This window comes from Hermetia illucens, chromosome 5 (genome assembly GCF_905115235.1).
Source record: "Hermetia illucens chromosome 5, iHerIll2.2.curated.20191125, whole genome shotgun sequence".
Taxonomy (NCBI): Eukaryota; Metazoa; Arthropoda; class Insecta; order Diptera; family Stratiomyidae; genus Hermetia; species Hermetia illucens.
This window is the reverse complement of record NC_051853.1, coordinates 80,117,924-80,400,831: the sequence shown is the minus strand read 5'-3', so window position 1 is coordinate 80,400,831 and position 282,908 is coordinate 80,117,924. Positions and strand designations below refer to the sequence as shown.

General features: G+C 42.9%; 6 protein-coding genes across 10 annotated transcripts in view; 4 read left to right on the top strand and 2 right to left on the bottom strand.

Annotated features, from left to right (window-relative positions):
- LOC119657086 (sialin) overlaps window positions 1-3,688 on the top strand; it is a 17,757-nt gene extending 14,069 nt beyond the window's left edge. The window contains exon 2 of the mRNA XM_038063841.1: window positions 1,330-3,688. Within this exon, the coding sequence (XP_037919769.1) occupies window positions 1,330-2,762 (1,433 nt within the window). The 3' untranslated portion in view covers window positions 2,763-3,688. The remainder of the gene's footprint in view (window positions 1-1,329) is intronic.
- A 6,959-nt stretch (window positions 3,689-10,647) lies between these two features.
- On the bottom strand, window positions 10,648-21,913 carry LOC119658431 (multiple inositol polyphosphate phosphatase 1). Its single transcript, XM_038065831.1, has 6 exons — window positions 21,625-21,913; window positions 11,694-12,121; window positions 11,492-11,639; window positions 11,226-11,436; window positions 10,938-11,126; window positions 10,648-10,875 (listed from the first exon to the last, which is right to left on the bottom strand). The coding sequence occupies exons 1-6, from the start codon at window positions 21,788-21,790 to the stop codon at window positions 10,716-10,718; spliced, it is 1,302 nt and encodes a 433-aa protein (XP_037921759.1). The 5' UTR covers window positions 21,791-21,913; the 3' UTR covers window positions 10,648-10,715.
- Window positions 21,914-39,581: 17,668 nt separating this feature from the next.
- On the bottom strand, window positions 39,582-193,520 carry LOC119657377 (neprilysin-1). 2 transcript variants are annotated; one of them, XM_038064262.1, is made up of 10 exons: window positions 169,185-169,787; window positions 146,251-147,702; window positions 81,676-81,723; window positions 48,856-48,983; window positions 48,671-48,788; window positions 47,553-48,559; window positions 47,335-47,497; window positions 47,153-47,272; window positions 42,637-42,833; window positions 39,582-42,580 (listed from the first exon to the last, which is right to left on the bottom strand). In XM_038064262.1, the coding sequence occupies exons 2-10, from the start codon at window positions 146,633-146,635 to the stop codon at window positions 42,308-42,310; spliced, it is 2,439 nt and encodes an 812-aa protein (XP_037920190.1). In that variant the 5' UTR covers window positions 146,636-147,702; window positions 169,185-169,787; the 3' UTR covers window positions 39,582-42,307. The 2 variants fall into 2 exon arrangements, with proteins under 2 accessions (XP_037920190.1, XP_037920189.1); XM_038064261.1 differs by lacking the exon at window positions 169,185-169,787 and adding an exon at window positions 192,759-193,520 and having other exon boundaries at window positions 42,308-42,580.
- A 36,866-nt stretch (window positions 193,521-230,386) lies between these two features.
- On the top strand, window positions 230,387-232,865 carry LOC119657888 (probable tyrosyl-DNA phosphodiesterase). The gene is made up of 8 exons (XM_038065030.1): window positions 230,387-230,495; window positions 230,550-230,630; window positions 230,689-230,909; window positions 230,971-231,322; window positions 231,379-231,481; window positions 231,541-231,930; window positions 231,989-232,574; window positions 232,656-232,865. Exons 1-8 carry the CDS (start codon window positions 230,489-230,491, stop codon window positions 232,785-232,787), a joined length of 1,872 nt encoding a protein of 623 aa, XP_037920958.1. The 5' UTR covers window positions 230,387-230,488; the 3' UTR covers window positions 232,788-232,865.
- Window positions 232,866-244,905: 12,040 nt separating this feature from the next.
- On the top strand, window positions 244,906-247,992 carry LOC119657967 (probable tyrosyl-DNA phosphodiesterase). Of its 4 annotated transcripts, XM_038065172.1 has the most exons (9): window positions 245,215-245,559; window positions 245,624-245,738; window positions 245,793-245,873; window positions 245,931-246,151; window positions 246,216-246,435; window positions 246,492-246,594; window positions 246,673-247,053; window positions 247,105-247,690; window positions 247,772-247,992. In XM_038065172.1, exons 2-9 carry the CDS (start codon window positions 245,732-245,734, stop codon window positions 247,901-247,903), a joined length of 1,731 nt encoding a protein of 576 aa, XP_037921100.1. In that variant the 5' UTR covers window positions 245,215-245,559; window positions 245,624-245,731; the 3' UTR covers window positions 247,904-247,992. The 4 variants fall into 4 exon arrangements, with proteins under 4 accessions (XP_037921104.1, XP_037921101.1, XP_037921100.1 ...); XM_038065176.1 differs by lacking the exons at window positions 245,215-245,559; window positions 245,624-245,738; window positions 245,793-245,873 and adding an exon at window positions 244,906-245,208 and having other exon boundaries at window positions 245,934-246,151; XM_038065173.1 differs by lacking the exons at window positions 245,215-245,559; window positions 245,624-245,738; window positions 245,793-245,873 and adding an exon at window positions 244,906-245,208.
- Window positions 247,993-264,005: 16,013 nt separating this feature from the next.
- LOC119657847 (protein THEM6) overlaps window positions 264,006-282,908 on the top strand; it is a 22,447-nt gene continuing 3,544 nt past the window's right edge. Inside the window, exon 1 of the mRNA XM_038064969.1 lies at window positions 264,006-264,449. Coding sequence (XP_037920897.1) covers window positions 264,290-264,449 — 160 coding nt within the window. The 5' untranslated portion in view covers window positions 264,006-264,289. The remainder of the gene's footprint in view (window positions 264,450-282,908) is intronic.

Genomic DNA, 282,908 nt, shown 5'->3' with positions numbered 1-282,908 from the left:
TTCCTATACCTGGGAACCCAGAGGAGGGTGAACTTGATCGTGCCGCCCAGACGGTTCAGCACGTCTTTGCACTGCTCCACCAGCCTGGAAGATGTCGTCGCTGAGTACAAAGCCTGGATGGCCGCTTGGCTGTCGATCAGAATGGCTATGTTACGCTTGGGGCTCGAATCTGGCTCCAGCCATCGACAGACTTCCAATATGATTCCGTGGTCAGCGAGATCTTGCGATGCTTCGTCGGGACGTGGTTAGCGATTTTCGGTTTCTTATTACATACATAAAGAAGGCAACTCCTAAATATACTGCCGGTTCCAAATGGTCTATCTGTCGTACGATGTCATTCAGTTGAAATCCAACTGACTTTATGGTAAGGTCTGTGCTTGAACAATGTGCAATTAGCGACAGGTTCGTGGAAGCTGCCGAAACCTACAAACCTCCCACCATTATCGTTACAATCACCAAGAGCCGGTTTCCCCAACACATATCCGCGCATGTTCTTGTCAGAACCTGCTTTGGGTTCCTGATGTTACCTTTAGGAAGCCTGACAATGTTACCTTGAGGAAGCCTCTCACTATATGGGAAATTTCTGTTATGATGTTCCTTAACTTGGGCCGGAATCTTGCAGGCAAAATCCTGTCAGAAACGGGTTCGCAGGTCAACAGAGGGATCTTTGAGGTAGCCATCACCAACAATCCGACACTGGGTTCGCTACCGCTTTCCAGAGTAAAAAAACATATTGTCGCAAGAGGGAGAGGAGCACTCTCCAGAGTCCCATTGTTTTACTTAGTTCCAGAATGCTCAACTTATATCGTTAGAATTCCCGTTCAAGTTGCAGAAGGCGAGCATTCTGGGAACCATCGATATCGTTGTCGAGGAACGTGTGTAGACTCCAGAAACCAATCATAGTCCGTTTTCTATGGCGAAAGGTCTTCGTTGTGAGGTCAGTCCCTATCCGAGTAGCTGTTAACATTTCGATGGCGGTAAAGCTTCGAAATTTGAAGATTGCTAATCCATAAATTTCGATTCCTTCTTGTCGCCGTAGAGAAAACTTTGAATGTATTCTTAAGCCCCAACGCATAGCTATATGTTAAAAGGCTAGCGTCCATTTACCAAATGCCCTAATTTCATTCAAAATGGTGCCACAAAGAAGATAAAGAAGAATTTCGCAAGTTTTATTTTTGAGGGTGTGTGGATCTTTTGGGATTTTCAAAGTCTCAAGAAAATAAATGACATCTCAACAAAAATCTATGCGACAAATCAGTGTTTTCTGTAAATTAAGTAATCATTATTTTGAAGTATGTTTAGGACTACATTCTTTTCTCTTTTTTTCAGAGGATGGCGAATTCCCCAAAGCGCGGCATGTTTTTGGACTCATGGGATTTCTGGGCTTCGCTATTGTCTACGCGATGCGGGTCAATTTATCAGTTGCCATTGTAACTATGGTAAATCAAACAGCCATTCCAAGAATCAACACATCCGTGGCCGATGTATGTCCCGTAGTGCATCCAACGAATGAAACAGAACCCAGACAAGAAGGAACATTCCTTTGGGATGAAGCAACGCAGGGTATCGTTCTAGGATCTTTCTTTTACGGATACGTTCTCACTCAAGTGCCTGGTGGACGACTTGCTGAAGTTATGGGAGGCAAATTGATTTATGGCATCGGTGTATTTTTGACTGCTTTATTTACACTTTTAACTCCGCCGGCAGCGTATTGGAGTCTTCCAGCTCTGGTAGTTGTGCGAATTTTAGAGGGAATGGGTGAAGGTGTTACATATCCAGCGATGCATGCAATGCTGGCACATTGGATTCCACCGTTGGAACGAAGTAGATTTGCTGCAGTTGTTTACGCAGGTTCGAATATTGGCACGGTTATATCTTTGCCTTTAGCTGGATGGCTCTGTTCGTTGGAATTTATGGGTGGATGGCCATTAGCTTTTTATATTTTCGGTTTACTAGGAATTGTATGGTTCGTATTTTGGATGTTTCTTGTTTATGATACCCCGAGCAAACATCCGCGAATCAGCCGCAGTGAGAGGAACTACATTGAAAAATCGATTAGACCCAAGAAAGACGACAATGGATCACTTGAAACTAGGGAGGACATTGATAGTATTCCCTTTGGTGCTATTCTAACTTCGCTTCCCGTGTGGGCCATTTTGATTACTCAATGCGGTCAGTCCTGGGCATTTTACACACAACTCACTGAGCTACCGACCTATATGGAAAACATATTGCATTTTGGAATTGAATCGAATGCAGTGCTTAACTCGCTTCCGTCTCTTACAAGTTGGATTTTCGGCATCATAGCATCAATGATCGCAGATCATCTTTTATCCAAAGGCTATATCTCACTGAAAAACTCCTATCGCCTTTGGAATACGGTAGCGACAATTATTCCAGCGATTGGACTCATAGGGGTTGCATATATTGGATGTGATTGGGTTTGGGTAATGGTTATGTTGGCGGGATTGGGGGCGTTTTCGGGAGCCGTTTATCCAGGAAACCAAATGAATCATATCGCTCTAAGTCCAAAGTATGCTGGAACATTATATGGATTAACAAATGCAGCAGCGAATACATGCGGCTTTTTGGCCCCATATGTGATAGGTATGATTATTAATGGTCGTGAAACATTGGAACGATGGAGAATAGTATTTTACCTAGCGGCGGGGTTAAGTACCGCAGGAAACTTTATATACCTGATTTTTGTGAGTGACGAAGAGCAATGGTGGTCGAAGAATCGAAACCGAAGGAATGTCTAAAAGGAATGCGTTTCAGAGCAATGGAAGTGACTCAGTATTGAGCATGCCTACGAATCGATTCACTGCAATGCAAACGACGGTTCGGTATGCATGGTAGAAGTGGGATAAGCAAAAATGTGACAAATATTAAACTATTTTTTTTATAGATTGCGTTTTAGGTTTTGGTGCTGCTCTGATATTCTGCATTCTCTTTGTATTTTCAACAATGGGTTTTAGCAGTGCTCATTCCATTAGTTTTATTCTGCTTAAAATATCTACAACATACTTTCCGACTGCAATGGTATTAAGAAATATCTCCTCTCATAAAGTTTATCTCTTAGTTTTCAGACCAAGCCAAGCTTGTTTCATTCCAGAATTTGCTATTAAATTATTATTTATTTACACAAAGACATTGCTTATCTCTTTTCATATTTTGAATAATTAGATTACTTAACGAAAGATTCAGAAATAATTTAAAATGGATTAAGGTCGTAAAAAGCACAAAAACCAATTAGTTCAGTATTCGACAAGTATCAATAACGCCTCGGCTGTATGTATGTGGTCGGTTTTGTTATTATATGTAAGGATAAAAATGTGATAACTTTCACCTGTTTACCATTATACCTCCTTATTTAAGATGCTGTTTATCATTGACCAAATGTACATTGTGCACGCAATGATTTGCCTGTGAAGATAAAATCAAAAATCATATTTACACTTTACATAAAATATACTTCGAATTTGACGGTTAGAAATAGTTTACACACGCAAACACAAAGTTGACTCAAAACAAAGTAAATATATTAACGAATTACTGTTTCAAAGAACGAATTCATTTCGAGGAATGAACTAAATAATATGGAACATGTTACGAATTTGATCGAGATAGAATCTTTTATATTTATTCTGTTTATTTATGAATAAAAATCAAATTTCTACCAGAAAAACCAGTTATTTTACTGAGGAATGTTTTAGTTCAGGAGTCGAACTTATAATATTAATTCCATTTTCAAATTGTAGGTGTTTTTCGTAAAAATTGAAGGATTTCGGATGGTCCCTATCGTTGAACTGTGAATTCTCTTTTCAACTGCATATATCCAAACGCAAGATATTTCGATATGCTTGCCAGAAGTGAGAATAATCACTAATAGCTTTTTTCTGATAAAAAGCTCATTGTATTTTCTGTGGAAATTTTCCACTCGTGCGAGATAAAATAAACAATTTGATAAAAAGTGTCTCACGCATGAACACATCGCGTAGTACCTGGCGATTTATTTTTATATCACATGCACGGTTTGACTTCACCAAAACAGTTGATTGACATTGTTTCAAAATATTTTGAGCTTTCCAGTTTATTTTGTAATGTTTCTTAGTCTTAAAAACTGAGAATGCACAGTCCATAATTAGCTCATCAAATGAGAACAGAAAAAAAATGTTGTTATCTTGACTATTCTTTTTATCACTTCATCGGAGTGCTGACTTGTGAATTCGAAATTGAATCCGGGTTTACTTTAGTATGATATTTTAAGAGTTTGTACGATTTTTTGAGACAGGCTTATAACTAAATTTCGAGGTAAAAATATGAGGAAGTGATCAGAAAGTTTCAATGCCGCATAGTCCAGGAAAATGTTACAAAAATACGCCCAACAGTAATGTTTTTAAAAAGTAGGTCATTTTTAAGGTTTTGTTTGCAAAATCAAACCTTATTGAAATCGGTTCAATGTCTGTCTGTCTGTTTGTGACATGTACTTTTCTCAGAAGCGGCTATACCGATTGACACGAAATTTGGCGAGAAGGTGGGAACTGTGAACGCCCAGACATGCAGTGATATCCTTCTACGTTGAGATACATGTAAAAGGAGGGTGTAAAATTCTTTTTCACCGGATATAGCCATGTGGCGTATAAAATGAAAGGTCTCGATTATTATTTTTCGAAGCCGGTCTTAGTTTTGAGATTTGTTAGAAAGGCGAAGAGTGGGAGGGCTGGAAAGTGATGATTTTTTTAACGGACCCATTCTCAGAAACTACATAACCGAAAAATCTTAAAAATTCATGAAGTTGAGTCTATATGGTGCCCAGGCCTCAAAATATTTACTAAATTGATAATTATTCAAATTAAGTTAGTAATAGTATATCACCATATTTTTGGGAAAATTGAGTAAAACCCCCCTCAAGTTTATTCCAGAATTATAAAAGTTGGTAGTAGTATAAAATATAATATGAAGCATAATATCCCCAAGTTTGATCAAAACCATACTATTAGTAATAAAGTTACAGTAGCTCAAAATAGTCTTTACTGTGTAAATTTACAACCCGAAGTATTGAATCTGACATGCTAAATGCATATACATAACGGGCTACGTACAAATGGGATTGTTCTACACTAAGATATACTCACAGGAGAAGCAAACAAAACCTTTCATACCTGAAGCGCCCAGCTTCCGGTTTCCCGACTTGTTTTTACGTATAGGGTGGTGAGAAGAAGTGGGAGTATTTAATACCAAGTTTCTGGGGAGGGGGACGTAGTCATTTTGGCACCATTCTTTAAATTTTCTGCTGTACTTCAGTAACTAGCAATGTTATAGAAACTTTGGTCGGAGCCTTTTTTGTGGATAATTATCCATGATTTTGGTAAAACTCGTTTTTTCAATAATAAGAGATAATTTTCGGGTGGTAATCTTGGAAGATTCTTCTAATTTTTGTAAAAGATGGGATTTTTTATAGAAAGCAGTTTTACGGTTGGAAACGGTGACATGTACAATGTTTGAAAAAATAATAAGGCCAAACTCATACCAATACTTCAACCAGTGACAAAAAAATTTGTCATGGCTTTTTTCAATTTGCAAATACAATAGTGGTGCCCGGATAGCTGAGTGGTTAGAGAACAAGGTTGTCGTACGGAAGGTCACGACTCAAATCTCACTAGCGGCAGTGGAATTTGTATTGTGATTTAACGTCGGATACCAGTCGACCCAGCTGTGAATGAGTACCTAAGTCAAATCGGGGTAATAATTTCGGGCGAGCGCAATGCTGACCACATTGTCTCCTATAGGGTACTGTAATCCTGTAGTGTACCGTTACGGTCTTGAATGAAGTGCTCTAACACACTTCAAGGCTCTGATCCAATATGAATTGTTGCGCCAACGATTATTATCATTAAATACTATACTTTAATTAGTTCCATGGAAGTATGTCGTAAGGGATTCAAATTTGATTTATATCGGATAAGTAGTTTTTTGTGAGAAATTTTGAAAATGCGGTTTCGAGTAAAATTTTAAACGCAGTTTTAGCAACATTTGCTGATATTCTGAAATTCTTTCTCGTACACTACCAAATTCTTATTTTCTAACAGTATACATTTTTAAGGTCCATCACGCATTTTTCTCGAAAACGGTTATAGCGATTGACACCAAATTTAGTAGAAAGGTGGGAATTGTGAACGCTCACGCATATACTGGCCTATGCTGACGATATCTACATCATGGAAAGAACCACCCGAGACGTACAAACTGCCTTCATCCAGATCGTGTAGGCGGCGCGATATCTTGGGCTACACATCAATGAAGGCAAGACAAAATATATGGTGGTAACCAACCAACAACATCAAACCGCACTGGTCAAACAGGAAGAATAAATATAGGAGAATACAACTTTGAGATCGCTGATAATTTCTCCTATCTAGGGTCGAAAATCACAACCAATAACAGCTACGATGATGAAATTCACGCACGGTTGTTGTCAGCCAACAGAGCCTATTTCAGCTTACAAAAACTGTTCCGCTCGAAATGTCTCACCATAGGGTCAAAGCTCTTACTGTACAAGACTATGATCTTGCCAGTCTTTATGTATTCCTCGGAAACCTGGGTTCTTAACAAAAATAATTGCGAACTCTTGGCCGCGTTCGAGAGAAGAATCGTCAGAAGAATATTTCGCCCCCTACATGAGAATGGACGATTACGTAGCCTACATAACGACGAAATCTATGAGCGATACCATGACCGTCCGCTTGTGAATAAAATCTGGCTCAATAAGTTACGGTGGGCGGGTCACAACAAACTTGTAGAGGTAGAGATGGAACGAGTTCTCACAGCTTATGGGCTGTGTAGGCGGATCTTTGCCTCGATATGGGGACTTAGGCCTCAGGTGGGAATGTGGATATATGTTGCTGTCATCGGGCCGATGGTCGCTTTTGCATCCGTAGTGTGGTGGGTTAAGATAAAACAAAAGAGTTTTCGCTGTAAACTAGCCCCATTGCACAGAACTGTGTGTATGGGTATCATCGGTGTCATGTGCAGCCCTTGGATTTGTTTATTCAAAGCACTGCAATGAGAGCAGCTCATAGATTAATGCGATTAGATCTATGGGAAAACAATGGACGTGGGGGGCACAGAGCATTGGAGGAGTCATTGGGAGAACTGAATCTAGGTTTCGCAAAGCATTGCGATTCTCAGATCCCCATACATCTGTTTGGTAGAAGATATGATGTTATCTTGAAACGAAGAGAAAACTGGGACGAACCAGAAGAATGCGTGTCGGGATCTACTGACATTTTCTACAACGATGGCTCGATAACAGAAAATGGTTCTGGAGCATGAGTCTATCTCTTGAATGAAAACGAGCAGTGGGCTTTTCCTTTGGGAGAATACACAACGGTCTTTCAGGTTGAAGTGTATGCGATCCTAAGGGCGGCAAACTGGATGATTGACGAGCAGTTGAAGGGCTGGTTGAAGCTGCATTGAGGGCGTTGAGTAGTACTTTGATCACTTCAAAAATCGTTCAGGAATGTAGAAACTGATTGAACTCTGTTTCTAGATTCAATACGGTGGAATTAATGCGGTGGGTACCTGGTCATTGTAGTGTAGAGGGAAATAAAATCTCGGATGCCTTAGTACAAGAGGCTTCAAGTTCCCCATGCCCGGACTGGAACTAACAATTGGGGTGTCAGCAGCATTGGCTGATGCTGCTATCATAAACTCGAAACAAGCTTCCTATAATGACAGGAGGCGAAGTTTTGATGCTGCGAGATACACCAAACTTTTCCTGTCAGAATCAAACAAACATACTGCAAAGTTTATCCTGTCGAAAAGCAGGAAGACTTGCAGAAGTATTGTGGGCATTTTGACTGGTCATAATTCACTATCTGGGCATATGTTCAGAATTGGAATTATCCAAGATGATATGTATCCATCCTGAAGTGAGGACGCGGAATCTATTGAACATTTTCTATGTGATGCTGATGTTTTCTAACTGCAGCGGGCAGTATCACATCCACTAACGGAAATGCTGCGATACATAAACGAATCCTCCTCCTCTTTCCCACCTCAAACGCACACACACACATGACATATTTTCTCAAACACTTTGACTAGGCTTACTCTCTCACCGGGTCATGCAATTTGGCTAAATGGTTCTGAATTTGGAAGGAGAGGCGAGTACAGTTGGGCTAAAGATAAACAGCAACAAAACCAAGATTTTCAGTACTCGCACTCTGCCTATCTGCATTAATGAACAGATGGATTCGCTTTCGCTGCTTTGTCTAAAATCTATAAATGCAGTTATTTTAGTACTAAAATCAAGTTGAGACTGTTCTGTGCTAATGTTCTTTCTGGTCTGCTATATGAGAGTAGCACATGGAAAGTGAACCCTATCGTTACGCGAAAGCTCCAAGCACTCGCGAACACCTGGCTGTGTAATATCATCGGAGTACGCTGGCCTGATACTATTACAAACGAATTTCTTAGTCCACGAAACGTGGTGATCGAGTTGATTGGGACGCGGAAGTGGCAGTGGATAGGTCACACATTAAGTAGGGGAGACAATTGCATTGCAGGCTACGCCATGCAGTGGAATCCGTTCTGCGAAGATGATCGACGGGCGGTTCCTCCCAAGAGCACTTGGCGCAGAAGAGAAGGAGTGCAGGAGTCTCGGGAAACCGGTAACCACGAACGATGGCGGGTAGGTGTGGTTGACGCGCTATACCCAACTAAGGGGTAATTGCCAACCATATTTATTTGGGTTTTGTGGAAGTTGAAGGAATTTTAAATATTGAACGAGTGTAGTGCGGGGGATGAGTAAATGATGTTGGGTCTCCAAGAAGTTGAGATTCGTTTGCTCCAGAAAGGAATACCAAACATTTTCAGCAATACTATCCGGTTAGGGATAAGAGAAAATAGACTCATCGACTATTCGAAACATATTTTATTCCGTTGGAATTTGATCTTCATTAAAATATATTGAATGTTAATTACAAATTTAACGCTCATCGTCGTTTACCATTTCGCAATGCGCATATACTATTACTAAACTACCAGAAGTCAATTGACAAGATATACATTTTTAAAAGAAATTAAACAATGAAATTATTAGTAAAGTGATTTCAAAATACTACGCATCTTCTAAGCTTTGTTCATAAGTAGGAGCTGCCAGTAAGCCATTAGACTACCAACTAAAAACTTTCCCGTTATCAGAAAGCTAGTTTGGAACAGCTTGTCATATTTTTGAGGCTAGCTCTCACCCACGGAATAGGAAAGGAGGAAGGCAATTTGTTGCTATTGTTCAAAATATCTCTTACCACCCAGTTCCTTAACCTGTAGAGCTCAATATGCATCGCAAGAAGGAAAAGCACAACGTAATCCGCAACACGACTCCATTCATCAGCGCTCCTCAGCGTTTCTATGAGAATGTAGTCCGGAGAGCACTCCCCTGTATCTGCTTATAGTTGTTGACGAACTTCTTCACATTACTGCAGGAAACAGACAGAAAACTTTTATGCCCGTTTCGAAGCTTTGCAAGGAAATGATCAATCTTATGTTTTGAATTGTTTGCCCAAGAGGGTTTCCATCATTCAATGTATGATGCCGTTCTTGGCAAGCAACCACTCCCTTTCAGTATTCTCTCTTGCGATTGTAGATGGTCTTGCATTCCTTAGCAAGGAGGACGTCGAGGGTCACCATTATCGACTCTGAGACAGAGGCAGACGCCTCCGTAGAACTCTTTCTCTCTGTACTTACGCAAGGCCATATAGAGTAGAAGGGACTATGTCGTACTCATCAGAACGTGTTTCCCCCGCTGCAAGTTTGTCCGCCTCTGCATTGATTTGCTCGGAAATTGGGTACTCAACCGTTTTCTCTGGCTCTACAATAGTCTCGCCGATCGTTACGAGACGCAGTCCAGATAACGACTTCACAAGGCTGAAAATATCAACAGTCATGTGCTTATCAGTCGCATCAATATGCCAAGTCTGCTGGCAAAAAGTTCTACAACACCGTTCCATGAAACATGGAACATGCCAATATTTTTAAGTGTTTCCAGTATATCTACCCAAACTATAGAATTGAAGGCATTTCTGATATCAAGCTTCGCGTTGAACAGTAGGTGGGACTGATAATGGTGGCTGACCAGTTTATGTACCTCTCTCGAGATACCGTTGGGTGCTGGCGCCTTCTCATTTTTCTTAGAGTAAACTGCCCATCTCCGCTCTTTATGGTGAGAAGTGGATAATGCTCGGCGACTTCTCGACCAATACATCCCGAGCAACTGATCAAACATTTTCAAAAATCCAAGCATTTCCAAATCGCTCGGAGGTCGTATACGTTCTAAAAAAACTCAGTGTGTAGCTTCCGTCCGTTGAATCCGCAAATCACTCCTTTTTTTCAAAGAGTATGCTTTTCTGAAAAGAAGGGTCCGTGGACCAGAAAAGGGTGGATGTAGGTTTTCTCCAATGTTATAATTAGCTTTGTTTTTTGCAAGAATACAAAAGCCTGTTTATGCTTTCTATATGATCACCGCTGACTCCTGTATGGGGTATTGCATGTCAATTACTAGTTTCCAGAGATGTGTCTCAACTTCTTCCGTCTTTTCTTCTAATTTTGCATTAAAACCGGTTTATAAAAACAAAAACATTGATATCTATCACAAAACTTTATTTAATACTGAATAAATAATTCATCGTCACTATCTACTCTTAAAAGTTTCGTCATAACTTACAAATCTCATTGAACTCACAACGTTCAACGCTGTCTTTTAATATATGTCTAATTTGTTCGTAGCTGCAAAGATGCTGGTCTGGAGGGCAACCGGGCAGATGCACTACGCGCTCTTGATGCAAAACCAATACTTTAGCTTCTGAACCGCAGCTAGAACCAAATCATTCATTCCAATTTTCAGATTTTAATTATTAATTCATTAATATACTTACTCGAAAGTAACGAAGGCAATGTTACTGGCAAAAGCATCAATTTTACTGATTCGCCATTTGCGATTTCGATTGAAATCATTATGAGTGAGCACAAAGTCGTCCTTATAAAGTTGCAAATGGGCAAGTAATTTGAGTATTGTTCCGGAATGGGTGAAATAAAATGTTGCATTTGTATGAACGGATGTGGGGCTGAAAAATATTTTCGAAGGTAATATTGAATGTTTTAATGAAGGATTCCAATATGGAATGGTAACAAAAAGCTAAAAGAATTGAACGAAATATCCATACCTTATGTGATCTAGCATGTCGACGACAGCAGGACAAGCAATTTTTGTAGTCAACTCATGGCCGTAACCATCGATGTAATAATGTTCAAGCTCCTTATAATATTCCATTGTGCGGATTGAATGTTTATCGAACACTGCACACCACGGGGACATTTGATTTTTGCTCCAGGCAGTTTCAAAAGCGCACGCCATGTACATTTGATGAGCATCAGCTTGAAAGATGTTTCATTAAATTCTGAGATAAAAATTTGTAAATTATAATCTTACTAGGAGTTAGTCCACTAAGGCCCGTCTTCTTCATGATTTGTTTTAATGCTTTTTTCATTTCGCTGCTCTGTTCAAATTTCTTTACTTCAACTAGAGAGTCGGGATTTTTGTCAACTTCTGATTTCCACCGATTGCACAGCTTATAGAACTAAAGGGCTAAGTTAAGTATTCAGAGTTTCGCAAATTAAAATTTTATAGTTACCCTCAAAATTGGGTCCTTATGCAAAGCTGGCGGATACGTGATTTGCCTGATGTGTTGCCTTCCGAATAAACCTGTGGCAAAGCTTTCAGCACTTTTCAGTGTCCTTTGGGTCGCCGTGTACTTGAACTTATAATGAAGTGGGTCATAATTTTCAACTAGTAGATCCGGAAAGCGATTTTGCATACGTTCGGCAAGCTCTAGCAACTCATCTTCTCCCTCGACAAGAAGGATTTTCTCCTCATCTGGGCTTATCGTTAAAGTCCATTTCTGTAGTGCCACTTTTTGTTGTTCGCTGAGATGAGATTTTGTAGAATTGACTATTTTATCGCGTAGCCTGTGGAGATGGGTTTGTGCGCATTCGATAAATTTTCTGCTTGGATTGCGTGTACCGTGGCGAATAACGGACCATATTCGAATAGGAGTACAACCTGGAGTATGAAGAGACTTTTAAGGACGCATATCGTTTTATTGAAGGTAAAATGGGAGATAGATTGGTTGGTGATTTTTTCGGTTGAGAATTGTCTTGATCTATATTTCGGGGCAAATGTACTAGAGACGCACGATCTTTCGTTTGTTTTACTACTAATTATGAAAAGCATCAGCAGAGAAATATATGGTCATTTTTTTCACAATACCAGTGGTTGAAAGTTTAGGCGCACTAAGCCTACATAAACCCATACCTACAAGTACGTACATACCTTTCCACGTTTGTTCATAACAAGGTGTGATGCTGCAATAGGTGGCATTTAATAACATTTGAAATCGTAAATTCCAGGGCTATGAAATCCATCTATAAGGTTAGATAGATAAAGTATGTAGAAGGGAGAGGGGGAGAAGAACTGTACTCCGAACTCCTAGAACTGATTGAGAAATGGTATATATGTAATTTCTCAATCCACATAGATGACAATAGGTTTCATGTAACCCATTTTATGTCACAGAACTTCCTGAAGTTGAGAATTTTTAAATAGTTCTCCCAAGTTCGTTAGAAAGAAGAGGAGGGAAGAGCCACTTTAGTCGGAATAGCTAAAAAAATATCTGTTAATGTGGCTATTAATTTAACCAACAAAATACCCTAATGAGATAGTGGCTCCTATCGGACTAGGGGATAGCTGAAAGCTTTTCTTACTTGTTGTCAAAGACGACTTAAATAGATACTTTCTTGGACAAGTAGCCTGCGAATTCCGAACTCCATAATTGCTTCATCCATACCTTATATAAACACGGGTTTTTTTAGCTTAGTTTCTGCTTACTACTCGAGGGCGGTACTGGGACTAAATAAGAATTTAACACAGGGTCTGTCAGCCGAAATGAAATATACGGATTTTTGGCGGTAGTAAATACGAATCAGGTGTCAAATCGATATCGACAGTTTTCGAAAATACTGCTCTCATGCCCTGCAAATAGACTTCAGATAGGACTTACTGCGAATTTTTGGTACAGGCTCAGGGAGCACATATGATAGTACGTGGCCATAATTGCATTTTTCATATCGTTGAAGCAGTTAACGTTCCTCCGGATAGCTGATCCAAAGTGCAAAGACATCTTCTTGATCAAAGCTTCAGTAAGTTTATCTTTTCCTCTCACCTGTTTTAGTTTTTCGGAGCCTAGTACTCATCTTCTTCTGCACGTGGCCAATGTATTCACGTTTTACAACTTGGAAATCATCCATCTCCGACGTAGTTTTCATATTTGACGCCAAACAGTTTTTCGGATTATAGAAACACCTCTTTCACCCCTTCGACTTCCGGCAGAAGAGCCTTTATGATTTGCTTGATTTGTTTGGTTCATGTTCTTCATACCACAATATTCTTCAGTATTTGTTTTATTTTTTTAACGAGCATACGATGCAAAATAACTGCTTTTGACTACTAAATCAATTACTTTGCCAAATAATTATTGTCGCCCCACATAACGACTTATAGGTTTGTTTTTCCCCCTACCATCCCTTGATACTTTCAAATTTGGAATTGACCGTTCACGTTTTCATTATTAGTTTTTAAACACGAAGCTTGAAATGCCGATTTTGTAGCGTTGTATAGAACTGAGACGAACTTTCAGTTTAGATATTACAAACATCCATCATATTGCAGAATAAATTAATTCCCTCTCTAGCAGCACCTAACAGACGCATCACAAATACGATTCTGCGATTCAGCTCGAATGCATTATTAATGGTCCTGAATAAATGTTTCTGCAACCACATCGCCATAGCACTACAATTTTAAAACTTAACCCCCTTTTTCCGTTCTCTTCAAAAGTAACAGACAATTTGTAAACACAACATATCGTCTTTTCCGCAAATATTAAGAACATGGTGAGAGCCATCAGGGTGCTTTCTGATAGGTCTCAGGTGGACACGAATGAAGACCTTAGGAAAAATGGAAGCCTGCTATCTTCACCTCGTAGCAGGAGGCCGAAGTGGTACCCAAAGGCAAGATCATCGACTTCTAGCCAAGTAAAAAAAAATGTGAGACAAAGAGGGTGCAACCTTTAGGGAATCAATAGGTGCCTAAAAAAGATATTTTAACAAACGGATCTAAAAGTTCAGAAAGGGAAAACATGTGCCCAAAGTAGGATTGTCGGCTAGCGAAGTGAACTCCAAGGAAAATAGCAACGGTGGATGGCCTAAAGTCGTAAATAAAAAAAAAAGAACAAGAAACCAAAGGTGTGAACTCACCCAGAGGCCATTGTTACCTCCATCAAGGGCAGTCTGTTTTGTGCGGAAATACTCACAAAGGTCAAAGCTGATTCCGAAGGAGATCCAATGTTGGAGCTGAAAAGATCCAGCGTGGGCAAAATGGATGGCTTCCGCACTCAACTTAAAAATTCACTCAGAGAATATGCCCCAGTTCACGCGCAAAAATATGAGATCTATTCAGAATGTAAGGATGTAAATGAGATGACCTCAAAAGGAGATATTTCTGCAGCCTCGAAGGAACAATTGGGAGGAGTTCATTGTGAGGTTGCCAAAAGCCTATGGCGATACTCAAACAACTACAAGACGAGTGACAGCGAAGGCAGCGCAGAAATTGTTAGCGGCTGGAAAGGTTCGGATAAGATGGCAGCCTCCCGTTTAAAAGAACAAATCTCGCTTTAAATGTCTCATGTGTGGGCAATTCGCTGTGAAGACTGGATGCAGCTGTCAAAGGATAGTATAGTTCACAGGGCGAAACGCGGATTGGTACCGACGATGATGCATAAAACCTGGGAAACGCCAGGCGAACCAACACCAACAGTTCTACTACTAAATCCTATTTCCACCTCCACGTGGTGACCACTGGGAGCTCTTTCTTAACGAAAAGCTGCAGACGGAGAAGGATGAAGGCGAGTCTCCCGCCTAAAAATGGGAAAAATTGCACCAACTGGTCCTCCTGGTTGGGGGTTGGATAGGGCTGATAACCTTCCACGGAAAACCGAAGTTACGAAGCTACGGAAGGAGCTTGGAACAGGATGGAGTTTACAACCACCAATCCGGGAACGAAAACGGAATAACTATTTGCATATTTTTTTATGGAACGTGCGCTCCCTGTACAGACTGAATGCTGCTCAGTAGCTAGCGAATACCCTGTCCCAATATAAGGCTGATGTAGCAGCATTGCAAGAGATGCGTTGGACAGGGACCAGTTTCTTGGAGAAGAGCCATTACACCATATATTATACCGGCCATCCAGTAAACCATGTGCTCGAAGTAGATCTCCTAGTCAGCCAAAAAATGAAGCTTGCTGTCATTGGCTTTGAAAACATAAGCGAAAAGTTATTGGAGCGATGGGTTGAGGTCCCGCCAACTGCAGACGACGGACAAATGCTGCCACCACCAAGCATGGAATAAACGGTCCGTGCAATCCATCGACTTAAAAATCACAAGTCGCCAGGAATCGATGGAATTATAGCCGAATTGGTTAAATATGGGGGCGATCTATTATACTAAGTGGTTCATTAACTGATGCTCAAAGTGTGGGATAGTGAACCAATGCCTGACGACTGGCAAAGATATTATCTGTCCAATACATAAAAAGATAAGATGTTTTCCGCTATCTTGCTAGGCCGGATAGCCCCAGACGCCCAGGACATCATCGGCTCATACCAAAGAGGCTTCGCTCCAGGCAAATTCGCAACATCAGATTTTATCTCTGCGACAAGCGATGGAAAAACTGTTGGAATATGGTCATCAGTTGCACCATCTTTTCATCGACTTTAAAGCCGCCTATGATAGTATAGCCAGGATAAAACTGTACACGGTCATGAGAGAATTCGGTATCCCGACGAAATTGATAATACTGATTAGACTGAACCTGACCAATGTGCAAGGCCAGATAAAAACTGCAGGATCAGTCTCGAGGTCATTCAACATCAGTAACGGTCTAAGATGCCCTATCATGCGTCTTCTTTAACCTGGCTCTGGAAAAAGTGATCTGCGATGCAGAAGTTAGTGCAAGTCCACCCAACTACTGGCCTACGCTGATGATATTGACATTAGGGGAAGAACAACCCGAGATGTAGTCTGCCTTCAACCAGATCGAGCAGGTGGCACGAGATCTTGGGCTGCACATCAATGAAGGCAAGACAAAGTACATAGTGGCAACGTCAGCGCCAAAAACCAAAGAACGAATAACATTGAATGGCACTGGTCAAACCAGATTAATAAAGATAGGAGACTATAACTTTGAGACTGTTGAAAATTTCTCCTATTTAGGGTCGAAAATCACAACCGATAACAGCTGTGACGATGAAATTTGCGCGCGGTTGTTGGCTACCAACAGAGTCTATTTCAGCTTATAAAAACTGTTTCGCTCGTCTCATCATAGGATCAAAGCACCTACTCTACAAGACAATGATCTCGTCTGCCGTTATATATTCCTCGGAGACCTGGGTTCTTAGCAAGAAAAATTGCCATCTTTTGGTCGCGTTTGAGAGAAGCATTCCCCGAAGAATTGTTGGCACCCTACATGAGGATGGACCATTCCGGAGCCTCTCTATAAGCGATACCACGACCTTCTGGTTGTGGATAAAATCTGGCTCAACAGGTTGCGGTGGGCCGGCAACCTAATCCGTATGGGTGAGGATAATCCTGCCCGGAAAGTCTATAAGGGCGTTATCTATGGTAGAAAAAGAAAACAAGGCAGACCCTGCCTGAGATTGGGCGATGGCGTAGATCAGGACGCCAGACAGCTTTTGGGGATATCGAATTGGTGGACCTCGGTGCAAAACCGGGATATCTGGAGTTCCTTACTAAGGCAGGCCTAGACCGAATATCGCTTGTTACGTCGTTGATGATGGAATTGATTGTAATGAATGTTTTCATCGCCCGCGTTGGAGAGTTTTCTCAAGCTTCTACTTGGCGTTGCAATTTCTTCTTGTTTGGTTGGTAAATGTTGGCCTTCTTAAACGCAGAATATAAAAGTAGCTGCATCATAACGCGAATGAAATCATATCGAAACGACAATGTCCTTGGGATAAAAATTTATAAGCAGAGACTAATATTGCTGGAATCGATGAGTCTGCTAAACATATTCTTATGATCGGAAGTGCAAAGAGGTAAGACAGTAGCATATTGTTTTCTTGTCTAATAAATCTAATATCTTTTTGTTAAGAGTTTCAATGTGAAAAATCATCAGCAGATGGTAGAATATTTAAATTCAGGAATTAGCAACGAAATCCTTGGAGAAATTACCAAAAACCAATAAAATTAATGTTTGTTTTGTGCATTGTTAGTGCCCGGCGACTTTCACAAATGAGCAAAAACCTAAACTTAATTGCATTCTATTTATATCCGGTGCTTTTATAGACTATTCTTCAAGGACTTGGGGAATGATTATGATGATCCTAGTCCGCTTTATTCAACAAACGCTCACCAATTTTTTTTCCTGCACCACCCTCAGCTGAAACTAAAGGAGGGTTTCAGTGAGGAACCAGACGCACGACTCCCTCAACTCGGCTACCTTAAGTCAAAACAGAGGCGTCACGCGCCTCTTCCCCTGGTCGCGTTTTCTTGCTGGACGAAGGGTCTTAGTCGAGCCAAGGAGACCATTTGACCGTGCCCCCGACGTTGAGGCTATAATGAAGGTGGCCGAAGAATCTTACCTGTAATTGTAGAAATTTGCAGTTTTCAACATTAAGTAGACATCGAAAAATGCTCTCCAAGTGTTCTAAATGCCCAGCCTCAAAGGAAGGCGCGACCAGACAGAAGTTTAGGTTTTGCAGGGCAGAGTGGATGAATATTTGAAAGATTTGCGCCGCGTTGTCCAAAAGCCATCCTAGTGAACTCGAAGAGTTCGAAAGATGTGCATATTGCCGTTTTCGTAATGTCTTCGGGAGTTACAGGGATCTAATGGTATGTCTTCACTAAGTCCAAGGTCGAGAAAATACGGCAGTTAGCGATAAGAGTGCTGCAAAATCGTAGATGGGCGGGATGGGGTAACGGTCTGGAACCGTCTGAACATTCAGATGTCTGTAGTCGTCACAAGGTCTTCATTCGCCATTGGATTTAGGGACCACGTAAAGTGGCGAAGACCAACAATGGTCTGAAGATCTACAAATACCCTGCTTAAGAAATGATTCGAACCCTTTCTGCGCAACTGCGAGTTTCTGCGGTGGTAATGGACGCACTTTAGAGAAAAAAATTGGGAGTCAGTAGTGTTGATGTGATGCTAAACATCATACTTGACGGGCTCAGAGAAACTACGCTCGGTAGCGAATACGTGCACAATGTCTTCAAAGGCGAAACAGCGCTGGGTGAGCAGGATTAGATTTTTCCTGATGACCTAAGGAAAGTTGTGGTGTCGATGAGGGATCGGTTATCTACATCCACTAGCAATCCATAGTGGCACAGGAAATCCGTGCCGAAGCTGGGTATGATGATGTCCGCGATAATGAAGCGCCAAGAAAACGCTCGTCGAAGTCCTAAACGTCTACTTTCCTGTAGCCATACATGCGGATCGAGGAAGAATTTGCTGCCGCAAGTTTTACCGATTGTGGAATTAAATTATGATGATTAAATTATGAGTGTAATTATGCGGTATTTCTAGCGATGAAGTTATTTGAAATAATTAAAACTTCCTTTTTCTATTCGCTAGTGTTATTTATTGGTCTTGCCAATACCAATATTTCGGGGACCACTTGTTCTCTTCATCAAGTATGCCTCCAAACTTGTTAGCATTGATGAAGGGAACAAAGTATTTGCAAGACTAATAAATAACATTAGTGAATAGAAAAGCAAGTTTTAATCATTTCAAAGAAATTATGATTCCGGGATACGGGAAGAACGGAACTTCAGCGCTTTTATCGACTAGGTAGTTGCGTCGGTTCAAGGGGTTATAAATTGTGACGCGAAGTGGTGCTGCATTTCGGGTAGCACTCGTCAGAACTCCCGGCGAGTCTGATTTGTTTGGTGAGAAATTGCAGGGGTTGGTACATTTCTTAGTTTTTTTTCGCGAACCTACGATAGTACCAACATGCGCCGGTACTTGCCGATGGTCCTGAAGACCGACTATCCGACCGCCTATTTCGGCACGCGGCTCTAGATCTTGATCTAGTCATATTCCCTGAACGCAAAGCATCTACGGCTCCTGCCAACTCAGAGACGATGGCTGTTAATGTTGCCATTATCTGCTGTAGCTGATGCCTTGAGTTGTCGCGAGACATCTCAGCAACCATAGGTCGCACGAGGACTTCACGAACTTTATCCGCGGTGACGGCTAACGTATCCAGAGACCCCGAATTCGCACATGTCAGCATGGCCTGTGTGATCTCCGGAAGCCTCTACAGCCACGAAGACTGTAGCAAATCGGTGCCGACTTTGTCACCACCAAAATGCTTCATTTTACCCAGCAGTTGGCTTTGGGCACGGTCACCTAGCGTTAGCTCTATCAGTAAGTGATTAAGTTTAGCCATCCACTTACTGACAGGCGCTTTACGAGCTGCTCTTTTAGCCGAGTATTAGAGCAGTCCTCGAGGACGTCGGAGATAAGTTCAGCCGCCTCCTCGCCCAGCCCGACTAGCGTGTAATTGGAACGAACGGCATCTGCTGTGACGTTGGAGAAAGCGATTTGGGACTCGAGTTGGAGGAACCATGTTGCCGGGCTCCTCCTAGTTACCGAGGGACCTGATTCTATTTCGGAGGACATTGTTTAACCGAAATGAACAACTCAAGAGAAAGAAAGCGCCAGTTTAAAGAAATGAGCAGAAAGAGCGGGGGAGAACGGTCCTGCGCCGTCTCTTGCGGCGTTTTTTTCTTTATGATAAGAGAAAGGGACAGTACCGACTCCTCCGGCCTGATGTTTTTTACTTCACCCAGAGAATAATAATTTAACCAATAACAAATTTAAATTTATAACAACGTGTGAACTTTACGGTTATCTCCTTCAGATCCCCTTCAGCTGTTCCAGTTTTTCTTGAGCTTGGCTTTAGATTCAGGGGAAGTGCAACTTTACGTTGTGGTTTAGTGCTGACGGACACCTGCTGTGAAGTTGAGTTGATGTTGTGGAGAGGCCGATGCAAGCAGTCGCGTGAATCCTCGCAGGTTTCCTTTCAATTACCACAGAGTTTCGCAGCCTCAAGGTGAAAGCTATTTGGACGATGTGTGGAGTGGAAAATTGTGCATCCAAATAAGGTGTTTTGGCCTATCAAATTGTTCACATTTTCGAATCCTACAAAGTGGAGATGCTGCGTCTGGTACGGTGCATTCAAGTCTGCAGTGCAGATCTTCCTCGGATTACACTTAACTCCTTTTTGCCCTTTTGCATTTTCACGGAATTCAGGAGCTCAGCTTACATTGCTATCATCTGTTTGTTTGCATCTTAATCATCACTTTGCACGGTAGCTACGTCGCCTTTGGTTTGTCTTAGCACTGTTCGCCGGCAATTAGGATTTTTAGGTCACGAACACGAAAATTTTCACACCACACCATTATGCCGGGCGCAAATTGAGACGCAGCTTGGTGAGGTGACGTGACGTAACCAGCCGTGACTTTTTGTGAAGCAGGGAAATTAATGCAATAACGAATGTTTGCACGCAGGGTGAGGTGGCGCAGTTTGAGTGTCCGTGAATTGCGAAGATTTGTGTTCATGCGACTGCGACCTATGTTGATTGAAAACTAGCAAATATTGAATACAAGTGCTTCAAAAATTTGTTCATTGTTCGGTTCCGTCACTTCCTTATATGTTCTGAGGCTAAAGCAATTTGCGAAAGATTAAGGCATTTCCATAAAGCAGTAGAAGTATCAGCACCAGATGGGGGTTTTTCAGCCTTATATAGAGAACACACAGGGGCACATCTATCCGCGCAAATATGCTTCAGAAACAACTCACCAATCCCTCAAAAAGAATGAAAATGAGTGACAAAGTTTCTGAGTTCCTGAAGCAATCCATTTAAAACCGATGCGATCATTTTTTCAACATCATCCGAATCAGAATCGGAACTTAACAAAACTTCTAAACATGCAGCAATCATTCCGTAAATTGTTTACAGACGGACACACTGTAATGTACGCAGTCGTTCACGCCTCACCTTTCGCTCGATCTGCGCGCAGGCAATTTCGCTTCCTGCGTCACTCTGTGTCGGGCTTGCGCGAGGCCTTACTGAGTAATCCCTGGTCTTTGCAACAGTAATTTGCTGCTGGTTCCGCCACAGGCAGACAATGCCCTATTCAATTTTATGTCATTGTATTCAGTCACATACAGACAACCCGAAATCATCTTGCTAAGCGTTATCAACTAGAACCCTTATCAGTAAAACTTCTTGTTTACTTCGAAAATAAAGAATTACAGAGATATTCCAAGTTGGGATCATTTTCCGATGTTTGTTTTCGAAACATTGCAAGAACCAAGGGCGTGGAATCCAGAATATTCCTTCAGTGGAATAAGAATATTCCTTTCGACCCATTGTCCTGAACTTAAAATCTTCGACAATAATTTCCTAAGGATGGACTCACCTGGGTATTTGACTTCCTTGTCATTTCGATTGGCGATGACTCTGTAAGGGGTTTTTGAAGATAAATGACTTTCGATGTCTTCCCGAGAAGGTCCTATTTTTTCTGTGCTTCCAGAACTGGCAGCTGCTGTCAGCAAGGTACTGAGTAATAATAGGTATATATGCATTATAGGAAGGGAATGTGTGTACGAAAATACAACTGAAAATTTCGTAAAACTTATGGAAAAATTAGGTGAGCCAACGTCTGAGTCTATTTGTTTAACATTTTAGCCGCCAGCTGTCAGAATGACATTCTTGCGACTTGATTGCTGATAAGGGAATCCAAATGGCGCCAGCAGTTATTCACCACAGTATTAAGGCTGATTCACAATTGAAGTGACGGTTAAAAGTCGTTATTATTCATGATATTATATTGTTTACATTCTAAATGTTAATCATTATTATCTAGTTGTTAATTGTCGATATAATTAGACAGTTCTATCCACTTTGAATTTGTTAATTATTTCTCGGTAAAATCTTTGAGAAATTGATAGTGAAAAGAACAAAGAATGTTTATTTCATTTTGTGTGAGTAAACGTTATATGTAATACGCTCATAATAGTATTTTTTATTGCACATGTTCTTAGTGAATAATGCAATCTAGATTACAAGAAATAAATCTTATGGTGCCAATAGGCGCTGACGAAAAACTGCTGTCCTCCAATTACTAGAATATTTGTGTTCAGGTTCAACTCAGAGAAATTTTCATCCCAAGTTCGCAGGATAACCGTTTTGTGCAATCGATAAACTCTTTTATTGGACACCGCAGACCATCTTTGATTCGTCGATAAAGAATAATGTGTCATAACCTTGCAACACATCACCGGTCCTTCACTTTGCTGTGATTGGAAAATCTACAGCAAAGTTCCTGGTGGGGCTCGACTTACGTGGGCTTTTTACTATTCAATATCTGGATTCACGTAGTGTGGCAGAACAGCATGCAACAGCATATTTATTGTTAAGCTTGTAACTTAGGATCACAGCTAAATACTATATATAGGAGGAAAGAACCAACTTTGTTCATCTACTCGAGGGAGGTAGAATTCGGCCACTCATATGAGTAAAATCAGCTTCGTTTTAAAGGTTGAATTTATGTCGAATCCGCATCTTGCAGCCCGCCCGCGCAACTTTCCCAACGCTCCTTCCATGATTTCGCCCATAATCCCACTCTCACCCATAGATAGATTGCATAGATTGTCGGCCATCACTATCAACCAGAGCACCGTAGAGATGGCACCACCCTGGGGACATTCAAGTGGCTACCTCTCAGATCAGATTGGATTATCTTACTTCTTACCATGGATATTATCCAATCCCTAAGATACCCCTTTAATCCTATTCTGGTTAAGACTTTCCTCATGGCATTTGTACTAACACTGTTGATTACTTTCCCTTTATCCTTGAAGGCAGCTAGAGTATATTGCTTGTATTGAAGTGACCGCCGTGAAAATGACCTCGTAGAGAGTGATTTCTGTGGATGTGCCTTTGAGGAAGGCGTGCTGGGTCTTGGAGAAATGCATCCTCTTCATAATCGTGGATGTCCTCTAGGGCCTTTAACACGAAAGAGGTGAGGCTGATTGATCGAGTGTCCTTCGCGGAATAATTGTCGCGACTGTTCGCTTTAGGTCTGAAAACCATGGGTGGGCGTCTACCAGAGTGTGCTACATATTCCATAGATAGATGCACGATGACCACGTCACAACGGTTTTATGTTATTTCTGTAGCATGGTTGGCATTATTCCGTCTGGGCCCGGAGATTTATATGCACAGAAGCTGTTTATAGCTCAGCCGATTTTATCCCCGGTAATTACTATTTGATAATCTCACAAGACTGGGACTACATACTCTGCAAGCAAGGCTCTAATTTACAGTGCTCCTCGCGAGTTGGGAAGTGCGAATGAACTAGGTGCTCTAGGGCTTTAGTAGAAGCTTTCCGACTTTTAAGGAAAGGATGGGCTCCTATGCTTCGTGGCCAGAATTTTGCTGAGTCTTGTAAATTCGCTGATGCTTTAACTGTTCTGTTAATAGTCCAACCAGGATTGCTCTTGGCAGCCTTGATGGCCGACTTGTACTTCTTCAGGCATTCCTTGTATAGCTGCTAATATTTGTGCCTGTAGAAGAAGATTTCCCTCGACAGATTCTTGAAGCTTGGCAGGTCTTTATTCCGCCATGACAATGTCTTTTTGCTGTAATTAGACACACTAGAAAGTTTATTCTTGATAACTTACCCAGACTTCCTCTGGTCGATTCTCCTGGGGTTTCTCGAAGGGTTGGGGACATCTCTAGCATGAACTAGAATGAAAAGTATCCAACGGTGATCTATGAATTATTACTGAACAGAAACTCTCCAGTTCTCCACCCTAAAAGCATCCTTGTCGTTTAGTAGAGTGATATCAACAACCTCCTCCGACCGTAATAGTTCTCTAGCTGGGAAGATTGCCGTACTGTGCGTCTTACACAGCGATAGGTTTATGTTAGTGATCGGTCGTGAGCAATGTAATCCGAGGAGATGTACACGTTCTCCAGTTTGGTCACTGGAACTATGGTCCAGGTACAGAAAAACGTACAGGCTCTTCCTAGCGTAGAGTTTGGTGCGTTGTTTGTCCCTCTAGGTCTGTCTCGATCAGTGGCTCTTGTGTTGTAGCACAAATCATAATACCTGCTTTAATGGTTCGGCCTCCTCCGATCCAGGCCTCCTGCATTAAGTTGATGTCTTCCTCTAGGAGGAAGATGAGCAAATTAATTGAAGCACATTTCGAGTTTTGCAGGTTTAGTCCCCGTCTGGCTGTCGAACTGTTTGAAGATGGCCTCCGAACTGTTGGACATCCTGCTCCGCTTTTGTTGCTTTTCGACCTCATCTTGAGATCGATTGAGTTTGAAGGCGGTAGACCTCGCTTTCTGCTGGTTTCCCTGGTGTTTGTTATTGTATTCGATAATCGGTGGTGGTATTTAATGAGGTCCTTTTCATCTCCCTCGTAAACAGTACCGCTCTGCTTATTTTTCCCAATCTTGATCAGAATATGTATGACCTTCTGGTAGTGGATCTTGAGCAAGGCTCCAGTTTACCTTCTCTTCTTCCCTGGCCTCCGGGCCAGCATTGTTGTCAGCCCTTGCTTTGCGGGTTCTTCGACGGCGACTGTTTCAGGCTAGAGGTACTTCCAGGGAGTACATCCAGTTCGACGACAGTGGTTTGCAAGCTAAGCTAGCATCACCACCTCTTTTTCTATCGACTCTAGCTAGCCCGGCCACTAGAGTAAGTGTCTTACTTGAAACTGAAAGTGCCTAAGGTAAAGTTCAAGAACGCCAGGACGGACAAATCCACAAAACTGAAGGGTTTCAGTTTGGTGTACGAAATAGACCAGAAGGGTCTGAAGGTGCTCAGGGACAGTCACGATAAGGGTGTGCATGCAAAGGCGGAACACCCGTATGGCGGCTAGCATTGGTGAAGGGACTACACCTTCAAAGGCGGCAATTCTCAAAGAAATCTATCATTAAGGCATCGAGTCTTTGACGACATAGTGTGAGAGAATCGTGGCAAAAGCTTCGAACTGTGTTCTATTACATATTAGATTAAGCCTATGCCGAAAATCATAAAGGTTGGTGAAATAAACCTGCAGCATACAATTCCGCTTTCTATTTGCTGGCAGCGAGGTTAACAAATCTACAGGACTGCTTTTATATTTTTCTGCTGCAAAAACCATGGGTTGTATCTGTGGCAGTGGATCAGCCTGTTTCTGGATGTCAAAACTGTTAGAGGCAACAACGCTGAGGCTATTCTCTTTCCAGGATCCCAGATTAATTGTGAGAGGAAAAACGTCATAGTTCCCTGTTCTTACTTATTCTATGATTCTTTCTAAGAAACGTGAATAGGGAAAGATGAAACGAGTTTTCACAGCGTATAGGCTATAGAGACGGACATTTGCAAGGTTCTAAAGCAGAAGCTACCTTACGGTTTAAAACGAGAGGTGAGCTTTTGTTTGAGGTAACATACAACGGTCTGAAGTGTGCGTGACGAAAATTTGAAGACAGTGTCCGTAGATATCCCTAGTTTGTCTAGGCGATAATTCAGCTTGTAGTAACTACTGAGTATTGCTGAACAGGAGGCTCTTCCTGGTGAGGTTTAAATAATCTTAGGAGAGTTTGGATTCGCATCCTCCCATAAGCACACTGGGCTGCTATATTCCTGGTAGGTTCGCCTAGTGCAGTTCCTTCAGCCGTTCCTCTTCGTTTTCCAGCGTCGTAGCAATGAACAAATTTCCAGTTCCATATACAGTTGCTGACCTATAAGGAGCGTTTTGCCTCCCTTCTGGCCAGCTCTTCTTCAGCCTCATTGCCTTCTAACCCAATGTTACCTAGAACCCAGGGTATTCAGAGTTTACTGAGCGAGCCGGGCATTTTCAGTCTGTCAAGCTGTTCCCATACCAGTTCAGAATTCACTTGGTTGAACCTACTTGCGTTAATATCCGCCTGGTTGTCGGCTAGAATGGCAACGTTCTGCTCCTCTATAGTTCCTTTGGAGATAAAAGGAGGCACATATATTTATGGCGTATATTTCCGTCTTGAATATATTAATATGCTTATTCGTTGGTTCAAAGTACGTTTTCTTTGGACCAATGACCGTCAGTGTACCAGGTAATCAGTAGCTGGTTTAGGTCATAGTCACGCTCTCTTAGTTTGCCCTGCAGTTCCAACATGCTTCAAACTTCTTATTGTCATGCTATTCCTTGGTATCAGTAGTTCGGAATATCGCCTAGATAGAATATTAATCTTTCTTTGATTTAGGCAGCTTTCTTCTTTGCTGATATTCCCAGACAATCTGAAGATAGCCTTGTTTGCGTGCATCTGTATGTGCAGAAGGAGAGGAGTCACCGTTCCGCCTTCCTGCACCAAGTACTAGTGATTCGTAGTCTGGATTCTATCACATAGGTACCTTCATATTTGCCCCGTAGATTAATGTGATCAACGTAAATCTGGATCTGTATTTCAGTGTTTGTTAGCTCTCCCAGGAACTCGTTAGCTATCATACTCCACATTAGCAGTGGTAGTACTCTGCCCTATGGACAACCTTGAGTAGTGTTCATGACAACATAGCTTGTATCTGTCGGTACTTCTGCTTGGCTACTTTCTAACATCCAGCCTATCCAGAAGGCTACGATGTTCTCCATTCCTTTGTGGATTAGGGCATCTCGTATCTCTGCGGTCAATGTGTTGTTAAACGCTCCGTCGATGTCTAAAAGCACAAATAGTGCTATTTCTTAGTTTATATGGAATCCTGTGAAGCATCAGTCACCTGATGCGGGCACTTTCGATCGGCCATCTTGCCCGGTATGCGTGTTGACATGACTGTAGGGGATTACGCATTAAAACGTTTGTTCTAATATAGGTGTTTATGACATTCTTCATTGTTTAAAGTACAAACGATGTCAAGCAAATTGGTCTGAAAGAGTTAAGGTGAAAAGGATCACAAGCGGGTAAAAACACTTTCGAAATAAAGATCACTTTTGTCTGATTTCAAGCCTTTGGTATATGTCTCAAGGTCATGCTGTCCCTTACCATTGTGGCGCAGCGATATTGACCGTGCCAACGGTTGATTTTCTTTTTAATTTAAATTTAAAGTTCTGAGAACAGGATGCATCCTTCCTGGCAAATTTCCCATCATCCTTCTTCAAACAGACAGAAGATATCACAGTATCTTTGATCTTAGTATAGAGTGGGCGCTTGTTTCCTGAAGCTCTTTCGTTTTATTTCCCCCATTTCCCCTATCGCCCACCTGTAGATGAGCCATGTTATCATTCAGATGCCACGTATATGAGTCCCAATATGTTCTTCTCGAGTCTTTAACAATTTTTGACTTGCAAGTTATTCTTAGTATCGAATCTGATTATTCTGTGATTCAACAGTCTTGACCAGACTGTTCCTTTGAGTTATTTGTAGTGCCTCTTTCCTGTTGATGTGCTCCATACATTATAATTTCTAGTTGATTGCTAAGAATTAATTCAAGAAGGTACTCACCTCTTCGCTTATTGTCGCTGCTTCTCCAGATCTTCTGATGGGCATTGGCATCGCAGCCGAGGGAAAGTGGAAGCAAATTCCTTCTGCAGAACTCCGCCAGTGCAAAAACTAATTCCGATGAGATCTGGGTGTCGTCTCCTCGAGAAGTATTCCGATGCCATCACTGCCTCTGGAGTTCTCCCCTGACTTCCAGTATGATTTGGACAGCCACCAAGTCTCGAGTTCGGCATATATATTTTAAATTTCGTTTAAAAATCCTCGTTGCTAACTACGAACCTTAAGAGATTAATAATAATTGTTGGCGCGACAATCCATGTTGAATCAGGGCCTTGACGTGAATGAGAGCACTTCATTCAAGACCGTAATGGTACACTACAGGATTATAATACCTTGTAGGAGGCAATGTGGTCAGCATTGCGCTCATCCGAGATTATTACCCTGATTTGACTCAAGTACTCATTCACAGTTGAGTCGACTGGTATCCGACGTCAAGTCATGATACAAATTCCACTACCACCAGTGAGATTTCAAGCGCAACCTTTCATACGACAGCCTAGTGCTCTAACAACTGTGCTATTCGGATACATGGAGGTTGGAGATTGCCCAAGCAATTACTATAGATGCGGCTTTTGCATGGTGGAGATTTATCTGGACTTATCTTAGTGCTGACCGTTGGCTTCATTAGTTTTTGGAGCTCTTCTCCAACGTCGGAGTAACATCATCTTCCTCTGACACGGCACTTCCTTGCGTATCACTGTCCACTTTGAGCAATAGAAGGTTAAGGTCTATGTCGTCCAGCTTTTCCTCTTCTGTAGGCAGCAGATCTATTTTCTGCCGATGTGTTCTCCGAATTATCTTTCTTTGGCTTCTTCTAATGATGCAAATGCGGCATTTAATTGTCTCTAGGAATCGATCATCTACCTTGATCGTGGGGAGTTGGCTTTGCCTTCCTCTTTACTTCTAAAAACTCTCTATGATCGCGTGTAGAGACTAGAGATTACGAGGAGCAGAAGTTTTACCGTGTCAATCGCTGCGAGTTTGTGAAGGTAGGCTATTACCGTGTGTATCCTTGTTATATCATCCCCAGCACATGCCGAAAGTTCTTCTGCCTTCCAGCGTAGCAATTTGTCGTGTAGTCTACCAGTATAAAACCTGATCGAAACATATACTGCTTAAGCCGCATTCTTTGTTCCATCCCGCACACACCTCCACGATGATGAGGTCTGCGATGATTTCAGACAGCACAGAACTATTTAGCACCTGCACCACTGAAGCCTGCTTCCTTCCTGAAATCTGATACACTGACCTTAGATGTCCTTTTCTGGTCTTTGCTTTTTGATTAGTGACTCTTGTTGGTTGCCTTTCTTGCAGTTCTTGCGGAAGGCCAATGTCGACCTTGGCCTGATTTCCTAAATTCACCCTTCTTGGGTATCGTCACCTGGTTCTCGACATTGCGGAAATGTGTCCCCGTCTGATAAAACTGTTTTTTGGACGGTACCAGGTCTTGATTTTTTACTGTTAGTTTTTTTTTTATTTTTTTTTAAAGGTGTACTAATTTGAAGTATGGGGTTTAGAAGGTCTGCTGTGCCATACTCTCTCGTAGTATGGTAAGGCTAAACTTATTCCAATCTCCGACTGTCAGCTGTTTAAAGGGCACGGTTCGCACGACATCCTGGATTGGAAGAGAAGTTTTTCGACTTCTGCGTTTAGATCCGTAGCATTTTGTTGATAGTAGGATTACTTCGTGCAGGGTGTGGTTTTTGCCTCCAACAACCGGTCTTCGCAGACCAAAGGCTTGGTTCCTGGCGAGCCACATATCGACCTCAGAGAGAGATAGGTTGGCTCCCAGAGAGCTATATTCCGCATCAGTGTATCCTGCAGGCCACGTCCTGGCTTTTGAAGGGTATTTGCATCACAATCTGCAGCGATAATCAAGCTGCGTTGAGCAGTCCTTCGTTTACCTCAAAAATCGTTCAGAGATGTAGAAATCGTTTGAACTTTAAATTCAATACGGAGAAAATACTCTGTGTACATAAGGTAGTCACTGTGATGTAGAGGTAAATGAACTCTCAGATGGCTTAGCAAAAGAGGGTTCAATTTCTCCCATGCCGGGACTGGAACGGGCAATTGAGGTGTCAGTAGAATTCGCTAATGCTGTTGTCAGAAACTGGGAATGAGCTTTCCATAAGGACAAGTGACAGAGCTGCTACACACACCAAACTTTTACTATCAGAATCTGAAAAACGCACTGAAAAGTTTATTCTGCCGAAAAGCGGGAAGATTTGTAGAAGTATTGTGAGCCTTAAATAATTATGTATTGTGTTGTATTCAGAATATAAATTCAAGAGAATGATACATGTACATGCTGTAATGAGGAAGCGGAATCAATAGAACATTTTCTAAGTGAGTGCCGGGGCAAACTATGGGACATCAGACGCAGGTTTTTGATGCTAATGTACTCCAGTTACAAAGTGTAGCATCAAATCTACTAACCGAAATCCTGTGATACACGTACAATGAACCACTACGAACTGAATGCTCAGAGACTATGCCTTTCTCTCACCCCATATAAATACGCAAATATGTACAAATATAGCCATCGTGGACACAAATTTTCTCACATAAAAAATCAACAAAACTCTTCATATTTAAGGCGCCTAGTTTTTGGTATCTGACTTGTTCATGTTTTGAACTAGGAGAACTTATTAAGTTTTTGATTCAAGTGTGCAGTGAATTGCGGAAAAATATATAAAACTATCAATAAATTTTGATTTCAATATATTTATTATCTTTATCTAACTGTTTATTTCATTTTCATTCAGATTAGACTTTTACTTAAAAATAATTTTTCCATTTCTATCATCTAACATAATATCGTATGTTTATATAATTTGCTGATTTTTCAATTTATGATATTGAATGTCGTTAATGTTCATACATATATAAGCGTTCATATGATGTTATATTTATTTCTATGTATAAAGTAGGAAAACGGAAAATAGTGTAAAATGATTCATTACAAATGCACCCCAGTTTTTCAAAAACTGCCAGCGAAAATTCATAAGGTATCGAATAATCATCAGTGAATGTTATATATCTTTTAAAAAATAGTCAGTAGGTGTGCCGTTTATCTTCGCATGTATATATAATATAATATAAAGTTTTTACAACTAAGGGTTGTATAATCATACATTTCAGTATATTTCATGTATAATTTTTATATTACCTTCTCTTTAACTAGAAATAATAATATTCAAGTATATTTACGTCTAATTATATCATATTATAGTATATATATGTATATATCTTTCTATAATAAGAATATATTATAATCATATAAATATAATATCAGTTTTAATTCACTTTCCAAATATGTTTGTCAATGCATTAATAACGTTTAATTTAATTTTGGTTTTTTATTCATATATTAATACATATGTATATGAATGTATATTTGCTTTATTAGTTAACTAGTTATTTACTTCATAGCTCCTAAGCCGTAAAAATATGATATGTTTCGGATAGTTTAAGAGCTTTGCAGTTCACGGTATTTTGTATAGTAAGGTCAATTGTTATCAGTTCATTTTCAGAGATATTTTCTTTTACAAACCACTAAAAATATTGCAAATCCTATCAACTTTTTTAATTCATGATCAACACGAATTGTTTATAAAAATGTCAATATATTCACTATATTTATATTTCATATTGAACATTAAACATTAAACTGCAAATACTCCCGATTTGATCATTAAGTCCATCGATATGTAGGTGATTTCAAATTTAAGGACACAATGATTGCAAATATTATGTTTTGATTTGTTTTTAACTTGTTGTTTGGAGAAGATAACAAGTTGCTCAATATTTTCGTTTTTCACTAGAGCTATGGAAATAAGTTAGTACCCCAAAGATAAGACTTCCTGACTCTTGCACTGAAATTTGGTACGAAGTTTGGAAGCAGTTTTCTTACCTACATATAACTGCTTTCGATTTTGTTTGGGGAAGGCTTTAGAGTGGGTCTAGAAGCCCCAAATGAAACAAAAGTAAATCTTTATTTCCGAACATTTTATTTTAAACAAAAAAATATACTATGAATTCCCCTACAAAAAATTTGTTTGGGTAATACCATTCAAGTTGATTGGAAAAGATCCAAAGGTACGATTGAAAGAAGTGGCAAACCTGGTCCATATGAGTCGACTCTCTCAAATGGGATAAATACTAAAGAAGAAGAAGAAGTTTCGTCTGGTAAGCCTGTCGGTCTTTCCCATCCAATAAAAAATGTTTGAAAAACCGCTAATTTCAGATCCTTCCTAGCACAACGCATTATCCGACCATCAATTCGAATTTCAAGAAAAATATGGCACAACAGAACAGGTTCTTCTCGTTTCGGCACTAAAGAAGAAAGAGATACTTCTCCTTCGTCTTTGTTAAGGTTGTCGACAAAGTATGATACAAAGGTCTATTGTACAAGATTTGAAAAATCCTATCGGCAAATATGTACGATATTTTGATATTGAAAATCGGTGGTTCTTTATGAAATACAGAAATTTTTCATCCGAAGACCAGTCTATCAATAACCTGTTTATATCTACGTTTGCGGACGACATGGCGATCCTTAGCTCTTGCGGAAACCCTGAGACTGTTGCCTCCGGATCTTTGGAATTACATCTGAAAAAACTTGAGCAATGGCTAAAGATATGGGGAATTCGCGCAATTGGCAAAGCTGCATGTTACGGTCGCGCTGAATTGGAAACGTGCTCGTCTATTCCTAGATATCTTGGCTTCTACCTCGATTGACGTTTTATTTGTAGAGGACACAGCTAGAAGACGACAAGTGAAACTAAAAGTAGAAAGTATCTATTGGTTACTCAACTGAAATTCCAGCTTATCACTAGACAACAAGGTACTTTTCTAGAAGTCATTAATTAATCATGTGGTGCAAAGAAAGTTACGAGCACTAACCGCTACAACAAACGCAGTGGAAGATCGTATGAATAATAGCAAATATAGATGGGCTATGATCTATAAGGACAATATCTATGGTAGAAAAAGAAGACGAGCCAGATCCTGCCTAAGATGGAGCGATGGCGTAGGTCAGGACGCCAGACAGCTTTTAGCAAAATCGAATTGGTGGACCTCGGCGCAAAACCGGGATGTCTGGAGTTCCTTATTAAGGCAGGCTTAGAGAGGATACCGGTTGTTGCGAAGTTGATGATGATGATACATGGGCTCATCAAAAATATTAGCTTAAACCGAAATCTAAATACTTTTCTCGGAGAAGAAGAAATACTCTGTTAAATTAAATAAATAAATTAAATATTTTTGAGAGGATATTGTTACTTGATCGTCCTTAACATGATATAATTAAAGTAAATGCTTTCCACCCTGAAACCTGAAAATAATCAACAATTTGAATTTTTTTAGTCCATAAGATTTGATTCAGCGGCATTGACCTGCCCAGAACTGAACGATTTAAATATCTCGGGACATATTATGCAATTGCTTCCCGCATTAGCGCAACCTGAATGAAGTGGCGTTCCACAACTGGTGTTCTTTGTGATCGACGTATCAACGAACGTCTTAAATCGAAAATTTACCGCATTGTTGGCTGCTCAGTCACTCTCCATGGTTCTGACTATTGGCCGACTATAAAAGACAATGAACGGCGTGTCACGGTAATGGAGGCGAAGATTTTGCGTCGGACTAGTGGCGTATATACGCGATCGATATGGGGTTGAAGTCACGTAATTCGCGTCAATGAGAATTCACTTGTCATGATTGGTCTGAACATTGAAGATCAGGCCTTTGATAAAAAATATAGCAAGCGATCATGACGAGCCAACCCTGCTGCATAGTCTAAAGAAAAAGAGAAAGTCCATAAGATTTGATGACTTATTTTTAACTCCGGCAATTCCGGAAGATACAATAATAAACGATGTTTAAAAAAAAAGTCGTGCAAAATTATGATTTGGGACAAAGGACATTCAATGTAATGTCAAAAGTTGAACGCTAATCAAAATTTGTGCTGCTTCTAACAGATAGGATCGGCAATCTTCGATTATTTTTAGAAACCATTACGACGTCAGATACCAAATGATAGCAGTGAAACATGGTGGTGGATTCATGATTGTTTGGTTTTATTTTCTCGTAATACAGTCCACCCAGTGTTTAACGTCGTGGATGTAATGGCTGCAGCCAAACCCTGTAATCTATTGTCGGAACCTATGCTGCCTCATTTTTGTGATAAATTGCCTGACAATTGGATTTTTATGCACGACAGTAGTACAAAGCTTTCGGTTTGAATGACGAAGAGACGGCAACAATGCGAACGCCCATCAATGACCTGCACAAACCCCTGACTTGAATCCCATCGAACATCCTTTGGATCAGAAATTTCACAAAAACACCTAACGTTTACACCGCCATTTAGTCAAAGTGGGGGAGACTTTCAATGCATCTGATTGTTTGGTGAATAGAAAGGTGAAAGGTGATTGGTGCAGCTGGAACCGCTAATTTTATTATAAGGTTTACGACGGGAAGGAAGGCTTGAACGATATTTTGTGTCATAACAGCCTAAGAAAAGATTCTGACCTTGAATTTTACGAAGAGAGACGAAGTTGGTTTTATGCTGAAAAGGGTAGATTCCTTGAAAATATAGCTGCACAACTTTCACATATTATTTACATATATGACAGTCTGGTCCAAAGCTTTAGGCTTGGCTAGGAGGAGGGTTTGAAGCAACACACTCTAGCCTCAGTAAAATATAAATGAAATGCTATGTTTTACTCTACTATATTAAATTCTATCTCATTTCTGTTGGTGATAACTCCCGCGATAGGCCGAACAAGAACGCCCCTTGATTAAAAAGCCATGGAGGCTTTGGCCCACCTCAGTCGACGCGGCAGGACGACCCGGCCCTGTTGACAAATGAGCAAGCGTTCTTGAAACATGAATGCCGTCATTATGTGGACAAACTACACAAATCCATGTCGCTAAATATTGGTATCTTCACTGATAAGACGGAGGAACTTGTAAAAGCGCATTGACATTTGTGCTCTGCAAGAGACTTGATGGTTCGGCGCCTAAAGAAGCGACATAGAATGAGAATGTGGCAAAAATGATTATAAATTTTTCTGCTTTCGTAGCTCACGAGCTCAATATGGTGTCGGTATTACTATCTTTGTGGGTTTGGCCAGATGAAGTACTATTCTGAGTGCTGACTGATTATCTGATTATCAAAGACAATGAATGTTATCTAGTGATAATGGAGACAGAGTTAATGCATTGGATGCGTGGTCTAATACGCCATGCCCACATCCGAAATGAGTACATCCATGACCAAGGCGGTCAATCGTAGAGTCACGCGCTGGCGAGAACTCACTAGCTATCTGCATCGAAATCGGTGGGAAACGACCAAAAGGTCGACTGAAAAATGGTTTGATTCGCCAAGCTTATGACCAAGAAAAGTGGTGTATTCGAACCAAAAGAGTTGACCCTCGTGATTAGGGTGACAGCAACCGCTGCTCGGGAGGTACTTTCCTTTGAAAAAAGAACGTTTCAAGTATTGTAAAATAGGGTAGATGAATTTGTATTTATTACTGTTACATTTTTAAGCCTTTTCAAATTTGTTGGTTGGGTAGTTTCTGAGAATGAGTCCTGTTTTGCTTTAAGTTTGTCCTTTTTATCCTTTCACTGTCATACCTTGCAACCGATATCGCAAAGAAGTAATCATTGCCTTTCATTGGATACGATAGAGAAAAAGCATTTTAGACGGGGCCCGCAAGTAGTTAGAAAATTTAGGACTTTTAATGTATAAAGCCCATTAAACGGTGTCATACCTCTGTAATAGTGATTGCAATGCCGGCAGATGAGGCAGTGTCTTACGAATTGCCTGCCCTCTGATGAAACCGATCTTTTCAAAAACTTTTGTATTTCGTTGTTGGTGTCGAAATATCGCTATATGCAAACTTAGATAAAAACACTAGTAAAGAGCGAAATTCGTTTTATTGTTTCAATATTGTACGAAAAGAGGTATCCGCACCCAAAAAACGTGAAAAGCGTTTTGTCTCAATGATGTGGTTTGCTTTCAAGTGGATGCGGACTCAGGACTCCCTCAACCTTAAAAAAAAAACAAATACATTCAATTCAGTGACTTCAATATTAAACTGGGGGATAAACAAAAATGTTATTTGCTGATATATTTTATGTCAAAATTTTGGTATGCCTCTCACTTGTGTACACTATTCCAAAAGGTAATCGAGCATTGAAAATACCTCCCACTGTAGAGCAACCCATTCTTGCCAGTAAAGTTCCACCGAACACACCCCCGCTGTGACACCGGGAGGGCGAAAATGATTAAACTGCAGTAAATGCGATAGAAAAAGATGGAAAAAGCTGACATTTTATCGTTTTAAAGTAGTTAAAGATAAGCTATACACCCTGTACGCCTGATGCTGCAATATCAATCTGACTGACGTTCATGCCCGTATGAGGGAGTCTATCTCTGATGACAAGGATGAGCTCTGAACAAGTAGAATGTGTCCTCGACACTTGCTATCGAATTATCATCCATCCAACATTCTCAAAGAAGGCAGCTTTGCATAAGTGATTATGGGGAACTTCGGCGAGCTGAAAACCAACTCAAAAACAGAAGAAAAAAGTCTGGGGAAACCGATTAGTCTCTGAAATCGATAAATACAGGGAGTACTCGCACCACGGAAAGTGAACTAAACTTTAAACAGGATGCGACAATGTACACGATGCTCCGCCTCATGCTGTGATAACTAAGAGAACCGATGAAACGGACATATTACAAGGTTCAACTTTACCTCACTCGCAGTGTACATTCATTGAGTATGTCCCAACGGTAAGTAATGCGTTTTATGTCTTAGGGTGCATTAATTCCACGAGGAGGAGGTAAGTTTCAGCCTTGTTAATAAGAGTGCAATTTCCATGAAATTTTCCAATATCGCACTCCATATCGTGGCATGCAAACTTTCATAGTTTATGCATTGTAGTAATATACTATTATTAACCTTATTTGAGTATATCTCGAAATGAAAGGTAATGTGAGTCTTAGATGTCACCAGTCCCCTTTACGGGCATAATCAGGATTTTTTGAGATATCTTGGCGTATAGTTTCTGAGAAAGGGCGTATCCTCTCTAACTAAAAATTAAGATTCGTTTGGGTAACTACTAATCATAACCTTTGATTGGAGCCCAATGTGGTTATATTCGGCGGAAGAATTGTACACCATCCCTTTTGCAGAAATTTAACCAAGAACGATGTCGTCTGTAAAATAAATTGATGAGCAATTATTCACGGAGGTGTCGCTTGGCCAGCTTAGTAAGTAAGGCATCTCCACGGAAAGAGTTTTCCATATAAATCTATGCATTGTCAAAGCATGCGACACGGCTATGCAAAGGAGATGCACATTCCCTAGTAGAAGACTCAGCTATTGATGGAATAGTGAATGGAGTAGCCTTCGATCGATTTTCTATTGAGCCAAACGAGTGACTGAAAGAGCGGTAGGTGGGAACCATCAAAGGCAACGAGGACACATCTATAATGAATCCCACGGTACCTTAAGTTGGCTATCCTGCAGAGCAGAAGGAGAAATTCTGTTCAAAAGGATAAATCCCTGGGGGAAGAATCAGATGCAGTTCATTTGCGCAGATCACGTGCCCTATTCTATTGCTGAAAACTATTGCGCGTGGGGAGGGGGCATTCCGCCGCGGGAGAGGTACATTGATGGTTTGTGACGCTAGAAATCCGCAGAAGAATAGGTGTCAACAAAACTTTGGATCTGGACGATATGCCGAATAAAGTGCTCATAGATGAAACCAATTGTTAACATTTTTTTGATTTCTGTGTTTTTACTTGTTTTACTGAAAAAGTACTTCGAAAGTATCTGCTCAAAATGTCTTTTCATTTTGCAGCGCTAAGCAGCGAACGTAGTCTTCCTCTCTCTTTATAATATCAAAAACGCGTTTTTCTCAGAACACTCTTTTCCAGTGCGCGTTGTGAGAATTCGGCAAAACCGTTGGCCCAATTTTCCTTGAAATTTCACCTGCATTTAACGACTGCATGAACTTCAATTTTTATCTGAAAAATAATTTTTTAACACTTGGGCATACCTTCCTCAATCGAGAGAGACCTGGGTCGAGATTTGGATGACCTATCTTCAAAAGTGAAAAAAATTGTGGAAAACGTATACTTTTGTCTGAATTGAAGTTCATGCAATAGTTGCTGGTCAAAACTCATAGAAATGCCTTGATCCTTTCAATTTTGATGGATATTTTTGACTAGATTTTACGAGGCCCTAATTTTATTTTAAGACGAGAAGTACTGCAGCGCCGGACGAGTGCGACCCCTATTTTGACTTTTTTGTGATATTTGGCCATTTTCTTCGTTTTTAATAGCGATTTATAATTATTATATTGGGAGTTTTAACGGTGCGTTGCTCTCTTAAATTCACGATCATCAGACATGTTCGCTGAGCTGTTCGAAGTGTAGATGTGCGAAGGCACATTTCTTGCAAGTGACAGAGATTGTTGCTGCTGCCAACGGCTGGTAAAGCTCCCAGGCGAGCCATTTTCCTATAGTCCCATATGCCTTTTAGGCACTGTAGGGAAAATTTTGGAGTGGTAATTTGGAGTGGTAATGTCCGGATGGCTCAAGTGGTTAGAGCGCTGGGCTGTCGTAGCAGAAGATCGCGGTTCAAATCTCACTGGGGGCAGAGGAATTTGTTATCGTGATTGGATGTCGGACACCAGTCGACTCAGCTGTGAATGAGTACCTGAGTCAAATCAGGGTAATAATCTCGGGCGAGCGCAATGCTGACCACATTGCCTCCCACAGTATACTGTGGTGTACCGTTACGGTCTTGAATGAAGTGCTCTAACACACTTCAAGGCCTTGATCCAATATGGATTGTTGCGCCAACGATTATTATTATTATTATTATTATTAATCTCCAATAGATTGCTTCCAATTGATAAGAGCCAAGGAATTCTTTCAGATCCGCAGTAGGCAGTGTGTAAAGCCAGATGAACCACTCATGTTATCAAATTAATTATTGGCTTAGCTGAAAATACAATTTACGGAAAGGATAGTAACAGCAAAGATTGTGTGGTGGGGACCTTGAATATGAGGAATGCATTTAGTTGGACCGGTTAGAGCCTAATACGGAAACTCCTGGAGTGATTGGTGCCCTCATTTATCTTGCTGCTATTGTCGAAGACTTACTTGTAAGAGTAGAAGCTCTCGTATGACGCCACTAATGAATGCGAGGAGTACCTTGTCTCCGCGCGTTTTCGACAGGGCCTCGTATTGCCTCTACTCCTGTGGAGCATCATGTACAACGATGCATTTGATCTTCCACTTCTGGTGGTGTCTTACGCCAACGACATAGCCACCATAGTATCTCGAGGATACTGAGTTATATTTGTGCAAAGCAATCAATATTTCTAAAGCTTGGTCAGAGAGTGCCCGACTAAAATTTAACGAGAAAAAACCGAAGTGGTCCTCATTATCAACTTCGTCATCAAGTCATCAAGTACTTGGGGGTGATGATAGATGTGAAACTCAATTCAGGCAGCACCGTAGAGTATACTTGCAACAAAGCATGAATATGACTCTAGCAATTGAAAAGTTGAATGTAAGAGAAGCCCCTGGGCTGGCGAGTTCCATATTGTTGTATGTAGTAACAATATGAGGAATAGCACATAAACTATGTGTGATCTACAGAAGAACAGCTCTAAGAGATTCTGCCTTTAAGGCGTCTCAGAAAATGCGATATTTTAACATACCAGATAACGTAGATAACGTCAAGTTCATCTCACCTTTATCGCAGACGTAGAAAGCGGAAAGAGATATAGAAATAGATGGCTACTGTGATGGAACCGCTCAAAAAAAGGGTCCTAGGGAACACATATCTGATCCTTGTAGTCTTAGAGTCGTTGACGCGAAAGGGGGGAAGGTGGAGGAAATCGTCACTATTTATCATCATCATCAACGGAGCAATAACCGGTCGTCACTATTTATAGCGACATAAATTGGAGAATGCTAGTATGCCAGGAAAATTGAGATGTGATTGACTCTACGATTAGATCTATCCAGGATAAACTACGAAGGCGATGAGAGATCTAGCCAGTTAACGTCCAGATCATCATTAGGCAGTACCAACGAGGCTTTATTATGGGAAAATCGCCAACCGATCAGAGATCCATGTGGCAGTCGATAGAAAAGTTTCTGGAATACAATCAGAAATTGTATCACTTTTCATCACTTTTAGGGCCACCTGTGATAGTATAGCTACGGCAAAACCATGGTATAATAATAATCGTGGGAGGGACAGTCCAAATGGGTATGGGCTTTCAAGCATGGTTGAACAGTTCTTTCAAGACCGCGACGGTACACTACTCATTTGCAGCTGAGTCGAGTACCAAATGATAGTATGGTCACAAGACTATTCCAAAAAATGTGAGTGAAATTTTGAGTGACTAGGCTGATCATGACCAATATACGACGCCTGCTCAAAGCAATCTCATCACCATAGGAATAGAGGAAATGTAATATCGTGTGTCCTCTTTGACCTGGCCCCGGAAAAAGTGGTCCGAGCCTCATTCCGACCAATTCCTGGCCTATTTTGATTATGTTGATATTGTAAGTAGGACTGAAAATCTTCTACAAGAAGCTGTTGTCTAGGTTGAGTAGGCGGTAGAACATTCGGAAGGGCGTACAACAACAATTGCTTCCTAGTGTACCATTATCGTTTCGAAATGAAGTGCTCTAACAATCTTCAAGGATATAACCGAAAGTGAATTGTTTGGCCATCGATTATTATTATTATCAGTGTTGAGAACGACGAGAGGCAGTGGTCAATTATAGATAGGAAGACACAACTCATTCTCCAATCTGGGATCGAAAGTCAAAAACTATAACAACATCAATTCCGAAATCCATACAGGGTTGTTACAAAGCCTCTTAAATTCTATCGAAATCCTTCCATTCAAAATGGTTGTTCATACTGTCGCAGTTGTCAGTGTAGATCCTCCGGAGAGATGCGGGATTCCTCCTAGGTCTGAAGATCTTCTGGGGTCGGTAATAAGGAGACTGACAAAATTATATATTATAATATATAAAGGGGGCTCGTATGATTTTCACCCCAGATCCGGTATTTCTTCTCTTCAACTCTATTCCGGCACAAGTGTAACGATTAAATCAGGTTAGTGGGTTATTCGATTCGAATGGAAAATGGGGATCCTGCCTGGAAAGTCCATAAGGGTAATATATATAGTAAGAGGCTTATGGTGAAGCGATGTCGCATGCATGGATGTATCAAAATATAGTTTCGTCCAGCGAAACGCTTAGGAATTCGACTTTAATTTGCCATGATAGGATTGCGGAAGATAATGAATGGATAAAAGAGTTGGCTGTAAGTAAAATTTTGCCAAGTTTTTGGATCAAATCTTCCTTCGAATACAATTTGGAGCCATTTGTACACAAGACTCAGTTATACTATCCGCAACCCTAGGAGAAGACGTCGTAATGGAAGAAACCGTCGGTTCAAAATACTATTTTTTCTTGAAAATCCTGCGAAGACTTTGCAAAGTGAACGTATAAAATTAAAAATGTTTTCCTACATTTTACAAAAGGATCATTTGCTGTAGACGAAAATTTCAATTGAGGAAATTGTTGTTACGAGTGACTGGTGAATTTTCAAGGGATCAAATGTGTTATTAAAAGGGTGTAATGTATATATTTCAAATCCCACACCAAATTCGAGTGGTTTAATATTTTGGAATTAGTTACTGTACTGACACCTTCCCATTTGCTTGGGATGATTCAAAATAAATTTCTCATGTTGATCAAGGAATCAGTATCAAACTGACTTCCATTTATGGTTGCCTTAATTTCCAATTTTTTTTGAATTCTTGTTATCTTCTTGAAATTATTTCCCAATTCTATTAATTTCTCTATGGATTTCTGGTACAAATTCTGAGTGGAGTGTGTATATTCGCATGTCAATAATATTTGCCTATTTTTCAATTTCTTATTCAAATATGTATAATTTCAACATCTGATAAACATTATTTTATAAATTCAGGCTTGCTCGACAACAATCTTGTATTTAAATATTTCTTATATGCACATCTTTTTCAACTTGCAAAGTGCTCTCAATTGTTTGTTTAAAAGCCAATAACCAAGCACCGTCACCATGATCACGTGACGTTAATAATTTTAATTTTACCTAGAAATATACAATAGTATGTATGTACGTACACATTGTTGATTTAATACATGTTTGAGGCTTGTTCTTTGTTAAATTTCAATAATTCTCATTATCTAGAAACTTAAAAATAAACTATAAATTATTTTGTTCTACAGTTTGTACATCATTTTAATTGTTAAGCCTACTTAGCACTAGTGCTTATAGATTTATTGTTAAAGCAGTTATACATGTAAGTATTGAACAGTTTAGACTACTCCTTTAGAAAATACCATTAGTAGTTTATATACACATATGCAACTTAGAAATAGTGTTTTAAGGTAATACATTAGCTTCCTCTCATAATTATAAATGGTTTATATAAAAAATAACAACGATTAGACACTCGCGTATATAAAGTTACCATACACTGCATTTATGCGATGGATTCATCGGTGAATTCGGTGGGCAATTGTAGGCCTTAGCAAAATCTACTGAATTGGAGAGGGGTCCCAGGACACGTATGAAACCAGGCGAGTGGACAGATGAACGGATCTTTGTTAGAGCATCTTCGGGACGCATCGACCCGCACCAAATTTGTGCATAGTTCAAGTAGAAAAGCTGATCATGAGAAAGGTTTAGCCCTGGTAGGTCAGGTTCCGCGCCGTGACGGGCCACCCACTTTTTGTAGGCCTAATAAAAGAAACATTTGATATGAATCGATTTAACTTTTTATTCTAAAAACTTACTCTGAAAGCTTGCTTGAGACCTCCATTGTCCGCAATGTTTTCTCCTTGCGTCATTCGTCCGTTCATGTACATCCCAACTTCGTCAATCTTATATCTAGAATACTGATCAATAATACATTGTGCGCGCTCTCTAAATGCTCGGATGGTGGCATTATTCCACCATTGCATCATGTTGCCGTCTTTGTCAAATTGTCGACCTGATGAAAGAATAACAATTTTGTAACAATCAGTTGAAATTGTTGAATCAGAAAGGGTTTCAAGTCTTGATAACAATGTATTTCCCAATTGGACTTGCGAAAGAAATGCAAGTGGAGATGACATATGGAAAGACCGTTTTAACAGAGGAAAAGGTGGTTTCAAGGAGTGATCTGTAGTTTTGCCGGAAGCCAGGGGGGGGGGGAATTGGAGAGTAGTCGTGGCATTGGGATACTGCCCAGGAGGCGACATCCGGATTCCACCCGAATTAGTTGTTAGACTGGTGAAGTTCTGCGAGAGGAAGGTGTCACTTTTTTTTCCTCCCCTGCGATGCTAACGTTCACCATAACATCTGGTGAATCAGCGAAATCAGTGACACCAATCGAAATTCCAATATTTTGGGAATCGCTTTTTCCCTTCATCAGTGCTAACAAGTCAAGTAGAGATTGGTTCTCGGTATTTGCAAGACCAATAAATAACACTTGCGAATAGAAAAAGGAATTAGACTCAGATAGAGATTGAGACTTCTATACAAGGCCCCTGAAGGACAACATGGCTCATCTATAGGTGGGTCGGAAGCAATAGTGGATTTCAACACAGTCGTCACTGACGCATTTATGGCCGACTGCCTGACTAAAACAGTCACGTCGCCTAGGGATGTTCTCTGGTAGAACAGGAATATAGCCAGAATGGGAATAGAGGTACGAAAACTGTTTGACCGGGCGAAACAAATCGGGACTGGCGTAGGTACAAGAAATGCACTGCCGATGTATAGCAACGTGATCAGGGATAAGAAACAACTTCAGGGATTCCTGTGAAGAGATCGAACAAATCGCAGAAGCATCTAGGCTATACAAGGCTATAGACAAAAGCAGGACAATATCTTGTGTCTATCTGACAGTCACGTTCTGCCTGACATCCCAACAATAAGCCGAAGAGGAAGCCAGGGTAAAATTGGCAGCGGGAAACTACTGAAATCACCCGGAGTAGGTGGAATTTTCCCAGAACTACTTCAGAGATCTAGATACCAACTCTTCTAAGGGTGGTAAGGGATATATGCCAAGGGCATGGTGGCGGGCAATAGTGGTATTTATTCCGAAAGCGGGCGAAAGGGATCCTGTTTCAAATCAATTTGCCTAACATTGTCCGTACTCAAAACGGTGGAGAACTATATTAGAAGTAAAGTTCTAATGCGTATTACCCTACATGTATGTCAAAATACCTACAGGGCAGGTGTATCAGGTGATGAATGTAGTATGGGACTCCATTGAAACAAAAGAAATAGCACTGTGTGCGTTTTTGGTCATCGAAAGAGCCTTCAGCCACACATCGTACACAAAGGTACAGGATGCCTTGGTCTATAAGGTAGTGGGAAACACTCTGGCCTCCTGGAGGGAGGGAAATAGAAGTGCCGACAAGTATAAACTCTAACATCAAATATGAGGACAACTGTATGTGACAGATTCGCTAGTACCTGATGTACGAAGCCGACTGTACATTAATCTAGCCAAGACCAATATTTTTCCTTAGGAAGCTCAAGTTTGAACACCTGAGAGCTATTAAATTATGTGTGAAAGGAAGGTGTCATGGATTGGAAACGAGTAACAGACTTCAAATATTTGGGAATCACAACAGACTAAAAACTACTCTAGATATGAGACTGGGGTGAAAAATGTCAGGAATGACATCACGTCGAGGTCGCCACTTTGGAGTCTTTTATTTAAACAAATTTATGTTAATAACAATATCATAGAAATATATTTATTTTTATTATATATTTCAATACGCTCAATCAGTTAACATTAAATTTCTTTTCTTTATGCCCCTCTCCGGTCGGCGGACGTGATTCCTCTCTATCTAGACTCTGTTGACCAAAACTGTCATTCCTGACATTTTTCGCCCCAGTCTCATGTTAGTCCGTTAGATGTTTCTGCGGCCATTGAATGCAGCCGTGGAGGCGAATTCATATTGGTGCTTAGGTTCGCGTCTCCGATGTGCCGCCACAAGGGAAAAAATAGGGATGCACCCCGAAAATTCTGCACTGAATATACACTGCAATAGTAAGGTCTGTAATCTGGGTAGGCAGAACTGAACTCAGTACAACAGCCAAGGACTTACAAAAATTTTAAAAGACTGGGTTGCGTGGGACAATGACGCCCAATGCGTCTGTAGATATCTTTTTGGGATTGACTGTTCGGAGGAATCAGCAAGAAGAGCAACTGCCTAAATCAAAGGAGAATTGATATTCTTTCTAGGCGGTATCTCGAACTACTAATACCAAAGGATAGAATGAGAGCGAGGTTTCATTTCAATAACAAGTTTGAAACAATCATTCTTCGTCAAGTGTCAATTGCTCCGCAACTAGCTACAATAAAGGATAACTTGCACAACAAGCTAAAACTTTTCTGGGAAGTGGAGGAGTGTTTGATAGCTCCTAAGTTGTGTGAGTGTGAGGCTCACTTGGCCGGAACATACCATAGAGGTTTTGATGAGAAATTCACCGTGTAGTGGCCATTGAATTGTAGCCGGTCCCCTCTTGGTAAATTGCATGAACGCCATCGAGTCCCGACTCGGTCAGAACAAATTCAATAGGAATACCGAAAACCCATGCAGCATTGTATAGACCAAAACCACATGGTGGCAGTCTTAAAGCACTAGTTGCGCAAATCAGTATTGTACTATCTGCAACACTGCCCTGTTATAAAGAAATCTAGCTCTATGTCAAGGATGCTAATTGTCTTTGATTCATCAGCAAAGACGAGCACAGGCAAATTTTTGAACGATATTATGAGGATTGTTCCAGTAGTACAAAAGGACTCGTACACATTGCTAACACAGTGGAGATGGCGGAAACACTTTTTTATAGCAGACGTCCAATGGATGCATTGACAAATCTAGTTGCACAAGTTGCAGTGGGGTCTCCTATGCATCCTATGGCGCACCAGCTCATAGAAGCGAATCAAAACATACGCTCCAAAATGGTGATATTCGGGACAGCTTCAAGACCATATTTGACAACAATTGGCTAGTGTGGGACGTAACATTTTTACGAGAAAACTTTACGTGGACGATTTGCTGGGTGTTACTCGGATGACTAGTCGGAGGTAGGATTTGAACTTCGCTAGTTGGCCTTCATTCCCCCCCCCCCCTTTCGGGGACTACCTAGTCAAGCAATACGAATCGATGAGCATAAACAAAGGAAAACCCAGCAGATATGGTAACGAGAAGGGGGAAATTCAGTTAACTATCCAGTGACTCGTTCAGCCGTATTCGGGGCACATACCGTTTGAAGCACAAAAACTAGACGAAAAACTGTCTGGAAGGCAATGAAATCATCTCTGCATACTCGGTTTTCTTTGCATGATTGTATATGCGCGACGTCCTTTTGAAGGAGCATAAGCAAGGAATTTGCGCTATTTTTTGTGATTTTCAACAAGCCCATTTTAGGGAGAGGGGCGTTGTTCGCAAAGTGCTGAAACCATGATAAACACAATATGAATTTAGGGGGCCTTTCCTGCATTGTATTCGTTATTTTGTAGAAAGCATGGTTTTTTGCTTCTTCGAATGCTTGCGGAATTCTGCAGTTAGTATCTTGTCACAACTTGGCCAGCCAGTCTTATTTTCATAATCATCATCAACGGCGCAACAACCGGTATCCGGTCTAGGCCCGCCTTACTAAGGAACTCCAGACTTCCCGGTTTTGCACCGAGGTCCACCAATTCGATATCCCTAAAAGCTGTCTGGCGTCCTGACCTATGTCATCGCTCCATCTCATAGTTCGGCTAGTCATCTCATCAAAATAACATAAATGTTCGAAGGTATCTAATTTTTTATGAGGTGGAATTGCTTACTGCAGAATATTTGAATGTAGAATTGGTAATATAGTCGCGAAAGGTTAGAATATTTCAACTATCCGATATGTGAATGAGCCGGTTTGTCCTGAGACCTTTACTCCAACTGCTCTTAAGGTCATATGGAATTTTCAAGTCTTTTATACTCAAGTAACCTCTTTTCTTGTAAAGTGGTTACCATCCACGCTGTAAGTGAAATGGAGATATAGTATACCACGTATTGGTTCGAAACTACAAATATGTAAGAGAGGCCGCAGCTCTGTTGTGTCGGCAGGAACTTGCATAAAGCAACAAATAACAATCTAACATCCTTTCTGCATCAAATTGTGGTTTTAGTAGACTAAAGCGTCAATAGCTCCCCATGGTTTCCATCTATTTGACTTTCTCGGTTTCATACCCTTCGATTCTTTATGTCGATTGTTGAAACGATCCATCTCATATAACATACTAAGTCCTAAATTAATACGAACCTTTATCATCAAATCCATGTGTAATTTCGTGTCCAATAACAACTCCTATTCCTCCGTAGTTGAGGGACTTGGGGAAATTTTGACTGTAAAAAAGTGGTTGCAGAATTCCTGCGGGGAATACTGCCAAAGAAAAGACCAATTTTATTAACCTGATTTAAACTGAATTTGATGCTGTTTCTTACCAATATCGTTTTTGTTAGGGTTGTAAAAAGCATTCACAACAGCAGGCTCTGTTGCCCATTTGTCTTTATCTACTGGTTTTCTAAGAAGTTGCAGGTTTCTCTTGGCATCCCATTTTAATATGCTCAATATGTTGTTCATAAAATGGTCTTCATATATAGTCAACTGCAAATAGAAGATCGTTAACTAAATTCCTAAGAAATTAAAGGAATCAACTTACATTAACATATTCCTTCTCCAATTCCGCACGATCAGTCAATATTTCCGGATATCCAATTCGCTCATTCATTGCATCCGCTTTCTCTTTGGCCACCGCTCTCGTTTCATCATCCATCCAATGATTGTCTGCTAAAAGCTCATTAAAGGCTTCCCTTATCGTGTGTATCATCTCCAAGGCAGTCTCTTTGCTTTCCTGGTTAAAATTATCTCGAATAAAAAGAGCACCAACAGCCATCCCTAATTTTTTGTTCGTCCACTCCACGCATTGGGACCATCGAACCCTTTCTGATTGGATCCCCAGAAGAATCTTTCGGAATTCGACCCTTTCTCGTTGAAAATCGTCGATCATGTGAGTCATGATAGACATAACCAACCGCCATATGACATAGTTATGCAGAACCCTCCTGTCTGTTTCGGCTACTATTTTTCCCATTTCCACTAGGTAAGGCATAGCGTAACTGACTACAGGTTCTCCGTGGTTCAACTGAATTTCTTTACCAAGTGTGGCTTGCAAGTATTCTTCCCAATTTAGTTCGGGGACTTCCCGGCGCAGTTGGGGTAGGGTCAATTTCCTATAGATCGCGCTGGTGTCATGTCGATCAGCCTCGGGTAGTGAAGCGTTTGCCAGACGAATTTCAAATTGAACTACTTTTTCTAATTCAGCACTAGCTGTTTTGGGATTGGCGCCGAGAAGAATTGCGATTTGTGTCATGTATCGGTGATACGCCTTCAGATCACCTTCGCTACTCGACTTGAGATAATAGTCCCGAGATGGCAGCGCTAACACCAACTGATCCAGCTGAAGAATGTTCACTGAGGAGTTCTTGTCGTCAGCGCCGACATACAATTCTATGAGGACTGCTTCGCTATATTCGCCTCTGAGTTTGCCCAATAAATATTCGATACTGAATTCAGGTGGGGTCCATCTTCTGCCTTCGACCACGGGCCAACCACCCAGGTCTCTCAGGACTTGTTTCAGTGTTCCATTCCCGATTTTTCGAATTTGTTCTGAAGAATCAGAGAAATATGCATTAACGTCAGATACAGATACTTATTACTTGAAAGCGAATGGTGAGATTTATAGCAAAGTATAAAAATTGTCAAGAAAGTGGCACTTACGAACATCCATGCAGCTCTTATAAAATTTTTTGGCTTTGATTGTTGCTTGGTTGTCATACTCTCCTATGGGTTCCTCCAAGACACCTTTCAGGATGACTTGCTGTTGATCTGCCAGTACCTAGAATTCGCAAACTGTTATTACTTACATGGAAATGGAATTTGACCAAGGGAAAGTTCGAACTTACTTCAAATGTGCTAATCGAGCTACGGTCCTCTGGTATCACATGCATCTTATTCCACGTCCCACAAGCGTATTGGAAGAAATTTACACAGGGATCAGCAGTTCGGTCCATTGCTGCCAGCAGCGAGGATGCTGGAAGAAAATCAGAAAAATGGGATGCATTTATTGACTGTTAATTCTCAGAACTATTGAGATCCTTTTCGATTATCTTCTACATTTGATGTATGTCTACATTAACGACATAATACATGCAGTATCAGAAACAATGATTAATCACGTTCCTATATTATACTATAGCGGATATTATAAGACTTAGACAAGCGACCTGGTTTGATTATGCTCCAGGTTAAGATTGATAAGTCGGCAGGGATTCATTTCCATTCAGTGGCCGCTGGAAACCATTTTCGAACGGGCTAAGAGTGTGTATCGCCGGGCTGAGAGTAGGTTTATTCTAATTTATTTCAGTGTAAATCTCGCTGTAGAGGCTTCCAATCTTGTCAGAGACCCCAAGATCCACTGGCGGATGAGTTTGGTCAAGTTATCAACAACAAACTCTCCGGTGTGCAAATTGGTAACATTGGCACAACCGTCAAGCTGGAATCAAAGGTCGAGGCTCTGGAAAAAGCATTGAAAACCGCCTTCAAAGTCTCGTGGTCTAGTAAATACAGGAAAAATATAATGCGAGTGTGGTCGAATGAAGATTTATCTATACAAGGATCGCCTGGAGAGGTATAAGTCAGCCATCAAGACTGCCAAACAGGCATCTTGGTTGGACTGTTGCCAGATCATTGAAAGCATCAGCAAATCTGCGAGACTCAGTAGGGTTCTGACTAAGGAATATGATAGCCCATTCTTTCCTAAAACTGCGAAGAGCCATGGATGGAATCTTCTGATGAGGCCGGAGAAGAGGACGCATTTTCTCGCTAGGAAGGAGGAGCCTTGCTTGTAGGGTTTGCAGCTCCAGTCTATGAGATTATCAGATCTGTAATTACCGAGAATAAAGTTGGCTGGGCTGTAACAGTTTCTTTGCATATAAATTTCTGGGCCCAGATGGCATAATGTCAGTCATGCTGCAGAAACAGAAAGAAAGAGTTATGGCGTGGCTTGTCGGGATTTATGGGAGCTGTATTTATTTGGAATATGACCCACATTCTTGAAGCTGCGCGCGTGATTTTTACACCGAAGCGGCCAGGAGTCACCTTTTTCGTATTGAAGACCCTAGAACCCATCTCGGACATACACCTAAGAACTATTATGGAAAGAACGCCCTTCTCCAACTGTTATCACCCCTACCTAAAATGCAAATAACCAAAAATCGATATTCACGGGGAAGTTAGCCGGTCGAGTGGTCGCTATACTACAGTTAATATACTCTAGTTGGCTCCTTGGGTATAGAAGAAGCGTTAGTACCAACGCCATCAAACAAGCTTTACCAGAATAGAATTGCAGGGATATCTTACACATTGGATAAAATCCATGTTAAGAACTAAGATAATGGTGCTCAGGTTGATATACATGGATGAAATTCTATGCATATTGAACAGGGGCGGGGTGGATGGTGTCATAGATATTTCCGTCGGTTATGAGCGACATTATGAAGGGAGCATGGGGCAATGTGTGCTTGTGACCTGCATAAATCCAACCAAGACGGAGCTGATGTTATTCCACCTTCCTCGGCTAAATGAACAAAGATTGATTTTTGCCTTGAATGTTATGTGTATATGTGTATGTGTTATGGCGTGATCCTGAATCTTAAGTTAAATTGTAAACTGAACATAGAACGAAGCTAAATATCATGCAAAGAACCTTGTGTAGCACCTGCACAAGCGGGACTCTGTATTTCTGCTCGGCGGATGCCCTCAAAGTCCTCCTACAGCTCCTTGCCTGTCGACCTTCACACTTGAGTTCAGATGTTGAAGAATGAAACTTTATGGCGATCGTAACTACTAGCCTAAGTATCTCCGCAACTCTGGGAGTTCTCAACGGAGAGAGGAGTTTTCTTGAAAACGCACAGCGTGACCGAGTCGTACGGTCTCCCAGGATTGGCCAGTGTATTCTAAGTGGAAGTACTGGTGATACTGCAAGCCGGTCGATAGCTGGCTTATATCCCAAGCGTAACAAAGCTATTTGCAGTGGATGGACGCGCAGGCGGGGCTCTCTTCTTGGCAGACTCTCGGTGGGAACAGTTTGCGTCACGCTAGCGACTGTCAGGAGTACACCTGTACCTGTAGAAAACCCGATCGCAAGAGCTATTGTCGCAGACGTGTGCAAATGCAGACAAGACTACGGGAGTCTGAACGGCGCACTGGTCTCGATAAACCCTCAGGCACTCCCCATGCGACACTAGGTAAACTATTCTTTGAGGAATTCTAGGAAATCTTTAGTTGCAATGTGGGTGTTACCTTTCGTGAATGCTACGGGCTGATCCTGAACAGTCAGCCACGATGGCGTAAGTCAGGACGCCAGACAGGTTTTTGGGGATATCGACCTTGGCCCAAAACCGGGATGTCTGGAGTTCCTTATTATTGCAGGCCTAGACCGGATACGGGTTGTTGCGGCGTCGATGATGATGATGAACAAGCATGTGAATAATTTTATAACCTAGCAAAAAGTTGCTGTGTTGCTTATACTTGCTTAGTTATATGTTGTTAAAGTAACTAATCGTTTATTCGATTTTAGAATTTTAAGAAAGATTGTTGATGACTATTATAATAGCTTATATTTTGGGCAGCCTTTCTTTTACCTTTTTTTCCTTAGGTTAAACGCTATCATCTTTTTTTGGCTTATGGTTTTTATGGGCGATGAATCTAAACCCCTTACTTACAGTTGCATGGGTAATTTTTTGGATTTTTTGATCATTAGATCTTACGAAAAAAATAGCCCCTCAAACCATAAACCCCTTTTTTGACAGTCAGAAAGAAATGGTAGTAAGCTCTAAATAATGAGGCTTCATATATTAGGTTTCATATATTAGGTCCTTTGTACCGTCTGTTTGAAAGTTTGTCGGACGGCTTTCTACTTGCGGCACTCAGGCTTTTGCAAATCAGAGTTTCTTCATTGAAGAGGGCCTCTCAGGGGTATCTTCTTCTGAGCTATGAGGAAGGCCATCAGTTCGATTTCCTCTAGATGACTGTTAAAGGATATCTTCATGGCTACCTTAGGCGACAATTTAATTGCCGGCATGTAGTGGCTAGGGATTCTTGCGACTTTATTCTACGAAGTCGACTTAACAATAGATGAATTGCCGCCAAAAGTGGGCTCTGTGCAATCAGATCCCTAAACGAGCCAATTCGTTAGCAACAAGTGGTTTGCCATCCACATTAGAGATTTTGTGCAGTCGATCATGCTTAGGTTGCATCTTATGGCAGCTTCGTACAAGCTGGCTTAATATCATGGTTTCGTTTAGCGCTGGCAGTGCCCATTAACCGTAAAAGCAGATTCGAATGGTGAAGCTCCATCTGTTCTGCCGCTGACTTTTTTCAGCTGCCAATAAAAACCTTATCATTCTGCCAGGAAATTTTGCCGAAGTACTGGGTCAGTTTTAAAGGGTTTCTGAAAGAAATGTGGGCATCAGATCCACTTGATTTTTGTCTACGGGTTTTCAAATGCGTGTATGGCGGGACGTTCGGTTATCTCTTCAAAAGCTGCACTCTAAGATATCATATATATATAGATCATTGATATTAGTGCGGCTTCATTACACGCAGAGACATAATCCTGGTCGTCATTAAGGCGTATGTTCCACTGGAGGTCATTCCAAGCATTGAAGGCTAAGAGTCCATAGAGACAGAGGTAGTGGTATCAACAACACAACGCCACATTCCAAGCAACAGTTTTAGCACCCACCGAAGTACTCTTCTTCGCCGTCCGGATCAAGTTTCCGCTTAGGTCTGGACGAATTTTAAAGAGCGTGTATTGAGTTTCTCAAATTAATGATGAGATTCGGTCTTGACTGTGTGTTGATATGTCGCTATTACAAATACAGTTACTTGCGTATTGTGAAGCAGTTGCGGCTGTCAGATTGCACGGTCGTAAGATTCACTTCCGCGTTATTGGTTTGACTGACCGAAGGGATCCACCATGGGGGATCTATTCGTCTGGAGAGTCGACGTGACTGACTAAGGCAGGATATTAGTAAGCTAACTTAAATCAGCACTGGTAATATCAGCAGACGGGACAAAGTGCAGAAGGTTTACCGAAATGCCATCTCTAGTGAAACATCCATACTTAAAATTCTGGACACACTAAAGCAGAAACTTTTTGTTGTATGAAGTCAGTTACGACGGTGGCGCGAAATTCATTCCAGACGCACGCAGAATACAACGTGTGCGAGAATAGAGCATCCAGACAATTGTTTGCCAACGAAAGCAAAAGAATATTGGGATGGAATTTGGGATCACCCGCCCGACATGGTGATCATGTAAGAGGATTACCGTTGAAGGCACCGACCTGGCCATTATTTCGAGGATGAATGTTGCGAATGTTGCTGAATCCTCTTCGGTAACATCGGTATTGATCGGGATCGACTGCCTAGTTTCTAGTACAGTATACACTGTCGGTTAACGCATAGCAGGTCATCAGTTGGCCTGAGGAGTTTCTACCCTTCTTCACTGTGGGGATTACCTACCTTGCCCCAACAAAGGAAACGGTGCAGGATCCCGCAAATGTGAACCTGGTTACTAACCCTTTACTAATTTATAACGTTCTTTGTTAGTGTGATGGTTTATGTTTTTACCAAATAAATAATTATTCATCCCACCCAAAACTATAACACCCCTCTCTGCCCTGACTCGTTCCTGACTGACATCGAAAACTCTAACTGTCAAAAATTGTTTTACGATATCGTTGATCCGCACTGGCGTGCTTTCAACGCGCAAGTTGCTCGCTACGCCACAACTGTTAAGAAGTTGAAGTATGAGCCACTGGTTTGGGAAATCAAAGAAGTTTGGTGTTTTGAGAAGGTGGTTGTTGTTCCCAAAATATTGCCAGCCACAGGTATATCTAATCCTTTTCCGGCTTTTCTTAATGTCCTGGGGTTCTAATGCAATTTAGTTTAAACCATCTAGAAGCTCAGCATTCTGTATAATATGACTTTGTAAGGGTGCCGATGAGACGAAGTCGCACGGATATGTTGAAACGTGAGACTGGACCTATATTTGTACGGGATTATATGGCTGAAGCAAAACCCTTCATCAGCATGCAGTCAGGATAAATTACATCCATTAACTAAATTTTTGTTTAGTGCTACGCAATCCAGTCATATGAGTCTACGTAAAGCAAGAATGTAACATTACTATTCAATGTTTACTTCACATTTGTTCACTAGTTCTATGTTCAACTTTGTAATAGCTTTCAGTCTAGCTCTTCCTCGGAGCATAGAATCCCAGCAGATTGGCTCAGAGATCTACAGATATGACTAATCAAAAAAAATGAACAGCCATACAAGGAACTCTCAAGAAGGTTAAAGTAAGGTATCTACTGAACCAAGTGGTACTACGTTAGGTAACTTTGTTCAAAGGTAACTTACAAATATTCAAGGGTTATTTTTTCTTGATTTTGAGTAGTAGCTACTGCCCCAGAGTTGCCTTGAGCGTGTCTATGATGGAAAGTATAGGTGAGAAGAGTTACTAAGCCGATAGTTTTAGCGATGAAAAGGGCAAGAAACCATCATTGCTTTTTAACCCTTTTAATTTTATGATGGAATTCATCAGGAGTTAGCATAGAAAACTTTAGCTTAAAGGCCAATGAAAGAGGCTCCGTGGAGACCACTAGGTTACATTATCATGTGAAGGCCATAAGGAAACCCAAAAGAATATTGAAATCTTGAGGACCCCTTAGGTGAGGTGACGAAGAGGTGAGAATAAACAATTTAAGCAGAAAGTCATGACACTAAGTGGGGGTGATTGGTCGGAAGTTTACATCATATTGCCAGCCAAGGCCGGTTACTTTTGTGCCTGAATTCTGAAGGGAATAACTTGAGGGAAGGAAAACGGGAGCAACAGATTTATTGCTACCAAGTTGCATGAAAGATTAACAGATATGTAATGATCTCCCTCTGATACCGATTTTAATAAGATAATAAAGAATAAATTTAATGAACAGTGTTTTCTTGGTGTATAAAACATTTCGAGTAAATTTTTGTGCTGGTTGACACATAGTATCCCCCTTCCATTTATTGAAACATTTCCTATATATGTAGGTATGCATCCAAAATCAGTCTCCTTCACATATTATATCCACATCATTTCCCTTTTAGGACAACGTCATTAATTTCTTTTGAATTGAGCGGACGTTGAATTCATCCTTTGTTATATTCCTGAATCGGTTCACATATGCACACACAAACATTACTCTAACCTGAAGTGGTAAAACACCTGAAGAAATCAGAAAAGCTTTATTGTACAGCTGCAACCCTCTTTGAATAAAACACAATTTCGAAAGATATTGAACACGCTATTTTCACGTCCATTCCTTTCTTCCTTGTCATCGACGCTGCCGGTCTCGCAACCTCTTTATTTTGCGTCCTGAACAACTTTAAAACGTAATATTTCCCAAGGTGGAATGGATGCTGTTCTATTCCCACTAGGAGAAAGCTATTTAAAGGTGTCACTATAAATATTCTCCAATACGACCTGAAAATAGGATAAAGAGAAGTGCCTCCGCCGGATATGGCTGCCTCCGTTCTTAAAGGGACATAGACGTTTATGTGCTGTATTTGTTGTCATATCCATATACGCAGGCACATTTAGATATGCTTACTGATAGCAGGCGTACATGGAGCGAATATAGGCTCTGGACCCAATATGCACATTGGTCGAAATGATTTATGTATGTCAGTTCCCTTCCCAGAAGGTCGTCCTGCTTTACTTGGAACAGTTCTGCTGCCTGCAAGTATAAAGTTGGGCATGTTCTACGGGTTATCACTTTTATTTAAACTTTGATGTCATTTCAGTTAATGTGTATTACAGAGGTATCTTCTCACATGATGTCAGGAAAGAAGCCATCACCTCCTGTAGACACTTTGGACATACGTTAAAGTAATGATTATGTCGGTGAAGTTGATTGAAATACTAATGGGATAGGGTTTTCAGAGGAGGGAAGAACATAATAATATAACAAAGTTTGTAATGATGAACAAACATTTTCAACTTTTTAGAGATACAAATTAATAAATGCAAAAAGGATTTGAAGAGTGTGAAATCAATTTTGACATCTTTTTGTCGTGTATGTCTTTCAATCTTTCGGTTTCTTGCTTGTTGACTTCTATTATGCTGGAAAGGAAAATCCCCTCCATTAACAACTTCTAAGAATTTATAAAATAAGTACGCTAATGTAGATTACAAGATAATATCGAGTAGATATGCATGTGTATGTATAGTATAACATTTCGCGGGACGTATTTAGGTATTGAGAGAGACATCAAGGCTGTAGTGCCAGCAAACATCACTCCGAAGCCTTACGATTTCATAATACATGAGGAGCGGTGGAATCCATGACGAATCCATGCCACGGCGTGCTGCTTCCAAATATGAAATGCGGGAATTTGGAAATTGAGGAATGTGAGAAATACTGCCTCAAGGCTAGAAGGTAATTTCTGTGTAGAAGAAATCGAAATGAATTCGAGAAGTTGCTCGTATAATACATACATAAAAATGGCAGCCAAACTTGTATGCCAAAAACAGAAAGCTTAAAATCTTGATTCTCATTCTGATTAACAGCATTAGCGAAATATTTGAACGGATTATATACAATAGACTCAGACTGAGAAAAAGGAAGGAGTCCCCAAAATACATGGTACTCTTTATTATTGAGTTTTCCCGAGAAGACAACTCTATAGCGACCCAGACGATGGACTGAAAGTATTTCCTATAGCTTGCAGTGTGCCTAAAGTTTTCATCCTAGTTTCTTTCATCATCATCATCAACGGCACAATAGCCGATTTTTCGTCTAGACTTGTCATAATGTCAATATCGTCAACATAGGCTAGTAGTTGGGTGGGCTTGGAAAGGATGGTTCCTTTGGCATTAGCAGCAGCATCGCAGGTCACCTTTTCTAGGATCAGGTTAAAGAGGATGCATGATAAGGAATCCCCTTGTATTAGATCTTTATTGATGTTGAATGGTTTCGAGAGTGGTCCTGCTGCTGTTATCTGGCCTCGCACATTGGTCAGGGTTAGACTAGTCAGTCTTATCAATTTCGTCAGAATACCAAAATCTGTCATGGCCGTGTACAGTTTTACCCTGTGCTATCATAGGCGATGCTACTGATTTGGCTGGAGTGAAGCCTCCTTGGAGAATCTATAATTGCCGCACTGCGTGCTAATTGGGTTTTTATGTATGGGACATGCCTCGTTGCCGGTCATCAGACATTGGTCCGCTGTGCCCAACTTGAGTGTCAGTTGATGAATCGTTTAATATAGTTGGTCGCCTTCAAATTGAACCAGTTAAGCTGCAATTCCCTCGATTCCTGGCGACTTATGGTTTTTCAGCCGATAAATTGCACGGACCATTTCTTCCATGCTTGGTGTTGGCAGCATTTCCGTCTTCTTCAGTTGGTCGGACCTCATTCAATTCATCAAAATACTCAACCTGTCGCTCCAATATACCCATGAGGTCGGAAACCAGATATCCTTCTTTGTTTCGGCAGGATGAGCATAAAGGTGCATAAGGCATACTGTCGACTTGTTGGTAAAACTTCCGCGCTTGCTGCGGTTGCTCCTTGTACTTCTCCAGTTTACAGATTTGGTGATTCCACCAGGTTTCCTTTCTTCTGACTGTGAACTCGCTTCTCCACTACACGCTATCGTGATAGGTATTTTCGCGTAACTGTGTTCTTTGCCCATATAATATTTTTCCGTTCTAGTGCTAGCTTATATTCATCGTCGATGCGACTAGGGCCAAGTATGTTTGACGCCGTACCAATGATAATGCTCTTCAGATAGTTTTGAAGAACATTTGTCGATGTTCCATCTCTAGTACGACTGTTATAGGTGTTACGGAGCACTCTGTTATGGATGGTTTCCATCTTCGCTTTCACCTGATAGTCAGAGGCAATTCGAACTGGTATTGTTGTATTAGCTCGGAGCATCATGCCAACGAGATAGTGATCCGAGTCTATATTGCACCCCCCCCTCCTCCATATGTTGTAAAATTCACCAAAGTTGAGAGGTGGTGGCGTTCAATTAGCATGGTCAATTTGGTTGAAAGTGGCCCCGTCTGGAAAGTCCTATATATGTTTGTGAATTACTTTCCGGGCAAACCAGGTACTTCGAACAACTCTTTGGTATGATACTGCCAGTTGGATAATCCAGTCCATTGGCATTGCGAGTTTTATGTAAGCCGTAGGAGCTAACGTATCGCCTGTATTCGGCCGTCGCAACTGCTTGGCTATTGAAATCTCCTAGTAAGATTTTGCTATCATACCTGGGACAGTCTTCGAGGTTTGTTCATTGTTTTCAGGAGAACATCAGGGGAAGCAGCATACATATGTGCAAGGATACTCCTAAAAGACCTCTTGGTAAATGAACGAGAGTTTAATGCTTGGCACTATGGAAATTTATCGTGAATTGATCCTTCATTAGTTTCGAGATAGGTCTGAAATTCATCCATTTTACTGCAGTTTGTCTGAATACTTGTCTGGGTGAAATCTGGTAAGGAACAAACAGAATATTCCATTAAATCACATTGCATACAGCCCTCCGCAACACCTATAAGAGGGAAATGGATGCGGCAATAACCGCAGTCAACAGAGATCCTGGAGATGAAGCATCAACAAATGATCTTCACAACCACCTAAAGAACGTTATCATAAATACAGCCACAAACATATTTAGCCCCAGCCGTAAAAAGAGTCGGGACGGCTGGTTTGACGATGAATGTAAGCTAGCAACGGAAAGGAAGAATGCTGCATACCGAGTAACGTTGCATTCTCAAAGGATGCGGGCACGTCCGGAGACTTATTACGAACTCCGGCGAGCGGAGAAGCGACTTCACAGACGGAAAAAGGAAGCCTGGGAGAACCAGCAGGTCTGTGAACTCGAAAAGTACAGGGATCAACCGCACTAGGCGCGGAAGTTTTACCAACAAGCCAGCAGGATGACGCCTTACACACCTCGATGTTCATCCTGCCGAGACAAAGAGGAAAATCTGATTTCCGACAGAATGGGCAAATTGAACCGATGGGTTGAGTACTTTGATGGAGGTCTCGTCAACTGAAAACGATGGACAAATTCATCGGCTTAAAAATCATAAGTCGCCGGGAGCCGATGGATTTACAGCCGAATTGGTTAAATATGGAGGCGACCAATTACACCAAGTGGTTCATCAACTTGTGCTCACGGCATGGGACAGCGAATCAATGCCTGGCGACTGGCAAAAAGGCATTATCTGTCTCATACATAAAAGGGAGATATATCAGCAATTCTAGAGGTATCACGTTGCTGAGTACCATCTATAAGATATTCTCCACTATCTTGCTAGGCCGGATAGCCCCATACGCCCAGAACAGAGCAGATTTTCTCTGTGCGGCAAGCGAGGGAAAAACTGTTGGAATATGGACACCAGTTGCACCATCTATTCATCGACTTTAAAGCCGCCTATGATAGCATAGCCAGGGTCCAACTGTACACAGCCATGAGAGAATTCGGTATCCCATCGAAATTGATAAAACTGACTAGGCTGACCCTGACCAATGTGCGAGACCACATAAAAGCAGCAAGATCGCTCTCAAGACCATTCGACATCAACAACGGTCTACGACAAGGGGATCCCTATCATGCGTCCTCTTTAACCTGGCCCTGTTAAAAGTGATCCGTGATGCTGAGGAAAATGCACGGAGGTACGATCCTCTTTAAGTCCACCCAGCTACTGGCCTATGCTGACGATACTGACATTATGGGAAGAACGACCCGAGACGTACAAACTGCCTTCATCCAGATCGAGGATGCGGCTATGGGCGCGAGATCTTGGACTGCACATTAATGAAGTCAAGACAAAATATAAGGTTGCAATGTCAACACCAACGCTACGATTCCGTAGCCTACATAACTACGAAATCTATGAGCGATACCATGACCGTCAAGTTGTGGATAAAATCCGGGTCAATAGGTTACGGTGGGCGGGTCACTTAATCCGTATGGATGAGGATGATCCAGCACGGAAAGTATATAAGGGCAATATCTATGGTAGAAAAAGGAGACGGGGCAGACCCTGCCTAAGATAGAGCGATGGCGTAGGTTAGGACACCAGACATGACGGGCCCGGTCCTGTCGAGAAATGGCCAAGGGTTCTTGAAGCATGGACGGCGTTAGGACGTAAGCAAGTTAGTCCGAACAAAACAAACACTCGAGCGACATGTCCAAAAATAGAATCATCGCCTCATGCAACACGGTCTCAGATTGAATCTAATCAAAACTGAATTTCTGACGACCGATCCCCAAGAAACAGGCACAATCACTGTCAGCGGCAGTGATCTGCCCAGAACTGAGCGATTTAAATACCTCGGGTCAACGCTGTCAGCCAATGGAGGACTGCGTTATGAAATGGTTTCACGCATTAACGCAACCTGGATGAAGCGACGTTCCACAGCTGGTGTTCTTTGTGATCGACGTATCAACGAACGTCTCAAATCAAAAATTTACCGCAATGTTGTCTGTCCTGTCGCTTTCTATGGTTCTGACTGTTGGCCAATTATAAAAGACAATGAACGACGTCTTGCGGTAATGGAGACGAAGATGTTACGTTGGACTAGTGGCGCGACACATTTTGATCACATCCGAAATGAGGATATCCGCGATCGTTATGGGGTTGCACCGATCGTGGAAAAGTTGCGAGAGAGGCGTGTTCGATGGTATGATCACGCAATTCGTGCTAACGAGAATTCACTTGCCAAGATTGGTCTGAACATCGAAGTCGATGATAAACGACCAAAAGGCAGGCCTAAACAACGGTGGCTTGATACGCTAGATGGGGATTTAAAAGCCTCGAGATTGCACCCAGATCAGGCATTCGATAGAGTCAAATGGTGAAACCGATTACGACGAGCCGACCCCGCTTGTGAACGGGACAAAGGCTGAAGAAAAAGAAAAAGAGGAAAGAATTGGTGGACTTCGGTGAAAAACCGAGATGTCTGGAGTTCCTTATTAAGGCAGGCCTAGACCGGATACCGGTTGTTGCGCCGTTGATAATGATGCATACAATCACATAAAGTATTTCCTAAATAATTACTTCCTCAAAATTCCGTTTTGACAGGTAAACGCTCACAAGTCAAACGACTTTGATTGCTCTCGTCGTCCCCGCGAATGTCGCGAGTGCTATCGGTATGCAGCTATAGTCGGAACGTGATACCGAAGGTGATCAATTAATTATTTGTAGCAGACGAGTTTGAGGTAGGTTTGCTGGTGAACCGGTGGGAGCTTTGCGTGGAATGTTCGCTGGAAGCAGGCAATGGTGTCGCCCTGAAAAAAAATTTGTTCACAATAACAATTGGAGTTGGGCTTATTTTCAAAAATCGATATTTTTCTGAGTGTCATTCTCATTTCCTCGAAAGACTATTGTTTGGAATTTCTGTGGATTGAGGGGAAGTTTCCACTTGGTGAAGTAGCGGCCCAATTGCCGCTTACCAAGTGCTATATTTTTCGGTTAAGTGTATGTGGCAGGCAGGCAGGCAAACAGGTGTTAAAAATAGGAGACGGGCTGGTTATTTTCAATTTAGTACAGCAGGATTCTGTTAAAAAGCTTCATAATGGAAGATGGTAGTTTCCTGATAATAATAACATTTTGACCATTTTTGATACCCCTCTTGGCTATATACGGTGACAAACAATTTTACATTCATATTTTCCATGTACGGGAGCCTTTAAACTCAATGTGGAATAATGTTACCCCTGCATGCGACGGGATTCACAGTTTCTTCTTTTTGCCAAATTTTGTATAATAAGGGTAAGGAAAATGGGTGTTACAGATAAGTAGACAGATGGACGGACAGATAAACCGTAAACCGATTTTAAAAATGTTGTTTTACAAATTTTTTTAAAAAGGATGTGAATGCATTTCAGAAACGACCTCAACTTAAAAAAATTATTATTTTATGTTGAGAATTTTTCATACTTAGGAAGACGTAGGTTTATCAAATTATCATCGGAGCTGTTCTATGTTGCGGAAGCAAAGAGAGTGGAGGTTAACTCAGGCAGCAATAAACATACTGAATGTCGTTGAAAGCAAGGTCCTACCCAGAATGCTGGGAATAGTTGTGGGTGATGAGTGGTGTGTCAGTTACAACAAGGAGTTGTATGAAATCTATTGTGAGCGAGATATCTCCCCCACCAAACGACTCTAAAAACTCCATTGAGCCGATCATATAAAGCGTACTGACGAGCCAAGAAGAGTATAATCAAGAAAATTTTTGATAGATGGAGACTAGATAGAAAATCGGCAAAGAGATGGGAAGACGCAATCAACCCCGACGGTGAAATGTTGTTAGGTGTAAGAAATTCGAGGACGCAGCCACTGGTCGGAGACAGCTGAAATCAAACGTGCTATAGCGAAGGAGAAGAAGAATTTTCATTTTGTAGGATTTTGATTGGATTGGCTGTTTAAAAGGGCTTGGGGATGTAGGCTGTAAATGCAAAAAGTAAAAAGCAAAGGACGGAACCTTGTAGAATTTTAGTTACGTTGATACATGGTGAGGGCAGTTGTCGCTGAATTTTGACTTGTGATTGCGGTCCATCTAAAAAGCTGAGAGCAGAGATGTGAGTAGAAGTTGGGGAAATTAGTTGGGTTACATTCGACTCAGTGCTGTTATATGAAGTCGAAAGTTTTTTCAGATAAATTGCAATAGTACCGGTACTACGCCAGAATTCCAGTTCACTTTCTGACCACGCTAATCGGATTAGTATGTGTCACTCATTTTATAAATCGACACCTGGCTCGAAATTAACTATAAGGCTCCAACAATGGAGTTGCGTGGTCAGAAAGTGAACTGGAATTCTGGCGTGTTCACTACAATAGTCAACTGGCGATCTAGTTGCCCATGACGACCGCAATAGCACTACAGCAATAGCGAAAAGAAATGAAATATTAACAAGTAAGTCTTCTTTGGGCGGAGGAAATAAACTGAGAATGTATTTAGAAAAACAAGGAATTTGCGATAACGGCCGTCAAACTAGAAAATGCGAGAATGAAAAAGTAACCCGCGGTCAGTGAATGTAAAGAGGGTGCTATTCGTTGCCGCTGCCACAGTGTTTCTGTCCTTTGATCTAGTATTTGGCCTAGTACGGATCATGTACGTGGTCGAGCCCTTTTACTACCTGTTGAGGATTTAAGCTTCCGATCTAGGGTTGCAGATTTCACATGTAACGGACTAAAGGATATCACTTTCAATAAAATAATGAGGGTCACCGAACTTTTTGCAAATCAATCCTTGAGTGCTAGCATACTTGAATGGTTAACACCCTACATCAGATTCCAGTATTTAGAGGACTAGTTGTCCTCTTCCCCAGTGAGTTTTAGTCTGAACTCTACTCCTACATTTTCGTGGTTCTTAGAATGTTTTTCTTTCATCCTTGTTCGATGTGTTTCCAAATGCTTCTACATATTGCTGTTCTCTGATTTTATATTAAAAGTATGCGTTGCAATCTGTTAATAGGAATAGGAACGCGCTAAGAAATTTTTGGCCTGAAGCGAGATTGATATTAACAAATGATAGCTGTGGCTTTATCCTCCATTAAAAATTTAATTTTTAATGGGTAGGGCTGACAACCCTACACGGAAAACAACCTGTTACGAAGCCACAACAGGAGCCTCGGATAGGACGGATGTTAAAACGACGGACCCGGCAATGACAAAGGAACAACGATTTGCGCATTTTCTCATGGAACGTGCGCTCCCTGTACAGAGATGAAGCTGATAAGCAGCTAGCCGATACCCTGTCCCAATATAGGGCTGATGTAACAGCGTTGCAAGAGATGCGATGGACAGGGACCGGTTTCCTGGAGAAGAGCCACTACACCATATATTATAGCGGCCATCCAGTAAACCATGTGCTCGGAGTAGGTTTCTTAGTCAGCCAAAAAATGAAACCTGCTGTTATCGGCTTTGAAAGTATAAGCGAACGGCTATGTACTCTGCGCTTGCGAGGCAAGTTTAGAAATATAAGCCTCATAAACGTTCACGCCCCTACAGAGGAGACTGCAGAGTCGGAGAAGGATACCTTCTACGAGGCAGTAGAAAGAACCCTCGAAGCCTGTCCCAGATATGATATCAAAATCATACTTGGGGATTTTAACAGCCAAGTAGGGAAGGAGCCCGTATTCAGGCGATACGCTGGCTCCCATAGCTTACACGAAAAAACAAATGATAACGGACTGCGGACTATTCAATTAGCAGGGTCACACGAAATGGTTGTTGGAAGTACCTGGTTTGCGCGGAAAGCGGTCCACAAACATACGTGGGCCTCTCCAGACGGGACCACTTTCAACCAAATTGACCACGTGTTCAGCCTTGATGAATGTCAGAACATATAGGGGGGCCAATATAGACTCGGATCACTATCTCGTTGGCATGGTGCTCCGAGCTCGAATAACAATACCACCTAGAATCCCCTCTGACAATCAGGTGAGAGTGAACACTGAAGCCATCCACAACACAACCCTCCGCGACACCTATAAGAGGGAAATGGATGCCGCAATAACCGCAGTCAATAGAGGACCTGGAGATGAAGCATCAACTAATGATCTTCACAACCACCTGAAGAACGTTATCATGGATACGGCCACAAATATACTTGGCCCCAGCCGCAAAAGGAGTCGGAACGGCTGGTTTGACGATGAATGTAAGCTAGTAACGGAACGGAAGAATGCCGCATACCGAGTAATGTTGCATTCTCAAAGAACGCGGGCACGCGCAGAGACTTATCACGAACTCCGTCGAGCGGAGAAGCGACTTCACAGACGGAAAAAGGAAGCCTGGGAAAACCAACAAGTCTGTGAACTAGAAAAGTACAGGGAGCAACCGCACCAGGCGCGGAAGTTTTACCAACAAGTCAGCAGGATGAAGCCTTATACACCTCGATGCTCATCCTGCCGAGACAAAGAGGGAAATCTGATTTCCGACAGAATGGGCATATTAGAGCGATGGGTTGAGTACTTTGATGAGCTATTGAACAACCAGAACATCGGCGAGTTGGAGGTCCCGCCAACTGAAGACGACGGACAAATACTGCCACCACCAAGTTTAGGAGAAACAGTCCGTGCAATTCATCGGCTAAAAAATCATAAGTCACCAGGAGCCGATGGAATTACAGCCGAATTGGTTAAATATGGAGGCGACCAGTTACACCAAGTGGTTCATCAACTTGTGCTCAAGGTATGGGACAGCGAATCAATGCCTGACGATTGGCAGCGAGGCATAATCTGTCTCATACATAAAAAGGGAGATATCACACAGTGCAGCAATTATAGAGGTACCACGTTGCTGAGTACCATCTATAAGATATTCTCCACTATCTTGCTAGGCCGGATAGCCCCATACGCCCAGAACATCATTGGCCCATACCAAAGAGGCTTCACTCCAGGCAAATCAGCAACAGATCAGATTTTCTCTCTGCGGCAGGCGATGGAAAAACTGTTGGAATATGGACAACAGTTGCACCATCTGTTTATCGACTTTAAAGCCGCCTATGATAGCATAGCCAGGGTAAAACTGTACACGGCCATGAGAGAATTCGGTATCCCGACGAAATTAATAAGACTGACTAGGCTGACCCTGACCAATGTGCGAGGCCAGATAAAAGCAGCAGGATCACTCTCAAGACCATTCGACATCAACAACGGTCTACGACAAGGGGATGCGCTATCATGCGTCCTCTTTAACCTGGCCCTCGAGAAGGTGATCCGTGATGCTGAGGTGAATGCAAGAGGTACGATCCTCTTCAAGTCCACCCAACTACTGGCCTATGCTGACGATATGGACATCATGGGGAGAACCACCCGAGATGTTCAAACTGCCTTCATCCAGATCGAGCAGGCGGCGCGACATCTTGGGCTGCACATCAATGAAGGCAAGACAAAATACATGGTGGCAACGTCAGCACCGAAGACGAATCAACCAACAACATCAAACCGCACTGGTCAAACACAAGCACGAACAAGAATAAGGATAGGGGAATACAACTTTGAGACCGTTGACAATTTCTCCTATCTAGGGTCGAAAATCACAACCGATAACAACTACGATGATGAAATCCGCGCACGGTTGTTGTCAGCCAACAGAGCCTACTTCAGCTTACAAAGACTGTTCCGCTCGAAACGTCTCACCATAGGGTCAAAGCTCTTACTGTACAAGACTATGATCTTGCCAGTCCTCATGTATTCCTCGGAAACTTGGGTTCTTAGCAAGAAAAATTGCGAACTCTTGGCCGCGTTCGAGAGAAGAATCCTCCGAAGAATTTTTGGCCCCCTACATGAGGATGGACGATTCCGTAGCCTACACAATGACGAAATCTATGAGCGATACCATGACCGTCCGGTTGTGGATAAAATCCGGCTCAATAAGTTACGGTGGGCGGGTCACTTAATCCGTATGGATGAAGATGATCCCACCCGGAAAGTCTATAAGGGCAATATCTATGGTAGGAGAAGAAGACGAGGCAGACCCTGCCTAAGATGGAGCGATGGCGTGGGCCAGGACGCCAGACAGCTTTTAGGGATATCGAATTGGTGGACCTCGGCGCAAAACCGGGATGTCTGGAGTTCCTTATTAAGGCAGGCCTAGACCGGATACCGGTTGTTGCGCCGTTGATGATGATGATGAAAAATTTAATTTGGCTACAGCTCAGCCTTGATAGATACCCTCAAGATCAATTTCTTTTTTCACTGAATCACTACATATGCATACGATATATATTTCCACAGAAATTATTCATAGACAGACCTTACTGAAGAAAATATATGTAATATTATGATATGCAGCTTGTGCTAGAAAGATGTTAATGCCCTTCTTTTCCTAGAACACATTCTAACGTCAATCACGTGCAGGGAATGCTCTTTATGTTTGGTTGAACATCAAACCCTTAGTCAATTCCCGTCTCATATCTAATGAAAAAGATGTCATGATAGCTCCGCTTCGCTGCATCTCACTGAAGCCAGGACCAATGTAGCTGTGCTTGTCCTTCCATACCAGCATGCAAAAGAGAATATTTCCTGATCTAATGCTATCTTTGCTTTTGTCATTCCAACATTTATTATTTTATACAAGGATAAGGACATTGAAATGTGAAGGGAAAGGAGCAGGGTTCCTGGTAGTCACATAGGGGACTCCACCGTGATGTATGTACACATTCCTTGTGTTGCTTTAGCGAATCACGTTACGCTTATCAATCCCCATCCAATGTTATTTTTCCATTTACATTTATTCGATTTCTCGCTGACATTTTCAGGACAAGGGATCTATTAACTCGAACTTTATCTGGGATTTGGGTATAAAACTCTTCACATATCCATCTTTGTTCAGTTGATGTTCTTATTGTCCTTGTTGCCATCGCTTTCACTTGAACCCTATCTATTCGTTTGTTTAATATTATATGAATCCTTCACGTTTTACTTTCCTACCCCCAGAGAAGCTTAGTAAAAAACTTAAACAAGCGATGACAATAAAGCACATGATGGTGGAACAGACAAGGAAGTTTATCATTGATGAGGGGAAAGATGGAAAGTTGTGATGAATACAAATAAATATTGTTGATATTTGTACATTAATTCCAAGCGATCAAGGACTTTGAGGAATTTACTGGAAGGCAGGGCATCGCTGTCAACCCTTAAAATGAGGTAAATTTTATTCGAATTATTTATTTAATAATTTTGAGTGATTAATATCCTCAGTGGTTTCCTTGAAACCTGGCGTAAATTTGTAGAGAAATTGCCCTCTCATATCTACTAGAAATTATCCTTCTAAAGAAATTAACTCGCTTATCGGTATCTTTGTTAACCAGCTCAGTTCAAATAAAATAATTATACTCCAAAATTATTTCCTTTATATGGAAGGACTCATTCATTGAGGAACAAACTCAAAAAATATATTTAATTAGTTCATCACTTCGGCTGCTTTTCAACCCACTTCCCACCAATATTTATACATTTATTCTTAAAATTGTTTGGGTTGATTTGGAAGCAAGAAAGAAATGTATCTCGCGTAGAGGGGTGTGACCAAATCGGATAGCGCTAGGTCGGGGCCTTAGGGGGATTTTTGAAGTTTCTCTTGATTGTGATGTGTGTAGGCGTGTCACCAATGAAGTCCGAGGTTTACTTCGAATGAATGGCCGTTTGCGAATTGCAGAATATTGGAAGCACGATTTTACCTGCAGATGACAGGGTCTTGATTTTTTTTCGGAAGGATCCGTAGGCTTCCACTCAAGGTTGCAGTTCTACCTATGTGTAAACGTTCAAACATTCATTTCCGAACAATTTCGACACTTTTTTTTGGATTTCATTACTGTTGATACCCTCTGAAATTAAAAATCCGACCGCTGAGAGTTGTTTTTTCGTGGTGTGCGCAGGGCTCGCCATGGTTCACTTAATACATTGGATACAAAACATGTCGGGAAGCCAGAAACAGGATGCTTCAGGTTTAAATTGTTTTGTGTATTACTTGTCCCATTGTACCTAGCACATAATGTATATGCATCTATTGTCAGGACGTTGACTTTCGCGTTCTACTGACATTCAAAGTCTTAGAATTTGTTCTGAAAAGACAACTTTGACCTATTATAACTATCAATTTTTCAAAATTCAATATTTCAATTTATGTTATACCTTTACTGCAAAATTTCATGATTCTAGAATTAACTTAAGGGTTAAGTTTAGCAGTCAATTACTAAAAATTATAGTAATATACTATACTATTATTAAATTTATCTGAAAACAAATTCCTTATTACATATTGTCCTCAGAGGGAGGAGCAAGTCAATGGCTTATTTTACACTTAAAACTAGAAAAGGAAATAGAGTCAAAGGACCTAAGCTGTAGGGCGTTGCAGGACCGGCATAGGCTCGGGATCGGAGAGTGGAAGTAAATGTCGAGTTCCGCGAAGGGTACATCAAAAATGTCCGCACTACGTGTGTTATGAGACGAGGCTATACGGAAAGTAATATCCGAGTTGGTGGAGCAGTCCATCAGACAATTGCAGTGTTTGAAAAGAGTACACATATCAACGAAGATATGGGGTTGCTGCAGGGAGGGAAGATTGAAGGTGCGGAGTCGTGATAGATAATCAACCCGTGGAAGGTTCTTTTGTAAAAGAGGGTCCGGGTGAATTTGCGTTGTACAATTTGAAGAGCGCGGCAGTCATGAATGCGGAAGGGGGACCAGACTACACAGCAATATTCAAGGATGTTTGTGACAAGTTAAAGTCGGAGGAGGAACGTAGGATAAAACCAGACATTTTGGAAGCTCTATTGATGATGCCAACGAAGTGGGAATTGAAACGAAGTTTGTCGTCGAATATTACACCCAGGTCTTTGAAGGAGGTCAGTAGTGAAAGGCATTGTCCACTGAGAGAATAGGAAAAGGATGTAGGGGAGGGTTTAAACGAGTAGCGCATACAGTGGCATTAGTCGACACTCAGTGTTAGCTTGTTGACCGAACACCAATGGACTAAATTATCAAGGTTGGAATGTTAGAGCACAGTCCAGCGAAGACGAAACAGAGGCAAACAATTTAAGGTCGTTTGCGTGAAGCAAATACGGGCAGGTGAGGATGGAGGCGAGGTCATTGATCGAAAACAGGAAGAGTAGCGGGCCAAGTATACAGCCTTGGGGAACACCAGAGGAAGGAAAGAAGGAACGAGATGAGTAACCATGAAAAGAAATTTTGCAGGAACGGTATGAGAGATAGGAGGAAACCCAGGAGATGACTGAGGGAGGGAAGTCTAGTAATGAAAATTTAGAGAGGAGAATGTCATGGTCAAATATCATGTACCTCCTGTCGTGAGTTCAAGCATTTAGCAACAAAGTTGGTAAAGACCAGAAGGTTTGAAGCCGTAGATCTATATTTCACGAGACCATGCTGCTCATTGACAATGAGGTGACCGAAGTGCGCGGTCAACCAGTCGTTGACGTATCTTTCGGGGATTTTGGAGCAAGAGGAGAGAAGGGAAATGGGGCGGTAGTTCACAGCAAGAGAAGCGTCTCCGCTCTTGAGGATAGGGATGACAAGGGCCTCTTTCCAAAGACGGGGAAAGTAGCATTCATCTAGACTTTTTTGTAGATTATACTCAGGGGAGGGATTTGCGTTTTTTACAGTTAAGGAGGAAGAGGTTATGAAGCGCATCGGGGCCAAGTCCCACATTGGGGTCAAGATTACCAATGAGGAACTCAACCAACGAAGGCGTAAGGAGAGGAATAGCTAGAGATTCGGAGCAATCTGTAGTTATGAAAGGTGTAGAGGGTTGAGGGCTCGAGGGAGAAAACACTGAAGAGAAATAGGTGCAGAGGAGGTCGCAGGATTGTTGTGGGGAGTTGGCAGTGGAGTCAGCGAAACTGATAGAAGAAGGGAGATTGAGTGAGATTACGAGAATTGCGAGAGTGAGACCAAAAGTGTTTTAAGTTACCGCCAGCAAGGGCGGCTTCGACAAATTGAACCGCGGGGGAGGGGGGGGGGGGAGTTGAGCGTCAGTTTTGTTATACGGAGATGTGTAAGGAAATAAAGAGAGGTGGCGCTCGGGCAGGTTGGAAAGGAAGAGATCAAGAGTGCAAGTGTTCATAAAGGAAGAAAGTAGAAGATTTTGGAAGAAATTGGAAGGCTAGAATGATTAGGTCAGTGGATCATGGGGAGGTTAACATCTTCACAATTCCTCAGGGGTAAAATTTTGTTGAAGTGATGATGACAGTAAGCGGGATGTAAACTTGTTTGGAGTTGGGTTGTTGTAGCTTGAGCTTAGAAAGTCTGGGAATTTCTGGTCATTTTCAGAGTCCCAATTGTGGTTATTGGATTCTTCCTCTTGAACAATTTTAAAATTTTTTATGCTTTTCCAGAATACCTTAGTGTCTTTTTCAACATTGAGTTCTTCCCAAATCTCGTCTCAGGCATTTTTCTTAGCCGTCTTCACCGTTTGTAACCATTTCTTGTTTGAACAGAGAAGGACATGAAGTTCCTATGATTGGTATTACTGTGGTAGGCTATCAGAGCTTATCTTTTTTCTACAGTGTTTTCAGATCGCTGTTTCACCGTGGTTTGTGGGTGGAGCCCTTACGGATTTTTGAATGTCGACTCTTTAATTTTACTTTGAATTTCCGATGTCAAACCGTTCAGATTGTCCGTGGGAGGGATGGACTGCAAGGCAGTTTTTAGATGCAAGGGACCTATTTTGTATTTCTGTTGAATTACAATTGTGTTACTATGAATGGCTATTGGTTTATGCCTGCTCTTAGAAATCAGTTGTGCCAGTGCGGGCCAGGACTAGAATATAATATTGGAATTAGTGAGGGTCACATCTGGGGCAGATGCTCTTGTTTTGCCATTTGTTAACTGGTCCGCAAAGGCTAGTGAACCGTTGTTGTGTGGTCTATAGTCTGATCTGTATATTGTGTTTGAGAGATATCTCCCTTTACTATTCTCTATGGAGTCCCCGAGAATAAATGACCTGACATTTGGGTCGCCCGTTATTATTGTGTTTGAAGTATTGTTAGACTTTGTATATTATATTGTATATTGATGTTGACCATTTGCAATTTCTATGAATGTTAAATCGCTCGTGATGTTGAGTTTGTCAGTCTGTTTTTTGATTTTTTGTTTGTCTTCTGCCAAAGACGGATATTGTACCTTTGAGGAGATGCTGTTCATGAGTTTGAGAATTTGCGACAGTACCTTTTGATATTCGGATACGACAGTGTAGGTTGGGTGTTTGAAAACAGGAAGGTTTGGCATAGGTAGTCAGCTTTGGGAAAGGGTGTTCTGGTGTTCGGGCGTGGATTTGATTTGACTGCAGAACTGATTTTTTTACTCCCTCTGATGGTTCTGTTGAGGATTCCTTGTCCAGTTGTTTGGACTTGCTCTTTTCCCCAGCGGAGGGAATGCAACGTCACAGTCAACATCGCAATCCAATGAATGATAATAATTTTTTACTTCTTTGGTAGGTTCCTTCGTGGAGATATTTTTTATTGCTGCCGTCTTCAAATGTTCGACTCAGATGGTGCAATTTCTGTCTCTGGCGTCATGATCTGTCTTGCCGCATAGAGCATTTTTTTTCGCAAGAGTTGCAATCATACTGATCTTTAGATCCACTGCATTTTAAGGATCTACTCGATTTCGCTTTACAGTTCGAGGCAATGTGGCCCAATCTACCACAAGCGAAACATTGTCTTGGTCTGTTCAAGTCATGGTTAACCTCTACCCTCACGCTACCTATTGAGATATGTTTGGGGATCTCAGACCCTACGAAGGTTAGTTTGACTGTTCGAGATGGAAGGAAGATATTTTTGTTTTCCTTAGATCTGAAATTTAGCCTTTTTACTTTCATCACTTTAATCGGAGAGTTAATATTCTGTAGTATTTCTTTTTCTGAGAAAACCCTGGGGATACCTTTAATAATCCCAAACCTGTGGGTATCCCCCAAAGAAATGTATACTTTTAGCCCTAATGCGCTCAAGCGATTGTCGGATGCCAGGTTGTTCGCACAGGACGTTGACTTACAATAAACTTTTATCCTCGTAGGTCCATCTTCCTTGACCATAATTACCTGGTCATTGGGATTAAGACGCCTCGTAAGCTCATGGAAATTGAGCGGTTTGAAAGACTCAATTCTTTCCTGACCATTAATTTTTTCTATGTATGGCGTGGGGTTGTACACATACTATGTACGCTTTACATTGAGTGTTCACGATGGATTTGTACCCTGAGGTTGTTTGCTCCACAGAAACTATATTTTGCTTTTCCAGGGGAGAAAAGGTTTTACTTAGGTCCTGAGACTGGGCAACCTCAAGGAAAGCTTTGAGTTGAGGCGTGACTGGTAGAATTCCAGAAACCTTTTGCTGTTTAATCATGGGAGATTGAATTGGGGATTTCCTGTTTAGGACATAGCCACCGATTTTTGTTGGACTTTTGAACTGTGGCTCTACAGGTGCCTGAAGAGATGTCGAAATTTGGGTGACGGACCGGTCTGAATTTATCTTCCCCCTGTCCGGGGGTTCACAATCCCTAACCTCCATAGCCTATTTTAATTAAGGCAGAAATACCTGTTTACAGGGGAAAACACACAAGAGATTTAACTTCAAACTAAGCAGCACTGTCGATACAAACACGAAGTGCGTCTGCCCACGGCAGATGTCACGAAACAACTGGTTGCAGATTTGTGGTTGAAAGAAGCAATTTCGAGGATATATTCGCTGAAATACATCTGTGAAAAGAAAGTGCAGCTCTGTCTCGTGTTTATCGTTTAACCAGATTTCTGTTATGTAGAATCGAAAAATTGAATATCTAATTATTCATATTTTTTAAGACACATTAAACCTATATAATGGGTTCAATTAGAAAAATCAGCGGTGTTTCCGAGGCACTTTAAAATGTGCGCTGGTAACTTCCGGTCCATAATCCTTTGTTAGCTTAACGCAACAAGACTGATAACTGGGGAAGCAGTGAAATGAAAAAAGTTTCCTCTGAATGTGACCTTTTTACCCTTCTTCCACACTATATACTCAAAGCTTGAAATCAATTCTAATCGTTTATTTATTTCGGCAATTAAGTTGTATCTGTAACTTTACTTTGAGGACGGTCCTTTCCTGGCATATTGGTAGATTCTGCTTGAATCAATCATTAACCGACCTAATTCTCACATGGTAGGAAACTTAATAAACTTAGATTCATAAGAGTTTTGCTAGGAATTTTTGGTCCGCTGAGGATTTCTTCAATCGATCTAATCTTTTCACTTTTTAGAAAGCAGATATGTTTTGTCTAGCATTCGGAGCACGCGAACTATATTAAGTATCAATAGATGGAAGTGGGATTTAGCATCATTGAATTAATAGATCTTTTATAAAGAGTGCTTTTATCTGGTGTTGATTCTGGGAAATAATCAACTTAATGGAAGTGATCAAATGTAGTTTTCCAATATATTCAAAGGAAAATAAATCTATTCATTGTCTTTCATTCCACTGAGGAAAATCGTCTTGAGTTGAAATGAATTTTTGTATGATTTTAAGCTATAATTTAATCATTAATTTTCCATTCCGTGTTTCTCGTCAAGTTTTGATTTGGTGATAATAAATGCAAGTTCATAACATTTACATAAATATCTTAGCTGACAAAATTTGTTCCGGGTGTGACTTTTATCGATATGATATTATTGTTAATAAATTTTGATTACGACAAGACAATTTCAACACCTTCTTCCGCGAGCATGTGGTGCATATAGAAATAAATACTTTGGTAGATTTCTTTGAGATGAAGTTGATGTCATGGTAAATTTTAATCATTAATAAACTGGTTCCTTCCTGTATTGTTCGAAATTTTTAATTGCGCATCTTATTGTGTAGAGGTCAAATGAATGTATATGAGAGGCTGAAACACGTGTTACATGAAAAAATGATGATATCTTTCAAAAATTTTGCCCAAATAAGATTATTATATCTTAAAAGTGTGGTTTTATTCACAAAAACCAGTAAGTTATGATATGCTAAGGTCTCCTGTTTGTTAGGAGTAGGATGAGCACCGTCAGCCCTAGAATGATTCACAGTCAAGTTATGGTATGTATGTATATATGTATTATAGATACATGCATCTGGGGGTCAAAAGGGTTCGGGCAGACAAGGCAAAGTTGCGGGATGGCAATACCTCCCAGGCGGTAACCACGGATTACCACTAGTCAAACTTGTGGTGAACTAACGTAAGCGAAGACGACGACCAGGCATTGCATTGATTTATGATTTGGCAAACAATTCGGAATAGGTTGCACATGATGATAGCTGTGGCATTCTGTTACCTTAGCACCTTAGTAGAGACTGACATCTCGTGGAAGTGCCTGTTACAGCTGCCCCAGTCCCTATATTGAGCGTGATAGGACTGCAAGTATGTTCAAAACGACAACACCGTTAAGTTGACAGTGCAGGATCAGTTGAGGTGGACTCCTGACTAACGCCTGATCCCGACCCAGAACACGAATTCCCATAAGCATTGTGTTAACCCACGCGGAACTTTCCTGCTGATATAGACGGGGACCATTTAAGGTGACTGTACTTTCAAGCGGAGATAGCGGCTTGCAGCTGGGATCCAAATTAAAATGACAACATCAAAAACAACAATAAACATGACGACACAATCCGTCTACAAGAAGCGCGTTCATTGTGACGCCACCTACTGAAAAAGTAGAAAGGCTCAGTGCTTCAACGGTGAAGGCAACTGGACGAGGAAAAGGGAGTGACACTATAGAGGCTAAGAACAAATAATCGACAAAAGGAGGCGATGGGAAAACAACGTGGATCTGCTGACGAGGATGCAGCAAGAAGAATTCTGCGAGGTGATAACCAAACGGACCAAACAGCGTCGAAAGGAGAAAACTCGGCAACAACAAACTAAGTTGAATAGCGACGGCAGTGGCTCCACTGTAGCAAAGTCGAAGTCGACTACGGCGACAATATCAGTGCGAAATAAAAAGAGAATGGCAAACCACGGTCGGAAGCCATTCTTATCAAGCCAAACGCTGGGAGATCTTCCGCGAAATTTCTTTGAGAAGTTCATAGCAACGCTTAACCATAAGATGTTGGGCTAGATGTTAAATCTATCCGGATTCAAACCGGCTATACACTTGTCGGGCTTGGGTCGAAGACTAATAAGAAGAGTACATTTTGCGAGACAGAAAGAGGTGGAGGAAGCGTTAAAAAGGGATTATCCAGGTGTGAGTACCCCTAAGGTGGGAGTTACGTCTGTCAACTCCAGAGAAAAAAAATGCAGCGAACTAACTTCTCTATTGCGGAAAAATAAAGATCGGGTCGATTATTTGCCGAATTAGTCGAAGGGCAGTTCCACTGAACTGTTTTATGTTCTGGGGCGGACATATAGCAGGGGCTTGTAAGGGGCAGGATAAAAGCACTTTGTGTTACAGATGTCTCGAACCCCGTGTATAAAGTGAAGGCTGAGTCAGCAAAATGCTGTATCCTTTGCAATGACCGCAGTCTACAGAAAGAAGATGCAGCTAAGGTTCCAGGTTCTGGGCGTTGTTAGCTCTTCAAAGAAGAATTACAGAAAGCGAAAAGTAAAGCACCATGATCCACATCCTGTAAGAAAACATGCATAGGATTGCAACTGCTGACGATCTGATGGGGCGGATGGTGCAAGAAAGAAGAGCTGATTTGCTGATTCTCCGCGAACAGAACCGAGATAGGAGCTCACTATCGTGGCATGCCGATGTATCCGGCAGTGCTGCCATCTGAATGAAAAATTCTGTTAAGGTGCTAGTAAGTGCCCACGGTGGAGGAGATGGCATCGTTTGGGTTGTTCGTTGTGCAAAAGTGACGTTTTTCAGCGTGTATCTCACGCCGAACGAATCAAGCAACCTTTTCGGAATAGGCTCGCGACCTTGGAGGACGAGATTCAAAATACGAAACTAGTTGAAGGATAGTTTAACGCCACAGTCCTTGAATTGGGCATGCCTCAACCAGACTCTCGAGGCACACAGATTTTGCAGATGGCTGCCAAGACAGGATTTATTGTCCTAAATACCTGTATCACTCCGACATTCCGACGCACTGTTTGCAAGGGCATTACCCCTTACGTAACTTTTGCTACGGAGTCATTAGTGTCAGCGGTCCAATGATGGAAAGTACTGGAAGAATTCACGGCCAGTGATCATCAGTACACTTCATTCGAAGTGAGAAACGGCTTTTCTGAATGTTGTGACGCCCGGGTGGAAGATCAGAAAAGTCGTTGTTGCAAAATTTGTCGGAGTTGTCGCAAGAAGCGCAGATGGATGAACTGCAACTGAATCGTTAGTTCATTCAACAATGAACCTTATCATCGCAGCTCGTAATGCATAGGCTCCCAAAAGGAAACTCCCTCACGGAAAGAAGTGCAAGTCTACTAAGGAACTGCGTCAGACTGCGGCGAATTGCTGATCAACGCCGTAAACAGGTAGCCATGGGACCTCGAGTATAAGCTGATTACCAAAAACCCGGTGCCCACCGGTCCCCTGTTCTATGGAAGCAGCGAAGATGGAAGAAATCGTACAGGCCCTTTTTCTTGTCAATCTCATTTGTACTGTCGCTGTCGATGAAGGAAGGAGTACAGAGGAATGCACACTCTCCACGGCTGGATGGTATTTCCAGCGTAGTGTAAATACAAGTCGAACTTGTTGCTCGACATATTGAATGCATGTTTGACAGTGAGTGTTTTTTCCTTACGTTGGCACATTGCGAGACAAAGGCGGAACCGAGGCACCGTCAACGTGTCGCCCGCGCAGTATCTTGGACACAGCGGGGAGGCTCCTTGAGAAGCTAATCAAGACACGACTGACTGACGCAATATGTGTTGCGGGAGGCTACTCACAACACAATATGGCTTAGCGTTGGCCGATCCAGTATTGATGCCAGTCAGGAGGTGGTCCAATTAGTAAAACTGGTTGGGTCACACAGTTACCACTGTTGGCAAGTGGTGTTCCTTGTGATCCTAGACGTAAGAAATGCCTTCAATTCTGCGAAGTGGTGGCACATGCTTGAGACCCTGGAAAATCGTTCCATACTTCAGGTTACCTACTGCGTATGTTGAGGGACTATTTAAAGGAACGTGCGCTACTCTACGAGATCTGGGAAGGATAGCGCCGAATGAAGGTTACATCGGGTGCAGCTCAGGGATCTATCCTTTGTCCGGAGCTTTGGAACCCTTGATGTGATAATCTTCTTCGACTCGAGATGCCTCATGAATCGCATCTGGTTGGATGCGCGGATGATGTGGCGGCATTAGTTACCGCACGCCCGCTTGAGCAAGCTCAATACACACTGCGAATGGTGATGCGGCGAGTAAGCGGTTTAATGTGGTAGTAGACGAATGAAGGGCTCAAAAAAGTCATAGCGACTGTAAGTGTTCCCCAAGTTTCCATATTGGCGTTTCCGATGTGGAGTATTGTGTATGACGTTTGAATGTTTTATAAACGACCTCTCAGTCGTTGTATTTGCGGAAACTAGTAAAGTAAAACTATTCATGCCATCAAATCATGGCTTCGAATAGACAAACTAGAGGACGAAAAGTGGGGGGGGGGGGGTTCATTACCCATCATATGAAAAACACTGGTATCACCATTATCATGTGAGCAAAAGAAGTCCATAAAGGCTGATCAATTTCTGGCAAGGATGGGAATACCAAAATATAGTGATCGCCTTGGTGAAATTCATCCTATTATATGCGGCTTTTATCTGGGCGGAAGCAGTGAGTAACTCTGAGAATCGAAGAGGGTGAGTTCGGTAAGCTAATAACACTGATAGTATGAAGTACGTTTAGAACAACATCGCGTGGGGCAGTGCTTGTCATCGCATAAATGATCCCTCTAAATCCTCAAGTGAAAGAGGTACACTATACTCGCTAAAGAGGGAAGGAAAGTCTGTTCGAATCGACAGTGAATTTCCGACACGCCGCTAGTAAGGAGTGCAAAGGGTATACCAGAAACGATGGGATAATTCCGAAAAAAGTCATACACTGATCCCGGTCGTATCAAAGCCGGCTATCAAATACCGGGGGGTAATAATTGATAATTGACACCAAATTGAGTTTTAGGGAACACCTAGAGTATGCTTGCCAAAAGGCAGCCAGTGCCACCACGGTACTTGCAAAAATGTTGCCAAATATTGGTGGGCCGAAACATTGCCGGAGATTGGTGCTAGCCGGAGTGGTGCGCTCCATCCTGCTCTGCTCGTTGCCTGTGTGGGCAGAGGCGCTTGCAAACTCTCAGAGACGGAAGCAGGTGAACTCGGTTTACCGGCGGAGGGTTTGCAGTGCTTTTAGAACCACATCAGATGAGGCAGTATTGGTGGTGGCAGGCATGATCCCGGTTGACATTCTGGCCAAAGAAATGAGTGTCCTGTACAATGCAAGACATATGGAGGGACATGCACAGCGTAGAAATGCGGCAAGGTCAGAGTCGCTTGATCTCTGGCAACGCAGATGGAACGAGTCTACGAAAGGTCGGTGGACGCACAGGCTCATTCCCAACATTAGGGTGTGGCTTGAGCGAAAACATGGGGGGACCAACTACCACATTATCCAGTTCCTCACGGGGCACGGTGGTTGCTACAGGCAGTAATTGCACCGCTTTGGGTTGGATGATTCTCCGAACTGTCCCAGATGCGATGCATACCGGAGGATACAGAGCATGTGATGTTTCACTGCCCACGATTTGCGATGGAGAGAAGGAGCTTAAACCAGGTGCTGGGCAGGAGCGGGACCCCGGAGAGCTTGGTTACTGAGATGCTGGAGTCCGAGTGCCTAAGAGCAAACCTACCCCGCGAAGTAATACCTCAGTGGTGGTCCCGCGGGGATGGGGCTGGAGAGACCGGGGGGTGTGAATCCCACACGCGCCCGCTGTAGTTCCGCCGTTCGGGCGGCGGAGCTGCGGCGTACGTGTCTTTCTAAGATTTTCCACCTCCGTGTACGCAAAAAAAAATGCACTGATCCCGTGTATTCAGACATGAGTTGAAGGAAACCAGGAAAATCGAAATACCACCTGAGGTAGCTACGTTGGGACATGGTGGTTATAATACGTTTGGAACGTACATTTCGGACCCCACAACTTTGCAAAGGAGGTACTGAGTTCGACTGCGTAACATAAACATGGTGCTGTAGTTTTGAGCTCTCCCTGTAAAGTAATCTTTCACCGTAGGGGTCCTCCAGGTTGCGGGTTGGGTAGGACTCACATTCAGGGAAAACAACTCGTTACGAACCAATACCCTGTTTTGTAATATATATATATATAATACATAGACTTGGGTCACTATTTCGTTAGCATAATTCATCGCCTAGAATCCATTCTTTCAATCAGGTAAAAGTGTATCTTGAAGCCATTCACAACAAAACGTTCAGTAACACCTATAAGGGGGAAGTAGATGTAGCCAATAACCGTAGTTAATAGACGTCTTGGAGACGAAGCACCAACAAGCGACGTTCACAACCACCTGAAGAAAGTTATCATTGATACGGCCACAAACATACTTGGACCAAGCCGCAAAAGGAGTCGGAACGACTGTTCCATGATGAATGTAAGCTAGTAACGAAATGGAAGTGGTGCAGAGACCTATCACAAACGAACTAGCAACGGCAATGTTGCACTCTCAAAGAGTACGGGCAAGCGCAGAGAATTATCATGAACTTCGTCGAGTGGAGAAGCGACTTCACAGACAGAACAAGAAAGCTTGGGAGAACCAAGAATTCTGTGAAATCGAGAAGTACAGGAAGCAGCTGCACCAGGCGTGGAAGTTTCACCAGCAAGTCAGCAGGATGAAGGCTTGTACAACTCGATGCTAATCTTACTGAGACAAACAGAGAAATCTAATTTCCGACCGCATTGGCATATTGAAGCGATGTGTTGAGTATTCATCAACGTATGCTTAAGGTGTAGGACAACGAATCAATGCTGGACGATTGGCGAAGAGCCATTATTTGTCTCATACATAAAAAGGGAGATATCACGCAGTGTAGTAATTATAGAGATATGACGTTGTTGAGTATCATCTATAAGATATCTTGCTAAGCCGGATAGCCCCATACGTTTAGAGATGATGGCCCATATCAAAAAGTCTTGAAAGGGGTCGAAAACCTCTACCGATAACAGGTACGACGATGTAATCCGCGCACGTTCGTTGGTTACCAACAGTGCCTATTTGAGCTTACATAAACTGTCTCCCTCGAAACGTCTCACCATAAGGTCAAAGCTTTTACTGTACAAAACAATGATCTTGCCAGTCCTCATGTATCGCTCGGAAACGTGGGTTCTTAGCCAGAATCTCCTAGCCGCGTGCGAGAGGAGAATCCTTCGAAAAATTGATGATGATTTACTGTTAAATACCATATTTATGGGGACCATGTCCTTCGAAGTAGAAATGCGTTCAGAGGGCTTTCATCTGAAAATGAGAAGGGCTATCAGCGGTTGATCTTAAGTGTCCTTTGTAATTAGTCGCTGATACTTTATTTTAATAGGCAAAAGTTTCGTTTATTTGTATTTATGAACGATTTCGCATAATTAATATTCTCTCATAAATAACCTGATTAGTTTGATTTTAGTTACTTTATCCATCACTTTATAAAGCAGGAGAATTTTCAATTTAATTACTGCCTTGCATTTCAAGCTGCTACCATCTGCCTTCCGTCTATACTGCTTCTGTCTTATCTTATTTCTTCGCGGATTCCCGGTGAAAGTACAGAAAGCAGCTCAGATTGGATAAGGAGTATGATTACATTTGAGCTGTAAATGGCCAAGGTTGAAAAGAGTGCAGGTGCTAGCGCTCTCTTGGTCTTTATTTGTCGAAAAGAACGATATCTGGTTCCTGAGTCCTGGGAGCTTTATACCGATGCGGTTGGCATGTATTGATCGTTGAAGTTCACGTGCGGGGCTTAGAAGATAGAACAAAGTACGTAGATTTCCTACAAAGTTAAAAGAAATCCTTCAATTCCATTTAGCGTCCTTCAATTAAATACCCCCACAAGGGCTACGAGTTTCGCCCCACAGCGATTAGAGATATATCTAAATTAACGTAACCACAATGTCTGGAATTGAATGCTGCAGTCAGGAAATCGAAATTGAGCGCCATACCTACAGTTATAGACATGTACATATACATACAATCAACCAGTTTAAGCACTCACCTGTCCTGACACATTCTTCTGTAAGGCATATCTCCCGTTGCGATTTTCCTGGAAATAAACAAAAACGAGAAGCAAATGTTTATTTTCCTCTTAGTGCTTGTAGTGAATAATAAAAACAGGAACAAAAGTTGGGAAACACGAGAATTGTTATATCGTTGGAGTGGAGGAGGACCTGAGGGAGGAGCGTGAGTTGCTGTGTTTACCTTTCGCTACAGGAAGTGCATACCTGCAAATGGAGTTAAAATAGGATTAGGAATCTGGGTCAGAGAGGATTGCAACAGGTATTGCATGAAGTGGGACGATAGCATTTGGTCGTGTTTTTAAGGATTTACACGATGGTGTCCTTCGATTGTAGTTTTCAGCTGGATTTACTAAATGTTGGAGCATCATTTGTTAATGTTTACTAAATAGACTTTGGGGTATTTATTAGACGAAATGGGGATTACCAATGAGCTTTTGTTGAATCGTCCACATGGCGATTAGTAAATGCAATTAGAACAATGAAGACCTTCCCAGGACTTGTTAGAATCATAAATAAGGAATAAATGTTCCGAAAATGCAGAATATGCTGTGATAAAATATTCAACAAGATATTCTACTTTCCGGCAGCAAACATGCTCCGGTACTCCTGCAAATGCGAAAGGAAAGTTTTTCTGCGATTCTATGCCTAACTTTTTAAAAAGTACTTCGTCAACAACATCCTCATCCATATCGTCATGCATGCCGAACATAGCCCAGTCCCTGCTTCAATATTCAACTTCCATAAACACATCATTAAGTACAATGTTTGTGCCAGTATACCCTCTTGACATATCTGCCAGCATATACAGCCAGGACACGAAAGTTAACAAATACTCTATGTGCAACAAAAGCTGGCAGCGGAAGGATCGAAAGCGGCAGGAGAAGCACGCACACTTGAAACTTTCACAAGTGTGTATAGCAGGAAAAGTTTACGCTCATAGAACAGAAACGCTCCAATATTTACAGAAAACAGGGAAAGGCAAAAGAAGCAACAGGTGAGGACCTTTCGAGAGCTTTGCTAACTCATTCCACCCTTTGCCCGGTTTTAAAATCGTTTGCTCAATAGCTTTACGGGAGGCTGGGAAGGGAAAGTATGCGTGAGAAAAGGACACACAAATTGTTTGAGGAGGCTTTAATGAGATATTCACGAAATAGTGGTTGTTTGTGTGGAGGACCGAGAGGTGCTTGTCTGCAAAGGAAGTGTTACCAAGTGTTTAATGTTAACAGACTTGTACACTCTCGCAACTATAGAAGAACGTTGGAGGTGGTGATGACTTGGTCCTAGTAATCAAACTCATTAGGAGACTTGATAAGTTTTCGCTTTAGCCTGTTGAAGCAGGAGATGATTCCTATTTGAAATTATATTTCAAATATGAAAAATCCAATAACAAAATTCGCGCATACTCCACTCACTTGACTTGTTTAGTTTTGTTTCTTATGGAAATGGCTGGAGACCTTAGGAAAAGGATGGCGTGCCATTATTGCACTACTAATTCTACGACGAGCACAGTTTTTTTTGGGTAGGATGGGTGAATCAAGTGTTGGGCTTCCGCGACGATACACCGTTGGACTGCCAACTAAACACCTCCCTGTCATCAGAGAACTGACATATTACTTCAGGCTAGCCCTCCAGTTCTCCCGTTTTCGGGTGCTTTTAAGTCAGGGAATTTATTGCACCAACGGGAAAGGAGAGGAGGAAGGAATTTCTTAGTTAAAGGAACCACTTGCCATCTGGCCAATCTATCGGCCGAGTTCGATTTTTATCGTGACAGGAAGAACCCGGACGTAATTCGCAACAGGACCAAATCCATCCCATCTTCCAAAAGAGAAAAAGTTGTAGTCGGCGTCGTCTGTCATTCCATTGCAGAACATACAGTCAGGAGATGGTGCCTGCCCAATCTTGTGCAGATAAAACTTAGAAGGCTTAGAAGTTTAATCAATCTCACTATGATTTCGATTCAGCTATAGTTCTATAGAAGTCTTCTACAGGGTGCGGCAGCATAATTTCCCTTTTTAAAATGCGCGCCACTCAGTTAGTTGTCATAGCGGAGCGCTAGTGGTCTCGTTCAAGAGGGGATACTGTAAAGTTTTGTCCCGACACGGTTCAGTCGCCATCATGCGTTGGAATAGTGAGAAGCGTGCCTTTGCCGTTGAGGTTTTCTTTTCAAGCGGATGTTCGGTTATTGCAACCCAGCGTGCATTTCGGAATCGCTTTAATTTAGCCCCGTTGGCTCCCGTCCCAGACCGCAAATCAATTGTTACATGGGTCACTACATTCAGACAAACTGCAAGTGCGACAAAAGGAAGAACTGGAGTCCCTCGGCCCGTTAGATCACCTGAGAACATTGAAGTAGTGAGAGCGTCGATGTTGCGATCGCCACGGCGTTCTGCACGCAAACACGCATCTGCCCTTGGACTATCCGATCGTTCTGTGAGAAGAATTCTTCGTGATGATCTTCATTTTCATCCCTATAAGTTGACGAAAGTGCAGGAACTTTCAGAACGTGACTTCAATTCTCGGATGAACGCGTGTGAGCTTCTTCTTTATGTCGTTCCCGAGGGTGCTATTGTTTTTTTTAGCGATGAAGCCCATTTTCATTTGTGTGGGTCGGTTAACAAATAAAACATGCGCTACTGGGCTGACACCAACCCTCGAGAATTGCATCAAAAGCCTTTGCATTCACCCAAAGTCACAGTGTGGTGTGCAATTTCCTCAGCTGGAATTCTTGGTCCCTGGTTTTTTGAGGAAAATGAGGTTACAGCGACAGTGAATTCGGACCGGTATGTAAACATGCTACAGAATTTTTTGTCCCACGGCTAGAAAATTTGGATTTGGGGGACACTTGGTTCCAACAAGACGCTGCAACAGCAAACACTTCAAGAGCATCGATGGCTGTTTTGAGGGAGCACTTTCCAGAACGCCTTATCTCAATTAGAGGCGATTTCGAATGACCGGAACGCTCTCCCGATCTGTCCCCGTGTAATTTTTTTCTATGGGGTTTTTTGAAATCCCGTGTTTATGTGAACCGTCCAAGAAGCCTACAAGATTTGAAGACCAACATCCAAGAAGAAATTGCCAACATAACACCTGCTATGCTAACAAGAGTCATGTCAAACGCCAGAAATCGGTTTACGCAATGTATGGAGAATGGGGGGCGTCACCTAACAGATTTGATCTTCAAAACAATGTAAATAAAAACGCCGCACCCTGTAGTAAATATAGGGCTCTCAACATTCCTCATTACCTGACTTAAGACCGAGACTCCAGCTTCGAGGAGCAGTTTCGAGGAGCAGTATCGGTCAAGATCAGTGACTTTGACCTTAGCTTGATGGACTGCATCTACGACCACCCTAACAGTATTCTACGTGGATTTCCCTGCTCTGATGCCGAACTGCCTTGGGGATAAGTCCTCGGCAGTATACATCGCTTCAGCGAGTCTACTCCTGCTAAGCTTTTTGGGGAATTTTTCGACTGGTAGATGCGGTAGATGCGGACTCAGCGGTATGCTCAAGGCAGCTCAAGGTATCCTTTCTCTTCACTTCAGTTTTTGAGCGACAAGGAAAAATGACCTCCTTCCGGCAAGCGTTGAACGCATAGAGCAGAAAGTCTGGTCGTCGGTGGAACACTAGTTTATATATTTCTGCCGGGATACCATCAGCACTTGGCGCCTTCTTATTTTTCATAATGAGCTGCTCGAGCTCTTTTATGATTAAAAGTGGCAGCCCTCGATGACTTCCGCGTTACTACTATCAACCTTTAGCTGCTTATTTGTACTTCGCGTTCTGTCCATCGGCGAAGCTCATGACGCTCTCTTCAGATCGGCAATTTCTGCAGTCCACCAGTTTATAGAAGGTTTGTCTTGGCTGGGCTTCTCCGGGTTGTGAAGCTTCATAGGCCATCGTTATTAGGTTCAAAATTGAATCTATGACAGTGTCAGATGTGAGGCCACCACTCCCCGAAGTGTCCTCCAGCGTGACTCTGTTTGTTCCAAGAGCGAATCTTTCGATTTTACTCTCGCGACGCGATTTCGACGCAAAGATTACATCAAAGACGCTTCCTTTACAGCCCAGGGGCCGGAACGTTGGTGTGGATCCAGTCCATCACCCGGCCTTACGCTTATGCACTAGATGTCAGAAGGTGTTGAAAACTACTGACTACGAGACCTTTAATACTCCACACGACAATATTCGGTTCAACCTCCCTTTCCTATGTATGGAGACTCCCCCCCCCCCCCCCCTCCTTAAATTCCACGTAGGACGATGTAACTGACTGTATGCGTAGGCGTTTATAGTTTCCATGGTTCCACCAAATTCGTTGTCAATCGGTATAACCACTTCTGAGCCAGGTAGGTGTGACAGGCAAACAGACAGCTGATTAGCACTAGAGCAGCTTTTACCTCCGCAGCAATCGTGAGTTGTACTCCGCTAATTTGCAGCCCTGAAGACACACGATCCCTGCAGAGAACGCAATTCTGTTTTTCGTTGTAAGTTTTCACTTAATGACCTAAGTGACCATATCTATAGCATGCCGTCCTCCTTTCTAGCTCTGGCAAGTTGCAGACGTGTGTTCATAGTTCGAGCACCTATAACACTTGGTGGGGTGATTTCCACTTCCCGCTGTTAAAAAATTTGCTCGTGTATTGCTCGCCGACTTCCATCACAGTCAGGTTTTGATCGCGTGATTTCGCAGAAGTGGCACCTATCCACCTTTGGACATTCATGTGTGATGGTCACCTCCACTTTCACCTTTTCTGTTTGGCAGTCAAGATCTCGGATAGACGAGAGCCTTGACTGGCCCAACGTAGTCTTGTTAGGTGTCTTTCTGTCTAATTCAACGAATATTCCACCACCCTTCGTCTTCCGACACTGCCTTAGGGCTTCATCTCATAGTGGATTTCTTCAGAATTTCAGCAAATTTCTTGCTATCCATGGGTTTAATGTGGCCGATGGTCTATCCCTCTTCGTTTCTTCGTCTCTTATGTTAATGAATTACTATTCTTAATCAATCGCCTTGGCTTTGGACAAACAGTTTCTTGACCGTCTAGCCTGTTTTTCCTTCTGTCGTTCTTTGACTTTTTTGTGTCCTGGAAGCTACTTCAGACGCAGGCTTCATTTAGTCTCCATTGTCTCTGTTTTTCCCCCAGTTCGTCTGCAGTGGGCTGTCTGCAATCCGTCTGCCGCTTAAAGTGTTCTCAGAGAAAACTAGAGCTGCTTCTGCTTTATGCGCGTCTTCTGGTAGTATCAATGTTCACCTGCAGAAATACGGTTCACGAATTTTTCCAGTTCCATCAGTCTGTTTTTACGCTTTTGCTGCCTTTTTTGGGGGAAAGTGGCCGACAATATACGCTTCACCACTGTCGAGTTATAATAGTCGAGGAGTGCTGTACTCTCACCTTGCGCAGTTCCATGAGACCTGACCTTTACTTAGCTGATCCCGGACGGATTAATGATCGCTCGGGGGCAACGCACATTAGCTGACTAGACTACCGAAGGGGTTGGCGCGTGATACACGTCACTGTATAGTGTCCCGTTTTGTACCGATCATTCGCCGTTCGCTATTCACCGCGCAGGTATACTGCCAGCCAGATCTACGACAATTTCTGCTGCAAAAAATTCTCGTAGTCAACATGGGTATCAAGAAAACTTCTTCTTGTTCTTTCTTTATTAGTCTTTGCTCGTTTGGGAGCGGTTCCTGGTTTAGCTACATCTCTCATTCACTTTGTTTAACTTGGACGGCGTTGAGACGCATTCAGGAAGAGTCAATTAGGTTACGCGCGAAGGTAGAAGCCAGAAGTTTCGATGTTAGCTATGTTGGCGCAGTTAGGGGTATTCGATTGTTATTTTACGCAGATAATTTTCAGAGTAATACTTGTAAGGAGCAGAAAGAAATCGAAAACCTTATCGTCGTTCAGTGTGTAGGGGATAGAAAGCTTTTGCTCAGCGGCATACGCCGTTGACTAGGTCTAACACTGGTAAACTGCGTAACGGAAAACACGGACTGTGGTCTCTAATTGCCAGGCTGGAAGGCAACAGAACTGTCGATATATGTTTGTGGTGATACATCAGATGACCTTATGGTTTCCCGAAGCCGCGAAGATGGAGATTGAGAAGCTGCGAAACCTTGTCTAAAATATGGGCTGTACTATGTATATAGATGCTTTTAACGAGTCTTCAGAAGAATTGTCCATGAAAGAGGTGAATGATCAATTTCTTGAGGCATTCAAGAGCAACAACTGCCATATTAACTACAGATTTGGTAATATTCCGGTGCATATGAACGAAAAAAAACAAAGGAGGATACTGTGGTGGACACGTCTGGTGAAAACTCTTCCGAGATTTCTGAACGAATTGTGGAGACTAAGTAAAGCATGCTAAAGGTAAAGACGGACAACGACTCAAAGGCAAATGCTAGTCAAAGGTGGAGGACGATACTTTGGTGCTGGTCATCTTTAATCATTAATAGAGCTAATAATCAGCACTAAGATAGTGAAGGTAAATGTCCACCGTGCAAAAGTTGCAATTGTTTCTAAGAATCACCAATAATGAAATTGAAATAATGTTGGTTCAAGAACTCTGGGAGTACCGGAGATGGATCCGTGGGGTTTGATAGAAAGAAGTATGCAGGTAAATTAGGACATCACATTGTTAAAATCATACTAAAATATGTAACTAAATTGATATTTGTGAAAGGTTAGTTGTGTGTGTGTGTGTGTATGGTGGGGGAGAAGCTACAGCTTCTGAGCACTCAGGCCGTGTTGGCCCATTGTACTCGCTTCCCCCGTCTAACGGAATATTCCGGATTCGTTCACGTATCGCAGGATTTCCGTTAGTGGATGTGATGCTACCCGTCGCAATTGGAGAACATCGGCACCAAAGATCTGATGCCTGATGCGTCCATAGGCGGGGCATTCACATAGGAAATGCTCCGTGGATTCCGCTTCCTCATTACAGGAGGGACACGTATCATCTTCGGTAATTCCTATTCTGAACATATGCCCAGCTAGTGAATTATGGCCTGTCAGAATGCCCACAATACACCTGCAAGTCCTCCTGCTTTTCGACAGGATAAACTTTGCGGTACGTATGTTGGGTTCTGGCAGGAAAAGTTTGGTGTGTCGAGCAGCATTTAGGCTCTGCCACCTGTCATTATGGGAAACTTGTTCCGAAAGGTTAGTTCCTAGTAAACGAAACCTAGATCCCAACGGAACAAGTCGTTAGACTGGTCAAGCACTGCGAGAAGAAAGCGCTACCAGTTTCCATGTACTACAATCTTAACGCAAATATAAAATGCACGAATACACTTCTTGATGAAATAGTCGGCAACAAGAGGGTTTCGGAGAGAACCTCAATGCCAGATCACAGAATACTAACATTCGGTGTTGAGGGCAACTCTGAAGTTGATGGAATAGTAAGGAACCCCAGAAGAAATGGATATGGCTTATTTCGAGGTGTGCGGTAATATTAGGAAGGAATCAGAAATGGGGGCAGTGCTGGAACACCTGAATTGGGTCATTATTGACGCATATAAGGCCAGCTAACAGATGTCCTGTCCTGTGCAGAGATGAAGCATCAACAAATGATCTTCACCGCCACTTGAAGGGAGTAATCATTGATACGGCCAGAAACATACTTGGCTCAGAAGCAAGAAAATTCGGAAAGGCTGGTTCGACAATGAATGTTAATTGAAATAATTAAAACCTGTTGTTTCTTTTTCGTTGGTGTGAATATTTATTCTTGCAAATACCGATATTTCGGGAACCACTTGTTTCCTTCATCAGTGCTAACAAGTTTATATCATCGTTGCCGGCGACTTTAACCTTGTACTTATGAATACATGCTTCATCAAACGATTGTCGCATCTTCCTTCATTTTATAGTGGGAACAGTAAAGCGCAAATCGACTATATTCTCATAAGACGCCGAAATTTTACCACTGTCACCCTTTGAGACCATCACACCTCAACCCGATAAAATCGCGTGAGGAACGCACTGGCCCGCGGTGCATTAAATGGTGGCGATTTGGTGAGAACAAAGAAGAAATGACCACACTCACATGATTACCGACCATTACGAATGTGGAAGAATCGTGCAACCAAATGAAAGATACGATCCACAAAGCGGCCTCTGCAACCCTCGGGGTCATCAAGCCAGGTAAGCGGTACATCAACCCAGACACTTGGCTTTGGAATGATGATGTTGAAATGAAGGCCCGTGAAAAGAAACGCCGCTACCACATATTTCTCGACGACAAAACCCTGGCCAATTGGCAAAATTTATAAGAATGCCAACCAGGAAACAAAGAAAGCGATTGCTGTCAACCGAGCAGACCATTACAAAAATCTTTACGATAAACTGGTGCTAAAAGCCGAAACGAACATACACAGCATATCGAACACTTCTGTTGTGTTAATAACAAGAACGGTACTTTGCTTACCAACCGTCGAGCCGCCACGGATAGATAGCGAGGAGCAGATTTGAACTGAAAAATTTGCTCATCCTCCACTTCCACAATCATTGCCGACATTTGGATCAGTTCCACCTGTAAACTTGGTGCTCAGAGGTGGCGGTGAGGAGAACGCTGTCGGCCAAACCAAAACTAAGTGGTCGAGGAGAACCTCCACAGTGGTGGCACCGGGAGACGCTGTACTCACTTTGGCTTGTCGGCCGTGATGCTGTAGGCGAATGTTCCAAAGGCCTAATCAGGGTGATCATTTGGTCACCAAACCTTACCAGGGGTATACTGCTACCATGGGAACCGGGATAGCCCCTGGACTCTCATACTTCGGGTGAACTCCCGTTATATGTGAGTACAGCTCGGTTGTTTGCGGTTGGCCGCCTAGTGGGATTTTCATGGGGGTTGTGTTTTAACACGGGTGCCGTACTCCTTAGTTCGGTAGAGATTTAGGTATGTCTTGCATCCACCAGTATGAATGCTAAGCCATGCACTTGGTATAGACTGATACCGTTGTTGCTTGTCTCAGCGGGGCTCTGATTGTGGTCACAAAATCCATCTGTGTTTTAAGAAGAGCGTGGGATTAAGTCGTCCACACAGGTGCTGAGGTTAAACCCTCAAGGACTTAACTGTCAGCGCAACTGAAGTTGAGGAAGCAATAAAACGAAGGAAATCGGGGAAAGCCACAGGACCTGACGATATTGCATCTGACCTCTGCAAAGCGAAGAACTGGGACCCAACACTGTGGCTCAGTGAATTCTTTAATTGGGTTATTTAGGAAAGCACAACACCATCTGACTGCCAAGAAAGTACCACTTTTCCAATATGGGAAAAGAAAGGTAGTCCAGCAGAATGTTGAAACTACCGTTCCCATGCCATAACGATTTTTGAACTCATTCTTGACAACCGACGCAATATACGTTGCGCGGTTACTCATAGAGAAACACCGTGAGAAGCATCGTCCTTTTTACATTGCATTTCGGGATCTAGAGAAAGTGTTTGACCGTGTACTATACGAACTCATCTGGTATGCTTTACAACGACACTCAGTGCCAGAAGAACTCGTGGGCTGGATTCAATTGTTCTACCACGATCCGAAAAGTAAAGTTCGAAGTATGGCGGGTGTATCAAAATTGCTTCGTGTTTCTGTTGGTGTTCATCCAGGTAGCGCCCTGTCACCACTCCTCTTTGTTCTTGTTATGGACACTGTCACACGGGACATCCAACGTCCAGTGCCCTACACACTGCTTTATGCTGATGATGTTTTCCTAGCATCTGATAGCAAAAATTATCTCGGGCAACTTGTCCAAAAATGGAATGATTGCCTCATGCAAGAGGGTTTTACATTGAATCTAAACAATTTAAATTTTTGACGACCGATCTCCATGAAACAGGCTGTCAGCGGCAGTGATCTGCCCAGAACTGAGTAATTTAAACACCTCGGGTCAACGCTATCAGCCAATGGAAGACTGCGTTATGAAATTGCTTCACGCATTAACACAATCTGGATGAAATGGCATTCCACAACTGGTCTTCTTTGTGATCGTTCACTGATACGAACGTCTCAAATTTAACATTTACCGCAATGTCGTCCGCCCTACCGCTCTCTATGGTTCTGAGTGTTGCCCGACTATAAAAGTCAACGAACGGCGTCTTGCGGTAATGGGACGAAGATATTGCGTTGAACTAATGGCGTGACACATTTTGATCACATTCGAAATCAGGATATCCGTGATCGTTATGGGGTTGCACCGATCGTGGAAAAATTGCGAGAGAGGCGTCTTCGATGATATGGTCATGGGCAAATCGCGCTAACGAGAATTCACTTGCCAAGATTGGTCTGAACATCGAAGTTGATGATAAACGACCAAAAGGCAGCCTGAAATAACGGTGGCTTGATACGCTGGATGGGGATTTAAAAGCCTCGCGATTGCACCCAGATCAGGCATTCGATATAGCTGAATGGCGAAACCGGTCACGACGGGCCGACCTCGCTTGTGAACGGGATAAAGGCTGAAGAAAAAAGAAGAAGTACTTCATGTTCATTATACGCCTTAGAGCAAGATGTATGCAAAGATGTTTGAGAATGAGAGTGCTGAGTGCTGTTTGGTAATTAAAAATAAAAGCTAATTTTAATATGGGCTAATGGTTTGTTATATTACAAAACACCCCACTTTAAGTGATTATGGTAGAGTTTAGCTTCTGATTTGCTCCTTCATTGAATTCCTGAGGAAATACTGGCAACACAAAGTTTTCTTGCATTAATGCATAATGGGAGCAGGAGCATTAAGTAAAAGCTTGCCTTTCACGCTTTTTTCTTGCTTTGATGTTGTCGTTGCTGGCCAGCACGGGTCCTTAATAACATAAAGTTGAGGATTAATAATAAATTCAAGCAAAAGCTTAAGGTAATAAAAGGCCATTTGCAATAAATACAGGCTTCGAGTCAAGCGATGCTGAGCAGGTGCCCCAATGTATGGATGGACAAGTAAATTGCTAGTAAACAGGACATCTTTTATAATCAGCTTGTTAGTTCCATCCTCTGTAATAGCTCCTTGCCGCGTGTTATTACCTCGTCCATGTATTGAGGGCAGTTTCAGACGCGACAGAGAAGCGGGTCAACACAAGGATATTGATTTTCTAGAGGATAAAACTATCGATTGTGATTGGAATCACGCAGCGGATAGTGAACTAGAAAGAGGCAGGACTTTGCCTGAACGTACTACAAAATTGGGAGTGAAAGTAAACACTTTTAGTGTCGTTATCTGTGTGTTGTCATTTGTACTTTTCCGTGAGGTTTCATCCTAGTTGACCATGGGTGAAAAGGAGAGAAAAATTTCCATTCTAATGATATGCATAAGAAATTTCAATAAAAAGGGTCAATGGGTTACAGTTTTGCGGAGAGATGATTGTAGGAAAAGATGAAAGAATATTCAATTTTAAAATGTAAGGAGCATTTGGCGAACATTTCGGATAATTTAATTGTATTCATCTGAGATATTTTCGGAATCAATTTTCAGGAAGGTGTGTTTTTCCAGCATGATTCATATTTTAAACATTTTAAACATCCCCCAAAAAATAACTTGAATTTTAAAAGTTCCGAACTGAAGAATGAAGTGTTATAAAATATTCCTAGAACTGAGCCATTTAAATGGCTGACGTCAATGCTTTCAGCCAATGAACCAGCCAATAACCCGGATGAAGGGGCGTTCCAAAACTGGCGGCAATGTGGTCTGACCTGTCGCCCTCTATGATTCGGAGTATTGGTCCACTATAAAAGACAATGAACGATAATGTGGTTGCACGAATTATGGAAAAACTTCGAGGGAGGTGTTTTTGATTGTATGGTCATGTAATTCGCGCTAAAGAGAGTTGACTAGTCAAGATTGGTCTGAACATCGAAATCGATGGTGAGCGACCAAAAGGACGGCCGAAATCTACTGCGGCTTGATATGCTAGACCGCGATTGCATCCAGATCAGGTCTTTGATAGAACAAAATGGCTCCACTGATCACGACCAGCCAACCCCACTTGTGATCGAGACAAAAGCTAAATAAAGAGGAAGAACTATTAATAAAATCATATGAGTGAGTGCATAGTGTGTGGGCTGAAGTATTACTTTCCAACCACTATAAACAATGCTGACCGTGAAGAATCAACCTCTGGAAGCTAGTAGATGCCCTGGAGAAGATTAAGACCCAGGAAACGCTAGTTAGGGAACTCAAAATAACGGTAGCCTCCCCGGAGGCTACGATCAAACTTACCATCAGCCACTGCTGCAATAGGTACCGTAACCACGCCAGTCCTAAACTAAGCAGCAACCGTTGAAGATGTACACCACGCTAGTTGTCTCTGCAGCCAACGACAGCTAAGCAACATCTGATCCATCGGAGAAAGATGGTAGGGAAAAAGCACTTCCGATTGTGGTTGTAAGACCTTTGAATTTTAGATCCACCCAAACCACGATCTCCAACACAATTATCAGGCACAACATGGTTAACAGACCAGGTAGCTCTAATCAACAGGTCCTCCTTAAAAACGAAGCAGAACCATGAAGAGCCAGGCGAAGTTCTGATTTCGCACACGGGCCTGGTGAGTGCTGCAAAGCCCCGGACAAAAGTCCCAAATTCATGAACTACGGGACAAACGACCACCCCGCAAATTACGGCAAGTGGCTTAACTTTGCTTAAGTTATGGCGAGGATGAATGCCCAAAAACGGGTTCCTCTATTCCGGATCAACCCTGTCACACCCAACAAACCACGCTTGATTTCAACGCCCTCCTTCACTCTACCATCCGTATCTTTCGTCGATGAACTTCGTGGCGGCAGCCCAACTACACCAGCTCCTTCTACATATCCCGGGCCTCTGGCAGTTCGTCGAGCAATCCCGACAATTTATACTCATGATGTTTACTACGATTATCAACCTAATAACGTCTAATCATGGATTTCGAATTGTTTCCTGCTGAATGGAACCTGCAAATAGTGCATTTTCTCCTTCTCACGGTACGTTATGGTCGGTTTCGTGAATTGTCTCATTGCCATCATTGGATACGTTCTTCGCTATTGGGGCCAAGTAAGTTGCGGACCGCCAGCCTGTAAACCTCCAGGAGTCCGTTTGTCGTGACTGGGATATTATAATATACAATACATATCGGCCAACCATAGTTTGGTTTTTACATACCGGAAAGAAGGGTCCGGTTCGGTTTTGGACCTGACTGTCATCAGTCCTTCACTAGTTCGCGATATTTCCTGGAGCGTCAGTGAGCAATACACCCATGCATTTGTTCCATTAGTACGTAGCACGTAAGATATGTATATATTATCTTAGAGTATCCACTTTCGGGTGATATTCATAGTCTTGAATTTGCAAAGAAGCGACAAATTTGACATATTATAACTTTGTTAGTAATATTGCGATTTCCACTAAACTTGGTAAGATTACGCTCTATGTTATAGCCTACATCACTACAATTTCGTGGAACTAGGATGAGCTGAAGGGGAGTTTCGCAGCCAATTACTAAAAATTATATTATTAACTTTATTTGAACAGATTTCGGGATGGAAGGTATTTCGGAGACCAGGCACCATATAGTGGCAGCCTTCTGATTTTTTTCAGATTTTTCGGTTGGGTAGCTTCGGAGAATGGCTCCCTTAAAGAAATTATCACTTTTGATCCCCCACTCCTCCAACAAATGTCAAAACTAAGATCGGTTTCGGAAAGTACCAATCGAGACCTTTCATCGATAACTATATTTGGTGCAAAAAAAATTTGCACCCTCTTTTCGTATCTATGGGGACCTTCCTTAAATTCGACGTAAAAGGATCTAACTCACTGTATGCATGAGTGTTCACAGCTCCCAACTCTCCCAGCTCCACCAAATTTGGTGTCAATTGCTGCAACAGTCTCCGAGAAAAATGATCTCCCATCAGGCGCGACCTCAACGGACGGATTGAGGCATAAATATTGATATGTAAATATGTTTTCATGCACTTTTTTTTCTGAATGTGCATGGGCTAGTGTTTACCCGTCTCTAGTGCATGGACCAAAATGGCTATGGGAAGGATACCCAGAACATCAAGTGAGCAAGCTGGCTCTCGATCGTCAATATCCCTCGGTGGTGGACAACTTGGCCACCGTGGTATCTAATGCGACAAGAGTTTTAGATTTGGAAAAGGAAGTGTTCAGGCGACCACTCCGGTAACAAAATCGAAGGAGGATGAATTGAAAGCAGATCGCTGGACGACAAAACCGCAGTAACACCGACCGCATATAATCAAGACGAGCAACAGCAGGGGGTACTCATGGACCAGGAAAATTACCCATTCATAAGAAGTTCGCCAACTTTGAGATCTCCGCCAATGCCAAACCTCCTGTTTACCGCAGAGCTTCCCAAACCAAGTCCATACCCAAATCCAATCCGAATCCTCCAATACGCGAATAATTTCATCCACTACACCTCCACCAGAAACATCTCAGCCGGTGAAGCCCGCTGGAATTCCTATTTGGACGAGCTCTACTGGTATTTCACCCGCTGGAAACTATCCCTAGACCCACAAAAATGCGAAACAATCGTATTCTGCGGTACCGCTAAGATGACCCCGAAAATGACGAGCGACATATCAACCCTATCCCTGAAGATCCACAACGACACCATCCCAACCGTTTAGGAAGTCACCTACCTTGGGGTGACAATGAATTCCCGACTTTCCCACCTTCCACATATCACGAAGGCAGTAAACTGTGCAATTGGTGCCTTCAAATCCCTCTACCCAATCCTAAAATACAGTAGCCCAACATCTCAAAAAGTCAAGCTGTTTTGCTACAAACAGCTCATCCGTCTCCTCCTTATTTTCGGTTTCATCTTCTGACACTTCTCCCCACCAAATCGAACGACTCCGCCACAAAAGGCGCAGAATCCTACGCCATTGTTCCAATATCTACAAGAACGAAGACCGCTCCAAATACATCTCCAACCAGATCCTCTACGACTCCCGTCAAACGCCCCGCATCAACGCCATCCTAGCCCGTCATGCCCACAAATTTCTAGACAAATCCATCTCCCATCCAAATTCACTTATCTCCCAGGCCATGCAGATCGAGATCCTCAAAGAGAATCTTCTACGAACTCGTCCGTTCCCTCAAATCCTCCTATCTCCCACAATCCCGTAACCTCCTTTTCGACCCCGGCGGTAGAGTACTCTTCTATTATACAACGGCATTTATTCCTCATCCCAGTTTTCAAAACCCACCCACCGTCAGCGCCACTCCTAGCTTCCTTTTCCACATGACATGTGATGAAAAGTGGATATTATACGACAAGCGTCGTCAATCAGCACAATGGCTAGATGTTGATGAGCCACCGAAGCATATGCCAAAACCGAGCCTCCATCCGAAGAAGGTAATGGTGACTTTTTAGTGGTTTGCAGCTGGAGTTATCCACTATTCTTTCTTGGCACCTGGAGAAACGATAAATGTACAGAATACTGTGCCAAACTCGAGGAAATGCACCAAAACATGAGTATTTAACAACCGAGATTAGTCAACAGAGATGATGTGATACTCCTTCACGACAATGCACCACCTCATGAATCCAGAACAACGGTTCAAAAGTTAAACGAATTGCAGTATGAGACTCTGCTTCATCCACCATATTCACCGGACCTTTCGCCAACCAACTACCACTTTTTTAAGCATTTGGATCATTTTTTGGCGGAAAAACAATTTAGGAACGAAGAGGCTGTCAAAGTTGTCTTTAGCGAATTTATCAACTTCCGACAGTTGGACTTCTACGAAACTGGCATATATGCTCTTGAATCTCGCTGGGAGTGTTTTGAATCGACTGGCACCTATTTTGATTAAATAAATAAATTTTTGTAAGCTTTACAGTCGTTTCAAATTTTAGTACTAAAACGGCCATTTCATTTACAAAAACCTAATAGTTTACCCTAATTTGTTTTTCTGAAATTTTACATTCTAACAAAAAGCATGCTGAAGGCAAAAACTTCATGCAGCGATTATCTGCAGTTATAAGTTCTTTATTAATTCAGTCATAAGCACCCATAACTTTGCTCCATAGCAGCTTAGCTTTCCAATTTACGCCGTCCCTCCATGCCAACTCCAAAAACATTCCATAACTCGTACATCATAAAAAGGCATTGCATCTGGTGACAAAATTCAATTACTGGATCGTTTCGATGGAGAATCTAAGTAGATTCCCCTGAAAGCGCTATTCATCTACCAACCTAGTTTCGCATTTCGCTCCACGACATCGTTAATTACTTTAGCTTCATTGATTTGCATCGGTTGGAATTGAAATCTCCATTTTTATGGATATCCATGATTGTGAGATAAGTGGTGCATTCAAGTCTGAGTTATCATGTTGGGATCATGTGCAATGACTGCCTAATGAAGCTTCAAATGGACAGCACAGACCCAAGCTAGTCGGATACTAAGCAAATCATATTGACATCGAAAATTGTATTATTGTGCTATAGATTGGATGTGAGTTGCTACTGACTCGATATAAATGAGAGGATTCCGCATAAAATGTTGTTTGGGATGAATATATATGCAGCTGGTGGCAAAGTAGGGTGAAAGTCAGTCTCTTGATCTAGATGGGTGACTGGATTCGCGTCTAGGCTTCTGTCATTTATATGGGGTTAATTCGGCAATTGAATTAATAATGAGACACAAGACGATGATAAGTTCGAAGGGTTCTTTTCGGAACATGTGACCATTGCAGGATTGTACTCTCCGAATAACCGTTTTATCTTGACGTATTCATTATTATATTGGCTGAAGATGCAGCAGGAACACCTGGAGAGCAACGCTTCTAATAGTTGTCCACATAAATCTTAAGTTTAGCTCATCATCTTAAATGCAATAAAATTCACCTAAATTCAATTAAGAGTCTTTAATGTCCGCTTAACAAGGACACTTGCCAGGGTAGTCCATTTCCTCTCGTATCACCAATCATCACATTCTAGGTTCGGGGCTGCTAATGTGTTGAACATGGCTCACTTAGCTTGCCATTGTTAATTTACGGTTTCTAACGAGTTTCATTACGCCACGAGCCATGTTAACTACATATGTAACATGTCACCAGCTGAAATAGTTACTCCCATGTCGCAGAATTGCACTTGACACTTTTGCGTCTCGGTTGGTTGTCGTCTAACATTCTCATCAGCGCTAAGCCCGCAACACTTTAATTAAACGTTCATAGCACATAAACTATTTTCCATTTTCCCTTTCGCTGTATTGAAATTCACGTCCGCTCGCGTTCACCTGCGAATATGATTGGAAAATTGGCGAGCCAATGCTACCTTTAAAAATTAACATATTTTCGAGGCGACTTTAATCGTGATATCCTTGTTGGCAAGGTAGTGGGTCAGACAACGTGAGTCGGGAATTCTTGCACACGATATGGCGGAACGGAATGAAAACTGAGATTTATGGCGTATGATTGTTTGACCTTTTAGCGAAGGCCATAAGTTTTCCTCTTATCAAAAATCAATGGAGGCGAACTGAAGACGGCACGGTTTTATGACCTTTATTGTTCAGTTGGATAATGGGATATGCAAGTGAAAGGACGACTGGGCGCCGCCGATGTTAGCGATACTACTCCTTTATTATGACATTGATTCGAGGTCATTGCTAGCAATGATTGCGAGCTCAATTGAATTAAAAGCCAGAATCATGCACTTACGGTTATTATGGAGTCTTGCACGGAAACTGAATGTGGAACTTCGAACAGTTGTAACCTTTCACAAGCGAAACTGATAGACATACATAAATGCATCGAACGACTTCATTGGTTTGCATTATCGTAAATCTGCGCGTACTTAGTAAGACAAAATTTGGATTGCATTTGCCACTCATGCATGTAAAGAGCTGACGTAATTTTCTCCAGATTTAGCTATGTGGGGTGTCAAATGAAATGTCTAAATTGGTACGTGTTCATCCTAATTGCCTGCATTAGTCTGGAGATTTGTAGACTTTGTAGGATGTTCAATGTCCGAGTTCTTCGTACCATGTGCAGCATCTCGTAGTTATCTACAGTGCGGTGGTTGTTGCTTTTATTTTGTTCGCTGCCCGTCGTTTCTTTAATACAACCCGCGCTTCCTCTATATGTCCTCTAATCACGGTGGCCGCCGATTATTTTATTTGACCCACGTAGAACTGGTCGCATTCCAGACAATCGATTTTGGAGATCCAACTTCTTTCATTCTTTTGCAGGCAACTTTTTGGGCATCCCAGTTCTTGGTTGTGGGTTTCCTGCTTGTGAGTATCGGCACCAGGTTTGCCTTCTCCATTAATTTTGTAAAGTTAGCGTTGCTCTTGAGTAGATTCAGGGGAATCTATTTCTGTCTTCTGAGTTTATTTGTTGTACGCTTAGGTGCGTTAGTTCCCTCCTCCTCAGATGCACCTCCTTTCGTCTCATTAGATGCTTCACTGTTTCTTTTTTAAAGCCATTCATCTTAGCGGTGGTGAGTATATATTCTTTCTTCTTCTCGAAGTGTTCCTCACTTAGTAGGACCGTGTACATGCAATGGATCTAGGAGTTGAGGGGATTTCCTTTTTGACCCAATGGATGGTCAGAGGTTATTGGGGTGATTGGTCGGTTGTGCATAACAAACTGCACCTTACTGCTCCTGTTGATTATTTTGACATCCCTAATAAAGGTAATCTTTTTATGGATGTTGTTCAAACTTGCCAAGCGGGGTTGCGTCCAACCAAGAGAATTTTCACAGACCGGTTGCTTCGAAAAACGGATTTTTCAGCGTTGGCTTTCCCCTCTCGTGGCGAGTTCGAATATGCCACAGAGAGCGTCGGTGGCATCTGTTCGTCGCGTTAACAACATTCGAAATAAATAAATTAAATAAATTTCGAATGTTTTTAACCTTGCTGCGCCACATCACTTCGCCCCCAGATGAAACCTAGGAGTTTCAGCGACCGAACCCGGAACTACGCTCCCCATCATTCTGCGAAGCGAACGCGACGTTGCTTTGGAGCGCAAACGGGCTTCCATAGACTTTTTGTGTTCCCCGATCTTGAGCCGGAAGAAATGCTCTCCCCGCTCGAGAACACGACAGCGTGCGTTCTGACCAGGACGTGCCTGCACGAGCCCAGTTCTGTGAGAGCGCAGACAGATGCGGATGTGTGTCGGGTGGGAGGTGTGGTTTTCATGCAGTGAAGATTGTCTCTCAGCAGACGCAGCAATCCCGAATCTGTGAGACCCGATCTCTTGTCGAATACGGGCTCACTTGGCAGCCTTGAGTTCTCCCCGTATACCAGCGCCGCGGGGCTGGCAGCAAATTCTTCTCGGCGATTTGTTCGGAGGCCAAGTAGGACGAGAGGCGAGACCTGAGTCCAGAACGGATCATTGCGGGCCATAATGTCGGCTTTCAGCGTCCAGTGCCAACGCTCTAGCATCCCATTGGATTGTGGGTGGTATGCAGTAGTCCGCTGACGTTTGAATCCCATTAGTTTGCCTAACTCCGAAAAAAGGGTGGACTCAAATTGCATTCCCTGGTCAGTGATGATCACTGCAGGGACACCAAAGCGAGACCTTCAGAGGTATTGCCTCAGGCCACCGCGTAAATCTGTCGATGATTGTGAGGCAATACTTGAAATCGTGCGAGCCTCGCAAAAGGCCTACGATGTCGAGGTTTATGGTGTGGAACCGCTTGGTAGTGCGTGGGAATGAGTCCACTTCTTTTCTTACTTGCCTGCTGGCCTTATACTTCTTGCAGGCGATGCACTCTCTGGCCCAGGAGTTGACGTCCTTATTCATGGAGCGCCAGAAGTATTTTTCGGTGACTAACCGATTTGTCGTCCTAATACCTGGATGCGGAATGTATGGCCGGGCTCCCTTTTCCGAGTATTCGCAGCAGAGAGAGAGGTTTGAGCCGAAGATGGGCAACTCCCGAAATTTGTATTTGGGGTTGTATTTGAGGCTCTGAAGCAGTGCGTCATCCTCCTGCGCCTTGGCGATGGCCGAGAAGTCGAGTGAGACGAGGATTTTTATCTCGTGGACATGTGACTGACGCTGAGTAGTGGAGAAAGGTGGTTCCTCTCTGCAACTCCTGAGGTTATCTTCGCTCATATATTCGGGGGCCTGTTTTATCTATTGGCGAACTTCTTTCCTCCACTCAGGTGAACTTTCTCTCTTCTGAAGATCTTCTTGCAAGTAGCAGAGTGCCTCCTTTGAGGGGATGCTAGGGAAAAAGCTTTCACATCGAAGGATACTAACAGAAGTTATTTATTTTTTTTTTGTCCCTCTACCTTTGTTTTAAATTATGCTTTCAATTCTGCGTGGCACATTCTGAACACAAGATTTAAGGTATTACGATATAAGTGGATTGCCCAAGCATACTTGAGAATATTTTATGTTAAAACTTTCTTGCGTCTATTAAACGTCTTATTTTAAACACTCCAACTATTTTTAATTGAAAACTTGGGGAGCCAAGGAAGAGTGGTGATATTTCGTCTGGTCAAAAACTCCTTGACATATTTCGCGGCATGGTTTAATGCGTTGCCCTCAATAAATCTCTATTTATGCCACCGTTTAAGGCTTCTAAATATTGTTATTGGTTCTTGGTATCTACGAGAAACTGCAGGGTCCAGGACTTTTGCTTACTACCACACCTCAAACGAACACTGCATGAAGGTGTTTAGCAGTTTAGAAAACTTGTCTGTCAATGCCTTCAAAGCGAATGTTGTTCAAATCGCTCAATGAATACCAACAGAGTATAGGAAGTAAACTTTTCGGTAATGGAAGCGAAAGAATACTGGGGTTGAATTTGGGAGTTACTCGCTCATTATGCTGAATCCATACTGAGTATACTGAGTGAATTATCGCTGAATGCTGCCGCCATGCCCTTATACTTGGCATAAATTTTGCGGATGCTACCGAAGACGAAACGTAAAATGCTCGAAGAACTGGAGTGGCTTTGGTTTGGATCGGGTAGAGAATCTTTGGAACAGAACGTTTACAGGTATACATTGGTGGCTCTCAAAAGACAAGGTCATTAGTCGACCGCACGAATTTCCATCCTCCTGACTGTATGGATGACCTACCTTGTCCCTAAAAAGAATGAGACGCAAAACCCCGCAGACACAAGACCAACCTTTTGCAAATTCGTAACGTCCTTTATTCGTAGAAACTTCATGCGCACCTCGAAACCAACCAACCGTTGCCTCCAGGTGTTGCAAAGAGCAACTTATACGGCAGGCAAGTAGCCAAAAAAATCTCTTTAATTGCTATACCTATTATACTAATGCTTTTGACAGCATCTCGCTTTCTAATGAAGTTTTTTGCGACAGTCATGGAAGAATGGTATACCACCTTGTCACTACATTCATCGGAAGGAACGAAGGTCATAGAGCTTATCCAGATACAGAGACATATCTTCCAGAGCGATCCTTTATATTCTCTTTGGTTTTGTATGGCGCTGAATCCTTTTCCATGGCTATTGAATGATACTAGAGGGCATAGTTTTACAATTAAATATGGTCGCCAGCATGACGTATTGCTGGTTGATAAAACGGGTCGCTCCGTGTATGTTATTCATGTTGCTAACCCCCATTATTGCAACGTTGAACGGAAATATGTGGTGAAGAAGGTAAACTATGAGCCACTGACTAAGGAAATCAAAGAAATTTGGCGTTTCGAAAGGATGGTATTGTACTCTAATCCCTCTCAGCTTCCCTTGTAGTTTTCGGACTCTCACACAGCTGGTTCAAATCATGCAGAAATACACCATTCTGTATATGTGTTCGATGTTGCGGGGAGTTCTCGAATGATTCTCCCATTCACCTACCACCGACTACCATCACCAGAGCCTCTTTATATTTATTTTTAATTAGACAGGATTGCCCGAGCCAAAATGCTTGGCACTCAGTGCTAGTATTAGGTAGAATCGGGCATCTGCGAAGATTGTGACAATTTGGAAACTATAAAAGAAAATAAAATAAATCAAAACGAAGGGTTGGTTCAAAAGAATCATGAATGCATCGTGTAGCATATATAGAATGATACTAACAACATAATGATTACTTAAACTGTTTGTAGTTTCAAAAGTTCAATGAAATGAAAATGAAGCGGAGCATAAATATTCAGTGGAAGTAGCACCTAGCACTAAGTACAGTTATCCTTTTGCCTTTCTTTTACTTTATAACATTAAAATTGTCGATGAGCTCCGTCATGCTATTAACATAGTATGCTGGCCCCAACCTAACTTTAGTAAACTATCTACTAATTTTACTGTACTATCCTCAGTAAAACAGAAATAAAATGCCATGCCCAGAACTGAGTGAACGTCTCAAATCTAAATTACCGAAATATCGTCCGTCCTGTCGCTCTGTATGGTTCTGAGTGTTTACCGACTATAAAAGACAATGAACGACGTCTTGCGTTAATGGAGACGAAGATGTTGCGTCGGACTAGTGGCGTGGCACGTTTTGATCACATCCGAAGTGAGGATATCCGTGATCCTGGAAAAATTGCGAGAAAGGCGTCTTCACGTCTTCAAATAACGGCGGCTTGATACGCTGGCTGGGAATTTAAAAGCCTTGAGATTGCATCGAGAAATAAAATTTGATAAAATAAAATTGATAAAATAAAAACCACGATGAGCCAAACCCGCTTGTGAACGGGACGAAGGCTGGAGAAAAAGAATACTAAAACGTTCGATAGATTTGTTAGTATTCTCAATCATGAGCTTATCTGCAAGCCCAGTCATTGCCATTTGCTGGGAGAAGTGGCTATCGACAGAAAATCTTGAATGCTACCGAAAATTTTTGACGCCGCGTAGTTGCGCAATGTGGGGAAGCCTCAGTTGTCTCTGCTCTAAAGGTGTCACTTGATTTAGTGTCTGAAGGCTTCAATACCTTGCTCTATTGTTTCTGGTTGTCGTTGAATTCTAATGAACATTCAGACGATGTCATCCAAAAGTAGTCCCTTTTCAACACTCCTTGAAATTCAGGAAAAATAGTAAATTTTCGTCGTTGGACACCTGAGGGCAAAGTAATAGGGCTCTTCCCCTGATATCACTTTCGTTTATCAGTGCGATATTTGTTTTAATTTCCTGGAACTCCCATTCAATCGATGGAGCAAATTTCAAAATTTAAAACTCCCGACCTTTAAAAGAAAAACGATGTGACTCTCAGAGCGGGCCCAAGTCTTTTTCAGCCTATCTAAGCCACGCGAATTTTGCTTTCGTTGAATCTTGAACTTCAAATTCAATGTCGGCGGTGGCAGCAACAAAAATTACATCAAATTCCTCCCAAAACGTTGGGACTGCCTATAATAATATGCAACATGAGGAAGCCTGCGTGCGAACAAACAGTTGATAATCATTTTGCAATATTCCTAATATTTAAATGTGAGAGAGAGAGAGAGAGTTTCGGGGAAATTTACAAGATGGTAAGGTTTTCGAAAACAAAATAAAATTGATCATTCTAAAAAATGAATTTTCGATATAATTGTCGTGTTGGAACCTAGAAAAGAATGAAATGCTTCAAAACCGCGGACACTACACATAGAAGATGATCTTAATGATTACTTATATCAGCCAAAACACAGATAAATAATGGCATAGAGGTCAACTATATTCCCATAAGAATCAACGTCGCTGGAATTATTATAATTGCTGCAGCAACGAAACGGAGATGCAGACCATTATGAGCGTCAACAGCAACACAGAAAGAATATTAGCATACAATGGCCTCAACTTGTTCCTGGGGTTGAGATAGTTGCATTTCCAGATTTTAAACTGGGTGGCGAAGGTGGATCTAACGCTTTTAACGCACCGAACTACATTAAGTTCGGCTCTACCATCGGCAGAAACCACGCTTCCTACATATACAAATCGATCAATGCCGTCCATGCTCTTTCCATTAATGCAGACAGGAAGATTGTAATGACCAGTCAGATTGAAAATCTTGGTTTTGTCGGTACTTATCTCCAGTGCGATTTAGAGAGAGAGCAAACATGTGTCATCAGCGTAATTGAGGTCTTTGAGGAAAGATATCATGGCAGTGACCCCCGACAACAAGGAGAAATAATATCGGTTACACTCTGACGGTCTCCATTTTTGACCTCAAACTCTTTTGATTAAGCCTTCGAGGAGTTCCTTGATTAGCGACGGCAGAAAATACGCAGATACCCCGTAAGCACTTTAAGCGTGAAACAAAAATAGTGGCCGCTGTTACTCGAGTAATCAGCTACAGAGACCTTTATGTTAAACTGGGTATTCGGGAGGACGGGACAGGCCCCTTTGTCGATTTGCCTAAAGCCGCCACAACCACACCCACAATATTGAACACTTCTGACGCACCTTGCTTACTGATTTGGGAGCTACGGTAGCGAGAGTATTTTGTGAAGATATCAATGTGAGATTTTGCTTCTTCAGAATCTAGCAAGAAGGCCTGAGAATATTGAATAATATTCTGAGAATACTGCATTGCAAAAAGCTGAAACTGAACACTCGAAAGTAATGAGTTCTTCAATCGTGTTGTTGAGAAAACAATGCAATCGCTCTAATACGGAAAGAGTAATGCAGTTTGGCGATGTATTCAAACTACCCCTCGATTCAGCTGTTTTAGAGCGCAAAGTTACTGCAAATGAACGCTTGCTATTGCTTGAAGCTACTCAAGGTAAAGCGCGATTTCATAGATTTAAGGATGCCTTTCGACCCTGCGACCTTGACTGCATTTTTCAGATAAAAGACTTTTTTCAGTTGAAAGGCAGGTGTAACTAGTTTTTCAGAATATATCGGAAGTTCCTCTTCCCTCTTCAGTGTGCTTTATGAAAGGAGCATCTGGATGCCAAATTTAAATATACGTAATTGCGATTGCAGTAAAGGGGGTTTTCACTTTTTTAGTTGCATGCAAAATCTGGAAATACTAATTATCTTAATTTCAACTTCAAATTGAAGCTGGCTTGCACCAAGATTTTTTCTGTGTTCTTATGGGAGCCCAAGCTTTGACCAACTTGTATCAATGTTGTGCCTGAGACAATATAAACCGAAAAAGTTGGTCGGAGTATGGGCCAGATACCCGGATGTTTATTAAAAAGCAGAAGTGGGGGTTGAAACAGTTCTGCTTTTATCTAAACCATACAATGGATTCCACTTTCCTAGAATGGACGATGCCTAGGTTACCCAGGAACTACCTGGTGCAGATCAATGCACGTTGCAAGATAGAACGGACGCAACTAAGAGTTTTTAATAATTAATCTCGAGGGCGAAGATTGAAGAAGATCTGAAATGGTTAGTAGCGCGTAATTGAGAAACTATGAAAACTACATTCGCAGGAAATATGCGAATGGAGGGAACAGTGGAAGAGGCAACAATCCGGAGTAAGGGATCTGATGCCAGGAAAAAGAGGATTCCTGGACCTCCAACACCACACTTCGAGGTAGGCTGATTAGTTCAGTTCTGGAACGGGTCAATCGACTCTGATTAACTTCATTTTATTTTGTGGCCATCATAAACGCAATTACGAATTCGCGGGTTTAGGCTTATCTTTCTTACAATTTTGCACGCCCACTGTCGGGCCTGTCATTTATCGGGGTTCAAAAAGTCAAAAGCCGTCATTTCACATCATGAAAGTTGCTTCCGATTTCTTGACTTTCGTCAGTTTGCAGCCAAACTTTATTGCGGCTTACCAACCTGTTTTTAGCGAAAATAAGACAACACTAGTGGGTTAACGTAGTTCACGTCTTTTAGCGTTACCTTATCTTGGATTGATATTTATTGTCTAAATGTGTCGTACCACTAAACATGTAATGAATATTCCCTCAATCAAATAAAGATAACGAAACAAACGACACAACATCTTTTTTGTTCTTCTTTTTTTTGCTTAATAGTTTTCCGCATGTAAATAATCATTTCCCTGAATAAATTCGGGAGATTACATTTGAAAGTTAGAGTTCTCCAATTACTGCAGATTATTGCAGAATAAGTTCCGTCACTGCCAGCCTTGAGTCCATCTAATATAGTGGGAAAAAAATACAGTAACCTCGTTTAATCTGAAATATCATATAGCGCTAATTATCGAATCTTAGTTTAGTCTACTGAATTTTTGAAGTATGTGCACCTACATTTTCTGAGTATGCAGTGGTCTCAAAAGTATTGGACCATTGCGAAAAGTTCCGTATAAGGTCACATCGAATAGAATCTCATTCAAAGTTTGGAAGATGAGATGCTCCGTTTATAATCCTGGAATTCGATCGAACTCCCCTAGATAGGGTTTGGATCAAGAGGGGGTGGAGAAGAAAAGAGACCCTCCTGAGCCCGTAGTTTCCGGGAGAAGAGGCGGGGGGAATAGAGTCTTTAAGGGGGTCATCCCGTGTGAAGGCCGTTTTTTTTTGCTTTTTTTGAAAAATTATTTTGGAGGACTGGATAAAGATAGAAACGTGATTTTTTCACCATATATTTATTGATATCTCTAGTATATGTGATAAATTTTTCAGCTTGATATCGTAGCTAGTTTTTGGAATACGTGTCAATTTATGCACCCATCTCTAAAAAAAGGTGTTTTTCTGCTGCCACGCTGGAGGGTGCTGTGTTAATCTGAAGAAAAAAACTAAACGGCATTTCAATGTGGACAATATTCTACGGTCCGCAAACTAGGATAATTAGAAAATATTAAAAGGTAAATTTTTGGTGGGCTTTTAAACTTAATTTTTTGGATTTTGGTGTTTTTTTACGGCCCTTTTTATGAATAAAAAAACGACCCGTCCGATTGCAACTATCCTAGTTTGCGGATCGTAGAAATATGTATTAAAGAAGTCGTGAAAATTTCAAAGAATTTGGTTGGATAGATTTTGAGCTTCGGTGGCAGCCGATTTTCAAGATGCAGTTTCGAGAAAAACGCATTTGAAAATTTAAATATGATTGTCAACAGTAAAATTTCAACTCACCATTAATCTGTTATACCTGCTTCATAGAGAGCACCCTCCGTTTCTTCAAAAAAGTCTTGTAAGGCCGATTGTTGCTCTCTGGTTTCAATTCTGGCTCTTTTAGCGTCGATCGTTGTTCGGACCGCCAAATTGGCGCTTCATTTAGGCGATCGGCATAAACCTGACATATGTGACCAACTTGACATCCCATTGTCACTAGGATTTTGAGAATGCCATTGAGTCCTTCATTGAAAATAATTACAGCCAGAAAAGTGGCTATTTCTACATCTTTGGCCCCAGAATGAAGGTGTTTAGGAGCGAAAGTCCAGATCAATGCATTTAACGACTCACTGTTATTCTGGGTCTCTGTCCCTAAACATCTGTTCAAGAGATCATCTCGTGATAAATCTTCGCAGATTAGTTTGATGACTGTTTGAACTTCTTCAGTCAAAGGTGCCTTCTTGTGGTGGAAACTATCCGGTTCTCCTTTAGGTTTGCGCCATTTGCACCAACTGTCCTCGTCTGCTGGACAATTTTGATGCTGAGGATTTTCGCCTGTAGAACATTTATGGAAGAAAGTTGCCCAAATTTCTTGATTCATTCCTTCTATCGAATTTGTGTGTCGACGAATAGCTAGCCCAAAAAATGTAGTGAGGTCGTTAATAACCTTATCAGTAAGTTTTCCAGCCCCTTTCCACCAATGCCTTTGTGATTCTTCTTTGCATTTCTAAGCCGCGTTCCCATTCTTTTCTCGACATGTTCTACGCATTCCTTTTTTACTACTACGCATATTTTATTATTTGCAGAAATTTGCAGAAATACCGGAGAAAATTCCAGCAAAATCCAATATACAATATACAAAACTTGTCGCAATTGGAACATCCATGTTCATGCTTGCTCAAAGTTACTTTGCTGATGTTGATGCGAAGTCCTTTTTCTTCTCTGATAAGTATCGATAGCCATGAAATACTCGCTTTTTAGTGCGAGCATGACGTTGAACGTTAAAGCCCCTCCCTTCGTACGATCCATTTAAAAAAATCACTGAACACACAAACAAAACAATACTTACAACAAAATATAACTGAGTATAGCTTGGATGCCTTTCAGTGCTCACTCTAGACTGGATTATTCTTTTTATTCCAAACAGCAAATAAGTTTAGAGAATTGATTGGTTTTCCATCTTTTTATATTTATCCCTGTGTTCGAATTTATAAGGCTCAGTTAAAAAACTAACAGGTTAAAAAAAGATTCGATGCTTTTTCTCATCGAGTACTCTAGCCGCGGCTGCAAACTCCTTGCCTGTTTAAGTCTGTAATTTCTGAACGACTCGGAATATCGGAAAATCCCTTTGCCCACATATTTTCCACTATATATAGATACAATTCATGTAAAAAAAATCTATTTCTCCAACCCGACACACGGGATGACCCCCTTAATAAAATGAACTAGAACTTTTGATCAGAGTCGTCAACCATGGTCTGGCAAATCATATTCTACATGTGAGCTGTAAATACGAACCTCGGCATTTTGACATAAATGACAGTGTGCACGATAAACCCGAACTCGTAGAAGCGGTGGTTTATGCACGCGATCCTGGGGCGTCAAATAGTATGGCTGCTAAACATACCTGACATCTGTCTTTTCCATGTACGCCAGGCGCTGGTGTTTGTTCATGTTGTGGTCTAATCTGCTGTATGCTATGTTTCTAGAGCCACTTAGTAACTTAAGTAGTTTAAAATTTTACGATGGGCCGACCTGTGTAATCCCTTCTATGAGTTTGGCTGAATTGTAACTCTCTCAGCCTTTTATCATTGTAGAACTACCGTCCTGAACTTTTTCGGGTCGCCAAATTCGTTCAATCCTTTGGGTGATACGTTGAGTTTCACTACCAGTCTTTATTCCGGTTCGCCATTCTACAGCTTGAGTGACTCTGCCCACTATAGTCCAGCCAAGGAATGTGTTCTGCAAACGGAGGGATTCTCCTAATTTTATCTGACCCACTTCAAAAACGGAGTAGAGGATTTCGGCGTCTAGTAATATCTAGATTTTGCCTGGTAAATGGAAATTTGCATCAACTAATTTGAGGTTGGGGGGTATGTTCCTTAATGAAACATCGATATGCCGACTGGTTTGTGGAGTTGACCGTTGATTATATTGCCTAAGACTTCCCTCACATCAATTAAGAAACTGAAATAAGGATTGGAAAGGTTGTTACGTCCGTCACCGACGGTGATAACTAGGTTAAAGAAGAACAGTTCCATGTCGGGAGCGGCTGATATTTGCTGTAGAACGATACTCTGAATTGAAGTAATCGTGGTTGTGACATCGTCCCTGGGTATAAATTTGGTGGATGATTGGGCTTGTGGCTTCTTGGTGCTCTTTGGTAGTTTTTCCTAGTGGAGAAGGGTTTTGTGTTTTGAGTCACATTTCGAACAATTTCTTATTAAGCAAGTGTTAATGCAGCGCACGAAGGAGTTGCTGCCAAAAATATAGAGATTGGGATCCTTTGCTTTTGCTGGTGATATTGGTGTTCCGTGGTCTGATGCCCAACGTTTCAAGTGATTGGAACTTTACATCCAAAAATTCGAGGAAAGTGTTTACCGATTGTAATCCTCTAGGGTCATGCAGTGGCGATTGCCAGAGGTTATGCGCTGCTCGATTTAACTTCGTGACTAATAGATTGATTCGTAATAGGCTCTCAGTAACTTTGGCCTTGCTGGATAATGCATAAGCATTACCCATGGTGGTGTTGCTGTTTGGCCGTGTGCCAAGAATATTTTTCAGTTATTCTAAGAGTATTATTTTTACGAAATAATTGTCGGCATTACAGGCGTTCAATTTATCTGTAGTCATTTCCTGCCGACCAGATATTGTAGCGCAGTTCTTCTAGTTGTGTCGATCATCATTCAACTGTCTTAGTTTCATGTTGCAGATATGTTTCCGAGGAATGCTCTATTTGATGTCTCCAGGAGCCTTTTTAACGTCCTGGTTGCCGATATACGCAGCTCAATTAGTTTGTTCACTGCAGAGCTAATTGGTCGATTTATGATTTTTTGCGTTGGCTGCCCCGGTGCAAAGTGGTTAGAGGATGGATTTGACCGATTGGAATTGCTCCTCTAGGACGATTGCCTCAATGCATACTAGTATCCCCTTGGTTAATAACAAGTTAATCTAATCTAATCTCACTCCTCTGGATAACTTTCAGCCCCAAACTAACCAGCTAAGGGTTGTGTGAAATAAAACCTTATTAATATCGATTGAACGAATGGAAGAAACTTAATCTTAAGCAATTTATGGAAAAAATGTTGTGTGTACAATAGCTTACAAGGACCATACAGCATAGTTTTTTGTTAACTTTGAGACAGTCTTCAAATTGACAGGCTTCGCGGTTGGTGTTCTACCTTTAGTGAACTAAAACCAAATTACAAAGATCAGGAAAAGAGATGAACAAAGTATAGTTGAAGTTACTCCAACATGCTAAATTATACCTGGTCTCTCTTGGTCATAGTTACCGTGACAGATGGACCAAGAAAAAAGCATGTCCTTATAGAAAAACAAGCCATGCAAATTAACAGACTTCCGGGAAGTGCTAAGGACTCCACCCTAGTAGATGTGGCAGGGCAGGCTTCCGTCCTGCCGAAAAGTGTTTCTTGACTCATGGATAGCGTTAGAACGCAAGCAAACAAGTTCGAAATATTAGTACCTTCACTACTAAGAGCTGTAAGAAGTTTCCAGGAGGAGCGTATCGACATTCGCTGTAAGAAATTCGATGGTATGTGAAAGTTGAACCCCGTAAGATACACCTTCAATATGGTCTCGCCATTATCAGCTTTAAGAATTTCCGTGGCGTCATTAAAGGATTCGAGCATTTTGAGAGATCATTTATAAGAATCACTATTATCTCAGCGAGACGCCTTTTGGTAGCTGCTCGACACAGAGATCAGCAATGTATCCGCCGATGACTTCATCATGTCGGCGAAAAGGCAGACGGCAATCAGGCTGCTTGGTAAAACACGGTTTATTTCGATATCATTCTGTAGGAATATGTTATAGTTCTCCTTAACAGAATAATAAAACATGTTATAGTTGTAATAGTAAGACACATATCGATTGTTTTCTCATTTTTTTACCGTCATTGACAGCAAAGTCGTTTCCTGTGAAATCGTTACTCTTCAACGTCGGTTATTAGTTGTTACAACACAAACGGAATATCAAAGATTTCTGTTGTGTTAATTATAAGAGTGGTATGTTGCTGACCTACTAACGAGTCTCAACATTGCATTTCTGGGTCTAGAAAGGCGTTTGATCATGTGTCATGTGAATGCTTGCAAAATTACCTAGTGCTATAGGAATTTGAGTGCCATAGCATTGGTTAAGGTTGTAAGGGCATGTGCCAAAGCCTAAATATTGCTAGACACATCAAACTGTTTCTGTGAGGGTCAAACACATATACTGGAGTCTGTATCCTGGGGAAAAAGAGGAGGATTTGTAGAAGTATTGTGGACATTTTGACTGGTCGTTATTCACTAGCTGGGCATGTGCGCAGAACAGGAATTCTACAAGATGACACCTGCTCATCCTATAATAAGGAAGCGGAATCCACAGAGAATTTTCTATGTGAGGCATGGACGAATAAGATATCAAATCTTTTCTGCTGATGTACTCCAGCTGCAACGGGTAGTAACGGAAAACCTGCGATAATAAACATATCCAGGATGTTCCAATAGCCGTGGGAATCGAATACAATGGACGACTAGGGTCTGAGTGCCCAGAGACTATACATATCTCCCACTTCTACGTCTAGCGACCTATTCTATGCAGGTGACGCAGCGTCACACAACAAATTCGATCTCGAGCAATTTGCCCAAAATATAATGACCGCTTCACGCATGACTATCTACGAAACAAAACTGTTGGCAACCGACAAGCAGTCACTATCACTGCCAGTGACAATTAGCTAACCAAAACTGAGCGATTAAGTATCTCGGATTAATGCAGCGCTATGAAATTGCTTTACCTGCGCAACTGAATGAAGGGGCACTTCACAACTGCTTTCCTTTCCAAGTGGCTCTTTCGCGAACATCTCAAATCCAATATCAACCACAGTGTTGCTCACTCTGTTGCCCGCTATGGTTCTGAGTGTTGGCTGTCTATCAAAGACATTGAACGCTGCCTCGTGAAAATAGAGGTGAAAATGTTGCGTTAGATTAGTGGCATATTGCACTATGATCACATTCGAAATGAGGACATCTGTGATCAATATGGATATTTTAGGGAAAAACTAACTAATTTGTTAAAATTAAGCTCCAACTTATATTGTGCACACCACGGAGACCTTATTCTCAGGGTGCAACGATGGAGGGTGATATATTTCACGGCTGGTGATCATCAGTATACTTCCGTCAAAGTAACAAACAGCTCCTTCCAATGCTCTGACGTCTGACAAACACCTTCTGGGGGAATATGTGGAAAGAAAATTCACCGAAGCTTTATCAAAAGGGATAAATGAGCGGCAAGACTCAGGCGCGGACTGAAGAACTGCGACTGAATCGCTAGTACATTCAGCAGTCAGTCTCATCACTACAGCTTGTTATACATCGGTTCCCAAAAGAAAACTCCGTCACGGCGAACTGCCCTCAGAATTCGGCTGATTGCTAAGCGTGCAAGAGGCCGAGATAACTCTTGGATCCACAAAATCTAAGGGAGGGAAAAAAGAACTCCGCTACGGAATCAACAGACAGAAAGCATGAATCTGGCAATCTGGAAATGTTCAAGACAAGTCTGTGGCTAGAATGTTTGAGATTTGCCGGCTGATGTCAAGTGTCTGATGTCTCTTGATGAGAGCTGTTCAGTCCGTTTTTTATGGTTCTGAAATATGGGTTGACTGCCTTAGTAAGGAAGTGTACAGTAAGCGCCTAGCGCAAGTTTGTACTGCCTCGAAGCCGGCAGTAATCATAATAAGAGCTATTTTGATCGCTTTCCATGCTGCTGAGCAGAGGTTTCCATAGTTATCAGAAAAAGCCAAGTCGTACCTGTATGCAATCCGTAAATCACGGTCGCCCGACCGCATTTATTGCAAGGATACAGTGAATGATACCTGCTACACCTTTTTTATCCGCAGAAAGTGGGACTGCCATCACCATTGCCTTACGATGGAAGGGTACCAAGTACCTCTGGATACCATAATGCTGCAGAGCGAAGACACGTGGAGCAGAGTGGCATATTCTTAAAGCGAAAAAGAGTGAGAGGGAGAGCTCCAATTACCACGGGGTTATCCTGCTTCACTGAAAGTGGCCTGAGCTAATGCGTCAAATGCTTCCGAGTTAGAGTTCTAAACGCACTACAGGGGTGTTTTAGACCGGCTAAAAAAAAAAGTCAAAGGCTTCGCTGAAGTATAACGAGGAGACGAGGAGTCAAGAAGGCCTAAAATCTTCGCCGCTCGAAAGAGCCTTCAACATTAACATATATTAAACGTATTAAACGGCTTTAAAATTGTTTACTGTGCCTGCGTGACGAAATTTTAGCGAGTCCGGTTTTTAACACTTAAAGCATCACGAATTTTTAATTACTCTACTCTAAGCAGCTTATGGCAAGATGTGGTAACAAAGTATGGAAGCCTTTTATCCAATAGTCTATGAAACGTTGAGGAAGCTTGGTTACAAGATAAATTTTGGAGGGCAACGGTTGTATGATGAACCATTATTATAGAAGTCAGATTTAAGAAGAGGATGGTGAGCATCAATTTTAACAGTTACTCGGAAATACTAAGAAACAGTACTTGAGAATATTGCAAAAAAATTGATCGAGGATTATGATCAACGTTAAATTGTAAAGCAGAGCAAGAATTCATGAACTGGCCGTGTCGCCCAGACTGTCCAGCCCCGAAGATATCACCATTGAGTACAAAGAGCTAATTGTCACTTGGCTGTCGTTCAGAGCAGCTATGTTACGCTTGCGGATCATACCCCAACGGCAGGCTTCTAGCATCCCAAGTACTTCCACTTGGAATGCGTTGTCGAAACCTGGGAGACCGAGCGACTTGGCTACGCTGTGTGTTTCTGAGAAAATTTCCTTACCGACTTCACAGATCATCTTTGATTCGTCGGGAATATGTCGCCGACCCTCCCCTCTGCCCTGGTTGGAAAGTCCATGGCAAAGTTTCTCGTGAAGTTCCGCTTGCGTGTGGAGTTCCCCAGGCATTTCATCCAGGATGTTACTATAGCTGTTCAATATTCGACTCACGCAGTCTGATAGCACTACACGCTACAGTATATTTAATGCGAAGATCCAGGGGTGTAGGAGTACATTGAAGGCATCTGCCGGGTAGGGCTGCAGAGCTCCAGAAATGAGTAGGGATATGTTTGGAGGGATGGAAAGACCGGCAGTGATCCAGATATTTTGTTCAGAGAACATACGCCAGTTTCGAAAGTTCTTCTACTATGGAAGCGGAACAAGAACCTGAGAAATAAATACAGGGATTAATGAACGGGACGAAGGTCAAAGACGAAATGCGAGTAGTGATTGCTTCATGGGGGCATTTGCTTAACAAGATGATAGGGATAACAGGAATACGCTATTTCGCGTCAATTAAAGTGCTTCCGTATCAAAACATTTTTTTTTAATTTATAGCTAGTGAACTGCCACGCACCAACGGAAGAAAAAAACAACGCAATCAAGGACAATACCCTGGAACGATTTTATGACGCACTGCCTTCTAACGACATAGAAATAATGTTAGGGGATTTCCACGCCCAGGTTGAATGAGAGGATTCTCATGTAGAAGGTCCCTACGTGGGGCCAATTGAGATTCTGGCCACATGTTAATAAGGACGAAGTTTCGATGTCTCCTAAAACATATCACGCGAAGCAGAGTAGGATTCAGATATTCGACGTTGATAATTTTAAAGATAGACGAATAACGGCTGCATACACTACAGAGCTATCCAACTACTTCAATAGTACATCGCTAATCGAAGTCGACGTTGACGAAACGTGGTTAAAGCCAAAAGATGGAATAAATCTGATTCCAAACTAAACCCACCCGTAATGATTAGTTCGACGAGGAATGTCGTAATGCAATCTACAAAAAGAACGAAGCTTATCGTAAATACATAGAACGACCCACAAAGGGAAAACAAGAAACTTCTGACGAGTTTAGGCGAATAGCAAACCGGACGTGCTGGAAAAACAGCGAAAATACAACAATGATAGAATATTAAAACTTGACAACGACATGAACAATGAGACGCATGCAAGCCTGTAAGGATGACCAAGAAAACATCCTAGGTAACCTCGACGATATCAAGAAAAGAGGCTTGCCAACCGAGCGGAAGCGCCAGCGACGCTTTCACGAGCCTGGAAGTTATAAAGAACACACCAGTCGAATCTCCACTTCAATTGAAGATGTCAAAGCAGCCCTGCGCGACCAAAAATTTAACAAAGCCCCAGGATTTGATGGTATTCCAACTGAACTGTTACAGATGGGAGGAAACTGCCGGGATAACCTCATCTATAAATTTATTTTAAAAATTTAGACAAACGAAAAATTACCTGGCGACTGGCGCAAGAGCGTAATTTGTCCTCTTCACAAAAAGGAGACAAACTTACCTGCGACAATTACAGAGACATTTCATTGTTGTGCATGTCCTATAAGATCCTGACGAAAATCATTTAAGCTAGGTTAGAGTCCTATGCCGAGAAATCAATTGGTGAAAACCAATGTGGCTTTAGAAAAGGACGAACGGCGATGGATCAAATTTTCAGTGCTATTAGTTCAGTATCGATGTACATCAGCTCTTCGTCGACTTCCTTCAAGCGTATGATAGCATCAAACGAGAAGTACTATCGTATCATGTCGCCTACTAGAAAAAACTGGTACCAATAACCAAACTGACGATGGCTAAGACTGAATCCCATGTAATGGTTTGGCGAGCTAACACAATGCTTCGAAATGAACTGCAGATTGAAGCGAGAAGATGGACTCGTCCCCATGTTTATTAAGCTAGCTCTTGAATATGTTATCCGCAAATTGGATTTAGTTACTACGGTAAAAGGTGGAGCTGACTGGCGAATTAGATACGACCATGAGTTGTACCAGCTTTATGCTGACCCAGCAGCATCAGTGGTGGTAAAGCTACGAAAATTGAAGTTGGCCGGTCACGGAAAACGTATGGACGACAAGCAAAGGCACACCCGAAGGATGCTGCTGGGAAAGCCACACAAATGGTAGGAGGACTCAGTGGACGAGGCCAGTAAAAAGCCGCTGAAATTTTTCAGCTGGAGGATACGATCGAATGATTAAGATGGCTGGAGGATGTCTATCTTGGAGGCCAAGGGTCGATTTCGCCTGTCGCGCCATTGAAGAAGAAGAAGAAAACACTTCCACCTATGAGTTTAGCCGAAATCTGCACATCGCAATGGCAATGAAAATTTGAATCCTTTTGAGAAGTTCTGAGTTTAAAATACTATGCTAGCAGTTTAGCCCTAAGGCCTTTTACATTTTCGTAGGATAATCTGAACGGAGTTAAGTGTGGTCTCTTTGGAAATTGTTGAACCGGCTCTGATGTTTAAAATCTTTGATAAAAATGCATGGCGGCCAGAACGGCGACAGATTCAACCTATCCAGTTATTTTAAATGACGCTGTAATTCAGCCCGGATTGTCATCCCTGACCAGTTTGGTATAAGCAAACGAATACGGCAGCCTATGACCCACAAGTGTCAAAACGTCACCGGTCGATATATTGAACGCTAATGAGGATAGACAAAATTGAGGGCATGATAACACATATATTTGGAGCAGCCGATAAATGAGTTGACGTTAACACTAAGATTTGCGCAATCGATGAAAAGCGACCAAAATAATAAATAAAATAACAATTTCTTGATACGCTAGATGATGATTTGAAAATCTCTCAACTCCACCTGGGCCAAACCTATGGCTGAGAAAAGTGGGGAATTTGATTCGGGCGGGTTCTGAGACCCAACGGGACAAAGGTTCGAGAGGGTGAAGAATCAACGTTCTATACCACGATCGTGGATTAATAATTTTAGAGCATAAGGGCACACTTACCATCTATTTTTGAGGAAATACAAATTGTCCGATATACTTTTTGTGAGGCCGCGTCATTCCGCTGAACAGCGCTCTGCAGATCTATTCATGGTGGACTGAATCTTTCATCAAGACCTAAGCTTCCACCAATTGTAGTATAAGAGTTGAAGAATTTTTAAGAAGGGGATAGTTTTGCGGAATATTATTGGACAGGACAGGTTCGAGATTAGGACAAATAATTCAAAATAATTTGCATCCCGGTCCCTACAGAGAAACAGAAATTTCTCGAGGAAACATGTGGTTTCAAAACGATTAGGAAACTATTCTCGCCAAATTTATCCACCGAGGGATCCTAGATGGCTTGCATGTTTCCTGGAGTTATCAGTTGGCATTTTCTATAAGAATACTCAAAAGAAAAAATTATTCCGACAAGATTAGAAATCTCAGTCAACTGAGAGCCTTCACTTAATATTATATTAAAGAAAATTCACACGGCATACTTTAGCAGGAGTCAATAACCTAGGATTTGTCCAGCACATGAAGAAAGACTGGTTTAGACCGAAAATCTTCAATCTTCCTGCCGTATGTTAAATAAAAACAAGTCGGGAAACCGGAAGCTGGGCGCTTCAGGTATGAAAGGTTTTGTTTGCTTCTTGTGTGAGTATATTTGAGTGTAGAACTAACCCATTTATACGTAGCCCGTAAAGAATATGCATTTAGCATGTCAGATTTAGTACTTCGGGTTGTTAATTTACACGGTAAAGACAACTTAGAGCTACTGTAACTTTATTACTAATAGTATGGTTTTGATCAAACTTGGGGATATTATGCTTCATATTATATTTTATACTACTACCAACTTTTATAACTCTGGAATTAACTTGAGTGGGGTTTTTCTCATTTCCTAAAAATATGGTAGTATACTATTATTAACTTAATTTGAAGGGATATCGACATGGAAAGTATTTTGAGGCCTGGGCACCATATAGAGGCAGCTTCATGATTTTTTTTCAGATTTTTCGTTTGGGTGGTTTCTGAGAATGGGTCCTTTAACGAAATCATCACTTTCCACCCCCCCCCCCCCCCCCCCCACTCCTTTTTAATGAATCTCAAAACTAAGACCGGCTTCGAAAAGTACTAGTTAAGACCTTTCATTTGATACCCCATATGAATATATTTGGGAAAAAAAATTTTGCACCCCCCTTTTACATGTATGGGGACCCCCTCTAAATCTCAACGTAGACGGACCTGTGCATGTCTGGGGGTCCATAGGTCCCACCTTCTCACCAAATTTCATGTCTATCGGTGTAGCCGTTTCTGAGAAAAGTAGCTGTGACAGACAGACAGATAGACAAAATCGACGTTGCTATTATCTGCGAGCAGTACAAAAATCTAGACAGTGGAGTTTGGGTCGCGGATAAGAGCGGAAAGGCAGCGATATGGACATGCGGAAATCAGGCCATAGAAGAAACCACGAAAATCCTCGAGAATGGCTTCACTAGAGCAAAAATAGGCGGAATACCTATTTACAGCTGTTATGCGGCTCCAAGCCTTACGACGGAGGAGTTCCATTCTTTGGTGGAAAGGCTAGTAACGGATGCACACAACCATAGCCCTAAGATAGTGACTGGCGATTTCAACGCATGGGCTGAAGAATGGGGCAGTCGGGAAAAGAACGCAAGAGGATGTATATTACTCGGAGCTCTTTCTCGTCTGAATCTTGTAGTTGCTAACACTGGATGCGTGAACACCTTCCGTAAGAGAGAAATGGGGTCCGTGATAGATGTCACTTTTGTTAGCGATGTTTTAGCTAAGGATCTGTAGTGGCATGTCAGTGACGAATATACTCATAGCGACCACCAGGCCATCATTTTTTAAATCAGACCTGGTAAACGAATGAAATGGTCTCGGACGAGAGCTGAAAAGTGGGCAGCTAATAAGTTTGACGAGTAGTTTTTCGAAGAAGGTCTGCAGCAAAATACAGCGCTTGAAGGAATTGCAGAAAATAAAGCTTTGCAGATTGGCGAAAAGTTGCGCCGAGCATGTGACGCATCCATGCCAAGGTATGTTGTATCCCAGAAGCGAGTTCCGAACTTTTGGTGGAATTCTGAAATCGGAGAATGCCGCAAGGCATGCCTCAAGGCTAGAAGGCGCAGTCAGCGAAATAGAAACCGATCTGGATACGAGCAATTACATGAAGAATATAAAAACGCTCGGAAGAAATTACATGTGGCCATCATAAAAAGTAAAAGCGAACATTTTAAGCGACTGTGTAATGAAGCTGACACGAACCCTTGGGGTGGCGCCTATAAAACCGTTTTCTTGCCCTACTTTGCTTGATGAAATAGTAGATCTTTTCCCACAGAATGTGAGTACCGCTAACCTTCCCGCTGTCGAGATAGACATCGCCGAAGTTGCCATGGTAAGCGAAAAGGAGGTCCTCGAAGCTGCGGATAAAATTGTTGGAAATAAAGCACCTGGCTTGGATAGCATCCCCAATAAAGCTCTCAAGGCAGCAGTCAAAATAGCTCCAAATATGTTTGCCCAGGCGTTCAATACACGTCTTAAAGAAGGAGCATTTCCTACACAATGGAAGAAGCAGAAATTAATTCTAGTCCCCAAGCCAAACAAACCTTTGGGTGAAGCTTCGTCCTACAGGCCGATATGCCTCCTAAATAATACTGGCAAACTATTCGAACGAGTAATCTATAACAGATTAATTCGAATTGCCGAAAAGGATGGAAATCAGTTCTGTTTTCGAAAGGGGAGGTCTACAACGGATGCACTTGTCCTAGTAGCTAACAGAGCTAAGACCGCACTTGACGAGGGCAAATGTTGTGCAGTGATTACACTTGATGTGAAGAATGCCTTCAATTCCGCTAGATAGAGTAAGATACTTGTGTCCCTAATCAACTTAGGCGTGGCGAAGTACCTGGTGCGTATCGTTGCCGACTACCTAATCGATAGGATCCTGTGCTGCGAAGCAGATGAAGGAATGAAATCATGCCAAACGACATGCGGGTTTCCACCAGGGAATGTCCTAGGGCCACTTTTGTGGATTATTATGTATAACGGGGTACTGACGTTAGACCGTCCTACTGGTGTGGCCTCCATTGGTTTGGAAGACGATATTGGTGTGATGGTTGTTGCACGCCTTCTCGAAGAAGTCGAGCTTTATGCAAATGAAGCAGTCTATGAGATTAAATCCTGGTTAGATAATGCTGGTATACAGCACGCAGAGCATAAGACGGAAGTAGTATTTATTACCAAGCGGAGAAAGTGCACCTCCATGTAGATCAAGGTTGGAACGCAAACAATTCGTTCTAAGCCTGCACTTAAGTACTTAGGCGTAATGATTGACCAGAGGTTAAACTTCAGATTGCATTTGGAGGGTGCAGCAACCAAGGCATATAACATTGGAGCGCTGGTTGCGAGAATGCTACCAAATTTAGATGGCCCAAGGCCGAGCCGTCCACTCCTTATTTCGAAGGTGGTCTGTTCAATCCTACTGTATGCAGTCTCAGTATGGGCAGATGCGTTGAAAAATATAGCAAATAAGAGAAAGATTGGAGCTGCGTATCGCATAAGTGTACTCCGAATATGTTGCGCTTACAAAACCATATCCAATGAAGCAGCTTGCGTGATAGCAGGAATGGTCCCAATTGAGATTCTGGCGAAAGAAATACAATGACTTTACGGTCGAACGTACCTCACCGGAGAATCTCCTGCCCTTTGACGATAGTTCGCACGAGCTGAAACTGGGGCGAGTCAGAAAAAGGCTGTTGGACTCACAAAATCATATGGGATATGCGGAAATGGATCGAGCGACCTCACGGCGAAGTAGGCTTCGACCTAACTCAATTCTTGAGCGGATACGGAGGCTATCCAGCATATCTGTATCACTGTGGGCGTAATGCTTCGCCATATTGCCCAAAGTGTCCAAATATTCCAGAGGACGCAGAACACGTCTTTTTTCACTGCCCCCGATTCGAAGCCCAAAGGGCTACATTAGAGGCTACAACCGGGGAGCACTTTACACCCGAAAATATCATGGAACTTATGGTGAAAGCCAAGGGGATATGGACCGAAGTCGAAAAAGTGATTTCAGCCATCGGAAAGAAGCTTAGGCAGGAAGAAGTCATCCGAAAGAATGAACGCGAGAGGAACACGAATATTAACATACGCGCAGAATAAATCCATCCAGCCCCGTGACGTAATACCAAATGGGAGTCCCGCGGGGAGAGTGGAAGGAGAAGGTGGTTGTTTTAGTGGGTAAGAGTCCCACATAACTGTGCGGCAGGAGCGTGCGGTAGCTATTGAAGCTTTCCACCTTCCATCGGGGGAAAAAAAAAGACAGATAGACAGAGATTGAACCGATTTTAATAAGGTTTTGTTTTGCATACGAAACCTTAAAAATAATTATGACAATGTAATTGATAGGCGCATTTTCAAATAGGATTGCATACATGTGTGACCTAAAAGCAATTCTGTTCAACCAGTTGACCTCCCCCGAATCTGCTAACAGAAAATATCACAATCCGAGAAATCACCGCGAGTCTTATTACGCCGATAGTTCAGCTTGAAAACGGAATGAAAATAATTCTAATTAGAGATTCGCCGAATTTTAATCTAGTATGTAATTACTTTCTTCTCGTTTTTCGTTCCCAGAAAAACATCACCGGACTAGCAAAAAACTTCGCCTTATCTGAAATGACTGATTACTTGGGAACCTCCGCCAAGACTATATAAAGAAGACCATCTTCTTGCAAAAAGTATCATTTTCTTATAATCTCCATCCCGCTATACAGAGTAGAATACTTTGAATTTAAAATGAAGTTTACAATTCTTTTCGCGGTTTTTCTGGCCATTTGCTCCACGGTGTTTGCTATGCCTAATAATATTCAAGGATTAGAGGATGCCGAAGATACAGGAATTTATGCCGTCGGAGAGTTGTCGAGGATTAAGCGTCTGAGCTGTTTGTTCGAAAATCAGGCGGTGTCAGCAATTGCTTGCGGATCGAGCTGCATTGCAAGGAAAGGACGCCGAGGTGGATATTGCAGAAACGGAGTCTGCGTTTGTACCGATAATTAATTTTGTGGAGAAAATTAATTAATTATCGAAAATTAATTAAAATACTGTTAATGTCATTGTTCCAAGTGTTAAATTAAAAAGAGTATTTAGTGTTCAACATTGTTTAATTATTTGTTCTTTCTTCTTAGATGTGGGGTTAGATATCTGAAAGTGATTTTTAGTTGGCTGAGTTGCGTTTAATAGTTACTGAATTCCTTTTCAGTTCAAAGGTACATATTTAAAATGAAATTTATGGCTCCCACTTACTTGAGGTTACTTGAGGCCAACTGTACAAGGGCTCGGATGCTAAGTAACCTCTGCAGACAGGTAAGCAGCAACAGCCAGCCGACGAGCCACGAACTCTGAAACCCTTCAGGGACGTAGCCATGAATCACTTACGCGTAGCGCTGCCAGATGGCAATTCCGCAAGTAGCAAAGTAGTACCGAAAGTCTAGGCCAAGGTTGAGGCCAGGCTGTCGGAGATAGTCAGCAAGCAACTCATGAACGCCAAAGGCGAATACACCAGATCCATGCCTTGCTTTGAATCCTCTCATGTGATCCGTGAGTTCCATATTATAGCTTGCGAGGACCAATTCTCTAGGGACTTTCCCAGTTTGTGTATCGCTAAAGGAATGCAAAAGGTGATAGGTTCCACTCCGCAAAACCGAACGACGACCTGCATCGAGTCGAAACCGCCTACGAACTGTTGGAATAGGTGAGGATCGACCGTCCGACGATAACCGACGAACCCCCCAAGCGAGCACGTCATGCTGATGGCAGCACAGATAAATCTACAGCTTTCGAAGTGCTCGCTAATCTCTCTTCCTCCTAGAGGAGGCTATTGACATCGTACTAGTACAGGATCCCTGGATCGAAGGTGACCGAACCATCAAAAGCCTCCAAAGCAAATATTATAATTTATTTCACCGCACAGATACCCTGAGTGGGGCCGACCTAGAGCATGTATTCTCGTGAGGAAGAGTCTGCACGCTTTTCTGTGTCCGGACTTGAGTTCCTGCGACTTAGTCATGGTCAAACTGGGGACAGAGAATCTGTATATTTCCTCAGCTCACATGGCCTGCGACCGGCCAGCTCCGCAAGAAGAACTGCAACATTTAACAACCATTATAGCAAGAAAGAAGGTCAAGCTTTCGATAGGCTGCTTCCAATTTCTGAGCTCGAATACTGTGACGGTTGGGAGGTCCGTGATAGTACTAACCAACAGTGGGATTCTTAGGGTGCGGAACTAGAGAGTGTCTGACCAGAGATCCTTCTCCGATCACAGTTGGGTATTTTCATCTCGCCGCTGAGGTCTCGAAACCATTCAGAGACCCCAGGAGGATCGACTGGAGGAAGTTTGGTCAAGTCATCAAGAATAAACCCTCCGGTGCGCAAATTGGTAAGATTGGTACGAGAAACGAACTGGAGCCAAAGATCGGCGCTTTAAAAAAGGCATTGGATACCACCTTTAAAGTTTCGTGTCCTGTTAAATACAGCAAGAAGACACCGCCACCGTGGTCGAATGAAAATCTGTTCAACCTCAAGACGCTAACTAGGGAGATATTCAATATCTGCTACAGACACAAATATAACACAAGGACTATTTGAAGGAATATAAGTCGGTCATCAAGACCGCCAAAAGGGGGTCCTGGTTGGACTATTGTCGGAAAATTGAAAGCCCCAGAAAATCTTCCAGGCTCGGTAAGATTCCGTCCAACAAACATGGGAGCCCATCCTTCCTTTAAAAGTAGGAAGGCTCCTGGACGGAATCTACTGATGAGGAGCCTTTGAGCTGCTAATTCAGACGCACTTCCTCCCGTCTTATTCGCTACGAATTGTTACCTGCATAAACATTTTAGACTAACAATTTTCAGACAAGTCAGGAGACACTTCCAAACAAATGTAAAAACATGACAACGATTTTGAAATGATTCTCAAAACCGCATGTGCGTGTACTACCGATGGTCTGCAGTCATGTCCGGCCTGTTGACCTGCACATTAAATACATTGTCGCGTGCAGTGCCGACAGATTACGTGAGTCTGGATGTTGGACAACGAAGCCATTAGCTCATGGTAACATCCTAGATGAAGTACCTCGGGAGAATCTGTGTATTCTACACATACTATGCCACACGCACGCTGGACTCCACGGGAAACTTTGAGCGGAATAGCCTGGACGGCACGCTGAAGGTTACCTTTCTCTGGGTTCCCCATTGTAGTTAGAAGAGGGGAAAACCCTCAGGCACTTCCTTTGCGATTGCACAGCTCTAGCTAGAGACGGGTTACGGACACTAGGTAAACCATTCTTTGGGGACCTCAGTGAATGCTACCCCTTTGCTCTTAACATAGCAGTCATGGTCCCAAGACTTTGTGGCATTAAAACGGCAAACCACAGTGCTAATTGGGATTCTCGCAATGGCCACTGATATTTACTTACCGCAGGAAGTGTGCTATCGCCACTTTTTAGAGTATGCTGATCAACTCGCTAATATGCCAATTGCAAAACCTGCTAATACAAGTTCAAGCTTATGCGGATGACATGGCTGTGCTGCCTGTTGGTCGAGATCTCGGAATGGTGTGCTGAAATACACAACGTGCCGTTGATTTGACTGACAGTTGGTATCTCAGGCATGGACTTTCAGTAAATCCAAATAAAACCACAATGGTATTATTTACAAAAAGGAGGAAACTGAATGGTCTTTGCTTTCCAGAGATGAGGGGTGCAACCCTTCAACTCTCCGAAGAAGTGGCATATCTGGGAGTTATTCTAGACAAATATGAAAAGAGCTTATGGGTTATGCAGGCTATTGCCTGGGTTATTGCTTCGGCATGGGACTTAGGCCTTGTAATTTGGATAAACGTTCTATCATTAGGCCGATGTTTGCCTATGTATCCGTAGTGTGGTGGGTTAAGATGAAACAAAAGAGTTTTCACTGTCGAGCGGGCACACTGCAAAGAATTATGTCTGGGTATTACCGCTGCCATGGGCATAACGTGGGGGGTAGCTTTAAAGCATTACCCAATTTGCAGGCAGGTGGAGGCACAGAACGTTGGAAGAGTTATTGGGAGAGCTGAATCCAGTTTTTGCAGCGCCTGCTGATTCTCGGATTCCCATACATCTGTTTGATAAAAGATGTGAAGTTGTTTTGAGATTTTGAGAAAACTGGGACGAACTAGAAGAATGTGTGTCAGAATATACTGACGTCTTCTACACCGATTGCTCAAAAATAGGTTTCTGGAGCAGGAGTCTACCTCTCCAATGGAAACGAAAAGTGGGCTTTTCCCTTGAGACAATATGTAGCGATAGTCAATGCTGCATTGAGGGCGTTGAGTAGTGCTTTGATGACTTCAAAAATCGTTCAAGAATGTAGAAACCGATTGAATTCTGTTTCTAGATTCAATATGGCGGAATTTCTCTGGGTACCTGGTCATTGTGTTGTAGAGGGAAATGAAATCTCGGAAGCCTTATCAAAAGAAGCTTCAATTTCCCCTACGTCCGGATCGAAACCAGCAATTAGTCAGTAGCATTGGCTGATGCTGCTATCAAAAATTGGGAACAAGCTTCCCATAATGACAGGTGGTGGAGCCTTAATGCTGTCAGACACACCAAACTTTTCCTATCAGAACCCAACAAACATGTTGCAAAGTTTATCCTGTTGAAAAGCAGGAAGACTTGCAGAAGCATTGTGGGCATTCTGACAGGCCATAATTCATTAGCTGGGCATATGTTCAGAATAGGAAATATTCAAGATGATACATGTTTATTCTGTAATGAAGAAGCGGAACTTACGGAACATTTTCTATGTGAGTGGCCTGGCTATGGACGCATCAGTAATCATATTTTTGTTGCTGATGTGCTCCAACTGCAGCGCGTAGCATCACATCCCCTAACGGAAATGCTGCGATACATAAACGAATCCGTTGGTGTACAATGAACCACTAAGGTCTGAGAACAATGGACCACTAAGGTCTCAGTGCTCAGAGACTTTGCCTCTTCCCAACCTCAAACACACACACCGTATTCCGGGAACCAGTTTAGGGGGCCATCTAAAATATGGCTATTAAATATTTTGATGAAGGACGAAAAGTTGCATGTTAGTTCTTTATTTTGAATATTTGCTATTTTGAGTGTTGGTCAATCAAATGTTCGCATAGATGTTGAATTATCTACTGTTTTTTGATCCCCTGAAAATGAAAAAAACTCAACTAATGAATTACTGGACAATTTTAAATGCAGCATATTAAATAGAATCATAAACCATCGTCAAAATTTTAGAATTTTTCCCCAATAGAAAGGCCACCTGGTTGTTAATTACCCAGTTATAAGGACTTTAAACTGCTGCCAGCAATTGCCCCCTCCAATTATTTAATCATTAATCAATTCTTCCAGCAAGAACATGGAGACTGTTGGCATGCAACATATCATTCTCTGCTTCATTCACTTTTTATCAAAGAAAAGTTTGATGAGTAACAATGACTTGCTTCGTAAATTATTTAAAATGGGTGTCCGGCATGGAATTCTTTTCAGGCGATTCAAGTAAATCTCCAACAAGAAATTTCCATCTCGTCTTTCCCGTTTTTCAAGATACTTTTGAATGGTGTTTTGAGACGATTTATAGTTGTAAATGAAAGATGAATACATCGTCGCTAATTCAAATTACGCGATCGTTATCGGTTAGATAATGTCGTTAGATTGTTGAATTAATTACCTGAGTACAAGTAAGTACCTGCGTTTCATTGATTGTTGACACGTTCGCTTGTCAATCGAGTCATTAGCAATGTTGGCGCATGCTAATATCTCCGCTGATTCGTGTCAGGAAAAACAATTTAATATTTAGATAATTACACCCAATAAATCGATTTCAGCGTGAGTAGCAGTGAGTTGGCGACTTGGGGGTCTAAAGAAAAAGTTTTCTGCAAAGTAAGAATGAACACCAAATTTTCTACTTTTTGCAAAATGTGATGATTTTGTTAAAATATTTAGAAGTAAAGGTTAAAGTTGAATATTCAAAAAACCACATCTTAGGCCCGTTCTGAATTAATAAACAAATCAATGAACAAAAGAAAACAAGTTTTATAGACAAGTCTGCATTTTCTCTCCAGATCTTTTTTTTTGCTTCTTTGCAATTGAATTTAATATAAAAACATTGTTTATAGGATGCGTTCCTCTAGTCTTTTTATTTAAGACTGGATAATAGATATGAAGGAGGAGGCAATTTGGCAAAAGCATCTATTGTCATTTAAATAAATTTTACAGAAAACGTAAATACTAAAAGTTTCATTCTGATGTAATCTACAGTCAGGATTGGATTGCGATCCTCTGCTGTATCTATTACGTATGTTATATGCCACATGCATGTTTTTTCATCATTATTTTAGAAAGACATGTCCGCTCCAGTTCAGCAACATGACCCTCGGAACTTGAGCGAGCGGGTGTGGGATTCGCATCCACTAAAAACTACCCAAGTCACTCCAATCCAAACCCCACAGGTTCACTATTTATGTAGATATTACTTCATGTTCTCAACTTCCTCTTCCTTACCTGCTTCTACCTTAACAATTACGAAGCCAACCGTGAGCCAGTCTTCTTCAATTTGCGCATCTTCATAGGTATACTTTCCGGGTTTACGTTCGCCTTCACTTTCCAATTAAGGATTCGTTTTTAAGGTTTGGTTTGCAAAACAAAACCTTATTAAAATCGGTTCAATGTCTGTCTGTCTGCCTTTTTTTGGCTGGAGGAAAGCTATAATGGATACGCATCTGGAATCTAGGACACGCATGCCGGACTTTTACCGACTAAAACCTCCCATATTTGCTCCACACTCTCCCCGCGGGACCACCGTTCCGGTTTTGCTTCGGGGGCTGTTCAGATCTTAGCTGTTCACTCTAAACGAGCTGCTACCGCTTTGCGTGGCGTTAATTGCAGTAGCTTCCCTTCTATGTCTTCGCTGTACTTCTGCTGCTTTTAGTTGCTGGTGGATTCGTTTCACCATTACAACTACCGCGTCCTATGTTGTATTCGATTGCACTATGTACCTTATCAGATTTTCCACCGTTAAACGGGTATTTAGCTCTATTTCAAGCTTTCTCCTTGAGCTTTTAAATCTGGGGAAGGCGAAGAAAACATGTTCTGCATTTTCGGCTGTACCTTCACACATAGGACAATCGGGCGATTCATATAGACCGAACCTATAAAGGTAACTCCTGTATGTACACTGTGTCCGGTTAAGAACTGAGTCAGATCGTAACTCGTCTCACCGCGGTTCCGCATAGTCCACATGCTTATATCTGAGATAAGTATGTCCACCGGCCATTCTCCGTCTGGTCGCACGCTGTTTGCCATGCTGCCAGTGACCGCAAACGCTCGCTTTGCCTGTTTAGGATCGCTTCCTGATTTTCGTACATCATCGGTTAGAGTATCTACCGGGATCATCCCCGCAATCACGCATGCTGCCTCATAAGATGTTGTTCGGTAGGCACAACACATTCGGAGAGCACTTAATCGATATGTGGCTTGAAGCTGTCTCCGGTTTTCTCCTATTTTTATCGCCGACGCCCATACTGGTACCGCGTATAAAAGTACAGAGCTGACGACTCGCGATAAGAGTAATCGTCGACTGTGCTTCGGATCGCCTACATTTGGAAGCATCCTTGCCAGTGTTAAGCTGAGTGTCGGCGCTTTCTGCCCAGTAAGTTTTAGGTGGGGTTTAAAGCTCAGCTTGGAGTCGAATATTACTCCCAGTTATTTCATCGATGGCTAAGAGCTAATAACATGCGCCCCGATGCAAATTTCAACAGTTTTCTGTTTCCGCCGCTTTGTAAAGAACACCAACTCCGTCTTGTGTTCGGCAAGCTCCAGCCCGTGGTCTTTAAGTCAAGACTTGATCGTCCGTATAGTTTCGTTCGCATATATCTGTACTTCGTCGGGGTGATTGGATGTTATGACCAGTCCAACGTCATCTGCAAATCCGACGACAACGGCTTGTTTGGTTACTCGAAGCCGTAAAATGCCATTATACATTAAGTTCCATAGCAGAGGGCCCAGAACAGTTCAAAAACCAGTTTGGTAGCATCAACCGCCGAACGAGCCTTCCGAAAGCCAAACTGCCTATTCGATAAATAACCTTCAATATCAATTAATGGATATAATCGGTTATAGGTTACCCGCTCGAGGACCTTGCCTATTGTATTCAGAAGACAGATAGGTCTATAGGATGTTGGTTCACCTATCGGCTTACATGCCTTCGGGATCAATACAAGCTTTTACATTTTCGACCCTGCGAGGAAGGACCCTTCTTTTAGGCAGTCTGTGAATACCCGTGCAAACATGGTTGGTGCCATTCTCATTGCCAATTTCAGCGCTTTATTGGGGATTCGATCCAATACGGTGCCTACGGCATCCCGGACCCTTTTCGCTACTTCCAAGACTAGCAGACTGTAGACGCCCAGACATGCAATGAGTGATATTCTTCTACGTTGAGGTTTAAGGGGGGGGGGGGAGGGGGTGTAAAAATGTTTTTTACCGAATATAGTCATACATGTGGGGTATTAAATGGAAGGTCTCGATTAGTACTTTTCGAAGCCGGTCTGAGTTTTGAAATTTGTTAAAAAGGCGGGGAGTGAGAAGGGTGGTATGCCAGAGCTATAAAAGTTGGTAGTGGTATAAAACATAATATGAAGCATATTATCTCTTGATCAAAATCATACTATTAGTAACAAAGTTACAGTAGCTCAAAATTGACTTTGCCGTGTAAATTTACTGCAACTGAATATCAATATCACACTAAAGTGGGTAGTCAGACCTGCTAAATGCATATACATAACGGGCTACGTACAAATGGGATAGTTCTACCCTCAAATATACTCACAGAAGAAGCAAACAAAAACTTTGATACCTGACACGCCCAGGTTCCGGTTTCTCGACTTGTTTACTCGAGAATCTCGGGCAGTAGAACATCAAATGGTTTAGATTTTCTGAAATGCTAGCGGTGAACATTGATACTCTTTGTAGCAACTATCATGTGCTGGGAGAAACTGGGTAATATAGTATTATACATGCTTCCGCCATGTCTAGGTTCGAGTCTTCCTTTAATGCTGGGAATAAGCTTATACCAATGATCCCTGGGGGTAATTAAACGTCGCACAGCGAGAAACCAAGGTAGGATACTGCGAAGGATACATCAGGTGGAAAGCCTAGCGAGGTTTCTAAAAAAAGTGCGCCTGCTGCCTACAGAAGAGGCGACCTTCACCAAGACTTGAAAGAGGATAATACTCCGACATTAGAGAAGAGCTTCAAGTGGAACTGATAGTCAGAACTAAAACAGCCCACGTAAACCTCCACCACGCAAAAGCTGCATTTGAGGGAATCTCAAGGCCAATTTCCAAAGATAACATTGGAATAGTGATAGCTAAAGAATCCTAGAAGTAATGAGTTAGAAATACGTAATGTACGTCAACGTCGTGCTAGACATAATTCTAGGGAATACTCTGATGAGCGGCTTGGTCAAGAATTGGATTGGATTTCTATGTCAGATCGGAGAATAATCAGATTTGACATTGAGATCAACTAGGAAGCAGATATAACAATAAGGAATTCCAGGAGAAAAGACGGAAGCCCTCAATGGAGTCATCATTGACGCATATGAGGCGAGCTGTCCACTAAGACAGTCAAGTCATCAAGGGTCGTATTCTGGTGGAACGGGAAACTTTTCAGAATGAAAAAGGAGGTACGAGGTAAAAAGAAACCGACTCACAGACGTACAAAAGGGCACTGATGACGTATTTCAATGCGATCATGGAAGCAAAACGAAACGGCCTCATGCAATTTTTTGAAGGGATAGAACAAATCACAGAAGCAAGCGTTTCATCTGTTTGAAAAAGGAAGGTGGGACATTTACCAAGAATGAGGAGGAGAGGGTACATCTGTTTCTCAGAGCTCATTTGTCGGGGTCCAACCCCAAGGCGGAAGGCAACAGCATTCTACCTGATACCCCAGCAGGCGATAGAAGGAAAAAAGGGGAATTGTAAATCAGCGAAAGAGGTACGCTCGGAAGTTAAAGTAAAACGGGCAGTGGGAACCTTTAAATCACTGAAATCATCCCAGATGGCATTTTCCTAACATTACGCCAAAGTGGCCTAGAAATCACGGTAAAAGGCAGCATAACCTTGGGATATATACGAAGGGCGTAGGGAGGACAAGAATAACTAAACTAAACTAAAACTGCCCTGCATCAGCGTGCGCACGTACGGGATGCCATAAAAACAAAAGAAATAGAACCGTGTTTTTGCACATCGAAGGAGCATTGGATAACAGATCGCTCACATCGCAGAGGAGTGGGAAACGCTGGCTTTTTGGATGGGCAGAATGTTAGAGAGAAGGCAAATAGATGTACCGACAGGTATACATTCTGTTGTCGTAGACACTACTTAAGGTTGCCCGCAAGGTGGGGTGTTATCAGCGTTAACGTGAAATACTACTCCAGGGTTCCGCGGATGACATTGTTTTAATCCATAGGGATGAATAAGAAGATACCATATGTGGCAGAATCGAAACTGGACTACGAATCACTAGTAACTGTTGCAGGAAGACGAGTCTGCGCATAAATCCAGCCAAGGCCAATATAATACCATTCAGTTAGAAGCGTAAGCTTGATCACCTGAGATCCAATACATGACATGGAGGCGAAACGAGAAATGGAAGGTACATGTTGAAAACATATATCGGAAACCCACAAGGCTCCGATGACTTGCAGGTCCATAGCAAGAAAGACGTGGGAATGCACCCCGCTGATACTACTTTGGATATATGCTGCAATAGTAAGATCAATGATTACTAATGGGGCTGTAATATTGGTATTGGGCGAACATACTAGCATATTCCAGACAGAAGTATACGCCATAGATAGATGTGCCTCCTTCAACCTCTATATGGTGTAGAAGATTGCTATTTTGAAAGGCAGCCAAGAGGCTATTATGTCACTTAGATCCTACCAGGTAAACTCCAAATTGATATGCGAAGACCTTAATACACTGAACAAGCTCGGTCCGCTCAATAATGGCTGGATACTCTGGGTTCCAGGCCAAATTGGTGTAGAAAGCAATGAGGCATCAGACGAGTTGCCCACGAAAGGAGCGGCGACACCGTTAAACGGGTCAGAGCTATTCTGTGGAGTCAAAAATGGATTCACGGCTACTACGGCAAAAAAAGAAGAAGAACGACTGAGGAAGCTGTACTGGGCAAACTTAGCAGGAATGGAACAGTCCGGAACGCTCATGGGGGGAAACGAAGCTATGCGTTCAAAAGATTGTGTAAACCCCACCAAGTAGAGCACAGTCAGTAGATTCAGCGAGGAGAGTAAAGAAGTCTCTACACATGTTCCGGCTCAGTGTCCGGCACTTGGGAAAATTAGGTTGAAGCACCTGGGAGAACTCTTAATACGTGATGCCAGGTTGAAACACTTCGGAGTCGGGAGCGCAATGAAGTTGCCATCGGTTATAGGGTTAAACGACATACTATAGTTAATAACCAGTATATAACCAGTAAAGGGGTACAATAGTTCTTTAAGGACGCTGCGCGATGTCCTTTGACAATACAATTTTTATACTACCACATCTTTTTCGAGGACTCGTACCAAGTGGTAGCAGCGGTCATATGACTTCGATTTTCCTACATTTATGCCAACTCTTTGCCTCATCTGAGCTTAATTGAAGCAAAGTATTCGTTTAGAAATTCAGGACAGAAGGGAGAATAGTCATGTCCAAAACGATGTAAATACCAACGGTATCCACCATGCCCAGTCAGAAACTGAGTCAAGTGATAGTGGACATGGCGGCGCATAATCCAAAGTTGAATTTTTAGAATCAGCCTATGCGTCCATCTCCCCTTGGGGTAATTATCCTGCCATAACCTGATTCTGTGCGTTCTCTCTTTCCGTCGTCGATCTGCGACATTATGGTCACTGTGTCCTTTGCAGTTGTACAATCTTCGCATTTCCTCAGCCAAAATATCAATAGGCACCATTCACGTGACTACGAAAGCTGCTTCGTCTAACATTGTTTTAAATGAGCTAGCGACTCTTAAAGCGCTCAGACGATATATTGAAGATAATTTTCTCCTATACGCCTGAACATTGAGCTCTATTGTGCAAACTGGTGCTGCCTGGAGCAGAATGGATGAACACACTCTGGCAAGCAACAGCGTCCTCGGTGGTTTAGGCCCTTCGATATCGGACATTATGCCAGTTAACGCAGTTACAACTTTCGCCTCAGTTTTGTGTCTCGTCGACTCTAATCTGTGTGATACCAATCAATCGTTGATCAGCCTAACCGATGCCTCACATGTCCAGACAACATCCTCCAGGTGTTTGTCTACTAGAACAACTGCGATGTCTTCTGTAGGATAGCTTGCTGCGGAAGTATAATGCGCAGCACATAGTCATACATAACGTTTCAGAGCAGTGGGCCCAGTACCGATCCTTGAGGCACTCCGCCGGTTACAAAATACTCAGTCGAGTCTAAGTCGGTGTGATAGAGAGCTTTCTATCCATGAAATAATTCCTCATCTTCTTTTCTTCACCGTCTGCCCCGTTCACAAGCGGGGTCAGCTCGTCGTGATCAGTTTCGCCATTTTGTTTTATTAAAAGCCACATCTGGATGCAATCACTTCATCTACTTCGATATGCACACCAATCTTGGCAAGTGAATTCTCGTTAGCGCGAATTACGTGGCCATACGATCGGTTTAACCTCACAACGATCGCGAATATCCTCATTTCGGATGTGATCAAAGCGTGTTATGCCACTAGTCCAACGCAATATTTTCGTCTCCATCACCGCAAGACGCCGTTCATTGTCTTTTATAGTCGGCAAACACTTGAGTATCCGGATAGCTGAGTGGTTAGAGCACAAGGCTGTCGTAGCTGCCAGGTGTGACCGGTTAGCTAAGTGGCACAGGGCTATCGTACGGAAGATCACGGTCCAAATATCACTGGTGGCAGTGGGATTTGTATCAGTCGACTCAGCTGTGAATGAATACCTGAGTCAAATAGAGGGTAATAATCTCGGGCGAGCGCAATTCTGACCACATTGCTTCTAGGGTACTATAGTCCTATAGTGTACCGTTATGGTCTTAAATGAAGTGCTCTAACACACTTCGAGGATCCAATTGAATTGTTGCGCCAACGACTATTATTATTAATACTTAGAATCATAGAGGGCGACAAGACGGACGACACTGCTGTAAATTTCAAAAGAACACCAGTTGTGGAACGCCACTTCATCCAGGTTGCACTGATGCGTGAAGCAGTTCTTCATTGAAATTGCTTCCAGATAAGTAGCTGAATATACGTGGGCGCATTCAACTAGCTTAAAGATCTTATTATATGCTGCCATTGTACAGAATTGAAAGCATATCTCACGTCGAGGGTGATGATGGCACAGTATTTTTGGCACCGTCCTGCCACCTCATACTTGCAATTGCTTCCTCTGTCAGATTGATCACTGCGTTGATAGCATCCACCGTTGATCGGCCAGCGCGAAAATCAAATTGTTGTGTGGACATGCCTCCTGCTTCCTCTATAGTTGGGAGCAATCTTTTGCTTAAAATGGGCCCCAGCAACTTGCCCATACTGTTCATCAAACAAATGGGATGATACGACGATGACTCAACAGGTGGTTTACCATTCTCTGGTAGCAGCAGCAGCTGGTCACTTCCAATCAGGTATTCAAAGTGGAAATGAACCACTCCGCTCTTGCTTTTATCGTCAGCTTCAAAGCGACGTTCGGTATTCTATCCGGCCCGGGTCCTTTTTTATCCCCTACCTTTTCGCAGGCAATAGTAAGCTGTTGTTATACTGTTGAAATAGAGTGGTCACTATTTTTTGCAATAAAACTGCGGACTTGAGCTACAGGGCCCTAGTTCCTTTCAACTTAGTCATTATCGAGCTGGAGGCTCCTCCCCACGGGCTGATGTCGGCCTCTTTGTAGAATTCTTTAAAGAAACTCCATTTATTTTCGCGGACCGCCTTCCACAGCTCTCTTCGACTAGTTTTGTACCTTAATTGCCATCAATCGGACATTGGGAATTTCTTCTTTCTTGCAGGCATACGACACACAGTCGTCTGATTTTGTCATTCCACCACGCTTTCGGTAATCTGTAAGCGTTGTCTCTGCGCCTTGGCATAGAGGCATTACAGGCTGCGACCATGTTTATGACAATTTGCTCAGGTTTTTCTCTCGCTGTACCTATTGGTGTGGAACTATCCTTAAATATCCCAGCAAACAAAGAGCTGGAAAGTTGCCGTTTGTGTGCCACCGTATGCCTTCTGCAAGTTCTTTATTGCGTCAACATTACCGTCTGAAATTTGAAATTACCGCACCAGTTCTCTCCATATTTCAGGCTTGGTGGTGATGTCGTCAAGGTCCACGCACTCCACAGTTATCTCGTAGTTTAATTGGCTCACCTCATCCCCCTAAGGATCCAACCAAGTTCTGATCGTTCATTTTCGAAGAAATTTACCCGACATTATATTATGGTGTGGTAAGTAATAATATAATACACAATTGTGGAAAGTTTGAAGAAAATCCAACTATTATTAACAGAGTTATAGAAGCCAAAATTTTGTATTGTATGTGAATTTATCTCAATCTAAGACGTGTACGTCATCACCATATAAAGTAAACTCATATGAACGGTGGAGTTGGATATATCAAGGAATATTTTGAATTTTTAGCTGTGTACGGATGGAAAAACGTGCAAAGGAAATTTCTCAAACAAGATGAACACAAAACCTTTATACCCGAAGCACCCAGTTTCTAGTATTTGGACGACCCGGGTAGGAAAGGTGCGTCATTATGAAAGGTTCCGCCTGAATCTTCTTTATTCTTCTCATAGTCGCGATTCTCTGTATTGTGTTGGTTTCAGTTGAGTCTTCGTGGAGTGCCATCCCCACGTACCTGAGAAGGACGATAATACCTGCCTTTGTAAGGAATTCAGTTGGTTCTCGCTCATAGAAACCGTGATGGTCTTCTGAGAACATCTGCTCCGGGAGAATTCTTGCAGGAAGTGCTTATGACGTTGTGGGCTCAATAGGTGGGGAGCATACACTTAAGAAGCGGCAGCGGTGTTAGAACTTCCATGTCCTTCATTATAGGCAGGGTAGCTCAGTATCCCGAGCTGCACTTAAAGCCCCCCATTTCCAAATTCTTCAAAAACAAATCATGTTGTAGTTAAAAGAATGGGTGGTTGGAGGGAAAATCCACTTAGTCCCACTATGGATGTGTGTTGTTTTCCTCAAAAAATAATTTTACTTATATATTTACATTGTTAGTACTTTCGGTACTAATATCCAATGGAGCGCGCACCAGGAACAGTGTCTATAGTCATATATATCCACATAAGTTAAGCATATTTTTGACTAATCTATAATTATATAGGAGGAAAAGGATCTTCGACCAGTCTGTTTTGATGCTCACTTCATTTTAAGTGGAGCAGAGAGGAAGCACACAATGAGAAGCACGTACCTGTTGAACAAGTCTCAAAGGATACAACATAAGAATATAAGCACATTCTTAAAGATGACCCGAGAAAATGCCATGTCCTCCGTTCCCCTTGCGGGCGTGTTGGGTGGGCAAAGAGCTATAAGTTTGAAGCACGTAAGCCATTGTTTATTATATAGCAACAAAGTGGTACCACCAACAGTCGAGGACTCAAACTCTGGCTTGAGCGTTTGGCAACATAATTTATATCACAGACATACCAGCCGTAAGCACCATTCCGTACAACCATTGAATACGTAAAGAGGACGAGGATGTTGTGTTTGCCTGATATTTTATTATTTATTCAAACCTTTCGAAGGTTTTTCCTCCGTCTTTGATACGCTGCTCAGGATATACAGGGACATTGACATGCTCGCTCGCTATCATATTCCAGCGTACAATCCCCAGTATAGGGCCTAATGTAGCACACGTTATTTTCACGTGCGGCTTATTAACTGAGTTTTACGAATACACAATTGAATGCGTTAGGCCGAATGAAATGATTTAATAGAGTAGGTTATATGGTAATTACTATTCGTCTGGAGTGGTTTATGTGAACAAGTTGTACATAAATGGCAGGCTTGGGGGCGGTGCGGAGTAGGACTTGGACGCGTTTTATCGCTTAATGGATTATTAAAACCCAAGTATTTGAACGCTGAGATTTGAAGGGTTCTAGCGAATGTTCAGGATTCCGGTCGAGGGTCGGAAAACCACCTCAAATTTCCTCGACGAAATGAATTAGTGACATTGTTCGGGAAATTTGGGCTTCCCTTTCAGAATGACGGTGGTATTCGTTAGTTTTTCATTTCCTGTGCGAGTTTGCTATGATTGAGTCCTAACTAAATGGGGAGACCCATTTTATCAAGCGTAGATAGCATGCGATGTTTTTAAAGGGGATTGTGATTTTAATTACGTAGTAGACTCAAGGTTTTTTTTTTTAATTTCGTTTACTGGTGACTGTTGTTTTTTGAGTCGATTGATCAAGGCTCTTTCAGATTAGACGCTTTGTATGAAATGTAGTTTAAGGTTCTAAACGTTCTTCTATCCATCGAAATATTATAAACTTTCAGGAATTCATATTGTGATATTTGCGCTTTCCTGGGAGCCACAGTGTTCACTTGCAGGCTAACGAATAAATAATTATTAATAATTCGCTGCTATAGGCTTATCACCTGCAGATCATTAAGTAAGTGAGATGTAAATGAAACTGTCTCACTGAAAGTTGAGACTGTGTAGATGCCCTACACTCCGCAAAAAAGCGAACACGAGTAATTCAAATAAAACATGGATAAGCAGAAGAATTAAGTACTCGTAAATCCTGCAATTTGCACTAAAAAGTCATGTGTAAGCTGTAGTGAGTTCAATGCTTGCAGTTTTGAAGTTAAATCTATTTGTACTCGAAAAGCCGGACCACTATTTGGGTGGGTTTGCCTTTACCCGCTCGTCGTTCTTCTCCTTTCTGCTATCCTTCTTCTTCCCTCTTTCCGCTCTCCTTCGACCTCAGCATTTCCATGACTATTTTCTTGGGGCTCACGCTCTTGCTCAAAGCTTGATGCCTCCTCCCCATTGTGAACCTTGGGTAGTAGAACATGCCATGCTCGCATTCTCCGAAATGCGATTCCATCTAGGACAATTCGGTAAATCATCCAATCCAAAGCAGTGCAATTATTGCCTGTAGCAACCATGGTGTCCGTGAGGAATTGGGTAATGTGGTAGTTGGTCTTCCCATGTTTCCCCTTAAGCCACACCCTAATGGTGGGAATGAGACTAGGCGTCCAGCGAACTTTCGTAGAATTGTCCCGTCTGCGTTGCCATAGATCACTAGACTCTGGTGTTGTCGCATTGGTGTGTTTTGTGTACTCCTCCATACGTCTTGCAGGGTACAGCAGATTCATTTTTTTGCCGGAATTTCGCCAGGGATCATGCTCACAATCACCAATATGGTCCCATCTGATGCGTTTGTAAAAGCACTGCAGATCCTTAAACCATTAATCGGTAAACCTAATTCACCTACCCCCGTCTCTGAGAGTGTGCAGCTCCTCACACAGTTGGTAACAAGTAGAGCAAAGTGGAAAGGCTAGATGCAACCAACGACAGTGTTCCGACCCGCAAATATTCGGCAACTTTTTGGTATGTGGCGCGGTGGCACTGATTGTCTTTTGGCATAAATACTCTAAATGCTTCTTAGAGCTCAGTTTGACGTTAGCTACCAGACGCAGGTATTTGATACCCGGCTTTGATACCTTATATCCACCGACTTCCACTTTTACAGTGTTCTTTCTACAGTTTGTTATTAAGACCGCTTCCATTTTCTTTCTTTTCTTTCTAGCCAGGACTTCACCGCTCCCAAGAAAATGGGAATCCTAGTCCCCTCTCGGAAGAGAAAAGTAGTCCTCTCTGGAAGATATTTTTTTTTCCGGCAGACTCGTTGACGGTCTTTTATTTAGAGGAGGAGTTGAATGCGTTTTTGGCATCCAATGTCAACATGTCACACCAGCCGCCAGAAATCACAGGGTTTTTTGCCAGATTCAAGACCATATCTATAGCATGCGGCACACCGAAAACCAGGCCGGCTTTTTAACAAGCCATTGCTGCTTTCGAAAATGGGTAGCAGTCTGTCGTACATGATTTTAACAAGCCATTGCTGCTTTCGAAAATGGGTAGCAGTCTGTCGTACATGATTTTTTCCATCATCTTCCCATTGTATCCAATAGACAGGTCGGGCGATGCGATGCTGGGTCTCCAGGTGGCTTATTGTGTTTGAGAATTAATACCAAATTTGCTTTTCCACTAAGCAGAGAATATTCCTTCTTCCGCATGTTCCTCGCACTTTTTCCACAGTTACTGGAGCTATTATGCTCGCGTTGATCTGGACAACTAGTTGGCTTCCGCTGAGTGGTAACAATATCTTTCAGGAGGTGTGGGCAGGTCACCTGCGGCGTTTTCCACCCTATAGGCCCATGCCCTCCCTCCCTTTGCACAGTGGACAATTCGGGTCAGCTCAACAGGTCGAAGCCACGACATCTAGAGCACCGACAAGATTGAATTGATTTTCCCAGGCTTCGGAGACTCCCTCCTTCGTAGAGCTCTCGGAAATTGACGAATCAATGGCATTGGCCAATTAACCTTGGGTAATAGACTGCCTGCCCTCCTTCCTCTGGCACTTCGAAGGCTAAATACACGGAAATGGTCCTAAAAATTTATATATAATTGGATACCTACATGTTAGGGCGAAAAAAGAGGAAACAGGGAATCGATTTTAAAACGACATCAAATAGTAATTTAGTCATCGGTTTATTTTTAAAGATTTAAATAGAAGAAAAACTTATTACGATTAACTTACTGTGCCTTGTCAGTCTGCAATACTAATGAGATCCAACCCATATAGGAAGTGGCTTGTACCTGTGTGAATTTTAGAAGGAGGACTCCCAATACCCGCTGGTGGGAGGGGTGAGATGTTTTTCTTAAAGGTATCTGTTTATGTATGAAATGAAAGGCCTCCATTAGTACTTTCACAAGCAAGCCTTAGTTTTCACAGGGAGTAAGGGTTTGCAAAATTTAAAGTAAGAAAGTGCTTGTTTTCAGTAACAACTGAGATGACTTAAATTGCGACATGGTCACAAGACCATTCGGGTTGGCCAAAGTGAATTAAAAGCAAAGAACTATCCCGAAAAGCTTAGGAAAGGGCAATTTTGACCGCGGAAGCTTGCTTAGAAATAATGTGGTTTTACTGAAGTGTCCCGTTGTTACCTGCTTGCGCGCCTCTATACTAGAGGCTCGACAATGAGGGCGGACTGACCTTTTGAACATTTCAACCCGTCATTAGCAAAGATTTCACATGCCTTTGAATACAATGTCTGGTACCTGGTATCTGGAATATAAAACGCGAAGCTTACAATTAAAAAACAAAAAAACTGTTGAACTTCTCTGTCTATCATGCCTCATAATTTTAGAAGGCATTGGCATACTCAGGCCATGAAAAGGAAGGGTGCCACTTTGAAAGGGGAAATCAACAGTCTAGATAACTTTAGTTGACAAGTAATTCTGGCTGTATACGTGCAAAACTTTCACGATTGTCTTTTCAATATTAAGCTTAAATTGCATACTTAGCGCAACCATCTAGTCATTCTGGGGCTAAGCAAAGTAAGATGGTGCGACTCTACAAAGTCCTAAAGGTAATGTTGTGATTGTCTTGAGTCATTTGAATACCAAACCCTGCTCATATATATAATGGAGAATGATCTTGGTGACCGTATCGAAAATTATGGGAAGTTTGCGGATTTCCTCCTTATTGGTACATGACATTTTGATCGAGCACTAAGTTTACCATAAGAGTAATTGGGTGTCAAATGACCGACATCGTATGAGCAACCAGATTGATTGGGATCAACAGTGAATTTACGGGTTGTCTTCTGGGTGTGCATCACAAGCGCGGCGTTGACATCGGCCTCGAAAGGGATCACCATCTAATGGTCGCTTGTATGTTATGACCGGTGCTTCTCGTAGGGTTCGAGAGCCGAGACTCCCAAGTTCCATTCGACCGCGTATATGACCCACCTGTCATTCGACAGTGGGAGAGTTATCTTGATGATCGAACGGCACACCCTCAGAGACCCCAATAATATTGGTAAGCATTGGAGTGCCATCAAAAATGTTTTTTTCTTTTGTGCTACGCAGGTCGTTGACCACGTCCCGATGGAGCGTCACAAGATCTGGCTGACTGGGTAATCATGAACCATTTCGATGAGCGGATGGGTTCAAGGCTCATTAACTGTTCCGGGTGAGGGTGAGCGTGACGCGTTCCAGATCCAACACTGTTATAAATTCCGGGAAGTACAACATAGTGTGTTCCAAGAAAATAGCTAAAATAATTCTGGAACGCATTAAGAAACAGCTCCAAACCTTGATCGACTGAGAGCACCCTACTTTCCGCTCAGGATTCTTCTGCGTCGACTGGTCCCAACGGATCATTTTAAGACAGTACGCGGAGGTTAGATCTTCACCTCCTTGCCCAGAGGAGGTGGCTTCAATCGACGGTGTAATTTTTTCACAAATATCTCGACTACGCCCACTACCCACCATATACAGAAAGTATTGAAGCAAGTCCACAGCATTTCGTCGAAGGCAATGATCATCATGAGCAACTTCAAAAGCTGCTTTCATATACACCAGCTCCAAGAAGATCTACAACAGCACTAGAATTCAAAGCAAGAACAAGTCAGCGTTCTTATCATCACAAGCCTATGGGAAAGTTTAGCCAATTATTGTTCACACATAAAACTCAGTCAGGTCTTGGCACGAACTATTTCTTCTAACAACATTTTAACTGGCTGAACTCTTGAGCGAAATCAACTATGCTTTAAACTCTCAAGTGCTGTTGTCTTAACCTCCACTTTCCGAAGACTGTGAGTGATCTGCCATCAAGATACTGCTGATACCAAAACTCAACAAAGACCTGAAGGGCATGGCCAACTAAAACTATTAATGCCTATTATCACCTATCAACCACCTTTTCGACATTAAGTAAAACCACAGACCACATACGATTAATAACTAACAATCAGCCCTTGACTGAGAAGCCTGGAATTACTTTCCATGGTAGGCCCATCACTGCAAATCTAAGAATGAAAAATAACATGAATCCAGCCATCTTGAAAACAAATTTTATCGCTAGAGCCGTTGGAGTTTTATCTGGTTACAAATCAGGACCTAACATCATTCAAGATCTTTCTCTTTACAAAGTAGAAGGAAGAATGGTAAGTATGCAATTCTTAAAGAGTTCTTGACTAGAGATCTCGTGGCGTTCCGAATTTGATTGGAAGCCTGTCGTAGTATCGGGTTACTTCTCAGGAGACGACATCTGGATCCCACCGGGAATAGTCGGTGAAAAAGGAAGCTGTTTACCGAGAATGAGAAGAGCAGAATACATCGGCTTCTCAAAGCTCCTCTCTTACGGAGGTAGACAATAACTTCTGGTTGACACCTCAATAACAGACAGAAAAAGGAAGAAGGAAAATTGGAAAACTAAGCGGGGCAGCGGATCCTTTTAAAGTACTGAAATCACACAGGGTGGCTGGCATTTTCTGACCACTTCTTCAGAATTCGGAGCAAAAACAATTTTAGTATAATGTTAGACTGGTAAGGAAGAGTATAGCCAAGGATATATACAAACAATATGGCGGCGGGTAAAAGTGGTCCTTATTGCGAAAGCGGGTAAAAGGGATCATTTTCACCTCACATTTTTCAAACCGTTTTGCACAACATCGTTTGTACTGAAAATTGTGGAGAAGGCCTTGTGCTCCTGGAACTTACATTCCAACAAGTTATCTGTTATATCGTCCATTTGAAAGTGGGGAGGGAGGGGTATGGGATGATTACTATCACTACTATTGTGGAGTCTAGTAGTTGATGAACTCTTAAGGGAGCTAACAAATACTGAAATACACGGGGTTGCGATGATGACATCTTATTAATCTCTAGGGGGATAACGAGACAAGAACTAGTAAGATTAATGACCACCAATAGGGTGGTGATTTGGGCACAAACTTCAAAGACTGGCTTGAGTGTAAGATCACGAAACCAAGCGCTCGTAGGATTGTTTAAACCTCATCAAGGAGATGTCCCTGAGGAGACAGCACCTGTGCAAAGTAAGCTAAGCTTGGGCCGAAATCTATAATGGCTGCCACTCGGGTAGGCACGTAATTTCTGATCTTTGTATATTGTCTGCCATTTCGTCAGCGGTCTAGTCATTGAGAGGTGTAATACTGGCATACTACCGGGTCAATACAAACAAAAAAATAAAGACCTTGGGCAAATGGTTCTGGATTTGGATAAGGAGGCAAACAGAGTCGGACTGGAGATAAACATAAAAAACCAAGGTTCACACTTTGACTGGCCAAAGCACTCTTCCCATTTGGATTAACAGGCAGAGTATATAAAGCGTTAATAAATTCGTTTATCTAGGAAATGTCGTTTTTGCCACCGGCGGCACTTAACCTAATGTGGTTCGAGGAATTAATATTACTTAACTTGACATCACTGCTTTAATGGAAATGACTGAACGGTCTTTTTTTAATAAACATATACGGATATTTCGGAAACCACTTGTTCTTTCCTTTAGTGCTACAGTTATGAAGAAGTGCAGTTTAGGCTGCTTCGCGCTAACGTTCTTTGTTAGCTAATATTTCCGAAGCAGCACATGGAAGCGTGTGGCGTGTCATCGGGGTATTTTGACCTGGGAAAATTTCAAGTGAAGAGCTTCGTTTGCATACGGGCTAGGTTCTATTGGACGTGTTCTCAAACGGCGAAAGTTGCAGTGGAAAGGTCCCACATTAAGAAAGGGTGGCAACTCCATTGTTGGCTATGCCATGCAATAAAATCTTAGGACAACCGGCGCATGGGTTGTCCCAGGAACCCAAGGCGCGTAGGGGGATTGCAAGTTTCCCGGGAAGCCCTGAGAAAGGTGTTGAAATTTCCAGCAAACCGTGAGCAGTGACTCGAGGACACGGTTGAAGTACTGTGACCCATTTCGGGATATATGACAAGCAAATTACTAGATTGTGTCCGGATAGCTGAGTGGTTAGAGCGCAAGGCTGTCGTACGGAAGGTCGCGGTTCAAATCTCATTGATGACAGTAGAATTTATATTGTGATTTGTCGTCAGATACCAGTCGGCTCAGCTCTGAATGAGTACCTGAGTCAAATCAGGGTAATAATCTCAGGCGAACGCAATGCTTTCCACATTACCTCCTACAGTGTACTGTAGTGTATTGTTACGGTCTTAAATGAACACTTCAAGGCCCTGATCCAATGTAAATTGTTGCGCCAACGATTATTATATTACTAGATTGAATTGAATAGCATGAACGTATATAGAACTCAATATATAGGGCTGAATGACAATAATAGAAAAAGTGAACCAATTTCGAGTTACTTTAGGTGGAGCCCACGTTGGGCGCAAGAATGTTAATTCATAGGAATTCCTGTCTTTTGTCATTGTTTAGTAATACACAAGAATATAACATCAAATTCAAGACAACTTACCGCTCGGGATCTCCGTTGAAATGCACCGATAACTTCCGGCAAAATAAATAGCTAACGCACCAACTGCAGCGCCAAACACTACAAGTGCAACGGCTAAAACGAAAAGACGGCGACGTTGTCGTGGTTCACGGAAGAAGCAATCCGCGGCAAATCCGCGCTGTATTGATGTCCTAGTGACCGCCGAACTAGGATTAAAGTGGACAATGGTCGCGGACTTATTATTCACACCAATTGACGCAGCACTGTTCACCCTTCCACGTGTCGGGGTAGACTGCAAATCTCCAGCCAATAGCGGAGCAATGTTCGTACTATCGTCAAGGACATTTCGCGTTTCGCCTGCATGAGCAGCCTTGATGTAACCATTATTCATTGATTTCGCAGGCATTTTCACGGTCGGTTTATGATGCTGAAAAGGACGAAATCGTGCAACAAATTCACTTTACAATTTTTCACGTTTTCCGCCCGCTAAGGGTCGGTAATTCTGTTTAGCTGAAGCGAAGCGACTTATAATGCTGGCTTCCACCAATTATAATAGAACAGGCCTGACGAAAGGCAGTCATTCTACGTTTGACGGTCCAACCCTCATCAAATGCCTACCAAGAAGTACTCTCCACAAAGACACTAATTACCATTTCGTGCCGCTGTACCATTGTGCTTAATATCTGTTTCGTTTGTAGAACTGTTTTCACTTTCAATGGCGAACACGCTGAGTAAAAAGGACCTTTCAATTAGGTATCGCAAAATGATGCACGTTTCCACGTTTCTCTTTTCGGTCTTCTCGGAAATCGACGTGCTAGAGTCCTTTTACCGAAAACGATGAAATATTCAAGTATTCAAGTGCTGACAAAGTGGAGAGGATTTTTCGTAAGATATTTTCCCGCGATATCACCTGACTGCACGTATCCTCACAACAGATGGCGAGTGTCTTTACGCGGTAAAATCCAATAGTAACGGAGCGGCGAACTGTGGCGTCAACTACGAAAGGCAAACACCAATTTTTCGGGCATTTGTTTTTAGTATTTTATAAGTGAAATAACGACGACACCAATAACGACGGTTGGTAAACGTATTTATTCGAGTCCTTGCGATGACAACAGCACGAATGTGCTCCTGAACTCGATGTCATTTTTTTTCTTGTCGTCCTTTAGGAAAAATATTGTCGAATGCTTTCACGCCCTTGGCATGAAACGCACAGCCCCGCAAGCCTTTTTATTATTATTTTATTATTTTGGAGCACTTCCACTTGAGGCGAAAGGTGAGGACACTCGTTAAGCATATCTCGAATTTATATTATTTACACATTTAAGGGGACTTTGGAATGTAGACATATGCACATATCAATGAAAAACAACTTCCATTACATGCGACGCTGGCAAAAGTCGTTTTTGACCGGTTCAATTTTAAAGCAGATAAAGCACTTTATTGGAGGCTCAGGTGATCGGCAATCAGACCCTGAAAAGAAAAACAAATCAGTGAGAAAACAGTCACCAAACAGAAATGGCTTAAACTATATTTAAGTGAATATTACAAGTAATGTGAACATTAGTAGTGTGACCTATATTTTGGTTGTAATTAGCGACAACCAGGACGCAACAAACCTCCTGGTCATAATTAAAATTACTCAAAATGTGGAAAGTGTTTATTGATTCGTTCTAAAACAATATCAGCAGATCCGCCCTTAGCTATGCTAATGTGATAAAGAACATTCAACTGACCGTGCTGCCGAAAGTATATCCGGAGCGAATATTTACTCGGGAGGAGAAGGGAATAGTGAAGGACCACTTCGTTATGAAGTGGAATAAAGAGCTTGTGTTCACCGATAGTGATAGATTGCGCTACGGAGGACATGGCGGACTGGCTTACCACCTAAACGGTCAGGGTTGAAGGGAACGCAACTGTCGCCATGTGCTGGGATTGGTATATCAGGAGTACACATGGTGATAGTCTACTCTCCCAAAGCCGCAGCGATTGAGACGGTGAAGCTGCTACACCTCCTCATCACTCAAAACATGTATCTCCACACACGGTTATGAAGAGTTTTTAGATGCAACAATACTCCAACATTGGAGAAGAGCTGAATGTACTAACGGAGCCGATGGGCAACATTGAAATAGCTCAGGTAAACCTCTACCATATGAAAGCTGCATCTCAAGCACCCTGGGCATACCGGGGTCATATTCGCGGTCTATACAGAGGAAGTTTGCAGTGAAAACCCAAGAGCTTGCATCATTCCCAAACGAAGAATGATGTATATATATATGCCTTTCAAATTTTCTAGCTGAAGACCCTGTAGCTGTCCAAGTCCCACTGGAAATCAGGGAAAGAACTCGCGTAGCATTAGGAAGAGGTAAGTACCTTTCTTTCAATTGAAGAGGTAAGTACCTTCTGGAATTCATCCCTAGTAATAAGTTAGAAATATATAATGTAGCGAACATGCCAACATTCCTGTCCAGCACCAAGCAAGAGGTACTAGACGTAGCTCTAAGGAACACTTTCATGAACGGACTGGTCAAGAATTGGAGTGTTTCAGATGCGCCCTCTATTTCGAATCACAGAATAATTGGGTTCGCCATTGAGAGTAACTATGAAGTAGATAGAATAATACGGTATCCCAGGAAAACAGCCTGAGCCTCTTATGAAAGACACCCGAATAACAACATATTAGGAGCGAAACAGAGTTGGAAACAGTAGTGCAAGACCTCATCAGAGTCGCCAATGATGTATATGAGATCACCTGTCTGACTGAGACAGTCAAGTCATAAAAAAACACATCTTAGTGGAACAGAAACCTAGCAAGAATGAGAAAGGAGCTGTGAAAGCTTTTCAACCGGTGGAAACAAACCAGGGAACTATAGAACACTGACGACATATTTCAACGCATTCAGGGATTCAAAATGACACAGTTCCAGAGAATTCTGTGAAAGTATAGAACAAACAACAGAAGTATGAAGGCTATGCAGAGCTATTCAAAAAAACAGGGCAATATCTTCAGTCTGTCTAAAGAAGGAAGATAGAACACTTACTGAGAAGGAGGAGGACAGGGTACATCTGATTTTAAGAACTTATTTCCCGGGATCCTGACACCGGGATCCCTGACACCTTAAGAACATACAGAAGGGTGAATTGGAAATTATCGAAAGAGGTTTACTCGGAAGTTAGAGTAAGACGGGCAGTGGGAGCCTTTAGATCACTGAAATCATGCAGAGTAGATGGCATTTTCCCTACCTTGCTCCAGAGAGGCCTAGAAAGGGCAGCATAGCCTTGGGATATATAACAAGGGCATAGAGCGGTAAAAAGGATGACTAGTTGATGAACTCCTAGGAGAGCTATCAAATACTGAATGTGAGGATACCAGACAGGATCTAAACTGGATTACGTCTCGCTTAAATTGAGCCAAGGCCAATGTAAGTACCATTCACTTGGAAACACAAACCACCTGAGAGCCATTGTATAACATAAAATCACCGTAGACCTAATCAGGAAGACACATGTTGGAAACATAAATCGGAAAGCTAGGGGTCTGATGACTTGTATGTCCATAGCAGGGAAAAATTGGGGTTGCTCCCCGAAGATACTACTTTGCATACGCACTGCAATAGTCGGGCTTACCTATGTGGCGGTATCCTGGGTAAGGAACCGAACTCAGTACAACAGCCAGGCAGTTACACTAACTTCAAAGACTGACTTGCACGTGTATCAGTGGGGCAATGAGGACATGTCCAACGGCATCTCTGGAAGCCCGCCTGCTGCTAATTCCTCTCCATCTTCACATACGGATACATGAAAGGAGGGTGATCTACACAATGGCCGGAAGTAACAGTCAGGTTCTCCATCTGCCTAAATCGAAGGAAAATTGATATTCTCTCTGGGTGGCATTCCGAATTACTAATACCAATGAATTAGATAACAACCAGATTTCATTTTGATAAGAGGTTTGCTGGATTAACAGGTTAAACGAGGACAGCGTGCCATTGACATACGGCTTAAACCAGCAATTGATTACCTGGTACGTTGACAGATTCCTCACCGTAGAGAGAGTGTGCGCCAGGGTTACTGGTCGAAGGAAAACGTATTCTGAATCATTGGGTCAAGTTAAATGGCAATGAGACAAGGGACAAATTGGCCAGGAAGGCAGCGGGGATGTTTCTTAACAGATCGGAACCCTTCCGCGAAATCGGAAACGGGTCCGCGGCAACGACTTTAAAGAACGAAGGAGAACGACTGAGGGAATAATACTTCGCAAACTTACCAGGAATGCAGCAGGCCAGGTTGCTGGGGATATGAACCCAAGCGCTCAAAGGACTCTTTGAACCTCAAGAAGAAGAGCCGTTGGTGGTAGTAGTGATCACCTGGGGAAACTAGTGATGTTTACGGACACTATCTGCGATTTCTGTGCGGAGTGTGACAAAAGCTCCATACCCGTCCTGAGACAATGTCCGCCGCTTGTGCAAAGTAGGTTCAGGTACCTAGGAGAATACTTAATATCAGATGCCAAGTTGAAATACTTGGAAGTAGTGAATATGTTAAAATTCCTGACGATTATATGCTTGCTTGACATAGTACAGTTAATAATAATAATAATTTCGCCGTAGCCGGTCCCAAGCCTGATTGTAGAAGGAGGAGGGATAGATAGTGTACACCACCGCAGCGTCTCAGAGGGAGGGTGAGAAAAGTGCCGGAGGTTTAGAGTCTTGCAGATTGCTCACTGAGGAAGCTTTTGCCACACCTGTCAGTTAGGTATAAAACGCAAACCCAAAAATGAGGAGAAGGAGAAATTTGAGGTCTGGTACGGGTACCTGGCGGATTCGTCTAACTTGGTGACTGGGTCGGGCTCCCGTAATGAACAGCACGGCATTGAAATCGTGGGGCGCTTCAATGTCTATGCACCACGATGATCAGGAAAATTGTTTCGCCTCTTGTAGCTGTTTCGCCTCAAATAGGTTCGGATAGGCAGCGAATGAAGTGGACTGAGGAAATGAACCTTTTCATCATCCGCTCCTACTACGCAATAAGGGCGGGGGTGGGTATAACATCTTATTGCCCCTAATTGCATCAAAATTTCATCGTGGGTTTCCCGCAATTCGGGCACGTGCAGCCAGTCGCAAACGGCCATCATCAGGCTTGAGGTCATCGCAGAAAGGGATGACCACGAATCGATAGGGACAACAGTTTCAGTACTCGCCGAAGCACTCTTCTATATCCGTGCAGCTGAAGTTTCCGCTGAGGTGATGAATTCCAAAGCGCGTGTATACAATTCTCGAAAATGGGTCCTTTGCATAGGCCAGGTAAAGAATGAAGCGCAGAGATTTACAGGAACTATGCCATCCCCAGTAAGACACCCGTAGTTGAAATTCTGGGCACACTAAAGCAGAAACTTTCTGTCATATGCAGTCGGTTGCGACGGTATGGTGAAAGTCATTCCAGATGTGTCCAGAATGCAATGTACGCGAGGAATTAGCGGAGTTTTTTCAGATTACTCAACGAATCTCAACAGAGCGCCCAGACCATTATACCATTATATTGTATAGCCATTCGTAACGTCCATTATTAGTGGAAGGGTCAAAGCGTACCTCGAGGCCAACAACATTCTGTACGAGGAGCAGAAGTGCTACCGAGTCGGTTCAAGGAGTTGCAAAGAGCAACTCATTACCGACTCGGTATTTGTAGGACAAGCAACTAGAGGTCAAAGAAACCTCTTTAGTTGGTACATCGATAATGCCAACGACAGCGGCCCGTATATCTGGCTAATCGATGTCCAACATCTATATCGCATTGACCCAAAACTAATAAAGTTTTTGGCGACACTCATGGAAAGGTGGTGTGTTCATCTGAGGGTCCCAATACCTCAGAGCTACCCACATACGGAGAGGTACCTTCCAAGGGGATTCTATGAGTCCCTTTTTGGTTTTACATGGTTCTGAACCTACTGGCTACTGAATGAAGCTAAATGGTATGTTTTTGCAATAAAGTATGCCCTACGTGCTAAGTGCGAACTGACACACTTGATGTATTTAGATGACATCAAGCTGTATGCTGGTACTGACGACCATCTTAGAAGTCTGTTGGATTAGACAAGTGTCGAATCCAAGCCATTCACAAAGGTCATCACGAGCCGCATGCCGGACATAGCATTGGTGACCTCCACATCCAAGCTATGACAGAAACAGGCTTGTACAAGTATCTAGGAATTCTACAAGGAACTCATGCTTGAATTGGTAATCTGAAGGATGCTCTGCTGTCCTAATTCCTGCGACGATCTGGAAAAACGTCCAACGGCGGATACGGACAACTATGTCCAAATTTCGAATGCATCATCCAAACTCTGCCGTGGAGCGGATGAACCTGCCTCATGACATCGGAGGTAGGGGCGTAGTTGACGCGGCGACACAACATCTTCGCCAAGTCGCTGCGCGCTTATTTTTACAGCAAAGAGTAGGGGAGTCCTTTACATGCAGACTGTGAACTCCACTTAACTTGAAGGATCGATCTTTCAATCCGCTGAGTGGGGTGCAGCCGGACCAAGAGCGGATCGATGAATGGAAATCGAAAGCAATGCACGGTAAACACTTGAATTGTCATTTGCCGGCTTCCATTTGTCGAACAGATGGCTGTGTTCTGGGGAGCTCTCTGCTGAAACTGACGGATTCATATGTATCTGCAGGACGGTGTGGTCGCCACCTGAGCTTATAAAAAGCTCATCATGAAAGAGCGGGTGGAGAACGACCAGTGCAAAATATGTGGTTCGGCGTTAGAAACGTTGGACCATCTCATTTCTGGCTGCACAGTAATGGCACCGGTGCAATACACGTTCTAACTGGTCGCCACATTCCACACAACAAGCCTGTCGTACTGTTAGTTAACAAGACATTATTGATATTTCTATTCGCCATAATAGCAACGTATAACGAAAATATGTGGAGAAGAACGTTAACTATGAGCCATTGACTCGAGAAATCAAAGAAATTTGGCATCCCGTACGGGTGGTTGTAGTTCCCATAATATTGTCAGCTACAGGTAATGTACCTAAATCCCTCACGGCTTCCCTCGATGTCCTGGGTTTGCCAGACAGTCTGCCTCAAATCATGCAGAAATATATAATACCTTACTGCATACGTGCTCGATATTGCGTGAGTTTTCGACGGATTCTCCCATTGACCTACCACCGACCACCATCACCAACGCCCCTTTATAATTTATGTAGGATCGAACAAAAATCCGACATCTGCCGAAATTGTGCCAACTCAAAAAATAATAATAATCGTTTGCGTAACAGTCCATATTGGAAGTGGCTTAGAGCACTTCATTCAAGACTGTAACGGTACACAACAATACATTGTAGGAGACAATGTAGACAGCATTGCACTCGCTGGCGATTATTACCCTGATTTGACTCAGTTACTCATTCACAACTGAGTCGACTGGTATCTAACGTTGAGTCACGATAACCAATCCTCTGCTACCAGTGAGATATGAGCCGCAACCTTCCGCTACGACAGTCAAGCGCTCTACCCACTTGAACCATCCGGACACTTAATAGTTAATAGGTAAACAATAAAAGGGGACAATAGTTTTTTTAAAACGCAGTGTAACTTCTCCTAACATATCCTAACGTATATTAAAGGAATGGCTTAGAAGTGAAGTGGTTCCCAATTTGAATACGGGCATAATTTCTTTTACGTCGCTTGGTAATGGGAACCACTTCCGTTTTCCTCCACAAGCGTCAGACTAGAGCCCTCCAGCTATCCCTTAGCAGCAATGATTGCTTTGCATGAGTATAACTCAGCATGTTTGAGATGCTTTGCAGCTACAACTACCGTTATATCGTCGGCGTAACCCACCATCGTGGCTTCCTCTGGAAGGGGAAATTTAAGAACATCTTTGTACATGATGCTCCACAGCAGTGGGCCAAGTACGAAGCCCTGTGGAACACCTGCGGTGACTCGCACTCCTGGGGTCCGTCATCGGTATTACACCACAGCCTCCGTTCTTGTAAGTGGCTATTGACAATAGCTGCCGGATAAGCGGGAATACCAATCTTTGCCAGAGATTCCCACATTAGGTTCCAATTGGCCGAATTGAATGCATTTCTCACGTCCAAGGTCACCACCACGGTACTACTCTTTCCGTCACTTGCATTTTCGACCAAGTGAGTAACCATCCTTACTAAGGCAGGCCTAGACCGGATACCGGTTGTTGCGCCGTTGATGATGATGATGATGAGTAACCATCAATCGTTGATCTGGCTTTACGGAACCCATACTTTCGGTCTAAGAGGCCTCTCTGGCTCTCAAAAACCGGGAGTAATCTATTCGGTCTAGCATTTCCCCAACAGTGTCCAAAAGACAAGTCTGTCTTAGGCAGTATTACTTACTTCTGCCGCTTCCAGGCCGCTGAAAATATCCCCTCGCACAAGCGTGCTTCGAACATCTCAGCAAACATGTCCAGTCTGGATTTCACGACTTAAGAGCCCTATTTAGTACGCCATCCACACTCGGGCTTTTATTACCTCCTATTCTACCGCAGATTTCCGACAATTCGTCTCTGGTGATTGGCAGTATTGCCGTCATATTCAGAGGAAGCTGTCAATGCGCTCCTTTTGCTGGGGGAATGACCCCAGGATTATTTTTAACAAGACGGTAGGACACGTGATCTGTGGAGATGAACGACCTCTGAATCGCCCCATCACGATTTTATAGGTGCTCCTCCACGGGTTTAGGTCCGCTTCCGAACAGAGCTATATAAAACATTTCCTCTTGCTCCTTTGAATGGCGAACTTGGTTTTGCGAGCTTGCTTATAAGTGCGCTCTTTTGTCCCTAGTCGATTGTGCTGATCAATTTTGATGCATTTAGATGCATACATATATACATATGTATAAATTAGAGGATAGAAAGCTCTCCAAAAAGATAAAAATAAAAACTTTATATCCGAGCGTCGAGCTTCCGGCATTCCGACTTTTTCCCATTGGCAAAATTGTGTCGGATAGCTGAGTGGTTAGAGCACAAGGCTGTCGTACGGATGGTCATTGGTGACAGTGGAATTTGTATCGTGATTTGACGTCGGATACCAGTCGACTCAGCTGTGAATGAGTACCTGAGTCAAATCAGAGTAATAATCTCGGGCGAGCGCAATGCTGACCACATTGTCTCCTATAGGGTAGTGTAACCCTGTAGTGTACCGTTACGGTCTTGAATGAAGTCCTCTAACATTCTTCAAGGCCCTTATCCGATATGGATTGTTGCGCCAACGATTATTATTATTATTATTAAAAATTGTGCAAGTCTGAACTTACTTGAGCTAGGGTGACAGTGGTTATTTTCAGTGTGATGTCAGGATATCTGCTCCGAGTAAAATGCAAATAAATCCACCGTCGTTTTTCGACATAATTAGAGACTGTTCTCCTTGTTCCTGAGTAGTTTATATTTCCCCGGAAATACGTTCACCATCACAATTTCTTGTGTGGTGCCACGAAGTTCCGATTAAACGAAAGACTGAAATATGGACCATTTGAATTTCTGTGACTTCCCTTTGTCTCCTCGAAATCCCAAAGAAAATTCATCAAATTTCTGGAAATCACTTAAAGTGACAACGTTTGCTCATATCGAATACAAACAACTTGAGCGAATCAATTTTTCACATGCTGAAGGTAAAATAACCTGTAATCGTTAGTTTGGTTAAATCTTGGGGATTTAATTGGTATAATGAAACGCTATCAAGTTTCTAATTAAGCAGAACGGAGACCTACGGAACGGAGCACAGTGGTGCGCCGACAAGCAGACGCGCCACCCGTCGTCGTCCTGGCCAAGCAAAGGATAGTCCAAAGGAAAGTTATTAAAGGAAAGACATCTGAGCTTGTGGTGCTTTTGTGTGCAGCGTCTTAATAAAAAGTTTGTTTTCTCTCGTTTTCCTGCTTTTTTTCCTCCGTTTATTTCACCTATACATTTTGCTTTATTTCCGTGCATTACGGGAATGTGATCGGAAACGAGCTGGGTCGTGTCCTTGCTCCTCGCTCGCCCGCCACTTGTCTTCGCATTATCCTGGTATCCTTTACGCCTTTATTTAAGTGCTCAGTGGAAGAGTTTTATTTGAAAAAGTTTATTATGACACAATAATGATAAAGTTGTAGTCGGAGCTCATCGTGCGTTCCTTGATTACTTACATAGACTGGCAATCCAGAGCCCTGGAGACGGGCTGGTTTGGGGCGGAACTGGGTTGATTCGTTTATTTGGCTATGAACACGATACCGGAGGAATTAGTTGCGAGGGAGAACTTTGAACTTTGCGTTTTCGGTTTTGTTAAGTATAAATTCAAAAATCACGAAGGCATGAGTGAGGTTGGCTCTATTGAAGTAGCACGAATGTTGCTTGGGCGGAATTATTTTGTTCTTCTTCCCTGGCATTTAGTTGCTTCAGGAGTGGGGCTGGCCGTCCTTAATTGTAGTATGTTCTCACGAAAAGTTTATTATTATGAAATACATTTACCTTAGTCGGATTTTCCGGATTCCTATCAATTTGAAAACTATTTGTCTGAGAAGGCTGTTAGTACTCAGCCTTGACATTTCTTTGTGATAAATCGGTAACTAAGTACGCAGCTCGTATATGATCCTTTAGTAAGTCTTTTAGTTCTTAGAAAGGATATGTCAATTCGGGGTCAGCTTTAGCACATTTCCTGCGACTTAATTAGTGCTGCCTAAGTTGTAGATAGCGACTACAATTATATTCTTCAACTGGAACTAACCATTTTTTATGTATTTTATTAAAGCCTTTTTTCACTGTAAATTCGTCTTCATTTTCGGGTAGTGGGTGAGGCTTTAGCCAATGAGTTTGAGGGGTCTTTCCATACTCAACCTCATTAACTAAAAATAGGTCTATCTTTCGATTGAAAGCCAATTCAAAAATTTCTGTTATCCAATGTTTTCGCTACCCCCTATTCGAATCTTAGTCGTTGTATTCATCCTTGTACCGTTCCGATGCTTTTGGCAGTCAATTGCACGGCATTACGTGTGATAATGATAATGAAACTATAGCACAGTCTCATTGAAAACGAGACTATGTGGACATCTATACTCCCCAGAGGAGTGAACACGGAAACACCACCCCCTTGCAACCTAGACCAACCGTCGGTCCTAGCTAAATTTTCTTTTCGATTCAAGGAAGACCACGTAACCGCATCTTGGGCAGCAGGGTGACTCGTCGTGACCAAATCGATGTAGATAAGCACGATAACATCCATGTCTACTTAAGAACTGCGTTAGTTCATAGTTTACTTCCCCGTAGAGTCTTCCAATCCATCCCACAGTGCCAGTTGCGTTGAAATACATTAGACTCCTCAACTGCATACGTTTTGTCGAAAAAACGTCGGACTTCATTCGCCAAGATATTAAGGGGAGAATCCCTACTAGTACATACGTTGCTTCTTCTGATGTCGTACGATAAGCATTGCATATCCGGAGTGCACTTAGCGGACACGGCATTCCTAGTTTGATTTCAAATCTGTCGATCACACGCACTTTTCTAAGAAACCGTTACATCTATTGACGCTAAGTTTGGTTGAAGGCTGGAACTATGAACCCCTACGCATGCAGTAAATTTCATTGGTGCACGTTTAACTTAAGAAGGGTCCCTATACACCTAAAGAGGGATGGAACATTTTTTCACCAAATACAGCCATGAAGGGTTTCCAATGAAATGAAAGTGCTTTCCGAAGCAGGGATTATCTTTGGCACAAAAGAGAGGATTGCGGGGATCCGAAAGAGGTCAATTACTTCATTATCATCATCATCAATGGCGCAACAACTGGTATCCGGTCTAGGCCTGCCTTAATAAGGAACTCCAGACATCTCGGTTTTGCGCCGAGGTCCATCAATTCGATATCCCTAAAAGCTGTCTGGGGTCCTGGCCTACGCCATCGCTCCATCTTTGGCAGGGTCTGCCTCGTTTTCTTTTTCTGCCACAGATATTGCCCTTATAGACTTTACGGGCTGGATCATCCTCATCCGTACGGATTAAGTGACTCGCCCACCGTAACCTATTGAGTCGGATTTTATCCACAACCGGACGGTCATGGTATCGCTCATCGATTTCGTCGTTATGTAGGCTACGGAATCGTCCATCCTCACGTAGAGGGGCTAAATTTCTTCGGAGGATTCTTCTCTCGAACGCGGCCAAGAGTTCGCAATTCTTCTTGCTAAGAACCCAAGTCCCAGTTCTCCGAGGAATACATGAGGACTGGCAAGATCATTGTCTTGTACAGTAAGATCTTTGACCCTATGGTGAGACGTTTCGAGCGGAACAGTTTTTGTAAGCTGAAATAGGCTCTGTTGGCTGACAACAACCGTGCGCAGATCTTATCATCGTAGCTGTTAACGGTTGTGATTTTCGACCCTAGATAGGAGAAATTGTGAACGGTCTCAAAGTTGTATTCTCCTATCCTTATTCTTCCTGTTTGACCAGTGCGGTTTGATGTTGTTGGCTGGTTGGTTTTTGGTGCTGACGTTGCCGCCATATATTTTGTCTTGCCTTGCCTTCATACAGCCCAAGATCTCGCGTAGTCTGCTCGATCTGGATGATCAATTACTTCAAGGACCCGTAAAATTTGAAAAACAATTAGCGTGATCCATGTACATGGTATCTAGATTCCAAAATACTTTCCACTACGATATCTGATCAAAGAAAATTAATAATAATATTATATTTGATTACATTTTGAAAATTTCCTGTTAAGTTCGTCACATAATCATCATCATCAATGGCGCATAGATTTCGTGGTTGTGTACGCTACGGATTCGTTCATCCTCATGTAGGGGACCGAAGGATCTTGGGAGGATTCTTCTCTCGAACGCGGCGAAGGGTTCACAATTTTGTGCTAAGAACCCAGGTCCCCGAGGAAAACATAAAGACTAGCAATATCATTGTTTTTTTACAGTAAGAGCGATGTTGTTGGTTCTTCGCTCTTTGGCGCTGATGTTGCGACCATGCACTTTGTCTTGCCTTCATTAATGTAAAGCACGAGATTTCGCGCCGCTTGCTCAATCTGGATGAAGGTAGACTGTACATCTTGGATTCTTCTTCCCATAATGTCAATATCGTCAGCTTAAGCCTGGGTACCCCTCGCATTTACGTCAGCATTGCAGATCACTTTTCCCAGGGCCAGGACGCATGATAGGGCATCCCCTTGTCTTAGACCTTTGTTGATGTTATGGTCTCGAGAGTGATCTTGCTACTTTTATCTACCCTCGCACATTCGTCAGGTTCAAACTAGTTAGTCTTATCAATTTCGTCGAGATACCAAAGTTCATCACAGCTCAGTTAAAATTTGCAGTAACAAAGGTTTTAATATGAAGGATCATACTGGAAAGTTTGATGTAGTTGCTACTATTATCAACAAGGTATAATAGGTAAAAATTTCCTCTTTCTAGTCAAATTACTACATGGACTTGAATATCGGGTATATTCAACGTATACAGCTTGTATATGTAAATGGAACCATTGTGCATCCGAACATTCTTACACAATAAATCAACAAAACCTTTCCAATTTGAAGCGATTAGCTTTGGGTTTCCAATTTGTTAAATAGCGCCGGAGAATATTATTAAGCTGGGGTTTGAGAATAAATTGAGAGTATTTCCTACTTGACAATTAAAACGGGTAGAAATTTGTAGGCTGCCAATCTGCAAATTTCGAATCTTTTTGCTACTGAAACGTTAACGACGTTTCAGATAGACTCACCTTACAAATACGACCATTGGCTATCGTAAACGATTTATAGCTGTTTTCTGCAATAGGCTACGCTTTTGTACTTTCGAAAGCCTAGTGGTAGCAGATGGGAATCCGGTGCTAGAATGTTGCTAATGGTTACTGCAAGAAGCGCTCTCAGGACCCTGGAGCCAGTTTTCGACAGGATTTTTATCAGATAAAGGAGCGAACATTTATTCAGATCGATCGCGTTGCGATCACCAATAGATTTAAAGGTTGTCTTCTGGATATGCAGAGGGGTAATGATATCGGCCTCAACGGAGGCCATCACTTAACAGTTGCTTGCCTTTGGGTGCGTATGGCAACTAATCGTAAGGATGAAGAGCCTCGATCCACTAAACTGAACACGATTGCCTTTCGGGACTCGGCGCCAATTCGACAGAGGGAAAACTATGATATCTTGCTAACCATATAGCTCACTGAATATTGAACAGTCACCAAAAGTGCCTTTTTCTCTGGTGTAAACAAGTTGTTGGTCACGTGTCAATAAGATATGGGTGACAGCGGAAGTTTGGAAGCGGATCAACCACCGTGGAGAACTGCTCTTGCTGTCGCTAAGACTGAAATATGCGTAAAAGATTTATATCTGATGCGGACATGCCTGAAAAGGACATCACAAGACTAGACTTCTGAAACGTGAACGTGAGCTCCATTGATGGTTGCAATCTTCGGTAAGTTCGACGTGCTGGAGCTCCATTACCGGGAAAAGTGCAAGAAATGCATGAATTTCGTCATTGCGTTGATGAGAAAAACAGAAACTGCCTCAAATAATAACGATTTCGCTTGCTTGCGAGATATCGTAAGTCTTCCGACGAGCCTGTGAGGAACACTAAGAGCAGGCTTCTCTTTCTTGGTGATAAGTAGTTGAAAAGGTGGAAGGAGCATCCCAGTACATCCCTTGCTGCTTTTCCGAACAGAAGTCGCAGTTCTTGCGGTTTCCACTCATTCGCGCATCTACAGAATTTGAGACTTTTTCCAGTGAGTAGAAGAATGGGATCGTTGAGATTCGGAAAAGGGGCACCTACTTTGAGTGCGACAACTGGAGCAGTATTTGTGTGCTATCGCGAAGATACTAGCTACTACTGATGGAGCCCAGAACAGAAATTTCAACGAAAACAATGGATAATAGCGGGATCACAGAATTTTCACCCGAATAATTTTCCCCTCCGATCCAGAGTTTTTTTCTTTCGCCCTGTACTAGAGCCTGACATACATCCCGATAGCCTAACCCGTATCTTGATTTTCAGCTACCGTTCATTAGATTGCCTCTGCATTCCATTTTCTCCCACTACATACATACATGCTTCCATTTACAATTCCAATCCATTTCAATTATTCATTTCAAATGATCAAGTGGAAAAGGAAAGGAAGATTTTATTTCTAAGTCATGTTACATAATGTACCGCCAATTATTCAAGATAATTATGAGACACTCTAGGTTTAACTTATAAATAATCCACTACTCATCCCCAGTGACCAAATAGAAATGGAACTCTCCAATTTTTGCCTATACAGGTATTTGACGCAATTGTTCAAGCATTCTTCCTATTTCCTGAGGGTTAACTCGTGGAGAACCGGAGAATTGAATTTGGTGCTTAGTATGTTGAATCTCTCTGATAGTTCAGCAACAGTTAATTTATCCTCCTTATCCGCCAATGCTAGTGAAAAATCGTCGCTTTAAAGCTTGCTTGGTCTTTCAGATAAGTAGATATCAGCAGCCGCCCTGAGGAGCCCAATTACCGCTGTGGTGCGCCATTTCGATACCACAAGTTCCTAAGACTATGACTACTATGGTAAGAGCAATGGGGCAGAGGCCAGCTAGCTTAAATTTTCATAGCCAGCCTGTAGCATTCACGAAGGAAATCGCCTGGGTTTTACTTGTCCCACGACGTCTCGGTAGAATAACAGAGAGAGATCTAAGTTCTCTGGTTCGGTCCACGATGATCGTACGTGAGGACGAGAATTGTCCAGGTCTTCAGCCTATATGTGCCAGCTGTCACCCGGTTTTTAGGCACTGAACCCTGTGTTGTCAGATTCGCTATAGGTTAGATAACCTACGTATGTTCCAATACGTTTTGTGCCAAGTCTTGCAAGCCCAATTGTGTTGGAGCCTATCCGAACAGTCAGCTAACATTTTTATATGATTGTGGTGAGGTTATGTTATATATTATTTGTTCTAGATTTTGTATTATTTGCCACTTCACGTTTTGTTATTTTGTCAGGTTATATTAGTTTTTGTGATAATAAGACGCGGAGTTATTTGATTTGTTTTATTTGAACACAATATGTACTATTTTGCATTACTCACTCATATTGACCTTAAACAGGATGATGAAATAAAAGATGGGATGGGTGGAACGAACTAAGAAGGGTGGTTTGGAAAAGGAAAGTCTTGCAATATTCACATTTTCTAACAAAAACTAAGGTAAAGGAAATATTAAATAAAACGTGAGAGTAGACGGGCTTGACTCTTGATTCTTTTAGGAAGCTGAGCAACTCCTCATTCTGGAGTTGGCTTGATTCTTTTAAAAAAAACTCTTAGGGAGTTGAAAGACTCTTTCCAATTGAATTTGTTTCAAACCACACTGTGACTCCTATACTGAAAAATAAGGTGGTCTATTGTTTCTTGCACACCACACTTTAAACAACTGCCATTTTTGATTTTGCCAATTTTCCGATGACACGATGAAGGATGAAACCATGGTATATTCTTATCTCCTCGAAATTAGAATTCGCAATTGCGTCACTTATAGCCCAGACAATGGGATGTCTGATGTCTTACTTCTCCAGAAAAGTGGAGTCTGTCATTATTGCTATCTTCTTTTTTAAGGTTTTGTGTAAAACAAAACCTTATTAAAATCGATTCAATGTCTGTCTGTCTGTCACACGCATTTTTCTCCAAAACGGCTAAGCCGATCCGAACTAAATTTGGTGGACAGATGGGAACTATGAAATCCCACGCATACAGCGAGTGGCATAAATTTAGGTGGAGTTTAAAGGGGGGCTCCCCATACATGCAAAGGGGGGATTCAAAAATTTTTTTCACCGGATGTAGTTGTGCAGAATATCAAATGAAAGGTCTCGATTTGTACTTTCCGAAACTGACATTAGTTTTGGCATAAATTGCAAAGTGCGTGAGTAAGGAGTCAAAATGTACGCACTTGAAGTGAGACAGGACTCATTTTCGGAAACTACCCAACCTAAAAATCCGAAAAAAATCAGGGTGGTGCGCCTAGATGAAATCTAGGCCTCAAAATATGTCCCATTCCGATATCTGCTCAAATAAACTTACTAATAGTATATTACTACTTTTTAGAAATTTATTGAAAAACCCCCCTTAAATTTATCCTAGGACTTCCGAATTTTGTACCAGCATAGGGGACAATATTTCGAATATACGTGCTAAATTTCATGGAAATTAGGCAATTAACGCCAAAGTTATAGCAGTTCAAACTTAGCAATTTCGAGCGAGTTTACTGCTTCCAAAGCCATGCAAATCAGATGCTGACGTCATAATTACCCGGAATAATTGGCCTTCGCGTGGAATATTAAAGTCACATTTATGAAGAATCTATTTATTTGCAGCCCTTTTTAAGGTTTTGTGTAAAACACTTATGTGAAATCTAATCTTCGAGAGATGTCCCATTCCGGTATCTGTTCAAAAAATTTACTAATAGTATATTATCAACTTTTAGAAATAGACTAAAAAACTCCCCTTAAGTTCATCCTAAGTGCACCGACATAGAGGACAGCCTTGTGCATACACATGCCAGGTTTCATGAAAATCCAACTATTAGTGGGAAAGTTATAGCAGTTCAAACTTATCAATTTCGTGCGAATTAACAGCATTCTAAGCCATACAAATAAGATGATGACGTCATAATTAACGAGAATAATTGAAATTCCAGTGAAATATTAAAATTCCATTCAAGAAGAATCTAATTCTCCCTAGCCCTTTCTTATATTTGATGTTGGTTAAATTGTTTTCATTCGCTAATAATATTAAACTGAGAGCGTGAAACGTATGAGGTTGACCATTGTCAACACAGGGCTTTCCAACAAATGATTTATTTAAATCGCTTTCTAGAAAATAGAGGGCAATGGAATTTTTAGCTATATTGCTCGGAGGTGTCGTGCACTCGTCGCTCCTCACATCTTTTTCTTTTTCTTCAGCCTTCAGTTCACAAGCGGGGTGGCTCGTGATGATCGGTTTCGTCATTTTATTTTATCAAATGCCTGATCAGGATGTAATCGCGATACCTTTAAATCCCCATCCAGCGGGTCAAGCCACCATTGTTTTGGCCGGGTTTTTGGTTGCTTACCATTGCTTTCGATGTTCTGATCAATACTGGTTGTTGAATTCTCGTTAGCGTGAATTACATGACCACACCATCGAAAACGCCTCTCTTGCAGTTTTTCCACGATTGATGCAAACCCATATCGATCGCATTTCAAACGTAAACGAAACGTGTCACGCCATCAGTGCAATGCAACATCTTCGTACCCATTACCGCAAGACGCCGTTCATTGTCCTTTATAGTCGGTCAACACTCAGAACTATAGAGAGTGGCAGACGGACGACATTGCAGTAAATTTTAGATTTCGGACGTGCGCTAATACGTCGATCACAAAGAACACCAGTTGGGGAATGCTACTTCATCCAGGTTGCATTAATGCGTGAAAAAATTTCATCACGCAGTTCTCCATTGGCTGATAGCATTGACTCGAGATTTATAAATCGCTTAGTTCTGGCAATGGCAGTAACCAATGGAGAACTACGCTATGCTCCTCACATAGGGAAACACAAAACCTTTTATACCTGAAGCGTCAAGCTTCCGGTTTCCCGACTTGTTTATCTTTCCTTTGCCATTTGCATAACCATTTTTATCCCATTCATTTTAGCAGAAAGAACCGTATTGTTTGCATCCTGCATTTGACTGCTTTGGCTGCTAAATAGTATGGGTAGATTCCACCCCTGACAGTCGCCTGCGGGACACAGACTGTGCCAACCGAAGGGCTGCCAAGAGCGGAGCATTGCCTAGCCAGTTCGTCAGTCCGCTCATTTAACTCTAATTTCTTATGAACTGCAGGGTAACCTTGAGAGTGCATTTCTGTACTGCCCAGTAGCCTGAGCATGTTGTTGTTGAGTACAAGGCCTTGATTATCGCTTGGTTGTCGATCAGAATACCTATGTTAACGTCAGATCATGCCCCAGCAATCGATGAGCTTTTAGAATCGTCACTACTTAAACGTGAAATACACTCATGAATCCTGGGTAACCGAATGACTGTGTGTATCCAAGAAAACTCCAACACCGACTCTACAGACTATCTTTGATTGGTCGGTGGAGAGTACTGCGTCGTAGTCTTGCAACATACCGATGTCGATCGTCCAGTCTGCCCTGGTTAGACAGACCACAGAGGGGTTTCTATTAAAGTTCAGCTTACGTATGGCGTAGTCCATAAGAATATACAAAGTTCCCGAGGGTGGTTTATCTAGGAGGTTACAATTCTATGCCCGTAGGGCTTCGCTTACCACATCTGGACTGGTCTTCCAGAATGTGGCTAATTTTAGACCACTCTGTCTCCGTTACGAAAATGTTGGAGCCCATGTCGACATAATTCAATCGATTACAACATAATAATCCTTAAAGTTAATTTAGTTTACTTCCATGTCTTCACATCGCAGTTCAACCAAGACTGAGACTGGCTTTCATAAGGACATTTTTCATCTTAGCGCGAACGGGATTACCAGGTAATAAAAGATCGCTTTTAAAGTGGTAAACGTCGCCACTAGAGAAAGCCGGAAATTGGACACAAACCCAATATTTGGGGGTTGCAGATGGAAAATTCAAAGGGTAGTATAGGTCCCAGGGCAAAACGATGGAGCATAAAACCTGCGAAATGCCTGCTGAACCAAGACCATAAGTTTTACTACCAAACTCTATCTCCACATCCACATGGTAACCGCTGGGAGCTCTTTCTTAACGAAAACCTGCAGACGGAGAAGAAGGAAGACGAATCTCCCGCGCCTAAAAACGGGACAAATTGTTCCAACTGGTCCTCCAGGTTGGGGGTTGGGTAGGGCTGACAACCCTACACGGAAACGACTTGTTACGAAGCCACAACAGGAGCCCCGGACTGAACGGATTACACAACGACAATCCCGGCAACGACAACGGATTAACGTTTTGCGCATTTTCTCATGGAACGTGCGCTCCCTGTTCAGAGACGAAGCTGATGAGCAGCTAGCCGATACCCTCTCCCAATATAAGGTTGATGTACAGCGTTACAGCAGATGCGTTGGACAGGGACCGGTTTCCTGGAGAAGAGTCGCTACACCATATATTATAGTAGCCACCCAGTAAACCAAGTACTCGGAGTAGGTTTCTTAGTGAGCCAAAAAATGAAACCTGCTGTTATCGGCTTTGAAAACATAAGCGAACGGCTATGCACTCTGCGCTTGCGAGGCAAGTTTTGAAATATAAGCCTCATTAACTTTCACGCCCCTACAGAGTCGGAGAAGGATACCTTCTACGTGGCAGTAGAACGAACCCTCGAAGCCTGTCCCAGATATGATATCAAAATCATACTTGGGGATTTTAACAGCCAAATAGGGAAGGAGCCCGTATTCAGGCGATACGCTGGCTCCCAAAGCTTACACGAAAATACAAATGATAACGGACTGCGGATTATTCAATTAGCAGTGTCACACGAAATGTTTGTTGGAAGTACCTAGTTTGCGCGGAAAGCGGTCCACAAACATGCTTGGCCTGTCCAGATGGGACCACTTTCAACAAACTTGACCACGTGTTGATCGAACGTCGCCACCTCTCAGTTTTGATGAATGTCAGAACATATAGGGGGGCCAAAATAGACTCGGATCACTATCTCGTTGGCATGATGCTCTGAGCTCGAATAACAACACCATCCAGAATCCTTTCTGACAATCAGGTAAGAGTTAACACTGAAGCCATCCATAACACAGCCCTCCGCGACACCTACAAGAGGGAAATGGATGCAGCAATAACCGCAGTCAACAGAGGACCTGGAGATGAAGCATCAACAAATGATCTTCACAACCACCTAAAGAACGTTATCGTTGATGCGAACTCCGTCGAGCGGAGAAACGACTTCACAGACGGAAAAAGGAAGCCTGGGAGAACCAACAAGTCTGTGAACTAGAAAAGTACAGGGAGCAACCGCACCAGGTGCGCAAGTTTTACCAACAAATCAGATGAAACCTTAAACATCCTGCCGAGACAAAGAGGGAAATATGATTTTCGACAGAATGAGCATATTGGAGCGATGGGTTGAGTACTTTGATAAGCTACTGAACAACCAGAACATCGGCGAGTTGGAGTTCCCGCCAGCTGAAGACGACGGACAAATGTTGCTACCACCAAGTATAGGAGAAACAGTTCGTGCAATTCATCAGCTTAAAAATCATAAGTCGCCAGGAGCCGATGGAATTACAGTTAAATTAGTTAAATATAGAGGCGACCAATTACACCAAGTGGTTCATCAACTTGTGCTCAAGGTATGGGACAGCGAATCAATGCCTGACGACTGGCAAAAAGGCATTATCTGTCTCATACATAAAAGGGAGATATCACACAGTGCAACAATTATAGAGGTATCACGTTGCTGAGTACCATCTATAAGATATTCTCCGCTATCTTGCTAGGCCGGATAGCCCCATACGCCCAGAACATCATTGGCCCATACCAAAGAGGCGAGAGTAACAGATCAGATTTTCTCTGTGCGGCAAGCGATGGAAAAACTGTTGGAATATGGATACCAATTGCACCATCTATTCATTGACTTTAAAGTGTACACGACCATGAGAGAATTCGGTATCCCAACGAAATTGATAAGACTGACTAGGCTGACCCTGACCAATGTGCGAGGCCAGATAAAAGTAGCAGGATCACTCTGAAGACCATTCGACATCAACAACGTCTACGGCAAGGGGATGCCCTATCATGCGTCCTCTTTTACCTGGCCCTCGGGAAAGTGATCCGGTGATGTTGAGGTAAATGGAAGGGGTACGATCCTCTTTAAGTCCACCCAACTACTGGCCTATGCTGACGATATCGACATCATGGGAACAACGACCCGAGACGTACAAACTGCCTTAATCCAGATCGAGCAGGCGGAAATGGGCGCGAGATCTTGGGCTACACATCAATGAAGGCAAGACAAAATATATGGTGGCAACGTCAGCACCGGAAACCAACCAACCAACAACACACAAACCGCACTGGTCAAACGGGAAAAATGAAGATAGAGAATACAACTTTGAGCGATACGATGACCGTCAGGTTGTGGATAAAATCCTTCTCAATAGGATGATCCAGCCCGGAAAATCTATAAGAGCAATATCTATGGTAGAAAAAGAAGACGAGGCAGACCCTGCCTAAGATGTAGCGATGGCGTAGATCAGGACGCCAGGCAGCTTTTAGGGATATCGAAGTGGTGGACCTCGACGCAAAATCGGGATGTCTGGAGTTCCTTATTAAGCAGGCCTAGACCGGATACCGGTTGTTGCGCCGTTGATGATGATGAGATGGAAAATTAGGGCAACTGTTGTGGTAGTGAGTAGGTCAAACATTAAGGCAGGAGGATAACGCCATTGCGGGTTATGCGTTGCACAGGAATCAACTACCCCAGAATGGTAGACGAGTGTGCTTCACCAGAAACACGTATCGCTGATTACTCGTATGTAAAACAGAAATTTCTGTATGTATGTAATTTAGGCCACTTGGCGAAAGAAACTGGGCGACGTGATCCTAGTTCTGATATAATTGAAGGTAGGCATGCATGTAGGTCTTCTAATAATGGTAATGGCAATAAGAAGTTGATTGCAAGCAAACCAAGTAAATTAAGGCTCCATCTTTGCTTACACTAACCTTGCTGTAAGGAATTGTTTACTTAACCAAAGATAATTTCCCGAGTCACCTGCAGGTGATGTCCTCTTTAATGCAGCTAACTATATTCACATATGCTTTGTAAACAAAATTCGACTACAAACTATTTTTATATGTCTCTATGTTTGTTCATATGTGGAAATTAATAACTTGTGCTTTACGCTAGTACAATGGCTCAAAGTATGTTGCTACCCTTGATAGAACGTCTTTGAGTTTGATATGATGGAAAATAATGCTGTAAGAAGTTGGTTACCTGTTTTCTGCCCAAACTCTCGAAATTTCAGCCTCTATTCCATTTCAACTTCCACTGAACATATCTTGAAACTTGAAATTCACCCCCGAAACTGCAATGCTTCATACACAATAAGAAAATTTAATCCCTTGCGGAGGGTGGCTCACGCTTTCCGGAGCAATATTCATTACAAAGCACTATCTAAAAACAAACACTTCACCACAATACCCTCCCAGAACGTTACAAAGGCAATCTTGTACGCGATTTACACATTTATGCATATATAATATACAAATAACGACGACCAGAATCGAGCAGACACCTGTCGATATGGCGAGCTTGGGCCCGACTGTAGCTCAGGTGAGTGCGTTTCGTCGCGAGTTCTGAGAATTTTGGCCCGATAAAGGTGCAAAATGAAAATTTTCGTAATTCTCAAGCGGCAGACACTAATCGAAACTAACTACAGATTAGCACTTCCACACATTTCATTTGAAAAACTCTCGACGGGAACTAGTTCTGAAGACTGACCGATTGGGCTAGCTTAGTGGGTCTTTTGAAAATCAGATTTTTATCTTTCCGGACTTTATCACAGAGGGTGATGGTGCGCCTCACTTGACACGTATTTTTACGGGCGAGCTCCTGGTCGACTGGCTGCGAACACCGCGTGTCCTGGGCTTATAAACTTGCAAGGATTCAAGTGTTGTCGATACGAAGGGGAAAAGCTGCTGGTGTCCCTGCCGGCAGGATATGTGTTCAGTATAACATTTTGCCCCACGACGGAGAGACTATGAGAGCTTGCAGGAATCTTGAAATGAAAGCTTGCAGTGTCCAGAGTCGCACCTGATTGTTCTAAGGATTCACAATTTTTTGAAACATTTCTAATTGGAATAGTTTATATAGGAAGCTGTGTCCGTATATCCTCTCTCAGAAACACCTGTGCTACGCGAATTGTTAAAGGTACAGTCTTGAATGCCACACAGTAGTCGGTACCCTCATTCAAGAGCCACTATGTTATCTTACCTGCATATGCATAATTTCTGCTGGAAACCATACCCGGCACTCGTAACATTGGTTAGGTTGTCTTACTGTTGAGGGAGCAGGTTTTCTATTTACGCACTTAAACCGTTGATTAAGGGCTTTAACTCGTGGTTCTTCCTTGAAATTGATGCCCAGAATGCTATTTACATGGAATCAATAGAAAAAAGTGCTGCTGCAGATTATCTTATCGTTAATAATATCTGGCAGCGGATAAACGCCTTCCTCTATTCGCATGAGTGTGTTTATTCACGAATCGATTAAGCTCGGTTCGCTTTCATCGAGAGCACTCTATGATAACCAGATAATCAGGAATTAGTAATAAATTAAATGAGTGACAATGCCTGGTTCAGTGTTTCTTTGTTGCGAATTCATTGATTTCGATATCTCGTCAATTATTCAAACGCTAATTCCCATGGCTGATATCTGGCCTTGCTTATGGCTATAAAATGTTCTTTTCACAAAGAATGGAGATAAGTTTGGCACGTATTTTTTTCACGATTCATTCGAATATGTGATTCTAATCCGTGTGTGAAGTGAAAGATTAGATAATGCTGGGGAAGGTGCTATACTGATGCTTGAGAAAGTGGTGTTGACTAGTCGTTCATGACTGTATTCAGGATGAATCGTCAACACTAAATTTATGGATTTTCATTAATCTCAACTGACAAATACGAATAAAAAAAAGTTCGTTTACAACAATATTTTTTAATGTTGAAACTGAAAGGCTGCGCGTGTCAAATAAGATCGTTAAAAATCAGTCTTGTCCTGACATATTGTGACGAAAAACTCCGCCATAGCATGGCTATCCTAAACCCAGATAAAGGAAAAGGGTTTTTTGGGAGTAAGGTAGGTGAATGCGATGTCGATGAGCGCGCAGTCCATCTCATTTTGCCAAAACAGTTGCTACTCGATAAGGGTGCGATGACGGACAACCACCACTCTTTAATTTTCGTCCTTGTAGCTGTGTAGTGTAAATAGCTTTACGCTTCTTAGCAATGGGACCACAATAACCATCACAACCGATTCTAAGACAGAGCGATAAGCAAACGCCACTCGCAAAGCCCCCCGTCTCTGCTTACCCGTTGCATCAGCATGCCAAGTCTGCTGTGTGCCTGTTAATTGTCCGTCCGGCAACAAGTGCCGAGCATGCGCGACCCTTCTGGCATCACGATTCTTAGCAGACTATTTATTGTAGAAAGCAGAAGTCCGCCCCTAGGATGAATCTCTGTGCTATTCCCGACGTAATTTCCCTCCTTCTCTGGCCCTCTAGCGTCTCATAGAGCAAGGAGCGGTCTTTCAGGTAATCCTCAGGTATCAACAACGAGGAATTTTCCAAGCATATCTGTCTATCTTACAGGATTGCAGGCATTTCTGACATCAAGCATTATGAGGAACACTATCGATTGAGATCGGCGGCTGTGTGCCATGGCCACGGCCTCCATAACAGCATCCACTGTAGGTCTCCCTGGAGGACTGTTTGAGGCAACGTACTTGGTACTATCCTCAGTAAAACAAAAATAAAATGATGAGATTAGGGAAAGAGATGAATAAAGTATAGTTTAAGCTACATCCCAACTAATAAAAGGCCTTCAATGTCTTTAAAAGCAAAAATGATCATGTTGAGATATCTAAGCCTCGGAGAAATTTTGGAGGAAGGGTCGAAAAAGCTTCCATTGAAGCTGGGCGCTTCGGATAGCAGTAGACATTTTTTCCATTTGTACCTAACTCGCAATGTTCATGTATTATGCATGTGTTTATATGACATGGGGGAGAGGCACAGCCTAGTGCAATCGATTCCCCTGTCGAAACGAATATCCCGAATTCATTTATGTTACAGGATTTCCAATAGTGGATGTGCAGTTGGGACACATCAGCTATAAAAATCTGATGTCTGATGGATCATAGAGAGGGCACTTAGTAGAAAATGTTCCGTGGATCGCGCTTGCTCATTACACGATGAACACATATCATCTTGGATAATTCCTATTCTGAATACATGCCCAGCTAGTGAATTATGAGCTGTCATAATACGTACAATAAGTCCGGATAGGTGAGTGGTTAGAGCACAAGGCTGTCGCAAGGAAGGTCACGATTCAAATCTCACTTGTGGCAGTGGAGTTTTTTGTGAATGAGTACCTAAGTCAAATCAGGGTAACAAATCTCGGGCGAGCGCAATGGTGACTACACTTTCTCCTACAGTGTACCGTAGTATACCGTTAAGGTATTGAATGAAGTGCTCTAACACACGTCAAGGCCCTGATGCAATATGGATTGTTGCGCCAACAATTATTATTATATAATGCGTACAATACTCCTGTAAGTCTTCCTGCTTTTCGACAGGATTAATTTATCAGTATATTTGTTTGTTTCTGACCAGAATAGTTTGGTCTGTCTAGCAGCATTAAGGTTTCGCCCCCTGTCATTATGGCAAGCTTGTTCCCAGCTTTTGATAGCAGCATCAACCAATGCTGCTGACACCCCAATTCCTGGTTCCGGTCCGGGCATGGCGAAAGTTGAAGCCTCTTTTGCAGGTACCCAGAGTAAATCCACCGTATTGAATCTAGAAACAGAGGTCAGTCGGTTTCTACATTCCTGAACGATTTTTGAAGCAGTCAAAGTACTACTCAACGCCCTCAATACAGCTCGAGCCACAAATTGCAATGTACCTACTCTTCAATCGCTCGTCAATCAGCCAGGTTTTCGTCCTTAGGATCGAATTAACTTCAGCCTGAAAGATCGTTGTGTAGTGTCCCAAAGGAAAAACCCACTTCTCGTTTTTATTTGAGAGGAGAAGTCTAGCTCCAGAACTATTTTCTGTTTTCGAGCCATCGGTTTAGAAGACGTCAGTATATCCTAACACACATTCTTTTGTTTCTTCCTAGTTTTCTTTACATTTCAAAATAACTTCACATCTTCTACCAAGTAGATGTATGGGGATCCGAGAATCAGAAGGTATTGCGAAAACTAGATGCAATTCTCCCAATAACTCTTTCCATGCTCTGTGCCCCACCTCTGTTGTTCCCCCATAGATCTAATTGAATTAGTTTATGAGCTCAGTGCAATATTCTAAATAATTTTTTGGCAGTGCGGCTACTCCACAGTGAAAACTTTTTTGTTTCATCTTAACGCACCACATAGACAAATATCAGCATAATGATAACAACGTTTATCCAAATTGCTAGATGAGGCCTAAGTTCCCATGTCGAAGCAATAACACAGGCAATAGCCTGCATAACCCACAAGCTGTGAGAGCTCTTTTCATATTTATCTCTACATGGTTGTTCCAAAGAAGCTTCTTGTCTAGAATATTTTAGTTCTTCGGAGAATTGAAGGGTTGCAACCCTCATCTCTGTAAAGCAAAGACCATTCAGTTTCCTCCTTTTTATAAATAATGTCATCGTGGATATTATTTGGATTTACTGAAATGATGATGTAGCCTGAAGCACCAATTGCCAATCAATGAACGGCGCGTTGTGTATTTCAACACATAGTTCCGAGATCTCGATCAACAACTAGCCCAACCAGTCTTTCCAGATGTTTCAACGAAAATGATGTTAAGCTGATTTGTCTGAAGTTCTTTGGATTTGAATATCTGTCCCATGCTTAGGTGTGAGAACTGCCTTAATCCCAGAGTAAGACATCCTCGAAAAATATTTCTTAAAACTTGCTCTAACTACTATATTTCCTCTTTTGGCATCGCTAGCTAGATATTATCCATGCCAGGTGCTTTGAAGGGTTCAAAGGATAGTATAGCAACTCCAGCTTTTTCATTGGCAACAACCGCTCCAACCAATTCCCCATGCAACATTTTCGTGTTGAAGAGTTTCCAGAAATAGCCCCTGACCATTCTCACCGTTTCTCCCGGATGCTACTTCCCAGAGAATTCCATTCGATTTTCTAAGAGAGTCCAACTTGACTGACTTATCTTTTTTAATGTCTCTGCACAGCCTGCGATTGACCCTTTCTCCTTCTAGTTCCTCGCAGTAAAGGAGCTTCGCTTTGAACCTTTTATGAGCCCAACCAACCAATCTTCAATCTTATTGCTTTTACCAGAACTTTCGCCTCTAGAAACAAATTCAAAGCACTCTAAAAGTGTGTGACTCAGAGTTCCAATTTATCTTCTATTGCCAAGGATGTCCTTAGTAGCTTAGGTCGCTGCGCTAGGACGTTTCCCCTTTTGCCGTTAACCTGGTATTGTAAATTGAGCGCAACTAAATCCTGTGAACAAAATTGTCTCAGCATATTTGCCTTTAGAAATTTCGACATCAGGATGCAGGCTCTCGGTCTCGAGGATCTTTCATCGAAAAAGATCCTAGTCACTTTTACTGATCCAGTACCACAAGTTTTGTTAAAACAAACCCATAGTTCTTGTACCAGAAATATATAAGGGCAGTCTTGCAACTTTGCCAGTAGGTAGGAAGAGGCTTTGGTATGCTGCAGGTTAATTTTACTAACCTTTATGTTTGTAGACGTAAGTGTAGTCTAATGTGAAAATCGTCGAGTCTACTGCATCCAATGTGGATCTAACTAGGGTTATCAGCCTGTCCTCACTTTCTGCCGAAAGCTCCACTTTCTTGGGTCCGATTTCTTTGGATGGTGGTGTAGAATCGTCCATGTCCTTATTCCCAAGAAACAACGCCTTCTTTCGCAGTGCCTGCCATTGTCGTCAGCTGGGAGCCTTGCCAGCTTCGCGGAGTCCAGGCTGCATGGATCTGGTGGACATACCGGTATTAGATCAGTTGCGTCCAGTGCAAGACATACCGAAATCTCTACCAAACTAAGGAGTACGGCACCCGTGTTGAAACGCAACACCACGCCGAGGCCCGAAGGTCTCTTCTCGCTTAAGTATAACCACAGCCCCATGAAACTCCCACTAGGTGGCCTACCGCAAATAACCGAGCTGTACTCACATACAACGGGAGTTCACCCGAAGTATGAGAGTCCAGGAGCTATCTCGGTTCCCATGGTACCAGTATACCCCTGGTTAGGTTTCGTGGCCAATCACCACTTCAGATGAGTCCTCGTGCAGACTCGGGTCTGATCGCCCTGATTGGGCCTTTGGAGCATTCGCCTACTGCATCACGGCCGGTAAACCAAAGTGAGTACAGCGTCTCCCGGTGCCACCACTATGGAGATTCTCCTCGGCTACTTCGTTTTGGTTTGACCTACAGGGTTGCCGCCCCGTCTTCCTCACCGCCACCTCTGAGCACCTGTGACAATCAGGCAAACAAACGTTATGCAAGGAAGCGGAGCGCGACCCATGGGACTTGTGCATAGGCATATATCAAGGATAAACACTCAACACCGATCGCCAACCCTGATTTACTGCAGGATGTCAGTACTCTTTTCCTGCAAGTTTAATTGAACCTCCTCATAGTTTAAGTAGATCCCGAGTAAATTCCCGAGGTAACCACAGAAAAAATCATGGACGCTGCGAAGAAAATTGTCGAAAATAAATCTCCAGGCTGAGACGGCATTCCGAATAAAGCTCTGGATTTCCAAATTGGTTCGCTCAAACATTAATGACGTGCTTTAAAGAAGGGATCTTGTCATAAGCCTTTGTGCGATCCTTAGTTTTATTGACCTATATACCTATCAAACGGCATCGGTAAATTTTTCAAACGGATCATCTATAATAGGTTTATGTCGATCATAGAAAGGAGGTGTTTTCTCAAGTTCAAGCTGCCTGAACTCCAAAAGGCGTGATCTACTTTTAATGTAATCAATACGGTGGCGAAAATTGTGGAAGCAACAATGAAAGCCAATAAGTATTGCATGGTAGTTACTATCGATGTGGGAAATGCCTTCAATTCTACGAGGTGAGGAAAATAATTGAGGCTTCAACTAAATTAGGTGCTCCGAAAGATATGGTACTCATAGTCATAGAATTCCTTCATTAGAGGTTATTGTGTTACGATTCGGTCCACGGACCTAAGGCGTATCGAACAAAATGTGATGTTCCAAAAGGATTGGTTCTTGGCCCCCTCCAGTAGACAATAACGTACGACGGAATTTTGTTCTATCAGCGCATAGGGAGGGCATAGGGATCAGAAAACACCAGTTGCACGGCCCAGTGCATTGGTGATATATTGTATGTGGGCCAGACGGGAATTCATAGTCATTCGAAGATAGGTGACTTCTCTAAAAGTTGTGATGGGAAAGTTGTAGATTTTGGAGATGTCTCTCTACATTTTCGGCGTTAAGTAGTGGTTTCTACGGAAGACAGGGTTTGGAAGGAGATGAGGGTAATTTAGAGTGCAAGTGTTGGGAGGTAGGAGCAGTTGTGAGGACAGGAATTTGTCGCATATAAAAATATTCGTGCCATTGCAGGTGGTTCGTACGGCATATGCGAAGGACACAATGGTCGATTGACGGGTTTATTATCGGGCGGCCGGTGGATCGGGGGGTTTGAGTAGGACGGGAAGGTGGCGCACGTTTCTGTCCATTCTCCACCGCAAAATCGAACGAAAGACGAGCAGTTACGGTAGTTGAGTCGGGGGCCGTTCGCCCCAGGCACTTAGGTGCCTGCTCTGGGGAAAGGATGGTTTCGCTCTTCTATGGATTTTTGGGATAGTTTACATTTCGAGAAGTAGTTGTAAAGCTCGTCTAAATACGAATTCAGATGAGCGTCGCTTATAAGGGGGATGTTTTTGGGCGAGCACTCTTCTAGCGGAAAAGTGGGTGTTGAAATGGCGGTGGTTGATGATTCAGGGTAGGATGACAGAAATGCTTGGGGCGCATTTCTTGTCGAGCCTAACAATTTTTCATTTTTTGATGCAACTGCTGAAGCTACCACGGTCTTTGGACTGGCGAAATGGATGGAGGAGGGGGCGTGTTTTCTCGAAGTTCGGGGTCAGGAAGCGATTAAGAGAAGGAGCTCGTTCTGGTTTGCCGCGGTAGGAACGATGAGCGTGAGAGGAGGTTGGAGACGGGCTCGTTAATTTCGTTAATGCCAGCGTCCACGCTGGTAGTGAATAGTGGATGTTCGCCTTTTGCGCCGGAAAGATGTTTTGGGGAAAGATGGCACATTGTTGGGAAATTTTCACAAGGCAAGAACGGATTTTCTGAGCCCTTGTAGGTGGCAAAATTCAGCTCAGCGGTAGCACCTTCTCGCTAATTGACCTGTCTGCGAGCAAATTTAATCCATGAGATGTGAAGATTCCGGAAAATGTCTGTTATAGTCACCGCCGGAGGGTTTTTTATATTTAGCATCCTGGAGGATATCCTCCAGGATACTAAATATAGGAATAGGTAATTTAGAGAATCGATGGTATCAGTTCTTCGCATACTTGGTAAATTATTTCATTGTATTGACGAACTGTCGGGTCAATGGTATTCAAAGATTGAAATTTGGATTTGGGGACTGTGTGATCGTGGTAGCTGATGCCTAGGACGGTTTCAAGAAAAGGAAACGGATTTAGAATGACAGCAATACTACTGCTGATGAGAAACTACTCGAAGTAAGAATGGGCAAACCTTTTGTTGAAGGTGAGGAGGACTGGGCTCTAAGGGGGCAAGTTGCTGCTGGGGAAGGTGGGTATCAGCGTTTTGGTGCGTCGTTCTGATACCACAAAATTTTTGCTGCTGCGTGGTAGTAAGAGAAGCAGAATCCAATTGGCTCAGGTCTTCAGAACCAGTCTGCAGCATCCGCAGGTGGTGTGGTGTAAATTTATGGAGGCTCGGTACTGGTTCGTCCGTGGACCGTAATGGCTCAACCAATCAAAACAAGTCGACTCCCCTTCTGAATCGGCCAAAAGCTGAAGAAAGAGAAGACCAAAGTGTAATTTTCATTCAACTCTTAAGTCTCAGCAAACATGCTATCTTTGACACCACCGTCATAGACGAAGATTTGTTTAAAATACACTTAAAAAAAACATTTATTCGAAATTGCGGCTTACATGAATGCATGAATGAATAATGTAAGGCAATATGATAATTCTACAATCGTATATCCCCAGTTTCAATCATTTCAATCTAAGCTTGAAGCATTAATGATTATTTATTGCTCTTTATCGAACCGAGCCCACCATTCAATGTTACTGAAAATTAAGACTTTGACACTAATGGATGCCCACGAATGTATCGCCATTGCACTGTTTATCTTATCTGGGAAAGAAAGATTTAAAAAAAAAAATTCTGAATATCATTTAAACCAATATTTATCAACTAATAACCCACAAACAGAAGATAGTTCAAGGAAATAGCGCTAATTTGCGTAATTAGAAAATTTCCTCTAAATCTCATTTAAGATGATTGAAGACATCGGTTAATGATATTTTCGTATTCTCGCCACTTTGAAATGTAAACGAAGTAATTGATAATATGAATCTATAGATACCGCCGTGTAAAAGCTTCGGAAGTATCAGAAACTTGATTACCGTGAGTTCTATGTTAATGCTCTGTCAAAATAGCCAAAGGCCACCCTGAAGTTCCACCAATAATATTGTGCGTTTAAAAATGCTCTTCAACATGTGTAGTAATAGAAATTATCCACATGATGCACATGTTAAAGAGATAATAATACTATGTGGAATCCTCGTCAGGTATGGCTGAAATGAAAGGAAAAGCAAACAAGAGAAAAATTTGCATAATAGAGTCATTTCGAAGCCTCCAGTGCTGAAATATTCATACCATGCACGTGTACATCCATTATCAAATCCATATTCCCATGCATTGACATTGACCGAGAAGGAGTCCTTGCAAAAAAGCTGTTTTGGGTAAGGAACACCTTCTCTCACCACAGGACTCTGCAGGCGTACAAGTGTGACACGAAGTAGAGGTTAGTGACTCGCGACAATTGGAAACAAACAAAACTAGGGGAGAAGACATGGCACAGATGCGTAATTGGACTTGGCTCTGGTTTGATGATACTTTTAATGGTATCGTAATACGATCCTTACTCTCAAAAGACGACGCAAAAATGGCTGCCAATTTTAATTGATTTTTAAATTCTAATTATTTTGAAGGTACTTTTCTCTAGAAGTAAGTCTCCTTTCCTTTCGCAATGATACAAGGCCTGATACGGACATGCATTCATACCCTTACGAATATACCCGTGTAGGTAAGCTTTGCAGGATACCCGCTATAAGGCCGATCAGAAGACGTTGCGTGGATAGAATTTTTCCATCTTGTGACGAATTTAAGATTCAGGTTTCAATTCCGTTCCAATCTGGGAAGGGCGACATCAATCAATATTTTTTATACACTCGTAGATGCGCTGCCGTACGGCATGAGAGACGGCATAATTCGAATTTTGAAGAAATTGGAAGTAAAAACCATAATTATAGTCGAAAGAGGGGAACTCGATATAAGGTGGGCAAGGAAGGATATCGAGTATCGGTGCTTTTGTCAGATTTCGCAATTGCAGCTCCTTTATTTAGGATATTTCTGAACAAAGCAGACATCGAACCAATTTTACTGGGAATTGCTATTTTTAATGAATTATTTCAAGTTCTCACTAATTTTATTCATGTTGCAATTGCGAGGGATTTTTTAATATATTTACTGCTCTGTATGCCGTTGGTTCAGTAAGAAGGAACACAAAGCTCTCCTCTCATTAATGAACCACAAATATCGGAGCTGATATGTTGCAGGTTCTTATTGTGGATTGGAGTCAATCGAAATTCGAACCGTAGACAATTAGTATATTCACATGAATTATGTAAAAGGATAGCGAATATTTAATTATGAAGCTCGGTTACAAATGGCTAGACGCTAATAAAAATCCAACATAATTCCAACATAGTTCCCACCAAAGTATTTCTGCACCTTCCTAGAACCTTTGTTGGCGTATAAGGACATGAGCTCCGCCCTTGAAGTCACAGTTCGCATTGAGATATCAATATAAACGGACCGTCGCCGGAAGTTCAAAGTTGTACTGCTAGACAGAGACGAGTCGTCATTATCAACTTGATTTGAGTAAAGGGTCAAAGAGTAGTGTAGGCCCCAGTACGAAAATCTGGGGAGCCCCTGCTGAACGAACACCAACACCAACTCTACTACCAAACCCTGTCTCCACTTCCACGTGGTGATCGTTAAGAGTTCTTTCTTAGTGAAAAGTAGCAAACGGAGAAGCATGAAGGCGATTCTCTCGTGCTTTCTTTTTTGCTGGTAGGGTAGGTGAATGCATTTACGAACACAATGTTGGACTCCCGGTTCGGTACGTCCTCGGACTACCAAATAAACACTCTCCCTCCCCATCATCAGAGAGCTAGCCTGGAACCGTTTGTCACATAACTTCGGGCTAGTCCCCGAACTCTCCCGCCTTGCGAAGCCTTCAAATCAGGGAATTCATTTCACCAATGGGAGGAGAGAGGAGGAGGGGAACTGTCAGTTCAAGGAACCCTCTGCCATCTGGCTCCTCCACCGGTCGAGCTCTATCTTCTTAGCAACGAGAAGGGCCCGAACGTAATGGGCAACACGGCTCCACCTGTCAGCCCCCCTAAGCATCTCTTCGACAATGTTGTCTGGAGAGAGATCCCCTGTGTTTAAATACAGCTGCTGACGAACCCCATCCCACCTTCCACAAGAAAAAAAGTTTGGTGGGCGTCGTCCACAACTCCATTGCAAAACACACAATCCGGAGAACGCGCCTTTCCAATCTTGTGCAGGCAAGACTGAAAACTTCCATGCCCACTTAAAAATTGGGTAGGGAAATAGTCAGTCTCACCATGCTTCCGATCCAACCCCGCACCTAAGTTGCCACCTCCCTTGGCTCATCTCCCTTGCACTTGTATATGGCTTGACGCTTCCTAACAAGAAGGGCAACGGGGATTACTCTCGCGATCATCATCACAGCCGGTTCAGGGACATTGCGGTACGCAGACGCCACCCGCAGAGCTCCCCGTCTCTGTACTTGCGCGAGACGTTTATGGTATACCTCCTTGTTAAGAGCGTCAGCCCATACCTCTGGACCGTAGAGCAGGACAGACTGTGTGAACTCATCAGGAGACGTCGCCTGCTAGAGGTAGGACCCCCAATGTTTGCCATTAGCCTATTTAACGCCGAAACTCCAGCTGCATCCTTGTTCGCTGCTGCTTTGATTTGCTCAAAAAAGCTCATCTTTGAGTCAAGAGTCAACCCGAGTTACTTTACCGCAGATTTTGACTCAATTAGCGACTCGCCGAACGATATGGGACGCAGGGTCGGAATTCTCTTTTTAGTCAGGATGACTACTTCGGTTTTTTCCAATGTGAGGTTGAAACAATGAGTAGTCATCTATCCGCTTATCCGTCACATCAATATGCCGAGCCTGATTTGCGCCTGTTCGACAGTGCGTCCAGCAAAAAGCGCTGCGACATCATCTGCATAGTCGACCAGGCGCGACTCTTCTGGCATGTCGAGTTTAAGTAGACTGTCATAGGTAGCGTTCGAGAGGTCCGGCCCTAGGATGGATCCCTGTGCTAACTCTTTTGACCCTCTAGTGCTTCATACAGCAGGGAGCGGTTCGTTAGATAGTCCCTCAATATCCGTAAGAGATAGTTCGGCACGGTGGAAGTACTGTCTAGTGTGCCTAGAATGTCTTTCAATTTTACGGAATTAAAGGCGTTTCTGACGTCAAGTGTTATGACGAGCACCACCCGTCGAGTTCGGCGGCTATGTGGCTCTGCTCGTCGAACGGCGTCCACGACTTGCATCACAGCACCAATTGTGGATCTCCCTGCTCTAAAACCAAACTGCCGGCGAGATAAATCTCCACCAGCGCCTATCGCTTCCGCGAGTCTAGTTCTGATGAGCTTTTCGAGCATTTTCCCAGCAGTGTCAAGCATACATAGTAAGTGGTATGCAGACGGCAATTCGGGGTCGCCTTTCCCTTTATGGATCGGCGCAAGCCTCACCACCTTCCAACGAGCAGGGAAATACCATTTTTCAGGTAAACGTTTAATGCGCCGAGCAGTATACTTCTGCTGGAATATCATCGTCTTCTTGCTTTTCATAAAGAGGACTGCCGGTTCCAACTGTTTTATAGAGAAAAGTGGACAGTCCTCTGCGCTCTCCGCGCCGACGTTTTCATCCCATACGGAGTGCGCAGGGAAGAGTGCCCTTACAATACGGTCCATCTGCTCGGCCTCAAGTAAGCAAGGTTTCCGCAGAGCCCCGGTTTTTCGAGTTACCAGTTTGTAATTGAGCCCCCACGGATCCCCATTCACCTCATCGACCAGATCTTGCCACCAGCAAACTTTGCTCTTGTTTATTGCGCTGCGGAATCTCCTTTTGGCTGATTTGTACTCCGTCATTATGGTACATGCTTCCTCCCGGTCGCCTAGCGGCCCCAACAGAAAGATCGCCGGGGTGGCGCACACCGAGAGTTTGTGTCCAACACTTCGAAAGCAATGTGTTGGTGGTTACTTGCCGAGAAGTCTTCCAGAACTTGCCACCCGTCCACCAGCAACAGCAGTGATTTCGGCGCGAAGGTTACGTCTGGAATGCTTCCCTCGCAGCCCGGGCGCCGAAACGTTGGGGTGGATCTGGTGTTTAGAACTACCAGTTCTGTTCTCGCCACCATTTCCAGAATTCGTTTCCCTCTGGAATATGTGCCCTAGCATTGAAGTCACCCCCGACCAGGATCAGCCCATCCGTGATTAAGTTAGCGTCCTCAAAAGCATCAAGCCTCCGACAAAAGTCCGGCATCGTCTCATTCGGGGTAAAATAGACACTAAAAAATGTTATCCCTGAACACCGAATCCAGAAAAAGCCGTCCCCTCGGCCTTGGGCAAGGACCCTAAGGAGGACGCCGTCCCGAACCCAGATGGCAGCGGTACCCGATATGTCAGGGTGCCATGAAACTGGGCCCTTGTTTCGGTACTGCTCACTGATGAGTACTAAATCAGCTTTGGTCTCCACAGCGAGCTGCGCTAGCAATTCGTGAGCGCTTGCACTCGGTGCATAATAATTTGTAGGATGCGAATCATTTTGACCGTGTCCTAGCTCTTTCCAGTTCTGCTATGAAAACTGGACATCGCCCCGATCCCGCAGTATGCGCAACGCCCTGATCGGTCGCTCCACGCTCCCTGCATAGGACGTCGCTTTCCTTTTCATTGCAGGTGTTCGCTTTATGGCCTGCCTGACCGCATTTACGGCATGTTGCTCTTCTGTCAGGTCCCCGACAGTTTGCAAATGTGTGCCCATAATCCAAACATCTACAACATTTGGTAGGGGCAGCCCGGATTCGTATCCTACACACTACCCAACTAATTCTTATTTTTCCGCTGTTTAGAAGCTTCCTCGCGGATTGCTCGGCAACCTTCACCACAGCGAGTTTTTGCCCTCGGGAGTTCGCAGAGATGATACCAATCCGGACATTGGTTACCTCCGGACATTCGCGTTTGATGGTGCTTTCTACCTGGTTCTTTTTTGTGAGACAGTCAAGGTCTCGGATTTCCAAAGAACACGTGGGTTCTCCCGTGCTTAGAAACGCACAAAATGTACAAACTGGTTTATTTTCGAAGTTTTGTAAGGCTAACAACCCTACTTGGAAAATTTAACTTTCTGAGCTACGCAACGAACTTCGGACTGGACGGATTCTACAACGATGCACCCGGGAACGCGAATGCGCAAACGATTTGAGCACTTTCTCATGGAACGTGCGCTTTCTGTTCAGAAAAAGAGCTGCCGAGCAGCTAACCTAAACCCTGTCCCAATATAAGTCTGACGTAACAGCTTTGTAAGAGATGCGCTAGACAGGGACCGATTTTCTGGAGGAGAGTCGCCGCCATATATGTTATAGCGACCATCCAGTAAACCATGTGCTCGGAGTAGTAGAGATAGTAGATTTCTAATCAGCCGAAAAACGAAACCTTTTGTTATCGGCTATGAAAACATAAGGTTACGCACTCGGTGTTTGCGAGGCATATTTCGAAATTTAAGCCGCAGTAACCTTTACACGCCTACAGAGGATATCTCAAAGCCTTCTACGAGGCAACAGAACAAATCTCGAAGCCTGCCCCAGATATGATATCAAAATCATACTTGGAGAGTTTTACAGCCAAGTAGGGACAGTATCCCGTATAAAGGCGATACATCGGCTCTCATAGTTTGTATAACTCTGCTAATGACAGTGGATTGTGAAGTATTCAACTAGCAGTGTCGTATGAAATAATTGTTGGAACTACTAGGTTTGCGCGGAAAACTGTCCACAAACAAACGTGGGTCGCTTCAAAGAGGACCAATTTCAACCAAATTGAGTACGTGTTGATTGAACGCCGCCACCTCTGAGCTTTAATGAATGCCAGAACATATGAGGGACCGTCGTACTCCGAGCTTGAAAGCAACCACACCTCGATTCAAGTGGGAAATGGATGCCGCAATAACCGCAGTCAACAGAGGACATGGAAAGGAAGCATTGGCAAATGATCTTCATAACCACCTGAAAAATGTTACCATTGGTAGGGGCACAAATATATTTCGCCACAATCGCAAAAAGTTAGAATGACTGGTTCGACCGTGAATGTAAGCGAGCAATAGGAGGAATGCTGCATACCGGGCAATTCCACAATCTCACTGACTGCAGGAATACACAGAGAAGACTTCACAGACCGAGAAAGCAAGCTTGGGAGAACCAACAAGCTTGTGAACTCGAAAAGTACAGCGAGTAACAAGTTAGCAAGATGAAGCCTTTTTCGCCTTGATGTTCATCCTGCTGGAACAAAGAGAGAAATCTGATTTCTGACCGTATGGGAGCGATGGACTGAGTGCTTTCATAATTTGCAGAACAACCAAAGTAAGACTATGGCCAAATGGTGGCAGCACCAAGCATGAAAGAAACTGAATTACACCAAAAATAAAACAGAGAATCAATAATTTATGATTGGCAACCAGGCATTATCTGTCCCATACTTAAAGAGGAAGATATCACGTAGTGCAGCGATTATATAGATATCATGTTGCTGATTCTCTTTCTATAAGCTATTCTCCGATATCTTGGTAGGTCGGATAGCACTATACTCCCAGAACATCATTGACCCATACTAAAGAGACTTCACCCCAGGGAAACCAGCAAACAGAGAAAATTTTCTCTGTGCGGCAATCGATGGAAAAATTTGTGAATAGGATAACAGTAGCAAGTTCACTCTCGAGTCAATTCTACATCAACAACGGTTAAAGAACAGCGAATGTCCTGTCATGCAACCTTTTCCACCTGACCCTGGTAAAGGTAATACGATATGATACTATATTATAAGTGCCAGAAGCACGAGATTTACAATCTACCTTCATCCAGATCGAGCAACTCACAATTAATGCGAAATCTTAGGCTGCACGTTAATGAGAGCAAGACGAAGTACATGGTGAGAATGACAGCGCCAAAAACCAACGAAATTATTATGATCAAATGACACTGGTTAAATGAGAACGAAAAAGGTGGGAGACAAACTTTGAGTCCGCTCATAATTTCTCCTTTTAGTGTCAAAAGTAGCAACCAATACGACGATGAAATTCACGCACGATTGTTGGAAGTGAACTGAGTCTGTTTGGGCTTGCAAAAATTATTCCGTTCAACACATCTCACCATAGGGTAGCTCCTATTGCTTATTGCACAAGATCAATATTCGTAGGCTTCTCCGGTGGCTTAGCTTCTTAGCAGGAACCCGGATCAATAGGTTGCAAATGGGCGGGTGCTGGTAGAAAAAGGCGACATGGTAGACCCTGCCTGAGAGGGAGCGACGACGTCGGCTAAGACGCGAGACACCTTTAAGTGATATCGAATGGGAGGATCTCGATGTAAAACCGGGATCTCTGGAAGGCATTTTTTTCAAAATATTTGGGATGGACAGTTTGTTAGTTTACATTCTTGATTTACCTCTTCAGCTTTTAAACGTTCTCACTCCACCGCTTCACCACTGATGTCGAAATTGCTAATCGGGGACCGTCTGATACATCACATACTATATGCAGTGCTCTTTGGTATGTATGCGGACCCCCACTTGAACACAACGTAGAATGGTATCAGCTACTACATGCACACAGACTGGTCTGTAAGGAATTGGTAAACCTCCCAATAAGGCGTGTCCCTTTGTGTTGATAAGGAAAATTTCTGCCAGCGAACAAACATGGTTGTGTGAAGACCACTTTGAACAACGAGTAATACAGGCGGCTTTTGGGAGTGGACAAGCATGCTCCTGGACGATTGCAGTGCCTGTGTGCTGAACAGCTGGGCTACTGTAGCATCTAACGCTACAAGGAGCTTAAGCCCAGTATGTCGCTCAGTAGAACGCCCTTCACAACAATGTAGAAGGATGCGCCTAAGGAAAAATGATATGCGTCACAAGCCGTAATGATAGCAGCACATCTGACCATAAGTGCTCATTTTGCGTAGGGTGAAAATGTTTAACCCGTCGAAATTTATTAAAGGCAAATTTATTCTTGAGGTATTTCTAGCGATTAAGTTAATGTAAATAAATAGACGAGTTTTCAGGTGCTTACCAAAACAAATAAACACAAAGAAAAATCGTCTAATTACTGGCATTGCGGGATCGCTGGAAGACGCCAAGAAATCAAGGCAAATTACTGCTTTCACCATAGCACAATCAACACCAGTGACAATCAACCATCCACTTTAAGGAAAGGGACCAAGACCTCGGGAGATGGGAAACAGTGTTCAAAACGCTAGCTCCAGCAAGGAATTCGATGTCCAAATATATGTGTCGCAATCTACAGTCGATTTACAAATTGTCTTCAGAATGTGCGTTCCAAAGGAAGCACTGACACGTCCTATTATCTGCAGAATTACTCACAATGAGTAGAATGATCATAAAGATTGCGGAAAAGGTCATCCATCTCGAATGCGGCAGCTGCAGGAACAATAAGGAATACCTCGAGGTAGCTTGGGAGTGAGAAGACTGGTTTCCGTTTGTCTGGAATCCGCTGCCTAGGAGGGGCATTTCGTAGAAACTAATTGCTATTATGTAACTAACATACAATAGCACAAAATGCCGCATACTGTAAAGTAAAATGTCAGAGAAATTTGAAATCCAAAGCCGAGCCCGCCAGTGTAGTATTTTATCTCCGGTACGTTTCCTTCTCGTTATCTCGACAGCAAATAAACACGAACGATGGTCTAGAGCCGAAGGAACTTTTGGGACTCTTAACTGCCCAAAACAATCATTTCCGTACGCGATTCCATAATTGAGAGAGAGAGTCTCCAACAACAAGGTGGAGCGCAAAGGCATAGTTTTTACAATCGAGGTAGATGAGGCAATCAAACGACGTGACTGCCAGGCTGGTAGAACAGGAACCTAGCCAGAGTGAGAATAGAGATCCAAAAACTGTTCAGCCGGGAAAAACAAACCGGGGACTAACCGAGGTACAAAAACACACTGACGTCGTATAGCAACGCGATTAGAGAGGCAAAATGAAAAAGCGTCAAGGAATTCTATAAAGGGATAGAACAAACAAATCCACTCTATACGAAGGTAGAGCCAAAGACAAGGCCATATCTTCTGTCTGTCTGAAGAAGGAAGTTGCAACATTTACCAAAAATGAGGAAGAGGCGATACATCTGATTCTCAGAACTCAATTCCCAGGGTTCTACCACATGGCGGAAGACGACAACATTCTGCCTGATACTACAATAATGGACCTTTAAACCATTGAAGCCACCCGGAGTAGATGTTATTTTCCTTGAGAAGGAAGTAATCTAATTAAGGTCTCTTTTAAGGGTGGTAAGTGGTATCATATCCATGGGGTATGTACGAAGGGCATAGAGGCGGACACGAGTGGTCTTCCACTCTGGTTCTTTCAGACAATTGTCTAATATGGTTCACATTCAAAACAGTGGAGAAGGTCATAGACAACAATACACAACGAAGAGATTTTTTTTTCGATAAGAAGTTTGAAATACGATAGAGCAAACTGGGAGAGCGTGCCTGTAACCTACAACATATACCAGCAAGATTCCTCACAGCACAGGGAATAAATGCCGGGGTCATTGGTATAAGGAAAATGTACTTTTAACTACTAGATAAGCACACTAGTATATTCCACGTGTAAATATATACCACCAACAGATGTACATCTTTCAACCTCCAAAGGAACTATGGGGGGTAGCATATTTCCATTCTGATCAAGGCACCCTGCTTTAATTAGGTAAACTCCAAACTTGTATGGGAATGACTTGATAGACTGAACACGCCCGGTTCGTTCAATAAAGTTTGGATACTCTATTTTCGAGGCCTCGTTGATTTAGAGTGAGGCAGCAGACGAGCTGTCCAGGAAAAGAGAAAAGAGCAGGGACACCTCCATGCGGACCAGTATTTTTCTGTGGAATCAAAAGTGGCTTCATGGCTACAACGTTGGAAAATATAGAGGAGCGGTTGAGGGGAACTATATGAGTGGACCTACCAAGAATGGAGCCGGATTCAGGTTGCTCATTTGGGGATACGAACCCAAGCGCTCGAAAGATTGTGTAAACCTCAGCTAGGAGAGCTCCGGGTTAATAGTGGTAATACTTACTAGTTAACTTCGATTGAACTAGCACCTGGGGAAGCTAGGGTTATAGGCTTATCTGACATATTTTAGTTAATAGGGACACAAAACCACTAAAGGGGCCTCAATAGTGCTTCTAGGAAGCAGAATTTATTTTACTTATCAATGTATAGGGACTCTGGTGGTGATGGCCGGTGGTTGGTTAATGGAAAAATCCACTGAGAACTTCCCGCGGCAGCGAGAACGTTTGCATAATGGTGTGTATTTGAGACCACAGCCATCTGTTCGACAAATACACATCGACAAATGACTACCGAAGGCAATTTACATGTTTATCGTATATTGCCTTCGACTTCCCTTCATCGATCCGTTCTTGGTCTGACTTCACCCCACTCATTTGGATTCGATACTTGGCTAATCCAAATACCATCCGAATATCACGACTAAACATGCCGTAAAAGACTCCTAAGGTGATCATCAGTACAGATACAACTTGATATCATCTAAGTAAGTAGAAATTCCTCAGGCCGCCTAATGGTCGATATTGGTGAACTGAATTCTGCGCCCGATCCAGACAAACGGGTAACCCCGAAATTCCACCCTAATACTCTTTTGCTTCAGTTACCGAAAACTGCACAGTCTGAACCCTCAGTTGGGATTCGTTGAGTGATCTCAAAAACCTTCGCTGATTCCTCGTCCTTCTATAGTGGAAGACAATCGACAAATCTCTGGTGCATCACGGGGCGGTAAGATGCTGTTCCTGCCTTCGCTGTTATTTAGCAGTAGGAGTATATGAAAAAGTGATTATCTGCTGCCTACGAGGAAACCAGTTCAAATTATTATCATCATCAACGGCGCAAAACCTGTATCCGCTGCCTGCCTTAATAAGGAACTCCACACATCCCGATTTTGCGCCGAGGTCCACCAATTCGATATCTCTAAAAGCTGTCTGGCGTTCTGACCTACGCCATCGCTCCATCTCAGACAGGGTCTGCCTCGTCTTCTTTTTCTACCATAGATATTGCCCTTATAGACTTTCCCGGCTGGAAAGTCCATTCGTATTAAGTGACACGCCCACCGTAGCCTATTGAACCGGATTTTATCCACAACCAGACGGTCATGGTATCGCTCATAGATTTCGTCATTGTGTAGCCTACGGAATTGTCCATCCTCATGTAGGGGACCAAAAATTCTTCGGAGGATTCTGCTCTCGAACGCGGTCAAGAGTTTGCAATGCTAAGAACCCAAGTCTCCGAGAAATACATGAGGACTGGCAAGATTGTCTTGTACAGTAAGAATTTTGACCCTATGATGAGACTTTTCGTGCGAAACAGTTCTAGTAAGCTGAAATAGGCTCTGTTGGCTGACAACAAATGTGCGTGGATTTCATCGTCGTAGCTGTTATCGGTTGTGGTTTTCGGCCCTAGATAGGAGAAATTATCAACAGTCTGAAAGTTGTAGTCTCCTATCTTTATTCTTTCGGTTTGACCAGTGCGGTTTGATGTTGTTGGTTAGTTGGTTTTCGGTGCTGACATTGTCACCATATATTTTGTCTTGCCTTCATTGATGTGCAGCCCAAGATCTCGCGCTAATCGCCGCCTGCTCGATTTGGATGAAGGCAGTTTGCACGTCTCGAGTGATTCTTCCCATCATGTCGATATCGTCCGCATAGGCCAGTAGTTGAGTGGACTTAAAAAGAATCGTACCTATTGTATTTGCTGCAGCATCATGGATCACTTTCTCGAGGGCCAAGTTAAAGAGGACGCTTAATCTGATCTGTTGCTGATTCGCCTGGAGTGAAGCCTCTTTGATATGGGCCAATGATGTTCTGGGCGTATGAGGCTATTCGGAATATCTTATAGATGGTACTCAGCAACGTGATACCTCTATAATTGCTCCACTGTGTGATTTCTCCTTTTTAATGTATGGGACAGATAATGCCTCTTTGCCAGTCGTCAGGCATTAATTCGCTGTCCCACACCTTGACCACAAATTGATGAACCACTTGATGTAATTAATCGCCTCCATATTTAACCAATTCGACTGTAATTCCATTGGCTGTTAGCGCCTTATTATTTTTAAGCCGATGAATTGCACGGACTGTTTCTTCTATACTTGGTGGTGGCAGTATTTGTCCGTCGTCTTCACTTGGCGGGACCTCTAACTTGCCGATGTTCTGGTTGTTCAGTAGTTGATGAACTACTACTGATAGTCAACCCATCGCTCCAATATGCCAGTTCTGTCTAAAATGGTCGCCAAAGGTTATGGCAAACCAGCTGTAACAGGCGGAGTCATCGTGGCGCCTAGACGTCGAACGCCACATAGTACGACGTCGTACTGTCCATTACGGGAGACCAACACAGTCACGAAATTAGATGACTCCCGTCGGTTATCCGTGCCGGATCTTAAATTTCTCCTTCTTCTCATTTGATGGATTTTCATTTTGCACCTAACTGCCAGGTATGGTGATAGCTTCCTCAGTAAGAAATCTGCAAGACTATAAAGTTCCTGCACATGCTGAGAAACAGTAAAGGAGGAGTGTAGGCTTCTCAGGAAGGCCTCAGCGAACCCGGAATGATGGCGCACAGGGAGTGGCGGACGCGTTATATCCAATTCATGGAACAACAGGACACCAGGTAATATAGGTCATGTGGAGTTGTTATTTCAAATGGTGCTATAACCCGGTCCGAATTGATGCCCTTGGTTTGGTACAAGGAAACGAAAACGGCATGTAATACACTTTCCTTCACAAGTCCTCAGATGAAATATCAAAGGCATCTGGATAGAAACGTCGGTTTCTATCCGTTGCCCGTTGCACGTTGCCCGTTGGGAGGAACCTTACTTTAACAACTCCAGTGAGAGTCGTTCACCTAGCACAGCACCACTGCAGGTGTTGCACCGACGTTTGATATTCAAGTAAATAGGCGGAGAAGGCATAGTCCAGCAGACTCGGCCACAGTTTGATTATGCAAAACCTTTAGAACAACAAATAAAGCCATAAATAATAAGGGAAACCAGAGCAATCAGATGAATATCAAGAAAACTGTGGTTTTCAATTTAAAAGGTTATCCCATCCCAGAATGTTGAAATCAGTGGAAATTCATCATCAAATGAACATCATTAGTGGACAGGTTGAACCTCAAAATAGGATGACGATCTAATTGTGGGGTGTACTATACAGTAAAACTTGTTCTCCCGTTAATGTAGACAAGTATGCCACTCTGAACTATACGACCCTGTACAACAGAGAAAGGTGAAATTCTTGTGAAATTCAAGGGAGAACAGGCAATTGTTCTAAATTTGAACATATAATTAACCAGCGGGCGACTTTCATCAAATATACAGGTTCGTAGTTCCCAGAAATTGTTTCCATTTCATTTACTGCCAGATAATACACGTATAATTTACAATAAATACTATTACCATGTTCAAACCCAAGTCCAGATCGGATCCAACAATACTGCACACACCCGATGCATCCTTAACAGCTTCTCAGAGTTTAAGATGTCTGGGACTCATACACACGCAAACCACTTAAACCTTATTTTTAAAGCAACATTGCCTCCCCCGGGGAAATACTAAAATCTCTGATGCTGTTGTCAGTCGCTTTCATGACTTCAGGTGAAAAAATCCAAAGTTTAACGTTAAAGGATTTGTGCAGGCTATCATCTCCCAGTAAGCAACCTGTTGCACTCACGTTGAACACAATTGTTTCCATGAATCCGGCAGCAGCGACCAATTAGGTCCCCAGCTATAGACACGTTTGGTAGTAATATTTGTAGAAAAGTGTGCAACAAAATTATATACTATTAAATATACCCTTGAGCGCTGGGAGATAATTTGGTTTTCGGTGATTTTCAAAGAACCCCGGAAAAACCAGGTACACAACAGACGCCAGAGCAGATACTTACCATCACTCCGTTATGAAGTTCACTGAAAACTAACAATCCTGAGCCGGTCGGTGGATGCAATAGAAGAAACCCATATAGAAACCAAGTCCCTAAAACCTAGAGTACTGCCTAACTCCTACAATGACCTAATAACAATAATGTTCCCATCGAGTAGTACCATTACCACTCGGGTCTTTTATTTACAAACACATCCAATAGTGGCGACAGAAGCTAGATCTATACGTACCGCAAAATTTCAACTGGAACCAGCACTTTTAACCACTCAGCGCCACCATGGAAATCTCCCCTCAGCATGTCACAAGGAAGGAATCGAACTGTACACACTTCATACACAAGGACACTATAACCACACACAACATAAGGATACAAGTATCGTTTCGTTTGACAGCGAATATATAGAAAAAGGACGAAGAGAAAATAGGAACATGAACTCCTTTTGCGAGTTTTCTACACTTTGAAGGACACTTCAATTATCGCTCGACGACTCCCTGAATGCACTTTGTCACGCTTTTACGCCCATTTTTTGTGCATTCCTTGGTCTAACATTTCACTACCGCTGAGCGCAACCCGGTTTTCCTTGTTTTCACCACCCAGATTTCCAATTACGTAGAAAAAAACATCCAAACTTAGTGACTGGCAGAGCGCTGCGAAATACTTTCCAGGATAGCTCCTCGCGGGCGACAAATCTGTACTCTGAAAGGGAATCCTTCCTGACGCTACCCTCTTATGTATGTTCCGCCGTCAGGAGGGACCGCTACATACCGACACTGAGTACATATGTACAGTCTGAAAAGCTCCACTCAAGGGATAAGGACGGCTTTCTCTACGTTGTTTATATGCTCGGGTGGTACGGTGAGCTTTCCGTGTCCTTGTGTGCGACGGAAGAGACGATCAGGGCAAAAGTCCTCGAGACTTTACTGACCTGGTTACTATCCGTTTCGCTATAAACATTCGCCGAATTTGTTCACTTGACCACGACGACGTCGGGTCAGCCTCGCTTATTGTACTGATCTCAGTCAGGGCAGGGATTGCGTACATAGTGGCTAGTGTGGAAACTCTCTGAAGGGGAAGATTATCACATCATCGCATGAGATATTGATAAGCGAATCGATAACAATAATGAGATTAATGGACACAGATCCATAAAAGAATATGGAGTTATACACTTGCTATTATTGCTATTTGGGGGCCGTGCAGCAACGAGAGCCTTTTATGATTGTAATATTCGTTTTTCACCGTTTCTCATTTATGAACCGTGCGGTGATAAAGTCGGACTGCTTTACAGCCATGTTCACGTTTATTAGGGTGGCTTTATGCTATGGCTCGGGGAAAGAGTTTGTTCTAATTTTAATTTCGGGGGATTGGGGTGATTTGCTTGAATTTTTGATTTATTACTAAAAGTACCATTTGCCATTCATTTTGGCCAACCAAACAAATTCTAATCCCCAGTTAACTAACTTTAACTGTGATTTGGGGAGAATGCTGCTTTTGAATATCTTCCAAGCAGTTCCTGGTTTGGTACGTATCGAATTACAGTATGTTCACTAAGCGCGTGTGCGCGATAGTTTCCTTACTTATAAAGATAGAGTTCAGGCAATCAGGATCCAACCCCTTTTGCATAAGAGCAAGAGCGCAAATGCATTTCATTTCAGTCCGTGTTAAGGAGTTATATACAGTTGCCGTGGCTGATATAACTTTTCACAACTTAGTAAATGCTTATTAAAAAGTGGTTAGCAACATCGATTAATACATATTGTGGAGTACATGTCAAAAAAACTATAAGAAAAAAAATTAAAAATGGCGCATCAACAGCTGTTTTACAAGATTGTTTTTTAAAGTTTTGTTTACAAAACAAAACCTTATTAAAATCGGTTCAATGTCTGTCTGTCAGTCTGTCTTTTTTTTATACGTTGAAAGGTGGTGGTTGGTGGTATTTGTAACTTTCAACCGAAGCTGCTCCCTCCTCAGCAGATTGTGAATCGCCTTCATTAATTTTTTCATCGCCCTCCAAGACGTTTCAGAGGCTAGCATGTGGTCCACGATATTTTCGGGTGTCAGCCGGGTCCCGGCGTCAATTTCCGCCTCCGCTCTGTGTGTGGCGAACCGTAGGCAGTTAAAAACAACATGCTCCGTATTCTCCGGAATGATCACGCATGTCGGGCAATACAGGGAATCGTCATGTCCGAAGCGGTAAAGGTATGCACGGTATCCTCCGTGTTCGCTTAAGAATTGAGTTAGGTGGTAACTAACCTCATCGCGCCTTCGTTTGATCCATTTAGAGGCATCCTGTGTGTCCAGCGTCCTTTAGGTGAATCATCCCATCTTTTTTGCCATTCCAAAATAGATTCACTTCATGCCAATTGACGACGATAGGTATAGGACTCGTCGATTGCATATGATTGGTCATAGAGGCGTCGACCCTCGTTCGCCAAGATGCCGATGGGGATCATGCTTGCTATCACACAAGCTGCTTCGTCTGATGTTGTACGGTAAGCGAACGACGTTCGCAATGCACTCAATTGGTATGGGGTTGCGATTTTTCTTCTATTTGCTTCCAACTTCAAAGACGGTGCCCAGACTGGAGCTATATGACGCAAGATGGAACTAACAACACTCAAGATAAGGAGCCGACGGCTTTGCCGAGGACCACCTATATTTGTTAACATTCTTACAAACAATGTAGCCACTCCGGAAGCCTCGGTTGCTAAATTTCCTAGATGAGACTTGAATTTCAGTCTTTGGTCAACCATGACTTCTAGGTATTTAAGCGTTGGCTGCGACTGTATGATGTGTTCACCAATCCTGATCTTTATTGACGTTTGCTTCCTTCGCTTGGTAATCAAGACTACCTCGGTTTTATGCTCTGCGAGTGTCAGACCAGCTTCCTCTAACCAAGACTTGATTTTAAAAATTGCCTCGTTTGTGAGCACCCCGATCTCATCAATATTTTGTGCCACGATAGTCGCTCCGATATCGTCTGCGAAGCGGAGAAATTCCATGACTATGTGCACCAGGTATTTAGGCGTGCCCAATTTGGCCCAAACCGCAATTATTTTGCTCCATTTTACCGTATTAAAGGCATTCTTTACGTCGAGAGTAACTACCGCGCAAGATTTATTGGCCTCCATTGCTTTTTCCGCAATTTCCGTCACCGTGCTGATGGCATTGACAGTGAATCTTGCCTTTCGGAATCCGAACTGCCTGTCTGAGAGACCACCCTCCTTTTCTGTGATTGGTACAAGCGTATTGATGATGATCCGTACGAAAAGTTTGCTGATACCGTTTAGCAAGCAGATAGGTCTATAAGACGAAGTATCACTCAAAGGTTTATTTGGCATCGGTATTAGCACAAGGTATGAGGCACGTCGTAAATGTTTCAGCGAACCACTGTTTCGACGGCCACTGTCAGTGCTTTATTCGGAATCCCGTCCAAACCTGGGGCTTTATTTTCGGCAATCTTCTTCGTCCGGATAGCTGAGTGGTTAGAGCACAAGGCTGTCGTACGGAATCTCGCTGGTGGCAGGGATTTGTATCGTGATTTGACGTCGGATACCAGTCGACTCAGCTGTGAAAGAGTACCTGAGTCAAATCAGGGTAATAATCTCAGGCGAGCGCAATGCTGATCACATTGTCTCCTACAATGTACTGTAGTGTACCGTTACAATATGGATTGCTGCCCAACGATTATTATTATTTCCGAGTTATCACAATCTCGGCAGATGCCGAATTTTACCTAATACTAGCACTAAGTGCCAAGCATTTAGGCTCGGACGATCCTACCTACTTAAAAACTAAAGGGGCGCTGGTGGTGGTGGTCGGTGGTAGGTCAGTTGGAAAATCCGTCGAGTACTCCCCGCAACATCGAGCACGTATGCAGAATGGTGTACTTCTGCATGGTTTGAACCAGACTGTGCGAAAGTCCCAAGACATCAAGGGAAGCCGTGAGGGATTTAAGTGCAATACCTGTAGCTGACAATATTATGGGAACTAAAACCACCTGCTCGAGACGGCGAATTTCTTTGATTTCCCGAGCGAATAGCTCATAGTTCACCTTCTTCTCCACGTATTTCCGTTCAATGTTGCTATTATGGGGGATAGCAACATCAATAATATACGCGGAGCGACCCGTTTTGGCAACTAACAGTACGTCAGGCTTGTTGTGTGTGGTATGGCGATCAGTCAGAACTTGCCGGTCCCAATACATGCTATAAGCAGAACTATCAAGTACTGCTTGCGGCTCATATCGGTAAAACGGACATGTTCCCGTGATCAGCCCATGCTTGTATGCAAGGTTTTGATGGACAACCTTACATACAGTATTATGCCTGGTGATATATTGCACCGGTGCCATAACAGTACAGCCAGAAATGAGATGGTCCAACGTCTCTAACGCCGAACCACACATTCTGCACTGGTCGTTCTCCACCCGTTCTTTCATGATGAGCTTTTTATAAGCTCGGGTGGCGACCACGCCATCCTGAATGGCACACATGAACCCCTCTGTCTCAGCAAAGAGCTCCCCAGCACACAGCCATCTGTTCGACAGATGCAAATCGACAAATGGCTGCCAAAGACAATTCACGTGTTTACCGTGCATTGCCTTCGACTTCCATTCATCGATCCGCTCCTGGTCCGACTTCGCCCCACTCAGAGGATTGAAAGATCGATCCTTCAAATTAAGTGGAGTCAGTCCACAGTCTGCCTTACAGACAGCCGCATGCAAGGGACTCGCCTGCTCTTTGCTGTAAAAATAAGCGCGCAGCGAGTCGACTTGGCGATGATGCTGTGCCGCCACATCAACCACGCCCCTACCTCCAATGTCACGAGGCAGGTTCATCCGCTCCACGGCAGACTTTGGATGATGCATTCGGAATTTGGACATAGTTGTCCGTATCCGCCAATGGACGTTTTCCAGATCGGTCTTCGTCCACGGCAATATTCCGAATGCATAAGCCAGTGAAGGGATAGCGAATACATTCAACGCACTCATTTTATTCTTCCCCGAGAGATGCGATTTCAACACCAGTTTTACACGTCGCAGGAATTCGGACAGCAGAACTTCCTTCAGCTCACCAACTCGAGCATGGGTTCCTTGCAGAATTCCTAGGTACTTGTAGAAGTCTGTCTCGGTCATAGCTTCGATGTGGAGGTCACCAATGCTATGTCCGGCATGCGGCTCGTGATGACCTTTGCGGATGGCTTGGATTCGACACTTATCTAATCCAAACTCCATCCGAATATCACGGCTGAACATGTCTATTATTCGCAACAGACTTCTAAGATGGTTGTCAGTACCAGCATACAGCTTGATGTCATCTAGGTACATCAAGTGTGTCAGTTCGCACTTAGCACGTAGGCCATATTTTATTGCAAAACCATGCCCTCTAGCATCATTCAGTGGCCATGAAAGGGGGTTCAGTGCCATACAAAACCAAAGAGGGCTCAATGAATCCCCCTGGAAGATGTCCCTCCGTATACGGATAGCTAATCCGTATGAGGTATTAGCACCCTCAGATGTACGCACCGATAAGGTGGTATGCCACCCTTCCATGACTGTCGCCAAACACTTTATTAGTTTCGGATCAATGCGATACAGATGTAGGATGTCGATTAGCCAGGTGTGCGAAACGCTATCAATAGCCTTGGCATAATCGATATAGCAACTGAAGAGGTTTCTTTGGCCTCTAGTTGCTTGTCCTACAACTACCGAGTCGATAATGAGTTGCTCTTTGCAACCCCTTGACCCAACTCGGCAGCCCTTCTGCTCCTCGGACAGAATGTTGTTGGGTCTCGAGGTGCGCATTGATCCTTCCACTAATAATGGACGTGATGAATTTGTAGAGAGTTGGTAAGCAAGTGATCGGTCTTGTGTCTGCGCGGTCCTGCACCGTGTCCTTCTTAGGGATAAGGTAGGTAATCCCCGCAGTGAGGAAAGGTGGAAATTCCTCCGGCCGACTCATGACCTCATTTATACTGCGTGCCAAACGACTGTGTACGCTGGTAAATTTCTTATACCAGAAGTTCTGTACCCGATCCAGACCTGGGCCCCTCCAGTTCTTCGAGATGTTTATGGCTCGTCGAACTTCCTCTTCGGTAACATCCGCTAAATTCATGCAGGTGTATTGGCATGGCGGGTGCCTTCGGCGGTGATCCACTCAGCATGCTCAGCATGCTGGGCAGGTAACCCCCAAAGTCCACCCCAATACTCTTTCGCTTCCGTCACCGAGAACTGTATTGTCTGGGCGCTCTGTTGGGATTCGTTGAGAGATCTGAAAAAGCTCCGCTGGTTCCTCGCGTATGATGCATTCTGGACACGTCTGGGATAACTTTCGCCATACCGTCGTAACCGACTGCATATGACAGAAAGTTTCTGTTTTAGTGTGTCCAGAATTTCAACTACGGGTGTCTCACAGGGGATGGCATAGTTCCGGTAAACCCTCTGCACTTTATTTCTCACCCGTCGGCTGGCACTGCCAGTGCTGATCTGAATCAGTCTAGCAATGTCCTGCCTTAGTGAGTCCCGCCGACGTTCGAGACGAATTTTCCATGGTGGATCTCTTTTGTCACTCAAACCAATAACACGAAAGCGAATCTTCTGACCGTGCAATCTGATAGCCGCAACTGCACCACAATACACAAGTGATTGTAGTTGCAGCAGCGACATATCAGCACACAGTCGAGATGCAATCTCATCATTGATTTGAGACAGAATTCCCGGAATTGCTGGAGATGCATAGAGCCTGGGAATACCTGGTCTATGCAAAGGATCCATATCGGAGAATTCTATACACGCTCTTTGGAATTCGTCCCGAACCTCAGCGGAAACCTCAGCTGGACGGTGGAGAAGAGTGCTTCGGCGAGTACTGAAACTGTTACCTGCAGTGCGGCGTGGTGTTATTGATGCTGTCGCCTCTGCCCCCATCGACTCCCGGTCACCAGTTTCCCCGATGATTTCAAGTCGAACACGCTCCCTGATGGTGGCCGGGATTGTGTCGCTGCGAGTAATAAAGCGGTACTGGGCTGCGACTCGCTGCACAGTCACGTGCACGAATAGCGGGAAACGCTCGACGAATCTCTGGTGCAACAAGGGGCGGTAAGATGTTGTACCCGCCCGTTATTTCGTAGTAGGAGCGGATGATGAAGAGGTTCATTTCTTCAATCCATTTCATCCGCTTCCTACGCGAACCTGGTGAAGTGGTATTATTATTATAATATAATCTTCTTCGCGGCTCTTTCTTCTTCAGTGGTTACCTCGGGAATTTCACCGGGATCTATCTGGACAGTGAGTAGGTTCGGTTCACTTGAAACTTGTGGGCAGAGAGTGCTAATGATATCCCGTAGCAAATCAGGGTTCGTGATCGGCAGTGAACACTTTCCCTTGAAAGAAGTCCGCTTCCTTGCATAACCTCTTGAAATGTTAAGTTTTACTTCTAGAGATGGTTGCTTGAAACTTTTTACTCACCTTCTTATATCGCTTGTGCAACTCTTCAGACTCAGACCGGTTTCTACTACGTTGACTGTGTCTTCTGGCTTTAAGGTCAACTTTACAGGGCATGGAAGCGTTACACGCTTTTTGTAAGGACCAGCGCCACCTTTTCTCGTGCATTTCCCATCGGCATCACTTCCTGCAAAAGTATTTACTCGAACATTTCTTTATCAAGTGTTTTGGATGTCCCGAAACTGCAGTGTTCTTGATTCGTTTTGCTCCTGTCGTGCGGTCCAGCTGGAAGATTATAGCCTGATGTTCACTGTGCGTATATTCCTCGCTCACCTGCCATTGGAGATCCATGGATAATGTATCGCTAACAAACGTAAGGTCTATCACCGATCCCATATCCCGTCTCCGAAAGTCATTGACGCCGCCAATATTTGCCAGAACGACATTCAGACGTGAAATTGCTTCGAGCAATATATGGTCTCTAGCATTAGTTTTGCAACTACCCTAATCTTCGGCCCAAGCGTTAAAATCCCCAGCTATTATTATTGGGTTGTGACGGCTTGCTTCGGAAGCTAATTTTTTCCACCATCATTACGAATTCATCTAGCGTGAGGCTCGGTACAGCGTAGCAGCTGAATATGTGAATAACGCTTACTTTAGCTCGTGTGAATCCGTCTTCTGGCCTATTGCTAGTATTTTCGATTACTCGGTTTCCGCAAGTCCATATTTCCGCTTCTGTCTGATGCAAAGACACCACTGTGGAAGGCTTTGTAATATTCGCATATAATGGCAACGTTAATTCCATTTTCCAGCACCCTGCAGAACAATAGCAATGGGATGTCAATATCTCGGGAAGTCCTAGAGACAGCTGAATTGCAATTCAGCGAACCGTGAACAATGGCGCGTAGATGTGTTTGATGCACTATACCCTACCCTACCTATATGTATATGTATTATATATATACAGTATGCAAAATTCCTATTCGTACACCCATTTTTTTACCAATTATTTGTTATTTTTAAGTCAAATATAACATTAAGAGATAAATAAATTGTATATTATTATTGCAAATGAAGAGGTTAATTCATGTACATAATAACAAGTATAAAATATATGATATTTTAAACTTAATAATAAAAACAGTAATTCATATAAAACTCAAAACAAAATTCGTATTCGTACACCTACAGACTTCAAAAAATGTGCTAGAAATATAGTATTAGTACTTCGTGGGAAATCCTTTTTGTTTTATTATTGCTCTAAGCCTATTTGGCATTGATTGAACTAATTTTTGGGTTAAGTTCGGTGAAATATTTTGCCATTCGGTCTGCAAGGCAGTTTTCAGGTCTTCTTTATTCCTAATACTGTAATTTTTTAGATTCTTCTTGAAAATAGACCATAAATTTTCTATTGGGTTAACGTCAGGACTCTGTGGAGGCGTGTTTAAACACTTTCGACAATTGTAGAGTAGCCAAAGCCGCGTGTGAAGTGCCGTATGCTTCGGATCATTGTCCTGTTGAAATATATACTTCCTACGAATTCCTAAATTTTGTGCACTCTGATGTAAATTAGTTTTAAGAATTTGCACATATTGCTTCGCGTTCATTATTCCATCCATAAAATGCAAGTTTCCAATACCAGAAGCTGCAAAACATCCCCAAGTCATCAACGAACCACCTCCATGCTTAAATGTAGGAAGCAAGTTTTTTGGATATAGCCTCGTATTTTTTTCTCGCCATATACGAACCCGTCCGTCCGACAACTTTAGATTAATTTTGCACTCGTCTGAAAAAATTACTCGTTTCCAATAACGAAAATCCTTGTTTAGATATCTTTTTGCAAAGTTTAACCGTTTTCTTCTATTGGCATTATTGATAAATGGCTTAGAAGCGGGAGTCCGGCTCTGTATACCGAATCTACGCAAATAATTCCGAACACTTTGGGGTGTAATTTTAATTTGGAACTGGTTTTGCAAAAGTCCTGCTAATTTCACTGCACTTATCGTGTTATCCTGTCGAACAACACGCCGAACAAAGGATTGGTGTCTCCTTGACAAAATTAATCTGTTTCCATTTCTTTTTTTCTTCTCGATTCTACCAGACGAATTGTAAATCTTTTCTACAGATTGAATTGTCGAGTGACTCCTATGCATAATTTTTGCAATTTGTCTCAAGGATTTACCATCCTTGTATAGCTGTATCACTATCTTACGATCACTGTTCGAAAATTCGCTACCTTTTCGACTCATTTGGAAAATTTGTTAAAGAATTAACTCTTTATTTGTAATTCCCAAAACACTTTAGCTCGAACTGTCAACCACACTTTTTCAAGAATTTACCGTTAGAATTTTACAGTGCAAAATTATTAATATCGTACAGGGATTGAGTTCAAGCCGCTAGTCGGGGTGTACGAATACGAATTTTGCTTCGATTGAATTTGGAAATTGTTCTCCTGAACAAACGGATGTAAATAAAATTTAAGATTAATGTTCTATAACAACTACATACATATTTATGTAAAAAATTGTTATATAAGATTGAACGAATTTTCTATCATTTCTCAGAAATAACCCAAAAACCCGGAAAATATAGGGTGTACGAATACGAATTTTGCATACTGTATATATATATATGAAGCAAGCAAGGCTCCTGCCAGCGATTATCTATAGCCCAATATTTTTGCCTACAATCCAAAAACGATTTATGGACAACTTTGCAGATTTGCAAAGTTGCGTTTTGTGATTTTTATCCTTTTTAATCATGGTTAATGCTTCATAGAGCCGAAGGGAGAAAAGACCAGGTCCAAAATGAAAATTAAACCGGCAACCGGAAATTACATTATTAATGTATGTAATTTTGTTAAAGTTTTTCTATTCCGGGCCACTAAGGAAACTTCGGGGCTGCGGGAATGTAACCTCTCGATGGACCTGATGCTACCCTGATGCACAGACAACACAGTAATTGATCCAATGAAAGTTAACTGATACAAACACATTAAAGATGAAAGTCTTATAGAATGAGTACATAAAATCGAATGTCATCAAAATATGGATATCTTAGAACGTGATAGTATTGTTACTACGACAGATAATACGATACACATCTAGATATATGCTCGCAGTGTCTATCATCCATAATCATTATAAATGATGATATCGTGCCTCCCATTATCGAGACATGATTGTACTCTGCAAAACTTCATCTTTCGATGTATATTGGAGGGAACCCCCCGATTTTTATCGATCAAAGTGGCCGGGCTAATCTTTTCGAGTATAGTAGAAAGCAGCATTTGTATTTCTAATGTATTGTCTATGAAGAAGAACCATCCACTCCATGAATCTCTAATCCATCTTATACTGAGCATTATATGTTATGTACGTGGTATACATTCACGTAGATAGTTTTTTTTAGTAAAAATAAAGTTGATGAGGGTCATAGGAAAACAAAGGGAATTGAGAATGAAAAGTAAACGATTTCAGAGAAACTATCAAATCGATATTTTTCAGAGCCACGCATACGACGATTCAAATCAAAACAATTTGGGAAACCGGAAGCTGAACACTTCAGATGTAAAAGGTTTTCTGCATTTCTTATATAAGAATATTGTGTAATGTATATGCATTTACATTAGCTACGTTCCATATGACGTTCACAATGCTAGCGAACCATACGACTCGTCCCGTTGGATGTTTGCATCAAACCGCGCGCTTTATTCGTAAACGACCCCTCTCTCGCAACTTCTGCACGATCGGTGCAACCCCACAATGATCACGGATATCCTCATTTCGGATGTGATCAAAACGTGTGACGCCACTAGTCCAACGCAACATATTCGTCACCATTACCGCAAGACGTCCTTCATTGTCTTTTATAGTTGGCCAACACTCAGAACCATAGAGAGCGACAGGAAGGATGACATTCCGGTAAATTTTAGATTTGAGACGTTCGTTGATACGTCGCTCACAAAGAACACTAGTTGTGGAATGTCACTTCATTCAGGTTGCGTTAATGCGTGAAGCAATTTCATAACGCAGTTCTCCATTGGTTGATAGCGTTGACCCGAGATATTTAAATCGCTCAGTTCTGGGCAGATCACTGCCGCTGACTATGATTGTGCCTGTTTCATGGTGGTGAAAAATTCAATTTTGTGTAAATTCAATTTGAGACCGTGTTGCATGAGGCGATCATTCCATTTTTGGACAAATTTTAAATAATTACATCCCCAAAATTCCGTTTTGTCAGTTAGACACAAGCAAAGCCCTCAAACCCGCCATTTGGAAGTGCACATAACACGGTCACTACCAAACGGACTTTTACAACGCTAATCGTCCGTGCACTTCCCGAGGCTCGCGAACGTCATACGGAACGTAGCTATTGTCAGACTATTCAGTTTAGTGCCATACTGACATTCAAAGTCTTCTAACGGAATACCGAATAGTGCCCTTAAGTTCACCATGAAATTTAGATCCGGCGTGTTCGCTGAGTTGTTCGAAGCGTGCTTGTCAAAGGGAATATTCCCTACACCATGGAAGCGACAAAAGTTGGTACCCTAAAGCTGGCAAACCTCGGGGTGAGCCATCCTTTTATTGAGCCATATATCTTCTACACGGTATGGAGGAAATGCTGGATCAGGTAAACTATAATAGATTTCTCCCGGCTGTTGAGATCCAAAGAAGTCTATCAGATCGACAGTACAGGCTCCCTAAAGGTAGATCAACCATTCATACTATCAAATTGGTTATTGGCTTGGCTGAAAATCCAATTCATGAAAAGGATAGTACCAGCAAATACTACGTGACACCCTGGACGTGAAAAAGGCATTCCATTCGGTCGATTAGAGCCGTATACAGAAGTCCCTGGCGACAATTGGTGTTCACATGTATCTCACTGCCATTGCGAACACTGCTTGCGAGGTCGACGTTCTGATTTGACACCTATGATGTAAATCAGAAATACATTGTCTCTGTCGGTGTTCCGCAGGGCTTCGCACTGGCCCATTACTGTGGAACATGTACAACGATTTTGTTAATATTGCGGTTAGCGAGGAAGCCACGGTGGTAGGCTACACCGACGACATTACACTGGTTCTCGTTGCAAAGCATCCCAAAGATGCTGAGTTGTATTCATGCGAAACTATCAATCATCTGATGAAGCTTGGTTAGTTTGTGTTTGGCTAGCACTTGCCGAAAAAAAGACGGAAGAGAAATTTCACTCGCGTTAGAATTTGGAATCATATCATCACTTCCAAGCTAGCCATCAAATACTTGGGATGGGTGATAGATACGAAGGTCAGTTTTCAGCAGCACGTGGAGCATATTTCCGGAAAGGCATCCATCGCTTACTCTGGAAGAAATAATGTTGAATGCACGAAGTCCGCAGCATATCGATTGTAGCCCAATCGATGAATTCTCTCTTGCTGTATGCAGGCCCAGGTTGAGGATTAGCACTGCATATCTTATCTAGCATACATGGATTGAGTGCGGTCTACAGAAAAACAGCCCTAAGGGTATGTTCTGCCTTCCGGACCATCTCAGATAATGCGGCGTTCATCATCTCAGGAATGGTGCCTATCTTCTTTTTCGGAAAGGAAAAGGAAAGATCTATAATTAAATGGCAACAGCGGCAACGATCCCTCAAAAAGGTTCGTTGGGCACACAGGTTGATCTCTAACATCAGGGAATGACTGGAAAAAAGCATGGGGAGAACAATTATAATCTCACTCAGTTTCTCATCTTAAATTGGATATCTCACCTCATTGTCCAAACTGCAAAGAACCCAGGGCACGTATTCATCCAATGCCGGGTTTCGCAGAAGGAAGGAGGAATTTAGGGAAAATTTTAGGTGAAATACTATCGCCGGGAAATTTTATCCGGAGAATGGTAGCTTGCCAGGAGGATTGAGATGCGATCAACTCCATGATCGTAACAACCTAAAGTAAACTGCAAAAGGAAGGGGCGGTTACGATCGCTGCGGATAGAAGCAAAGAGACCTAGCTAATATAAGCTAACTCCGCCCAGTTATAAAATACCCGACGGGCAAAAATCCCGTACACTGGCATGTTTAGGATCTTTCGAAGATTTCTACCTCCCTAAAAAAAAAACAGACGGACGGACAGACAGGCACACTGATGGATAGTAAACCGATTTTATTAATTTTATTAAAGTTTTGTGTAAACCAATAATAATCTGTAATTCAAGAGCGGATATTAAGACACCAGATTCGTATTTTTTTGGTATAAAGCAATCTCAAATCTTAGCTTGTGATTTATTTGGGAGTTTGACAGAAAGACCACTTGTTTGAAACCGTTGCGGCATTGTTTCTGGGAATGGGCCCATAAAAGAAATGATCACGTTCGACTCCCACACTTCCCACCTTTCCAACAAATTTCAAAATTAATACGGGCGTCAGAAATTACTAACCTAGACCTTTCATTTGATACCCCACATGACTATATTTGATGAAAGAAAAGTCAATGTAGAATTATATAACTCATTGTAGCGTGAGTGTTCACACTTCCCACCTTTTCACCAAATTTGGTGTGAATCGCTACAACCATCTCCGAGAAAAATGCGTGTGACGGACAGACAGACAGATAGTAAGCTGATTTTAATAAGGTTTTGTTTTACACAAAACCTTAAAAATCGACGCCATGATCTTGCCTACGTATGAAATGGTCTTCGCCTTCTTTGGAGCCGCCTCTCCCTTTTAATTCCTGCTACTCTGCTACCCAATGTTTTACGGTTGTAAACGGGAGAGCAGACTTACCCAGTGTAGAGTTCAATTCAGCTTTTATACTAGTTGCGCTGAAGCCTTTCAAATAAAAGTATTGTGTCATACAACAGTGACCAATTTTCCTATTTTTACAAAATTGACTGAAAACATTGATGCCTGTGACATTTTTTAAACAACTACCGCTCTGTCTATGTCAGGCCAACTATTTTTGGGACTCCAGGGAGAGGGGGAATCAATAACGTCTCTATAGCCTGCTATAGTAAATAGACCAAAACATAATGGTTTGGTTTTATTTGCTTGGCACTTAGATGATATCACCTTCAACAATTGGGGTTGAATGGGTTCCTGATCGCCTTTAACTCGGCAAAGGCCAGTGATGATCCATGTCCATATCTGGATCAAGTCGAGTCAGACCTCCCAATGGTAGCCCTGGATAACCATTAGGCAACCGTCGTGTGGTGAACAAACGTGAGCAGCGTCCTAGCGGTAAGCCCGGTGAGAGGTATAGATTGCACCGACCCATATACAATGGAACAAAACAATGGAGCATATATCCCGGATGGTAAACCAGTTGTACTGGAAAATCCACCCTCTCAGGTCCTACGGATTCTGGGGAGGATATTTTATTGCATTTGATAGGCCCCTGTAGTAGGAGTTAAAGGGTTACAAGAACATACATCGATCAAAAACGTAACCGAAATAAAAAAAAATAACACTAACACCAAAGGAAGGAAAACAAGTCGGAATACCGGAAGCTCGCGCTTCGGGTATAAAGGTTTTGTGTTCATCTTATCTAAGAAATTTCAACTAACATTTTTCTATCCGTATACAGCTACAAAACTACGGGACATACGTACATATTACAGACGTAGATGTTACGTTTACCCTAAACAAACAAACTGCCTATTTTCGAATACTGTACACATATCTTCTTCTTTTTCTTCAGCCTTTGTCCCGTTCACAAGCGGGGTCGGCTCGCCGTAATCGGTTTCACCATTTGACTCTATCGAATGCTGATCTGGGTGCAATCTCGAGGCTTTCAAATCCCCATCCAGCGTATCAAGCCACCGTTGCTTAGGTCTGCCTTTTGGTCGTTTACCATCGACTTCGATGTTCAGACCAATCTTTGCAAGTGAATTCTCGTTTGCACGAATTGCGTGACCATACCATCGAAGACGCCTCTCTCGCAACTTTTCCACGATCGGTGCAACCCCATAACGATCGCGGATATCCTCATTTCGGATGTGATCTAAACGTGTGACGCCACTAGTCCAACGTAGCATCTTCGTCTCCATTACCGCGAGACGCCGTTCATTGTCTTTTATGGTCGGCCAACACTCAGAACCATAGAGAGCGACTGGACGGACAACATTGCGGTAAATTTTAGATTTGAGACGTTCGTTGATACGTCGATCACAAAGAACACCAGTTGTGGAACGCCACTTCATCCAGGTTGCGTTAATGCGTGAAGCAATTTCATAACGCAGCTCTCCATTGGCTGATAGCGTTGACCCAAGGTATTTAAATCGCTCAGATCTGGGCAGATCACTGCCGCTGACAGTGATTGTGCCTGTTTCATGGGGATCGGTCGTCAAAAATTCAGTTTTGTTTAAATTCAATCTGAGACCGTATTGCATGAGGCGAGGGAGTTGCTCGAGATCATTTTTGCTATCAGATGCTAGGAAAACATCATCTGCATAAAGCAGTGTGTAGGGCGCTGGACGTTGGATATCCCGTGTGACGGTGTCCATAACAAGGACAAAGAGGAGTGGTGAGAGGGCACTTCCTTGATGAACTCCAACAGAGACACGAAGCGGTTTTGATACACCCGCCATACTTCGAACTTTACTTTTCGGATCGTGGTAGAGTTCTTCTGGCACGAAGTGTTGTCGTAAAGCATACCAGATGAGTTCGTGTGGTACACGGTCAAACGCTTTCTCTAGATCCAGAAAGGCAATGTAAAGAGGGCGATGCTTCTCACGGTGTTTCTCCATGAGTAACCGCGCAGCGTGTATTGCGTCAGTAGTTCCGCAGTTCTTGACAAATCCGGCTTGATTCACGGTTATTTCAACGATTTCGCGAATACGGTTGTCAAGAATGCGTTCAAAAATCTTCATGGTATGAGAAAGTAACCGGATCGGACGGTAATTTGAACATTCTGCTGGACTACCTTTCCTTTTTCATATTGGAACAGTGGTACTTTCTTGCCAGTCAGATGGTGTTCTTCCTTCCTGAATAACCCGGTTAAAGAATTCACTCAGCCACGGTGTTGGGTCCCAGCTCTTTGCTTTCCAGAGCTCAGATGCGATGTCGTCAGGTCCTGTTGCTTTCCCCGATTTCATTTGTTTTATTGCCTCCTCGACTTCAGTTGCGCTGACTGGTGGAACTGCTCCAAATGTCGGCAATGATTGTGGAAGTGGAGGATGAGCAAATTCTTCAGTTGAAATCTGCTCGAAGTATTCTCGCCATCTATCCGTCGCGGCTCGACGATCAGTAAGCAAAGTACCGTTCTTGTCATTAACACAACAGAAGTGTTCGATATCCTGTGTGCGTTCATCACGGCTTTTAGCAAGTCGGTACAGATCTCTCTCGCCATCCCGAGTGTCCAGTTTATCGTAAAGATTTTTGAAATGGTTCGCCCGGGTGACAGCGACCGCTTTCTTTGCTTCCCGGTTGGCATTCTTATAAATTTGACAATTAGCAGGCGTTTTATCGTCGAGAAATTTGTGGTAGAGGCGTTTCTTTTCACGGACCTTCATTTCAACATCATCATTCCAAAGCCAAGTATCTCGGTTGATGTACCGCTTACCCGGCTTGGTGACCCCGAGGGTTGCAGAGGCCGCTTTGTGGATCGTGTGTTTCATTTGGTTCCATGATTCTTCCACATTCGTAATGGTTGGCAATCGCATGAGTGAGACCGCTTCTTCGTTCTTCTCACCAAATCGCCACCATTTAATGCGCGGCGGGCCAGTGCGTTCCTCACGCCGTTTTATCGGTGGCTTAATTCGCAGGACAGCAATCAACGGCCGATGTTGAGGTGCGATGGTCTCATAGGGAACGACTTTGCAATCAGTGACAGTGGTAAAATGTTGACGTCTTATGAGAATATAGTCGATTTGCGTTTTATTGTTCCCACTATAAAATGTGGGAAGATGAGACAATCGTTTGATGAACCATGTATTCATAAGTACAAGGTCATGGGTGTCCGCAAAATCGATTATACGCTCGCCACCTTCGTTGCGCGCTCCGAACCCCCTTCCCCCATGGCACCTGTTACCGTCGGCCTTTTCACCCACATGACCGTTAAGGTCGCCGGCAATGATTATGTAATCGTCAGCAGGCACGTGACAAGTCTTTTCATCGAGAAGTTGCCAGAAGGCATCTTCCTCGGCATCAGGTCGGCCTGTCTGTGGTGCATACGCGGTGAAGAAGTGAATAGTGCGATCAGCTGATATAATGGTGAGCTTCATCAGCCGATCATCAAATCGTTCGACTTCTTTAATGTTAGGGTACCAACATTTAGCGTGCAGACACGTATTTGTTTTGTTCGTTGTGTGCGGACTAACTTGCTTATGTCCTGACGCCGTCCATGCGTCAAGAACCCTTGCCCATTTCTCGACAGGACCGGGGCCCGTCCTGCCGCGTCGACTGAGGTGGACGCCCTAGCATTTCTCCGAGGCCTGTGACTTAATCCGATCATCATGTTTGTAACGACATTCTATGCATTTTCTTGGTCGACCTGTCGCGGGGCCTGTCACCAAGAGAGATCAGGTAGGATTTAGCATAGTGGAATAACTCCAACTATACTCATTTATCTCTTTCCCTGATCTCAGCATTTTATTTTTGTTTTACTGAGGATAGTACAGAGTACGTTGCCTCAAACCCTCCTCCTTTACCTGGGCTTGGGACCAGCATACTATGTTAATAGCATGGCGGAGTTAATACTGTACACATATAGGCATGTATATAAATTGATTGTACCCATATTTCCGATTTACTTCTTGTATCTATCTGAATTAGGCACTACCCGCAAAGTCCATTAGCACGCATATACTATATACCTACATACACACATCTCCCGTTGGAATAATTGATATTCATATACAAATGATTAAAAACCTAAAACAAAATAATTCTTTTCCACCCAATTCATACTAACTTACTTCGTTGTGGTATTGACGAATTGATATGTGATGATGACGTCATGCAGGTTGTAGAGTGCACGAAATTCACAAAAAATTGTTAAGTTTCACCCCCTATAACTTTGTTAATAATAGTTTGATTTTCTTCAAACTTCACCAAATTATGCATTATATTTTTCTTTATACATATACCAAATTTTGTACTTCTGGGATGAACATAAGGGGGGTGCCGGGTAAATTTCCAAAATGTGGAAATATACTATTATTAACTTTATTTGTGCAGATATCGGAACCGGATATATTTTGAGGCCTAGATTTCGTAGAGATGCACTACTGCGATTTTTTCAGATTTTTCGGTTGGATAGGTTCTGAGAACGAGACCTGTTACACTTTTCCGGGGTCATATTTTGAGCCCTCACTCCCCTATGTTTCACACAATATCAAATATTGAACCAGTTTCGAAAAGTACTAATTGAGACCTTTCATTTGATACCCCACATGGCTACATTCTGTGAAAAAAAATTTTGCACCCTCCTTTCACATGTATGGGGAGTTCCGATGTTAAAAAGAAGATTTCGCTCGATTCTTCCAGTTCATCGAAAGCTCCTTCTTTTTATGGCTACATTCTGTGAAAAAAAATTTTGCACCCTCCTTTCACATGTATGGGGAGCCCCCCCTTAAACTTAACACAAAATGGCGTCAGTTGCTGCATGTAAAGGGAACGGCAGATCACATACTCCTCCCAATTTTCGTGACAATCGATCCAGCCGTTTCCGAATAAATCGGCTGTGACAGACAGACAGACAGACAGACAGACGGACAGACAGACAGACAGACAGACAGACGGACGGACAGACAGACATCGAATTGATTCTAATAAGGTTTTGTTTCACACAAAACCTTAAAAAGCAACTAGTAATGTGGAAAAAATACCCCAGGAAATGAAAAATGAGGAACTGCGCGAAAAACCCAACAAGCTAGAGAAACTTACATTATAGCTTCGTTCGCAAATTAAAAAACTACAATAGGAAAACTAAATCCTCAAGAAAACAACTCAGGATAGTTCACTCCCAGTGAGGCGCCGCAGCCCTAGTGTAAATGAACCAAAAGGATACCATACAGATGAAGAAGAATTGGCTAGAGAAACTGACTGGACCTTGCAAACAAGAAGAGCGTCTAAGGAAAGAAAGGCAGAATCGTCACCGGAAATCATTGGGCAAAGTCCCGTGAAAAGCGATAAAGCGGAAATGTAATGAAATTGAAAGTGAAACTTCCTCCGTCGATTAATATTAGCGGAATCGATAAGAACCAGAAAGTTAAAAGCCTCCTTTCGGTAGCCGTGATAAAAGAGTACTCAATAAGTGCTCTAAACAACAATGTTTGGAAAGTACATAGTGTAAAAATATATGAGTACAGAGCCCTTTCGAAAACGCTGAACATGGAAAAAATCCAACGGTATAGGTATGAAGACAAAAACAATAGCTTTCTCAAGGTTATCGCTAGCAAACTCCACCCAACGTGCCAAAAAGACGCCATTGTAGAAGACAAAGGAAAAGGGCTTTAATATCCTAAGTATTGTGAATATATTGAAAAAAGAAAAAAGTCAATAAAAGGGGGAAACAATAATCAACAAGCGGGGACTTCCACCATTCATGCTTACGATTAACAATAGTGAAGACCTAAACAAAATTCACTACTTAAGAGTTATCCTTAATATGAAGGTCAAAATGCAAAAGATGCCAAGGTTTCAATCACTTACTAAGATATTGCAATCGAAATCCAAGCTGTGTGAAATGTGCTGGTGACCATGAATCTTCAAAATGTTCAAACAACAAAGCTTCTCCGGCAAAATGTGTAAATTGTAAGGGCCAACACCCAGCCAATTACAGAGGCTGTAAAGTAGCGAAAGAATTACAGAAGCTAAGATGTAAAGGATCGCTCCCGCTAAAGTTGGCTGCTCCCGAAAAACGACAAACTAAGCTATGCAGAACCAACCCATGCCCTGTTGATAGATCCGAGAAAATAGAATACTGGCAGGTGATAGAGCAAAGTGCACTAACCATAAAAATGGCTGTGATAACAAATACTGAGAACTATTTTAGATAGACTTGTCATTTTAAATAGAAGACTTGGCGAACAACAAATAGTAAATAAACAAATTTTTGTCAAACTTAACGTTAGGACACAAAAATATAATAAGAAAACCAAATGACAAATGTCTTGAAAATCATAACGTGGAATGCAAATGGGCTGCAACAGCACCTACAAGAGTTGGAAGACTCTCTTAATACTGAAAATATAGACTTATACCTTACCTCAGAAAGCCACCTCACAGGGCCCACGGACACTAAAATCTGTGACTTTTGTTCATGTCATGCAGCACATCCCAGCCAACTATTGGTGTACAACTATTTAACAAAGTTGTGAGGATCTCCTGAATATACTGTCCGCTCCGTTCCGATGTTAAAAAGAAGATTTCGCTCGATTCTTCCAGTTCATCGAAAGCTCCTTCTTTTTAGGAAATGATTGTAACGCAAAAAATGGATTCTGGGACAGAGCATTATTTGAAGCAGGAAGAGCACAAAAGTGAAATTTCCACTCCAGCAGTAAGCCTACACCCGATGCCATTGATTTCTTCATAATTAAAGGGATTTCGGACGAATCCATCCATGTTGTCAATAATGAAAATATAATATAATGTAATGTTATGATGCTGTTCAGCGAAAAAGTGAGGAGAAAAGGCTATCCTCCCAGGCTAACTAACAGACAAACAAAGTGGGCAGTACTCAAAAAGCTAGTGAACTAGTGCTAATCAGTGAGCAATACCTGAAGGAGGACCCAGCTTCATAGCATCTCAATTTATCAGAGTCTTAGGTTTGCATTCCACTACGATTTCCTTCCAAAGGCCGAGGGAATGGCTTTATCTGGATTCGTTGTTTAGTGACAACATTTTTTAGTATTAACCTAATGCGCAATGAGGAGACTTTCGACCCAGGCTCGATGCCCTGGAAGATGCAGTTTTGGTCACGGTAGGGCGAATCATGAAATGAGGTGAATCTAATGCTAGCGCACTTGAGTGAGGCATATCTCACCCAGACTCCAGAGAGAAACGGATCTTAGAAATGGCGGCAAGAACCAAGCTCGTAATGCTAAACACCGGAATTATACCAATGTTCCGACGCCCAGGCTGACGTTTGGTGGCAAATTCTAGCACACTTCTTGGCACAGTATATCGCGTTCGAATTGGTCGATGCTATTTGTCGACGGGGACCAACCCAACGCTCCCCTGCGCGCGGAACGTCGTGAAGGTGAAGGGATTCGTCAAAAATCTTAGAATGGGTAGAGTCACGCTGGAGGCAAACTGCAGAAAATGCGATATTTTATGGGTCCCAAGACATCTTGCACAAGTTGATGCCAACAGCGGCAGTCGTTGAGGACTGCCCACTTTTCTCCACAAAAGGGCTTGAAAAGGGAGTTCTCGCCATGAAAAATAAGAAATCACCATGTCCTGCTAGTAGCCCGGCGGAAGTTTACAAACTAGTGTTCCGCCAACAACTAGAGTTGCGGCTAGGGTATTCAATTCTTGCCTTAAAGAGGCCATTTCCCTTGTCGCGAAAAGGTGGCGAGGCTGTGCCTAATATGCAAAAGAAAAGGAGATCTATCGTCTGCATACCGAGCGCAATGTGTGCTTACCACGGCGGGAAAAGTACTCAAAAAGTTCATCATGAATAGACTGTTGGAAGTAATCCATCCTGCTGGGGACCTACACTCACGGCAGGTCGTGGATGCGATTCATTGAGCCGAGGCACTCAGCCGCCGATCTTGACGAATAGTCCCCGTGATAACGCTTAATGTCAGAATCCCTTCAATTCCATAAGATGAACTGATATGCTAGGCACATTAGAAAACTGATTAAACGTGCCGAGCTATCTGTTACGGATATTGAGGGACGGATATCACGTTGACCTATCATGTGACCAGACCTCTGAAACGCCATAGTTTGATAAGATTCGCCAGAAGTGTCGCACCTAGTCGATTATGCAGACGACTTTGCGACACTTGTTGTCGGATGAACTGTTGAACAGGCGCAAAGCAGATTTGGCGTATTGATGCCATGAGTGACCGAATGGATGACTGCTTATGGTTTCAGCCTTGCCCTGGAGAAAACCTTGTCCAGGAAGAAAATCCAGATCCTGCATCGGTTAAATACGTTGGTTTAATCCCCGACTCGAAGATGACCTTCTTCCAGTAAATCAAAGCAGCAACGGACAAAGATGCACCTGGAGTCCCCCGTTCCAGTTGACGACGACTTGCAGGTGTACCCTATATCTACCAGAAGGTGTCTTCTTATGGGAGGAACGCAGCCTGTACTACTTTACGACGCGGGGGTATGGGCTGGTACCCTTGCCAAGGAAAGGTGTCGTAAGCGCCTTGCCCAACTGCAGAGACGAGGAGCTTTGCGAGTGGCGTCTGCTCGTCGCACTTTAACAGAACGTTCCGTGATGGTGATTGTAGGAGTAATCCCCGTTGCTAACAGGCAGGTAGCGGAAGTCTAGCGATTCCTTGAACTAACAACATACTTCCACCTCTTCAATGTCGTTAACAAAAGGAATTCTCTGACTTGAAGGTTTTCTAAGCCGGAAGAGCCGGAAGGTTAGCCCGAAGTAATGTCTCAAACAGTTCCAAGCTAATTCTCTGATGACGGGGAGGTATTAAGGTGGTAGAACGACCTTTGCAGGAATCCAACACTCGGTGCGTAAACGCATTCACTTATCGTGCTGCAAAAACACAAAAAGGGAATAAAAGTACGTTTTCTTTGTACAAATAAAGTGGGGGCCGCCTCCTCTGCTGTGAGAGACCAATTAATTAGTTGCTGATTTAGGAGTAAGGGACTTCCACGGCAAGCGATGGAAAAATTGTTGGAATATGGACAACAGTTGCACCATTGCACTTTAAAGCCGCCTATGATAGCATAGCCAGGGTAAAACTGTACACGGCCATGAGAGAATTCGGTATCCAGACGAGATTGATAAGACTGACTAGGCTGACCCCGACCAATGTGCGAGGCCAGATGAAAGCAGCAGGATCACTCTCAAGACCATTCGACATCAACAACGGTCTACGACAAGGGGATGCCCTATTATGCGTCCTCTTTAACCTGGCCCTCGAGAAAGTGATCCGTGATACTGAGGTAAATGCAAGAGGTACGATCCTCTTCAAGTCCACCCAACTACTGGCCTATGCTGACAATATCGACATCATAGGAAGAACCACCTAAGACGTACAAACTGCCTTCATCCAGATCGAGCAGGCGGCGCGAGATCTTGGGCTGCACATTAATGAAGGCAAGACAAAATATATGGTGACAACGTCAGCACCGAAGACGAATTAACCAACAACATCAAACCTGAGTGAAATTATGCGGTGTTTCCAACGATTAATTAATTGAAATAATAAAAACTTGTTGTTTCTTTTTCGTTGGTGTGGGTATTTATTCTTGCAAATACCGATATTTCGGGAACCACTTGTTCCCTTCATCAGTGCAAACAAGTTGCAAACAAGTTGCACTGATGAAGGGAACAAGTGGTTCCCGAAATATCGGTATTTGCAAGAATAAATACCCACACCAACGAAAAAGAAACAACAAGTTTTTATTATTTCAAACATCAAACCGCACTGGTCAAACACGAAGAAGAATAAGGATAGGAGAATACAACTTTGAGACCGTTGACAATTTCTCCTATCTAGGGTCGAAAATCACAACCGATAACAGCTACGATGATGAAAGTCGCGCACGGTTGTTGACAGCCAACAGAGCCTATTTCAACCTAGAAAGACTGTTCCGCTCGAAACGTCTCACCATAGGGTGAAAGTTCTTACTGTACAAGACTATGATCTTGCCAGTCCTCATGTATTCCTCGGAAACTTGGGTTCTTAGCAAGAAGAATTGCGATCTCTTGGCTGCGTTCGAGAAAAGAATCCTCCGAAGAATTTTTGGCCCCCTACATGAGGATGGACGATTCTGTAGCCTACACAATGACGAAATCTATGAGCGATACCATGACCGTCCGGTTGTGGATAAAATCTGGCTCAATAGGTTACGGTGGGCGGGTCACTTAATCCGTATGGATGAGAATGATCCCACCCGGAAAGTCTATAAGGGCAATATCTATGGTAGAAAAAGAAGACGAGGCAGACCCTGCCTAAGATGGAGCGATGGCGTAGGTCAAGACGCCAGACAACTTTTAGGGATCTCGAATTGGTGGACCTCCGCGCAAAACCGGGATGTCTGGAGTTCCTTATTAAGGCAGGCCTAGACTGGATACCGGTTGTTGCGCCACGTTTACCCAGTTTGTCATGCAGCATCATCGTGTTTCAAATTTATTGCCGAAGTGAAGACTGCCAATTTGGAAATCACTTAGAATGTCAATCAGAATTAGACGGCCCCTCACTTTCGTTGATGCTCCCGTAAATTTTCAAGATCACCTTCCTTGCCTGATTTTGTATATGCAGGTCGACATCAGTCAATGCTAGAAGGAATTCCAGGGATCCCCTTTTGGCATATCCTCCTCTCATCCAATCTTTGAAATTTGTGCAACTCCCGGACTATTATGCTGAGTTCGGTTCTATCTGTTCATATTACCGCTCCATGTTAATCATTTGCCTTAAAGGCTTTGTATGACCACTAGTAGCAGTTTTTGGTGATGACCACAGTTAAATTGATGAGCAACCCCGCTTTCCTGCGCCAGGTACTAGTAATTCTCAATCCACATATTAGCTCCTAAAAGTTAATGTAATGTCGTCATCGTAACTCTGAACCTGTATTCCAGTTCTTGTTAGCTCTATTAAGAGTTTATTAACTACTACACTACACATAAGCAATAGTAACCCACACTGTGAACAATCTCTGTGGCAACACTTCGACGCCAACTTTTTAACATCGTGTTCATCTAGAAAGCCAGCATGTTCCCCATTCCCTAATGAATTAATACATTTCGTATCTCTGCATTCAATGTGTTGTCGAAAGATCCTTCGACGCTTAACAACACAATGCTATTTCCCTGTTTGCTATAGTATCGGGTAATACACGATTCAGAGTAGTTTTGGTTGATTGCGCTTCCCTAGAGTGCATGTAAAGGATAACGCTTTTGAACCTTTGGCAAATCGGTCCGAAAAATCGGGCAAAATTTTGTTATCGTCTGCCATGGAATAAAACGCTGGGAAATGACTTTTAAGAAGCAAATGTATGCTCTCCTCCTCATTTATTAATGTATTACCTTCCTTTTTCAGAGAGACAGAGAGTATTGCCCTACTGCCAGTGCGTTTTTGCACGTCAATGAGTCCTCAGTTTGTTTCGTCTATTTGATGGCTTTTTCGACCTCGACTATCATTTTGGGTAGGTCCCGATTCACCAGTGTACATCCATTAATGACCTAACTGACTTAGCCCGGCAGCTAGGCTCATATGCGTCAAAGACGACTGTATTCTGAAGTCTTGCACCACTGTCTCCAGTCCGGTGCTCTGAGGTGGCGGGGAGGAAGACGGGGGCAACCCTGTCGGCTGAACCAAAACTAAGTGGCCAAGAAGAACCTCCACGTGGTGGCACCGGGAACCGCTGTATCGCATTGGCTTTCCGGCCGCAATGCAGTAGGCGAATGCTCCAAGGCCTAGCAAGGGCGATCAGACCCGAGTCTGCATGGGGACTCATCTGAAGTGGCTTCGGTCACGAAACCTTACCAGGTGTATACTGGTACCATGGGAACCGGGGTAGCCCCTGGACTCTTATACTTCAGGAGAATTCCTGTCGTATCTGAGTACAGCTCGGTTACGGTTGGCCCCCTTGTGGGAGTTTCATGGGGGTTGTGGTTGTGCTCGAGCAAGAAGAGACTTTCGGGCCTCGGCGTGGTGTTGCGTATCAACACGGGTGCCGTACTCCATAGTTCGGTAGAGATTTAGGTAATTCTTACATCCACCAGTATGAATGCTAAGCCATGCACTTGGTATAGACTGCTACCGTTGCGCTTGTCTCAGCGGGGCTCTGATTGTAGTCACAAAATCAATCCGTGCCTAAAGAGGGCCGTAGGATTAAGTCTCAAGACAGGTACCTACGTTAAACACCGAGGACTTCACTGTCTCCAGTCCCAATTCGTTCATGAGGTCACTTTCCTTCTCTTTCCTTTCCTTCTCTCTTGCATAAATGACCAAATCAACACTGCCTATCAACTCGAGGCGGAGATCGATCTGCTAAAAATGAAGATACAAAAGGCGGCTTGGAAAAGCTCTGCTGATCATCATGGACTGACAAAAAATTTGTAGTGACTGTCCTGTAGAGGTTAGCGAACTAATTGCTGAGAAACGTTGAGCCGTAAACTATGGCAAAGAAACCGCACAATGGAAAGGAAAATAACCCAAATCTTTCTGACAAACAAGCTAAATGCCTTAATTAATAAATATAAAAACAAGTCCTTCAGTAGAATGTCTCAAATCTTACAGCACGAAATGACACAGGCTACTCTCTGTAGAAGGCGGTGAAAGATCTTAGAAGACCCAGACAACAAATTCCACCTATTAAACAGGAAAACGGACAATAAGGAAGATCTGTTTGGGAAGTATGCAAAAAGTACCCTCCAGTCTCTAGATACACAAACGTCTACATGCTTAAGGGGGTCATCCCGTATGAAGGTCGTTTTTTTTTCGTTTTGTTTAGATATTTTTTGTGAAGAACTGGATGAAGATACAAACACGAATTTTCCGCAATATGTTTATTAATATCTTGAGCATGCGTAGTAATTTTTCCAGCCCGATAGCATAATTCATTATTGAAATACAGAGCAATTTATACACCCATCTCCAAAAAAAGGTGTTTTTCTGCTGCCACGCTAGAGAGCACTGCGACCATTTTAAAGAAAAAAGTAAACGGCATTTAAACATGGAGACTTAACTACAGTCCGCAAACTAGGATTATTCAAAAATATTAAAAGCTAAATTTTTGGCGCCGTGTTAAACTTCATTTTGTGAATTTTGGTGTTTTTTAAGGCTTCTTTAATGAATAAAAAAAAACTACGGAATGAATCGCAATTATCCTAGTTTGCGGACCGTAGAAATATGTTCTGAATAAGTCGTGAAAATCTCAAAGAATTTCGTTGGATAAATTTTGGGCTATGGTGGCAGCAGATATTCAATATGCAGTTTTGAGAAAAACGCATTCGAAAAGTAGGATATGATTTTTAGCCACAAAATCTTAACTGACCATTCATCTGCTTTACCTACTCCATAAACCTTAGGTTTCTTCAAGAAACGCATGTACAGCCTTGGCTTTAATTCTTGTCCTTTTAGTGAAGTCATTCGGACCGATAAATACGAGCTTTATTACGGCGATCGACATATAATAAATCTGGCATCTTATTACGTGTTTAACACTATAATTTCCGAACGACTTCGAATATCAAAAAATCACTTTGCCTATATATTCTACGGTATATCTAGATACAATTGATGCCAAAAAAATCGAATCCTCGGATTCGACACACGAGATGACCCCCTTAATGCCAATCAGAAAAATGGACCATTACCCAATACACCATGCAAAACTAAATTAACTGAGAACAGAAATTAAAAAAAAATATGCCTCCTAACAAAGCTCCTCTTCTCCAAAGGCTACGAACTTAGTACAGGGAGAATACTAAAACAATTGACAGTAAAGAGTCTGGTTTAATTATTACAAATAATTAATGCAACTTTTAAATGACGGTCAAAGGGTAGTATAGGTCCCGGGGCGAAACGTGGATTGGTACCGACGATGGAGCATAAAACCTGGGAAATGCCTGCTGAACCAACACCAACAGCTCTACTACCAAACCCTATCTCCACCTCCACGTGGTGACCGCTGGGAGCTCTTTCTTGACGAAAAGCTGCAGACGGAGAAGGATGAAGGCGAGTCTCCCGCGCCTAAAAACGGGACAAATTGTACCAACTGGTCCTCCAGGTTGGGGGTTGGGTAGGGCTGACAACCCTACACGAAAAACAACCTGTTACGAAGCCACAACAGGAGCCTCGGATAGGACGGATGTTAAAACGACGGACCCGGCAACGACAAAGGAACAACGATTTGCGCATTTTCTCATGGAACGTGCGCTCCCTGTACAGAGATGAAGCTGATAAGCAGCTAGCCGATACCCTGTCCCAATATAGGGCTGATGTAACAGCGTTGCAAGAGATGCGATGGACAGGGACCGGTTTCCTGGAGAAGAGCCACTACACCATATATTATAGCGGCCATCCAGTAAACCATGTGCTCGGAGTAGGTTTCTTAGTCAGCCAAAAAATGAAACCTGCTGTTATCGGCTTTGAAAGTATAAGCGAACGGCTATGCACTCTGCGCTTGCGAGGCAAGTTTAGAAATATAAGCCTCATAAACGTTCACGCCCCTACAGAGGAGACTGCAGAGTCGGAGAAGGATACCTTCTACGAGGCAGTAGAAAGAACCCTCGAAGCCTGTCCCAGACATGATATCAAAATCATACTTGGGGATTTTAACAGCCAAGTAGGGAAGGAGCCCGTATTCAGGCGATACGTTGGCTCCCACAGCTTACATGAAAAAACAAATGATAACGGACTGCGGACTATTCAATTAGCAGGGTCACACGAAATGCTTGTTGGAAGTACCTGGTTTGCGCGGAAAGCGGTCCACAAACATACGTGGGCCTCTCCAGACAGGACCACTTTCAACCAAATTGACCACGTGTTGATCGAACGCCGCCACCTCTCAGCCTTGATGAATGTCAGAACATATAGGGGGGCCAATATAGACTCGGATCACTATCTCGTTGGCATGGTGCTCCGAGCTCGAATAACAATACCACCCAGAATCCCCTCTGACAATCAGGTGAGAGTGAACACTGAAGCCATCCACAACACAACCCTCCGCGACACCTATAAGAGGGAAATGGATGCCGCAATAACCGCAGTCAATAGAGGACCTGGAGATGAAGCATCAACTAATGATCTTCACAACCACCTGAAGAACGTTATCATGGATACGGCCACAAATATACTTGGCCCCAGCCGCAAAAGGAGTCGGAACGGCTGGTTTGACGATGAATGTAAGCTAGCAACGGAACGGAAGAATGCCGCATACCGAGTAATGTTGCATTCTCAAAGAACGCGGGCACGCGCAGAGACCTATCACGAACTCCGTCGAGCGGAGAAGCGACTTCACAGACGGAAAAAGGAAGCCTGGGAGAACCAACAAGTCTGTGAACTAGAAAAGTACAGGGAGCAACCGCACCAGGTGCGGAAGTTTTACCAACAAGTCAGCAGGATGAAGCCTTATACACCTCGATGCTCATCCTGCCGAGACAAAGAGGGAAATCTGATTTCCGACAGAATGGGCATATTAGAGCGATGGTTTGAGTACTTTGATGAGCTACTGAACAACCAGAACATCGGCGAGTTGGAGGTCCCGCCAACTGAAGACGACGGACAAATACTGCCACCACCAAGTTTAGGAGAAACAGTCCGTGCAATTCATCGGCTAAAAAATCATAAGTCGCCAGGAGCCGATGGAATTACAGCCGAATTGGTTAAATATGGAGGCGACCAGTTACACCAAGTGGTTCATCAACTTGTGCTCAAGGTATGGGACAGCGAATCAATGCCTGACGATTGGCAGCGAGGCATAATCTGTCTCATACATAAAAAGGGAGATATCACACAGTGCAGCAATTATAGAGGTATCACGTTGCTGAGTACCATCTATAAGATATTTTCCACTATCTTGCTAGGCCGGATAGCCCCATACGCCCAGAACATCATTGGCCCATACCAAAGAGGCTTCACTCCAGGCAAATCAGCAACAGATCAGATTTTCTCTCTGCGGCAGGCGATGGAAAAACTGTTGGAATATGGACAACAGTTGCACCCTCTGTTCATCGACTTTAAAGCCGCCTATGATAGCATAGCCAGGGTAAAACTGTACACGGCCATGGGAGAATTCGGTATCCCGACGAAATTAATAAGACTGACTAGGCTGACCCTGACCAATGTGCGAGGCCAGATAAAAGCAGCAGGATCACTCTCAAGACCATTCGACATCAACAACGGTCTACGACAAGGGGATGCGCTATCATGCGTCCTCTTTAACCTGGCCCTCGAGAAGGTGATCCGTGATGCTGAGGTGAATGCAAGAGGTACGATCCTCTTCAAGTCCACCCAACTACTGGCCTATGCTGACGATATCGACATCATGGGAAGAACCACCCGAGACGTTCAAACTGCCTTCATCCAGATCGAGCAGGCGGCGCGAGATCTTGGGCTGCACATCAATGAGGGCAAGACAAAATACATGGTGGCAACGTCAGCACCGAAGACGAATCAACCAACAACATCAAACCGCACTGGTCAAACACAAGCACGAACAAGAATAAGGATAGGGGAATACAACTTTGAGACCGTTGACAATTTCTCCTATCTAGGGTCGAAAATCACAACCGATAACAACTACGATGATGAAATCCGCGCACGGTTGTTGTCAGCCAACAGAGCCTACTTCAGCTTACAAAGACTGTTCCGCTCGAAACGTCTCACCATAGGGTCAAAGCTCTTACTGTACAAGACTATGATCTTGCCAGTCCTCATGTATTCCTCGGAAACTTGGGTTCTTAGCAAGAAAAATTGCGAACTCTTGGCCGCGTTCGAGAGAAGAATCCTCCGAAGAATTTTTGGCCCCCTACGTGGGGATAGACGATTCCGTAGCCTACACAATGACGAAATCTATGAGTGATACCATGACCGTCCGGTTGTGGATAAAATCCGGCTCAATAGGTTACGGTGGGCGGGTCACTTAATCCGTATGGATGAAGATGATCCCACCCGGAAAGTCTATAAGGGCAATATCTATGGTAGGAAAAGAAGACGAGGCAGACCCTGCCTAAGATGGAGCGATGGCGTGGGCCAGGACGCCAGACAGCTTTTAGGGATATCGAATTGGTGGACCTCGGCGCAAAACCGGGATGTCTGGAGTTCCTTATTAAGGCAGGCCTAGACCGGATACCGGTTGTTGCGCCGTTGATGATGATGATGATGAACTTTTAAATTAAAATACGTCGACTTTCTCGATGTCGTCCAGGCGTTTAGTAAGGTATGGTATCAAGATCTGTTGTATAAATTGCATAGGGACCTCCCAGGAGGATTTTTTTTATCTTAAAATATGCAGTCTATTCAGGGTAAAATACGAAGGAACCCACTCTGAACTGAAAAAAAATTGCAGCTAGTGCACCGCACAGTGTCTTGGGTCCAACACTGTTTATGCTGTATACCAATGATATACCTTGCTGTGACGAAGCCAAAATAGCAACTTTTGCGGATGACACCGCTATCCTTACCACGGCTAAAACTACGGAAGAAGCAAAAATAAAGTTACAAACAGCTATTGACAACATTGTAAAATGGGTCAAGAAATGGAAAATAAAATTAAACGAAAGCAAGTCAACGTACGTTAACTTCACAAATAAAAAAGAAAATCCAGCTAAAGTCATCATAAACGCATAAGATGTGCCACGAGCGCGAATGAGGTCAAATATTTAGGTATGACACTCGATGCTAAGCTCAGCTGGAAAAGACATATCCTAAATAAGAAGGATGAGCTAAACGCCAGATACAGACAGATGTACTGGCTGTTGGGGAAAAATACCCAGCTGACCATCAACAACAAGCTGCTAATTTATAAGCAGATCGTAAGGCCCATATGGACGTACGGCATCTAGCTGTGGGACTGTGCCAAAGAATCAAACCTGAAGGTTATACAAACGTTCCAAAATAAAGAGAAGTATAGTAGACGCTTCCTGGTTCATTCGTAATGAGGATCTGCATAGGGACCTGAAAGTACAATTGGTTAGTGAAATCATCAAAGACCAAGCATTTAAAAATAGCCACCTACTACGACCACATGAGAGTAATGAAGTCCGAAATTTGACTGATATCGCTGATATAATGAGACCACTGAAAAGAGTAAAGAATACCTAGATATATAAGCTACTGAGGAACAGCCAGTTCCTCAGCGAAGCCAACCAAAGTGCTGGGGTGGACCACAGGGATGCTGCTGGATGGGGAAATCAGAGTCGTACCTTGGCGAGAAGTGGTTTTAGAGGGTAAAAGTCCCACACAAACCCTGAGGTTAGTCTTTTGAAGATTTCCTGCTTAACCTGTTTAAAAAAAGATCTTAAAAAATTAAAATACCCATAACTTCTGTTTAAGATAACAAGGGCGGATTTTAGCCACACCAGACGGTCATGGTATCGTTCAAAGATTTCATCGTTTTATAGGCTATAGAATCGTCCATCCTTATCGATCCCTCGAATGCCGCCTATAGTTCGCAATTTTCCTTACTAAGAACTCAAGTTTCCAAGGAATTATGAGGACTGGCAAGATCATTGTCTTATAGAGTAACAACTTTGACCCTGTGATGAGACGTTTCGAGCAGAACAGCTTTTAGAAACTGAAATAGGCTCTGTTGGCTGCAAACAACCGTACGAAGATCATCATCATAGCGGTGATTGGCTGTAATTTTTAACTCTAGATAGGAGAAACGATCAACGGTCTCAAAGTTCTCCTATCTTTATTGTTCTTAGTTGACCAACGGTGTTTGATGTTGCTTCTCTGGTTTTTGGCGCTGACGTTCCCACCATATATTTCCCCTTGCCCTCATTACAGGCCAAGATCTCGCGCCGTCTGCTCAATCACGATTGATAGGTTATTCTTCCTATAATGTCAACAAAATCGTCAACGTAGACCAACTGTGGGGTCTTCAACACATATACCTCAGCATAGCGAATCACTTTTTCCAGATGATTCAGCTAAGTGGCGTCTTCCAACAATTTTTCCATCTCTCGTCACAAAAAAAGAGCAAATCTAGTTGGTCTGTTGCTGTTTTGGCTGGAGTCAAGCGCCAAGGTCGACCAATTCTATATCCTTAAAAGCTAGTCTGGCATCTTGGCCTACGCCATTATTCCATCTCCGGCAGGGTCTGCCTGGTGTTCTTTTTCTATCATAGATATTGCCCTTATAGACTTGCCGGGCTGGATCGTCCTCATCCATACGGATTAAGTGACCCACCCACCGCAACCTATTGAGCTATCCACAACCAGACGGTCATGGTACCTTTCAGAGATTTCATCGTTACGTAGGGTACAGAATCGTCCATCCTCATAGAGGGGCCAAAAATTCTTCGGAGGATTCTTCTTTCGAACGCGGCCAAGAGTTCGCAATATTTCTTGCTAAGAACCCAGGTCTCCGAGGAATACTATACATGAGGACTGGCAAGATCATTGTCTTGATTTGATGTTGTTGGTTTGTTGGTTTTTGTTGTTGACGTTGTCCCCATATATTTTGTCTTTTCTTCATTGATGTGCAGCGAAAGAAGTCGCACCGATTGGCGCTTGCTCAATCTAGATGAAGGCAATTTGTACGTCTCGGATCGTTTTTCCCATGATGTTGATATCGTCAGCATAGACCAGTAGTTGGGTGGACTTAAAGAGAATAGTGCCTCCCTCATTTACCTCAGCATCACGGATCACTTTTTCAGGGCCAAGTTAAAGAGGACGCATGATCGGGCATCCCCTTTTCTAAGACCATTATTGATGTTGAATGGTCTCGAGAGCGATACTGCTGATTTTATCTGACCTTGCACATTGGTCAGGGTCAGCCTAGTCAGTCTTATCAATTTTGTCGGGATACCGAATTCTCTCATGCCCGTGTACAGTTTTAAACTAACTATGTTATCATAGGCGGCCTTAAAGCCGATGGAAAGATGGTGCAACTGATGTCCATATTTCAATAGTTTTTCTATCGCTTGCGCAGAGAGAAAATCTGATCTGTTGCTGATTTGCCTGGAGTGAAGCCTCTTGTTGTTCTGGGCGTGAATTGTCAATAAGGATGGTGAAATATTCTGAGTCTAATTATGCGGTATTTCCAGCGATTAATTATTTGAAATAATAAAAAACTTGTTTTTTCTTATTTCAGGTGAAATGTTATAATATATAATATAATTCTGCATAGCTCCCCTGAAAGTAAGTTCCGATGCTTGTAGTTCTTCTAAATAAAAATAAAACTAGGTAGCTTGCTCCTACTACAATATATTTTAATAGTTAGTAAATACGTATTTCGAAAGCTACTTACTCGCTTCCTCAGTACTTAAGCTACCTAGCTACCTAGCTTAAGTACGAAATACGTATTTACTAACTATTAAAATATATTGTAGTAGGAGCAAGCTACCTAGTTTTATTTTTATCCCCTGAAAGCTTTTTTAACTGTACAAGAACATCGGCATCACTCGACGGATATCAGCTTTAAATTTAGGGGATTATTCCAATGTGGATTAACATTTTTTAAACTATAACTCCAACCTTAATTGGATCTTATTATTCAAATTGAAATCAAGTCACAGGGGCAACCGGCCCAAGGTAGCTTGTTACCATTTTGGTAGTAAGGTAAATGGAAGGATTATCCTGCCACGCAACAATCACCCACTTTTCTGTTAAAAACTGAGTGATTACTTTATAAGTCAAAGTAGCTTTCACATAGATGAGATTGAAATTGCTCGTTCCGTGACGTCTCATGAAGTGTCCGCTAATTACTGCGTTTTGTTTTCCGTCTTCTGAGAATTCAATTTTTAAACCATTATAATTAATAAATGGGTGTTCCGAATTGTTTTTTTTTTCCAACGGATATGGTAATTGGGCTGGTGGAACTACTATTTCAGCACCAAAAAACATGTAGTTATTTTTTAACGCCGGGTGTCTATTGGTTGCCTCCATTTTTAACCAATTCGAATGTAATTCAATCGGCTCCTGGCGACTTATGGTGTTTAAGCCACTGGATTGCACGGACTGTTTTAAAGGTTTTGTGTAAACACAAAACCTTATTAAAATCGGTTTACTGTCTGTCTGTCTGTCCGTCACACGCATTTTTCTCGAAGACGGTTGTAGCGATTAGCACCAAATTTGGTATAAAGGTGGGAACTGTGAACCCTCACGCATATAGTGACTTACATCCTTTTACGTCGAATTTAAGGGGGGTCCCCATACATGCAAAAGCGGGGTGTACATTTTTTTTTCCATCAAATATAGTCATCTGGAACATCAAATTAAAGGTCTCAATTAGTACTTTTCGAAGCCGGTCTTAGTTTTGACATTTGTTTAAAAGGTGGGGAGTGCGGGGGGTTGAGTCATTTTTTTAATGAACTCGTTCTCAGAAATCACCAAACCGAAAAATCTGAAAAAAAGCAGGGGGCTGCCACTATATGGTGCCTAGGCTCCGAAATGCTCTCCCTACCAATACCTGTTAAAATAAAATTAATAATAGTACATTACTAGAATTTTTAGTAATTGACAGGAAAACCCCCCTTAAGTTCACTCTAGAATCACAAAACATGCAACAATGTAGGCTATAACATAGAGCATGTTCCTGCCGAATTTGGTGAAAATCGCACTATTACTAACAAAGTTATACTAGGTCAAAACTGTCGCTCCTCTGCAAATTCAAGACTATGAATGTAAATATTACTTGAAAGTGGAAATTTTCACATAACATATGCATATTTTACGTGCTACATGCTAATGAGACAAATCCACACTCAAATCTCTTTAGAAAGGAAATACACAAAACCTTTCATACCTGAAGCGCTGAGCTTCCGGTTTCCCGACTTGTTTCTATGTTTGGTGGTGGCAGCATTTGTCCGTCGTCTTCAGTTGGCAGGAGCTACAACGCGTCGATATTCTGGTTGTTGAGCAGTTCATCAAAATACTCAATCCATCGCTCTAATATGCCCATTCTGCCGCAAATCAGATTTCTCTCTTTGTCTCGGCAGGATGAGCACCGAGATGTGTAACGCTTCATCCTGCTGACTTGTTAGTCAAAATTGCGCACCTGGTGCGGTTGCTCCCTGTACTTTTCGAGTTCACAGATCTGTTGGTTCTTTCTTGCTTTCTTTTTCCATCTGTGAAGTCGCTTCTACGCTCGACAGAGTTCATGTAAGTATTTACACGTGCCCGCGTTCTTTGAGAATGCAACATTACTCGGTATGCGGCATTCTTCCGTTCCGTTGCTAGCTTACATTTATCGTTGAATAACCCTTCCGACTCTTTTTACAACTGGGGCCAAGCATGTTTATGGCCGTACCAATGATAACGTTCTTCATGTGATTGTGAAAATCATTCGTTGGTGCTTCATCTCGAGGACCTCTGTTGACTATAGTTATTTCGACATCCATTTCCCCCTTATACATAAGTGTCGCGTGGGCTGTGCCCCCATGGCAACAAGATAGTGATCCGAGTTTATATTGGCTCCTTACATGTTGTCCCATTCATCAAGGCTGAGAGATGATGCCGTTCCATTAGCACGTGGCCAATTTGCTTAAAGTTTAAGAATAGTTGGATAATCCACAGATCGTTGGATTTGGCAGTTTGATGCATGTTATGTAGTTACCGTCGTATCGTCTGATTGCGGGTTCCGTCCTTACTTTGCTGTTGTTGTGCTTCAAGTATGATTTTGATATCATGCTTTCAGGGTTCTCCTGCCTTGTAAAAGGTATCCTTCTCCGACTATGCAGTCTCCTCTATAGGGACATGAGGCTTATATTTCGAAGTTTGCATCGCAAGTGCAGAGTCCATAGTCTTCGCTTATGTTTTAAAAGCCGATAACAGCATTCATTTCATTTCCTGGCTGACTAGGATATCTTCTCCATATACATGCTTTACTGGATGGCCACTATTATATATGGTGTAGTTGTTCGTTTCCAGGAAACCGATCCCTGTCCAGCGCATCTCTTATAACGCTCTGACATCATGGGATGCGATCAGTCGCTTCACTGCTTCTTTTATGTACAGGGAGCGCACATTCTATGATAAAATCGTTTATCCATTTTACGTTGCGGAGTCCGTCGTAAAATCCATCCATTCTGAGGCTACCTTCGTGGCAGCGTAGCTTTGGTTTCCCGGAAGAGGATTAATTGGTAAAATTCGTTTCGTTTTTAGGCGCAGAAGATACGTCATCATCCTCGTCCAAAAACCTCCATCTAGAAATAGATCATAGCATAGTGGCTTGGTTCTAATTGTGCTTTTGGGTGGATGGTAGACATTTAGACGATATCATCTTCAAAACTTAAAATACACAATTAATTTCTGCTGGTGTTATTTAGATTGTCCCGAAGCGCTCCATAAACTCCGAAAGAAAGACACTGAGGAACTCCTTCGGTGGAAATTGTAATTAATATATTGTGTGGAAGGGGGAAAATAAGCTCAAAGCCAGATTTTAAATAAATAAATCTTTTTAGTAAATTTAGTTAATTCAAATGACTCATACGAAAATAGCTGAATTTCTACAAGTTTACCCGCTTTCCCGGCGAAGGAAAACATTTTGAGTTTTATCAACACTAATTTGAATGTTTAATAATGCTGTTTCCCAATCGTACCGAAAGGGGCTTTCCGAATAGTCTTTGCTTACCAAATACAAAAACCTACATCAATATTGCAAACAAGAAACAGAACAAGACATTTCATGGAGTCTGCTGTCGTTGATTGGGGCTATTGGCTCGGCGTTTTTTAAATTATTATTTTCGTGTTGATTTGTTGATGACACTAAAAACCGAAAATGCGAAGTAAATAATTATTTTGAAGCGACGTAGTGCTCTAAACTCTTTGTCTTATTACAGAAGCGAGAAAGCCTTGCCAATATGGTGAAGACTGCTATCGGAAAAATCCAAACCATTTCGCGGAATATTCTCATCCACATTGTAAATAGCTATGTTCTGCATCCTTAGCGCAGTGTTAACTGAAAGTCTGTTTCCACAGTAGAGAAGATATTGTCGAAAGGCAAAGATAAGACAACAAGGACGTACACTATTCCCAGCGATCTTTTTCTTTCGAAGGATGTGATCATGGAGCAGCTGCAGATCCTCGAGAAACTTAATTTGAACGATACTAGCCAGCCACGAAAAGTAGCGAATGAGGAGAGTAGCAAACAACAGCCCAAGGAAAAAGAAGCTCCCCCAAAGAATACTCACGAACAACAAGTAAATACGAAATTGAAACTCCGAGGTACAATCATGCAAACGCTTCTGGTTTATATTTAAGCAAAGTGAGAGGCAGAAGCCCCTGCCTGGGCCATCCGCTTCTTCATCGCGATCAGAAAGTAGCTCAACATCCTCGTCCAACCACCATTTGGAGACCAGAGAGCAACGAAGGTCAAGAAGCCGGAGTCCAATCCAAAGCAATGCCAGCTCGTCACAGACATCACAGGCTGATGGCTCCCGCTTGTCTAAAAAACCTCGCATTGACAAAAACATCCACGACTACATCTCCGTCGTGCTTCCGAAAGGTCAGATGGCGAAGAAACTTGAGAAAGCGGCTCCGTACAACTTCTTCCTCACCACAATTACCGATTCGAAGCCCACCCACAACGAGCCGCTCTCGATAACTTTGCAAGGTAAGAACTCCCAGCTTAGATACTTCCTCACTATAGTCGGGCTTTCATGTTCACAGAAATTTTGGATCAAAGTCTCGGCGAGTTGGAATCGTCTGTTCAAATCAATTTCATGGTTGACATTGGGTGGCTGCTGGGGCATTACTACTTTGCCGGGTGTTTGTGAGCATTTCAGTCTCTGACTTTCAGCATCAAATGGTACTAATTATTCAATCCAACAGAGATACTCCACTCCTCGTCCTCTATGGCGACGAGACGCCGGAACTGCGGACAATTTCACAGCACAAACCGCAAGTTACCGCTGTGAAAGTTCAAATGAACGGCGCCTTTGCGATCCACCACACGAAGATGATGTTGCTCGGTTACAAGGACGGGTCGATGCGCGTCGTAGTCTCTACTGCGAATCTCTACGAGGACGATTGGCATAATCGGACCCAGGGGCTGTGGATCAGTCCAACACTGAAGCCTTTGCCGGAGAATGTGGACACCGCGACGGGCGAGAGTCCAACGGGATTCCGTAATGATCTCATGTTGTACTTGGTGGAGTACAAGATTTCGAAGTTGCAGCCGTGGATAGCGCGGATTCGGAAAACGGATTTCAGTAGTGTCAAGTAGGTTTATACGAAGCATTAATTAACCGGAACACAAAAACAAAAAATCTCCCTCCAGCGTATTCCTGGTAGCATCCGCTTCTGGAGGTTTCCGCGAAACTCCACGAGGGCATCCGTGGGGCCATGCTCGCCTCGGATCGCTCCTAAGCAAACACTGCCCTCAAATTGACGAAACATGTCCAGTAATCGCTCAAAGTTCGAGCATCGGCAGTTTAGGTCCAACTGCCCAAAATTGGATTTACAATGACTTCGTGAACAGCTTACGTCGAGACACGGCTCCACTCGGAATCCGTCGCATGCCACCCTTCAAAATGATCTATCCGAGTTTTGAGAATGTAAAAAACAGCCACGATGGAATGCTGGGCGGCGGCTGCTTGCCGTACAGTCAGAAGAACAACGAAAAGCAACCGTGGCTAAAGGCGCATTTGCATCAATGGAAGGCAAAAGGACGACATCGCGACCGTGCCATGCCGCACATCAAAACGTATTTCAGGTATTCAGAGAAAGGCTTGCACTGGTTTGTCTTGACATCAGCGAATTTGTCGAAGGCGGCATGGGGAGCTTTCAACAAAAATGTGAAGATCGAACCGGTGCTCAGGATTTTCAATTATGAGGCGGGCGTACTGTTTTTGCCGAAATTCGTGGTAAGTGAGGAATGCAGCGGAGTCTGCGTGTTTTTGGCCTGTCCAACTGGTAAGAGTAAGACTACATTCCATTCATTTCAGATTGGAAAGGACGTTTTTCCGCTGGATAAGGTTAGGGATGGCGATCCACCTTTTCCCATGCCACATGATTTGCCGCCAACGCCGTATGCATCTGATGATTTCCCATTCGTGATGGATTTTCTCGTTAGCTAGTGTTTACGGAATGTGAATGTCATTTGATATATTTAGGATCATTTGTTTAATAAAGTCTAATCGTTTTGCAAAATTTGATGTCACAGATTATTTATTATTTTCTCTTTCGGACAAGTTTCACACAGCACTTTAACGTGGAAGCTCTGATGACAGAATCTCTTTTGATTGGCTGAAGCGTCGTATTTCATTTGAAAATAAAATTGGATCGTTCATTCAATTCAATGTCTCACACCAAAACTTTTTCTTATGTCAAAAACGATTCCTTCAGGCGACGACAGTGATCTTTAACGGGTCGCTTACAACACGGGGAGTGACGTGCCCGAGGTGCTCGAGCGAGTAGTTCTGACGTCCTAGCTGACATCATACCTGCGTCCTAGGTAGTAGTCTCGAGAAAGTTTCTCGGTGAAGAGCGAACTGCTAATGACCGATACACACTGGGAGTCCCCAGAGCAGTCGAAAACTTCTTGTCGACGTCGATGCGGTGATGTGAGCCTAGCTCTGCCAAGGTGGTAATTGTGCCGGGTATTAGGAGCCAGCCTTCGGAGCTGGGTGCGTTTGTACGCGGCACGAAAGTGCATCGATCGAACAGCGAAGGAAGCAGCAAAGGCTGAAATCCCCGACGGAGACGGCAACTCAGACAGTACGATGCAGTGCTGTTGTGGAAAGAGGCACAGTGGAAACTGCTGAAACTGACCAGACGGCTTCGAATATAAGCCGAGTGTGAGCACTGTCGACTACTCTAGTGAAAGCTGAGAAGGAAAGGCTTACCAAGAAATGCGCGGCAGTTGTGACGCGCATGCGGTCAGCGACGTTCCTCAAGAAAAACGTCAGTAAAAGGGTGGAAAACGGGCTGATGGAGCTGGAGGAGATCCTGGGCAGAATGAATGGATGATGCGCGAGAAGAAGGACAGCGGCGCCTCTCGCTGGGAACACCGCGAGCACCAAACGGATCGCATACAGTCCGTTGCAGACCGAACTGGGAAGAAAACGAAGGTAGGAAGGGGCCTCTAAAGAAGACTTCACTAAACTACTCTCCAGGGCTCAAAAGAAGAACGCGAAGGGAGACAAGAGGCAACAGCCCGCCGCGTCATCAGACTAACCTTTGCTTAAAATTAAGGCGGACACGAAGGATGGAGCACTAAAAGAAAAGATGGGGAGACGAAGGGGGACTAGACCGTCAGCTCTGCTTAGTAACTCGACGAAAGACCAGCTCTGCTTAGTAACTCGAAATGGCACGAATCCGGGCTGCCCCAATCAATTGTTACAGATGTTTGGATTATGTACACACGTTTGCAATAAGGGCAACATAACGCAATGCAGTCAGGCAGGCCATAAAACCATCATCTGCAACGAAAAGGAGATTTGCATCCTATACAGGCACGTGGCGTGTCTGATGAGAACATTGCGCACGCTGCGGGCTCGGGGCGGTGTTCAGTCCACAGAGCAGAACTAGAAAGCGCTAGGACGAGGTCAACATGATCCGCATTCTACAAATCAATATACACCGGAATGAAAATCGCTCACGAATTGCAAGCGTAGTTTACAGCGGAGACCAAAGTTGATCTAGTGCTCATCAGTGAACAGTACCGAAACAAGGACCCAGATTCATGGCATCCCCCCATATCAGGTATCGTTGCCATCTAGGTTCGTGGCGGCACCCACCTTAGGATTCTCGCCCAAGGCCGACGAGACGGCTTTGTCTGAATTCGGTATTTAGGGGTAACGTTTTTCAGTTTCTATGTGCCACCGAGTGAGACGATGACGTACTTGCGATGCAGGCTTGCTCTAGAGACGCGAATCCTGGCCGGCAGTGACTTCAATGCCAGGCCACTTGAAGGGGGCTCGGTGAATTCTCGAAATGGCGGCGAGAACAGGACTTGTAGTTTTAAATACCGCATCGGCCCCAAAGTTCCGACGCTCGGGATGCGAGCATTCCCGGCGTAAACTTCGCGTCGGTGTCATTCGTGTCGCTAGTGAACGGGTGGTGAGTTATGGAAGTCTTCTCAATACATTGCCTTCGAAGTCGTTGACACAAACTCTCGGCGTGCGCCACTCCGCTGCTCTTTCTGTGGATGGAATGTCGCGAAGAGGTTTGTCGAAACTCTTGGAGCAGGTAAGGCTCTGCTGGAGGGTACCCATAGGGGTGGTGGTGCTGCAGCTGACACTGTCGTAAATTCAGTTCTGAACCTGATAATGGCAACCTGCGGAGCTTCCATGCTCAGGAGAGTATCGATACGTGGCAGGCCTTCTATATATTGGTGGACGGCGGAAATTGCAGAGTTCCGTATGGAGCGCCACAAACTCCGTCGCTTGACATAACGCCTTAACGACTGGGAGAAGGCATGTACCATAATTTCAAAGCGCAGATCAGCCAAAAGGGGACTACGCAGTGCAATAAACAGGAGGGAAAATCGCTGTTCTTTGCATATTGATGCGCTGGGTAAGCGATTGGATGACTGCTCATCGTTTCAACTTTGCACTGGAAAAAAACTGAAGTAATCATCTTGACTAAAAAGAGAAATCCGACCTCTCCTTCCACATCGATCGGCGAGTCAATAATCGAGTCAAAATCAGCGGTAAATACCTTGAATTGACTTCTGACTCAAAGATGAGCTTTGTCGAGCAAATCAAAGTATCAGTAAACATGGCTACAGCTGGAGTTTATAATGGCAAATATTGGGGGGCCTATGTCTAGCAGTCGACGTCATTAGTCTCTCGCGGGAAGCGGTTGGCGTCTGCGTGCCACACTGTCTCGAAACGGGCCGTGATGGTGATCGCGGAAATGGTACCCGTTGCCCTTCTTGCTAAGGAGCGTAAAACCATATTCGAGCACAAGGAAAAAGAGACAAGGGAGGTGATTGTTCGTAAACAACGGCAACACACACTAAATGGGTGGCACATCTCTTGGCAAAATGAAACTAGACGTAGATGGACTGCGCGACTACGTGTGCGGCTAAATCGGAAGCATGGTGAGACCATTTGTATCTAGATATAGTGTAGAATATATGGGCAAAGTGATTTTTCGATATTCGGAGTCATTCGGAAATTATAGTGTTAAACACGTGATAAGTCACATGCTAGATTTATGTCAATCGCCGTAACAAAGCTCGTATTTATCGGTCCGAATGACTTCGCTAAATGGACAAGAATTGAAGCCAAGGCCGTACATGTGTTTCTTCAAGAAACCTGAGGTTTATGGATTAGGTATAGCAGATTAATGGTCAGTTAAGGTTTTATGGCTAAAAATCCCATTTTGCTTTTTAAATGCGTTTTTCTCGAAACCGCATGTTGAAAATCGGCTGCCACCATAGCCCAAAATCTATCCAACCAAATTCTTTGAAATTTTCACGATTTATTCAAAACATATTTCTGCGGTCCGCAAACTAGGATAATTGCGATTCATTCCGTAGTTTTTTTTTATTCATTGAAGAAGCCGTAAAAAAACGCCAAAATTCAAAAATAAAAGTTTTACAAGGCCCTAAAAATGTAGTTTTTAATATTTTTTAATAATCCTAGTTTGCGAACTGTAGTCATTATTATTATTCTGTTAATCTGTGCCCCTTTTACTGGTTATAGTGTACCTATTGATCATAATATCTCAAGCAGGCCTGTAACCATTAGGAACTTTAGTATGTTCCATACTTCCAGATCTTTCAGCTTTGCATCTGGTATTAAGTGTTCTCCTAGATGTCTCGACCTACTTTGCACAAGTGCCGGACACTGCCCCAGGACGTGTATAGAGGTTTCGTCCTCCTCCTCACAAAACCTGCAGACAGTGTCCGTAGATATCTCTAGCTTCCCTAAGTGATAGTTCAGCCGACAATAACCAGTGAGAATTCCCACTATGATTCGGAGGTTCCTTTTGGTGACGTTTAAGCAATCCTTTGTGCGCATGGGTTCGTATCCCCCAATAAGCACCCTGGACTGCTCCATCCCTGGTAGGCCCGCCCAGTATAGTTTCCTCAACCGTTCCTCTTCATTTCTTAGATTCATAGCCATGAAACCGTTTCCGATTCCACAGAAGGGTTCTGGCCAATGTAAAGGCGTCCCAGCTCCCTTCTTGGCTAGTCCGTTGCCTTCCAACCCAGCATGGCCTAGAACCCAAAGTATCCAGACCTTGTTTGATGAGCCGAGTGTATTCAGTCTCTCAAGACATTCCCATACCAGTTTAGGGTTCACCTGGTTGGACCTAAGTGCCTTGATCCCTGCTTGACTATCGGTGAGAATAGCTATGTTCAGCCCTAGATTAAAGGAGGCACATTTGTCTATGTCACCGGTACCCGCTCCCTCTGCTGTGAGGGATTCGTCAGTGTACCAAGTAATCAGTCGCTGGTTTCAGCCGTATGTCGCAGCCACGCTCTCCCAGTTTGCCTTGTTACACTAACGTGTTTCAAACTTCTTATCGAAGTGAAACCTCTTTGTCATGTTGTCCCTCGGTATCAGTAATTCGGGATACCGTTTAGAAAGGATATCAATTTTCCTTCGATTTAGGCAGCTCCCCGCCTCACTCATACTACCGGCCATCCTGAATATTGATCTCCTTGCCTGCATCTGTATGTGCAGATGGAGAAGGGTTAATCCCAGAGGGACCTCCAGGGATGCCGTTGGGCATGTCCTCATTGCCCCACTGATCCACACGCAAGCCAGCCTTTGGAGCTTATGTAATTCCCTGGCTTGTATGCTGAATTCGGTTCTTTCTGCCCAGATTACCGCTCCATAGGTAATCATTGGCCTTATTATTGTAGTATATATTCAAAGTAGTATCTTCGGGCTGCAACCCCATTTTTTCCTGCTGTGGATCTGCAAGTCATCAGAGCCCTCGTGGCTTTCCGACAAGTGTTTCTGACATGTGTCTTCCAGGTGGGTGCTATTTTTGGTCTAGCGTAATTCTCAAATATTTGACCTCTGTTTCTCGTTTCACCTCCATATCATGTAATGTTATGGCTCTTAGGTGATCCAGCTTACGCCTCCTAGTGAATGGTACTATGGTGGTTTTGGTTGGGTTGATCTGCAGTCCCACCTTCCTGCACCAGGCACTAGTAACCGTTGGTCCAGTTTGGATTCTATCACATAGGGTATCTTCATATTTGCCCCTACAGATTAAAACAATGTCGTCCGCGTAGCCCTGGACTTGTATTCCTGTATTTGTTAACACGTCCAGGAGTTCATCCACTACCATACTCCACATCAGCGGCGATAGTACTCCACCCTGTGGACAGCCTTGAGTGGTGTTCATGATAATAGAATTTGTACCTGTTTGTACCTCTATTTTTCTGCTTTCTAGCATTTTGCCCATCCAGTGTGCCAGGGTGTTTCCCACTTCTTTGCGGCTCAGGGCATCCTGTATCTCTGTGTGCGATGTGTTGTCGAATGCTCCTTCGATATCCAAAAACGCGCACAGTGCAATTTCTTTTGTTTCTATGGCGTCCCGTAGTACCTCTGTCAGCTGATACAGAACAGTTTCAGTTGACCGTCCTGGACTGTAGTTAAGTCTGTACATTAAAATGCCGTTTACTGCTTCTCTTTAAAATGATCACAGCGCCATCTAGCGTGGCAGCAGAAAGACACCTTTTTTGGAGATGGGTGTATAAATTGCTCTGTATTTCAACAACGACCTACGTGATGGGGCTGTAAAAATTACTATGCGCGCTCAAGATATTAATAAATCTATGGTGAAAAATTTGTATTTGCATCTTTCTCCAGTTCTTCACAAAAAATTTTCTAAAAAAAGCCAAAAAACAGCCTTCACACGGGATGCCCCCCTTAAGAGCGCTTGGAGGTTTTCAGTCTTACCTGCACAAGATTGAAAAGGCCCCATCTCATAATTGTGTGTTTTGCAAAGCAGTTGTGAACGGCGTCCATCACACTTTTCTTTTCTTGTAGATGGGAGTGGATGGGATTCGCAGCTCTATTTAAACGTAGGGGATCTTTCTCTAGACAATATTGTCTAGGAGGCGCTGAGCCGCAGATTGGTGGAGTCATGTTACGCATTACTTTTGGGTTCTTCTTGTTGCAAAAGAACATAAAGCTCGACCGACCGAATAATTCTCTGACAGTGGGGAGGTGTTTAGTTGGTAGTCCGACGACGTACTATTGCGGCAGTCCAACATTATATGCGTAAATGCGTACACCTACCTTCCACCACCAAAGTGCGGTACCCACTCTCGACAGAGGGCCTCAGCACATCACTGTGTTGTTATGTCCTTCAGAGACATTGCCTCAGGTCACAGTGTAAACCGGTCAAAGATCGTGAGTCAATATAACCGCGCGTGTCTCGCAAAGGGACTATAATGTCGAGGTGGACGTGTGGAAGCTCCTCGTCGACTTAAGGAATGCACCTACTTCCTTCCTAGCACGCCTAGCGAATGCCAGAGTGCGTAAGATCGTGCACCGAGCGAACCACTCCCTTACGGAAAATGACCGGAATATATGGCCTATGTCCCTTTTTAGAGATCTCGCAGTAGATAGAGAAATGTGGCTCAGGATAGAGAACTCCTTGAACATATATTTGAAGTCCTACTGCAAGATCAAAAGAACTGCGCCATTCTCCTGGGCTACAGCGATTGTTAAAAATTCGACTGCGGCTGGGATATTGATTTCGGAGATTCGGGGCAAAGCGCCAGCGATTAATTTGTCTTTACTGGACACATGTTTTTGATATGAACTGGCTGATCTAGGCCAAGTGCCGAAGTAAACGAGAGGAAACTTTGTTGGGCTTATAGTCCATTAACACGTTGAAAGGCTTGCTTTTAAGCGAATATCAGTAGTGATTGATACTCACATACACGGCTAGCAAATCACGATCATAGGCGCTGTTATTCCGTTGATTCAACGGTTTTGAGAAGAAACCCACCCGCTGCCAGCTTTGATTTACCTTCTGGTGAAGAGCAGCACCTATTGCAGTATTTGTGGCATAAACAAACATCATTTTGTTGAGAGATTGCCAAAAGTTTAGCTGTTGCTGTTGCTTGGTGGTTTCCAACGCTTGGACCGCTCCTGTAGATTCACTATTCCCTGTAATTCTTTGGTCATTGGTCAGACAGGAATGTGTTAAATAATACCTGGTGGTGAAAGCTCGCGATCGCTTGCACTTTGTTTGGATCGAGTTGAATGTCGTCAAAGGGTTATGAAATTGCCTTAAAGTTTCACCTGTTGCTGGAGAAATTTCCATATGTCAGCATGGAGAATTAGGTCTTTTTCAAGAAGGTGTTGAAAAATGCACTCGAGATGTTCCAAATGCTTGGACTCGGTGGAAGATGTGAATATCAGAATGTTATCCAAGTAGACGAACTAGAAGTCCAAGTGTCGTAGTACAGACTCAATGAATCTTTGGAAGGTTGCGCCGCATCGACAAAAGTCATCCGTGTGAAATAGGACAGTCCAAAGATGTGCAAATTGCTGCCTCCAGAATATCTTCGAGAGCTACAGGGATTTGATGGTAGTCCTTGGCGAGATCCAAGGTGGGGAAAACTTGATAGTTTGCCAAATAATGCCCAAAGTGGAATGGGTGAAATGGAGTACCGGTCTGGAATTGTCTGAGCATTCAGGCGTCTATGGCGGCGGCTTTATTTGCGGCGCACGGGGTTAAAAAAAAATCAGTTGGCGGGATCGGGATTATTGCATAAGTCGAGATACGGAAGCAAAGGCTGCGAAACGCATTTCAAACATTAACCTGTGCTTGGTATCACTCCACCACAAAAGAATTCTAGGCTGCCAGTTTTGAATATATGGGAGTCATTATCCCCTAAACGAGGTATAGCCCATGTGCTTCAGGTTTCTCGAGGTCTTTTCGAAAAGCCTACATTCCTCTACATTTGCGAGCCTTTCTGCAGTGTTGGGTTGCGATTGTCGCCCTTTCTTAAAATGTGACCTATCCACTGTCATCTCCGCCTTCTAATTAAGACGATTACCGGTACCTGATCCGTAGGTTGACGTAGTTCTTCGTTCAAGGTTATGTCGGGCCAGACTAACCGGATAAAATAGTGGAGACAAGCCTTAAGGAAGGTTTGGGGGTATCGATTCACAGTGGCGCTCACTTTCTATGTGCTATTCTCTCTTTCTATAACTGCACAGAGAGAACATTGCCGCTGAAGAACCTCATCTTGATGTTGATGTTAAGATATCTGGATTTCCATATTTCAAAAAAAAGGTCAGAGGTAGATCTAGTGCTGTTAATATATCGAATAACATCGAGTTCGGAGGTCAGTATCAACAATGCTGCCAACATGGTCGAATTGGTCGACGCCCTCGCCCGATTAATACAGATAAAAAGTGTAAGGTGACCTTAGTTTTGGTGGTGACTACATTCGGTCTGACTCTGTTGGTCTTTTCTTCTAAACTCAGTGCGATTTGGCCAAGGTTCATGACCTGATGAGTAAGTAAACAGATGTCATCAGAATAGTCGAAGTATTTGAGGAAAGATGTCATAGTTCATATTGTCAGTGCAGTCCCTTAGGCAGGGTGGAGAACTCAACAATAAGTAGAAATATTGTCGGCGATATGATGTAACCTTGCCGGATTTCGCTTTCGACTTCAAATTATTCCGAAATATTACCTCGGTGCAACACGTAACATTTTAATAATAATAATAATAATCGTTGGCGCGACAATCCATATTGGATCAAGGCCTTGAAGTGTGTTAGAGCACTTCATTCAAGACCGTAACGGTACATCACAGTACACTGTGGGAGGCAATGTGGCCAGCATTGCGCTCGCCCGAGATTATTACCCTGATTTGACTCAGGTACTCATTCACAGCTGAGTCGACTGTGTCCGACATCCAGTCACGATAACAAATTCCTCTGCCCCCAGCGAGATTTGAACCGCGACCTTCTGCTACGACAGCCCAGCGCTCTAACCACTTGAGCCATCCGGACATAACATTTTGCCTCATCATATGTCGCAGATAATAGCTGGTTTCTCTCTCACTGTGCATTGGCCTTGGTCAAATGGCCCTGGATTTGGAAATAGAGGCAAGTAGACTCGCACAGAAGATAAACACCGCATTAATTGGTTGAGCATCGAAAACGTTGATGAATTTTATTATCTAGGAAGTGTAGTTTCTGCCGACGATGTCACTCAACTTAATGCCGCTTGACACATTAACAGCGCTAGATCCGCCTTCGTTGGTTTGTCTAAAATCTCGAAGTGCAGTTATTTCAAAATCAAGATCATAAGATTGCTCTGTGCTAATGTGCTTTCCATGTTGCTATATGTGAAAGTGACCATCAATGTTACGTAATAAACTCCAAGCCTGCTCTGAGGGGGGACCTAAGGATACATTCAAAGTCGGAAATCCGGTGTCGGGTTGTTTTTAACGGCTACCGCAAGACACAATTTCTTGACCTGGGAGCCGGTTTCTGACAGGATTCTGACTGCGAGATTCAGGCAAAGGTTAAGGAGTATCGTACAATTGTACAGTACGATGCACGAACTGGAGAAGGAAACTTTGCCAAGGAATCAAAGTATCTGGATTCCTGCAGCTTCCACCGCCTTGTCATTTGTGACACATTTTTGGAGCACAAAGTTTGGCATTTGATCAGTTGGGATTGATTACTTTGTGGTCAGCAATAGATTCAGGAGTTGCCTTCTAGATGTGCGTAACAAGATAGGTCATGACATCGCTCGTCGAAAGGGAGTTTGGAGAGCTACGATCCCCCAAGTTCAACATTGACCGCTTAGATGATTCAACTATTGCTTGACAGTTATGTTCCTGTTCGGATGGCAGATACCCTAAGTAGCCCATCTAAGAATATGAAGAGCATTCAGCCACCATCCAAAATGTTCTTTCCACGAGTGCCAGGCAGGCCGACGAGCACGTCCCCAAGATCTGGCTGACTGCGGAGTCATGAAAGCGGATCTATAAATGGAAGGGATTGAAGACTTTATCGACCACGGCGAGTGATGGTAAGCACTCGACCTACGATGCAATGCGCAAAACCGGGAAATTTAGGGTAGTATGCGCCCTGACAAAAATCAAAAATGTTGATTTCGGAACTGTATACCGCATCACAAAAAAACTCAGATGTGGTTGAAAACCTTTCAATGGTTCTGCGAGGAACGTTACCGATCGATTTCTCATCGAGCAACATTTCATCACGGACCTTAACTTCATTACATCAAACGGATTAAAGTCGCCAGGCTTGATGGTTTTCTCGTAAAGTTACTTATCGTTACACCTGCAGTTTCTTCAAATCTGTTCCTTCAGCTTAGAAGGAATTCCCGAATTCTGAGGCTTTTCTCAGAGAGTAGATAGTGAGTGTGACAGAAGGGGTATCTGCATGCTCTTTGTCATTGTAAATATAATGACTAAAATAACCCTGGAAGAAATCACAAATGGTAGAGTGTAGACTAGTTTCCTCTCCGGATCCTCCTGTATTGACCACACGAAAACTTTACGGATCATTTTGGAATGCTCTTTTCTCGGGTTGTAAATAGGTAGTTGGCCACGTTCCGAAGGGGGGTTATAAGATCTAGCGGACTCCGGAATCATGGAAGCGGATAGATGAATGGAAGGGGTGGGTGAGCGATAGTAGGCGGAAGGAAGGGAGAAGGTGAGCGTAGTGAATTTACTATTGTGCTGGTGAAGGACGCGGAATATGCCGTAGATCGCAATGACTTCAGAACTGACCACGCAAGAGCTTGCATGTGAGCTTGGATGGTTCTGAAAAGGACGTTCATTGTCGACTCCTCATCCACGATAACGAACAACTGAAGAGGTGGAAAGAACACATCATTATCATCCGTAACCGTATGATATCTGGTGAGGTTCCTCCTTTTGTGCAAGCAGAACAAAAATCACTTTGGCCATAAATGCACTCAAACAGGGTAAGGTCGAAACCTTTCCCAGAGAGTGGAAGAAGGGGATAATTGTTAGGATTTTAAAGAAGGGACTTGTTTTGAGTGTGACAATTAGAGGGGTATCTACGTGCTCCTTGCTGTCGCAAAGATAATATCTAAAAGAATCCTGCGACGCATCAAAGAGCCTATCGAAAGCTTGATTGACAGAGAGGAAGCTGATTTCCACCCCGAATTCTCCTGCATTAACCTCAACACCCTACTCATCATTTTGGAACAGTACGCGGAGTTAACATTTTCGCTGCACCCGCTTTTCATCAATTTGGAGAAAGCTTTCGATAGCGTGAACAGGAAGTGAATGTGGAGTGCTCTACGGGGGACGGGTCTCTTCCGGGGAAACCAATAAATATGATCAGAGCGATATATGATGGCGCAAAATGTCAAATAAGCTCCAAAGCGGAGTCCATCAGGGTTGCATCTTGTCACCGATGTTGTTTCTTCTTATTATCGGTGACGTTCTTTGTGCTATCTTTTTCGGAGGACATGGAGGACTTCAATAGACTATGGTATCTTTCCTCAAACAACTCAGGGTAAATAAAAAGTAGACAAAGGTAATACAACAGGTTTCGAGAGGTAATGGAAGCGGGATTTTTTTTGAAAAAGTTTAGTTTATTTCGAATTAATTGAGCTTTTATTGAAAAATTAATGGAAATCGGATCAGTTTGTGTACAAAAAGCGTTTCTTGCGGTAAAGTTTGATTGTAATGGCTAAATTTCTAGTAGATATGCAACATTTAGTACGAGACCATGCAGTGAGAAAAAAAAAAAAATTTTCCGTAACCAAAAATTCGAGCCAGAGTATTAAATAAAGGATATTATTATCTTTTTATACAGTCGTTTTTATTTCATACACCCAAACAAATTAAAAGAAGAAATAAATAATCTATTCTGCTAGTGTCAATAATCCTGGCCAGTAAAATAAAAAAAACTCATATATAACGTCTTCATCCGTCAACTTCCCAATAAAGTGTTCGTTGCCGGAAATGAAATATAAAGCCAGTCGAAGGCTGAATGAAGGTCATTTATGCTTTTACTAAATGTATAACCGATATATAAATGGATAACAAGATAGATAGTTTGCAGTTTATAGAATTATTATACTATTAATTATTTAATTAATTTACTAGGCACATCATTTCGTCCAAAATGCAAACGGTCCAAATTATTTCAAATTTGACACGGTATTGGCGCCAAACATTTTAACGATATCTACCCATCTGGTCATATCGTATAATTCATTCGATGAGCTTTTGCTATTGTGGCACTAATGCCAAAAGTAGGTTCGCATATTCACTTACACATAGCTAAAAACGTGCCAATCTTACCAATCGATTAGCAGTCTGGGCGGTATGTCAAACACAGCTGATCCGCTTTTCGTTATATTTCGCTCATGACCAAGGGCAGAGCAAATGAAATCGTGTGTACTCGCACTGATTTACCTTTTTTGTGTAGCAAGGCGGAGTGTGGTAGCTGGATAGCATAGTAGATACTAGACAGCTCCTTGAGACACTCCTCCTTGCCCGGACTTGCCAATGAATTGGTGAGATCGACAAGTTTTTGCCAAGGTAAGTGAATCTGTGAAGCTACTTTTTCCTATATGTGTGAGCATGGCAGTAGTATCAGAATAGCAAAAGTTCACCGATCTCTCTATTACCAATACGATTGGACAAAGATTATGCCTTGGACTTGTTTAGCGTCTCTGATGTGTACAGATAAGCTTCTGCAACACATTCGCAAGTCGAGGCATTTTAGTGTGGGTACTGCCTATTAGATATGCTGTGCTGTATAGTATCTACCTAAGGCCGCGATCTAGAGTGGATTGTGCTGTGTCTGGCAGGCCCAATGCAATATTGGATCATACGAGTACAACTCATTGGCAGATTGCTGCGGGCAGAGATCGCCCGCCCCGCAAGAAGGTTTTGTCATGCTGTTTTTTGATTGAAACCGGAAGGCCTTTTCAAATATGTTTTTGCTTGATAGATGCAAGGTCTGCATTACTGAGGGGCAAGAGTCGGACAGATATTCTTGACGTTTCACAGAGTTCCATTGTTTATTATTATTTTCGTGTTGAGTTATTCGGAGTCCACGATGCAAAGTATATAATCAGTTTATAACGATGTCGGTCCCTGAACTATTTGTTTTATTCTAGAAGGTAGAAGGCCTTGCCAATATGGTGAAGATTGCTATCAGAAAAGCCCAGGCCATTTCGCCGAATTTTCTCATGCGCATTGTAATAGATTCTACTACCTTGTGCGATTGTAGATAAGTAAAAATCTTTTTTTTATAGTAGAGAAGATATTGGGGAAAGGCAAAGATGAAGGTACGAAAGCGTACGTTATCCCCTGCAACTTGTTCCTTGCTAAGGATGTGATCATGGAGCAACTGCTAATCCTGGAGAAACTTAATTTAAACGATGCCAATAGGCCAAGAAAAGTTTCTGATGAGGACAGCATTAAGCAACAACCCAAGGAAAATGAGGATCTCTCAAAACAGACTTCCGCGGAGCAGGTACATTGAAATAAGAAACTTCGAAGTACAGCCATGCATTTATTTCTGGTTTGCGATTAAGCAGAATGAAGCGAGAAATCCTTTGCCAGGGCCATCCGCATCTGCCTCCACATCAGTTTCTTCAACTGACGATTCGGATACCGATGACGACCACGTCGCAGTTGTCCTTCCAAAAGGTCAGATAGCGAAGAAGCTTGAGGAGGCAGCTCCGTACAACTTTTTCCTCACTACAATTACCGATTCGAAGCCCACCCACAACGAACCGCTCTCGATAACTTTGCAAGGTAAAAACTCTCAGTTTAGATACTTCCTTATTATATTCGGGCTTCAATGTTCACAGAAATTCTGGATGAAAGCCTCGGCGAGTTGGAATCGTCGGTTCAGATGAGTTTTATAGTGGATATTCGGTGGCTGCTGAAGCACTATTCTTTGGCCGGCTGGTCGTGAGTATTTTGATGTCTAATTCTTAGGATATAAGGGCGGTCAGGCCTGCTAATAATACAAATTATTCAATACGAAAGAGATACTCCGCTCCTTCTCCTTCATGGCGATGGGGATCCACAACTACAGACAATTTCACAGAAGGAACCACAAGTGACTGCCGTGGAAGTTCGCGCGATAAGTCTCCATCACACAAAGATGATGTTACTTGGCTATAAGGACGGGTCGATGCGGGTCGTGGTCTCCACTGCGAATCTATACTGGGAAGACTGGCATAATCGCACGCAAGGGCTGTGGATCAGTCGAACACTGAAACCTTTGCCGGAAAATGCGGCTACTGACAATGGCGAGAGTCCAACGGGATTCCGAAATGATCTTATTTTGTATTTGATACAATACAAGATTTCAAGGTTGCAACCGTGGATAAAGCGGATTCGGAAAACGGATTTCAGTAGTGTCAAGTAAGTCCATATGAAACGCTAGTTAATTGGCTACTGCTGCTCTTCCTCTAGTGTGTTCCTAGTTGCATCCATTCCTGGAAAATTCCACGAAACACGACAAAGGGATTCGTGGGGTCATACTCGTCTTGGATCACTCTTGAGTAAACATTGTCCACAAATTGATGAAACATGTCCAGTAATCGCTCAAAGTTCGAGCATGGGCAATATGGGTCGAACTGTCCAAAACTGGATTTACAACGACTTCGTGAGCAGCGCAAGCCGTGACATGGGTCGGGTTGGAATCCGTCGTTTGCCGCCCTTCCAAATGATCTATCCGAGTTTGGAGAATGTAAAAAACAGCCACGATGGAATGCTGGGCGCCGACTGCTTGTCGTACACTAAGAAGAATAACGAAAAGCAACCATGGCTAAAGGCGTACTTATATCAATGGAAGGCAAAAGGACGACATCGCGAGCATGCCATGCCACACATCAAAACGTATTTCAGGTATTCAGAGAGAGGTTTACATTGGTTTGTTTTGACGTCGTCGAATCTGTCGAGATCGGCGTGGGGAGCTTTCTACAGACAAGTGAGAACTGGCCTCGAACTCAGTATCTATAATTACGAGGCAGGCGTACTGTTTTTGCCGAAATTCGTGGTAAGTGAGGAATACAGCGGAATCTGGGTGCTTTTGGCCTGCCCAACTAATGAAGTTAACATTACATTCAATTCATTTCAGATTGGTAAGGACGTTTTTCCGCTGGATAAGGCGAAAGATGGCGATCCACCCTTTCCCATGCCACATGATCTGCCGCCAACCCCATATGCACCTGAGGATATCCCATTCGTGATAGACTTTCTTTCTAATTAATGTTCATGGAATATAGATTGCATTTGATATATTTAAGAATATTTGTTTAATGAAGTCTAAACATTTTGTAAATTTTATCCCACAAATTATTTGTTATTGTTTCTTTCAGACAAGCTCTTAAGAAAGAGTCTTCTTAACCAATTAAGGAAGGTACTACTTTCGTTTGATAGGTTTGAAATTCTGACTTTATTAAGCTGTTTAATTTGTAACAATGTAAACAACAAAGGGGCCTATCCAGAAAATTGCTGTTCCCACCGCAATGTATCAAAACATATTATTATTCTGTTAAGGGAAGTTGCCTTGTGAGCTGAGACTCAAGAACACACTCAAAGTCTTCCCCGTTTGTCGCAAGAGACGATTAAAGGGACAGAAATTAGTGGGCCAGCGACCTGCGAATTTTGGAACTTTATTGCTATCGAAACGTCAACAACGCCACGGAAAGGGACTGACTTCACGGCTTTGGATCTTTGGATATCGAAAACTTACTATGATTAGTTTCTGAAATGTGCGCACGCTCCTCGACAACGGTAGCGGGGCTCGTTAGAATGTTCGTTTTCTCCAACTTGAGCGGGAATTCCAACGATATAAGCTGCATATTTTTTGTCTAAGCGAAGTAAGACTGACGCGGAATACAGTTCTCTAGGAGTCAACCTATCTCATTCTGAGATTGATATGTATCTCTTCGAGGGTGATATGTGGCTTTCCAGGATCCAAGCTTCTCGTCGTCAGTGTGTGTACGAGGTGATCTTACTATTAACAAAACGCTGCGGATCTAAACTGGCGAGTCGAAGAACCATCCCTTAATCTAGAGTGTCATGTGAACCGTGCTCACTGGATAGTTTGCAGTCGGGGGCAACTGATTGTATTCGAATGGAGCTTCAGTGAGTGAGTTTGATCTTATCGTCCTACGGGGTGCTATGGCACGACGAACCTTTTAACCCGCATACTTGCGGGAACCAGATGTGTACACAAACGTCTTCTTCTTTTTCTTCAGCCTTTGTCCCGTTCACAGGCGGGTTCGGCTCGTCGTGATCGATTTCGCCATTTGGCTCTATCAAATGCCTGATTTGGATGCAATCGTGAGGTTTTTAAATCCCCATCCAGCGTATCGGGCCACTGGCCTTTTGGTCGCTTACCATCGACTTCGATGTTCAGACTAATCTTGGAAATTAATTTTTGTTGGCGCGAATTACGTGAACATACCATCGAAGACGTCTCTCTCGTAGTTTTTCCACGATCGGAGCGGATATCCTCATTTCGGATGAGATCAAACCGTGTCACGCCACTCGTCAAACGTAACATCTTCGTCTCCATTACCGCAAGACGCCGTTCATTGTCTTTTATAGTCGGCCAACACTCGGAACCAAAGAGAGCGACAGGACGGAAGACATGGTGGTAAATTTTAGATTTAAGACGTTCGTTGATACGACGATCACAAAGAACACCAGTTGTGGAACGCCGCTTCATCTAGATTACGTTAGTTCGTGAAGCCACTGTTCTTGACAAATCCGGGTTGATTCACAGTTATTTCAACGATTTCGCGAATACGGTTGTCAAGAATGATTTCAAAAATCTTCATGGTATTGGAAAGTTACCGGATCGGACGGTAACTTGAACATCCTGCTGGACTACCTTTCTTTTCCCATATTGGAACTGTGGTACTTTCTTGCCAGTGTTCCACCTTCCTGAATAACCTGATTAAAGAATTCACTGAACCACAGTATTGGGTCCCAACTCTTCGCTTTCCAGAGCTCAGATGCGATGTCATCAGGTCCTGTGGCTTTCCGCGATTTCATTCGTTTTATTGCTTTCTCGACTTCAGTTGCGCTGACAATTAGACTCCTAGGGTTTTACGCGAGTACCTGTCTTGTGGACTTAATCCCAGGGTCTTTTTAAGACACAGATTGACTTTGTGACCACAATCAGAGCCACGCCGCAGCAAGCTACGACGGTACCAGTCTATACCGATTGCATGACTCAGCGTTCATACTGGTGGATGCAAGACCTACCAAAATCTCTACCGAGCTAAGGAGTACGGCACTCGTGTTGAAACGCACGCCGAGACCCGAAGGTCTCTGTTCGCTTGAACACAACCACAACTCTCATGAAGCTCCCACTAGGGGGCCAACTGCAAAAAACCGAGCTGAACGCACTTACAACAGGAATTCTTCTGTTGGGGCTATCCCAGTTCCCATGGTACCAGTATACCCCTGGTAAGGGAAATAAGTCTCCCTGCAGACTCGGGTCTGATTGCCCCAATTATGCCTGTGGAGCATTCGCCTATTGTATCACGGCCGGCAAGCCAATGGGATACAGGGTCTCCCGGTGCCACCACTATGGAGATTCTCCTCGGCCATTTGGTTTTGGTTCGGTCGACAGGGTTGCCGCCTCGTCTTCCTCCCCGCCACCTCTGAGCACCAAGTTGCGCTGGCAGGTGGAACTGCTCCAAATGTCGGCAATGGCTGTGGAGGTGGAGGATGAGCAAATTCTTCAGTTGAAATCTGGTCGAAATATTCTCGCCATCTATTCGTCGCGGCTCGACCGTTGGTAAACAAAGTACCGTTCTTGTTATTAACGCAACCGAAGTGTACGATATCCTGTGTGCGTTCGTGTGCGTGTGGCAGCACTCGATTTCTTTGCTTCACGGTTGGCATTCTTATAAATTTGCCAATTAGCCAGTGTTTTATCGTCGAGAAACTTGTGATAGAGGCGTTTCTTTTCACGGATCTTCATTTCAACATCGTCACTCCAAAGCCAAGTATCTCGGTTGATGTACCGCTTACCTGGCTTGGTGACTCCGAGGGGTGCAGAGGCCGCTTTGTGGATCGTGTCTTTTATTTGATTCCATGGTTCTTCCACATGCGTAATGGGTGGTAATTGCGTAAATGAGATCATTACTTCTTCCTTCTCACCAAATCATCACCATTTAATGCGCCGCAGGCCAGTGCGTTCCTCACGTTGACTTATCGGAGGCTTAATACCCAGGACGGCAATGGCCGATGTTGAGGTGCGATGTTCCCATTGGGAACGGCTTTGCAATCAGTAACGGTGGTAAAGTGTCGGCGTCTTATGAGAATATAGTCGATTTGCGTTTTACTGTTCTCACTATAGGATGTAAGAAGATGAGACAATCGTTTGATGAACTATGTAGTCATAAGGACAAGGTCATGGGTGTGCGCAAAATCGATTATACGCTCGCCCCCTCATTGCGCCTTCCAAGCCCCTTTTCCCCATGGCACCTGTTACCATCTGCCTTTTCACCCACATGACCATTAAGGTCATCGGCAATTATGATATATTCATCAGTAGGCACGTTACAAGTCATTTCATCGAGAAATTGGCATTATGGAAACCCTACGAGATGGCAATGCCAACACCATATTGAGTGTGTGGGCTACCAAAATAGAGAAGTCTCTAGCCATTTTCGCGTTTTATGTCGCAGCTTTTGGCGCCAGACCATCGGGTTTCTTGCAAACCGCAGATATCAATGCGCCTTTTCCGAAGGGCTTTTGCAAGTTCCTCTGTCTTTCCAGTTAGGGTATTAACATTTAGCGTGCAGGATTTAGCATAGTGGAATAATTCCAGCTATACTTTATTTATCTTTTTCCCTCAGCATTTTATTTTTGTTTTACTGAGGATGGTGTAAAGTACGTTGCCTCAAAGCCTCCTCCTTTACCTGGGACCAGCATACTACAGGGTGCGGCAGCATAACTTCCTTTTTTCAAAACTCAATAAAAACTATTGTATGCATCGGAAAATATTTATTTATTTTTTATAATGTAGGTACATGTCTAAAGTTTTTATTTACATTATTTTGAAGATCAAATCTATTAGGTGACCTCCCCCATTCTCCATACATTGCGTAAACCGATTTCTGGCGTTTGTCATGACTCTTGTTAGCATAGCAGGTGTTATGTTGGCAATTTCTTCTTGGATGTTGGTCTTCAAATCTTGTAGGGTTCTTGGACGGTTCACATAAACACGGGATTTCAAAAAAACCCCATAGAAAAAAATCACAAGGGACAGATCGGGAGAGCGTGTCGGCCATTCCAAATCGCCTCTAATTGAGATAAGGCGCTCTGGAAAGTGTTCCCTCAAAACAGTCATCGATGCTCTTGAAGTGTGTGCTGTTGCACCGTCTTGTTGGAACCAAGTGTCCCCCAAATCCAAATTTTCTAGCCGTGGGAAAAAAAAAATTCTGCAGCATGTTTACATACCGGTCCGAATTCACCGTCACTGTAACCTGATTTTCCTCAAAAAACCAGGGACCAATAATTCCAGCTGAGGAAATTGCACACCACACTGTGACTTTGGGTGAATGCAAAGGCTTTTGATGCAATTGTCGAGGGTTGGTGTCAGCCCAGTAGCGCATGTTTTCTTTGTTAACCGACCCACACAAATGAAAATGGGCTTCATCGCTAAAAAAAACAATAGCACCTTCGGGAACGTCATCAAGAAGAAGCTCACACGCGTTCATCCGAGAATTGAAGTCACGTTCTGAAAGTTCCTGCACTATCGTCATCTTATAGGGATGAAAATGAAGATCATCACGAAGAATTCTTCTCACAAAACGATCGGATAGTCCAAGGGCAGATGCGTGTTTGCGCGCAGAACGCCGTGGCGATCGCAACATTGACGCTCTCACTGCTTCAATGTTCTCAGGTGAACTAACGGGTCGAGGGACTCCAGTTCTTCCTTTTGTCGCACTTGCAGTTTGTCTGAATGTAGTGACCCATGTAACAATTGATTTGCGGTCTGGGACGGGAGCCAACGGGGCTAAATTAAAGCGATTCCGAAATGCACGCTGTGTTGCAATAACCGAACATCCGCTTGAAAAGTAAACCTCAACGGCAAAGGCACGCTCCTCACTATTCCAACGCATGATGGCGACTGAACCATGTCGGGACAAAACTTTACAGTATCCCCTCTTGAACGAGACCACTAGCGCTCCGCTATGACATCAACTAACTGAGTGGTGCGCATTTAAAAAAAGGAAGTTATGCTGCCGCACCCTGTATAATATGTTAAGAGCATAGCGCAGTTCATATGAGTGCACAAAAAAAATAAAAACAAACAAGCGGGACTCAGTACCCCACACAAACTGGCCCACCAGCCGGAAGTACATCTTCGAAACACGGAGAGCCAGGTGAAGACACCCAAAATGTGTGAAGTTAGGGCACCAAGCAGTGTAGCGAAGGTGAACATTTTCCTACTGCGAGGACTGCAACCAACAAAGACCATTGTTCAAAAAGCAGGGACAATTAAAAACACGTTGGAGATCAGTATATCAGACGTCAGGAAAGAGGCAGGCCTCGACGACGCGGATGCTAAAGGGCACTTGTTTTATCTGAAGGACGGACGTTAAGAAGGCTTCGGACAGACCGAAGTCATCATTAATGGAGCCAAGAAAACGTGGAGCAACGGAAATTAGCCTGCATGAAGAGAATGCTCCAAAAAAATCCAAACCTGAGGAAACTATTGACGACCTTGTCGTCAGGCAAATGTATAAGGGTGGAATGCGAACCTTGTGTTCAACGGGATACGCTTTCGACCACGTTATATACTGGTGGACTATGCGACGGAGGCCATTGTGGAATGGCTTAGGATTATAGTCCCTAAATTGCCAGGCTGGGAAGTAGTGGAATTGTCTACATGTGTTGGAAACGATATACCAGGGGTACACATGGTGATAGTGTTTCTTTCTAAACCCGCTACGATAGAGGCGGAGGATCTTACGTGCCTTCTAATTGCTCAGAACGATGATCTCCGTACGCGATTATGGGGAGTCTTCAGAAGTAAGGTGGAGGGCAAAGCTAAATTCCTCATTATTGAGCTAGACCGATCTCTGGGGGCTATCAAACCTTGAAATTACCCATATTAACTATAGATTTGGTAACCTACAAAGCACAGGAAAGAAACTTCGGAGGAAACGTCCGGTTAAAAAACTTATCGAGGTTTCTGAAGATGTTTCGAAGGCCATAGAGACTGAAAGGAGTATCCAGCAGGTAGACCTGCTGCCCAGTGAAAGGAGAAGGTTGAAGACTTTGACCTGGATTTTCTAAGGCTCAAGGTGGATAGCGACATGAAATAAAGCGCCATGTCAGAGGACAAGGGAGATATTTCGACAGTTAAGAAGAGCTTCGAACACTAACGGAGCCAATGACCAGCACTAAGATAACCCAGGTATACCTCCACCATGCAAAAGTTGCATAATTGCAAGGGCAAGCTTCAAGGATAACATTGGAGTATTGCCGGTGTACCGAGAGCACCGCGGTCTGCAAGAAGGAACCATGCAGGCAATTAGGGACTCCTCTGGCGAAAACCCAAGAGCTTCCACATTGTTGAACGTAATTTAAAATATGCTCCCTACCTTGGATTTATTCTTAGAAATAAGGTAGATATATATAAAATAAGAAACACTCCAATATTCATGAACAGCACTAGACACTAGAAGCACTAGACAAACTCTAAGGAATACTCTGATAAACGGGCTGGTAAAGAATTGGAGAATGTCGGATAACCCTGTATGTTCATCATCATCAACGGCGCAACAACCGGTATGCGGTCTAGGCCTGCCTTAATAAGGAACTCCAGACATCCCGGTTTTGAGCCGAGGTCCACCAATTCGATATCCCTAAAAGCTGTCTGGCGTCCTGACTTACGTCATCGCTCCATCTCAGGCAAGGTCTGCCTCGTCTTCTTTTCCTACCATAGATATTGCTCTTATATATTTTCCGGGCTAGATCATTCTCATCCATACGGATTAAGCGACCCGCCCACTACAACCTATTGAGCCGGATTTTATCCACAACTTGACGGTCATGGTATCGCTCATAGATTTCGTCGTTATGTAACCTACGGAATCGTCCTTCCTCATGTAGGAGGCCAAAAATTCTTCGAAGGATTCTTCTCGCGCCGCCTGCTCGATCTGGATGAAGGCAATTTGTACATCTCGGGTGGTTCTTCCCATGATGTCGATATCGTCAGCATAGGCCAGTGGTTGGGTGGACTTAAAGAGGATCGTATCTCTTGCATTTACCTCCGCATCACGGATCATTTTCTCGAGGGCCAGGTTAACGAGGACGCATGATAGGGCATCCCCTTGTCGTAGACCGTTGTTGATGTCGAATGGTCTTGAGAGTGATCCTGCTACTTTGATCTGGCCTATTTCGTCGGGATACCGAATTCTCTCATGACCAAGAACAGTTTTACCCTGGCTATGCTATCATAGGCGGCTTTAAAGTCGATGATGAGATGGTGCAACTGATGTCCATATTCCAACAGTTTTTCCATCGCTTGCCGCAGAGAGAAAATCTGATCTGCTGCTGATTTGCCTGGAGTGAAGCATCTGTGATATGGGCCAATGATGTTCTGGGCGTATGGGGCTATCTGGCCTAGCAAGATAGCGGAGAATATCTTATGGATGGTGCTCAGCAACGTGATACCTTCATAATTGCTGTACTGTGTGATATCTCCCTTTTTATGTATGAGACAGATAATGCCTCGTTGCCAATCGTCAGGCATTGATTCGCTGTCGCATACCTTGAGCACAAGTTGATGAAACACTTGGTGTAATTGGTCGCCTCCATATTTAACGGCTGTAATTCCATCGGTTCCTGGCGACTTATGATTTTTAAGCGGATGAATTGCACGGACTGTTTCTTCGATACTTGGTGGTGGCAGTATTTGTCCGTCGTCTTTAGTTGGCGGGACCTCCAACTCGCCGAAATTCTGGTTGATCAGTAGTTCATCAAATTACTCAACCCCTCGCTCCATTATGCCCATTCTGTCGGAAATCAGATTTCCCTCTTTGTCTGAGCAGGATGAGCATCGAGGTGTATAAGGCTTCATCCTGCTGACTTGTTGGTAAAACTTCCGTACCTGGTGCGGTTGCTCCCTGTACTTTTTTAGTTCACAGACTTGTTGGTTCTCCCAGGCTTCCTTTTTCCGTCTGTGAAGTCGCTTCTCCGCTCGCCTGAGTTCGTGATAAGTCTCCGTGCATGTCCGCGTTCTTTGAGAATGCAACATTACTCGGTATGCGGCATTCTCCCGTTCCGTTGCTAGCTTACATTCATCGTCAAACCATCCGTTCCGACTTTTTTTGCGGCTGGGGTATTTATGATAACGATCTTCAGGTGATTGTGAAGTTCATTTGTTGATGCTTCATCTTCAGGATCTCTATTGACTGCGGTTATTGTAGTATCCATTTCCCTCTTATAGGTGTTACGAAGGGCTGTGTTGTGGATGGCTTCAGTACCAACTCTCACCTGATTGTCAGAGGGGATTCTGGGTGGTGTTGTTATTCGAGCTCGGAACACCATGCCAACGAAATAGTGATTCGAATCTTTATTGGCCCCCCTATATGTTCTGACATTCATCAAGGCTGACAAGTGGCGACTTTCGATCAACACGTGGTCAATTTGGTTGAGAGTTTGTTTGTGGACCGCTTTCCGCCCAAACCAGGTACTTCCAACAACCATTTCGTGTGACACTGCTAATTGAATAATTCGCAGTCCTTTGTCATTTGAATTTTGTATAATATATGGTGTAGTTACTCCAGGAAGCCGGCCCCTGTCCCACGCATCTCCTGTGACGCTGTTACATCAGCCCTATATTGGGACAGGGTATCGGTTAGCTCAGCTGCTTCATCTCTGTATAGGGAGCGCACGTTCCATGCAAAAATGCGCAAATCGTTTTTCTTTGTCGTTGCCGGGTTTGTCGTTGTGTAATCCATCCCGTCCGAGGCTCTTGTTGTGGCTTCGTAACAAGTTGTTTTCCGTGTAGGGTTGTCAGCCGTACCCAACCTGGAGGACCAGTTGGTACAATTTGTCCCGTTTTTAGGCCCGGGAGACTCGCCTTCATCCTTCTCCGTCTGCTTTTCGTTAAGAAAGAGATCCCAGCGGTTACCACGTGGAAGTGGAGATATGGTTTGGTAGTAGAGCTGTTGGTGTTGGTTCAGCAGGAATTTCCCAGGTTTTATGCTCCATCGTGGGTGCCAATCCACGTTTCGCCCTGGGACCTATACTACCCTTTGACCACCAACCCTTTATGTTGGATAACAGAATATACTGATTCAATATTGAAGGGAACCCCGAAATAAAAAAAATAATAAGAAATCTCGGGAAAGCGGTTTGGGACTCACCTACAAAGAGGCGGTGATATCAATCATATCTGGTGAGGTTCCTCCTTTTGTGCAAGCAGAACAGAAATCACTTTGGCCATAAATGGACTCAAACAGAGTAAGGTCGAAACCTTTCCCAGAGAGTGGAAGAAGGGGATAATTGTTAGGATTTCAAAGAAGGGCCTTGTTTTGAGTGTAACAATTAGAGAGGTATCTGCGTGCTCCTTGCTGTCGCAAAGATAATATCTAAAAGAATCCTGCGACGCATCAAAGAGCCTATCGAAAGCTTGATTGACAGAGAGCAAGCTGATTTCCACCCCGAATTCTCCTGCATTAACCACCTCAACACTCTACTCATCATTTTGGAACAGTACGCGGAGTTAATATCTTCGCTGCACCCGCTTTTCATCAATTTGGAGAAAGCTTTCGATAGCGCGAACAGGGAGTGTATTTGGTGTGCTTTACGCAGGAGGGGCGTTCCGGAGAAATTAATAGCTATTATCAGAGCGACATATGATGATGCAAAATCTCACGTACTGCGCCGAGGTAAAATCTCGGAGGTCGAAAGCGTATTTCACCAGGGTTGCATTCTGTCAACGATATTGTTTCTTATATTGTGACGCTCTTCATGCTGCTTTGCTCGGAGTACGTGGATAATTTCAATGGACTATAACATTTTTCCTCCATTTTTCCTCTGACTACACTGATGACATTTATTTACTTTCTCATCGGGTGATGGACTTTTGTAAAATGGCTCTGGATTTGAAAAGAGGAGTAAGTAGAGTTAGACCGAAAATAAACACAGGCACAGGTGTGTCACTCGTACGCATTGTGATGGGAAAGTGAAAGTGACAGTGCATAGATCACACACTAAGGGCGCCATACAGTGGAATCCACTCTTCCAAGTTGGCCGATGGGTTGGTTGCCCTGAGGGCACTTGGCGCAAAACAGTTGAGGGGGGTCCGGGCGGCCAAGGAAGTCGTGGGGGTAGCTGAAGGGCATTTCGAGTAACCGCGAATGATGGCGCGTAGGGCCAAAGGGGACTGTTATACCTATTAACTATAGTATGACAAGTAAGCCTATAGCCCACAAGAATTTTAAGGAAGTATTTCAGCTTGGTATCTGGTATTAAGTATTCTCTTAGGCCTCTCTTCTGAGTCGACTCGTCTCTTTTGTGCTGAGTCGACTCACTTACACCAATGGAGTGAGTAACACAATTAAGTCGACTCACTCATGAGTTGTTCATCTCTAGTATTAATGTGTAAAAACCGGAGCTGGATTTATCTTAACAGCCAGATTAAGTTGACTGTTCTGCGCTTGTGTTCCTTCTGCGTTGCTGTATATGAGTAGCGCATGGAAAGTGACCCCCAAATCTCCGTCAACACCTGTTGGCGTCTTATCGTCGGAGTACACTTGCCTGATGCAATTTCAAACGAAGAACTTGATCGGCGTGTAGGTCTGGCACTCGTATGCACTGTGATTTGCAGGCGGAAGTGGCAGTGGATATGTCACACATTAAGAAGGGGCGACAATTGCATTGTGGGTTACACCATACGTGAAATTCACTTTGCCGAGATTGTCAATGAGCGGGTCACCCCAAGGGCATTTGGGGCAGAATAGTAGAGGATGTGTGCAGGCGCCTCGGGGAGTCATGGGGGAACTGAAAAACATTTCAGGTAACCGTAAGCGATGGGGCGTAGGTGTGGATGACGTGGTGTACCCCACAGGTCTTGAAATTCAATCATATGTATACAATACTATAGCAGGGCATAGCGTATAGCGTACAGATCACCAAAATTTTCGAAGCAACCCAATGTCAGCAATGTGTGTGATGAAGTTTTTCAATGGAAATTGTATAAGGCCAGCCTACCCAGATGACACATTATAGATAAGTATTGATGAGGCTTGGAGCTGATCCCACATAGTAAGGCATTAAGAACATTAGTACAAAACAGCCTCAACTTAATTTTAGTGTTGAGATAACTGCATTTTCGGATTTTAGACAGGGCAGCGAAAGCGGATTTAGAACTGTTAATAAGTCGGGCAACATCTAGTTCGGTGCCACTGCCTGCAAAAACCATGCTCCCTAGACGAACTGATCAACGTTTTCAATGCTATGTCCATTAATGCAGATAGGGAGAGTGCTATGACCTGTCAGGCAGAGGACCTTGGTTTTGTTGGTCTTTATATACAGTCCAATTTCTCCAAATCCAGAGCCAGTTTACCAAGGTACATGACCGGACGAAAAAGCAAACAGATGTTATCAGCGTGCTTGAGATGAGATAGTGCATTGAAGTCCGCAACTTTCCACAGACAAGGTAGCGAACCCCGCTTTCTACCTCAAATTGCTTTGAGACTTTACCACGGTGTAACACGTGGCATGTTGTGCCATTATAGGTCGCTTCCATGATATCTATAATCCCCCTGCAGAAGGCACAGGAGCACGCAAACACCCCATTAAATATCGGATCCAATATGGGTGACCTGCTTTGAAACCGTAACAAAGCCAATTTCCAGGATTTCCGTATAAGTGGAAATAGTAGATCTGCAGAAACTGTGATGAGTAGCTCTGCGGGGAGACCGTCAATCCGGCGGGTATGCTCCGTTTGAATGAATTGATCGTCGAAATGATTTCTTTTCTGCTTGGAGGAACAGTCTGTATTCGCACATTACTGTGACTAGCCATTTCATCCACAAGAGGACAAACTTCACCGGATGTGATACGGTTGAGAACCGTGGTGTAGTTTTTCTTCCACCTCGCCCGTTGCTCGACAATGTGAATGAGGAGTGTACTATCAACGTCGCTCTCAGAATTATCGAAAGATTTACGGCCACAGGCAAAGTCTCTTGTGCTCCGGTATACAGTTCTGAAATCATTACTATCTGCGCCATCTTCTGCTTCCCTGATGAGCGCAAAAACAAATTCCCTTTTGTCATAGCGCACATTACGTTTTTACGCTTGCCGTCGCTTGCAGCGATCAATAGAGCTTTTAACCCCTTGCGTTCTTCGATCCGCTTTCACGATTTCGCAGTCGGCTAGATCTTGTGACACCCTTTCGAGTCATGGCCAACAACCGGTGTAGCACCCGAGAAAAAACATTTTTAATAGTGGCGTAATGCTTATCAATATTCTCAGACGGATTGGTCAAGATAGCAGCTGTCCGATCAGCAGGATATCTCTACCATTGTCGAGTAACAGTTGGATCATACAAGCGGCCGATGTAGAACTTGGAGGATCGTCGCTCTCTTGTCCTGCGAGAAGTAGTGAACCCAAAAGCCAAGCGTAGACAAGCGCTCTTAGATGGTGATCCCTTAGGAGGCCGTTAGCAGACCTTTTCTGGTTATGCACATCCCACATGATAATCATTACGTAAGCGTTCAATTCATCCTGGTTAAATGGGATTTTTGCATCTTATCAAAGAATGATAAAAAACACAAAATACTACTGATAGTTCCCAATTTATGGAAATTATTTCTGAAGAAGATTTAGAATGCTATAAGCAGGATATACTATAGACCACATACATAAACAAGTCGGGAAACCGGAAGCTGGGCGCTTCAGGTATGAAAGGCTTTGTTTGCGTCTTCTGTGAGTATATTTGAGTGTAGAACTATCCCATTTATACGTAGCCCGTTATGTATATGCATTTAGCATATCAAATTTAGTACCTGGTTTGCAAATTTACACGGTAAATACAACTTTGAGCTACTGTAACTTTGTTACTAATAGTATAATTTTGATCAACAATGGGGACAATATACTTCATATTATATTTTATAATACTACCCACTTTTATAACTCTGTGATAAATTTATGGGGGGTTTACTCAATTTCCCCAAAAATATGGTAATATACTATTATTAACTTAATTTGAACAGATATCGATATGGAGAGTACTTTGAGGCCTGGGCACCATATAGCGGCAGCTTCATGAATTTTTTCAAATTTTTCGGTTGGGTAGTTTCTGAGAATAGGTCCGTTAAAAAAATCATCACTTTCCACCCCTCCCTTTCCCCGCCTTTCCAACAAATCTCAAAACTAAGACCTGCCTCGAAAGTACTAATCGAGACCTTTCATTTGATACCGCACATGACTATATTCAATGAAAAAAATTTATAATTGTATGGGGAGAGAAGAGGAGGAGGACGAAGTCCAAATATGATTGCTGGTGATTTCAACGCTTGGGCCCTTGAGTGGGATAGCGGAGAATCAAATGCTAGGCGGCGCAGTTTATTAGAAGCATTTGCGCAGATGGACATAGTTTTGTCTAACGTGCTGTGAACACCTTTCAGAAAGGAGGGTTAGGCTCGGTTGTAGATCTGACTTTTGTCAACCCTGCGCTGGCGATCACCAGGCAATCTTTTTTGAGACATGTATCTGGCCACAGGGAAATGACCTATCATGCCCGAAACCGAGAAAGATCTCAGGCTGGTCTGCAAAATCTTTGGATGAGCGGTCCTTCATAGAAGTGTGGTTAGATCAACCTCATAAAGCGGGCGCCTGTACAGAAAAAGCCGTCCATGTGGCCTAATGCATCGCCAAAGCATGCGACGCGTCCATGCCTACGAGGTGCTCACTCCCCAGTAGGAGACCAAACTACTGATGGAATGGTGAACTGGCTGGTCTTCGATTAGCCTGCCACCGAGCCAGAAGAGCCGCTCAGAGGGTGGTAGGTAGAGTCGATCAGGGGCAAAAAGAGCGCGCCTATAAGGCAGCCTCAAGCTCGCCATCCAGCGAAGCAAGAGGGAATGCTTTAAGGAGCTCTGCTCGGAAGCGGACGTAAACCTGTGGGGGAGAGCTTATGGAATCGTGGTGGGACGATTCAGAGGCAGATCACGTGTCCCACCCTCTTGCTGAAAATCATCCCGGGGTTATTTCCCCAACAAGAGGAGAGTACCGACACATTCCAACCACCTCTGAATGTGACGGCAATTGCGCCAGTCACCAGAGACGAGCTGCTGGAGATCTGCGGTAGAATAGGAGACAATAAAGTGCCTGGACGGAGTACCGAATAAGGCCCTTAAGCTTCCCGTGAAATCCAGGCCGGACATGTTCGCTGAGTTGTTCGAAGCGTGCATGTCCGAAGGAATATTTCCAGCGGCACGGAAGCGATAGAAGTTGGTACTAAGCCTGGTACACCTCCAGGTGAACCATCGTCATACCGCGTCATGCAATCCGAGGAAAGGGTAGTACCAGCAAATATTGCGTGGTAGTAACACTGGACGTGAAAAATGCATTCAATTCGGCCAATTGGAATCTAATACGCAAATCCTTAGTGAAGATTGGTATTCCCGCCTATCTCGCTGCTCGAGGCTCCGATATGACACCAATGACGGACCCCAGGAGTACGTTGCTTCCGCGGGTGTTCCGCAGGGCTCCGTATTGGACCCACTACTACTATGGAACATTATGTACAACGATGTACTTAATCTTCCCCTTCCGGAGGAAGCCACAATGGTGGGTTACGCTGACGATATAGCGCTGGTTGTTGTCGCAAAGCATCTCGAAGATGCTGAGTTATACTCAAACGAGGCAATCGGTGCTGTTAAATGTTGGTTAGAGAGCTCTGGTCTGACGCTTGCGGAGGAAAAAAACAGAAACGGTCCTCATCAACAAGCGCCGGTAGAGAAATTATGCTTGTGTTAGAATCGGGAATCATATCATTACATCCAAGCCGACCATCAAATACTTGGGGGTGGTGATAGACAGGAAGCTCAGCTATAAGCAACACGTACAGTATGTTTGTGATAAATCATCCACTGCTAGTATGGCCCTGGCGAGGATGATGCCGAACATAGGAGGGCCACGGCCTACCTCTAGGTTGCTTATAGCCAAGGTGGTGACCTCAATCATGCTCTATGCGACCCCAGTTTGGAGGAAGGCGTTGCGGATGTGAATGGGAATGCTCGGGAAAGGGTCGGTGGACTCACAGACTCATTCCTGTCATCAAGGAGTGGTTGGAGAGACGACACGGTGAGATTAATTATAATCTCACCCAGTTTCTCACGGGGCAGGGAGGATATCGCCAATACCTGCACAGGTTTAAATTGTAGACCTCACCCGATTATCCAAATTGTAATGGAGTCCCAGAGGATCCAGAGCACTGTCTGAGATTTGTGGAGGAATCTAGAGGAGACTCTAGGAGAGGTGCTGGTACCAGAAAATCTGGTGGCGAAAATGCTAGCAAAACAAAAGAATTGGGATGCGGCCAACTGCATGATCACACCTATCCAAAATAAATTGCGAAAAGCAGAGGAGAGGAGAAAAGCGTGGCCACGTATGCCGCGTATAGAAGAAACGGGATTAAGCTAGAATGAGCTGACTCCGCCCCGTGAAGTAATACCTTATGGTGGTTCCGCGGGGCAGGGAGGGAGTCGGGGGTGGTTTTAGTGGGTAAAAATCCCACACACTGGTGTGCCTAGACCAGTGTCTTCTGAAGATTTCCACCTCTTCAAAAAAAAAAAAAGACAGACAATAAACCGATTTAATAAGGTTTTGTGTTTACACAAAACCTTAAAAAGTAGAAAATAAACTTTGTGGAAACAGTTGCCAGCTCCTCCATATTTTCAAAATTATATTGATGAAATTTCAATTGATGAACATTTCTAACAATAGATTAATATATTAGATAAACACTAGAAAAAAAATTCAAAAGTGGGATGCAAAAGTGTGTTTCGCTCCACACTCCACATGCGCTTTGCCGTAAAGTCCAACCTGTTACGAAAACATCCGTTGAATTATGCGAGGGAGCTGAAGAGATATCTCGGAAATGCACAAAAACATATGATGTTGCAATTCTAGAAACGCTTCCGCATCGCCATGCATACAAGTTCCATCAGAAGAACTGTCATCGTCCCTTTGCGAATACCTAAACCTTTGAAATGCGCATGACCACCCAACATCCCCTTTCCAAAGAGAATGTCTCAGAATCACGAAACTGAACATACAAAATACCCTGGTCAGTTCATTACAGCTGCATTCATTATTTTCCAAGGGTAGTTGCTGCCTACAGGGTGAAAGGCTGTGCGTTCAGTCGGTGTGGTGGGATCGAATCGGAAGTAGTGGACAGTGCGTTTGACATCCTTGGATTAAAAAGTTTTGTGATGTGAACTCATAAAAGCTGTGCGAGAAACACGAAAATGGATAGTACAACTTGAAGCTGGAGTCAATGATTAGTTGCCAAAATTATCCTTGAAGGATTGAGTGTAATTTTCAGTACCATCAGCAGCGCGCCTACTGGACGAGTGGAGGTGACTGAGCCAAGATGGTTTATTGGTGCTATATTTTGGCAACTGCTCTCGGTGCATTAGTTGTGCTCTATGGGCTTCTGGAGATTCACTACTTCCTACGGATGTGCCTTTGTGTGTTTCTTGCTCGGTATATTAAGAAAAAGTCACACATTCTTGATACAACAAAAGTTACGGGTAAGTGAGTTAAGTTTGGTTATGGCTGCTCAAGCCGCTAAGAGATAATTTTTGCCATCGAAACGCAGATGCGGTTTTTGGTGGTGTTATTTAGTTTTCATCACCTTCAATATAATGAAGGAAGTGGTCCTGACGTATTATTCGTTTGGCTAAAAAATCCATTGGATCGAATTATCGCGATGATTGTGTTATTCCTTGATATTTCCAATACCTCGGTTGTAATACACAAAAAATATTTCAAGTATCCAACTGGTGAACATCTTGTAACCATTATCCAATTATGGATGACCAGAAATAAGCATCCATCCTGGCTTCAGTTACCTGTGAAGTAGAGCTATCCTAAACATGAAAAAGTGGCGGAAAATCCATTCCGTCGGGACGTACTTGCTCTTGCTAGACCTCTTTGCTGGATAACTTGGGCAGGTGGGTTGAATCCGTTGGATTCATCAGTGTTCTATGGCTAATGATAAAAGTAAATTGCGTGAAAAGGCAGAAGAAGTAGACAGGTTATTCACGCGTGGAGCTGAACCGCGCTAACGCTTGCTCTAGGGTGGTAAAATCCCCGATAGACCGTGCCTTTACCTGACACTTCAGTCTGACTGTGAACACAATGAAGCGCGGCCCATAGTGCCGTGACTCTCTTTTGGCATCTCAATGCCATACTTGCTTCTTTTGCGTATTGTGAAGTTTTTACAGGCGTTATGAATATTACGGAGGAGGCTTTGTGTTCAAATGAAATGCTATTAGGTAGATTGATTTGACCATAGTTCACGGAATTCTGTTGCTTTAAAGATAACGAGGGAATGAAAGATGCACAACAGATCCACATGGACTTTTCGGGCCTAGACTGTTCTAAGAGGTAAGGGACACAAAGATTGAAACACAGTTCATTTCTCTATAACCTCTAAGACGGATTTAGGAATATACTTAAAGTATTCCCTGTTAGTCGTGAAAGGTGAAATTTATGGGCTAACAATCTGAAAATTTAAAAATTTTTTTGATACCGAAACGTCAACAGCGTCTTGGATAGAGGCTGATTTCCTGCATTGACCACATCAAGACTTTACCTATCATTTTTAACAGTGCGGGGAATTTAGATATTCGCTGCTCTTCCCTGATTTCGGGAAAGTTTTCGACAGTGGAAACATGAAGTGTATCCGCAGTGCTCTACGCAACAGTGATATTCCGGAGAAACTAATACGTATTAGCAGAGCAATATATAATATAATTGCGCAAAATGTCGTTTACTGCATCGAGGTAAAATTTTAAGATCCAAAGCGGAGTCCGCTAGGATTCCATCTTGTCACCGATATTATTTCTTCTAGTTCAATGGACTATGACATCTTTCCTGAAAACAGTTGGTCATGGACCTTGGCCAAATGGCTTTGGATCAAAATCAATGTTCTCAATCAGATGGTTCATCGTACCCTATCCTATCTGCATTAAGGGGCAGACTATTCAAGGCATAGATCAATTTGTATATCTATCATCAAAGAGCACCTGCAAGGTTTGATCGGCAGAGAACAGTCTGGTTTTCGCTCTGGATCCTCTTATACCGATCACATTAACAGTTTAAACTTTAGATCATCGCTTCATGTGTTTTTCATCGATTTCGAGAAAGATTAATATAGCGCAAACCGTAAATTGCGATTTTTCTACGCAGTATGGGTGGTATATCTGTGACAGGGTTTATAAATTTTCATAAGTAAACAACTTACAAAGCGGTTCTGTGTAATCCAGGAGCAGAAAACGACGCAATTCATGGAGAGGATTCCCAAGGCTTATGAGAAAGTCTTCTAGTTTTATAGGCATCTGCAGAGTCTTTGTAGAACCGCAGGTTCAGAGGATGCCTGAGATGCCCACTCTCTGCTCTTCATCCGATTGTGGCAACACTAGATTCCCAGTCACTACAAACTGCAGTCGAGTTAGCTGACAAATCTATGCCGCAGTTCTTTCGAAGTATCACAGAAACAACGCCAGACATAACAACATCTGAAGTAGCAGAAGCACGTTTAACCTAGTCAGTTCAACAATTGTCAAACTAATTTATAAAGCTGCGGTTAGACAGAAGGCTCAATCGGTGAAGTCTTTTAGCCGTAGATGTCACCGTTCTCGGTATCGATCGGGTCCACATTTTAGGCCCAAAACTTTTCGTCCTCAGGGTATTTATTGGTATGACTGGAAATTTAATTTCGAAGTCACCAAATTAACGAAACCGCATTACTGGACTTCGCGAAATGCATCTCATCTTCCACACTCTGGCTATTTATGTTGAACAAAGTACGAAGATAACATTCCTTATAGACATAGGTGCCGATATTTGCGTTTACAATACTGCAAACTCCACACTCCGGATAGCTGAGTGGTTAGAGCACAAGGCTGTCGTACGGAGGGCCGCGGTTAAAGTCTCACTGGTGCCAGTGGGATTTGTATCGTGATTAGACGTCGGATACCAGTCGACTCATCTGTGAATGAGTACCTGAGTCAAAACAGGGTAATAATCTCACAAAGCTGACCACACTGTAGTTATTGAAGTGTACCGTTACTGTATTGCATGAAGTGCTCTAACATACTTCAAGGCCCTGATCCAATATGGATTGTTGCGCCAACGATTATTATTATACTCCAAAATCGAAAAAAACCGTTTGAATTTTGGCAGACATCAATTGCTACATACAAAATAGCCAGTCTCATACTCAACTTTGATCTCCGACGGGATTCCTCTTGAAGTGAAGATTTCTAAACTCATACTCGGAGGAGAGTTGGTAGAGTATTGCAAATTCCTTCTAGATTTACAGCAAGCTTCCATAGACGTCTCCGAGATTCAATAACTCAGTTTATCTACCAAAGAAAGGTGGTTGAATTTACAATATCGACCATCAGAGCAATTATTGGAGGGACCTCGTGTTGCAACATTCTGTTGGAGTTTACGAAAATAACTCATTCGGAAGGAACCGGATAGATAGCACAGCATAACATTGTTGAGGAAGCATTATCGTGCGTTTCGCAGTTAGAATCAATTCATCATCATTAACGCCACAACAACCGGTATCCGGTCTAGGGCTGCCTTAATAAGGAACTCCAGACATTCCGGTTTTGCGCCGAGGTCCATCAATTCGATATCTCTAAAAGCTGTCTGGCGTCCTGAATTATGCCATCGCTCCATCTCGCTACCATAGATATTGTCCTTATAGACTTCTCGGGCTGGATCATCCTCATCCATATGGATTAAGTGACCCGTTCACCGTGACATATTGAGCCGGATTTTATCCACAACCGGACGGTCATGGTATCGCTCATAGATTTCGTCGTTATGTAGGCTACGGAATCATCAATCCTTACGTAGGGGACCAAAAATTCTTCGGTGGATTCTTCTCTCTAATGCGGCCAAGAGTTCGCAATTTTTCTTGCTAAGACCCCAAGTCTCCGAGGACTGGCAAGTTCATCGCCTTGTACAGTAAGAGCTTTGACCCTATGGTGAGACGTTTCGAGCGGAACAGTCTTTGTAAGCTGAAATAGGCTCTGTTGGCTGACAACAACCGTGCGCGGATTTCATAATCGTAGTTGTTATCGGTTGTGATTTTCGACCCTAGATAGGAGAAATTGTCAATGGTCTCAAAGTTGTATTCTCCTATCCTTACTCTTCTTGTTTGACCAGTGCGGTTTGATGTTGTTGGTTGATTCGTCTTCGGTGCTGACTTTGCGACTATATATTTTGTCTTGCCTTAATTGATGTGCAGCCCAATATCTCGCGTCGCCTGCTCGATCTGGATGAAGGCAGTTTGTACGTCTCTGGTGGTTCTTCCCATGATGTCGATATCGTCAGCATAGGCCAGTAGTTTGGTGGACTTAAAGAAGATCGTACCTCTTGCATTTACCTCAGCATCACGGATCACTTTCTCGAGGGCCAGGTTAAAGAGGACGCATGATAGGGCATCCTTTTGTCGTAGACCGTTGTTGATGTCGAATGGTCTTGAGAGTGATCCTGCTTCTTTTATCTGGCCTCGCATATTGGCCAGGGTCAGCCTAGTCAGTCTTATCAATTTCGTCGGAATACCGAATTTTACCCTGGCTATACTGCTGGCTATGGTGTCCATGTTCCAACAGTTTCTCCATCGCTCGTCGCAGAGAGGCAATCTGATCTGTTGCTGATTTGCCTGGAGTGAAGTCTCTTTGGTATGGGTCAATGATGTTCTGGGCGTATGGGGCTATCCGGCCTAGCAATATAGCGGAGAATATCTTATGGATGGTGCTCAGCAACGTGATACCTTTATAATTGCTGTACTGTGTGATATCTCCCTTTTTATGTATGAAACAGATAATGCCTCGTTGCCAATCGTCAGGCATTGATTCGCTGTCGTATACCTTGAGCACAAGTTAATGAACCATTTGGTGTTACTGGTCGCCTCCATATTTAACTAATTCGCCTGGAATCAATTACTGATTATAAAAGGCTTGTAGTAATCCAGTTTGTTGATAAAAAGCGCACAATACAGAAATGGGTAGACGCAGGGCTTCCACTAAAGTAATTCCAGGTCCTGGTCCTGGTGTAAAGTCATTAAGAAAACCATTTTCAACAGCGTACTCCTCCCATCCCATCCCGGAACAAACGCCACCATTAAATTGGTAACATTGAGGTATGTTTGGCCATCTGCCCAAACCGACTGGAGGAATTGGACACCGATGCCGTGTCTATAGCACCATCGTAGATGGTTGGCATTAAGTTAATTGCATTTCCAGATTAGGACAAAGTAGCGATAGCGTATTTGCCAATGCTGCGAGCGAAAGGATGACTTTTCCGATATATACAAATCGATCAACGCTATTTGTTGCCCATTGATATGGGTAGGAAGAGTGCGGTGACTCGTCAGACTCCTTAACGATCATTCCCTTCTTTCATTCTGAGAGAAATGTCTAGATTGCCAGGATTTCCGTGAAAGCAAAAGTAGCAGGCCAGCAAAAACTGCAGGAAAAGCGATAATTAGCTTTGAAGGTCGCTCTTTATCAAGCCTAGTGGCTATACTCCCTTTGAGTGTATTGATGAGTGATATGATTTCAATTTCACCTGCAGGAACATTCTATGATGACTAGCCATTTCACTCAATTAAGGCCGAGCTTCATCAGATATCATGTGGTTAAGAACCTTAGTGCAATGCTCCTTCCATCCCTTTACCTATTCATCATGACGAAGGAAAGGTTTGTGACCATTTGCAATTATTTTGGTATTACCGTAGATGGTTCTAAAATCACAGCTAGCCGCAACAGTTTCCATTTTCCTGACCGCCGTAATAGTCAATGTACTGTTACCACTGCAGACATTATACGCCGAAACTAGAGGCGTAGTTGCAACAATTGTCAGCGATCAAAGGTGATTCGTCATGTAACTACACCAGTCGTAATCTTTGCGGCACAACCAACCCATATACGAGTACTTGCATCTGGGTCTGGGTCTAACGATCGTAGGCCAGTTTTACGTTGGTCGGACGTAGCACCACCCCCTTTGATAAAAAAATCACCACAGTTGAGTATATATAACCAGATTCGGCATACCACTTTGATCACCTTAGAACAGGGAATTCAATTTGAATTGCATTTGTTTCAAGAACTTAGCAATTAGAACGTACGATTTGGAACCTAATAGTATGGCCAAGCGTTTTCATTTTAAGCTCAAAGCAGCAACTATCTGTGGCAACAGCTGCTGGAGAGGAGCATTGCCTGCCGTACTACTAGGTGGATATCAGCCGTTACACCTCTCTTGCGAATTTTCCGCTTCACAATTCAAAAATGACCAAATATACACGTCTAGCTTTGCCAATTAGTTGGAGTAGCGTTTTCGATGATAGAAAACGAGTTTTCATATTCAAGGACCTGGAGATAGCAAGCCGGATATTAGGGCCGATTTCCATTACCAGTTCAATAATAACAACATCATAAATGGACTATGATTTAGCCAGCGGACTTATCGTAGTTTCACTGGTAGGGGAGTGCTGGGGCGAAGCTGACTACACCTGGAACACGGAACTCGCAAACTACCCAGACGATTTTACTTTCCTTTTTTTCTATCGAAGTGATATTCTTCATAAAAAGTATATAATTGTATAGGGTTAAGGGCAGATGTCTACGCTGAACTATCATACTGTGAAAATCACATCATAAAGCAGTTTGAGGCTACATAAACAAAATAGCAGGCCAGAGTTCTCTACAGCTATACAACAGAAAGGCAGAGACTCGTAACTTTAAGAATTAAGCTGGATTATATGTTAGCTTATGGCGCAGGGGGAACTGAAACTTTGCTTTCGATGCCTTGGTTTCGGTCACAACGCGAAAATACAATATGTACCGGTGCGGACGACATGTCGAAGCAATGCAGGAGATGTGGAGCAGGAGGCTATATCAGAAAGGACTGTGGAGGTGACTAAAATTGCTTACTGTATAAAGGGTAAAGGAGGTGGACCATCGGAACATTGCAGGCAGCGGTAGGTAAATAGCATATACGGTTGATACAAATTAACCACTACGGGGCGGCGCAGGATCTAATCTCCCACATCCAAATTATGGTGATGGCATTTGGGACAAGGATCAAGCCAGTCAAGCAGCACGTTCGCTCGAGAAAGACAAGCCTTTCAGGAAATAATGGAGCACCCGGAGGAAGGATTACAGTTGCTGTGATCCACCCAGTGCCAGAAGAGCTGCTCGGTTAGTGAAGACTGCACTGATAGTGACCACCAGGCAATCTGCATGGAGATCATGGGTGAATCGAGCCAACGCAGAGTTCCGGGTGGACAGCAAACGCTTCCGAGGGAGATATGGTTTCCGCAGTGCTTATACTCGACATATGTTTGAATAGTATGGTCATAGAAAAAGTCACCTAGAACACTTAATGGACAACATGTGATGCTTCTATACCCAGAAAGCGACTGTTTCCCATTAGGCAAAAGCCGACCTGAATACTTGTGGTTGCTGCGTGATGTTGGCACTGAAAGTTAAAAACGAATTTCATTTCACCAACTGTGGCCGAGGTAAAGGAACACTGGCCGATATGGCTGTTCCTGGATATATGAGGAGTCTGGTCGAGGATTATCTCTCAGAAAGAAATATTTGTTACTGAACGGATGAGAACCTCAAAGAATATATCGTCACGACAGAGCTTTTTACAGGGCCCCTTCTGTAAAATATCGTGTTGTGTTTGTACTAATCGTTCTAGAGGAGGCTACGATTGTCAGCTGTAGTTGTTGCTGCAAGGCACGTAGAGAATTACGGGGACGGTAGGCTCTGGCTGTAGAAGGTAGTGCTGACTATGGGGGCTAAAATGATGGAAGCGGTTTTAATAACGAAGTTGTTGAGATGTCGAGTCGAAGAAGGACTGGCTAACGGCTTCTTTGGCAATTTTAAAAATACCGAACGAACTTGTGTAAGAAGAAGGAGGATAGCTCGAAGAACGAGAAGCACCTAAGACAAAGTTTTCTTTGACTGTAATCTCGCGGTGTTTCTTTTCGCTAGTGATATTTATTGATCTTGCAAATACCGATATTTGGTATTAACTGAGATCACAAGTTATCTAATTCAACGACCAAGCGCTTGGCACTTTTTACAATATCTTGTTCAATCTCCTTTCCTGTTATGTCTCTTCTTTTTAAGGTTTTGTTTGTAAAACAAGGTTAAGGTTAAGGTTTAAGGTTTTGTTTGTAAAACAAAACCTTATTAAATCGGTTTACTGTCTGTACGTATGTCTGTCTGTCTGTCCGTCACACGCATTTTTCTCGAAGACGGTTGTAGCGATTGGCACCAAATTTGGTAGGAAGGTGGGAACTGTGAACGCTCACACATATAGTGAGTTACATCCTTTTACGACGAATTTAAGGGAGGTCCCCATACATGCAAAGGGAGAGTGTAAATTTTTTTTTCATCAAATATAGTCATGTGGGGTATCAAATTAAAGGTCTCGATTAGTACTTTTCGAAGCCAGTCTTAGTTTTGACATTTGTTGAAAAGGTGGGGGGTGCGGGGGGTTGAAAGTGGTCATTTCTTTAACGAACCCATTCTCAGAAACTACCCAACCGAAAAATCTCAAAAAGATCAGGGGGCTGTCACTATATGGTGCCTAGGCTCCGAAATACCCTCTATACCAATACCTGTTCAAATAAAGTTAATAATAGTACATTACTACAATTTTTAGTAATTGACAGGAAAACCCCCTTAAGTTCACCCTAGAATCACAAAATTTTGCAACAACATAGGTTATAGCATAGAGCATGATCCTGCCAAATTTGGTGAAAATCGCACTATTACTAACAAAGTAATACTAGGTCAAAGCTGTCGCTTCTCTGCAAATTCGAGACTATGAATGTCAATATCACTTGAAAGTGGCTATTTTCACATAATATATGCATATTTTACGTGCTACATGCTAATGGGACAAATGCACACCCAAATCTCTTTATGAAAGAAATACACAAAACCTTTCATACCTGAAGCGTCTAGCTTCCGGTTTCCCGACTTGTTCTATTTGTCTGCGTTCTTAACTAACCCGGTTGACCACGGAGATCCTTTATTACTTAGTCTCTCGCCATTCCTCTTCGTACGCCTTCCTTAGTTGAGTTCTTACTTGCTAATCTTGACATCAATGTCGAACCGAGTTCCAGGGGGCTTCCGAACCTCTTGCTTGTTAATTGATAGCAGCACATTTGCCTCTTTTTGTGTATAATATTCAACAAAAGTTTCCAAGAATTCTGGAATTCGCGCTGACTGCGCACTTCGGTCACCTCATTGTGAAAGAGCCGTATGGTTTCGTGAAACATCGATCTACTGCTTCAAACCTGGTCTTCACCAACTTCGTTGCAAAATGTTTTAATTCACGACTGGAGGTTCATGCTAGTCTTTGACGTCGTTGACCACAATATTCTCGTCTCCAAACTTTCTCTACTCAGCTTCCCCCTTGGCTTTCCTCCTACCTTTCATACTGTTCCTCTAGAGTTTCTTTTCAATGGTTACTGATCGCGCTCCTTCTCTACTTCCTTTGGTGTTCCCCAAGGCTGTATACTTGGATCCTTACTTATTTTTTTTGTTCAGCCTTTGTCCCGTTAACAAGCGAGGTCGTGATCGGTTTCGCCATTTGGATATATCAAATCCCTACTATTCCTGACCTTACCCTCATCCTGACTTGGCCATGCTTGCTGAACGCAGGTGACTTACTTGTCTCTGTTTCACCTCCCCTGGACTGAGCTCTCCTGCAGTCCAACCTGATACTCTGGTGTGGTGATGCTCGGTTAACAAGCTGACAATGAATGTCAGCAAATGTCACTCACCAACATCCTTTCTCTACTCTCTTGGTGGACATTACTACTTACCTCCTTTCAACACCTGGGTGTAATCTTCGATGACAAACTTCGTTTCAATTCCTATTTCATTGACATCATCTATCGAGCGTCTGAAATGTTCGGTTTTAACTTACGTTCCTGCTCCGAATTTACTTGAATCCAGCCTTCCTTAACAGTTTTTAGCTCCCTTGTCAGAAACATCCTTGAAAATTGTTGTGCAGTTTTGTCCCCCCTTCGATGATAGTCGCCATCTTGTACAGTTGCTTCAGCTTAAATTCCCCTGGCTCGTCTTTTTGAAAGAGAACCTTCCCTTTATGGACTATCCGTCACGGCTCCGCACCCCCAATTTCCTTCCCCTACAACAACGCCGTATCATCCTTGATATGTGCACCCCCCACGTATCATCCTTGATATGCGCTTCTTGTAGAGAAAAGGAGCTGCTAGCCGATACCCCTCCCCAATATAGGGCTGGCGTTGTTCAGAGGTCGGTTTCCTAGAGAAGAGCCAGTACACCATATGATATAATGATCATCTGGTAAGCCAAGTGCTCGGAGTAGGATTCCTAGTCAGCCAAAGAAAAAAAACCTGCTGTTATCGGTTTTGGAAACATAAGTGAATAGCTGTGCACTCTGTGTTTGCGAGGCAAATTTCGAAATATAAGCCTTATTAACGTTCATGCGTTCGTGGAGGAGACTCCAGAGTCGAAGAAGGATATCTTCTACGAGGCTGTAGAACGAGCCCTTGAAGCCTACCCGAGGTATGATATCAAACTCATGCTTGGAGATTTTAATAGTCAAGTAGGGATGGAATCCGTACATACGCTATATGATGGTTCCTATAACTTACACAAAACTATCAATGACAACGGACTATGGATTACCCAATTAGTAGTGCCGCACGAAATGTCCACAAATACACATGGGCCTCTCCACTTTCCACCAACGCGTGCTATTCGAACTCCGCCGCCTCTTAGCCTTATTGAATGTCAGAACTTATGGGGGGTGGGCAATATAGAATTGGGCCACTTGGCACGTTGGCATCGGGCTTCGAGTTCAAATAATAATACCACCTCGAATCCACTCTGGCAATCAAGAGAGTGAGAGTGAACACTGAAGCCATCCATAACAGAGTCCTGCGTAACACCTACAACAGAGGTCCTGGAGATAAGGCATCAACAAATAATCTTCACAATCACAAACATACTTGGCACCAGTCGTGAAAAAAGTCGGAACGACAGTTACGACAATGAATGTAAGCTAGCAACGGAACAGAAAAATGTTGCATACCGGGCAATGCTGCAATCTCAAAGGACGCGGGTATGTGCAGAGATCTATCACGAACTTCGTCGAGTGGTCAAGTCACTAGGATGAAGCCTTATACACCTCGATGCCAATCCTGCCGGGATAAAGATGGAAATCTGATTTTCAATAGAATGGGCATATTGGAGCGGTGGGTTGAGCACTTTGATGAACTGCTCAACAAACAAAATTTCGGGAGTTAGAGGGCTGCCAGTTGAAGATGACGGACAAATGCTACCAAGGATGGGAAAAACAGTCCGTGCAATCCATCGTCTGAAAAATCATAATTCGCCACGAGCCGGTGGAATTACGGCATGATCATTGGCAATGAGGCATTATCTGTTGCATACATAAAGAACAAGAAGATATTGCGCAGTGTGGCCATTATAGGGGTACAACATTGCTTAGTTAAATCAATAAGATAATCTCCACTATTTCGTCAGGTCTGATAGCCCCATATGCTGAAATCATCATCGGCCCATATAAAAGAGGCTTCAGTCCAGACATGTCAGTAACAGATTTTCTCTGTGCGGCAAGCGATGGAAATATTGTAGGAAGATAACCATATTCCACCATTCCATATTGCATTACTTTTTCATCGATTTCAAGGACGCTTATGATAGTATAGCCAGGGTAAAACTACACACGGCCATGAGAAAATTTGGTATCCCGACGAAATGGGTAAGACTGACAGACTGACCCTGACCACTGTGTGAGGCGATAGGGAGCAGCAAAAACCAAACAACCAACAACTTCAAACCGCATTGGTCAAACGAGAACAATAAAGTTGGGACGCTTCAACTTTGAGATCGTTGATAACTTCTCCTATCTGCTGTCGAAAATAAGACAATGATCATGCCTGTCCTCATGTAATCCTTGGAGACTTAGGTTCTTAGCAAGAAAAATTGCGGACTTTAGGCCGCTTTCGACAGAAGAATCCGCCGAAGAAATTTTGCCCCCGACAAGAGGATGGATTATTCTGTCGCTAACATAACGACGGAATCCGGTTCAATAGGTTGCAGTAAGCGGGTCATTTAATATGTATGGGCGAGGATGCTCCAGCTCGGAAAGTCTAGAAGGGCAACATTAATGGTAGAAAGAGATGACTTGGCAGACCCTGCTGAGGTTGAGCGAAAGCGCAGGCCAGGACGCCAGACAGGGCGACAGGGGCATCGAATTGGCACTACTAAACCAGGCTTAGATCGGATACCGGTTGTTGCGCCGTTGATGATGAAATTAAATAAAAAAATATGTGTATGCTGAATAACTTCTCATGTCTTCTATTCCTAAAAGTATTTCGGAATTTTACATGCTCCTTTATCACAACTGGTCCTTTTGGGAATGACAAGTATCACGAAATATCTCTTTGACTGACAGACTGTCACCTTTTATTTCCTGTGCATGCATAACGAGCTTACTTTAACTTCAAATTCCGATATTTTCCGAATAAGTCCTTGCAAAATACCGCAATTCGTCACAATTCTCACATTTAGGTACCAACGAATCGATCCGTCGAAAAAGTTACATTCCACTCTACTTCATGGGGTAAGTTCGAGGCCAAGGCCTGCTCGTACGTCGCATGTTGTCACTAGACCCCCGTAAACTTATTTATTTTGAAGTCGCACGGGTACTTTTTAGATTCTTCCACCTTCCCATCTAGTATAGATTTTCTTACCTTTCTTACGTGCCATGGGGCTTTTATATAATGCATTGAACATAAAGATTACGAATAGTGATTTTACTCTCCGTTCTTACGCGACGTCATAGTTTTTAGCCGCTGGGAGGCCTCACTACCCCCTGGCAAATGCAAGGCTTCGTTCAATTGTAATTGATTGCTAATTATCACCATCAAGTCATTTGTAAGGATTCTAACTGCGTGGATGTGGGCTGAGATGGAATAAATGGAGTTGGAGGGAATGCAACAGCTTTTCTTTGTTGCAATCAACGGGATGGCGGATTGGGAATCTGGGTCACGTACGAGTATGATGGAATATAATAAAAGGAATGAAGGAGCAGTTCATTGTTGAAGGTTGACGTACATCCGATAAAGGAGAGTTTCAGTTCAGAGTGTTGTTGTATGTATCTATGCACAGAAGATATTTTGAGACGAGGAGGAAATTTAATTATGTGTCATTGTTGATATTTCCTTCTCAAATAATAATAGGCGGTTGATTAGATCATTGGAACAATTTCATAAGTATTCACATATGTGGTTACAGATACTTGCAGTCTTCACTACTCGTATTGTCGAGTACTACACTCAAAGTTCTTACAGTTATGTTTAAAGTAGTTCTTTCTTAAAACTATGAACTAGGAAATATCGGGGATTTTCGTAATTTTTACAATCCAGCGTGAATAGCATGTACCTATATTCAAGCTTCTATTGAGGAGTTATTCTAGTGTTAAACAGGATATCTCTTTAAAACAACTTTTACTGGCTTCTTTGTTGTGTCCTGAAAATTAAAATATTATTATGCAAAGTGAGAGTACAAATCAATTCACCAAAAATATTTCTTCAGTTTCGGTGAAAATCTAGTTCACACACTTAAATTATGAGAGTCATTGTATCACCTAATTCGCTGCTTGGCTATGCAGACGTGATTTTGATATCATACCTAGGGCAGGAGCTCGTCGCCATCCCTCTCTGCGTGCAAGTTTTTAGGTTCTGTGTAAAACAAAACCTCATTACCTCAACCGGTTTACTGTCTGTCTAACTATCTGTCTTTCCTGCTCTGCCCAGTTTTTAAGGAGGTGAACATTTCGAAGAGACACTGGCCTGGACTAAACCCACTATAACCACCCATTACTCCCTCCTACCACATGGAACCATCACACGGTGGAATTAGCTTAACTTAACTGGGTTCCCTTCTGTCTACCCACGGCAATCGTAATGGCGCCTTCCTCAATTTTTCCGCTTTTCGCAGTTTACTTTGGATCGTTGGGATCGTAGAGTTGACCACATCTCAATCCTCCTGGCAAACTACCATTCTTTGGATAAAATTTTCCGGTGATAGTATTTCACCGAGAGTTTCCTCTAAGTTCCTCCTTTCTTCATGAACCTCGGGCATCGGAAGAATAAGTGCGCTGGGTCCTGGGGACCTCATCGCAGATTGAACAATCTGGTGAGCTGTCCAATTTACACCTATACAGGTATTGTCGGTATCTATCACTGTCGGTCAGAAACTGGGTGTGATTGGATTTGATCTCCCTATGTTTTCTCTCCAACCACTCCCTGATGTTAGGAATCAACTTGTGTGTTCAATGAACTTTGTTTGGGTGGTCCATTGCTGTTGGCATCTAATTATAGATCTCGCCCTTTCGGTTTTTTTACTTCCGAAAAAGTAGAGATGCACCTGATGAGATGATTGATATGTTGAGAGAGAGGAGACGAACGCGCCATCATCTGAGACGGTCCTGAAGGCAGAAAATACAGAACATAGGGCTGTTCTTCTGTACACTGCACTCAGTTTATGTGCGCTAGATAAGATATGCAGCGCTGATTCCAGTTTGCATACAGTAAGATGGAACTCATCACCCTGGCTACGAGCAACCGGGAGGTATGCCGTGGACCTCCTACATTCGGTATCATTCTTACCAGAGCCATACTGGCGGTGGATGCCTTTTCGCAAATTTATCCCACGTGCTGCTTAAAACTGAACTTTGAATCTAGCATTACTCCCAAGTATTTAATGGCTGACTTGGAAGTTATGATGACTCCCAATTCTGATGCGCCCATAATTTCGCTTTCGCGTTTAGTGAAGAGGACCTCATTCGTCCCTTCTACCGCCAATAAAAGCCCATCATCCTCTAATCAAACCTTAGCAGCACTGATTGCCTTCCTTGAGTACAATTCAGCATCTTCGAGACCACAACCAGTACAATGTCGTCAGCGTAGCCACCGTGGCCTCCGGAACCGGAAGATTAAGAACATTGTTCCACAATAATGGACCCAGTATTGAGTTCCGCGGGACACCCGCGGAGGCAACGTATTCCTGGGATCCATTATTGGTGTTATACCAGAGGGTCTGTTCTCGTAAATAACTATCTGCAATGGTGGTGTATATGGCTCCAACCTGCCGAATTGAATGCATTTTTCACGTCCGTTATATATGCTGATACCATTTTTGTGTAAATTGCTCTTTAGGCCAAGGCAGTGACCAATTTGATGGCATTAGTGGTTGACGTGGCTTTACGGGACCGATACTGTCAATCTGAGGGGCCTCCTTTGCTTTCAATGACCGGGAGCAACCTATTCTAAATTATCCGCTCCAGCATTTTTCCCATAAAAGATATATGGGGCTATAAGAGGATGGTTCATCTACCTATTGCAATCTGAGCCGTTCATCTGGCTTGGTGGCAGATTGTTCGAAGGCCGGCCAGTTCCTGGCAACGGCGCACGCAGATGCATTGGATGCCATGGAGAGCTTTTTGAAAAAGGACGTGTAAAATTTTCTTCACCAAATATAGCCGTGTGGGATATCAAATGAAAGGTCTCGATAAGTACATTTCAAAGCTTGTCTCTATACTGTGTCTAGGCTCCGAAATGCCCTCTATACCGATATCTGTTCAAATAAAGTTAATAATAGTAATTGACCCCCTTAAGTTAATCTTACAATTATGAAATCACGCGGTAATATAGGGTACAATATAAAGCAACTACCAAGTTTTGTGGAAATCGCACTATAACCAACAAAGTTATAAAAGGTCAAAGTTGTCGTTCCAGCGCAAATTCTAATATTTCGAATACCAATGCCCACTTAAATATTTTTATATAGGGAATACACAAACCCATTCATACCTGAAGCATCCACCTTCCGGTTGCCCGCGTCACATTCACTTCCGATCGCAGCCACAACCATCGTTCTTATCTCCTTATCTATATCGATCCGCTTCCACGCGTCTGCACTCAACTCGTAACGTCCTTTTGGGACGTGGTCGACGAATTCATCCTTATTAAAGACAGAGGCTCTTTTGGCGGCGGCGCAGTGATTATTAATATTCTTTGACGGGTTGTTCAGAGTGTGTTTTGTGTCCACTGCTGAACGGCATCGGAGCGCGGAAACGACCAGTATTAAGTTCGAGAGGTCGACGGTCTATCCCGCCGCAAACGGTTACAGTAGTGACACGCAAAGGAAAGTAAGTGACTATCAGGTGCTGGTCCCTTTCGTGGCTGATCGTTTGTTATACACATTCAAACTCAACTACTCGTCTGGGCAGATTGGGTATGGGGGCGAGTCGTCATCCCTAAACCTGTGTAGATATTTGCGATACTTACCGCGACCAGCTAGAAACTGCGTTAGCTGGTAGCTACAGGCTCCGTGTTGACGATTGATCAACATATGGATGATCGGAATAAGCTTATGCGTCCATCGGCCTTTCGTTAGGCTTATCTTCTTATCGGGTATCAATCTCATGGAAAGGTTTTTCGAAAGAAAAGAAAACCATGCAAATCCTAACTTCAGAAGAACTGGGTAAAATAACCGCATTCGCCAAATTTCTTCGGTCCTGCCAAATAGTGAATTCCACCCTTAAATCCCAAATTCGCTGCCTCTTTGACACTCCTTGTTGGTGGAATTACATACAAAATAAATACAGGAATGTGCCAATTGAAGAAAATAGTTTTGAAGTAGCCATATTAGGTTAAGTTAAACTAACTTAAGCTGCGGCTGGTAAAGGGGAGCATAGCACTGGGATACATACCAAGGGCATGGAGACGCGCAAAAGGATCCTTTTCACCCTAAACTTTTCAGACCAATTTGCCCAACATTGTTCGTACTCAAAACGGTGGAGAAGGTCATCATCTTCATCAACGGCGCAACAACCGGTATCTGGTCTAGGGCTGCCTTAAAAGGAACTCCAGACATTCCGGTTTTGCGCCGAGGTCCACCAATTCGATACCCCTAAAAGCTGTCTGGCGTCCTGACCTACGCCATTGCTCCATCTTAGGCAGGGTCTGCCTCGTCTTCTTTTTCTACCATAGACATTACCGTTATACACTTCCCGGGCTGGATCATCCTCATCCATACGGATTAAGTGACCCGCCCACCGTAACCTATTGAGTCGGATTTTATCCACAACCTGACGGCCATGGTATCGCTCATAGATTTCGTCGTTATGTAGGCTACGGAATCGTCCATCCTCATGTAGAGGGCCAAAAATTCTTCGGAGGATTCTTCTTTCGAACGCGGCCAAGAGTTCGCAATTCTTCTTGCTAAGAACCCAAGTTTCCGAGGAATACATGAGGACTGGCAAGATCATTGTCTTGTACAATAAGAGCTTTGACCCTATGGTGAGACGTTTTTGTAAGCTGAAATAGGCTCTGTTGGCTGACAACAACCGACAACAACGCGGGTTTCATCGTAGCTGTTATCGGTTGTGATTTTCGACCCTAGATAGGAGAAATTACCAACGGTCTCAAAGTTGTATTCTCCTATAGAAGGTCATAGCCAACTATATTAGAACTAACGTTCTAGAGCGTAATGCCCTACATCATTGCCAACATACTTACCGGGCAGGACGGTCAACTGAAACTGCTCTGTACCAGCTGACAGAGGTAGATGCCATAGAAACAAAAGAAATTGCACTGTGCGCGTTTTTGTATATCGACAACACATCGCACACAGAGATACAACATGCCCTGAGCCGCAAAGGACTGGGAAACACCCATTCTGGATGGGCAAAATGCTAGAAAGCAGGCAAATACAGCAGGTAAAAATTCTACTGTCAGGATACTATCGCCGCTGATGTGGAGTATGACAGTGGATGAACTCCTGGATGTGTTAACAAATACAGGAATACAGGTCCAGGGTTACGCGGACGACATTGTTTTGATCTGTAGGGGCAAATATGAAGATACCCAATGTGATAGAATCCAAACTGGACTAAGGATTACTAGTGCCTGGTGGAGGAAGGTGGGACTGCGGATCAACCCAGCCATAACCACCATAGTACCATTCACTAGGAGGCGTAAACTTGATCAACTGAGAGCCATAACATTACATGATATGGAGGTGAAACGAGAAACAGAGGTAAAATATTTGGGAATTACGCTAGACCAAAAATAGCACCCATCTGGAAGACACATGTCGGAAACACTTGTCGGAAAGCCACGAGGGCTCTGATGACTTGCAGATCCATAGCAGGAAAAAAATGGGGTTACAGCCGAAGATACTACTTTGGATATATACTGCAATAGTATTATTATTATTCTGTTAAGGGAAAGTCGCACCGCGTCCTTGAAGAACTATTGTGCCCCTTTTACTGGTTATAGTGTACCTGTTGATCATAGTATCTCAAGCAGGCCTGTAACCGTTAGGAATTTTAGTATGTTCCCCACTTCCAGAAGTTTCAGCTTTGCATCTGGTATTAAGTGTTCTCCCAGATGTATCGACCTACTTTGCACAAGTGCCGGACACTGTCCTAGGACGTGCATAGAGGTTTCGTCCTCCTCCTCACAGAACCTGCAGGTAGTGTCCCTAGATATCCCTAGCTTCCCTAGGTGATAGTTCAGCCGACAATGACCAGTGAGAATTCCCACTATGATTCGGAGGTTCTTTTTGGTGAGGTTTAAGCATTCCTTTGTGCGCATGGGTTGGTATCCCCCAATAAGCACCCTGGACTGCTCCATCCCTGGTAGGCCCGCCCAATATAGTTCCCTCAACCGTTTCTCTTCGTTTTTTAGATTCATAGCCATGAAACCGTTTCCGATTCCACAGAAGGGTTCTGGCCCGTGTAAAGGCATCCCTGCTCCCTTCTTGGCTAGTTCATCCGCTGCCTCATTGCTTTCCAACCCAGCATGGCCTGGAACCCAAAGTATCCAGACCTTGTTGGACGAGCCGAGTGTA

What these genes read in the sequence shown, in the direction of transcription:
- LOC119658431 (XM_038065831.1), bottom strand. Translation starts at nt 21,790, where the DNA reads ATGCATATATACCTATTATTACTCAGTACCTTGCTGACAGCAGCTGCC. An exon ending in GACATGCTAGATCACATAAG is followed by an intron (nt 11,127 to 11,225) that starts GTATGGATATTT and finishes AATATTTTTCAG; the next exon opens with CCCCACATCCGTTCATACAA. An exon ending in ATTGCCTTCGTTACTTTCGA is followed by an intron (nt 10,876 to 10,937) that starts GTAAGTATATTA and finishes ATTTGGTTCTAG; the next exon opens with CTGCGGTTCAGAAGCTAAAG.
- LOC119657377 (XM_038064261.1), bottom strand. Translation starts at nt 146,635, where the DNA reads ATGCCTGCGAAATCAATGAATAATGGTTACATCAAGGCTGCTCATGCA. An exon ending in GCTCGATTAGCACATTTGAA is followed by an intron (nt 48,789 to 48,855) that starts GTAAGTTCGAAC and finishes TGCGAATTCTAG; the next exon opens with GTACTGGCAGATCAACAGCA. An exon ending in TGGAGAAGGAATATGTTAAT is followed by an intron (nt 47,498 to 47,552) that starts GTAAGTTGATTC and finishes TTCTATTTGCAG; the next exon opens with TTGACTATATATGAAGACCA.
- LOC119657888 (XM_038065030.1), top strand. An exon ending in GGAATATTCTCATCCACATT is followed by an intron (nt 230,631 to 230,688) that starts GTAAATAGCTAT and finishes CTGTTTCCACAG; the next exon opens with TAGAGAAGATATTGTCGAAA. An exon ending in TGTTTTTGCCGAAATTCGTG is followed by an intron (nt 232,575 to 232,655) that starts GTAAGTGAGGAA and finishes CATTCATTTCAG; the next exon opens with ATTGGAAAGGACGTTTTTCC.
- LOC119657967 (XM_038065172.1), top strand. An exon ending in GCTCTCGATAACTTTGCAAG is followed by an intron (nt 246,436 to 246,491) that starts GTAAAAACTCTC and finishes CAATGTTCACAG; the next exon opens with AAATTCTGGATGAAAGCCTC. An exon ending in TGTTTTTGCCGAAATTCGTG is followed by an intron (nt 247,691 to 247,771) that starts GTAAGTGAGGAA and finishes AATTCATTTCAG; the next exon opens with ATTGGTAAGGACGTTTTTCC.